The sequence below is a fragment of the Elephas maximus genome, chromosome 2 (genome assembly GCF_024166365.1).
Source record: "Elephas maximus indicus isolate mEleMax1 chromosome 2, mEleMax1 primary haplotype, whole genome shotgun sequence".
Lineage (NCBI taxonomy): Eukaryota > Metazoa > Chordata > Mammalia > Proboscidea > Elephantidae > Elephas > Elephas maximus.
The window spans coordinates 75233-363590 of record NC_064820.1 but is presented as its reverse complement, the minus strand read 5'-3'; the positions used below and the strand labels follow the sequence as shown (position 1 = coordinate 363590).

Below are 288358 nucleotides of genomic sequence, written 5' to 3'. Positions count from 1 at the left end.
TCAGGGGGCTTGGCCTGGGGCAGCAGAGCCAGGAGCACCTACAGCCACTGCATAGAGGGGTCCCTGGGCTGGCAGAGCCATGGCACAGAGGGTCACCCAGGGGTCAGCAGCTGGACACTGGCTCCCCCATGCAGCTCGGCTCCCCCTTGCTCCAGGACAGGAGGTGCACACACCAGGCCACCCCAGCGAAGCAGGTGTAAGGCCCCTCACCCAAGGAGGTGCTCCAGACATGAGGGCATGACCAAAAAGCCCTGTGCACCCCACTTGCACACAAGGCAGGTCCTGTGTTCTGGGGAGAGGCTCCTGGGGGACCGGGGCTGGAACAGGTCCCAGACCTGACATTAGAGAAAACCCACACCTCGGTCAATTTCCAGCCAGGGAGGACAGGCCACCAGGCGGTCGGGGTCAGGCAGGGTGCAGAGGGAGGGTGCACAGTGTGCAACTCATGAGATGAACTTCACCTGATCATAGCCAGACTCAGGTGAGGCCGGGTGGACACAGATGAGACCCAGCTTGACTCAGGTGAGACTCAGGTAGATACAGGTGAAACCCAGCTAGACACAGGTGAGACCCAGGTGCAGGTCCTACCTTGGAAGAAGCTCTTCACTCTGAGGTAACTGACACTGAGGCGTAGGACGGAAAGCTTGTCCAGTTTGGAGATGATGTCAGGCGGAAACGGCAGGAGGCTGGCCAGGTGGTCCAGCTCGGCATTGAGGCGGTCCCGGTGCCGCTTGGAAGGATTGGACTTCTCGGACTCCAGGGCGGGCCTCCTGTGAAGAAATGGACCTGCCGTCAGACCAAAGCTTCCCTACCAGGCGCTTTGGACCCCATGGCGGGGCAGGCCCCATGGGCGCCATGGACCCCACGGTGGGACAGACCCCTTGGGTGTCATGGACCCCACGGTAGGATGGACCCATGATGGGACAGACCCCATGGAGGGTTGGACCCCACGAGGACCATGAACCCCATAGTGGGACAGGCCCCATGGTGAGACGGACCCCACAGCAAGGTAGACCCAATAGTAGGACGGACCTCAAGGCGGGCAACTGTCCTCTGAGCTCTCCAGCATGTGTAGTGTTGCTGATGGGACTAGATCTCACCAGTCCTAAAGATGTGCACACCAAGAAACTGCAACTGCTTACTTGCGGTAAGGTAGAAAAACTGAGAATAAACTAGGGTGAGAACACGAGCTCAGAGCAAAGCTGAAGGCGTGGGTCCCACCCAGGGATTCCACCCTCCCTGGCTGTGTGATTCAGGGTCTTGGCCCCCTGCCAGTGAGACTCAGAGCACCTCTCTTGTTTATGGGGGAGCAGTGCCTGGCCCGGGGCTGTCTGGGCTAAGGAGTAAAAAAAAAAAAAAAAAAAGGAGTAGACACGTAAAACACCACCCATCTCCAGCCTCCTTCAGCCGGTCCTCGATGTCTAAACAAAACCAAACCCGTTCAAGAAGAAGGAAGAATTCCTCACAGTGTCAATATTCATGACCCTCAGGCCCGAGTCCCGCTGTGGAACCGGGGCAGGTTGCCCAGTAAGCAAGGTAAGCACGGGCTTACTTGCCGCCCCTGTCGGGGATTGTAAATTTGAAAAGAGGCTTTGATTCTGTTAGGAAGATGCTGTGTGGTTGGGAGAGAGATAGATGCCAGCCATACCTAGAAGCAGAATCTTTGATGTGGTGAAAAAATGTGAAATATATCACTACAAGTGATCTGATAAGCAAGATAAGCATTGTGCCTGTTGGATAATCCACCCTTGTGTGGATCCCCCGCTCCTATGTACTCTCAGACACCCCATTCACCCATGTGAGGAACCCCCACCCCTGTGCACTCTCAGACACTCCATCTATCCAGGTAAGGAATCCCCACTCCTGTGCACTCTCAGATACCCCATCCAGCCAGGGAGGAACCCCCATCCAGCCAGGTGAGAAACCTCCACATCTGTGTGCTCTCAGACACTCCATTCAGTCAGGTGAGGAACCGCCAACCCTGTGCACTCCCAGACACCCCATCTAGCCAGGGAGGAACCCCCATCCAGCAAGGGAGGAACCCCCACCCCTGTATGCTTTCAGACACCCATCCAGTCAGGGAGGAACCCCCATCCAGCCAGGTGAGAAACCTCCACATCTGTGTGCTCTCAGATACTCCATTCAGTCAGGTGAGGAACCCCCAACCCTGTGCACTCCCAGACACCCCATCTAGCCAGGAAGGAACCCCCATCCCTGTATGCTTTCAGACACCCATCCAGTCAGGGAGGAACCCCCATCCAGCCAGATGAGGAACCCCCAACCCTGTGCACTCTCAGACACCCATCCAGTCAGGGAGGAACCCCCATCCAGCCAGATGAGGAACTCCCAACCCTGTGCACTCTCAGACACCCATCCAGTCAGGGAGGAACCCCCATCCAGCCAGATGAGGAACCCCCACCCCTGTATGCTTTCAGACACCCATCCAGTCAGGGAGGAACCCCCATCCAGCCAGATGAGGAACCCCCACCCCTGTGCACTTTCAGACGCCCATCCAGTCAGGGAGGAACATCCACCCCATGTGCCTTCAGAAATGATGCCTGGTTGAGGTTCGAGGCTTGGCTCCTCTGACCCTCAGTTTCCTGTCCACACTGTAGAGCCAGGGTCTGAGGCGGGGGTGAGCCAGAACCTTGATGGCCCCACACTGGCAGGGGCTCTTGCATCTGGGCACCCTGAGTCCCAGAGATGGTCGGACTGGCCTGCAGACCAGCTTTCTCTCACCAATAGACCCTGCCCAGGGTGACCCTCAGCCACCTTCCCAGAGGACGGCAGAAGTGGACCTGAATCCCCAGCCCGCCTTACAGCAAAGATCCCTCTGACATCTACTCCTCAGGCCCTCTGCACAGACACCAACTCACCCCATTATGGAGGAGAAACGGAGCACCAGGAGGTGGGTTTCAGACAATAGCCAACCCAGGTTCCACCCGCGTGGGCACACCTCCCCAAGGTAGGCTGCTGACTACTGTCTGTCTGTCCTCCCTTAAGTGAAAATAGAGAGCCAGGTGACCATTCTGGAGAGGGGCAGTCCCGAGGGCACTGGTTGGGCACTGGCCCTGGGAGGGGGACCAACGGTCCAGGTATGGAACCCCCACCCCAGCTGACAGCCCCCCAGTTGCTTTTTTCTTTATCACTTGTCCTTACCAAACATGAGAGCAAAGTAGCCAAGTGTGTTTCCTTTTTGGCTTCTGATATCAGAAAATACATTGGGGGTGAGGAGGACAGGGTCCTGCTAGCTGCAGGGGCTCAGGTCTCTCTCACAAGTAAGTTCTGTCAGAAACCCCTCGGCACAAGCCCCTCTGTCTGTATCTGATGAATTGAGCCATATCCCAGTCACAGCATCGACAACAGGTCTGATGCCGATCATGAGGGTGGGGCCTCTTGGGACACTGCACCACACTGGGCACCACTAAGTGCATCAGCACTTGTTACAAGGCCTTCCTAATTCCCCATGAACCACTCTCCAGCTGCCCTGGGGAGCAGGCTTTCCCTTTCATTCTCATCTGTGTGTGATGTCTGAACTCTATGAATTTATATCACTTTCTCTGATTTTGGTTTTTTTTTTTTTTTGGTTCTCTGATTTATGCTTCTATGAATTAAAACAAAACAAAACTAATGTTATTAAAATTGTAAGAAGAAAAATAAGTCCCTTGAGCGGCCATGTCCTCTGCCCACCTGGGCTCACTGTCCCTTGTCCTCCACCTGCCTGGGCCCACTGCCCCTTGTTCTCCTCCTGCCTGGGCCCATTCCCCTTGTCCCCACATGCAGCCTTCACTCTGTTCCTGAGCAGGCCACACCTGGGGAGGGCTGCTCGTGAGCCACAAACCTGGGTCAGTCCCACCCAGTAGGGTTCATAAGACTCTCCAGAAGTCACCCACTTATCTCCCCAGATGGGATGGTACAAATGAGACATCCCTCAGGTCTTTCTACCCAGGACACCCGAGGGAAGACACTCGCCTGCTGAAGACACCGTGTCTGAAGGGATCAGCAAGTGTCTCTTTATTCCTTCAGATTTTCTCAGAAGGCCTGGTGCCTGTGATGTTGTGCCTGCCCACCCTGTCCCCAACTTCCACCCCTGTGGGCTGGGGCAGGAACCCCCAAGTGGAGGAGGGAAGGGTGGCAAGGGATGTGTGGGCCATGTAGAGGAGTAGTGCTCCTCTGAGTCAGCTGTGGACTGCAGTCCAGGGGAAAACATGGACGTTCAAGGAGGAAGCTCCAATCACCGAAGGCAGAGAAGACTCAGAAAGGGTGATAATGGTAAGGGGGCTCACCTCACACCCCATTAACACAGAACAGGTTAGGAGAAGCAACAAGTCAGCTCAGATAAGATGGATGGATAGATATAGACAGCTGCCATTGAGTCAACTCTGATTTATGGCAACCTTATGTACATCAGAACAAAGCTCAGATGAAGGTAAGTTTAAAAGGAAGCCATGTAGCACCAAAAATATAAAACATCTATGAATTAATCTATCTCCAGGAGATAGAAAACCAAAAGGGAAGGACATGCTCAGCATTTCTCAAGTTGAAAGAGCTGAAGAAAATATTCAACCTTCGAGTTGTAACAGTGAAAGATTCTACAGGGAAAATATTAAATGATGCAAGAAACATCAAAGGAAGGTGGAAGGAATACACAGAGTCATTATACCAAAAAGAGTTGGTCAACATTCAGCCATTTCGGGAGGTAGCATATGATCAGGAACTGATGGTACTGAAGGAAGAAGTCCAAGCTGCTCTGAAGGCATTGACGAAAAACAAGGCTCCAGGAACTGACAGAATACCAATTGAAATGTTTCAACAAAAGGATGCAGTGCTGGAAGTGCTCACTTGTCTATGCCAAGAAAATTGGAAGGCAGCTACCTGGCCAACCAACTGGAAGAGATTCATATTTATGCCTATTCCCCAGGAAAGTGATCCAACCAAATGTGGAAATTATCAATGTCATTAATATCACACACAAGTAAAAGTTTGCTGAAGATCATTCAAAAACAGCTGTAGCGGTACATTGACAGGGAACTACCAGAAATTGAAGCTGGATTCAGAAGAGGACGTGGAACCGGGGATAGCATCTGATGTCACATGGGTCCTGGCTGAAAGCAGAGAATACCAGAAGGATGCTTCCCTCTGTTTTATTGACTATACAAAGACATTCGACTGTGTGGATCATAACAAGTTATGGATAACACTGCGAAGAATGGGAATTCCAGAACACTTAATTGTGCTCATGAGGAACTTTATATAGATCAAGAGGCGGTTGTTCGAACAGAACAAAGGGATACTGTGTGGTTTAAAGTCAGGAAAGGTGTGTGTCAGGTTGTATTCTTTCACCATACCTATTCAATCTGTATGCTGAGCAAATAATCCAAGAAGCTGGACTATATGAAGAAGAACAGGGCATCAGGACTGGAGGAAGACTCATTAACAACCTTTATTATGCAGATGACACAACCTTGCTTGCTGAAAGTGAAGAGGACTTGAAGCACTTACTGATGAAGATCAAAGATCACAACCTTCAGTATGGATTACACCTCACCATAAAGAAAACAAAAATCCTCACAACTGGACCAATAACCCACATCATGATAGATGGAGAAAAATTTGAAGTTGTCAAGGATTTCATTTTACTTGGATCCACAATCAACACCCAGGGAAGCAGTAGTCAAGAAATCAAAAGACACATTGCATTGGGCAAATCTGCTAAAAAAAAAAACTCTTTAAAGTGTTTAAAAGGAAAGATCCCACCTTAAAGACTAACGTGCGCCTCACCTAGGCCACGGTGTTTTCAGTCACCTCACATGCATGCAAAAGTTGGACAATAAATAAGGAAGAACGAAGAAGAATTGACGCCTTTGAATTATGATGTTCGCGAAGAATATTGAATATACCACGGACTGCCAAAAGAACAAACAAATCTGTCTTTGAAGAAGCACGGTCAGAATGCTCCTTAGAAGCCAAGATGGCGAGACTATGTCTCACAAAGGGACATGTTATCAGGAGGGATCAGTCTCTGGAGAAGGATATCCTCATGCTTGGTAGAGGATTAGCAAAAAAGAGGAAGACCCTCAACAAAATGGAATGACACAGTGGCTGCAACAATGGGCTCAAGCATAACAATGATTATGAGGATAGTGCAGGACCAGGTAGTGTTTCGCTCTGTTGTACATAGGGTAGCTATGAGGCAGAACTGACTCTACGGCATCTAACAACAACATAAATAAATCTAAAAAAAAGGCACCTACATTGAAACTATAAAATATTGCTGAACATCTGATCTCTAAAATATACATGATACTGCAAAAACTCAACAGCAAAAAGACAAATAACCCAATTAAAAAATGGGCAAAGGATATGACAGACACTTCACTAAAAAAGACATTCAGGTAGCTAACAGATACATGAGGAAATGCTCACAATCATTAGCCATTAGAAAAATGCAAATCAAAACTATAAAGAGATTCAATCTCACTCCAACAAGGCTGGCATTAATACAAAAAATACAAAATAATAAATGTTGGAGAGGTTTTGGAGAGACTGGAACATTTATACACTGCTGGTAGGAATGTAAAATGGTACAACCACCTTGGAAATTGATCTGGCGCTTCCTTAAAAAGCTAGAAATAGAACTACCATACGATCTAGCAATCCCACTCCTTGGAATATATCCTAGAGAAATAAGAGCCTTTACATGAACAGAGATATGCACACCCATGTTCACTGCAGCATTGTTTACAATAGAAAAAAGATGGAAGCAACCAAGGTGCCCATCAACGGACGAATGGTTAAATAAATTATGGTATATTCACACAATGGAATACTACGCATCGATAAAGAACAGTGAGGAATCTGTGAAACATTTCATAACATGGAGGAATCTGGAAGCCATTATGCTGAGTAAAATTAATCAGTTGCAAAAGGACAAATATTTTATGAGACCACTAATTAAGAACTTGAAAAATAATTTAAACAGAGATGAAAATATTCTTTGATGGTTATAAGAGTGGGGAGGGAGGGAGAGAGAGGGGTTTTCGCTAATTAGATAGTAGACAAGAACTATTTTAGGTGAAGGTAAAGGCAACAGCCAAAGACAACACACAATACAGGAGAGACCAGCATAACTGGACTAAACCAAAAGCAAAGAAGTTTCCTGAATAAACTGAATGCTTTGAAGGCCAGCATAGCAAGGGCGGGGGCTTAGGGACCATGGCTTCAGGGGACATCTAAGCCAATTGGCATGATAATATCTATTAAGAAAACATTCTGCATCCCACTTTGGAGAGTGGAGTCTGGGGTCTTAAACACTAGCAAGCAGCCATCTAAGATGCATCAATTGGCCTCAACCCACTTGGAACAAAGGAGAATGAAGTACACCAAAGATGCAAGGTAATTATGAGCCCAAGAGACAGATAAGGGCCACATATACCAGAGACTACATCAGCCTGAGACCAGAAGAACTAGATGGTGCCTGGCTACAACCGATGACTGCCCTGACAGGGAACACAACAGAGAACCCCGGAGGGAGCAGGAGAGCAGTGGGATGCAGACCTCAAATTCTCTTAAAAACACCAGGCTTAATGGTCTGACTGAGACTAGGACCTCAGAGGTCATGGTCCCCAGACCCTCTGTTAGCCCAAGACAGGAACCATTCCCAAAGCCAACTCTTCAGACAGGGTTTGGACTGGACAATGGGATAGAAAATGATGCTGGGGAAGAGTGAGCTTCTTGGATCAAGTGGACACATGAGTCTATGTGGGCAGCTCCTGTCTGGAGAAGAGATGAGAGGGCGGAGGAAGTCAGAGGCTGGCCCAATGGACATGAAAATAGAGAGTGGAGGGAAGGAGTGTGCTGTCTCATTAGAGGGAGAGCACCTAGGAGTATATAGCAAAGTGTATATAAGTTTTTGTATGAGAGATTGACTTGGTTTGTAAACTTTGATGTAAAGCACAATAAAAATGTTAAAAAAAAGAAAAAAAATATTGCTGAAATAAATCTTAAAAGACCTAAAAAAAAAGAAAGCTATATCACATAAATGGATTGGAAGATTCAGTATTGTTAAGATGGCAATTCTCTTCCATCTTGGGTTGTTTCCATATTTTGGCTATTGTGGGTAAAGCTGCAGTGAACATTGGTGTATGCATACCTGTTTGTTTCCTGCTTTCAATTCTATAGATTCAATGTAATCTCAATTAAAATTCCAACAGACATTTTTATTGAAATTGACAAGCTGCTTCTAAAATTTACATGGAAAAACAAAGGACCTAAAATAACCAAAGGAATTTTGAAAAAGGAGAACAAATTTGGAGGATTTATCCTACTGATTTTAAGCCTTATCTAAAACTATAGTATTAAAGAGTATTTGGTGTTAGAGAAAAGATAGATACATAGATCAGTGAAGCAGAACAGACAGTCTAGAATAGACGTATATGTTTTTGATCAATTGATCTCACAAAGATACTAAGGTGATTCAATAGGGAAAGGAAAGTTTCCTCTAATAAATGATGCTACATTAAATGGATATTCATTTTTTTTAAAAAAAGAACATTAGCCCTTACCTCACACAATACCCCAAAATTGACTCCAAATGGACCATAGACATAAATGTAAAGCCTACTATAAGCCTTTAGAAGAAAATATATAAGAAAATCCTTGACACCTTAGAGAAGTCATGGAGCTCTCAAGTCACAGATAAAATGGACCTTAAGAGAAAACAATTCATAAACTGTTCTTCATAATTTTTTAAAATTGTCCCTTGAAAGTCACATTGTTGTTGTTAGGTACCATCCAGTTGGTTCCCACTCATAGCGACCCTATATACAGTAGAAAGAAACACTGCCTGGTCCTCCACCATCCTCACAATAGTTGTTATGCTTGAGCGCATTGTTGCAGCCACTGTGTCAATCCATCTCATTGAGGGTCTTCCGCTTTTTCGCTGACCCTCTACTTTACCAAGCATAATGTCCTTCTCCAGGGACTGGTCCCTCCTGATAACATGTCCAAAGTATGTGAGAGGAAGTCTCACCATCCTTGCTTCTAAGGAGCATTCTGGCTGTATTTTTCCAAGACAGGTTTGTTTGTTCTTCTGGCAGTTCATAGCATATTCATTATTCTTGAAAAACACCTTAATTCAAAGCCATCAGTTCTTCTTCGGTATTCCTTATTCATTGTCGAGCTTTGCATGCACATGAGGCGAATGAAAACACCATGGCTTAGGTCAGGCACACCTTAGTCCTCAAAATAACATTTTTTAAACACTTTAAAGAGGTCTTTTGCAGCAGATTTGCCCAACACAACACGTTGTCTGATTTCTTGACTGCTGCTTCCATGGCCATTGATAGTGGATCCAAGTAAAATGAAATCCTTGACAACTTCAATCTTTTCTCTTTTTATCACGTTGTTGCTTACTGGTCCAGTCGTGAGGATTTTTTCTTTATACTGAGGTGGAATCCGTGCTGAAGGCTCTAGTCTTTGGTCTTCATCAGTAAGTGCTTCGAGTCCTCTTCACTTTCAGCAGGGTGGTGCCATTTGCATGTCACAAGGTGTCCGTGAGTCTTCCGCCAACCCTGATGGCAAGTGCCTCGTATAGTCCAGCTTCTAGGATTATTTGCTCAGCATACAAATTGAATAAATATTGGGAAAGGATAAAATCCCAAAGTACACCTTTCTTGACTTTAAACCACAAAATATTCCCTTGTTCTGTTCGAATGATGGCCTTTTTGTCTGTGTACAGGTCATGAACACTTTTAAGTCGTCTGGAATTCCTATTCTTTGCAATGTTATCCATAGTTTGTTATGATCCACACAGTCAAATGTTTTTGCACAGTAAATAAAACACAGGTACACATCTTTCTGGTATTCTTTGCTTTTAGCCAAGATCCATCTGATATCAGCAATGATATGCTTTGTTCTGTGTCCTTTTCTGAATTCAGCTTCAACTTCTGGCAGTTCCCTATCAATGTATTGCTGCAACTGCTTCTGGATTATCTTCAGCAAAATTTTACTTGTGTGTGATATTAATGATATTGTTTGATAATTTCCACATTCTGTTGGATCACCTTTCTTTGGAATGGGAACAAATATGGATTCTTCCAGTTGGTTGGCTACATAGCTATCTTCCAAATTTCTTGGCATAGACCCCATGCGTCTGTCAGTTTGTCATACTGTGGTGGCTTGCATGTTGCTCTGATGCTAAAAGGTATGCCACCAGTATTTCAAATACCAGCAAGGCCACTCATGGTGGACAGGCTTCACAGAGCTTCCAGACTAAGACAGACTAGCAAGAAAAAACTGGTAGTCTAATTCTGAAAAAAAAATTGGCCAGCAAAAACATTATGGATAGCAGCGGAACATTATCTGATATAGTACCAGAAGATGAGTCCCTCACATTGGAAGGCACTAAAAATATGACTGGGGAAGAGCTGCCTTCTAAAGATAGGGTAGACCTTAATGACATGGATGGAGTGGAGCTTTTGAAACCTTCATCTACTGATATGGCACAACTCAAAATGAGAAGAAACAACTGCAAACATCCTTTAATAGTCAGAATATGGAATGTACGAAGTGTGAATCTAGGAAAATGGGAAATCACCAGAAATGGAATGCATAAAGATCAATATCCTAGGCATTAATGACCTCAAATGGACTGGTATTGGCCATTTTGAATTGGATAATCATATAGTCTACTATGCTGGGAATGACAACTTGAAGAAGAATGGCATTGCATTCATTGTCAAAAAGAACATTTCAAGATCTATCCTGAAGTACAATGCTGTCAGTGATAGGATAATATCCATCTGCCTACAAGGAAGACCAATTAATAAGACTATTATTCAAATTTACACACCAACCACTGAGGCCAAAGGTGAAGAAATTGAATATTTTACCACCTTCTGCAGTCTGAAATTGACCAAACATGCAATCAAGATGCATTGGAATGCAAAAGTTGGAAACAAAGAAGAAGGACTGGTAGTTGGAAAAAATGGCCTGGTGACAGAAACAATGCCAGGGATCACATGATAGAATTTTGCAAGACGAACGACTTCTTCACTGCAAATACCATTTTTCAACAACATAAATGGCAACTATACATGTGGAACTCACTGGATAGAATACAGAGGAATCAAATCGACTATACCTGTGAAAAGAGATGATGAAAAACCTCAAAATCATCAGTCAGAACAAGACCAGATGCTGAATGTAGAATAGACAATTGCTCATATGCAAGTTGAAGCTGCAGAAAATTAGAAAAAGTCCACAAGAGAAACGGTATGAGCTTGAGTATATCCCCCCTGAATTTAGAGGGTATCTCAAGAATAGATTTGACGCACTGAACACTAATGACCAAAGAGCAGACAAGCTGTGAAATGACATCAAGGACATCATACATGAAGAAAGCAAGAGGTCATTAAAAAGACAGGGAAGAAAGAAAAAACCAAGATGGATGTCAGAAGAGACTCTGAAACTTGCTGTTGAACTTAGAGTAGTGTCATGCATTGAATTGTGTCCTCCAAAACTATCTGTCAACTCAGCTAAGTCATGATTTCCAGTATTGTATGCTTGTCTACCATTTTGTCATCAATATGATTTCCCTATGTGTTGTAAATCCTATCACTATGATGAAAAGAGATGGATTAGTGCCAGTTCTATTGGTGAGATCCACAAGATTAGATAGTGTCTTAAGCCAATCTCTTTTGAGATATAAAAAAGAGAAACGAGCAGAGAGACTTGAGGACCCATACAACCAAGAAAGCAGTCCCGGGAGCAGAGCACATCCTTTGGACTCGGGGTTCCTGCACGGAAAATTTTCTAGGCCAAGGGAAGACTGATGACAAGGACCTTGCTCCAGAGCCTACAGAGAGAGACAGCTTCTCCCGGAGCGGGTGCCCTGAATTCAGACTTCTAGCCTACTGGACTCTTTGTTAAAGCCATTCACTTGTGGTATTTCTGTTAGAGCAGCACACTAGACAACTAAGACAAGTAGCTAAAAGGAAGAAATGATGAAGTAAAAGAGCTGAACAGAAGATTTCAAAGGGTGGCTCGAGAAGAGAAAGTGAAGCATTATAATGACATGCACAAAGACCTGGAGTTAGAAAACCAAAAGGCAAGAACACACTCAGCATTTCTCAAACTAAAAGAGGTGAAGAAAAAATCCAAGCCTCGAGTTGCAATATTGGATGATTCCGTGGGCAAAATATTGAATGATGCAGGAAGCTTCAACAGAAGATGGAATGAATACACAGAGTCACTGTACCAAAAAGAATTGGTCAGTGTTCAACCATTTCAGGAGGTAGCATAGGATCAAGAACCGATGGTGCTGAAGGAAGGAGTCTAAGCTGCTCTGAATGCATTGGCGAAAAACAAGGCTCCAGGAATTGACAGAATACCAATTAAGATGTTTCAACAAACAGATGCAGTGCTGGAGGTGCTCACTTGTCTAATTGGAAGAGATCATTGTCTATGCCAAGAAAAGTCACATTAATAAAATGAAAAGATAAGTCACAGGTTGGAAGAAAATATTTGCAAAAATAATTTACATCCAGAAAACGTAAAAAGCTCTTACAACTCAAAAATAAGAAAACAAACAACCCAATACAAGAATAAGCAACATTTCACCAAAGAAAGATATATGGTTGGCAAATAAGATGCTCAACACCATTAGTCACTAGGAAGCCTGGTGGTGCAGTGGTTAAGTGCTTTGCTGCTAATCAAAAGGTTATCAGTTCAAACCTACTAGCCGAAGATTACAGCCTTAGAAACCCTACGGGGCAGTCCTGCTCTCTCCTATAGGGTTGCTATAAATCGGAATGGATAATGGGTTTGAGTTTAAATACAAATTAAAACTCTGATGAGATATCACCACGACCAATTGAATGGCTAAAACTAAAGACTGGCCACACAGAGTGTTGTTGAGAATATAGAGGAGCCGAAATTTTCATGCTCTTCTGGTGGGATGCAAAGTGGTACAACTACTTCGGAAAACAGTTTGGTGGTTTCTTAAAAAGTTAAACATACACATACCGTATGACCCAGCCATTCCACTCCCATATTTACCCAAGAGAGATGAAAGCATATGCCCGTACAAAGATCTGGACACAAATGTTCATAGCAATTTATTTGTAACAGCCCCAAACTGGAAACAACACAAATGTCCTTCTATAGGTGAACAGATAAATTTGGTGCATCCATACAATGGAACACTCCTTAGCAATAGAAAAGAAACAAACTGTAGATGCACACAAAACAAGGATAAACCTCAAAGTCATCATGTTGAGTGAGATAACCTGACAGAAGGGGCACATACTGTATGAGTCTGTTTATATGACATTCTAGAGAAGGTAACAGAAAGCAGGCCTGGGGAGAGAGAGGAAAGGGGGAAGGAGAGTAAGCAGTGTTAGTACACTTGGCTGTGGATGGTTTCACAGGTTCACACGTGAATCAAAATGGATTGGACCGTACACTTTAAATATGTGGTTTGTGGAGATAAATTATACCTCCACACAGATGAAAATTGCAAACAGGAGGAGGGAAACCCACAGCTTCCAGGCCATCTCAAGCTACCGTTGTCCCCCCAGGAAGACTCGGATCTGAGGACATGGCTTGGAGCATCCAGCACGCAGGGGCTGGAGTATGCTGCGGGTGCAGGATCACCTACTGCGCCACAAAGTGATGGTAATCAAGACTGTGGTGTTGGCAGGGATGGATTACCGGGTAAACAAGGTAAGCAGAGGCTTGCTTGTGCTTACTTACTAATCTGTGGTGCACAATTGCACATGGGTTTCACCACATCTTTGATGTGTGAAACCCAGTTGTGGTGAGACTCATGTGAAATTGTTCACTACAGATTAGTAAGTAAGCACAAGTAAACCCATGCTTACCTTGTTTACTGGGTAATCCACCTCTGTCAGGGATTGGAAATTTGAAAAGAGGCTTTGATTCTGTAGGGAGGTGCTGTAGGGTTGAGAGAGAAACAGGTGTCAGTCATACCTAGAAGCAGAGTCTTCGATGTGGTGAACAAATGTGAAATTGTTCACTACAGATGATCAGCTAAGCAAGGTAAGCACGGTGCTTACCCTAATCTGCCCCTAGGTGATGGCGAAGGAGCAGACCGTAGATCTTGGAACAGACTGTTTCTGAATATCAAAGGACACCTTAAGTAATATTAAAACTGGGGAAAGGTATTTGAAATTCATTCGAGAGTTGATCGCAGTAGTACAAAACAAACCTATAAATCAAGAAGCACGAAACACCACCAATTGAACAGGAAAGTGAGCAAAAGGTATAAACACAGGCAGTTCACAGAAAAGGAAACAAAATGGCTGTCAAGCCTCACTTGGGATAAGAGAGTGAAATGTGAACGACCAAGAGAAGGCCGTTGGGCTGGGTGGGGGGATAGGGGCTCCGCACACCGGGGACTTTAGGCCAGCTCAGCCTCTTATGGTGGGCAGTTTGGTGATATCTTTCAAAACTACAAATGCCCGCGTCCTGTGACTGGACAGTTCCACCTCCAGGAATTTACACCCCCCACCCCCACCTCCAACACGTGAATGTCGAGTCTGGGACTTGATTTTACCCTCCACTCAAGGGAATAGCTTGCTTCTGTCTTGTAGTTGTGGCATAAAACGCTTGACTCCTGCATTGCAGACAAAGGGATAAGACTCCGACGTGGCACAGAGCCGGAGCACCAGCGTGTCTGTCCCTGTCCCAGGACCCACGGGCGACGCGGCAGGCCAGGCGGGTCTGCCAGCGAGCAAGCAGCTAGCGGGCCTGCTCCACCAGTGGAAGAGACCCACCACCCGCTCCCTGGGGCTGCTCATTGCAAACACCCTAGGAGGGGCCCAGTCGGGAGCGCCTGGGGCTCGGATGCCCAGGGACACACAGGAGCGACGCTTGGAGCCCACGCAGACTGCCCCGCCCAACGGTGTGCGCGCAAAGTGACGTCCAAGGTTGACCACACGATGTCCGCGTGACAAGAGGCTGGAAACATCTAAGCAGGCGTTAGCTGAGGCAGTTACAAAATATCCTGACACCGCACTGCTGAAGAAAGGCGCCCTGACGTGGCACTGCAGACCTTCTGGGAAATAGAAACCATAAAAGCACGAATTGGCTCCCGTTCCTCCCTGGCTCGCCCGCCACGTGCGCCATGAATGAGACCAGGACACTGGGCCTGCAGGCCTGGCGTGAGGCTGTTTTCTACTCCATGTGACAAACATATTTACCAAAACAAATCTGTCAGGCACAAACGCTTCACCAGGAGCCACGCCCCTGGAAGCCCTCAGCCCCTCCCGTGTGCCCTCGTCCACCTGTCCTGCCCTACCTGGGGCGTCAGCCACAGAACACCCCAGCTAGCGCCCCTCCCCACCCTGCAGGCCACAGTTGCGCCAGGTGCCAGCACCCAGCCCCCACACACCCCAGCACTACAGCATCTCAGCAGGTGACTGTGGGAGCCCCGAGTCGGCGATCCTGGGCTCTCCCTCTGAAATGGGATGGTCTGTGTGCCACAGGGTCATCATGGACTGGACAAGACAGCATAAAGGACCCTGCCCCGGCACCTATGGATAGAGACTCCCTGCGCCGGGAGGGGGGAGCTCCGGCAGGACAGAAAGAGCCTCCCTGGGCAGGTGACCCCCTCATCCCTACACATTCTCAGAGCCAGCGCTGACCAACTGTCATGGATGTTCCTAGACATGGAGGAGGAGAACCCAGAGGAGGTGGGCAAAGGGCGGCACCAGGCTGCCCCCACCCTGAGGGACCAGCTGTCCTTCCGCCGGCAGCCCAGTTCTCTCAGCCCTCATGCCACCAATGTGAGTGGATCAAATCCACCTTCTACTCAGCCTCTCTGCCCAGGGGAATGGCAGACGCTTCACCTGTGTCTGGCAGGTGGGCCCCATTCCTGGGAGCCCCAGTCACAGGCACAGAGAGCTAGACACACACGGACACACACACACCTACACAGGCGCACAGACCTACACCCACACCCACACATACAAATCTACACGTGGACACACACAGACATGGATACTCACACCCATTGACAGAGTCTCAGTGGACACATACATGTGGGACCCCGTACGAGGAGCCCAAGGAGGTTCAAATTTTCCTGAGGAAGCTGCTCCCTTCCCCAGAGGCCCTCACCCCTGCTACGCTTCGGCCTCACAGCCCACATTCACAAGCTCCAGGAATAGAGCAAGCCGGTCAGCAGGGGTCCGGTGGCCCCTCACACTGATGGCAGAAAGGTCTGCCTGTGCCAGGCCTCCTTGTCATTTGCCAGTGAAATTCGAAAAGCAACTTGGTGACGTTTCCCCAGGGGCGGGTCCAAGGGGAACAAGGCCGAACAAAAGGGCCCAAGGACGCGTCCTTCTCAGGGTGGGCACTGGGCCAGAACCAAGCAATGCGTGACCCTAACGGGACCTTCTCATCAAAGTTGGCAGAGCAACCCAAATCACAGCGCCACACAAACTCATCAGGAGAGGGACAACCAGTGCTGTAAGGACGGCTCCACAGGGGCGGCATATGGAGACGGGGAGCAGGCATGAAGGATGGATGCCCCATGGCCCGGCCCTCGCTCTCTGCAACCCACCTGCCCCCCCGCCTTCGGCCTGTACAGATCTGGCACCCTGCAGAGCCGCCAGAAGGAGACAAACCCCTCCCACCTCACTGAATCCCTAAAACCCGCTTTTTCACTGAAAACACAAATACCATCCTCCATTAATCACAATCAGTACAAACAGAAAATGAGATTCCTCACTGTTTCTGAATGGGCTTTCTCCTCTTCCTTCCTGCGTACAGACACTCCCCTGGTGGGATCATCGTCTTTGGCCCTGAAAGAGAAAGTAGGTGTCATGTTGGTCGCACTGAGAGAGCCTGGCTCCTCACAGCTTCCTGGCCACCCGGGGCAGGACACCAGCAGGGCACTCGGCCTTCACAGGCGGCCTTACAGGTGGGCCTGAGCCTGCTCCCCTCACCCTCTGGAGAGTCCAGTGTGGTGACCTCAGGGACATCTGGAATGATACCTGCAGACACAAGCCATTCACACCTGTGTGTCACTGTGGTCAGAAGAGGCTGGGAGGGCCCACAAGGACACGCTACTTGGCATACCACACTCTGTCCCTCCCACCTCAGGCCCCATGGCAAGTCCCTCCATGGGCCATTGTTCCCCACCATTGTCACCATGCTCATATGGGGACGGAAGTCCTGCTCTTGAGCTGGGCTCTGGGACACTCTCAGCAGGTAGGAATCCTGAGCTTCTAATCAGAAAGTAAGACCTACAGTAAGGGTGTCTCAGGCAGGACTCAGGCTCTGAGGTAGAGTCTACCCTCCAAAGCGCTGAGTCAGCTTGGAGAAGGCTCTCGAGGCTGGAGCTTCCCCCTCTGTTGTCTCTCTGTGGCAGGTCATCTTTCCCCCTCTGTGCCTCTGTGGCCTTTATACTACCGGGCCAGCAGATTCTTCTTCTCTACAAGAAACCTCTGGTTCAACTCTGCAAAGCCTGACTTGATCTCTAAGCCACAGCTGCTCCCAGCCTGGCCGACTGCTCCCAGCCTGGCTGACCGCTTCCGCCTGCCGAGCAGCAGGGGTGGGCACAGGGGCATGTATCCAAGCAAGGCTGCTGATCCCATGTTTTTTGCCACGAGCTTCCAGCTCGCTCACCCCCACCCAGGGCGACATTGCCTGGGGCAACGCGCCCTCCTGCCACAGAATGACTTTTCCATGTAATGAGCATCTTGCTGACCTGCAACGAGGGACCATGTCAGCTCTGGATGCCAGAAGAGGTTGCGGAGCCTGCACCCACAGCCTGGAAGAGGGGCAGACTCAGACACACAGTTTCCACGCTGGGCAGAAAGTGTGTGAGAATGACAGGAATGTGCCATGGGCCCACTTTGAACATAAAGATATAGGTTGGTAAAAACCATATGGATAGAAAAAGATTCATCATGCAAACACTAATTGAAAGAAAGCTGGATCAAACAAACAAACAAAAAAAACCAAATCCTTTGCCACTGAGTCGATTCTGAGTCATAGGGACCCTATGGGACAGAGTAGAACTGCCCCATACGGTTTCCGAGGAGTGCCTGGTGGAATCAAACTGCCAACCTTTCGGTTAGCAGCCATTGCGCTTAACCACTACGCCACCAGGGTTTCCAAAGCTGGATTAGCTATGTTAATATCAGACAAATTAGACTTCAGAATGAGGAACATTACTAGGGACAAAGAGGGAGATTGTTGTCGTTAGGTGGTGTCAAGTCGGTTCCAACTCATAGTGACCCTATGCACAATAGAGCGAAACACTGCCTGTCCTGCACACTCCTCACAATCGCTATGTTTGAGCCCATTGTTGCAGCCTCTGTGTCAATCCATGTTGTCCAGGGTCTTCCCCTTTTTCATTGACCCTCTACTTTACCAAGGATGATGTCCTTCTCCAGGGACTGGTCCCTCCTGATAACATGTCCAAAGTATGGGAGACAAAGTCTCACCATCCTTGCTTCTAAGGAGCATTCTGGCTGTACTTCGTCCAAAACAGATTTGTTTATTCTTCTGTAAGTCCTTAGTATATTCAATATTCTTTGCCAACACCATAATCCAAAGGCATCAATTCTTCTTTGGTCTTCCTTATTCATTATCCAGTTTTTGTGTGCATATGAGGCGAATGAAAGTACCATGGCTTGAATCAGGCACACCTTAGTTCTCCAAGTGTCATCTTTGCTTTTGAACACTTTAAAGAGGTCTTTTGCAGCAGATTTGCCCAATGCAATGTGTCCTTTGATTTCTTGACTGCTCCTTTCATGGGTGTTGATTGTGGATCCAAGTAAAATGAAATCCTTGATAACTTCAATCTTTTCTCTGTTTATCAGGATGTTGCTTATTGGTCCAATTGTAAGGATTTTTGTTTCCTTTATGTTGAGGTATAATCCATAATGAAGGTGATAGTCTTTGATCTCCAGTAAGTGCTGCAAGTCATTTCACTTTCTGCAAGCAACGTTGTGTTATCTGCATATTGCAAGTTGTTAATGAGTCTTCCACCAATCCTGATGCCACATTCTTCTTCATATAGTCCAGCTTCTCAGATTATTTGCTCAGCATACATATTGAAAAAATATGGTGAAAGGATACAACCCTGACACACGCCTTTCTTGATTTTAAACACGCAATATCCTCTTGCTGTGTTCGAATGGCTACCTCTGGGTTTATGTATAGGTTCCACATGAGAACAATTCTGGAATTCCCATTCTGTGCCCTGTTATCCATAATTTGTTATGATCCAAAACAGTCAACTGTTTTTGCATAGTCAATAAAACACAGGTAAACTTCTTTCTGGTATGCTCTGCTTTCAGCCAAGATCCATCTGACGTCAGCAATGATATCCCTCATTCCACGTCCTCTTCTGAATTTGTATTGATATTCTGGCAGTTCCCCGTTGGTGTACTGCCTCAATAGCTTTTGAATGATCTTCAGCAAAATTTTCCTTGACTGTGATATCAATAATATTGTTTGATAATTTCAAATTTTGTTAGATTACCTTTCTTTGGATGGACACAAATATGAATCTCAGTCAGTTGGCCAGGTAGCTGTTTTCCAAATTTCTTGGCATACACTAATGAGCACTTCCAGCATTGCATCCATCTGATGAAACATCTCAGTTGGTATTCCATCAGTTCCTGGAGCCTTGTTTTTTGCTGATGCCTTCAGTGCAGCTTGGACTTCTTCCTTCAGTACCATTGGTTCTCGATCATATGTTACCTCCTGAAATGGATGAACATCAACCAATACTTTTTGGTACAGTGATTTTGTGTATTCCTTCCATCTTCTTTAGATGCTTCCTGCATCATTCAATATTTTGCCCACAGAATCATTCGATATTGCAACTCAAGGCTTGATTTTTTTTTTTTTCCAGTTATTTCAGCTTGAGAAATGTTGAGTGTGTTCTTCCGTTTGGGTTTTCTAACTCCAGCTCTTTACACATTTCATTATAATACTTTATCTTCTCAAGGTGCCCTTTGAAATGTTTTGTTCAGCTCTTTTATGTCCTGATTTCTTCCATTACTTTAGCTACCCTATGTTCAAGAGCAAGTTTCAGAGTCTCTCCTGACATCCATTTCTGGTCTTTTTTTTTTTTTAACAATTTCTTTTATAAGGATCAGCACAAAGCTGGTTCCTATGGGGTGGGGGGAGCCTGTTGTTGTCGAGTCAATTCTGATTTATAGTGACCCTGTAGGTCCTATGAGGTGGAGGTTAAAGATGTCCCAAATGTCCAACTCTTCCAAGCTGCTGTACCACTCCATCATCTCTAACATCAACTACTGCCTCTCCTCTCAGTACTCTCCCTCCTGTCTTTCGGTTCCCTAATTCACTACAACATCTCACAGAGCTCACGAACCATATAAAGGAGATAGCTCCTGCAGGTGTGAAGGCTGGAAAGTCCTAAATTCATGGGTCAAGCATGGGCTCCTCCCTGGCCCTCAATCTCTGCCGAGAGGCACTCAGCTTTCTCATTCCAAGAGCCAGGAAAACCCACTGCGCTGTCTCCTGCCAGTCTCTCCCTCCTTTGTGTTGGTAGGCTCTTCTCTCTGCTCTAGAATTGGCTCCCTTTTAAGGCAAAACTGACAAATCCCCTTGGTGGGCCACAATTATCTTATTTGCACAGCCCACTCAATCACCTGGCTGGGAGTACTAGACTATGGTTAGAAAGGCCATACTAAGTAATTCATCACATCCCATTTTTCTTTCCTGTCTTTTTAATGACATTATACTTTCTTCAGGTATGATGTCCTTGATGTCATTCCATAACTCTCTGGTCTTCAGTTTAGTGTTCAATGCATCAAATATATTTTTGACATGGTCTCCAAATTCAGGAGGAATATACTCAAGGTCTTCAGTTCTTTCAGCTTGAGAAATACTGAGTGTGTTCTTCACTTTTGGTTTTCTATCTCCAGGTCTTTGCACATGTCATCATAATACTTTACTTTGTCTTCTCAAGCTGCCATCAGAAATCTTCTGTTCAGTTCTTTTACTTCATCATTTTTTTCTTTTGCTTTAGCTACTTGACATTCAAGAGCAAGTTTCAGAGTCTCTTCTGACATCTAGTTAGGTCTTTTCTTTCTCTTCTGTCTTTTTAATGACCTCTTGCTTTCCTCATGTATAATGTCCTTGATGTCATTCCACAACTCCTCTGGACTTTGGTAATTAGCATTCAACGCATCAAATCTATTCTTAAGATGGTCTCTAAATTCAGGTGGAATATATTTAAGGTCATGCTTTGGGTATCGTGGACTTGTTTTAATTTTCTTCAGTTTCAGCTTGAACTTGCAGATAAGTAATTGATGGTCTGTTCTGCAGTCGGCCCCTGGCCTTGTTCTGACTGATGATACTGATTTTTCATCATCTCTTTCCACAGATGTAGTTGATTTGATTCCTGTGTATTCCATTTGTATAGGCCATGTATATAGTCGCTGTTTATGTTGATGAAAAAGGTATTTGCAATGGAGAAGTTATTGTCTTAGCTCCACAATAATAGTAGGAGACTTCAACACACCACTTTCAGTGAAGGACAGAACATCCAGAAAGAAGCTCAGTAAAGACACAGAAGATCTAAATGCCACAATCAACCAACTTGACCTCATAGACATATACAGAACACTCCACCCAACAGTAGCCAAGCATACTTTCTTTTCCAAAGCACGTGGAACATTCTCCACAATAGACCACACATTAGGCCATAAAGCAAGCCTCAACAGAATCCAAAACATCAAAATATTATAAAACATCTTTTCTGACCATAAAGGCATGAAAGTAGAAATCAATAACAGAAAAAACAAGGAAAAAAATCAAACATGGAAACTGAACACCTTCCTCAAAAACTATTGGGTTATAGAAGAAATTAAGGATGGAATAAAGAAATTCATAGAATCAAATGAGAATGAAAACACATCCTACCAGAACCTTTGGGACACAGCAAAAGCAGTGCTCAGAGGTCAATTTATAGCAATAAATACACACATACAAAAAGAAAAAAGGGCCAAAATCAAAGAATTAACCCAAGAACTCAAACAAAGAGAAAGAAAACAGCAAAAGAAACCCTTGGGCACTAGAAGAAAGCAGATAATAAAAATTGGAGCAGAATTAAATGAAATAGAGAATAGAAAAACAATTGAAAGAGTTAACAAGGCCAAAAGCTGGTTCTTTCTTTGAAAAAATCAATAGAATAGGTAAACCATCGGCCATACTCACAAAAGAAAAACAGGAGAGGAAGCAAATAACCTGAATAAGAAATGAGATGGATGATATCACAACAGACCCAACAAAAAATTAAAAGAATCATAACAGAATACTACGAAAAATTGTACTTTAACAAATTTGAAAACCTAGAAGAAATGGACAAATTTATAGAAACACAGTACCTACCTAAGCAAACACAAGCAGAGATAGACCAACTAAATAAACCTATAACAAAGATGAAATTGAAAAGGCAATGTAAAAACTTCTAACAACAACAACAAAAAAAGAGCCCTGGCCCTGATGGCTTCGCTAGAGAATTCTACCTAATTTTCAGTGAAGAGTTAACACCACTACTATTAAAGGTATTTAAAGCATAGGAAAGGACAGAACACTCCCAAACTCATTCTATGAAGCCAGCATAACTCTCATACCCAAACCAGGTAAAGACACCACAAAAAAAAAAAAAAAAAAAAGAAAATTACAGACCAATATCCCTTATGAACTTAGATGCAAAAATCCTCAACAAAATTCTAGCCAATGGAATTCAACAACATATTAAAAAAATAATTCCCCCAAGACCAAGTGGGATTCATACCAGGTATGCAGGGATGGTTCAACATTAGAAAAGCAATCAATGTAATCCACCACATAAATAAAACAAAAGACAAGAACCACATGATCCTATCAATTGATGCAGAAAAGGCATTTGACGAAGTCCAACACACATTCATGATAAAAACTCTCAGCAAAATAGGAATAGAAGGCAAATTCCTCAACATAATAAAGGGCATTTATACAAGGCCAACAGCCAACGTCATCCTAAATGGAAAGAATCTGAAAGCATTCCCCTTGAGAATGGGAACCAGACAAGGATGCCCTTTATCACCACTCTTATTCAGCATTGTGCTGGAGGTCCTAGCCAGAGCAATTAGGCTAGAAAAAGAAATAAACAGCATCCACATTGGTAAGGAAAAAGTAAAAGTATATTTGCAAATGATATGATCTTATACACAGAAAACCCTAAAGAATCTACAAGAGGGCTTCTGGCCAACATGGTGCCATAGACAGAAGCACCATGCCATCCTTCCACAGCAAAGACCCAAAAAACTAAGTAAAACAGAGACAAACGTCATTCCTGGAACCTGAAGGGTCAAATGAAGAGATAAAGAACTCAGCCAAACACCAAATGAAATAAACTGGCAGAGGACAGACAGCGACGAGAGATACCTGCAGAGGGCCTCTATCAGCTAACACAGCACGGATCTGCCACCCTGGACTCCTGTTGAGGATCAGCGGACAGAGGGCAAAGGGAAGCAGCTTCACAGAGCTCCCAGCAGGAGACAGAGCACCTAGTAACCAGCCATACATGCTTTCCCACCGTGCCATTCTCTCCCCACTGCTCTACCTCTGCACTTCCTGGCTGGCTGTGGTGACTCGGCTGGCCAGTAAGTGCAGGGTCTGTACCGCTTGGATTCGCCCCGCCCACATCGAAGATCAGCGGACAGGGAGTACCGGAAAGCGGCTTCACGAAGTTCCCAACAGGAGACAGAACGCTGTGTAACTAGCTATATACACTTTCCTAACCTACCCACCCTTCTTCCCATCCACATTTCAGTCTCTTGGCTGGAAGGCAACTGTTTAGCCTCAGGCCTCTTGGATTTGCCCCAACCACACTGGCCAGCCCCCTGAGCTGGTGTCCTTCTTTATGTTTCTTTTGGTTACTTCCATGCCCCCCACAACCTCCCTCTCCTTTCTCTGAAACACCTGGCTCTGTGTGCCATCTTTGCTTCTTATCAAAAGGCTGTGAAACCCCGCTCGACTTGGAACCACTCCCCCAGCCCACGCCACCATGCTGGTAGGATCCCTTGGGCTTTTTTTTTTTTTTTTTTTTGCTTGTTTTGTTTGTTTGTTTGTTTCTTTTTGTGGCTTGGAAGCCCCTTCTAGCCAGCCTGCACTGGACGGCTTAGGAACCACTCCCCCAATCTGCACAGCCACCTAGGTGGGATCCCTGGGGGCATTTCTTTTTTTTTTTCTCCTTTTTTTTCTTTCTTTTTCCCTTTCTGCCTTTCCTTATTTCTCAGTTCTTGTCTCTCTATACTTCCCTTCTTTTCCTGTCTCCTGAGTACCTGGTGCTGTGTGACATATATACCCCTGTTGCCAGGCTATACTGCACAGCCTCGGAGCCATTTTCCCAGATTTTGCAGCCCCACTAATGGGACTCCTGGGGGCTTTTTTTTCCTTCCAAATTTTTATCTATTTTTTTTTCTTTTTCCCTTTTTCTTTTTTCCCCCATTTCTCAGTTTCTCATCTCTCCACTCCAAGGGCAAGCTCCCCTACCACTCTTTTTTTTCCCTTTGTTTGTTTTTAGCTCCTGTTTCTCTCTCCTCTTTCCCATACCCCTACTAGCTCCACACATTACAACCTCCCCCCTCTTTTCTGCCTATCTACACCAAGTGCTGAACATCACACCTCCAAGCAACACAGGCACGGCCTACAAGAACCTGCCCAGCACTGACTCTGGGCCCACCCTGTTGGCCCTAGTACATGCCACAAACAACCCATCCTAGCCCCTCCCTTCAGCTGAACCTGCCCTGCTGCACCATAGCTGAGTGACTGGCCCTGCCCATTGGTCAAGGAGGTGAAAAATATTGTCACTACAGTCAAGCAAACAACAAAGAATGCACAGCCCACCTGCTCAGACATAACCAAATAAAACAAAAAAGCAGGACGAAACAAACAAATCTACCATCAAGAAATGAAGAGAATAACTACCGAATGTCCTGAAGACAGCTGACAATATTGAAACATATTTAAAAAAGGACAAGATGGTTCCAGTAGGCATCCAAAATAAAACACCAGATGACCTTCTAGTAGAAAAAAAGGCACTAGAACTACCTTAAAGGGAATTCAAATCTCTACTATTCAGAGCAATCCAAGAGTTGAAGCAAACAGCAGACAAAAATGAGGAAAAAATAGGCAAATTTATGGAAAAAGGAGACAAATTCAAGGAAAATACAGACAAAAAAAATGGAAGAATTCAGGAAAATAACACAGGAACAAAATGCCAAAACAAATTTACAACTAGAAATCATACAAAAACAACAATTAGAAATCCAAAAGAAAAACAACAAGGTTTCAGAAATGGACAGTGTCATAGAAGGCCTGAGGAGCAGGTTTGAAATGATGGGAGACAGAATTAGCGAAATCAAATACTTGGATACAACTCTGAAGAAAAATCAGAAAAAAGAATGAAGAAAAATGAAGAAACCCTGAGAACTATGTGGGATACAATCAAAAGCAAAGATTTGTAAGTGATTGGAGTTCCAGAACAGGGAGAGAAAATGGAAAACACAGAGAGGGTCGTTAAAGAAATGCTGACAGAAAACTTCCCTAATATCATAAATGATGAAAAGCTGGCCATTCAAGAACCTCAATAAACCCCATATAGGATAGACCCCAAAAGAAAAACACCGAGGCATATCATAATCACACTTGCTAAAATGAAGACAAAGAAAAAACCCTGAGAGCAACTCGAGAAAAACAAATGGTCACATACAGAGTAGAAACAATAAGAGTAAGCTCTGATTATTTGGCAGAAACCATGCAGGCAAAAAGGCAATGGAATGACATATACAAAACCTTGAAAGAAAAAAACAATTGCCAACGAAGAATATATCCTGCAAAACTTTCATTCAAATATGATGGTGAAATTAGGACATTTCCAGATAAACAAAAATCAAGGGAATACATAAAAACCAAAGCAAATTTACAAGAATTATTAAAGGGAGTCCTTTTTTTTTTTTTTTTTTTTAGGTCTGAGAACAAACAACATCAGACCGCAGCCTGAATTTAGGATGCAAGATTGTACCAGCCAGGTACCAACCTAGGAAATGAACTCTCAAGAACTATCCAAAACAAAAAAAAATTGCAACAGGGAACCAGAGAGGTTAATCTATAAATGACAATGTCAGAAAAATAAAAGAGAGAATAAACAGTATCTTAGTCATCTAGTGCTGCTATTACAGAAATACCACAAGTGGATAGCATTAACAAAGAGAAATTTATTTTCTCAGAGTCTACTAGGCTAGAAGTCCAAATTCAGGACGACGGTTGCAGGGAAGGCTTTCTCTGTCGGCCCTGGAGGAAGGTCTTTCTCGTCAATCTCCCCCTGGCTAGGAGCTTCTCTGCATAGGAATGCCAGGTCTAAAGTATGCTCTCTGCTCCTGGTGCTTCTTTCTTGGTGGTGTATGGTCCCCAACTCTCTGCTTGCTTCCCTTTCCTTTTATCTCTTGAGGAAACTCCCTTTACCTTGGATCAGGGAGGAGACCTAAGTAAGGGTGGTGTTATGATCCCAGCCTAATCCTCTCAACATAAAATTACAATCACAAAATGGAGAACAATCACACAATACTGGGAATCATGGCCTAACCAAGTTGATAACACATATTTTTTGGGGGACACGATTCAATCCATGATAAACAATATAGGTGTAGAGCTTTCTAATGGAAGGGAAGGCAAGGCAATAATAGACTGGTTCAAACCTAGGAAGATAACGGTAAATTTCAAGGTAATCACAAAGTTAACAAACCTACTCATCAAAATAAAGAAGAAAAACATAAAGTCTCAAAGAAAACAAAATCTACAAAAACAAAAGAAATGAAAAAGAAATCCACAAACAAAAGGAACTCAGCACAGGAGAGTAAGAGGAACAAAGAAAATGTTAGCACCACCAAAAAAAGGCACTACAAAATGACAGCAATAAACTCACACCTATCAATAATTACCCTGAATGTAAATGGCCTACATGCACCCAGAAAGAGACAGTGACAGAATGGATTAAAAAACAGGGTCAATCAATATGCTGTCTACAAGAGACCCACCTTAGAAACAAAGATGTAAATCTATTAAAAATCAAAGGGTGGAAAAAAATATATCAAGCATATAAATATCAAAAAAAAAAAAAAAAAGCAGGCATGGCAATACTAATATCAGATAAAATAGACTTTAAAACAAAATCCACCATAAAAGACAAAGAAGAGCACTATATAATAATTAAAGGGACGATCCATCATGAAGACTTAAACATAATAAACATCTATGCACCCAATGACAGGTCTCCAAAATACATAAAACAAATTCCAATAGCACTGAAAAGAGAAATTGACAGTTCCATAATAATAGTAGGAGACTTCAACACACCACTCTCGGTAAAGAACAGAACATCTAGAAAGAAACTCAACAAAGATACAGAAGAGCTAAAGAGCACAATCAGCCAACTTGACCTCATAGACATATAAAGAAGGCTCCACCCAACTGCTGCAAAGTACACATTCTTTCCCAACGCACATGGAACACTGTTCAGAATAGACCACATCTTATGCCACAGATCAACCCTCAACAAAATCCAAAACACTGAGATAATACAAAATATCTTCTGTGACCACAACACCATCAAAGTAGAAATTAACAACATGAAGAGTAAGAAAAAAAAAAAATCAGTTACCTGGAAACTGAATAATATCCTGCTTAAAAACCACTGGGTAATAAAAGAAATCAAAGATGGAATCAAAAAATTCCCAGAATCAAATGAGAATGAAAGCACATCATACCAAAACCTTCAGGATACAGCAAAGGCAGCCCTCAGAGGTCAATTTATAGCAATAGATGCACACACCAAAAAAGAAGGGACAAAATCAAAACGTTAGCTACACAACTTGAACAAATAGAAAGAGAACAGCAAAAGAAGCCCACAGCCACCAGAAGAAAGGAAATAATAAAGATCAGAGCAGAAATAAATGACATAGAGAATAGAAAAGCAATAGAAAGAATCAACAAAACCAGACGTTGGTTCTTTGAAAGGATCAACAAAACCGACAAACCACTGGCCAACTGACAAAAGAGAAACAGAAGAGAATACAAATAACACAAATAAGAATGAAATGGGGGACATTACAACAGACACAACTGAAATAAAATGGATCATAACAGAATATTATGAAAAACAATACTCCAACAAACTTGAAAACCTAGAGGAAACGGACAAATTTCTAGAGACACACTACCTACCAAAACTAACACAAAATGCCATTGAAAATCTGAACAGACCCATAACAAGAGAAGAGATTGAAAAGGTATTTAAAAAAAAAAACAAAAAACTCCCAACCAAAAAAAGCCCTGGCCCAGATGGCTTCACTGTAGAATTTTACCAAACATTCAGAGAAGAGCTTACACCAGCACTGTTCAAAATATTTCAGAACATAGAAAAGGAAGTGATACTTTGGAATTCATTCTATAAAACCAGCATAAACCTGATACCAAAACCGGGTAAAAAAAAAAAAAAAAAGACACCACAAAAAAAGGAAATTACAGACCAATATCTCTCATGAATACAGAAGCAAAAATTCTTGACAAAATTCTAGCCAATAGAATTCAGCATCATATTAAAAAAATAATATACCATGACCACGTAAGATTCATACCAGGTGTGCAAGGATGGTTCAACATTAGAAAATCAATCAACATAATCCAACACATAAATACAAGGAAAGAATCACATGATCATCTCTATCAATGCAGAAAAGGCATTCGACAAAGTCCAAAACTGTTCTTGATAAAAATTCTCAATAAAATTGGTATAAGAGGAAAATTTCTGAACATTATAAAGGGCATCTATGCAAAACCAATGGCCAACATCATTCTTAATGGAGAGAGGCTGAAAACATTCCCCTTGAGAACAGGAAAAAGACAAGGATGCCCTTTATCACCACTCCTATTTAACATTGTGTTGGAAGTCCTAGCTAGAGCAATAAGGCAAGAAACAGAAATAAAGGGCATCCAAATTGGTAATGAAGAAGTTAAACAGTTCTTCTTTGAGAACGATATGATACTATACATAGAAAACCCATATGACTCCATGAGAAAACTACTGGAACTAATAGAAAGATTCAACAGAGTAGCATAAGATAAACGTACAAAAATCATTTGGATTCCTATACACCAACAAAGAAAACTAAGAAAAGGAAATCAGGAAAACAGTACCATTTATAATAGCCCCTAAAAAAGTAAAATACTTGGGAATAAATCTATCCAGGGATGTAAAAGACCTATACAAAGAAAGCTACAAAACAGTACTGCAAGAAACCAAAAGAGATCTACATAAATGGAAAAACATACCATGCTCATGGATAGGTAAACTCAACATTGTGAAAATGACAATTCTACCCAAAGCGATTTACAAATACAATGCAATATCAATCCAAATACCAAAAACATTCTTTAAAGAGATGGAAAAGCTTTATCATTAACTTTGTATGGAAAGGGAAGGAGCCCCAGATGAGTAAAGAACTATTGAAGAAGAAGAATAAAGTAAGAGGATTTGCACTACCTGACCTCAGAACCTGCTATACGGCTATGGTAGTCAAAACAGCCTGGTACTGCTACAACAGATATGTTGACTAATGGAACAGAATTGAGAACCCAGATGTAAATCCATCCACCTATGTTCCCCTGATCTTCGACAAGGGCCCCAAATCCATCAAATGGGGAAAAGGCAGTCTTTTTAACAAATGGTGCTGGCAAAACTGGATGTCCATCTGCAGAAAAGTGAACCAGAACCCACGCCTCACACCACACAGAAAAACTCATTCAGAATGGGTCAAAGACCTAAATACAAAGCCCAAAACTATGAAATTCATAGAAGAAAAACTAGGATCAACGCCAGAGGCCCTAATACACGGCATCAACAGGATACAAACCAAAACCAACAGCACTGAAGCTCCAAAGGATAAGCTAGACAACTAGGATCTTCAAAAAAAATTAAACACTTTATATTCACCAAAAGAGTAAAAAAAGAACCTAGACTGGAGAAAAAAACTTTGGCTATTACAAATCAGACAAAGGTCTAATCTCTAAAATCTACAAGAAAATCCAACACCTCTACAACAAAAAGACAAATAATCCAATTAAAAAATAGGCAAAAGAAATGAACAGACACTTCACCAAAGACATTCAAGCGCCCAACAGACACATGAGGAAATCATCTCTAGCCATCAGAGAAATGCAAATCAAAACCACAATGAGATACCATCTCACCCCAGCATTACTGGCCTGAATCAACAAAACAGAAAATAACAAATGTTGGAGAGGCTGCAGGGAGAACGGAAGTCTTACGGACTGCTGGTGGGAATGCAAAATGATAAAAACCATTCTGGAAAATGATATGACACTTCCTTAGAAAACCAGAAATAGAAATACCATAAGATTCAGCAATCCCACTTCTAAGAATATTTCCTAGAGAAATGAGTCATCACATGAATAGACATATGCACACCCATGTTCATTGCAGCATTGTTCACAATAGCAAAAAGATGGAAACAACCTAGATGCCCATCAACAGATGAATGGATAAACAAACTGTGGTACATATATTCAATGGAGTATTACACAATGGTAAAGAACAAGGATGAATCTGTGAAGCATCTCATAACATGGATGATCTGGAGGGCATTACGGTGAGTGAAATAAGTCAATCATAAAAGGACAAATATTTGTATGAGACCATACTGTAAAAACTCATGAAGAGATTTACATACAAAAAGAAACAATATTTGATGGTTATGAAGGAGGGGAGGGGTGCGGATGGAAAAACACTTAATCGACAATAGATAAGTGGTAACGTTGGTGAACTGTAAGATGGTATACAATAATGGGGAAGTCAGCACAACCTGTACAAGGTGAGGTCATGGTAGCTCCACAGACACACCCAAACTCCCTAAGGGACCAAATTGCTGGGTTGAGGGCTGTGGGGACCATGGTCTCAGGGAAAATTTAACTTAACTGGCATGATACAGTTTATAAGGAAAATGTTCTACATTCTACTTTGATTAGTAGCATCTGGGGTCTTAAAAGCCTGTGAACTGCCATCTAGGATACTCCACTGGTCCCACCCCTTTGGGAGCAAGAAAGAATGAAGAAAACTAAAGACACAAGGGAAAGATTAGTCCAAAGGACTAAGGGACCACATCTACCATGGCCTCCACCAGACTGAGTCCAGTACAACTAGATGGTGCCTGGCTACCACCACTGACTGCTCTGACAGGGATCACAACAGAGGGTCCGAGAGAGAGGTGGAGAAAAATGTAGAACAAAATTCTAACTCAAAAAGAAAAACCAGACTTGCTTGCCTGACAGATACTGGAGAAACCCTGAGAGTATGGCCCCTGGACACCCTGTCAGCTCAGTAATGAGGTCACTCCTGAGGTTCACCCTTCAGCCAAAGATTGAACAGGCCTGCGGAAGAAAACAAGACCAAAGGGGCATGCCAGCCCTGGGGCAGGGACTGGAAGGCAAGAAGTTACAGAAAGCTGGTAATAGGGAATCCAGGGTTAAGAAGGGAGAGTGTTGACATGTCATGGAGTTGTTAACCAATGTCATACAACAATGTGTGTACTGTTTGATGAGAAAGTAGTTTCTTCTATAAACCTTCATCTAAAATTCAATTTAAAAAAAGAATGCACAAGAAAACTACTGAACCTAATAGAAGATTTCAGCAAAGTATCAGGCTACAAGATAAACATACAAAGATCAGTTTGGGATGTGGGGCCGAGATGTCAGAGTAGTCAGACACTTCTGGTGAACCCTCTTACAACAAAGACCTGAAAAAACAAGAGAAACGATTATATTTATAACAAGCTAGGAGCTCCGAACATCACAGGCAAAGTTAGAAAACAGACTTAGCAGCAGGGGGAGGGAGAGATGGTTCAGAAATGGAGAGGAATTGCTGGACCCGAATCGCCGGAAACCTTCAGGCGCTATTCACGGGAGCGGCTGCAGCAGGCTGGTGGTAACATTCGGTTGCAGTTTCCTGGGGATAAACAGCCAGCTGCACGGCCTACTCACACCTCCGGAACCAAAGAAGAACGGCTCTCTAGGCAAAACCTGAGTACTTGTATATAGTTTACCATGCCCCCACACCCCAAGACGGCTTCACAGGCTGTTGATTTCCCTGGGCCTGAGATAGGCCCTGCTCTGCATCCTCAGCCATTCTCCTGGCCTTGAGGGAAAAGATAATCCACCAGCTCCACTAAGCTAGGGAGCTCAGAACAGAATCAGCTCCTGTCCAGGCATAAATGGTCTGTGGACTTTGAATACCTTTCACCCCTGCATGGGCCTGTGTCGGCCTATTTCAGGAGAATAGGCTCTTGTTGGCAGACTGCAGCTGTTTCAGCTGTGTGGTAAAGAGGTGGGTATTTGGTGTTTGACACTGCTTTGCCTATTAAACAGGGTCCTCATCTACCCACATCAGGGGCCTAAGGACTGGTGGCTCCATTCAGGTCACTCAGCCACCCGTGACAGGGGTCTAAGGATAACTGGTACCTCCCAGTCATTACAACCAAAAGCAATGGCTGCCCATGGTCTGGCTGCAGAACCCACCCACCTGTGCACTCTAGGGAACAGGGACGCACTTTCCTCACAGTCTCTCGGGGGATGGCTGTCAGTCTAATGCCTTGTTCAGAGCGTGACCCCCTGCTGCAACCAGATACCTGTACCTACACCAATCACCCCTGCCCCTCTAAGTCTGTACCATACACTTGATGACCAGCTACCTGGACACCTGAGCTGAATTCATACAAGAAAAGTGAATGGACTCCTAGACTGATATAAATGGTAATACCTCTAGCCATCTGTTGACAGGATGTTAGAGCATCAAAGGTGAAAATAATCAAGCTAGCTTACTCAAGCAACCCATTTGGGTATATCAAAACAAAACAAAGCAAGAAGCTAGGATACAGTAAGCAAACATAAAATAAACTAATACAATAACTTATAGATGGCTCAGAGACAACAGTCAATATCTAATCACATAAAGAAGCAGAACATATTTGCTTCAACAAGCTCTCACAACAAAGAATCAAGGAATCTTCTGGATGAAGGTGCATTCCTGGAATTACCGGATGCAGAATACAAAGGATTGATATATAGAATTCTTTAAGACATCAAGAAGGAGATCAGGCAATACACAGGACAAGCCAGGGAACACACAGATAAAGCAGTTAAAGAAATTAAAAAGGTTATTCAAGAATGTGAAAAGTTTAATAAGCTGCAAGAATCCATACAGAGATAGCAATCAGAAATTCAGAAGATTAACAATAAAACTACAGAATTAGACAATTCAATACAAAGTCAGAGGAGCAGAACTGAGCAAGTGGAAGGCAGAATTGGTGAGAGGAAGATAAAGCACATGGCATCAATATATTTGAAGAAAAATCAGATAAAAGAATTAAAAAAAATGAAGAAACCCTAAGAATCATGTGGCACTCTATCAAGAGAAATAACCTATGAGTGATTGCACTACCAGAACAAGGAGGGGTAACAGAAAGTACAGAGAGACTTGTTGAAGATTTGTTGGCAGAAAACTTCCCTAATATCGTGAAAGATGAGATGACGTCTATCCAAGATGCTCATCGAACTGCAGATAACGAAGATCTTAAAAGAAAGTCACCAAGACATACTATAATCAAGCTTGCCAAAACCAAAGAAAAAGAATTTTAAGAGCATATAGGGATAAGCGAAAAGTCACCTACAAAGGAAAGTCAATATGAATAAGCTTGGACTGCTCGGCAGAAACCATGCAGGCAAGAAGGCAATGAAACGGCTTATATAAAGCACTGAAGGAAAAAATTGCCAGCCAAAAATCATATATCCAGCAAAACTGTCTCTCAAATATGAAGGTGAAATTAGGACATTTCCTGATAAACAGAAGTTTAGGGAATGTGTAAAAACCAAACCAAAACTAGAAGAAATACTAAAGGGAGTTCTCTCATTAGAAAATCAATAATATCAGATATCAACCCAAGACTAGAACAACGAACAGAGTAATCAGATGTCAACCCAGATAGGGAAATCACAAAAATAAATCAAGATAAAAAAACGATCAAAACAAGGAAACAGCGATGTCATTATTTACAAGAAGACAACATTAAAACAATAAGGAGGCACTATGAAATGCAGTCATAGAGCTTTCCTATGGAGAGGAAGACAAGGAGTTGGAAGAAATAAAATTTAGGTTTAAACTTAGAAAAATACCGGTAAATGTTAAGGTAACCACAGAAGAGAGTAAAGATTCTACTCAACAAAATAAAATACAAGTGAAAAAATAAAGACAAAGCAGAAACAAAATCAACAACTATGAATAAGAGGAAAAGACAATATATAAAGATAAACTACTCAGCACAAAAAATTAAGTGGGAAAAAGAAACTGTCAACAACACACAAAAAAGACATCAAAAAGACAGCACTAAACTCATACCTATCCCTAATTATGCTGAATGTAAATGAATTAAATGCACCAATAAAGAGACAGAGAGTGGCAGAATGGATTAAAAAAAACATGATCCATCTATATGCTGCCTACAAGAGACACACCTTAGACTTACGGATGCAAAAACTAAAACTCAAGGATGGAAAAAAAATATCAAGCAAACAACAATCAAAAAAGAGCAGGAGTGGCAATATTAATTTCTGAAAAAATAGACTTTAAAGCTAAGTCCACCACAAAGGATAAGGAAGGACACTATATAATGATTAAAGGGACAACATACCAGGAGGATATAACCATATTAAATATTTATTCACCCAATGATAGGCGTGCAAGATACATAAAACAAACTCTAACAGCATTAAAAAGTGAGATAGCTTCACAGGAGTAGGAGTCTTCAACACACCACTTTTGGTGAAGGACAGAACATCCAGAAAGAAGCTCAATAAAGACTCGGAAGATCTAAATGCCACAATCAGCCAACTTGACCTCATAGACATATACAGAACACTCCACCCAACACCAGCCAAGTATACTTTCTTTTCCAATGCACATGGAACATTCTCTAGAATAGACCACATATTAGGTCATAAAGCAAGCCTTAGCAAAATCCAAAACATTGAAATATTACAAACCACCTTTGTTAACCATAAGGCCATAAAAATAGAAGTCAATAACAGAAAAAAGCAGGGAGAAGAAATCGAACACTTGAAAACTGAACAATATCCTGCTCAAAAACGACTGGGTTATAGAAGACATCAAGGACGGAGTGAAGAAATTCATAGAATGCAATGATAATGTAAAAACTTCCTACCACAACCTTTGGAGCACAGCTAATACAGTGCTCAGAGGTCAATTTATATCAATAAATACACAAGTAAAAAAGAAAAAAGGGACAAAATCAAAGACTTATCCCTACAACTTTGAATAAATTAACAAAATTGATAAACATTTGACCTAACTGTCAAAAGAAAAACAGGAGAGGAAGCAAATAACCCAAATAAGAAATGAGATGGGCGATATTACAACAGACCCAACTGAAATTAAAAAAATCATATCAGATTACTATGAAAAATTGTACTCTAACAAATTTGGAAACCTAGAAGAAATGGATGAATTTCTAGAAACACACTACCTACCTAAACTAACACAAACAGAGGTAGAACAACTAAATAGACCCATAACAAAGAAGAAATTGAAAAGGTAATCAAAAAACTGCCAACAAGAAAAAAGCCCTGCCTGGGATGGCTTCACTGCAGAGTTCTACCAGACTTCCAGAGAAGACTTGACACCACTACTACTAAAGGTATTTCAGAGCATAGAAAAGGACAGAATACCCTCAAACTCATTCTGTGAAACCAGCTTATCCCTGATACCAAAATCAGGTAAAGACACCACAAAAAAAAAGAAAATTACATACGTTAGATACAAAAATCTTCAACAAAATTCTAGCAAATAGAATTCAACAACATATCAAAAAAAAAAAAAATCACCATGATGAAGTGGAATTCACACCAGGTATGCAGGGATAGTTCAACATTAGAAAAACAATCTATGAAATCCATCACATAAATAAAACAAAGGACAAGAACCACATGATCCTATCAATTGGTGCAGAAAAGGCATTTGACAAAGTTCAACACCTATTCATGATAAAAACTCTCAGCAAAATAGGAATAGAAGGAAAATTCCTCAACATAGTAAAAGGCATTTATATAAAGCCAACAACATCATCCTAAATGGAGAGAGTCTGAAAGCATGCCCCTTGAGATCAGGAACCAGGCAAGGATGCCCTTTATCACCACTATACTCAACATTGTGCTGGAGGTCCTAGCCAGAGCTACTAGGCTAGATAAAGAGATAAAGGGCATCCAAATTGGTAAGGAAGAAGTAAAAGTATTCCTATTTGGAGATGACATGATCTTATACAAAGAAAACCCTAAAGACTCCTCAAGAAAACTACTGAAACTAATAGAAGACTTTAGTAGAGTATCAGGATACAAGATAAACATACAAAAATCAGCTGGATTCCTCTACACCAACAAAAAGAACATCGAAAAGGAAATCACCAAATCATTACCATTTACAGTAGCCCACAAGAAGATAAAATACTTAGGAATGAATCCTACCACAGACATAAAAGGCCTATACAAAGAAAACTACAAGACACTACTGCAAGAAACCAAAAGAGACCTACGTAAGTGGAAAACATACCTTGCTCATGGATAGGAAAACTTAATATTATAAAAATGTCTATTCTACAAAAAGCGATCTTATAGATACAATGCAATTCTGATCCAAATTCCAACGGCATTTTTTAATGAGATGGAGAAACAAATCACCAACTTCTTATGGAAGAGAAAGAGACCCCGGATAAGTAAAGCATTACTGAAAAAGAACAAAGTGGGAGGTCTCACTCTACCTGATCTTAGAAACTATTATACCACCACAGTAGTCAAAACACCCTGGTGCTGGTACAACAACAGATACATAGACCAATGGAACAGAATTGAGAATCCAGACATAAATCTATCCACATACGAGCAGCTGATATTTGACAAAGGCCCAAAGCTTGTTTAATGTGGAAAAGACATTCTCTTTAACAAATGGTGCTGGCAAAACTGGATATCCATCTGCAAAAAAATGAAACAAGACCCATACCTCACACCATGCACAAAAACAAACTCAAAATAGATCAAAGGGCTAAATATAAAACTGAAAATGATAAAGATCATGGAAGAAAAATAGGGACAAAGCTAGGAGCCCTAATACATGGCATAAACAGTATACAAAACATTACTAAAAATGCAGAGGAGAAACTAGATAACTGGGAGCTCCTAAAAATAAAAAACCTATGCTCACCCAAAGACTTCAGCAAAAGAGGAAAAAGATTACCTACAGAGTGGGAAAAAGTTTTTAGCTACCACATTTCCAATCAGCATCTAATCTCTAAAATCTACATGATACTGCAAAAACTCAACAACAAAAAGACAAATAACCCAATTAAAAAATGGGCAAAGGACATGAACAGGCACTTCACTAAAGAAGACATTCAGTAGCCAAAAGATACATGAGGAAATGCTCACGATCATTAGCCATTAGAGAAATGCAAATCAAAACTACAATGACATTCCATCTCACTCCAACAAGGCTGGCATTGATCCAAAAAACATAAAATAATAAATGTTTGAGAGGTTATGGAGAGACTGGGTCACTTCTACACTGTTGGTGGGAATGTAAAATGGTACAACCACTTTGGAAATTGATTTGGTGCTTCCTTAAAAAGCTAGAAATAGAACTACCATACGATCCAGCAATTCCATTACTCAGAATATATCCTAGAGAAATAGGAGCCTTTACATGGACAGATATATGCACACTCATACTCATTGCAGCACTGTTTACAATAGCAAAAAGATGGAAGCAACCAATGTGCCCATCAACAGATGAATGGATAAATAAATTATGGTACATTCACACAATGGAATCAGATCGATAAAGAACAATGATGAATCCATAAAATATTTCATAATATGGAGGAATCTGGAAGGCATCATGCTGAGTGAAATTAGTCAGTTGAAAAAAGGACAAATATTGTATGAGACCACTATTATAAGAACTCAAGAAAAGGTTTAAACACAGAAGAAAATATTCTTTGATGGTTATGAGAGTGGGGAGGGAGGGAGAGGGGTTCTCACTAATTAGATAGTAGATAAGAACTATTTTAGGTGAAGGGAAAGACAACACGCAGTACAGGCAAGATGAGCACAACTGGACTAAATCAAAAGCAAAGAAGTTTCCTGAATAAACTGAATGCTTCGAAGACCAGTGTAGCAGGGGTGGGGGTGTGGGGACCATGGTTTCAGGGGACATCTAAGTCAATTGGCATAATAAAATCTATCAAGAAAACATTCTGCATCCCATTTTGGAGCATGGAGTCTGGGGTCTTAAATGCTAGCAAGGAGCCATCTAAGATGCATCAATTGGTCTCAACCCACCTGGAGCAAAGGAGAATGAAGAACACCAAAGACACAGGGTAATTATGAGCCCAAGAGACAGAAAGGGCTACATAAACCAGAGACTACATCAGCCTGAGACCAGAAGAACTAGATGGTGCCCGGCTACAACCGATGACTGCCCTAACTGGGAACACAACAGAGAACCCCTGAGGGAGCAGGAGAGCAGTGGGATGCAGACCCCAAATTCTTGTAAAAAGACCAGACTTAATGGTCTGACTGAAACTAGAAGGACCCCTGAAGTCAGGGTCCTCAGACCTTCTATTAGCCCAAAACAGGAACCATTCCCAAAGCCAACTCTTCAGACAGGGATTGGACTGGACTATGGGATAGAAAATGATACTGGTGAAGAGTGAGCTTCTTGGATCATGTAGACACATGAGACTATGTGGGCAGCTCCTGTCTACAGGGGAAACGAGAGGGCAGAGAGGGTCAGAAGCTGGCCGAATGGACATGAAAATAGAGAGTGGAGGGAAGGAGAGTGCTGTCTCATTAAGGGGAGAGCAACTAGGAGTATGTAGCAAGGTGTATATAAATTTTTATATGAAAGACTGACTTAATTTGTAAACTTTCACTTAAAGCAAAATAAAAATTATTTAAAAAAAATCAGTTTGATTCCTCTACACCAACAAAGAGAACGTCAAAGAGGAAATCACCAAATCAATACCATTTTCAATAGGCCCCCAAGAAAATAAAATACTTAGAAATAAATCTAACCAGAGATGTAAAAGGCCTATACAAAGAAAACTACAAGACACTACTGCAAGAAGCCAAAAGAGACCTATATAAGTGGAAAAACATACCTTGCTCATGGATAGGAAGACTCAACCTGGTGAAAATGTCCATTCTACCCAAAGCGATCTACAGATACAATGCAATTCCTATCCAAATTCCAATGCTATTTTTTAATGAGATGGAGAAACAAATCATGAACTTCGTATGGAAAGGGAAGAGGACCCAGATAAGTAAAGCATTACTGAAAAAGAACAAAGTGGGAGGCCTCACACTTCCTGATTTTAGAACCTATTATACCGCCACAGTAGTGAAAAGAGCCTGGTACTGGTACAACAACAGATACACAGACCAGTGGAACAGAATTGAGAATCCACACATAAATGCATCCACCTAGGAGCAGGAAACCCTGGTGGTGTAATGCTTAAGTGCTACAGCTGCTAACCAAGAGGAGGGCAGTTCAAATCCGCCAGGTGGTCCTGGGAAACTCTATGGGGTTGTTCCACTCTGTCATATAGGGTCGCTATGAGTCGGAATTGACTCGACGGCAGTGGACTGGGTGTATGGGCAGCTGATATTTGACAAAGGCCCAAAGTCAGTTAAATGGGGAAAAGACAGTCTCTTTAACAAATGGTGCAGGCACAACTGAATAACCATCTGCAAAAAAATGAAATAAGACCCATACCTCACACCATGCACAAAAACTAACTCAAAATGGGTCAAAGACCTAAATATAAAATCTAAAACGATAAATATCATGGAAGAAAACATAGGGACAATGCTAAGAGCCCTAATGCATGGCATAAACAGTATACAAAACATTACCAACAATGCACAAACACCAGAAGAGAAACTAGATAACTGGGAGCTCCTAAAAATCAAACACCTACGCTCATCCAAAGACTTCACCAAAAGAGGAAAAAGACAACCTACAGACTGGGAAAAAAGTTTTGGCTATGACAAATCCAATCAGTGTCTAATTTCTAAAATCTACAAGATATTGCAAAACCTCAACAACAAAAAGACAATCCAATTTAAAAATGGGCAAAGGATATAAACAGGCACTTCACTAAAGATGACATTCAGGTGGCTAACAGATACCTGAGGAAATGTTCACAATCATTAGCCATTAGAGAAATGCAAATCAAAACTACAACGAGATACCATCTCACCCCAACAAGGCTGGCATTAATCCAAAAAACACAAAATAATAAATGTTGGAGAGGCTGTGGAGAGACTGGAACACTTATACACCGTTGGTAGGAATGTAAAATGGTACAACCACTTTGGGAATCGATTTGGCACTTCCTTAGAGAGCTAGAAATAGAGCTACCATACTATCCAGCAATCCCACTCCTTGGAATATGTCCTAAAGAAATAAGAGTCTTCACACGAATAGATATATGCACACCCATGTTCACTGCAGCACTGTTTAAATAGCAAGAAGATGAAAACAACCAATGTGCCCATCAACAGATGAATGCATAAACAAATTATAGTATATTCACAGAATGGAATAGTACACAACAACAAAGAACAACGATGAATCTGTGAAACATTCCATAACATGGAGGAATCTGGAAGGCTTATGGTGAGTGAAATTAGTCAGTTGCAAAAGGACAAATATTGCATGAGACCACTATTATAAGAACTTGAGAAAAGGTTTAAACACAGAGGAAAACATACTTTGATGGTTACAAGGGTGAGGATGGAGGGAGGGAGAAGGGTATTCACTGATTAGATAGTAGACAAGAATTATTTTAGGTGAAGGGAAAGACAGCACACAATACAGGGCAAGTCAGCACAACTAATCCAAAAACTAAGTTTCCTGAATACAAGCAAACACTTCAAGGGACAGAGTAGCAGGGGCAGTGGTCTGGGTTCCATGGTTTCAGGGGACACCTAGGTCAACTGGCATAACAAAGTGTATTAAGAAAACGTTCTGCATCCCACTTCAATGAGTGGCATCTGGGGTCTTAAATGCCATCTAAGATGATCAAATGGTCTCAAACCACCTGGAGCAAAGGAGAATGAAGAACACCAAGGATAAAAGGAAAATACAAGCCCAAGAGAAAGAAAGAGCCACGTAAACCAGACTCCATCAGCCTGAGACTGGAAGAACTAGATGGTACCCGGCTACCACCAATGACTGCCCTGACAGGGAACACAACAGAGAATCCTTGATGGAGCAGTGGAAAAGTGGGATGCAGACCTCATATTCTAGTAAAAAGACCAAACTTAATGGTCTGACTGAGACTGGAGGGACCCCAGAGGTCATGGCCCCTGGAATCTCTGTTAGCCCAAAACTAAAACCATTCTGGAAGCCAACTCTTCAGACAAAGATTAGACTGGACTATAAGACATAAAATGATACTGGTGAGGAGTGTGCTGCTTAGCTCAAGTAAACACAGGAGACTATGTGGGCAGCTCCTGTCTGGAGGTGAGATGAGAAGGCAGAGAGGGGCAGAAGCTGGTTGAATGGACACGGGAAATACAGAGTGGAGAGGAGTGTGCTGTCACATTGTAGGGAGAGCAACTAGGGTCACATAACGATGTGTGTATAAGTTCTTGTATGAGAAACTGACTTGAATTGTAAACTTTCACTTAAAGCACAAATAAAAAAAGTTGTTGGTCTTGCAAAATTCAATCATCCAATCTCCAGCGTCATTTCTATCACCAAGACCATATTTTCCAACTACTGATCCTTCTTCTTTGTTTCCAAATTTCTAATTCCAATCACCAGCAATTATCAATGCATCCTGATTGCATGTTTGATCAATTTCAGACTTCGGAAGTTGGTAAAAATTTCTTCATCTTTGGCCTTGGTGGTTGGTGCAATAATTTGAATAACAGTTGTATTAACTGGTCTTCCTTGTAGCGTGTGGATATTATCCTGTCACTGACAGCGTTGTGCTTCAGGATAGATCTTGAAATGTTCTTTTTCACGATGAATGCAACACCATTCCTCTTCAAGTTGTCATTCCCAGCATAGTAGACCATATGATTGTCTAATTCAAAATGGCCAATACCAGTACATTTCGGCTCACAAATGCCTAGGATATCCATGTTTATGTGTTCCGTTTCATTTTTGATGATTTCCAGTTTTCCTAGATTCATACTTTGTAATTCCAGGTTCCGATTATTAATGGATGTTTGCAGCTGTTTCTTCTCATTTTGAGTAGTGCCACATCAGCAAATGAAGGTCCCGGAAATTTTACTCCATCCACGTCATTAAGGTCGACTCTACTTTGAGGAGGCAGCTCTTCCCCAGTCATCTTCTGAGTGCCTTCCAACCTGGGGGGCTCACCTTCTAGCACTATATCAGTGAATGTTCCGCTTCTATTCATAATGTTTTCACTGGCTAATGCTTTTCAGAAGTAGACTGCCGGGTCCTTCTTCCTAGTCTGTCTTAGTCTGGAAGCTCACCTGAAACCTGTCCTCCTTGGGTGACCCTGCTGGTGTCTGAATACCGGTGGCATAGCTTCCAGCATCACAGCAACACACAAAAGCCGCCACAGTAGGACAAATCGGCAGGCAAGTGGTGGAAGAGGAAAATAAGGGAATAGTATTCCCATAAATTCAACCACTTAGATGAAATGGACCAACTCTTTGAAAGACACACACTACCAAAACTCACTAAAATGTTGTTGTTGTTAGGTGCCGCCGAGTCGGTTCTGACTCATAGCGACCCTATGCACAATGGAACGAAACACTGCGCCACCCTTACAATCATTGTTATGCTTGAGCTAACTGAAATGTATGTGTGTGTATATATATATACGTAAGTAACTTGAATAGTTCTACATCTGTTTTTAAAAATGCAATTTGTAGTTTAAAATCTTCCCACAACAACAAAAACTCCAGGCTCAGGTGGTTTTACTGGTACATTCTATCAATTTAAGTAAGAAATAATACCAATTCTCTGCAATCTATAGTAGAAAAATGAGTAAAAGTTTAATATTGCCAACTCATTTATGAGGCCAGCATTACCCTGATACCAAAACAATTAGAAAAAACTACAGACCAATATTTCTCATGAACATAGACACCAAAAATAATCAATTACGCATTATTAAATTGTAGCCAGCAATACATAGAAAGGACGATACATCAGGACAAGTTGGGTTTCTCCAAGGGGTTCAAGGCTGCTTCAACATTCAAAAATCAAACACTAATTCACTATATTAACAAACTAGAGAATAAAATACATGTGATCATCTCAATACATGCAAAAAAAGATTGACAAAACCCAACATCCATTCATGATTTAAAAACAAGGAAACAATTCTTATCAAACTAGGAAGGAACTCCTCCAGTGAGTTTTGCAGAGAGGGGAGCAGAGGATGGCCTAAGACCTGGGGGGCCTGTGGGGTCCCAGAGGGTGAGACTCGGGGGGCATGGGGGTCAGGGGTGAGACTAGGGGTTTGTGTGTGTGGTCAGAATGGGTGAGACCAGAGGGCATGTGGGGTCAGGGGGTCAGAGCTGGAGGGCGTGCTGGGTCAAGGGTGAGACTGGGGGAGGGGGTGACCAGGTAGAGAAGGAGAGGAAGAAGAATGGCTGAAGGATGAGCTGTGTGAGTTGTGGGGATGGGGTCGATCAGCAATGTTGCAGGCAGGTGCGGTGGGGTGAGACCGATGCTTTGGAAGGCCAGGCCTTCTCAGGGGAGTGATGGTGTGGTAGCCCGTGTTGTGCCGGCGCCAGCCGCCCTGCGTCACCATGTGCCTGCTCCGTACCCATCTCCACAAGTGCTTGGCAGGCGAAGCTGCCAAGGCCATCCGACTGAACGCAGGGCCTTTGGCTCAAACAGGAAACTCCCAAGGCCGCGCCCGGCCTGCCCCACCCCAAGGGCAAGCAAGGCATCTCCCCGCGCACCGCACCCGCTGCAGAGACGGGTGTGCACAGTGAACCCCGGCTGACCACACCACTGAATCCACCGGCCTAGCCCAGCCTCACTCCCAAGGGAAGCGGGCCTCAGGGCAGGAACTGAGGAGGCAGAGGAGATGCCAGGCGCCAGGACACCCCCGTGGGTGAGCAGGCGGGCCCACTCTCCTCACTTTCCCCAACTCGGTTCCCTTCTTCAAGCAGCAGGGCCCCTGCGAGGGGCCGCACTGTCCTGCCCGCCCTCAGCCTCAATACCAGCTCCTTCTTGGCTGGCCCCCAATCCACACACTCATGTCTTCCTCCCCCTGCCACCCCCACCCCATTCTCCCTGGTGGCAGCATGGACGTCTCTGGCACAAGAGCTCAGAACCCACCCTCGGACGCCCAGCTTCCTGCTCCGTGTACATTCGGGCCTTGGACCCTCACAGCCCCTCTGCCTCCACCGTGACGCCTGGCCCGGCCTGGATTCCTCCCGCTGGCCCTGCCCGGTGACCTCCGCTTAGCCTGCGATGCCCGCCTCAGGGTGCAAAGCGCGCTCACAAAGCCCCCTTCCCTGAAGTCTGCAGCTCAGCTCTGGGGACCTGCCAACGCAAGCCATCATAAGAAGCACCAAAGCTGATGAATAATCTGCAGAGTATTGGGGTGGGGGGCAAGGAGGGAGAAATCACAGGAGCCCCGGGCCCCGCGGCCTCCTCCCACACCCGCTGCCTCTCACCCACCGAGGACTGGGCCTCCTCTTTATGGAATGAGTCGTTACTGAGATGCCCGCTGAGGCAGGACTCCCGGGGGGCGGGGAGGACCCTTCCCTCAGGGCTCCTGGATGCTCGGGTGGCCTTAGAGGCTGTCAGGGAGAGGGTGCCCCCCCCGCCCCGCCCCGCCCCGCCCCGCAATGCGCTTTGAGTCTCAGAGAAGTAGTTTTTACAGAACCTTTTTTCTTATGGTAAAATAATATCTGATCATTTTAGAAAATGCAGACAAGCACAAAAAACTTAAAATATCCACCTTCCAACTCCCCCCCCCCAAGATACCAGCACATCTGCAGGTAGGGCCTGGGCACCCCCCCCCCAATGCTCTGTCTGGAAGTCCAAACTCTACCAGCCATCTCTGCGCCCCTGGACAGGTTACCCCCTCAACCTCTTTGCCCCTAAATTGGGGTCACTGAGTTCTAATCCACCAGACACTCCTTGGAAACTCTACGGGTTGTTCTACTCTGTCCTATAGGGTCGCTATGAGTCGGAATCGACTCGATGGCAGTGGGTTGGTTGGTATAGCCACCATGCCTGCCGCAGGAGGGTGAGGGGAACAGCTTTGCCTGTACATGGCGCCCCACCCCCACGACTGCTGCTTACTGGGGCATCCCTGCCCTGAGGGCCGCCTCACAAGGGGGCCATGAAAGTGAGTGCGGGGCTGGGACAATACTGGGCAGAGACATGGGCAGGTCACCCCACCAGGGAGAGTCAGAAGGGTGGGCAAGCCACCCAGCAAGCAGGAGGGAGGGAACATCCTCCCCGACCACAGCCTGTAGCTGGTCACTAGTGACCATCCCGAGGAGCCAAGGCCCCTCGCTTCCCCTCCATGTGACAGGACTTTGGGCTGCCATAGCTGGACAAGGGCAAATGCCACCTGGAACCAGCCCCTGGAACCCTGGGAGGGACAGGCTGGGAGAAGTGGGCCGTGCAAGGCCTTAGACCAGGATGGGGGGGCGTCCCCTGGTCCATGCCCTGCCTTACTGGGGACCCCCAACAGATCCCAGCTGAACGCTGAGGACGGCAGTGGGAAGAGGGCCTGGCAACTCAGAGGCCCAGGCTTCCACAATCCACAAAGTATCCAAATCTGGGATATTCAGTCACTCCAAATAAGAAAGTAAGAAAATATATATTTTGTGTGCCACTAACAAAAACGGAGATAATTCCAGCAGGAGGACTTCCCCTAAGGACAGGACCCCGATGGTGCTCCCTCCCCTGCCCACGGGGAAGAGGCTCTGCCTGGCACTCCCATCCCTGCCTGGAGGCCCCCTCCATCCGGGTCTGCACCCCCAGCTCTCAACATGCCCGGTTCAGCCACCCAGGGAGGAGTGAGGCCTGTTAGAAGCCCCCTGCCAGCGTCTGCCACAAACATTTTCCAAAAGAAGTTGGGTTAGGGGCCAAGTGCACTAGCAGACTCCCCTACAGCAGCGGGTGAAATCAGAGGTCAGGGGCACAGGGTTTTTGATTCATGGGGTAGGGGTGGGGGTCCTCCCACAGGGACCTGAGGAAGATGCACTGGGACACACTTCCCTCAAAAAAACCGTTTTATTTTGGAATGAGAAACTACCCCTAGAACCCCAGCGCTCCTGCGGTCCAGTGGCCTCTGAGCCTCGGGGTGCGAAGGTGGGTGGAGCTGGGCGCACAGAGGGAAGAGGGTCCGGGCTCCGCACGACGGGCATCACCGAGTCTCCCGGGGGTTCTCGGTCCCGGGGACGTCCCCCGGGGATGGCTCAAGGCGAAGCGAGCCAACAGAGCACCCCCCATGGCACTTACCGGGCTCAGCGGGGCCCCTCGGAGGCTCAGGCGTGCCCGCTAAGGGAGCCGGCACGGGTGCAGGGCTGGGGCAGCGTGGCTGCGGGCGCTCTCATCCCGGGACCAGGTGGTGGCGGCGGGCTTGGTAGGGCTGTCCCCTCACACGCTAGCCCGCCCCTGCTCGCGGCCCCACCCCGCAGCGGACAGCCTGGGGAGGCGGCAGGGGGCGCACGCGTGCAGTCCCGCCCAGCCTGCCAGCGTCGCCTGGCGCTCCGGGCTCTCCACCTGGTCTACCGGCTCGGGGCAGGGAGGGATCCTGCCCTGCGCCTCACTGGAATGCGCCTGTTGGGGTGGGGAGTCGTGCCATGTATCCCTCGCGGCCCTGCGCGCACAGGTCCAGAGTCACCCCCCGCCCTGCACGCGCCCTAGTGGGGGTCCGGCCCCGCGCCCCTTGCAACCCTCCCGGGGTCTTTCGTTGCCGGTGGGGCCGCGCTCTGCGCCGCTGGACACCCCCTGCTCCCGGCCCGAGCTCCGCACCCTCTTCTGCCCCGCGCGCACAGGCCCCGGGAGGCCCCACAGAAGCTGGTCGCCCTTCCCTCTCCCCGCCGCCGGCGCTCCTCGCACCCCGCGCGTGGACCTCCGGCCGCGGTAACGTGGGTACAGCGCGCCCCTCCCCTCCTGGTCCATGGGGTCACTGTGAGAATAAAAAAGGACTGAACGATTTTGTAAACTATAAAATATTAATATAATACTTATTGACCCAAATCGTTCCTCCTGAGTTTACCCGGGGACAACGCAGCAGGCCTAGATGTGCTGCGGGCGAGGCCACAGCATTCGAGGGCGCCCCTCGTCAGGGACATGTGGGGTCCCACAGGGTAGTGTCCGCGCCGGGGGCACGGAGGCCCCCCTACTCCTGGACAGCCCCCCACGCACTCTGACCACAGGCCCCCCCCGGGGCCCTCACGACCCTCCCCCACGTCCTTATGTGTCTGCCCAACTTCTGCGGGGGGCGCCCCCAAGCCGCAGCGCCACTGCCCTCACTGGGGCCCGCCGAGGAGTCGCCCGACGCCCCCTCGTGTCCAGTCCTCTCTGGGCCCGCGCTTGGCCGGTCAGCACCGCCGCGGTCTCCATCCAGGCGGCCCAGGCCCGGTGCCCAGCGGCCACTTCCGCCGGTTCTCCTGGTGCGTACTGCCGCCCCCTGCAGTCCCTTCTCAGATCGGTGGATCACGCCTGCCTGGGGTCAAGCTCTGGGTAAACCCAGTCTTCCAGGCGGCCCTTGAGCCTTCCTCCATCCACCCTGGCCTACTGGGTGTCCTCTGAACAGGATAGGCGGGACTGCCTCAGGGCCTTTGCACGGGCAGACTTCGCCTGAAAGGATTTTCCCCCGATATTCCATGCCCAGTCTCTGTTACTGGCTGTCGCTGTCGCCTCCCTGTCCTGTTTTTCACACTGTTGATTCTCCTGGAGTACGCATTTGCTTACAGCTCATCCACGAAAGTCAGGCCTATCTGCACGGGGCGGGGCGGGAGTGCTGGGGGAGGTCTTCACATGGCTTTTTGACATGCAGACATCCAGCTATATTGTACTTTTAAATTGTTAAACCTAGAGCACTAGATCTCATTTTTGCAAAGTGCGTCATGCAGATAAAAGGTTTGGATGGCTCACTCTGAGATTTCTATTTTTTTTAATTTTTAAATTTCTGTAATCTCTGAATAGTTTTGCAAGCAGCACGTAGTATTTTTCTAATCAGTGCCCGGGGTAGGTAGAATCACGGAGCTGCAAAGGGCAGGTGAATCTGAGGCTGTAGGAAGGCTGGCTGCTTGGGGAGGCCTGGGACCCTGGGCTCTTAAGTGTGGTAGGGGTCCTCTTGGAGCTTTCTAGCTCAAAGGGCACTTCCCTAAGTGGGAAGACAGCACCTCCATTTCGCAGTGAGCCCCTCCTAGTCTCCAGTCCCGCCCACCAGGGAACCAGCTGGAAAGAGACGGCTCCTCAATGCTACTTCCCATGGCAGGAGCAAGGCCAGTGAGGCTGCACAGCTCAAAGTACAAGAGAAAATGGCAACCTCCACCCTTCTCTTAAACTGCACACAGAGCACAGGCCCCACCCCTGGCTGCACCCTCTGCCTCTCCCCAGGGCCCCGCCCCTCCAGACCCTCAGGCAGCCAGGACCGGACAGAAACCGTACAGAAACTGTCAGCTGAAGTCTTGACACTCTTGGCCCACTCTCCTCCATTCAGAGGAGCCCTTTCCTCTGCCTGGAATGCCCCCACCCCTCCCTCAGTTGTCCTGTCTCCTCACTTTCTTCAGCTTAAAGGTCTCCTTCCAGCAGGGCCTTGGGCTGGCTACCCCACTATCACCTGACAGTTGGGTTTATTGCCTCTCCCCTTCCCCAGTGTAGTGTCTGTGAGGGCAGAAACTTATGTCCTCCTTGATCCCTGCTTTGGCCCCAGAGCCCAGAACAGCCTTGTGGGTGGAGAGAGAAGGGAGGAGGAGAGGAGCGAGGGCCAATTTTTCTACTGTAGTTTTATTCCCCTTCTTGTATAATGCTCCCCCAACAGCCCAGATAGCATAATGACTCATTTGATCAGTTTGTCACTGTCTCCCCAGAACCTCTGTAAAAGGTCTCTTCATGAGTTTCCCAGAGGTTTTAATAAGATGGAAATCCATCAAACTCCCCACATCCCAGCTGGGTAACACCCCTTTTCACTGCTTCCCATGTTTCCTGAATTGCAGGGCCTTCCTCTTTTTAAGTTTACTCACTTGATTTTGCTGGAGCACATCCTTCAGCAGTTTCCTAGTGCACAGACCACAGGAGGAAACTGTCTTGAAAACTTAGTCACGTGTAAAGCCAACTGATGGCTTGACCAAGGAAAGAATTCAAGTTTGAAAAAATTTTCCCTCAGCATTTGAGGCATGGCTCCAATGCCTCATAGGGTCCGACGTGACACTGAGAAGTCAACGCTGTTCTTATTCCTGAGCCTCCTGCGGACCTGGTTTTCTCTCTGGAAGCTTTGGGATCCCTTTGTCTCCAAAGTTCTGACCATTCTCGATGACCTGCCTCAGTGCAGCCATTTTTTAAAGTTGCAGCCAGGAGGCCAGAGCCAGAGAGGACCACTCGGGGCAAAGGAGGGTATAGGGCACAGGTGTGCAGGATGGCAAAACAGAACTGCGCGGTGGAAGGGGTGGAGCTAGAGCTGAAAAAACCTCCTGGGGAGAACAAAAGGCGAAAACAGAGCTCAGAAGAAATAGGTGGTGCCTGACTGCCCCCACCGACTGCTCTGACAGGGATCACAATAGAGGGTCCTGGACGGCCAAAGATTAGGCAGGCCTATAAAACAAATAACGCACGTGAGAAAAGGGCTTTTTAGTTCAATCGATAATACAAGACCAAATGGGCAACATCTGCCCAAAAGCAAAGATAAGGCCGGAAAAAACAGGAAAACTGGATGAATGGACACAGGGAATCCCGTGGAAAGGGGCTGACACATTGCAGGGATTGCTACCAATGTCACAGAACAATCCGTGTACAAATTTTTGAATGAGAAACTAATTTGAGCTGTATACTTTCACCTAAAGCACAGTAAAAAAAAAAAAAAAAATAGAGAAAAAAGAAAATGCAATCAGTCTGGGCCCCAGAAAGAGCACAGAAAACCTAGAGAGGGAGCTAAGGGGCAGGGTTCAAAGTCAGAGCAGTCGGGCACCCCCTCCTTCACCTCCCCACAAGGCGCCAAGTGGAGGGGTGGGGCGGGGGTCCATAGCAGTCTTATTCTGTGGAGATGGAAGGATCCTTACCTAAGTGGTTGAGGCAGATGTGGGGGTGCGGGCGGGGGACAAACATGCACAGGGCAAGGACAGAGTGTGGAAACAAGCAATAGTTCCTTCCTCCTTTCAAGAAAGAGAAATGCCCACTTTCTAAAATAAATTTGAATCTGCCACCCAGACAAAATTTTTCAGGAAATCTAAGAGTTCTCTAGAGAATGCAGCAGAACCTAACTGACTGGTGGGGGAGATTTGGGGATGCATAGGGGGAAGTGTGGGAGATGGGAGGGTGTTGGGGAGATGGGAGGGAATGTGGCGTTGGAGAGGTGGAGGTGTGGGGGAAGAGGTCGGGGAGGCACAGGGGTGGGGGGATGATGTTGGAAAGATGGAGAAGTGGGGGGGCTCAGGGAGGTGGAGGAATGGGGGGAGTTCCATGAGGTGCAGGAGGTGGGACATGGGGAGGTGTAGGGGGGATGTTGGGGAGGTGTGGGGGGATGTCCGGGAGGCATGGGGGTGGTGGATGATATCGGGGAGGTGTGGGGGTGGGGGGAGGTCGAGGTATGGGGGGGAGGTTGGGCGGTGGAGGAGTAGGGGGCAGGTCAGGGAGGTGTGGGGTACAGGGAGGTCAGGGGTGCAGGGGTGGGACATCGGGTGGTGTAGGGGGGATGTTGGGGAGGTGTGGGGGGCCATCAGGAGGTGTGGGGGGATGTCCCGGAGGCATGGGGGTGGGGGGATGATATCTGGGAGGTGTGGGGGTGGGGGGATGTCGGGGAGGTGGAGGTGTAGGGAGCAAGTCAGGGAGGTGCAGGGGTGGGGGGAGGTTGGGGAGGTAGAAGTATGGGGGGAGGTCGGGGTGGTGGAGGTGTAGGGGGCAGGTCAGGGAGGTGTGGGGTGGGGGGAGGTAAGGGGTGCCGGAGTGGGGGAGAGGCTGGAGAGGTGGAAGTGTGGGGGGCAGGTCAGGGAGGTATGGGGGTGGGGGCAGGTCGGGGAGGTGCAGGGGTGGGGGGACGTCGGGAGGTAGAGGTGTGGGGGGCAGGTTGGGGAGATGTAACAGGCCGAGAGAAGGGGGAACATATGGGGGACATCAGGGGTGTGGGGCTTCAGGAAGGCCCTGGGGGCTCTGCCTGGCCCGAGAGCATTTCTGAGACAGGGCCTGTGACGGGGCAGACTGTGACTCCGGGCTCCCTTCTTAGACCTTTTTGATTTCAGAAGCGGAAAGCAAGCCCCAAGTCTGTACCATTCATTTATTGTTTACATCACATATTCCAACGGATACAATAAATGCCTTTTTAAAAAAGTAAGGCACATGAAAAGCCTTATGTGCAAGTTCCGTGTTACTTAAAATTCCTGCGGCTAAAGAGAGGTGTTTCCACGACAGATTGAGACACCCAGGAGCATGCTAGGCGCCCCTCCGTGCAGACCCCGAGCCAAACACCTGTGTCTGATCGCCATACAGCTACGGCTAAGATCGCAAAAGCATTGATTGGCTTATCCACACATGTACAGTGAGGTCCCCAGGGCTAATTACACAGAATTAAAGAAGAGCAGCATCTAACTGCATGGAGCTCGTCCGTCGTCGTCGCCTGAAGCCTGCTCCTTGCGGAGGCCAGGGTCATACGATGCTGAAGACCATGGAGAGGTACTGCTCATAGGACACCTGAATCCAGCCATCCTGGTCTGTATCGTAGCGCCGGAATACATCTGTCAGTCTCTGGGAAGACAAGGCAGGCATTAGACCCTGTTATCTATGAAGCAGCAAGCACAGAGTGCTCTTGGTAAGAAGAAACGCTGGAGTCACTCTCAGAAGCTCTCATCTTGTCTCCTAGTGGGAAAAGACTATAGAGAATGGCTCTGGGGGGCGGGGTGTTCCTCTGCTTTGGCTGCAGGTGATCGTGGACACCGCCAGGGGCCAGGCCTGTCCAATGGGGGGGGACCCTAGGGGTGTGACCGTCTCCCTGGAGGTGACTGGAATGTGTGTGTGTGTGGGGGAGGTAAGGGATCAGTAGGTACGTGAGTTGACGCCCAGCTCAGCTACAGACCATCCCCTTCCTCCCTGTGGGTCTCTCTGCTGTGGGTGCCTGAGGACCTGCCCAGAGCCTCCCTCCACCCCCCAGCAGCTCAGACTCTCTTGCAGTACAAGTCTGCACTGGGACGGGGTCCATCTAGCACTGCCCCCCCGCTGCCCCATCTATGACTCAAGTGACCAGTCTAGGCAGTCAGAAGAGACAAGTGCGGGCACCTTCACACTCCCAACAGGAGCTGCCTGCAGGTGGCAGACACCATCAAACCTAAGGATGACTGAGGAGTCCAGTGACCAGAGGACACAGGCACACACAGTTCCTAGGACACAGAAAACAACTCTCCATGCTCCTCAGATACCACGAGAGCGGCAGCCTGTAGAAGGGCTGGGAGCAAGGCTGGGTGACCCTGCCTCCAGTCTCACTGCTGCTGTCTGACCCACCACCACCAGCTACTAACACCATTGCCACCAACCCCACCGCCATCTGATTCCATTACGCTACAAATCCCAAAGTGATACTGCTCCTCTCCCTCCTGAGCTACAGGGACCACTTCTGACACCCTCACAGTCCCCAAGTCACTTCCTGCTGCCCCTGTAAGCCCACAGAAGGAAGGCCTTCGATTACCTGCAAAACGATGCAGCCTTGGATGAAATCGTCAAAAGCAATCTGCCCTCTTCCCTGCCTGTCGAACTTCCGAATGAGGATATCGTGAAACTGGTCTGAGAGCCGGTATCCTTGGAGAAGGACAATGAGGATTGAGAGTTTCAGGAAAAGTTGGACACTCGGCCCACACCCCATCTCCCTGCTGAAACACCCCATGAACCACTAATGGCAAATGGGCAGGAAATAAACATGCACGCTCATCAAATCGCACTCTGAGAGTGGAGGGAAGGCTCCCAAATGAATCCGTCAGTAACTCCATCTGCTCCCAGTACCATGAAATGACTTAAAGGCCAGCAGCACCGTCCTGACCTGAGGAAAGACGTGGGAGCCATCGCTCTACTGGAAGCTGACGGCCATTCTACATGAACCCCCAGATCTGTGCCCACTGTCAGCACTGCTACATGGCGCTGCGCCCACAGAAATCCCATTCCCCAGGGACCAAATTCAGCTTCTTGTGCCCAGTGAAGTTACCATCACAAACAGCCCCTTACTGATGAACTCTACTTCGTTTATTCATCTAGACGAGAAAGTTCTGAGTCACTCAGCTGTTGGAATCATCCTTACCAGAGATGCTCTGGAAGATAGGTTCAGGTGACCCAAAGTGTAAAATAACCATCAGGAGACGGGAGACTGATGGGCAGGCCCCCAAACAAGTCAGCCCTGACACTGGAGTCCAAGACAGTCACCAGGGCTACGGCAGTCACTAACTCCATTCTCCAAGGACTGAGTCCTGCTGGGAAAGGTGTCCTCCAGGGACATCATTGTCGGCAGACGGCTGGGCTTCCTGGTCTCAGACACTCGCCTGTGGTCCATGGCTGCTGATGGGGACCCATGCAGATGCCGAAGGGCAGTGGCTTTACAAGAGGAGGCACCTCACCTCCTTCTCCCCTCCTAAAGCTACGCAGGTTACCGTGGTGTTCTGACTTTTTGAGAAGATGAGATCCAGGAGCCAAAATATTTTTACTGCTTTTTCAGAGTCTTGTTGGAATCTTTGCAAGGAATGTAACCTACTGTCTGGGTGAATTTCACAGTTAATTACCTACATAATCACTTGACCACTCTAGTGATAAAGAGTCAAACACACACGCATTACATACTGCCTTCCAGAGAGACCAGGGTCATACCCAGGTAAATTCAGAGGCCCCACTTCCTGAAAGCTGACACAGGACCCCTCACTGGGTCAAAAGGAGACAGCAGAACTGTGAATGGGCTGCAGTGTGTGAGCGGGCGGGGCTGGCTCAGGTGCCCGGCACGGACAGACGCACACTGACATTAGGTGCACACAAGAGAAGCAGCACCCATCGTTTGGGCTTAATTTCCACCTTCCCTGGTCCCCATGTTAATATTGAAAAACAAAACAAAGAAATCACTAGAAAGGTAAATCTGCAGCAAACGAACTGTAAAAGAAGAAGCTGAGGCCGGCCCAGGAGCCCTAAGTCTCCTCTGATGAAGGTACTGTCCGTAGCACTTGGGGGCCGTGGCCCGAAGAGGGGAGGCCTGTGAGGCTGTAAGCACCGTCCACATCAACCACATCAACGTTTACATCAATGTTTGCACAGTGAGTTGCAAGGGTGCCAGGCCTCGCACAGTGAGAAAATGACAAACCTGCAGACATACGAGGCTGTCACGCGTCTAGAAATCACAGAAGCCAATTTACCCCCCAATCAGATGCAGCCCAGCTCCCCTGCAGCACTTAGGTCCTCTAAACTCTCCCTCCCAACCAGGCTCTGGTTCCCACTCCGGCCCCACCCCAGACTGCTGGCCCTCTGGCCCCAGAAGCACTCCCTGGGGCTGCAGCCCCCACACCAGCCCTGCTCTCACCTTTCTCTCCGGCTGAGCACCCTGATCCCTACATAAGGGCAGGGCGATGGCAGGGGAGGGGCTGCCTGAGGGCCCCCCACATAAGGGCAGGGCGATGGCAGGGGAGGGGCTGGCTGAGGGCCCCCCACATAAGGGCAGGGCGATGGCAGGGGAGGGGCTGGCTGAGGGCCCCCCACATAAGGGCAGGGCGATGGCAGGGGAGGGGCTGGCTGAGGGCCCCCCACATAAGGGCAGGGCGATGGCAGGGGAGGGGCTGGCTGAGGGCCCCCCACATAAGGGCAGGGCGATGGCAGGGGAGGGGCTGGCTGAGGGTCCCCCACATAAGGGCAGGGTGAGCTAAGTTACATCCCAAGCTCCAGCCAGAGGCTGCAAAGTCAGCCTCTGACCAAAAGCCCGCCCACACCTGTGTGCTGGGAACCCCTGCTCCTGGGACCCCCATGCCTTTGCCTGAAGCGGTGCAGGAACTCACAGGGCAGAACATGAGAGGAGACAGCCTAAGACCCCGGGGAGGAAGCCAAGGAGGTAAGGAGCCACGTAACACCACAAAACTAAGGTACTTTATGTTAATAAAACCCAAAACCTCAAATATCTAGACTATACTACATTATAATCGCCCTTTTCTTATTTTTTTCTAAAAGCCCTTTTCTAAAAAGCCTTTTCAGCAAAACACTGACGACGTTAAATCCAAGGTCTCTTGACAGCCCTGAGGAAAATTATCACAAACAAATCAGAATCGGAATGCACTCCCTGAAAGACCTCGACAAGTCTTCGGGTGCCTCAACTTTGCCTTCACAAAGAAAAACCACACCTGCTTCCCAACGCCCTAAGACCCCAGAATCAGCTTGGGAAACACTCTGGTATGCTCTGGAGAGGCACTATGTAAGCACTTGAGCACACACTGTTCATGTACTACGGCCTGGCACGTGTACACAAGCAGGTACACACAATTGGGGCTGGCACATGTACACACAGGCACACACTTAGGCCTCACACACGCACACACATGGGCACACATTGGGCGTAGCATGTGTACACATGCGTACGCATGCACTCGGGCCCGGCATGTGTAAACACATGGGCACTCGGGCCTGGCATGTGTACACATGCGTGCACACGCACACAGGCCTGGCGCACGTACACACTCGTGCATGTGTGGTACATGGTCACTTGAGAATGGGGGAGTGCTCTTCCTTTCTGTGAGGCTCAATCTTGGTCATGATTTGTACTGACCAAGAGTTAGACTTTTAACTTAGAAAATTGCTTTTTATGATTATTCAACCATCTTTTCCCTATAAGTAACTTAGTATACCATGATCTATCAAGCTGCCCTGACTTTAAATTACTTCATAAGCCACATTCTCAATTTTGTTCGTAACACTCCATGTCACAAAAGATGGAAGACTTGCATAGCCCTTATCTCATTTTGGGTGAAAACTACATAAAATTTTCCGTATCAAATTTGGCCAAAACCCGCTGCCACTGAGTCATTCTGACTCATAGTGATCCTGTAGGACAGGGTAGAGCTGCCCCATAGGGTTTCCAAGACTGTAATCTTTATGGAAGCAGACTGCCACATCTTTCTCCTGCTGAGTGGCTGCTGGGTTCAAACTGCCAATCTTTTGGTTAGCAGCTGAACGCTTAACCACTGTGCCACCAGGGCTCCTGTATCTAATATAAAACTTCACAATATAAAGTCATCGTATCAAACATATGCCTGTATGACATAAACGCAAGTGCTACATGGCCTCGGTTAAAAAACCAGTAAGTCGAACAAAGAAATAAAATGTCTGATGGTGCCTGGGTTCCAAAATGAAATATGCTACACAGTCAAGACAAGTGAATTACCAAAACCTGACAGTGCTTGCTTGAGCTCATTCTTGTCAATCATTCCAGAATTGTCCCTGTCGTAGGTGCGGAAGACGTTCTGCCAGTCCGTGATGTACTTCCAGACGCCGGTGAACTCACTGAAGTTCACGCCAGCCTTGTTCTCTCGGTCAAACATGGCTGAAACAGACAAGACACGGTCAAGGCACGTCACATTCAAACTCAACTTGAGGTAGCAAGGGCCTCGATCACAGCGTGGTCGACGCAAAGCTTCCCCTCCAGCCGAAGCCCCTGGGCAGCCCAGCAAGGTGGCTGGCCCAAGCAACCACTACGTAAGTACTGGCTAACGGTTAAACAGATGTTATGGGGAGTGTGATTCTGACTGTGCAGAAGAGGTGCACAGCAAAGGCACCAGGAGAACAATAAAGAAAACAAACCACCACCTCACATGGACCACAGACACAGACCAGAGGAGTGGCTGCTGCACACTTCTATAGAGGACGCAGTCGAGGGGCGCCGTCAAGCGGCCCCCAGCTCCTGCAGCCCCTACATCCTGGGACCAGCATACTCTGTCTCCCACACACAAGGAAGCTGCTTTAACTGAGAACGGGACCCACCACCTCCTGGTCAGCTCTGCCGCTTTAACTGAGAATGGGGCCCATCACTGCCTGGTCAGCTCTAGATTTTTTTTTTTTTTTTAATTAAGATCTGACTTGAGGTTCAAATGCAAACACAAATGTAATTGCAAACTGGTTGAAAAAATACATAAAAACTCAGTCTAAATTACTGCCGCAAAGAAAAGAAACAGTTCAGTATTTTCTCAGGTGTAGAGCTTAACTTAAAGCTAATAACGTGCTCTTGGTTTGGTCAGAAGCACGTTACTGATCAATGAGAAATCTCAGGAGAACCTGACAATCAGTGTTTCCTGCAGTCAGCCAACACACTGGGGTCATGGACTGGTTTCCACATCACTGTTTCAGGTCGTGGGTGCCCACAGGACACGGGAGCATGCTGGACGTGCGAAAGAACTGGGATGTCAGCACAGGGCAAGCGGGTACACGGGGACGCGGGAGCACTGAGCATACAGGAGGTGGACATTCACACGGCAGGCAGGGGCTGCAGGACTCACTGTGCCCCTCTGGTCATTTGTGTACATGGCCAGTGCTGACAAAGCCACTGGGGTGGTAGAAGGGGCAGAGGCACAGGGTTCCAGGTGTTTCCACCAATAGGCAGGTGTGCAGTAGTCCCTCCTCAGGACCCACATCTTCAACGTCCTTCCTCGCCTCAAGGGCCAAGTAGCTATCACCACCCGACGTAAGTTACCATGATGAGTCTTTATGTCCTAATCAACGTGATGCAGCTGTGAAGAGTTACACGTGATAAAAGGGCAGCAGGGCTTGAGGAAAGGAGCCCTGGTGGCACAGTGGTTAAAGCACTCGGCTGCTGTGAGATTGGTGGTTCGAACCCACCAGCCACTAGGCAGGAGGAAGATGAGGCAGTCTGTTCCTGTAAAGATCACAGCCTTGGAAACCCTATGGGGCAGTTCTACTGTGTCCTACAGGGTCACTGAGTCGGAATTGATGAGGTAGTGGTAGGGCCTTGTCATGGATGGAAATGTGCCCCCCAAAAATGTGTGTATCAATTTGACTAGGCCATGATTCCCAGTATTGTGTGACTGTCTACCATTTTGTCATCTGATGTGGTTTTCCTATGTGTTGTAAATCCTACCTCTGTGATGTTAATGAGGTGGGATTAGAGGCAGTTATGTTAATGAGGTTGGACTCAGTCCACAAGACTGGACTGTGTCTTGAGCCCCTCTCTTGAGATATAGGAGAAAGGAGTGAGCAGAGAGACTTGGGGAACTCATAACACCAAGAAAACAGTGCCCAGAGCAGAGTGTGTCCTTTGGACCTGAGGTTCCTGAGAAGGGGGAGATTGATGACAAAGACCTTTCCCCAAAGCCCACAGACAGAGAAAGCCTTACCCTGGAGTCGGCATTCTGAATTTGGACTTCTAGCCTTCTAGACTGTGAGAGAATAAATCTCTCTTTGTTAAAGTATCCACTTGTGGTATTTCTGTTACAGCAGCAGTAGGTGACTAAGACAACATTTGGTACCAGGAGTGCGGTACCGCTCTAACAGATACCCAAAATGTGGAAGCAGCTTTGAAACTGAGTTGACAGAGGCTGGAAGTGTCTTAAAGCGCCTACTAGTAAAAGTCTAGATTGCCTTGAAGAGACTGTTGGTGGAATTACGGACGTCAGATACTTCTGGTGAGGACTCGGAAGGAAGTGAGGAGAGCAGATGGCAAGCAGCAGCAGCAGACACAAGAGACCAATGTGAGACAGCGCTAGAGCCAACCCACGGAGAGAGGAGATGAGAGCCTGCGCACAGGATGCTTCGTGGCAGAGTGGGGTGCCTCTGGGCACTTACTGGTGAAGCTGGGCTTGCCGACCCACGGAGCAAGAGCTGAGTGCCTTCTGGCTGAAGTTTACTGGTGGAGTAGGGTGCCTTCAGGCACTTATCGGCGGAGCTACAGAGCTTTGGAACACTTGCCCCAGCAGGACAGATGCAGGTGACAAGGCCCGAAGGGCTGAGGGGCCAAGTAACAGGAAGCAGAAGCTGAAGACACAAGGAACACAGGAAGCCGAGCTGACTCAGTCTCAAAGGGTATGGCCATGACCTCTGGGGTCTCAAAAGGTGGAAGTATGGCCTCTAGAGTTTCTAAAGGTGGAACTGCCATCAGATGGACTAGAGGAATGGTATGTCTAAGGCCAAAAGCCCCACATGTCTGTCAGTTTGTCATACTATGAGGGCTTGCGTGTTGCTGTGATGCTGGAAGCTATCCCACCGGTATCAAAACGCCTGCGGGGTCAACCCATGGCAGACAATATCATTAATATCACATGCAACTAGAATTTTGCTGAAGATAATTCCAAAAGTGGCTGCTGCAGTATATCGACCAGGAACTGCCAGAAATTCAAGCTAGATTCAAAAGAGGATGTGGAACCAGGGACATCATTGCTGATGTCAGCTGAGCTTCCAGCCTAAGACAAACTAGGAAGAAGGAACCAGTGGTCTACTTCTGAAAAGAATTAGTGAAAACTTTCTGAACAGCAGTGAAACACTGTCTGATATAGTGCTGGAAGATAAGCCCCTCATGTTGGAAGGCACTCAAAAGATGACTGGGGAAGAAGTGCCTCCTAAACGTACAGTCAACCTTAACGATGTGGGTGGAGTAAAGCTTTCAGGACCTTCATTTGCTGATGTGGCACGACTCGAAACAAGAAGAAACAGCTGCAAATATCCATTTATAATTGGAATGTGGAATGTACGAAGCATGAATCTAGGAAAATTGGAAATCGTCAAAAAAGAAATGGAACACATAAACATCAATATCCTAGGCATTTGTGAGCTGAAATGAGTTGGTGGTGGCCATTTTGAATCGGACCCTCATATAGCCCACTATGCTGAAAATGACAACTTGAAGAGCAATACTGTTGCATTCACTGTCAAAAAGAACATTTCAAGATCTGTCCTGAAATACAGTGCTGCCAGTGATAGGACACTAACCATATGCCTACAAGGAAGACCAGTTAATACAACTATTGTTCAAATTTATACACCAACCACCAAGGCCAAAGATGAAGAAACTGAAGATTTTGCCAACTTCCGCAGGCTGAAATTGATGGAACATGCAATCAAGATGCATTGATAATTACTGGAGATTGGAATACAAGAGCTGGAAACGAAGAAGATCGGTAGTTGGAAAATATGGCCTGAGTGACAGAAATGATGCCAGAGGTCGCATAATAGAATTTGGCAAGACCAATGACTTCTTCATTGCAAATACCTTTTTTCACCAACATAAATGGCAACTATACATGTGGACCTTGCCAAATGGAATACACAGAAATCCAATAAGACTGTATCTGTGGAAAGAGACGATGGAAAAGCTCAGTATCATCCATCAGATAAAGGCCAGGGGCTAACTGAACGACATCAACTGCTCATATGCAAGTTCAAGCTGAAACTGAAGAAAATTAGAACAAGTCCATGAGAGCCAAGGTATGACTTTGAGTATATTCCACCTGAATTTTGAGACCATCTCAAGAACAGATTTGATGCACTGAACACTAATGACCAAAGACCGGATCAGTTGTGGAATGACATCAAGGACATCATACATGAAGAAAGCAAGAGGTCATTAAAAAGACAGGAAAGAAAGAAAAGACCAACATAGAAGTCCAAATAGACTCTGAAACTTGCTCTTGAACACAGAGCAGCTGAAACAAATGGAAGAAATGAAGCAAAACTGCTGAAAAGAAGATTTCAAAGGGTGGCTCAAGAAGACAAAGTAAATTATTATAATGACATGTGCAAAGAGCTGGAGACAGAAAACCAAAAGGGAAAAACATACTCAGAATTCCTCAAGCTAAAAGAGCTGAAGAAAATATTCAAGCCTCGAGTTGCAATAGTGAAGGATTCTACGGGAAAAGCATTAAACGAAGCAGGAAGCATCAAAAGAAGATGGGAGGAATAGAATCATTATACCAAAAAGAACTGGTCGACACTGAACCATTTCAGGAGACAGCATATGATCAGGAACCAATGGTACTGAAGGAAGAAGTCCAAGCTGCTCTGAAGGCGTTGGCGAAAAACGAGGCTCCAGGAATTGATGGGATATCAATTGAGATGTTTCAACAAACAGATGCAGCACTGGAGGTGCTCACTCGTCTATGCCAAGAAATATGGAGGACAGCTTCCTGGCCAACTGACTGGAAGAGATCCATATTTATGCCTATTCCCAAGAAAGGTGATCTGATTGAATGTGGAAATTATTGAAAAATATCATTAACTCACACGCAAAGGAAAATTTTGCTGAAGATCATTCAAAAGCAGCTGCAGCAGTATATCGACAGGGAACTGCCAGGAATTCAAGCCAAATTCAAAAGAGGACGTGGAACCAGGGACATCACTGTTGATCTCAGATGGATCCTGGCTAAAAGCAGAGAATATCAGAAAGACGTTCATCTCTGATTTCTTGACTATTCAAAGGTATTCTACTGTGTGGATCATAAGAAATTATGGATAACATCGCGAAGAATGGGAATTCCAGAACACTTTGTTGTGCTCATGACGAACCTTTCCGTAGATCAAGAGGCAGTTGTTTGAGCAGAACAAGGGGATACTGCATGGTTTAAAGTCAGGAAAGGTGTGCGTCAGGGTTGTATCCTGTCACCATACCTATTCAATCTGTATGCTGAGCAAATAATCCGAGAGGCTGGACTCTATAAAGAAAATAGGGCATCAGGATTGGAGGAAGATGCATGGACAACTTGAGTTATATAGATGACAATCTTGGTTGCTGAAAGTGAAAAAGACTTGAAGTACTTACTGATGAAAATCAAAGACCACAGCCTTCAGCATGGATTACACCTCAACATAAACAAAACAAAAATTCTTGCAACTGGACCAGTAACATCATGAAAAGCAGAGAAAAGACTGAAGTTGGCAGGTTTTCATTTTACTTGGATCCACAATCAACACCCATGGAAGCAGCAGTCAAGAGATCAAAAGACACACTGCCCTGGGCAAATGTGCTGCGAAAGACCTCCTTGAAGTGTTGAAAAGCAAAGGCGTCGCCTTGAAGATGAAGGTGCGCCTGACCCAAGCCGTGGTATTTTCAATTACCTCATATTCATGCAAAAACTGGACAATGAATAAGGAAGACCAAAGGAGAATTGACACCTTTGAATTGTGGTGTTGGCAAAGAATACTGAATATACCATGGACTGCCAAACGAACAAATTCATCTTGGAAGAAGTACAACCACAATGCTCCTTAGAAGCAAGGATGGTGAGCCTATATCTCACATACTTTGAACATGTTATCAGGAGGGATCAGTCCCTGGAGAAGGACATCATGTTTGGTAGGGTAGAGGGTCAGCAAGAAAGAGGAAGACCCTCAACGAGATGAACTGACACAGTGGCTGCAACAACAGGCTCGAACATAGCCATGATTGTGAGGACTGCGCAGGACCTGGTGGTGTTTCGTTTTGTTGTACACAGGGCTGCTAATGCGGCAGAACCAACTCCATGGCTCCTAACAACAACAAACTCAAGGGAGCAGAGCTGCCATTCCAGTGGGCCTGGAAGGTGGAGCTGAAGCCCTGGGCCAAGGGGCCTCCACCCAGAATCTGGAGAGTGTAGCCAGTACCTAGAGTCTGGAGAACAAGGACATTGTATAAATGGTCTCAGAGGGCAGAGGATTATTTCAAAGCCTTGGGGGCTAATGCAATGTATCCTGCTGACTTTTTTGGTACCTTTTATCCCTTCTTTTCCTCCAGTTTCTCCTATTTGTAATGGAAATGTATAGCTTGTGCCTGTTCTACCATTGTGCTCTGGAAGCAGATAACTTGTATTCTAGATTTTACAGATGAGGAAGAATTTTTGGATTTTGGACTTCGAGTTGATTTATGACTTTTGTTATGGTATGATGGGGTGAATGTGTTTTGCATGTGGCAAGGACGTGAATTTTCAGGGGCCAAAGGGTGGAATGTCATGGATTAACCTGTACCCCTCAAAAGTATGTATATCAATTTGGCTAGGCTATGATTCCCATATTGTGTGATTGTCCACCATTTTGTCATCTGCTGTGATTTTCCAGTGTGTTGTAAATCTTATCTCCAGATGTTGATGAGATGGGATTAGGGGCCGAGGGGCCCTTACGTTAATGAGGAAGGACTCAACCTACAAGATTAGGTTGTGTCTTGAGCTTATCTCTTCTGAGATATAAAAGAGAGACGTGAGCAGAGAGACATGAGGACCTCATACCACCAAGAAAACAACACTGGGAGCACAGTGGGTCCTTTGGAAACAGGGTACCTGCATCTGAGAAGACTGATGACAAGGACCTTCCCCCAGAGCCCACAGAGAGAGAGAGAGAGAGAGAGAGAGCCTTCCACTGGAGCTGGTGCCCTGAATTTGGACTTCTAGCTTACTAGACTGTGAGAGAATAAACTTCTCTTTGTTAAAACTATCCATTTGTAGTATTTCTATTATAGCGGCACTAGCTGAGTAAGACAGGCCTGTCGTCTAAAGCAGAAACAAACGGCAATGGGCTTGCTGGAAGGTTAGAAGATCATCTCAAAGGAGCCCTCATGCTACATTACCACTAGAGCTCAGATTACATCAAAAGCCCTTTGTAATACATGGCTGGGCTCCCACGAAAAAGGAGTCATAAGAAAAAAAACCTGGCAGAACTAGGGGAGTAAGCAGTACTCTGGGAGACAGTAAACTAAAAGGACCGCAAATATTGGAGACCAAGCCAAACTTAGAGGACTACAGACATCGCGGACCAAGCCAAACCAAGGGACCACCTCCACTGAAGACCAAGCCACACGAAGGAACCGCAGCCACTGGAGACTGTCATGGATTCAACTGTGTCCCCCCAAAAAACTTGTCAATTTGGGTAGAGCATGATTCCTGGTATTGTGTGGTTGTCCTCCATTTTTCGACTGTAATTTTATGTTAAAGAGGATTAAGGTAGGGTTGTAACACCTTTAACTAAGGTCACAACCCTGATCCAATGTAAAGGGAGTTTCCCTGGGTGCGGCATGCACCACCTTTTATCTTGTAAGAGATAAAAGGAGAAAGAAGCAAGCAAAGAGTGGGGACCTCATAACACCAAGAAAGCAGTGCCGGGAGCAGAGTGCATCCTCTGGACCCAGGGTTCCTGCACGGAAAAGCTCCTAGTCTGGAGGAAGATTGATGACAAGGTCCTTTTCTCCAGAGTCAACAGAGAGACAAAGCCTTCCCCTGGAGCTGATGCCCTGAATTTGGACTTCTAGCTTCCTAGACTGTGAGAGAATAAATTTCTCTTTGTTAAAGCCATCCGCTTATAGCATTTCTGTTATAGCGCCACTAGATGACTAAGACAGAGACCAAGACTTATCCCCTTTGAAGACTTGAACCCAAGATCCCCTATTAAAGGGGTCCCTGAAGGGAACTATATCTCTGGAAGGATCATGAGAAATCCACCTTCCAGTAAAGGAAGTATTTCAGAAATCAGGAGAGGGCTGAATAATAAAATAAACCTTTCCTAAGACTACGCACCATCACTCATCTGTCAGTCTGCTGTACTGTGGTGGATTTCATGTGGTTGTGATGCTGGAAGCTATGCCGACTAGTATTTCAAATACCAGGTTTTAGTGGACCTTTCAGACTAAGATGGACCAGGAAGAATGACCTGACAGTATACTTCTGAAAAAACTGGCTAGTGAAAACCTTATGATTAGTAGCAAGACACTGCCTGATATAGTGCCAGAAGATGAGCCCCTCAGGTTGGAAGGCAGTCAGAAGGCGACTGGGGAGGAGCTGCCTCCTCAAAATAGAGTTGACCTTAATGACATGGATGGAGTCAAGCCTTCCCCTGATTTCTAGAAGACTTCCTTTGCTGGAGGGTAGATTTCTCGTTGATCCTTCCAAAGATGTAGCTCCCTTTAGGGACCCCTTTAATAGAAGATCTTGGGTTCAGTTCTCCTTCCTCACAGGGGATAAGGCTTGGTCTCCAATGGCCGTGGTTCTTTAGTTTGGCTTGGTCTCTGACGGCCATGGTCCCTTGGTTTGGCCTGGTCTCCGATGCCTGTGGTCCTCTTAATTTGGAGTCACGCTTCATTTGCTGACGTGGCACAACTCAAAATGAGAAGAAACCACTGCAAACATCTACTAATAATTGGAACGTAAAATAATATATTAAGTATGAATCTAGGAAAACTGGAGACTGTCAAAAATGAAACAGAATGCATAAACATCAATATCCTAAGCATTTTTTAGCTGGTATGGGTGGGTACTGGTCATTCTGAATTGGAAAACATCATGGTCTATTATGGCAGGAATTATAAATTGAAGAGGAATGGTATTATATTCATCGTCAAAAAGAACATTTCGATATCCATCCTGAAGTACAATGTTGTCAGTGATAGGATAATATCCACATGCCTACTGAAGACAGAGAACACGACTATTATTCAAATTTACGCACCAACTACTAAGGCCAAAAATGAAGAAACTGAAGATTTTTACCAATTTCTGCAGTCCAAAATTGATGAAACATGCAATCAAAATGCATTGGTAATTACTGGTGATTAGAATATGGAAGTTGGAAACAAAGATCAGTAGCTGGAAAACATGGCCTTGGTGACAGAAATGAAGCCGGAGATTACAAGACAGAATTTTATAAGACCAATAACTTCTACATTGTAAATACCTTTTTTCAACAACGTAAACGACAATGGAATACACAGGAATCAAATCGACTGAATCTGTGGAAAAAGACGATAGAGAAGCTCAACATTATCAGTCAGGACAAGGTAGGGGCCAACTGTGGAACGGATCATCAATTGCTCATATGCAAGTTCAAGCTAAAGGTGAAGGGAAGTAGAACAAGTCCACAAGAGCCAAAGTATGACCTCGAGTATACCCCACCTGAATTTAGAGACCATCTCAAGAACAGATTTGATGTACTGAATACTAATGGCTGAAGATGAGTTGTGGAATGACATCACACATGAAGAAACCAAGAGATCATTAAAAAGCCAGGAAAGGGAAAAAAGAACAAAACGTATGTCAGAAGAGACTCTTGAAACTTGCTTTTAAAAGTACAGTAGCTAAAGCAAAGGAAGAAATGAAGTGGAAGAGTTGAACAGAAGATTTCAAAGAGCGGTTCGAGAAGGCAAAGTAATTACAATGACATGTGCAAAGACCTGGGGTTACAAAACCAAAAGGGAAGAACATAGTTGGCATTTCTCCAGCTGAAAGAGCCGAAAAAAAAATTCAAGTCTCGAGTTGCAAGACTGAAGGATTTTATGGGGAAAATATTAGATGACGCAGGACACGTCAAAAGAAGATGGAAGGAATACTCAGTCACTGCACCAAAAAGAATTCGTCAACGTCCAACCATCTCAGAAGGTAGCATATGATCAAAAACTGACGGTACTGAAGGAAGAAGTCCAAGCTGTACTGAAGGTACTGCCGAGAAACAAGCCTCCACGAATTGACAGAATACCAAGTGAGATGTTGGTAAAGAATGCTGAATATACCATGGACTGCCAAAAGAACTAACAAAGTTATCCTGGAAAAAGTACAGCCGGACTGCTCCTTAGAAGCAAGGATGGTGAGACTTTGTCTCATGTATTTTGGACATGTTACCAGGAAGGACCAGTTCCTAGAGAAGGACACCATGCTTGGTAACGTAGAGGGTCAACGAAAAACAGGAAGAACCTCAACAAGATGGACTGACACATGGCTGGAAAAGTGGGCTCAAGCATAAGAACGATTACGAGAATGGCTCCGGATCTGGCAATGTTTTCTTCTGTTGTATACAGGGTCACTAGGAGTCGGAACCAACCCATGGCAACTAATGACAAGACTGCAGGCCTGTCCTCTCTTGGATCTGAGCTCAAACCCATGTTTCCTATGCAGTAAGGGAAACCCAAACCGAAAAACCAACATGGTCACAGCTTGGTTACATCTAGCCCTAGCAGAAATAAATGCAAATCCCCTCTGGTGGACACGCTTACCATTCAGGCCCTGGGATCTGCACATACTGAGTTCAACCAAACATGAACCCACAAAAGAAGCCAGCAAAACTAACAAGACTTCAGGGAAATCAGCCACCATGAATGAGCATCAGCAGAAACAATGCTCAGATTTAGAACAACACCAAGGTCCTCACATACTCACCAGAAACATAACATGGAAATAACTGTATATGTGTTACACTTCAACAAAACATTAACTTAAAGATGTAAAAGACTACCATATAAAATACTTGAATAAAAGGTCTCACCACAAAAATGAACATGTAATGAGACTACAAAAAACAACCAGATAAAACTTTAAATATAATTAAATAATAATTTAGAAATTAAATATAAGCATATATATAATTGTTAAAATTAGACACTGGAAGGACGGGCGTTAACAGTAGATTAACACCAGATAAAGAATTACTGAAAGCACACCTACATAGTGAGATAAGACAAGGTGGAGAGACAGGGAGCGCAGAATAAAAAGGTCCAACATTCATTTAATTGGAGCTCTAGGAGGGAATAAGATATGAAGCCAGAGACATAAAAAGCACAGCCAATATTCAATAAGGATAGACAGAAAGCAACCCACACGTCTGCCTGCACAAGCAGAACAACATTATCTTTACTTACATATGATTGACCTGACAGTCACTGGATTAAATGGAGTCCATGTACCTGAAAACAAACAACAGGAATTAAACTTACAGAAAAGCATTGTTAGAGGAAACAGAAAAATTCATAACCTATAATACTACAAGCACAATGAAAGGGATGACCCTCAAACAGTGGTTCTCAACAAGGTAGTACAGCTCCCTGGGGGCGGTCTAGACATTTTTGGAGGTGTTTTGGTCATCACAACAACCACTGGGAGGAGCCATGAACATTCAGGGGCCTGGGCCCAGTCCTACAACGTGTAGAAGTCCCTCTGTTTATAATTACCCGAACCAGGAAGCTCACTTTTGTTTTTGTATATAACCAAGAAACGGCTTTATGTTAATATACTCTGAATTTTCCAGGAATGCTGCTACCAGGAAAGTTGAGAGGACTGTACTTAAGTTTGTTACTCACCATCTCAAAATCCTATCACCAAGAACACTGTTTCTCTTAGTCATCTAGTGCTGCTATAACAAATACCACAAGAGGATGGCTTTAACCAAGAGAATTTTATCTTCTCACAGTCTAGTAGGTTACAACCCAAATTCAGAGTGTCCACTCCAGGGGAAGGCTTTCTCTCTGTCAGCTCTGGAGGAAGGTCCTTGTCCTCAATCTTCTCCTGGTCAACGAGCTTCTCAGGTGCAGGGACCCCATGTTCACAGAATGGGCTCTGTTCCTGGTGCTGTTTTCTTGGTGGGATGAGGTTCCTAACTCTCTGCTTCCTTCTCTTTTATCTCCTGAGAGATAAAAGGTGGTGCAGGCCACACCCCAGGGACACTTCCTTTACACTGCATCAGGGCTGTGACCTGACGAAGGGCAGTGTTACAATCCTACCCTAATTCTCTTTAACATAAAATTAAAATCACAAAATGGAGGACAACCACACAATACTGGGAATCAGGCCCTAACCAAGTTGATACACACATTTTTGGGGGGACATAATTCAATCCATGATACTATTGCTCATGTATGAGTCACCAACACAACACACCTGGAAAAGTACACCTTGGTAGTTGCCACATCATATGATTTCTACATTTACGTGCAAGCATCTGATGACTTCATCATGTCTTCCTTCAATAATTATGCCTAGGCATATATACAGAAAAACACACTATAAAACAATACTTTAGAAATTCCTCCTAAGAAGAGAAAGGGGATATAAAGAAAAAAAAGTTAGGTTCAAACTTAGAAAACTAGGGGTAAATATTAAGGTAACCATAAAGGAGACTAACTGCTCATTAAAATAAATACAAGAAAAAAAAGAGACTCAGCAGAAACAAAACGAACTACAACGAGTAAAAGACAAAAATAAACTACTCAGCACAAAAAATTAAGTGGGAAAAACAGTCAACACACAAAAAAAGAAATCAAAATGACAGCACTAAATTCATACCTATCCAGAATTATGCTGAATGTAAATGGACTGAGTGCACCAATAAAGAGACAGAGTGGCAGAATGGATTAAAAAAACACGATCCGTCTATATGCTGCCTACAAGAGACACACCTTAGACTTAGAGACACAGACTAAAACTCAAAGGATGGAAAAAAAAATACATCAAGCAAACAACAATCAAAAAAGAGCAGGAGTGGCAATACTAATTTCTGGAAAAATAGACTTTAAAGTTAAACCCACCACAAAGGATAAAGAAGGGCACTATGTAATGATTAAAGGGGCAACATACCAGGAGGATATAACCATATTAAATATTTATGCACCCAATGATGGCGCAAGATACATAAAACAAACTCTAACAGCACTGAAAAGTGAGACAGTGCCACAATTATAGTAGGAGACTTCAACACACCACTTTCAGTGAAGGATAGAGAATACAGAAAGAAGCTCAATAAAGACACGGAAGATGTAAATGCCACAATCAACGAACTTGACCTCACAGATATATGCAGAACACTCTACCCAACACCAGCCAAGTATACTTTCTTTTCTAGTGCACATGGAACATTCTCTAGAATAGAACACACATTAGGTCATATAGCAAGCCTTCAACCAAAAAAACCAAACTCAGTGCTGTCGAGTCAATTATGACTCACAGCAACTCTACAGCCTTAGCAGAATCCAAAACATTGAAATATTACAAAGCATCTTCTCTGACCATAAGGCCATAAACGTGGAAATCAGTAACAGAAAAAGTAGAGAAAAGGAATCAAAAAGTTGGAAACTGAACAATACCCTGGTCAAAAAAGACGGGGTTATATAGAAAACATCAAGGATAGAATAAAGAAATTCATGGAATCCAATGACAATGAAAACACTTCCTATCAGAACCTTTGGGACACAGCGAAAGCAGTGCTCAGAGGTCAATTTTCATCAATAAATGCACACATACAAAAGAAAGTGGCCAAAATCAAAGAATTAACCCTACAACTTGAACAAATAGAAAGAGAGCAACAAAAGAAACCCTCAGACACCAGAATAAAGCCAATAATAAAAATGATAGCAGAACTAAACGAAATAGAGAACAGAAAATCAACTGAAAGAGTTAACAAGACCAAAAGCTGGTTCTCTGAAAAAATTAACACAACTGATAATACCACTGGCCAGACTGACAAAAGAAAAGCAGGAGAGGAAGCAAATAACCCCTCTAAGAAATGAGATGGGTGATACTACAACAGACCCAACTGAAATTAAAAGAATTATATCAGATTACTATGAAAAACTACTATACTCAGACAAATTTGAAAACCTAGAAGAAACGGATGAATTTCTAGAAACACACTACCTACCTAAACTAACACAAGCAGAGGTAGAACAACTAAATAAAACCATAACAAAAGAAGAGACTGAAAAGGTAATTAAACAACTCCCAACAAAAAAAGCCCTGGCCCTGTAAGTTTCACTGCAGAGTTCTACCAAACTTTCACAGTAAATACCACTACTACTGAAGGTATTTCAGAGCACAGAAAAGGACGGAATACTACCAAACTCATTCGATGAAGCCAGTATATCCCTGATGTCAAAAGCTGGTAAAGACACCACAAAAAAAATTACAGACCTATGTACCTCATGAACTTAGATGCAAAAATCCTCAACAAAATTCTAGCCAACAAAATTCTAGCCAACAGAATTCAACAACATATCAATAAAATAATTCGCCATGACCAAGTGGGGTTCATACCAGGTTTGCAGGGATGGTTCAACATTAGAAAAACAATTAATGTAACCTACCACATAAATAAAACAAAAGACACAAGAATCACATGATTTTATCAATTGATGCAGAAAAGGCATTTGATAAACTTCAACACCCATTCCTGCTAAAAAATCTCAGCAAAATAGGAAAGGAAGGAAAATTCCTCAACATAATAAAGGATACTTATACAAAGCCAGTAGGTTTCTTTCTTTCTTTCTTTTTTTTTTTTAATACAAAAAGCCAAAAGCCAACATCATCTTAAATGTAGAGAGTCTAAAAGCATTCCCCTTGAGATCAGTAATCAGACAAGGATGCCCTTTATCACCACTCTTATTCAACACTGTGCTGGAGGTTCTAGCCACAGCTATTCGGCTAGATAAAGAGATAAAGGGCATCCAGACTAGTAAGAAAGAAGTATCTCTATTTGCACATGACAGGATCTTACACACAGAAAATCTTAAAGAATTCTCCAGCAAACTACTGGAACTAATAGAAGAGTTCAGCAGAGTTTCAGGATACAAGATAAACATACAAAAATCAGTTGGATTCCTCTACACCAACAAAAAGAACACTGAAGAGGAAATCACCAAATCAATACCATTTACAGTAGGCCCCAAGAAGATAAAGTACTTAAGAATAAATCTTACCAGAGATGTAAAAGACTTATACAAAGAAAACTACAAAATTCCTCTTAAGAATAAATCTTACCAGAGATGTAAAAGACTTATACAAAGAAAACTACAAAATTCCTCTGCAAGAAACCGAGAGAGACCTACATAAGTGGAAAACATACCTTGCTCATGGATAGGAAGACTTAACATTATAAAAATGTCTATTCTACCAAAAGTGATTATACATTTAACACAATTCTGATCCAAATTCCAGCGACATTTTTTAATGAGATGAAGAAACAAATCACCAACTTCATATGAAAGGGAAAGAGGCCCCGGATAAGTAAAGCATTACTGAAAAAGAAGAACAAAGTCGGAGGCCTTACTCTACCTGATTTTAGAACCTATTAGACCGCCACAGTAGTCAAAACAGCCTGGTACTGGCACAAGAGACACACAGACCAACGGAACGGAAGTGGGAATACAGACATAAATCCATGCACATATGAGCAGTTGATATTTGACAAAGGCCCCAAAACTGTTGAACAGGGAAAAGACAGTCTTTGTAACAAATGGTGCTGGCATAACTAGATATCCATCTGCAAAAATATGAAACAAGACCCATACCTCACTCCATGCACAAAAATGAGCTCAAAATGGATCTAAGACCTAAATATAAAACCTAAAGCGATAAAGATCATGGAAGAAAAAATATGGACAACGTTAGAGCCCTAATACATAGCATAAACAGTATACAAAACATTACTAACAACGCAGAAGAAAAACTTGGTAACTGGGAGCTCCTAAAAATCAAACACCTATGCTCATCCAAAGACTTCACCAAAAGAGTAAAAAGATTACCTACAGACTGGGAAAAAGTATTTAGCTATGACATTTCTGATCAGTGCCTGATCTCTAAAATCTACATGATACTACAAAAACTCAACTACAAAAAGACAAATAACCCAATTAAAAAATGGGCAAAAGATATGAATAGACACTTCACTAAAAAAGACACTCAAGTAGCTAACAGATACACGAGGAAATGTTCACCATCATTACCCATTAGAGAAGTGGAAATCAAAACTACAATGAAATTTCATCTCACTCCAACAAGGCTGGCATTAATCCAAAAAACACACAACAATAAACTCTGGAGAGGCTGTGAAAAGACTGGAACACTTATACACTACTGGTGGGAATGTAAAATGGTACAACCACTTTGGAAATCTATCTGGTGCTTCCTTAAAAAGCTAGAAATAGAACTACCATACGATCTAGCAATCCCAATCCCTGGAATATATCCGAGAGGAATAAGAGCCTTTACACGAACAGATATATGCACACCCATGTTTACTGCAGCACTGTTTACGATAGCAAAAAGATGGAAGCAACCAAGGTGCCCATCAACAGATGAATGGATAAATAAATTATGGCATATTCACACAATGGTATACTATGCATTGATGAAGAACAGTGATGAATCTGAAACATTTTGTAACATGGAGGAACCTGGAAGACGTTACACTGAGTGAAATTAGTCAGTTGCCAAAGGACAGATATTGTATAAGACCACTATTATAAGAACTTGAGAAACAGTTTAAACGGAGAAGAAAACATTCTTTTGTGGTTACGAGGAGGGAGGGTGGGAGAGGGGCATTTGCTAATTAAAAAAAAAAAATTGCTAATTAGATAGTAGAGAATAACTACTACAGGTGAAGGCAAAGACAGCACACAATATAGGAGAGGTCAGCACAACTGGACTAAATCAAAAGCAAAGAAACTTCCTGAATAAACTGAATGCTTCGAAGGCCAGCATAGTGAGGCCAGGGGTCTGGGGACCATGGTTTCAGGGGACATCTAAGTCAACTGGCATAATAAAATCTACTAAGAAAACATTCTGCATCCCACTTTGAAGAGTGGCGTCTGGGGTCTTAAATGCTACCAAACAGCCATCTAAGATAAATCAATTGACCTCCACCCACCTGGATCAAAGGAAAATGATGAACACCAATAACACAAGGTAATTACGAGCCCAAGAGACAGAAAGGGCCACATAAACCAGAGACTACATCAGCCTGAGACCAGAAGAACTAGATGGTTCCCAGCTAGAACCGATGACTGCTCTGACAAGGAACACAACAGAGAACCCCTGAGGGAGCAGGAGAGCAATGGGATGCAGATCCCAAATTTTCGTAAAAAAGAAGACTTAATGGTCTGACTAAGAGTAGGAGGACCCCAGTGGTCATGGCCGCCAGACCTTCTGTTGGCCCAGGACGGGAACCATTCCCAAAGCCAACTCTTCAGACAGGGACTGGACTGGACAATGGGTTGGAGAGGAATGCTGGAGAGGAGTGAGCTTCTTCCATCAGGTAGACTATACTACACTTGAGACTATACTGCATCTCCTGCCTGGAGGGGAGATGAGAGGTTAGAGGGGGCTAGAAGCTGGTGAAATGGACACGAAAAAAGAGCGGAGGGAGGGAGCAGGCTGTCTCATTAGGGGGAGAACAATTGGGAGTATGGAGCAAGATGTATGTAAGTTTTTTTGTGAGAGACTGACTTGATTTGTAAACTTTCACTTAAAGCATAATAAAAATTAAAAAAAAAAAAGCTTATAGGACCTATAATAAGCAGAAACACTACAATTTGCAGAGAGTTAATATCTTGGTCATAATAAAGGTTACACACCTGAGGGTCAGTCTGAAAGTCTAAACAGTTTACAAAACAGTTTTCTATATGAACATTTAATAGACCTTATTGGAAATACAGTGCTGTCAGTGACAGGACAATATCCATATGCCTAAAAGGAAGACCAGTCAATACGACTATTATTCAAATTTACACACCAACCACTAAGGCCAAAGATGAAGAAACTGAAGTTTTTACCAACTTCTGCAGTCTGAAATTGATCGAACATGCAATCAAGATGCACTGATAATTACTGGTGATTGGAATGTGAAAGCTGGAAACAAAGAAGGATCAGTAGTTGGAAAATATGGCCTTGGTGACAGAAACAGTGCCAGGGAATCGCGTGACAGAATTCTGCAAGACCAACAACTTCTTTATCGCAAGTATTTTTTTTCCCAACATAAACAGTGAGTATACACATGGACCGCACCAGATGGAATACACAGGAGTCAAATCGAGTACATCTGTAGAAAGAGACAAAGGAAAAGCTCAATATCATCAGGCAGAGGGTTAGGGGCCGACTGCAGAACAGAACATCAATTGCTCATATGCAAGTTCAAGTTGAAACCGATGAAAATGAGAACAAGTCCACAAAAGGCAAAGTACGACCTTGAGTATATCCCACCTCAACTTGGAGACCATCTCAAGAACAGATTTGACATGTTGAACGCTAATGACTGAAGACCAGATGAATTGTGGAATGACATCAAAGACATTATACATGAAGAAAGCAAGAGGTCATTAAAAAGACAGGAAGGAAGAAAAAGACCAAAATGGATGTCAGAAGAGATTCTGAAACCTGCTGTCGAACGTCGGGCAGCTAAAAGCAAAAGGAGGAAATGATGAATTAAAAGAACTGAACAGAGATTTCAAAGAGTAGCTCGAGAAGATAAAACATTACAATGACATGTGCAAAGAGCTGGAGATAGAAAACCAAAGAGGAAGAACATGCTCAGCATTTCTCAAGCTGAAATAACTTAAGAAAAAATTCAAGCTTTGAGTTGCAATAGTGAAGGATTCTATGGGGGAAAATATTAAACGACACAGGAAGCATAAAAAGAAGATGGAAGGAATACACAGAGTCATTATACCAAAAAGTACTCGTAGATGTTCAGCCATTTCAAGAGGTAGCGTATGATCAGGAACTGATGGTACAGAAGGAAAAAGTCCAAACTGCACTGAAGGCACTGGCAAAAAATGAAGCTCCAGGAACTGACAGAATGTCAATTGAGACGTTTTAACAAACAGATGCAGCACTGGAAGTGCTCATCTGTCTATGAGAAGAAATTTGGAAGACAGCTACCTGGTCAACCAACTGGAAGAGATGTATATTTATGCCCATTTCCAAGAAGGGTGATCCAAATGAATGCAGAAATTATCGAAGAATATTAATACCAAGTGTGAGTAAAATTTTGTTGAAGATCATCAAAAGCAGCTGCAGCACTGTAACAACAGGGAATTGCCACAAATTCAGGCCCGATTCAGAAGAGGACGTGGAACCAAAGCTATCACTGCTGATGTCAGATGGATCTTGGCTGAAAGCAGTGAATACCAGAGAGATATCTACCTGTGTTTTATTGATGATGCAAGGGCATTCAACTATGTGGATCATAACAAATTATGGATGACACTGTGAAGAATGGGAATTCTAGAACACTTAATTGTGCTCATGAGGAACCTGTACACAGATCAAGAGAGAGTCGTTCAGATAGAACAAGGGGATACTACGTGGTTTAAAGTCAGGAAAAGTGTGCATCAGGGTTGTATCCTTTCACCATACCTATTCAATCTATATGCTGAGCAAATAATACAAGAAGCTGGACTATATGAAGAAGAACAGGGCATCAGTATTGGTGGAAGACTTGTTAGCAACCTGTGTTATGCAGATGACATAACCTGGCTTGCTCAAAGTGAATAGGACTTGAAGCACTTACTGATGAAGATCAAAGACCACAGTCTTCAGTATGGATTGCACCTCAACATAAAGAAAACAAAAATCCTCACAACTGGACCAATAAGCAACATCATGATAAACGGAGAAAAGACTGACGTTGTCAAGGATTTCATTTTACTTGGATCCACAATCAACACCCATGGAAGTAGCAGTCAATAAATCAAAAGACCTCTTGCACTGGGCAAATCTGGTGCAAAGGACCTCTTCAAAGTGTGGAAGAGCAAAGCTGTCGCCTTGAAGACTAAGGTGCACCTGACCCAAGCCATGGTATTTTCAGTCATATCATATGCATGTGAAAGCTGGACAATGAATAAGGAAGACTGAAGAAGAATTGATGCCTTTGAATTGTGGTGTTGGTGAAGAATACTGAATGCACCATGGACTGCCAAAAGAATGAACAAATCTGTCTTGGAAGAAGTACAACCAGAATGCTCCTCAGACACAAGGGTGGCGAGACTACTTCTCACATACTTTGGGCATGTCAGGAGAGATCAGTCCCTGGAGAAACACATCATACTCGGTAAAGTAGAGGGTCAGCGAAAAAGAGGAAGACCCTCGATGAGATGGACTGAAAGAGTGGCTGCAAGGATGGGCTCAGGCATAACAAAGATTGTGGGCATGGTGCAGGACCAGGCAGTGTTTCGCTCTGTGGTACACAGGGTCGCTCAGTTGGAACTGACTCAACGGCACCTAACAATAGCAACATTGAAGACAGAGGAAGCAAAGCTCCACAACCCCAGTGGCCTTTAGCCCCAGCTGTCTGGGCTACTCCATTTCCAGCAGCCAGTCTACTGTCCCCAGTAACAACACATGGAGGAAATGCCAGCATCACTCAGGCTGTGTCTGGACTCAGAAAACAAGGTCAGCACAACCATGAGTCTTGCCTCAATTTCATAACAAAGAAAACAAATACACGTTGGCCTGCACGTATACTTGGCAGACATATTTCCCACTGTATTTTGGGGACAGTGCGATGGCCAGAAGCAACTACCTAAATGATTCATGCTGGCCAGAAACAGAATCTGAATTCAGAGACAGCACTAATCACCATCAGAATATTCAGCGTTTTCCTTCTTAACCTGAGGTACACACGTGATTTCAGGGTTTATCTACCTTCCTTTTAAAGGGGAAAAAAAATCCACCTAGTCTTCAGCTCTGTGGTAACGTGGTGGCCTAGGACAGAGTTTTCTCTCTTAAAATTATGTCCCATCGTGCAGAAACTTACATTTGGGTAATGGAGACTTGAGCAAGCACGTTCGGGCGAAGACTTCACACCCATGAATGCATGTGTGGCTGAAATCCAAACTACCTGCATTTTTTGGGGAAAATTGTGCCTGAATTGTATCATATCTGGGGATCTCTGCACCTCTTTACTAGAGAGATGTACTATGTGAGAAGTAGAAATGGGTAAGAATTCCTGTCTGTTTAGGACACACGTTTTTACTGTTGTTAGTTCCTGTTGAATCAATTCAAACTCATGGCGACCCCAAGTGCCACAAACTAGAATTAGAACTAATTCACAGGGTTCTCTTGGCTGTAATCTTAATGGAAGCAGATTGCCAGGCCTCCTCTTCCACAACACCGGGTGGGTTTGAACTGTCAATCTTTACGCCACCTAGGGACCCTCAGGACACACCTACTGGCATTTAAAGAATGCAATTTGGCCACCTAAGATACTCCACTGGTCTCACCCCTTCAAGAGCAAGGGAGAATGAAGAAAACTAAAGACACAAGGGAAGATTAGTCTAAAGGACTAATGGACCACAACTACCAAGGCTTCCACCAGACTGAATCCAGTACAACTAGATGGTGCCTGGCTACTACCACTCACTCCTCTGACAGGGGTCACAATAGAGGGTCCTGGACAGAGCTGGAGAAAAATGTAGAACAAAATTCTAACTCACAAAAAAAAGACCAGACTTACTGGCCTGACAGAGACTGGAGAAACCCTGAGAGTACGGCCTCCGGACACCCTTTTAGTTCAGTAATGAAGTCACTCCTGAGGTTCACCCTACACACAAAGATTACACAGATCCATAAAACAAAATGAGACTCACGGGGCACACCAGCCCAGGAGCAAGAACTAGAGGGCAGGAAGGGACAGGACAGCTGGTAATAGGGAACCTAAGGTCAAGAAGGGAGAGTGCTGACATGTTGTGGTGTTGTTAACCAATGTTATAAAACAACACGTGTACTGTTCAATCCAAAAAAAAAAAAAAAAAAGGAATTTACAGGTCTGTGGTGAACCTCCAGGTATACCAAAATTCCACGTTTCACTGTTGTTGTCGTCATTGTTAAGTGCCGTTGAGTCGGTTCCGACTCACAGCGACCCTATGCACAAAATGAAACACTGCCCGGTCCTGAGCCATCCTTATAATTGTTGTTATGCTTGAGCTCATTGTTGCAGCCACTGTGTCAATCCACCTCGTTGAGGGTCTTCCTCTTTTCCGATGACCCTGTACTCTGCCAAACATGATGTCCTTCTCCAGGGACTGATCCCTCCTGACAACATGTCCAAAGTATGTAAGACGCAGTCTCGCCATCCTTGCCTCTAAGGAGCATTCTGGCTGTACTTCTTCTAAGACAGATTTGTTCATTCTTTTGGCAGTCCATGGTATATTCTATATGCTTCGCCAACACCACAATTCGAAAGCGCCAATTCTTCTTCAGTCTTCCTTATTCGTTGTCCAGCTTTCACATGCATATGATGTGACTAAAAATACCATGGCTTGGGTCAGGTGCACCTTAGTCTTCAAGGCGACAGCTTTGCTCGTCAACACTTTAAAGAGGTCCTTTGCAGCAGATTTGCCCAATGCAATGCGTCTTTTGATTTCTTGACTGCTGCTTTCATGGGTGTTGATTGTGGATCCAAGTAAAATGAAATTCTTGACAACGTCAGTCTTTTCTCTGTTTATCATGATGTTGCTCATTGGTCCAGTTGTGAGAATTTTTGCTTTCTTTATGTTTAGGTACAATCCACACTGAAGGCTGTGGTCTTTGACCTTCTTTAGTAAGTGCTTCAAGTCCTCTTCACTTTCAGCAAGCAGGGTTGTGTCATCTGCAAAACGCAGATTGTTAATGAGTCTTCCTCCAATCCTGATGCCCTGTTTTTCTTCATATAGTCCACCTTCTCATATTATTTGCTCAGCATACAGATTGAATAGGTATGGTGAAAGAATACAACCCTGATGCACATCTTCCCTGGCTTTAAACCAATCAGTAACCCCTTGTTCTGTCTAAACAACCGCCTCTTGATCTACGTACAGGTTCCTCATAAGCACAATTAAGTGTTCTGGAATTCCCATTCTTTGCAATGTTATCCATAATTTGTTACGATCCACACAGTCGAATGCCTTTTCATAGTCAACAAAACACAAGTAAACATCCTTCTGGTATTCTCTGCATTTAGCCAGGATCCATCTGACATCAGCAATGATACCCGTGGTTCCACGTCCTCTTCTGAATCCGGCCTGAATTTCTGGCAGTTCCCTGTTGATATACTGCTGCAGCCACTTTTGAATGATCTTCAGCAAAATTTTGCTTGCATGTGATATTAATGATGTTGTTTGATAATTTCTACATTCAGGTGGATCACCTTTCTTGGGAACAGGCATAAATACGGTCTCTCACAGTCGGTTGGCTAGGTAGCTGCCTTCCAAATTTCCTGGCATAGGCAAGTGAGCACTTTCAGCGCTGCATCCGTTTGTTGAAACGCCTCAACTGATATTCCGTCAATTCCTGAAACCCTGTTTTTCACCAATGCCTTCAGTGCAGCTTGGGCTTCTTCCTTCAGTACTATCGGCTCCTGATCATATGCTACCTCCTGAAATGGTTGAACGTTGAACAATTCTTTCTGGTATAATGACTCTGAGTATTCTTCCCAACTTCTTTTTATGCTTCCTGCGTCGTTTAATATTTTCCCCATAGAATCCTTCAGCATTGCAATTCAAGCCTTGAATTTTTTCTTCAGTTCTTTCAGCTTGAGAAATGTCGAGCATGTTCTTCCCTTTTGGCTTTTTACCTCCAGCTCTTTACACATATCATCATAATAGTTTGTCTTTTCGAGCCGCCCTTTGAATTCTTCTGTTCAGTTCTTTTATTTCATCATTTCTTCCTTTTGCTTTAGCCGCTCATCGTCTAAAAACAAGTTTCAGAATCTCCTCTGACATCCATCTGGCTCTTTTCTTTCTTTCCTGTCTTTTCAAAGGCGTCTTGCTTTCTTCATGTATGACATTCCTTAAGTCATTCCACACCCCTCTGGTGTTCGGTCATTAGAGTTCAACACGTCAAATCTACTCTTGAGATGCTCCCTAAATTCAGGTGGGATATACGCGAGGTCATACTTTGGCTTTCCTTTACTTGCTCTGATTTTCTTCAGTTTCAACTTGAACTTGCATAGGCGCAATTGATGGTCTGTTCCACAGTCGGCCCCTGGCCTTGTTCTGACCGATGATATTGAGCTTTTCCATCATCTCTTTCCACAGATGTAGTCGATTTTATTCCTATGTATTTCATCTGGCGAGTTCCTAGCGTATAGCCAGCATTTACGTTGGTGAAATAAGGTCCTTGCAATAAAGAAGTCGTTGGTCTTGCAAAATTCCATTGTATGATTCTCCAGCGTTGTTTCTGTTGCCAAGGCCATATTTTCCAAGCACTGATCCTTTTTCTGTTTCCAACTTTCGTATTCCAATCATCAGTAATTATCAATGCATCCTAACCGCGTGTTTGATCAATTGCAGACTGAACTGCAGAAGCTGATGAAAACCTTCCATTTCTTCACCTTTAGCCTTAGTGTTTGGTGTATAAATTTGAATAACAGTCGTATTAACTGGTCTTCCTTGTAAGCGTATGGATACTATCCTATTACTGACAGCGTTATACTTCAGGATAGATCCTGAAATGTTCTTTTGACGATGAATGCTACACCATTTCTCTTCTAGCTATCATTCCTGGTACAGTAGACTATATGATTGTCCAATTCAAAATGGCCAATACCAGTCCATTTTAGCTCGCTAATTCCTAGGATATCAATTTTTACACGTTCCCTTTCATTTTTGACATTTTGCTAGCTATCTTTAATGACCGCTTCAATCAGCCCATGGCTGGAAAAGTGGTAAATCAATCTGTAATATTTACCAACAGTATTAATGACATGTTTACCCCTTCATCTGATAAATTTCCACTTCTAAAAAATTCTCCTGTGACATTACAGACTGTTTGCTACATGCCATCGAGTTGATTCCGACTCATAGCAACTCTAATGACAGAACAGAACTACCTGATAGGGTTTCCTCGGCTGTAATGTTTACGGGAGCAGATCGCCAGGTTATTTTCTCCCAGAGAGCTGCTGGTTGGTTCAAACCGCCAGCCTTTCCACTAGCAGCTGTGCACTTAATCACTGCACCACCAGGGCTCCTTATTACAGAATTAGTCACTGCAATGCATATGCTAATAAAAATAAACCATCTAAGTGTAACAGCAAAACAGAGTAAACTAAATTACAGCAGATACGGACATCTGCATAATATATAATCAAATAATTTAATAAATAAAAAAATTATCACAGTATATTAAATGGAAAAGCAGGATAAATACATATGGTGTGAGAGAAAAAGATAAATACACATGGTGTCTGTGAGAGAGAGGCAGATAAATACATGTGTGTGTGAGAGACAGATAAACATACACGGTGTGTGTGAGAGACAGATAAATACATACGGTGTGTGTGTGTGAGAAAGAGACAGAGAAATACACATGGTGTGTGTGTGAGACATAAATACAGATAATGGGTGTGTGACAGAGAGACAGGTAAATACATATGGTGTGTGTGTGAGAGACAGATAAATACATACGGTGTGTGTGTGAGAGACAGAAAAATACATACGGGGTGTATGTGAGAAACATAAATATACATGGTGTGTGTGAGACAGATAAATATACATGGTGTGTGTGAAACACAGATAAATATATATGGTGTGTGTGTGAGAAACAAATACATATAGTGTTTATGTGTGAGACAGATAAATACAGTGTATGTGTGAGAAAGACACAGAAAAATACACACGGTGTGTGTGAGACATAAATACAGATGATATGTGTGTGAAAGAGACAGATAAATACATATGGTGTGTGTGTTAGTGACAGATAAATACACATGGAGGGTATGTGAGAGAAACAAATATACATGGTGTGTGTGAGACACAGATAAATACATATAGTGTGTGTGTGAGAGAGAGACAGACATACATATGGTGCGTGTGTGTGACAAACACATGACGTGTGTGTGAGACAAACAGATAAATACATATGGTGTGTGTGTGTGTGTGTGTGTGTGTGTGTGTGTGTTTAAGACAAATACATACGGTGTGTGTGTCAGAGAGACAGACAGATGTACCAGGAAAAAATACATACCAAACAATGAACAGAGCCTAATTTTTGGTAGTAGGAATAAGGATTTTTCTTTTTTATTCCTTTCTGGAAATTTTTACAGAGACCATTTATTACTCTTGGAATCACAATCTATTTTTTAAAAAATTCCATATTTTCCTTTTTCAACCTGGAAACATAACTTGCAAGTATTACCTTCAACTTTGCTATCAATTCCTCTCTTATGTAAGGAATTAATCACAAATTGGAATATAAAACATTCACGCTTATTCCTAAAGCAGCTCTCACTGAAACCGCCAGACAAAAGGTTCTAAATGGATACAAATTTCAGAATCTCTCTCCATAAAATGGTAACATTCCAGCCTGGAGAAACATGCAAAGCCCAACACCAGCCACATGGTTAAAGGAACGACAGAACTACCATCAAAAGGGTAACGACTGTCTTCTGTACGAGCATCTGTATTTTCCATTTCCTACAATCATCACAGAATGTTTCTAAGACAACTGAGACAGTGGTGTTAAGTGGTAGAGTTCTCACTTTCCATGTGGGAGACCGAGTTCGAATCCAGCCGATGCACCTCACATGCAGCGCAGTCTGTCCGTGGAGGCTTTCGTGTTGTTCTGATGCTACACAGGTTTCCGCAGAGCTTCCAGACAAAAGATGGGCTAGGAAGAAAGGCCTGGTACTCTACTTCCAAAAATTAGCCAATGAAAACCCTACGGCTCACAAAATTCTGATCCAAACCGATCACGGGATGGTGCAGGGCCAGGCAGCATTCTGCTCTGTTGTGCACGGGGTCACCATGACACAACAACAACAAATCCTTACTTAGTTGTATCTGGGAAACCACATTTTGAAATCACCCGACACTGTGCAGGAAACCAGCTTGTTTCAGCACTCAGGTGGCGCAGGGATGGCGTGGTGTGAGGGGGTGGGGCAGGCCAGGGTGCAAGAGTCTGGGGGGGCGGTCTGCGGGGAGCCAGGTGATGCTGCCTGCATACAGGCGTGGCCCCCCTCCACCCAGCCAGCCCTTAGTGGAGAACCGTCACCACGTGAGAACGGAACGGAGTTCACACCATCAGGTCTTCCGCATCATCAAGAGAAGCTGGAAATCAGGTTTTCCCAGGATTTGTAAGTGCTGGAACCTACCTCAAGTTTTAACATGTCCTGGGGGCAGGGATGTCTCCTGTGGACCACCATTCTGAGGCCTCTGACGCACAGAGACGCAGTTCCACTTCTGCATAAGAGCAGGGTACAGGGAAGGAGTGGGATTTGGTGGAGATGAGGCAACAGAAAAGAGCCCCAAACTTCAGAATCCTAATCGCATTTCCATTCAAAGGGCTGCCGGGGCTGCCCAAAGCCGTGCAGTGACTTGTCAGCAAAGCCAGGCCCACCAAATCCCAACCCTGCCTCTGCTTCTCTCCAAACCCAGCCTGGGCTAGCTTCTGCAGAGCATAAATGACAGAGTGGGCCAGGGTCCCTGAGACCACCCTCGGGCTCCCTGATTTACCAGGACTGGCAGGCTCCCGAGCTATTACGCTCACGAGTACAGTTTGCTACAGCAAAGGGACACAGAGCACAGTCGGCAAATGGACAAGGCTGTGGAGCCAAGTCCACGCACACCAGGCGTGAGCGAGTGTCCAGAGCCTTGTCCTCATGGAGTCACATGGCCGTGGCTCACTCCTCCAGCAACAAGTGTACCAGCACGTGCAGAGGGCTGCCGACCAGGGACACCAGGCTCTTCCTGGTGTCATCCACTGGAGCCCAGGCACCATAGCGAAAGCAAGCATTGCTCGTCATCGTGTTGTTATAGAAACCCTCAGGCACAGTATGGCTCAAGGTCTTGGCAAGCACTACATCCCTTTCGGTCATGTCCTTCTGAGCTCAGTTCCCCGGAGGTGGCAGGGGCCCGTGGTGAAGACAGGCCCTTCCTGGGTCATGCAGGTCTCAGCAACCCCAGCCTGCAAAGCTGACCCTTTCCCACACATGGGCAGGGCGAAGCTCCAAGTAAACGTCAAATGCTGACCTATGCTGCATTGCCAGGGGCTACAAACACCACTACTCCCTAAAAGAGATGTGCGGTTGGGCGGTGTGGGGGGGGGGTGCAATAGGTGAATATTCTACAGGGAATTATCCTGATTTCTCTCAATTCTTTTAATATAGGACCCCAGGAGAGCTAGAACCCTATCTTAATAAAAAAACTCCTTCAAAAGGATGTATAAATTGTTTTTTTTTAAAATGTACAGCTAAAAAACGCATCCATTTATCAACTACAGCAGGAAGCACAAAAGGAAGCTTGAGTAAAAATTCCTATAATCCCAAGAAATAACATTAAAGTTAAAAAAAAAAAAAAAAAGAGTACTAAACTGCAGACAGTTTGTGACACGCTTTCAAACAGAAAGCAGAGAACAGTTCTCCTCTGTCCTTCACACTGACCAGCCAGCCGCAGGCCTTGCTGGGAGCAGCTGTTTTTAGGTTTCCTATGGCAACAGCCTCATAAAGGACCCAGTGTGTGGGACAAAGATGACTTCCACTGTTCCTAATAGGAACAGACTTCACTGACGTAGGCAACCCTGCTACTTTTTAACTTCGGTTTTCCACCAGTAATATATCACTTAATTTACTGATACCAAAAACCAAAACCAAACCCAGTGCCGTTGAGTCGATTCCGACTCATAGCGACCCTATAGGACAGAGCAGAACTGCCCCATAGAGTTTCCAAGGAGTGCCTGGCAAATTCAAACTGCTGACCCTTTGGTTAGCAGCCATAGCACTTAACCACTACACCACCAGGGTGATCCAATTTCCTAATAGACTAGTTCTAGTATCAGAACAGAAGCCCAATGCTGGAACAACAAGTAGAAGTTAAAATAAATTCCATCACATCCACCACAGAGAGCCAAGAAGAAGGGTAAGGAGGGTTTGCGTGAGCCCACCCAACACTGAACGTGGACACACGTTACAGCTATGACCAGGGGCCGCTGTGCTGCGCACACATGGCCCACTGTTAAGACACAGCGAGGAGGCCAGTGGGGCGGAGGTTGTAACAGCTTGTTCCCCCTTGCAGGCGGGCGGGAACAGTGGGAGCCCTGAAAACACATGCCTGGGGGCACACCCTGGTGGTGCAATGCGATAGTGACGACAGGGACTTGCACGCTAAGTGTCAGTGCTGCGATCACCTACCTGTGAGGCTCTTAAAGGATTAGCAACTTGTACTTATTAATAATCTGCCTTATCCTTGAAACGTAAAGAAATTTATATGCGATGTACGGCAAACACAGCAAAGTTTCATTATATTGGGTGGGAGGAGGAAAGTAAAAGGATAAGAGGAGTAAGAAAGTAAGGATTCTAAGACTAGTTTAGAAAATGTACCTCTTAAAACTCTGACCCTTGGGCCACACGAACCAGAGACTACATCATCCTGAGACCAGAAGAACTAGATGGTGCCCAGCTACAACCGATGACTGCCCTGACTGGAAGCACAACAGAGAACCCCTGAGGGAGCAGGAGAGCAGTGGGATGCAGACCCCAAATTCTCATAAGACCAGACTTAATGGTTCTGACTGAGACTGGAAGGACCTCAGTGGTCACAGCCCCCAGACCTTCTGTTGCCCCAGGACAGGAACCATTCCTGAAGCCAACTCTTCAGACGTGGATTGGACTGGACAATGGGTTGGAGAGGGATGCTGGTGAGGAGTGAGCTTCTTGGATCAGGTGGACACTTGAGACTATGTTGGCGTCTCCTGTCTGGAGGGGAGATGGGAGGGTGGAGGGGGTTAGAAGCTGGCGAAACGGACACGAAAACAGAGAGTGGAGGGAGAGAGCAGGCTGTCTCGATAGGGGAGAGTAATTGCGAGTGTGTAGCAAGGTGCATATGGGTCTTTGTGTGAGAGACTGACTTATTTGTAAACCTTCCCCTAAAGCACAATAAAAATTATAAAAAAAGAAAAACAAAAAAACCTCTGATCCTTACTACACATGAGCCACAGACTCCGACTTTAGATCTTCCAGCAGCTAATGTGAATATCAGTTAACTGCCTCTCCGAGTTAACGGACCGTGGCACCCTGGGCTGGTGCTCTCGTGCTCCGACAGGCACTCCAGGGACACCGCAGGGCGATCACGAGCACTGACTTCAGGACCACCCCTAAGAGCGTTAAACCAGAGTCTCAGTTTCCCAGAGCTGCCTGTCGTCACACAAATACCACAAGGCGGTGGCTTTAAAGAACAAAAATTTATTTTCTCCCAGCTCTGGAGGCTGAAGTCCCAGTTTAGGCTGCGAGTCTAGGGGCAGGTCCGTTTTTGTCTATTTCAGCTTCTACTAGGTGCCAGCAACCCTGAGAGCTCCTGGGCTCGTGGACGCATCTGTCCTCGCGGGTCTGTGTCTCCGTGTCTCCTCAGCTCCTTCTGTAACTCAGAAATGATTAGGTACAGCACCCACCCTACAGTGGTACGGCCCCGTTGATGTAACAACAGAAAACTCCTATTTCCAGACAGGTCATATTTACAGGATTAGGATCTCAACAAGGACTTCTGGGAGACACAATCTGATCTACGACAATCAAGCAGTGGTATCAGGGTACCTTAGGAACAGTGTACTGAAAATTTTTTGTGTGAATCTTTAAAATTCGTTTTCTCTTTCCCTTTCAAGCAGCTTCTGGTAGACGTTAAGCAGCAGCTGGCTTCAAAACAACATCCTGACAGATACTTGCTGACAGCATCCTCTGTCATAAGGAAGGGTCCAGCTCCCTGGGATCAGGCAATACTTCTCCCAGGAAGAATGCTGCCCCTCGGATAAGAGCCTAGCACAGGGCCCACGTGTAGCAGATGCTCAGAAATGGCCACCACCACCATCATCATCACTGTTGTTAGGTAACAGGGAATCATCCAAGATCTGTGCTAGCTGAATTAGCCAATAACAGAGGTGGCAACAGCATAACAGTAATAACAGCAGCTAATGGTTGTTGAGCACAGGCCGTACCAGCCATGCTGAAACACTTCACAAGAGAAAAGATGAGTCCTTGCTGGGGTCACACTATTAGGACTGGTAGAGCCAGAATTGGAATCCAGGCCACTGACCCCAGGGCCCACCTCAGGAGCCCTCAGGCTGGAGAGACCACCATCTGAGGAACCAAGGACATGGCTACTCCCTGTAGGTGACAAAGTCTCACCCAGGCCTAGGCCTGGACAATCGTCAAAAACTCAAGCAAACGGAAAAAAGGAGACTGTTCAAAAAGGTCATAAATCTCTCATCACTCACTGGAAAGCAACTCGAAATGAACGCCTCGGGAAGCACTACCTCTGAGCAGGGGCACCACGCGCAGTCCCTCACAGTCATCTGGCCATGTTTACTACATGGAATGAAGAATTTAGAAAATTTTAAGTCAGGATTTGCCAAACTGTAGCTTGCTGGACTGACTCTAGGTTCTCCTGACATCTTTCTAGTAACCCTGTCTTTTACCTTCCCGTGTATAATTCAAGCACTAGGAACACAAATCAAAAATAAAAAGGTGTTAACAATGATCAAAAGAGAGTCAAGAGAGCAGGATCGTCAGGGTAGACATGAAATGTCTTAATTTCCTGAAAACAATCAAATAAATGCATGTGAAATACACACCAGTGCCTGTGGCCCATGTGTGTTAAACACTGCGGAACAATGTCGGAGATAATCCATGTTCTATAAAGTAAATGCACTAGTCTGTCACTGCAAACACTCAGCTTTACATAAACCATCAGGCAGTAAGGAACCAAACCTGTGGGCCTGGTCTGATGAGGCGGTGAGGGCCGGTCCTCCTGGAGCCTGACCTGCAGCACCCCTATAGAGCCTCTTTCCACAACATAAACTGCCTCCCACTAACAGAGGTGAGCCTTTCAGCACGCCCTAACATCTTAAAACCAACCTTTTTCTGCTTAAATCGCATGCCTCAGGAAAGACAGCGACAACTTTAAGAATCAGGAACAGGGGCTGTGTTTGAGGAGTCAGAGAAGAGCAAAGTCCAAGCTGGGTATCTGGCATTGTCAGAGTTTCTAACAGCGCACGCGGGGCCAGTCCCTGCTGATCCAGCATCACCCCACACGACAGGAACAGCTGCAGCCGGCGCAGCCTCTGCCTCAGCCCGGAGTGTTCCCCACTCCAGCAACCCTCCCTCCTCTGTGCCACCGGCATCCCCAGTCGTTACCCCAGCAACTTGGCCCTGGACCTCCAGAGTTCCCAGGGCAACTGCGTCCCTACACAAATGCTACGTGGCCCTTCTCCAAACTCTACGGCCTCCATGGCGTCACCTGGTGACTCCATCAGTGCCCTCCAGGGCCTGGATGATCCACCCAAAGGAGCCCCTACAATTCAGTTGTTATTGTTAGGTGCCGTCGAGTTGGTTCTGACTCATAGCGACCCTACGCACAAGAGGACGAAGGACTACCCGGTCCTGCACCATCCTTACAATCGTTGTTATGCTTGAGGTCACGGTTGCAGCCACTGTGTCAATCCACCTTGTTGAGGGTCTTCCACTTTTTCGCTGACCCTGTACTCTGACAAGCATGATGTCCTTCTCCAGAGACCTGATCCCTCCTGACAACATGTCCAAAGGATGTAAGACGCAGTCTTGCCATCCTTGCCTCTAAGGAGCATCCTGGCCGCACTTCTTCCAAGACAGATTTGTTCGTTCTTCTGGCAGTCCATGGTATATTCAATATTCTTCGCCAACACCACAATTCAAAAGCGTCAACTCTTCTCCAGTATTCCTTATCCATTGCCCAGCTTTCATATGCATATGATGCGATTGAAAATACCATGGCCTGGGTCAGGCGCACCTTAGTCTTCAGGGTGACATCTCTGCTCTTCAACACTTTGAAGAGGTCCTTTGCAGCAGATTTGCCCAATGCAATGCGTCTTTTGATTTCTTGACTGCTGCTTCCATGGGTGTTGATTGTGGATTCAAGTAAAATAAAATCCTTGACAATTTCAATCTTTTCTCAGTTTATCATGCTGCTGCTCATTGGTCCAGTTGTGAGAATTTTTGTTTTCTTTATGTTGATGCGTAATCCATACCGAAGGCTGTGATCTTTGATCTTCGTTAGTGCTTCAATTCCTCTTCACTTTCAGCAAACAAGGTTGTGTCATCTGCATAACACAGATTGTTAATGAGTCTTCCTCCAATCCTGATATCCTATTCTTCTTCATATAGTCTGGCTTTTTTAGTATGATCTGCTCACCATACAGACTGAATAGGTATGGTGAAACAATATAGCCCTGACGCACACCTTTCTGACTTGAAAACAATCAGTATCCCCTTGTTCTGTACGAACAACTGCCTCTTGATCCATGTAAAGGTTCCTCATGAGCACAATTAAGTGTACTGGAATTCCCACTCTTTGCAATGTTACCCATAGTTTGTCACGATACACATAGTCGAATGCCTTTGCATGGTCAATAAAACACAGGTAAACATCCTTTTGGTATTCTCTGCTTTCAGCCAGGGTCCATCTGAAATCAGCAATGATATCCCTGGTTCCACGTCCTCTTCTGAAACCAGCCTGAATTTCTGGCAGTTCCCTGTCGATATACTGCTGCAGTCATTTTTGAATAATCTTCAGCAAAAATTTGCTTACGTGTGATGTTAACGACATTGTTCTATAATTTCCACACTCGGTTGGATCACCTTCTTTGGGAATAGGCATAAATATGGATCTCTTCCAGTCAGTTGGCCAGGAAGCTGTCTTCCATATTTCTTGGCACAGATGAGTGAACACCTCCAGCGCTGCATCTGTTTGTTGAAAAATTTCAACCGATATTCCATCAATTCCTGGAGCCTCGTTTTTCGCCAATGCCTTCAGAGCAGCTTGGACTTCTTCCTTCAGTACCATCGGTTCCTGATCAGATGCCACCTCCTGAAATGCCTGAGTATCGACTAATTCTTTTTGGTATAATGACTCTGTGTATTCCTTCCATCTTCTTTTGATGCTTCCTGCATCATTTAATGTTTTCCCCATGGAATCCTTCACTACTGCAACGCAAGACTTGAGTTTTTTTTTTCAGTTCATTCAGCTTAAGAAACGCCAAGCGTGTTCTTCCCTTTTGGTTTTCCATCTCCAGCTCTTTGCACATGTCATTATAATACTTCACTTTATCTTCTCGATAGGCCCCTTGAAATCTCCTGTTCAGTTCTTTTACTTCACCAATCCTTCCTTTTGCTTCAGCTGCTCGACGTTCGAGAGCAAGTTTCAGAGTCTCCTCTGACGTCCATCTTGGGCTTTTCTTTCCTTCCTGTCTTTTCAGTGACCTCTTGCTTTCTTCATGGATGATGTCCTCGATGTCATTCCACAACTCGTCTCGTCTTCGGTCACTAGTGTTCACTGTGTCAAATCTATTCTTCAGGTGGTCTCTAAATTCAGGTGGGATATACTCAAGGTTGTATTTTGGCTCTTGTGGACTTGCTCTGATTTTCTTCAGTTTCAGCTTGAACTTGCATATGAGCAATTGATGGTCTGTTCCCCCACGTGTCTGTCAGTTTGTCGTACTGTGGGAGCTTGTGTGTTGCTCTGATGCTGGAAGCTATGCCACCGGTATTCAAATACCAGCAGGGTCACCCATGGAGGACAGGTTTCAGCTGAGCTTCCAGACTAAGACAGACTAGGGAGAAGAACCTGGCAATCTACTTCTGAAAAGCATTAGCCAGTGAAAACCTTATGAATAGCAGTGAAACACTGTCTGACATAGTGCTGGAAGATGAGCCCCCAGGTTGGAAGGCACTCAAAAGATGATTGGGGAAGAGCTGCTGCCCCTCAAAGTAAAGTCGACCATAATGACGTGGATGGAATAAAGCTTCCAGGACCTTCATTTGCGGATGTGGCACGACTCAAGATGAGAAGAAACAGCTGCAAACATCCATTAATAATTGAACGTGAAATGCACGAAGTATGAATCTAAAAAAATTGGAAATCGTCAAAAATGAAATGGAACACATAACCGTCAACATTCTAGGCATTAGCGAGCTGAAATGGACTGGTATTGGCCATTTTAAATCGGACAATCATATAGTCTACTATGCTGGTAATGACAACTCGAAGAAGAATAGTGTTGCATTCATCGTGAACAAAAACGTTTCAAGATCTATCCTGAAGTACAACACTTTCAGTGATAGGATAATATCCATATGCCTACAAGGAAGAATGGTTAACACGACTATTATTCAAATTTAAGCACCAACCACTAAGACCAGAGATGAAAAATAGATTTTTATCAGCTACTACAGTCTGAAATTGATCGAACATGCAATCAAGGTGCATTGATAATTACTGACGATTGAAATGTGAAAGTTGCAAACAAAGAAGTAGGATCAGTAGTTGGAAAATATGGCCTTGGTGATAGAAACAACGCCGGAGATCGCAGGATAGAATTTTGCAAGACCAACGACTTCTTCATTGCAAAAATCTTCTTTCATCAACATAAACAGCGACTATACACATGCACCTTGGTAGATGGAACACACAGAAATCAAATTGACTACATCTGTGGACAGACAATTCAGTAGCCCCCAAAATTAAATGATAATGATCTTCTAGATTCCTGCAGGATTCTGCTGTGCAAAACTCAACTTCTCATCCCTTCCTTAAAGCCCACACCCTAGCTTCCACGGGCACATTTCCTGTTCCCGTGCTCAGTCATACAGCTGCTCAAGTAGCTGTGTGAGGCCCTGGGAAGACAATAAGGAAACCACCTAGAAAAATAACCCAGGAACACCTCCACCACACACAAGCCGTAACAACTCGCTCTTAATGGCGCCTTTACGCTGAGAAGATAAATTTAAGCAGGGAGGCCGGGCCTGCTTCCAAGTCCTGTGGTCGCACTCACCGTTGGACAGGGCCTGCTGCAGCTCGTTGTCGGAGATCACACCGCTCCTGTCTTTATCTACCCTAGGAAATAAAGGGGGCCGGCCAAGCCGGTAGTTAGAAGGCAGGAAACACAAAGCCGGGCAGTGCGAACTCTCAAAGCTCCGTTCCTGGGAACCCAGGCTGTGCAGGCAGCTGCCTCCAGCATCTCACGCGTCTCACCCCCGGGCGTCCTGAGCCCCCGGCTCCTCTCTCCAGCCACCGCCCCTCCCCGCCCGACTTGTTGGACTCACAACGCCCACTTTCTCTCTTTTTCCGCAAACAGCTAAGTTCTCCCAAACGTTCTGGTTACGCCCTGCCCAGCGGCAGTCCCGCAAGTCTCGGCCCTTCACTCACTCAAGGAGACCGGTGGCTGCAGGAGCTCGGGGCACGGAGGCGTCTACCGGCTCCCGTTCCCCCGAAGCCAGGGTCCCCGGGAGGCCCCCAGTAGGGGCGGAGACGGGATACCACGATCAGCAGGGGGAGGGGCCGAGGGCGTCGGGGGGGGCGGGGCGGAGGGACCGGGGGAATCGGGACGGAGGGGGGCGCAGGGGCCTGGGGCGCCAGGGGGGGTAGTCGAGCGGAGGGGCCGGAGGCACCAGGGAGGAGAGCCCGGGGCGGAGTCGGGGCGGAGGGGCGGGGGCCCCGGGGGGGGGGGGGACTCGGGCGGAGGGGCCGGGGGCGCCAGGACAGAAGGGCCGGGGCGGAGGGACCGGAGGCAGAGGAGCGGAAGCCGGGGGGAGCCGGAGGAGGGGACTGGGGCGGAGGGGCCGGGGGCGCCAGGACGGAAGGGCCGGGGCGGAGTCGGGGCGGAGGAACCGGGGGCAGAGAAGCGGCGGCCGGGGGGAGCCGGGAGGCGGAGGGGCCGGGGGAGCCGGGCGGGGGGGGCCGGGGCGGAGTCGGGGCGGAGGGACCGGGGGCAGAGGAGCGGAGGCCCGGGGGAGCCGGAGGGGGGGAGTCGGGCGGAGGGGCCGGGGGCGCCAGGACGGAAGGGCCGGGGCGGAGTCGGGGCGGAGGGACCGGGGGCAGAGAAGCGGCGGCCGGGGGGAGCCGGGAGGCGGAGGGGCCGGGGGAGCCGGGCGGGGGGGCCGGGGCGGAGTCGGGGCGGAGGGACCGGGGGCAGAGAAGCGGCGGCCGGGGGGAGCCGGAGGGGGGGAGTCGGGCGGAGGGGCCGGGGGCGCCGGGGCGGACTATGAGAACCAGAGGTGGAGAGGGACCAGGGGCGGAAGAGGACCCAGGCGGCGCCGGGGAGGCCGGGGGCGCAGCCCTCACCTCTGGAAGACGTTCCACAGGAAGCTCTGGTCCGGCAACACCGCCCCCGGAGCAGGGCCGGCACCGGCGCCGGGGCGATAGGAATAGGCTGCCATGGGCCGAGCCGCGGGGCTGAGGAGCCAGCCGGTGAGTGAGAGACGAAGCGGTGGCGCCACTTCCGCCTCTGCAGGGCGGGGCATGGGCGACAGGCCACTTCCGGTGCTACCGGAAGTGCGTGCGACTCGGGCTCTCACAGGACCCCACGCGGCCAATCCGAGCCCAGCCCGAGCCTCGTGGCAGCCGCGGGGCGTGTCTCCCGCTGCAAACTGCTCGTGTGCGAGCGTATTCCCTACGCGGGCCTGTGAACCGCGCTGCTGAGCCTCGTCAGCTTCTCCGACCCCCGTCCTTCTGCCGGGGACCTTCCTCACCTCCGCCCGCCTGCCCCGGGAGACTCCTCCCCGCCGCCCTCCCGTCCGGGACCCTCCTCCCCGCCGCCCTCCTGCCCCCGGGACCCTCCTCCCCGCCGCCCTCCTGCCCCCGGGACCCTCCTCCCCGCCGCCCTCCTGCCCCCGGGACCCTCCTCCCCGCCGCCCTCCTGCCCCCGGGACCCTCCTCCCCGCCGCCCTCCTGACCCTCCTCACCGCCACCCTCCTACTCTCAGGCACTCTCCCCACTGCCGCCCTCCTGCCCCGGGGGACCCCTCCTCACCACCACCCTCCTCCGTCCGGCGGACTCTCTTCACCGCCACCCTCCTACCCCCGGGGACCCTCCTCAGTGCTACCTTCTTGCCCCGGACTCCTTCACTTTGGCCCCGTGTAGCCAAGTTGAACCTGGGCCTGTGGCTGTGTCTCTACAGAAGGTGCTCTCCCTGTTATTCGTGGATATACCTACACAAAAGTTTTCTAGGAAATACTGGAGGGGTGCTTTCCTGACCCATGACAGGGTGTTACCCAAGAATGGCCTCAGTTCTTGGCTTTGGTGTAGGAAAGAATTTAAACACTGAGACAAGTAGTACAAAGTGAGCAGAGGTTTATTAGCAAGGAGAAGTTTAGCAGTGAAAGTACACTTGACTAGGAAGCCTCAAGTGGGCTACTCAGGTATAGAAGGAATCTGAGTGCCCCCATAGTCCTTTCTTAGTGTTTTATACCTTTACTGTCTCTTATTCCCGTTAACTTTTAAAAGCCAGGACAGGACCGCCTGTGGAGACTATTTCTTTGGCTTAAGGTTTAACTACCAAGTTAGGAACCTTATCAAGTTAAGGATTTTATCAAAGATCCCTGTAAAGATTATTTACTTGGCTTAAAGTTTAACTGTGTAGGGACCATCTTATTGAGGAATGTCACCACCCCCTGCTTCTTCCTCTGTAGGGACTATGTTACTGAGGAATGTCACCACCCAGCCTCTTCCTCTTCCTGAGTGCAAGCTGTCCCCTTCCCCCTTAAAAGAAAAAAGTGGAAATGATGATCTCAAGGGCTTTCAACTTATTGAAAACCATTAGTTCTTGTATAAAAGCAAATTAATTGAAGCAAATATGGTTCAGTTCTGGGAGAATAAGGAACACGTGTGACATTTTAACTTCTCAGAATTTTTTGGACCCCCCCCCACCAAGCTTCCTCATACTGGCTTTAACCTGTGCCCCCACTCCTCAGTTGTCTCTGACAAATGAGACTTCTCTGGAGTTACCACTTAAGGTATTTGAAGATAGCGGTTACCCCAACACATCCAAGCCCCTCTCCTGGAAGTTAAGGAGCTTTGATTCCTCGCTGACTTGGGATCATGTGATCCCCTTCCTTGGACCCCTTTCCAGTTGGTATATGGTGGCCTTTCAGTGAGTTTCCCCACCCTTCTAAAGACCCCACCACTTCATTCTGGACACTAATTCTAGAGCGCAGTTTAGCACACTTTTTTAGCACGAGCATCACAATGTTGGAAATGCCAAGATTTTGGGCAAACAGCTCCCTTGGGTATTCTTCACACGCTCTGTCAGGCCAGCCTCCTGCCCTTCCTGGGTCTTGTGCCAGGATTCCAAACCAAACTTTTGGCTATCAAGTGGATTCTGACTCGTAGCAACCCCACAGGACAGAGTAGAACTGCATCATAGAGTTTCCAAAGCTGTAAATCTTTATAGAAGCTGACTGCAACATTTTTCTCCTGCGGAGCGGCCGGTGGCCTTTCAGTTCTTAGCCAAGCGTTTAACCACTGCACCACCAGGGCTCTTGTGCCAGGTTTCAAACAAAAAAAAACCAAACTCATTGCCATTGAGTCAATTCTGACTCATAAGAACCACACAGGACAGAGTAGAACAGCACCTTAGCGTTTCCAGGGAGCAGCTGATGGATTCAAACTGCCTCCATTTTGATTAGCACCCTGGCTACCAGGGCTCTGTACCAGGGTTCAGGATCATAATTTATGTCTATTCCCAAGAAAGGTGATCCAACCGAATGTGGAAATTATAGAACAATATTAATACCACATGCAAGCAAAATTTTGCTGAAGATCATTCAAAAATGGCTGCAGCAGTATATTGACAGGGAACTGCCAGAAATTCAGGCCGGTTTTAGAAGAGGACGTGGAACGAGAAATATCATTGCTCATGTCACATGGATCCTGGCTGAAAGCAGAGAATACCAAAAGGATGTTTACCAGTGTTTTATTGACTATGCAAAGGCATTCGACTGTGTGGATCGTAACAAATTATGGATAACACTGCAAAGAATGGGAATTCCATAACACTTAATTGTGCTCATGAGGAACCTTTACATAGATCAAGAGGCAGTTGTTCGGACAGAACAAGGGGATAGTGATTGGTTTAAAGTCAGGAAAGGTGTGCGTCACGGTTGTATTCTTTCACCATACCTATTCAATCTGTATGCTGAGCAAGTAATACGAGAAGCTGGACTATATGAAAAAGAATGGAGCATCAGGATTGGAGAAAGACTCATTAACAACCTGCAATATGCAGATGACACAACCTTGCTTGCTGCAAGTGAAAAGGACTTGAAGCACTTAACTAATAAAGGTAACAGACCACACCCTTCAGTATGGATCGCACCCCAACATAAAAATTCTCACAACTGGACCAATGAGCAACATCATGATAAACGGAGAAAAGATTGAAGTTGCAAAGGATTTCATTTTACTTGGATCCACAGTCAACACTCATGGGAGCTGTTGATGTTAGGTGCCATCGAGTCGGTTCTGACTCATATCGACCCTATGCACAACAGAATGAAACACTGCGCGGCCCTGCGCCATCCTTACAATCGTTGTTATGCTTGAGCTCATTGTTGCAGCCACTGTGTCAATCCATCTCTTGAGGGTCTTCCTCTTTTCCGCTGACCCTGTACTCTGCGAAGCATGATGTCCTTCTCCAGGGACTGATCCCTCCTGACAACATGTCCAAAGTATGTAAGACGCAGTCTAGCCATCCTTGCTTCTAAGGAGCATTCCGGTTGTACTTCTTGTAAGACAGATTTGTTCGTTCTTTTGGCAGTCTATGGTATATTCAATATTCTTCACCAACACCACAATTCAAAGGTGTCAACTCTTCTTCGGTCTTCCTTATTCACTGTCCAGCTTTCACATGAACATGATGTGATTGAAAATACCATGGCTTGGGTCAGATGCACCTTAGTCTTCAGGGTGACATCTTTGCTCTTCAACACTTTGAGGAGGTCCTTTGCAGCAGATTTGCCCAATGCAATGCGTCTTTTGATTTGACTGCTGTTTCCATGGGTGTTGATTGTGTATCCATGTAAAATGAAATCCTTGACAACTTCAATCTTTTCTCCGTTTATCATGTTGCTCATTGGTCCAGTTGTGAGGATTTTTGTTTTCTTTATGTTGAGGTGCAATCCATACTGAAGGCTGTCGTCTTTGATCTTCATTAGTAAGTGCTTCAAGTTCTCTTCACTTTCAGCAAGCAAGGTTGTGTCATCTGCATAACGCAGGTAGTTAATGAGTCTTCCTCCAATCCTGATATCCCGTTCTTCTTCATATAGTCCAGCTTCTTGTATTATTTGTTCAGTATACAGATTAAATAGGTACGGTGAAAGAATACAGCCTTGATGCACACCTTTCCTGACTTTAAACCAATCGGTATCCCCTTGTTCTGTCCAAACAACCACCTCTTGATCTGTGTTCTTCAGGAGAAAATTAAGTGTTCTGGAATTCCCATTCTTTGCAGTGTTATCCATAGTTTGTTATGATCCACACAGTCAAATGTCTTTGCATAGTCAATAAAACACAGGTAAACATCCTTCTGGTATTCTCTGCTTTCAGCCAGGATCCATCTGACATCAGCAGTGACATCCCTGGTTCCACATCCTCTTCTGAAACCAGCCTGAATTTCTGGCAGTTCCCTGTCGATATACTGCTGCAGCTGTTTTTGAATGATCTTCAGCAAAATTTTGCTTGTGTGTGATATTAATGATATTGTTCTAGAATCTCAACATTCGGTTGGATCACATTTCTTGGGACTAGGCATAAATATGGACCTCTTCCAGTCAGTTGGCCAGGAAGCTGTCTTCCATATTTCTTGGCACAGACGAGTGAGCACCTCCAGCGCTGCATCTGTTTGTTGAAACATCTCAGCTGATATTCCATCAATTCCTGGAGCCTCGTTTTTCGCCAATGCCTTCAGAGCAGCTTGGACTTCTTCCTTCAGTACCATCGGTTCCTGATCAGATGCCACCTCCTGAAATGCCTGAATATCGACTAATTCTTTTTGGTATAATGGCTCTGTGTATTCCTCCCATCTTTTTTTGATGCTTCCTGTGTCATTTAATATTTTCCCCATGGAATCCTTCACTTTTGCAACTCGAGGCTTGAATTTTTTCTTCAGTTCTCTCAGCTTGAGAAACGCCAAGCGTGTTCTTCCCTTTTGGTTTTCCATCTCCAGCTCTTTGCACATGTCATTATAATACTTTACTTTGTCTTTTCGAGAGGCCCTTTGAAATCTTCTGTTCAGTTCTTTTACTTCATCAATTCTTCCTTTTGCTTTAGCTGCTCGATGTTCGAGAGCAAGTTTCAGAGTCTCCTCTGACATCCATCTTGGTCTTTTCTTTCTTTCCTGTCTTTTCAGTGACCTATTGCTTTCTTCATGGATGATGTCCTTGATGTCATTGCACAACTCATCTGGTCTTCAGTCACTAGTGTTCAGTGTGTCAAATCTATTCTTCAGGTGGTCTCTAAATTCAGGTGGGATATACTCAAGGTCATATTTTGGCTCTTGTGGACTTGCTCTGATTTTCTTCAGTTTCAGCTTGAACTTGCATATGAGCCTTGTTCTGACTGATGATATTGAGCTTTTCCACCCTCTCTTTCCACAGATGTAGTCAATTTGATTTCTGTGTGTTCCATCTGGTGAGGTCCATGTGTATAGTCGTGGTTTATGTTCATGAAAGAAGGTATTTGCAATGAAGAATTCATCAGTCTTGCAAAATTCTTATCATTCTATCTCCAGCATTGTTTCTATCACCAAGGCCGTATTTTCCAACTACTGATCCTTCTTCTTTGTTTCCAACTTTCGCATTCCAATCGCCAGTAATTATCAATGTATCTTGACTGCATGTTCGATCAATTTCAGACTGTAGCAGCTGATAAAAGTCTTCTATTTCTTCATCTTTGGTCCTAGTGGTTGGTGCATAAATTTGAACAATAGTCGTAATAACTGGTCTTCCTTGTAGGCGTATGGATATTATCCTATCACTGACAGCGTTGTATTTCAGGATACATCTTGAAATGTTCTTTTTGACAATGGATGGAATACCATTCCTCTTTGAGTTGTCATTCCCAGCTTAGTAGACTATATGATTGTCCGACTCAAAATGGCCAATACCAGTCCATTTCAGCTCACTAATGCCCCAGGATATCGATGTTTATGTGTTCCATTTCATTTTTGACGATTTCCAATTTTCCTAGATTCATACTTCGTACATCCCAGGTTCCGATTATTAATGGATGTTTGCAGCTGTTTCTTCTCATTTTGAGTCGTGCCACATCAGCAAATGAAGGTCCCGAAAGCTTTACTCCATCCACGTCATTAAGGTCGACTCTACTTTGAGGAGGCAGCTCTTCCCCAGTCATCTTTTATTGCTTTCGAACCCGGGGGGGGGGCTCATCTTCCAGCACTATATCAGACAATGTTCCAGTGCTATTCATAACGTTTTCACTGGCTAATGCTTTTCAGAAATAGACTGTCAGTTCCTTCTTCCTAGTCTGTCATAGGAGCAGCAGTTGAGAAATCAAAAGATGCATTTCATTGGGTAGATCTGCTGCAAAGGACCTCTTTGAATTGTTAAAGAGCAAAGATGTCACCTCGAAGAGTAAAGCGTGCCTGACCCAAGCCATGGCATTTTCAATTGCATCATATGCATGTGAAAGTGGGACGGTGAATAAGGAAGACCGAAGAAGAAGTGACACCTTTGAATTGTGGTCTTGGCGAAGAATATTGTATATACCATGGACTGCCAAAAGAACAAACAAATCTATCTTAGAAGAAGTATAAACCAAATGCTCCTTAGAAGCAAGGATGGCAAGACTATGTCTTACACACTTTGGACATGTTGTCAGGAGGGATCAGTCCTGGAGAAGGACATCATGCTTGGCAGAGTACAGGGTCAGCAGAAAAGAGGAAGACCCTCAATGAGGTGGATTGACACAGCGGCTAGAACAATGAGCTCACGCAGAACAAGGATTGTAAAGATGGCTCAGGACCGGGCAGCATTTCGTTCTGTTGTGCATAGGGTCACTATGAGTCGGAACCAACTCGACAGCACCTAACGGGTAACAAGATTGTTCCAGCCTGTCAAGTTTTTCAAGTCTTGATTCAATTAACCCTGATCTGCTTCATCATTAGCTCTGGTATACATTTTCTGAGTTTTAATCCCACTTGGTTAGTGGAGTACTGAGTGGCAGAGAACCGAGGACATGGCGTCTATCAGCAGCACCTGAGACTTTCATCCCTGTGGACACTGATTCATTATTCAGTGCTATGGACACAGCTATAGATCTGATCAGCTATCGATTCTCCAAGATCTATTATCTTCTGTCCTACATTTCTTTCTCGTTCATGAGGCTACATACTTGAGATTTCTTTCAAACTCTTCAAAGAAATTAAGATACTCTGTCGCTCTGGCATTCGCCTAAAGTGAGAATCTGCAAACCTCTCTTTTATGAGAAACAGTAACTCAGAGCTGTTAAGTAACTTGTCTAACATCAAAAAACAAACAAACAAACAAAAAAAACCAGCCATGACGATGAGACCCAAGCCAGGCCTTTCTTTGCTATCCCTACCTATATCACCTCAGTGGCAACAAGGCTAACTCTAAAAAGGGAGATTAAGTACTAGGAAGTTAAGGGCTAAAGCCCCCCCTCCGATGTATATCCCAATAAATGCACAACTGGATGCATCTGGGGCGGAAAATTGGCCTGACATGGTTCTCTTCGCCTCAGCCCTGATCTCTGGCGCTGGTTGACCGCTGCCTCTTGGTCATGTAGGGGTGACCTTGTCTTCTAGGGGTCCTCTTCTTGCCCTGCTTCTCTCAGAAGTGCTCTCCCTGAGGCCCTCGCCTCCCACCCTTGGGATCTGATTCCCTCCTGACCAGGCGCATTTTAAGCTTTCCACTGTGAATATCATGCTCCAGGATAGAGTAGTTGAGAAATAAGCTAAAAAATAACAGTTCTGTTTTCTTTCCTACATTAACACTAATTCATGTATCCGAATATTGGATCAGTCTTTCCTTCGGTCTAATTTCTCTGTGCTTATTTGAAGATGCCTTTTATTGTCCTGAGAGTTTTTCTGAACTTTGGCTCCATCTGCTGCTGGCACGTCTGAGGCCTCACGGTCCATGCCATGTTTGCCTTGTGGTTTTGGCACGTAGCAGGCTCCCAATAAATATTTGTTAAATGAAAGGATGGCCAAATGAGTTATTCCCCATTCTTCTCTCCTTTGTATGTGTGTGAATATGTACCTGTACATACATATAGGCCTGTATTGATGTGTATTTAATGAGTCACTTTGATTTCACTGTCTCATTTTCTCACCAGGATCTCTGCCACTGTACGGTCAGATCTGCACCCTGGAGACCTTTCCTCCTTCCTTCCTCGGTCACATCCCCTCACCCTGCTAGGATGATGCCGACACTTTCTCTGGTGGCTCCCATCTGTTCTGACCAACATTCTTTGCAGAATTCAGTATGAAAGAGAATGACCTACCAGTTCTCATATAACTTCAGTTTCTTACTGAGGAGTAGTGGTCAGTTTACCAAATGCATGCTTTTCAGTATAAGCAGGTATCAGCGGATGTCTGTGTCATCGCTGGCCTGAGGAACTTTCTGCAGCAACAGAATCTTCCAGGTCAGCGCTGTCCAGTATGGCAGCCACCTGCCACAAGTGGCCTGAGCACTAGAAATGGACTAGTGTGACGGGGGAGTGAAATTCTAAATTTTATTAACTTTAATCAATTTAAATGTAAGTGGCCACATTAATCAATTTAAAATAGCCACATGTGGCTGTGATTATCACTATGGACTGTGCAGATCTGAATATTTTACTATTTACCTTACTTTTTTGTTCTTTGATTTAGATTACGGATTATATGTATTTTCTCTTGGGCAGTGTTCTGCTTTCTTCTTATCTTGACACACATGTTTTTTCTTTTTACTTCTCTAGTTTGTCAATTCTCCATGTGTCGGCTGTTTTTGAAACCCACATCTTTTTTTTTTTAATAATTTTTATTGTGCTTTAAGTGAAAGTTTACAAATCAAGTCAGTCTCTCACACAAAAACCCATATACACCTTGCTACACACTCCCAATTACTCTCCCCCAAATGATACAGCCTGCTCTCTCCCTCCACCCTCTCTTTTTGTGTCCATTTCACCAGCTCCTAACCCCCTCTATCCTCTCATCTCCCCTCCAGGCAGGAGAGGCCAACATAGTCTCATGTGTCCACCTGATCCAAGAAGCTCACTCCTCACCAGCATCTTCTCCAACCCATTGTCCAGTCCAATCCATGTCTGAAGAGTTGGCTTTGGGAATGGTTCCTGTCCTGGGCCAACAGAAGGTCTGGGGGCCATGACCACCGGGGTCCTTCCAGTCTCAGTCAGACCATTAAGTCTGGTCTTATGAGAATTTGGGGTCTGCATCCCACTGATCTCCTGCTCCCTCAGGGGCTCTCTGTTGTGTTCCCTGTCAGGGCAGTCATTGGTTGTAGCCGGGCACCATCTAGTTCTTCTGGTCTCAGGATGATGTAGTCACTGGTTCATGTGGCCCTTTGTGTCTCTTGTGCTCATAATTGCCTTGTGTCCTTGGTGTTCTTCATTCTCCTTTGGAAACCCACATCTTACAAGGTATTTCCAGTATGAAATATTTCCTCCCATGGGCATTGATTGTGGATCCAGGTCTGTGGGGCTCCCCTACAGACAGATGCTGAGAAGGGGACTGGCATGCAGGTTTCCAGGCTGCAGTCCCCAGACATGTCAGAATGCAGATTCTCGAGCACAACCCCAGGACTCACTACCCAGTGGAACACCATAGAGATACGATCTCTGGAGGACCCATTCTCAGAATAATCATGAGAATCTGGTGATGGTCTGATTTGGCTAAGGAGCAGACACACGTGCAGGAATATTCTTAATTCACTGTTTGGATGTTTTACATGTTGCTCAAATGCCCACATTAGTGCTTCCACTTGTTGTTAGGTACCATCAAGTCAGTTCCGACTCATAGCACCCCTATGTACAACAGAATGAAATACGGCTTCGTCCTGTGCCATCCTTACAATCGTTATGCTTGAACCCATTGTTGCAGCCACTGTGTCGGCCCATCTCATTAAGGGTATTCTTCTTTTTCACTGACCCTCTACCAAGCATGATGTCCTTCTCCAGGGACTGGTCCCTCCTGATAACATGTCCAAAGTATGTGAGATGAAGTCTTGCCATCCTTGCTTCTAAGGAACATTCTGGCTGCATTTCTTCCAAGACAGATTTGTTCATTTTTCTGGCAGTCCATGATGTATTCAGTATTCTTCACCAACAGCACAATGCAAAGGCATCAGTTCTTCTTGGGTCTTCCTTATTCATCGTCCAGCTTTCACATGCATATGATGTGATTGAAAATATCATGGCTTGGGTCAGGTGCACCTTAGTCCTTAAAGTGACATCTTTGCTTTTGACCACTTTAAAGAGGTCTTTTGCAGCAAATTTGCCCAATGCAATATATCATTTGATTTCTTGACTGCTGCTTCCATGGGCATTGATTGTGGATCCAAGTAAAATGAAATCCTTGACAATGTCAATCTTTTTTCCATTTATGGTGATGTTGCTTATTGGTTCACTTGTGAGGATTTTTATGTTGAGGTGTGATCCATACTGAAGGCTGTAGTCTTTGATCCTCATCAGTAAGTGCTTCAAGTCCTGTTCACTCTCAGCAAGCAAGGTTGTTTTATCTGCACATCATAGGTTGTTAATGAGTCTTCCTCCAATCCTGATGCTACATTCTTCTTCATATGGTCCATCTTCTCAGATTGTTTGCTCAGCAGATTGAATAATTATGGTGAAAGGATACAGCCCTGATGTACACCTTTCCTGACTTAAAGCATACAAACTGCTCTGCATGTATTTTCTCACTACATCTATTGGTTGGGTTGAAGCTATTTGAGGTCTCCATCTGTTATTGTCTCCTGAAGGAACCTTCTTTATGTTTGTTGGAACACATCATCCCTGCTGACTTTCAGACTACCTGGCTTTTCTGTTTAATCTACTCGTGTTGTGGAGGTTCAAGAAGGATCTACATGTATTTATTATTATTATTCAGTTTGCTGAGGGTACAGGTCTCTGGGGCTTCCCTACAGATGCTGAGAAGGGGACTGGCATGCAGGTTTCCAGGTTGTAGTCCCCAGACATGTCAGAATGCAGATTCTCGAGCACAACCCCAGGACCTGAGAAGCAGATGTTCTGGGTTAGGCGGGCACTCTGTCTACAGTCACTCCAGGTGATTCCAATGTACACTCAAGTGTGAGAGCCACTGCACTAGGGGGTGCAAACTGGTAGTTTTTATATTCTATCATTCCTTCCTCCTTTATTTGCAGGAATTCTTTTGTGAAGAACCTTCCCTAATCAACAATGATTATTTGGTTACCCTGAAATACAACTTGTAGAGAAAGGCAGGATAATCGTTTATTTTCCTCTAATTGTCCATTTTCAGAGTTAGTGTTCTAGTTACCTTCAAGAGTGACCAATTACATGTTTTTATTTCTGGCTTTTTCTCTTTTTTAACTGTCATTATGAATGCATATTTTTGAAAATGTATTCCGTCTGTTTCCTTCATCTGCAGTCTATCTATAGCAATGGGGAGCCCCTTCATGTCAGTTCCTATGCCCTTTGCCATGACCACAGGTTTGGTGGCTTTTCTTTCTGGCATAGAAAAATGTTTTAGAATGATTTTGTGCATTTCCTGCCCCAGCCCAAGCATCACTCTTCTTCACAGAGCTCTGGTTATTTTTATTGGGATATGGTATTTAGAGACAACAATCTAGGTACATGGGGTACCCACTGCTACTGGGGCATAGTAAAGAAATATCTATTTTTTAAGAGAACAGAAAAAAACAGTGAATTTACACTTATATTCCACCACGTGTTGGTCAGTTTGTTGTACTGTGATAGTCTGCACATTGCTGTAATGCTAGAAGCTATGCTACTGATATTTCAAATACCAGTAGGTTCACTCATGGTTTCAGCTGAGCTTCCACACTAAGACAGACTAGGAAGAAAGGAATAGTGATCTACTTCTGAAAGTTAGCCAATGAAAACCTTATGGATCACAACAGAATACTGTCTGATGCAGTGCTGGAGGATGCGCCACTCAGGTTCGAAGGCACTCTAAGTACGACTAAGAGGTGCATCCTCATAGTACAGTTAACCTTAATGATGAGGATGGAGTGAAGCTTTCAGGACCTTTATTTACTAATGTGGCATAACTCAAGATGAAAACAGCTGTAAACATCCATTAGTAATTGGAAGGTAGAATGTAAGAAGGATGGATGAATCAAGGGAAACTGGAAGTGGTCAAAAATGAAATGTAACACTTGAAAATCCTAGGCGTTTGTGGGCTGGAACACACTGGTGTTGGCCATTTTGAATCAACAATCATATGGTCTACTATTCTGGAAATGACAAAGTGAAGAGAAACAGCACCAAATTTATTGTCAAAAAGAACATTTCAAGATCTATCCTGCAACAATGGAGAAAAAAAAAAAAGCTTATGAGCCTGTTTATGTACAACCAAACACCTCATGGAATTTGGTTCCCTGGTTTGTAGGTTTAGGGTCATGTTTCCATGGTGCATCCAAGTTAATTGGCCTAATAACATGTTTAGTGCTTCTGTTCTACCTTCTAGTTTGTTTCATAGTGCCTGGGGTCTTAAAAGCTTGCAAGCGGCCATCCAAGGTACAAAAATTGGTCTCTATCTGAAGCAATAAAGGAAGGAGAGTGAGGAATAGGAAGAAATGGAATGTGTGCTAATTGCCTCCATGAACAACTGCCTCCTTTGCCATGAAAGAAGAACTGGATATTGCCTGGCTACCATTACTGAACATTTTGATCAAAAATTCTTGTCTTGTTTATGTAGTGCTGCTATAACAGAAATACCACACAAGTGGATGGCTTTAACAAAGAGAAACATTTCCTCACAGTAAAGTAAGCTAAAAGTCCAAATTGAGGGCATCAACTCTAGGGTAAGGCTTTCTCTCTCTTCGGCTCTGGAGGAATGTCCTTCTCATCAATCTTCCCCTGGACTAGGAGCTTCTCCGCATGGGAACCCTGGGTCCAAAGGATTTGCTCTGCTCCCAGCACTGCTTTCTTGGTGGTATGAGGTCCCCCATCTTTCTGCTTTACTCTCTCTTTTATAACCCAAAAGAATTTGGCTCAAGGCACAACCCAATCCTGTAGATTGAGTCCTGCCTCTTTAACACAATTGCTGCCATCCCCCCTCATTAACATCATAGAGGCAGAATTTACAACACATAGGAAAATCACATCAGATGACAAAATGGTGGACAATCACACAATACTGGAAATCATGGTCTAGCCAAATTGATACACATAGTTTTTGGGGACACAATTCATGACAATTCTATAGAAGAATCCTGGTCAAAAAGTGGAAAATGCGGAATTGCAAATTCTCATGGAATCCAGAATTTCTGAGAGCCAAGGAGACTGGATGAACCCCTATAACTATTGCCCTGAGATTATCTTTAAACCTTAAGACTTAAACCAAAAATATCCCCTGAAGTCTTTGTAAAACCAAATAGTCTAACTTAACTAGTAAGGAATGTCTGCCTTGCACATTTGTGCTATTTTAAGATCTATCTACATGGGATCAAATTGACAATAGAACTTGAATTATTAGATAGGAACCTTAGGGGGCAGTGAGTTTATGTTAATGGAGAAGGAACAACTCAGAAAAGGTGAGACTGTTTGTACAACTTGAGAAATGTAATCAATGTCACTGAATTGTACATGTGGAAATTGTTGAATTGGTGTATGTTTGTGATCATTAAGTCTGAGTGTCAACTTGGCTGGGCCATGATTCTCAGTGGTTTGGCAATTATGACGTAGTTTGACAGACTTATAATGATGTAATCACCTCCATGATGAGATCTGATACACTGGGATCACCTCTATAATGGGATCTTCCAGAGTAGCCAACTAGTTCAAAGGGAGTTTCTTTGGGGGTGTGGCCTGTATCCAATATAGGTGAACCTTCTGGGAAGGCTTGCAGGCTTTTGTTTGCTCTAAATCCTGCAGCTGGTTCCTGTTCATCTGATCTCTGACTCTTGGGACTTGAGCTAGCTAGCAGCTTACCTGCCATCTTACCTCCAGTCTTGGATTTACCAGACCCTGTGGCTACATGAGTCAGAAGAAGCCTCCAGTCTGACCCGTGTACTTGGAACTTTCCAGCCATTTACTTAATATAAATCTCTCTCTCTCTATATTTATACACTGCACTGGTTTTGCTTCTCTAGAGAACACAGTCTAAGACAATGTTTTGCTGTGTATCATCTCAAAAAAAAAAAAAAAATCCTGAAGTACAATGCTATCAGTGGTTACTATCCATTCGCCTACCAGAAGATCAGTTAATACCACTATAATTGAAATTTATGCACCAACTACTAATGCCAAAGATGAAGACATTGAAGATTTTTACACACTGCTTCAGACTGAAACTGATCAAGCCTGCAATCAAGATGCATGATAATTACTGGTAATTGGAATGAGAAGGTTGGAAACAAAGAAGGATCAGTAGTTTGAAAATAAGACCTTGGTGATAGACACGTGTGGTGTGATGGATTGCTTTTGTGCGGACTTTCTTGCCACTGTCTCGTAACTCTTACCCAAGTGATTGGGCGGGACTATGCAGATAGGGTAATTGTGGCTTAATGATGGGATTGGCCAGTTTTGCCATCCCGCTGGCCTTGAGGTGGGTCATGAGAGGTGTGCACCACCACCAAGAACAGCCAGGAGTGGAGACCACATCCTTTGGACCCAGGATGCCTGAGCTGAGAAGCTCCTGGAACCAGGAGACAGTGAGCTGTAACTCTGAAGACAGCAAGAAGCAGTGGCAGGGGAGTTTTCCATCTCCATCTCTTTGCACTTGTCATTATAATACTTTACTTTGTCTTGTCGAGCTGCCCTTTGAAATCTTCTGTTCAGTTCTTTCATCAATTCTTCCTTTTGCTTTAGCTGCTCGACGTTCGAGAGCAAGTTTCAGAGTCTCCTCTGACATCTATCTTGGTCTTTTCTTTCTTTCCTATCTTTTCAGTGACCTCTTGCTTTCTTCATGGATGATATCCCTGATGTCATTTCGCAACTCGTCTGGTCTTCAGTTACTAGTGTTCCATGAGTCAAATCTATTCTTCAGGTGGTCTCTAAATAAAGGTGGGATATACTAAAGGTCATATTTTGGCTCTCGTGGACTCGCTCTGATTTTCTTCAGTTTCAGCTTAAACTTGCATATGAGCCTTGTTCTGACTGATGATATTGAGCTTTTCCACCCTCTTTCCACAGATGTAGTCAATTTGATTTCTGTGTGTTCCATCTGGTGAGGTCCATGTGTATAGTCGCCATTTATGTTGGTGAAAGAAGGTGTTTGCAATGAAGAAGTCGTCGGTCTTGCAAAATTCTATCATTCAATCTCCGGAATTGTTACTATCACCAAGGCCATATTTTCCAACTACCAATCCTTCTTCTTTGTTTCCAACTTTCGCATTCCAATCACCAGTAACTTATCAATGCCTCTTAATCGAGATGTTTCAACAAACAGATGCAGCGCTGGAGGTGCTCACTCGTCTATGCCAAGAAATATGGAAGACAGCTTCCTGGCCAACTGACTGGAAGAGATGCATATTTATGCTTATTCCCAAGAAAGGTGATCCAACTGAATGTGAAGTTATAGAAAAATATTATTAATATCACACGCAAGCAAAATTTTGCTGAAGATCATTCAAAAACGGCTGCAGCAGTATATTGACAGGGAACTGCCAGAAATTCAGGCCGGTTTCAGAAGAGGACGTGGAACCAGGGATATCATTGCTGATGTCAAATGGATTCTGGCTGAAAGCAGAGAATACCAGAAGGATGTTTACCTGTGTTTTATTGATTATGCAAAGGCATTCGACTCTGTGGATCATAACAAATTATGGATAACATTGCCAAGAATGGGAATTCCAGAACACTTAATTGTGCTCATGAGGAACCTTTACATGGATCAAGAGGCAGTTGTTTGGACAGAACAAGGGGATACTGATTGGTTTAAAGTTAGGAATGGTGTGCATCAGGGTTGTATGCTTTCATCATACCTATTCAATCTGTATGCTGAGCAAATAATACGAGAAGCTAGACTATATGCAGAATGGGGCATCAGGACTGGAGGAAGACTCATTAACAACCTGTAATATGCAGATGACACAACCTTGCTTGCTGCAAATAAAAAGGACTTGAAGCACTTACTAATGAAGGTCAAAGACCACAGCCTTCAGTATGGATTGCACCTCATAAAGAAAACAAAAATCCTCACAACTGGACCAATGAGCAGCATCACGATAAACAGAGAAAAGATTGAAGTTGTCAAGGATTTCATCTTACTTCGATCCACCATCAACAGCCATGGAAGCAGCAGTCAAGAAATCAAGAGACGCATTGCATTGGACAAATCTGCTGCAAAGGACCTCTTTAAAGTGCTGAAGAGCAAAGATGTCACCTTGAAGACTAAGGTGCGCCTGACCCAAGCCATGGTATTTTCAATTGCATCATATGCATGTAAAAGCCAGACAATGAATGAGGAAGACTGAAGAATTGGTGCCTTTGAAATGTGGTGCTGGCAAAGAATATGGAAGATTCCATGGACTGCCAAAAGAATGAACAAATCTGTCTTAGAAGCAGTAAAACCAGAACACTCCTTAAAGCAAGGATGGCGAGACTGCGTCTTCCATACTTTGGACATGTTGTCAGGAGGGATCAGTCTCTGGAGAAGGATATCATGCTTGGCAAAGTACAGGGTCAGCGGCGAAGAGGAAGGCCCTCAACGAGGTGAACTGACACAGTGGCTGCAACAATAAGCTCAAGCATAACAATGTTTGTAAGCATGGCACAGGACTGGGCAGTGTTTCATTCTGTTGTGCATAGGGTCACTATGAGTCAGAACCGACTCAAGGGCACCTAACAACAACAACAGATATATCAAAATAAAATATAAAAGTACATAAAGAAAAAACTGAAATTAAATAGAATACTGAGATGATTAAAATAAAATAGAATGAAACAATGAAAATCGAGAAATAACAATGAGTATAAATAACAAGGAAACCCTGGTGGCATAGCGGCTAAGTGCTATGGCTGCTAACCAAATGGTCGGCAGTTCAAGTCCGCCTGGCGCTCCTAGGAAACCCTATGGGGTTGCTATGAGTCAGAAACGACTCGATAGCACTATATAAAAAAAAATAGAATATATAATAAAGTAAAATAAGTATTTGCAACACTTGATGAAGACGTAATTTACTTAATAACGCTAATAAATTACCAAGAGAAATATGCCCACAGGAAAAAAATTCAAAGTGTTAATGGACGTATATGCAGAGATGCTTGACATCCAATGTATTTCTTTTAAAAAACAAAACCAGCCGCAGTGGAGTCACCTCTGACTCATGGAGACCCCATGTGTCAGCAGAACTGTGCTCTACAGCGATGTCTGTGGGGGCACCTCTGGGAAGACTGGAACCACCAATGTTTCAGTGAGCAGCCCAGCACATTAACCATTGGTGCCACACTGGGACTCCTCAAAGAAACCACAAGGGTCAGAGTCAGAGGAAAAGATGTGATGAGGAAAGCAGGTCAGAGAAAGAGAGAGGGAGAGAGAGAAGGACTGGAAGGTGCTACCCTGCTGGCTCTGAAGACGGAGGAAGAAGGGACCATGAGCCAAGGAAAGCCATTTTCCTGCATCAGGCTGGAGAAGATGGAAGGCGTTAACTGACACCCAGTGAGGGGCAGGCCTCTGGTGCTGCTGCCATGGAGTCAGTTCTGACTCAAAGCGACCCCAGGTACATCAGAAGGGAACACTGCCTGGTCCTGCACCATCCTCACAATGTTGCTATGCTCGAGCCCACTTTGCCGCCACCGTGTCAATCCATCTCATTAAGGGTCTTTCTCTCTTTTGCTGGCCCTCTGCTTTACCAAGCATGACGTCCTTTAGGGATTGGTCCCTCCCGATAACACGCCCAAAGGATGTGAGAGAAAGCCTCACCGTTCTTGCTTCTAAGGAGCATTCTGGCTGTACTTCTTCCACGACAGACTTGTTCATTCTTCTGGCAGTCCATGGTATAGTCAATAGTCTTTGCTGCCACCATAAATCAAACGCATCAGTTCTTCTTCGGTCTTCCTTATTTATTGTCCAGCTTTTTTGCACGCATGAGGCAATTGAAAATACCATGGCTTGAGTCAAGTGCACCTTAGTCCTTAAAGTGACGTCTTTGCTTTTAAACACCTTAAAGAGGTTTTTTCCAGCAGATTTGCCCAATGTAATACCTTGTTTGATTTCTTGACTGCTCCTTCCATGGGCATTGATTGTGGATCCAAGTAAAGTGAAATCTTTTACTGGAGTGAAAACTGCTGAGAGCTTTTCAACAGGAAGGTTGGTGGTATCTACCTCAACTTTACATACACACTCCCCTTGATGAGGAATTCAACTAGTGGAAATTTTTCCTAGAGAGCATAGAAAACAAATGCCCACAGATGTATGTCCAAGAAAGCTCATGATGGCATTGTCTGCAGCAAGACCCTGGGAAAAGCCAATCCTTGATCACGAAGACAGTTAAACAGAGGGCCGTAACATGGCTGCTCCATACTAGGGGAAAATGCCTGAGATGTATGGAGTTAAAAACCATTTCTCAGACTCCTGCATGGCCGTGGAGTCTTCATCTCTGAATTTCAGCATCAATGTTCTAGTTACTGTGCTATTCCGGTTGTCTGCTTGATTTTTCAGTGTTTCTGTGGAGGGACGGCCCTTGGAGTAGACAAAATCATACAGTAGGTACTCACTCAACAAGATTTAGAAATTCATCTGTGCTGATGTGTGTACCAAGACTTTATTCCTTTTCATTGCTGAGTAGTACTCCATTGTATGGACATGCCACTCCTTGCTTCCCCACATGTACAGGTTTCTCTAGCTGCCTACTGCCCAACAAGACATCAGGTTGTCCTCCCACACCCCTGAAATTTAATGCTAAACACAGTATGCAACTGACTTAAAACTCCTAAGTTATTTCTAGAGGCTAGGTAGATTTCTATCAGCCCTCTGCTTCTGTCATTTGCAGTCGGAAAATAAATAGACACTGGCTTTGTACTGTATCAAATCCAAACTTTCCTCTCTAGCTGTGAAGCATCCCCCGCCCCCCAACCCCAAATCATTTTAATAATGTCCACAGCACCTCAACATTCTCTAGAGTCTAGCCTAGGGCTTGGAAAGAAGAAGAAATGAAGGATTTTTACATTTGAGGAACACCATTATTGCTGTGTATTAAACATGGGAAGAAAATGTACTGTCTGTCCATAAACATCACTCAAGGGCACAGAAACATGCTTTCTTATGATACCCAATTCCCAGTAACAGCCGTGTTCTTCAAATCTAAAATTTATGCAACACTGCCTTATGAAAAGCTTTTCTTACTAAAGGATGCCTTAAGGAATACGTTCATAAGATTATTTTCTAAGAAAAATTTTGGAAAAAACATTGTTCAAAGCAAACCAAATCTACAAAAAGAACAGCATAAAAATAAGAGAAATCCATTTACTTCTATGTCAGTTTCACTTAATATTTGGTTATTTAAATACTTTAGAGCTCACTTTCACGTATTTAACCATTTGCTTACTGAGAACGTGAAGGAAATGCCAGGTTTCTTCATCTGCTGTCAGGTACCACCAAAATTCATTTTCATTTCAGAATAAATTAATAAATGTGCTTCAGTGTGACAGAGTATAGTAGTAGTTCAGGTTAACAAAAATGCTTGAGGTCAAGATTTTAAGTGGATGTGGTGGAAATAAGAGAAAGCTGTTCATTTACGTTTTATTGAAGAACTGTGCCCACTTTTATCATTTCAAAAGAATGAAGTAAGAGACAAAGGCAGGCTTAATTCTTCCTGGCAAGCTGCTGGCCACTGGGCAGACAATCTACTCGAGCGCTAGTCCTTACTTATCAGAGTACATAATTTTAAAAAGACAGTGGCATGCACACACGCCAGGGGATAGTACACATAATTACAAGAGCAGGTTTCACGAACATCAGCCTCATCAGTAGGAGCGAATAGCAGGCGGCACTGTGGCACAGTCAGTTTCGTTTAAAGTTTTGTCAATCACAGGTCTGTATTCCAGAGTGACCTTAAAAACAAAAGCCAGTCATCTGTTAGAGCACAGAAATGTACAAACAGATCTCTCTCACAGTGTTTGTAAAAAATTAACTATAAAAATAGGCTTGCAGACATACAATCAAGAACTTAAAGACAAAGGTATTCACTAGAGTATTTTTTAATAACACGAATTTGAAAATGACCTAAACGTGCAACAACGTGCTATGTCAGTCATGGTGAATCCATGTAATGACATATCGTCATTAAAGCAGCTCCGTATAGATTTTACTGCTTTACAAACACTCCTGTCAAGAACTAGAGGAAAACATAGTCATATTTTAATTACATTTAAAACACGTATTTACTTTCAGATTTTTCTTATTTGTATGTATTTGTATACATACGTACTCACATAAGAAAAACTATACACATACACGTAAAACTTGAAAATGTTTCAAAATAATAACGGCTGATCATTGAATCGTGGGTAATGGGTGTTCATTTTTTCTTTAAATTTCTATATTTTCTAAAATGAAGGTGTAGCACACAGTATACTAGGTGTGACTGTGAAAATTCCTGACTGCATGAACTGAACAGCACATACCAGGCACACGTATACAAGGTGTGACTGAATATTCCTGACTGCCTGAATAGCACGTCCCAGGCACACGTATACGAGGGGAGGATGACAGAGCTTAATGTCTACAGGCCTAGACGAGTGACAAGACTGTCCCTTGAAAGCTATGAAAAACTCAAGTGTAAAAACTTTGTATCTTAATGCCTGGCACAAAAGCCAAACAGGTGAACTATATACCACTGTCGTGGCTGGGTACTCCCTGTGTATCCACCCCACCCCATTATCTCTCTCTCCCTTCTCTGCTGCCTCTGTGTCCAGGGGGGCTGCTTCCAATGGTTGGCCAGCACAGGCCAGGGGAAGGGGTGGGGGCTAAGGGTCTCTTCCCTGCTCCCTCTGCTCCGGCCACTATGTCCCTCCCCAGACTAAGCTCTCGCTGGGTCCGGTATCACTGTTTGCACTCCTACCACTGCAGACCTGGAGCAGCACTGAAGACCTCCATGCCAGCTGGCCCTTATTGCAGCGGGAGCTTGACTGACCCAAGTCTGTCTTTCTGCTCCAAGCACGTCCAGGTGCTGCCTCCCCCAGTTCATGACCTGTGCACGCTGTACTGTGGAACGGGTCAGACAGGGCAAACTGAGAGAACAAAGACCACTCATACCTTCCCCGTCTTGACATCGACATAAGAGAGGGTGTGCTTTCTCCAGTGCTCTGCAAATGGTTTCTTCTGCTGCCCTTGAACAGGTTTAGAATAATCGTACTCATCAATCCGCACCTGAGGCAAGAGATAGAACAGCACCTCAGAAGACGCCATCAACAACTCTCCCCCAGTTTCCATCTCCTAAGGGAGAGCCAAGACAGGAAACGGCATGACAGGACGCGTGAGACAGCAACACTCCTCGCAGGCCTACGAGGTCTCTGTGGCCAGAGCAGACCTCACTCGTGGAGGGAGCACTCCAGGCCTCCTTGTCCACTTTCCAGTCCGTTTTCCTCCCCCCTCTACGATCCCTAACTAGAAACGCTAATCGGCCATTTGCTTACATCAGGTACCTAAAAAAACACTGAACATGGTACAACTAGGCACCCAGACGAAGGTCAACTGCAACACCACACAGGGACCCGTCTACAAACCATCAGTCCTCTAGTCATCACTCTGTGCCGGGTGCCTCGCTCATCTCTGCTCATCCCACCTTCACTGAGACCCAGGAGGTTGGCATTAGTCCTGACAGCGGGGCAGGGGCAGGTCTGGGCCCAGCAACATGAGCCCAGAGTGCATGACAGTGCCAGGAAGAGCACACGCCAGTGCCTGGGGGCCTTCGTGTAGGTGCACCTTGTAGTCCTCCCTGGCGTGGGCACCGCGAGACTCCTTCCGGGCCTCGGCCCCATAAATGGTCTGCAGTGCACAGAGCATCAGGTTCTGCAGCTCCAGGGTCTCCACCAGATCGGTGTTCCAGGCCATTCCTGGGGACACAGACAAGTCATCCTGAGCGGCTGACAGGTGGGTGGATGGGCCAAGCCCTATAACCCCAGGTGACCTGCTGTCCCCATGGGCTCCCTAGAACTCAACGGGATGCACCAGAATGTGTAGCCGTTACAGCAGTAAGCCCAGACCACTCGAACAGCAAGCCCCGCCTGCCCCACGGACGCACATACTCCCAGGTACGCACTCACCCCTGTCGAATGTCTTCAGGTGCTGCAGGTCCCCGTACAGCTGGGTGATCTTCTCACAGCCCTCCTGCAGCACGCTGCCCACCCGGAACACTGCCGCATGGCTCTGCATCGACTATAACACAAGGCACCGTGGTCAAGATGAAGCCCCACCAAGAGCCACGACCTCCGGATCCAATAGTTTCTTCTGCTCTTCCTGTTTTTCTAAAATACTTATGCAAATTAAATGGGAAACTAGGAAACACAGGCAACAGGTGTATCACTCTGAATTTTAAAAATAAGTTTTGATTAAAGCTTTGTAAAAATGTTTCCATGCTCCCGTAAAGTGTAGGCCTTGCAACGAAGGAAACCCACGCCATGTAAAACGAACATTCACATCTACAGCAGGCACTCTGTGGGACACGGGCCAGTGTGGGACACGGCCAGGACAGGCAGTCTAAGCCGCCTCCTGAGCGGAGAAGTGGAACAAGTGCAGACAGAAAGGGCCCATCGCTGGATGTGCCCCCAACGAGAGGGCCGCTCTGGGCAGCCGCAGGACGTCACCCGCCCCGACGCAGTCCATCAGCTGGTGGCAAGTTTTTGTGGTCTGGTGGTCAGCATCAACACGCTGGTGGATTCCCTCAGAGGCACCCACCAGGTAATGCTGGGAACACAGCAGCTGGCGCCGACTAAGTGGAGGACGAAGTACAGGGCCGGACCTTTGCTGCCATGATCTTCACCCATTTCCTCATGAGTCACTGGTCTTTTCGCTATTTCTAACAGCTCACCGTATGTTAAGGAAATCAGCCCTCTGCCCCTCCCAAAGTCCTTAGCTTATCATTGGTTTTCTGACTTTCAATAGTGTTACTGAAAATGCTACATTCTTATGCAGCCAAATGTTTCAACATCTTCCCTTATTTCTGGATTTTATGAGATGCTTAAAAAGGCTTCCCCAATCCAAAATTACAAAAAAGAATTTGCTTTTTTTCTTGTGGTTTTAAGGTTCCAATTTCTACATCTAATTTTTTGACGCTTTTGAGATTTATTTTGGCGTAATGACGCAGCAACCCCATTTTATTTTTCACTAGTTCAAGGAATTGGAAATCAAAACCCCTTCTTCTGCAAGACATCGTAGGGTTTTCGGGCTCAAATGCACAGCAGACTACTTTCAGAACTACTGCATGAAGAGGCTGAGGGAAATCAAGAGACCCAAAGCTTTTGCTGGCTTCATGATCACTTGATTTTGAGAAGCAAATCAGATACAATCCGGTGTCACAGAAATGACAGGATACCAGGTTAATGCGTTCTTGAGTGGCCTTGGCCCTGTTAGACCTGGGCCCCAGTCTGTTCACTGGCGGGCGAGTGGCATGACCTCGGCAGAGACCCAAGCTCCTCCAGCCCTGCCTATCCGTCCAAGAAGCAGAGACAGTCTGCCCCTCCCAGAGCCAACACAGGGCTGATGTGTGAGGGCCAGTGTTAGGTCCTTCCCAAAAGTATACTCCGGTGGGCTCCCTACTGTCCGCATGGGCATCCTGCACACACCGGTGCTGCAGGCCTTGCTCTGGACTCAAGGGGGCATGATTCCGCTGCAGCACGGGATACTGCGGTGGGTCCTCGTTGTTCAGTTATCCTCAGTATTGTAATTATCCGTGTTACCAGAGAAAACTGCAGGTTCAATGGGAACTAACGCTTTGGTCCATGTACGCAGTCTGTGTGCAGAGAGCATACACCTTTGTACACTCATTAAAAGAATTTATTTTCTGTTTTACATATTATTTCTACTGATCTAAACCTGTTATCCAGAGCAGTAGCCGCTAACCACAAGTAGTTATGTTAAAACAAATACAAGTCAGTCCCATAGCGACACCAGCCACGTTTCAAGTGACCAAGAGCCATGTGTGGCTGGTGGCTGCCACATAGGACAGAGGGGTGTGGAACACCTCCACGTACACAGAAAGCTCTCCTGGGCGGGGTGATCTGGAGGGTAAAGACTGACAGTAAGTGCTGCCTGGATTATGGCTTCCACAACTTCCCATTTTCCCCATCTTCCTGATTTCATTTGGGGGCAGGAGTGGGTCCTGTTTAAAGACATTTCCCAGAGTTGTTGGAAGCTGGTGTGATGACGTGATTTTGTTCTGGGCAATCAGCTGTGAGCACAAGGGTCATGCTGGGCTCCCGGGAATCCTGCTTAGGGGAAACCAACCCAGCTGGGAACGGAGTTCCTTTCGACCTTCCCGTTCTTCCTCCTTCAGGCCTGCAATGTACGTGTACGTGGTGGCTGGAGAGCCAGAGGCTGCCTGGGACTGTGTGTGGCCAAGGCAGACGCCACATGCAGAGGCAGGGGGCACAGAGAGAAGGCATTTGCATCCCTGAGGCTGCTGGGCTGCCGCCACAGCCCTTCACGTGCACAGCAACTGCACAGGGGTCTCTTACGTGCTGCAGCTGAACAGAACCCTGAAGGAGAGCACCAGGGCACATCCACTGACTGGTCCCCCAGCCCCAGGGCAGGTGGGAGGCGCTCCACTGTCCTCACCTTCTGCATGCTGAGTCGCAGCTCTGACGTCCTTATGCTTCCATTTGCAAATCTCAACTTGTCCAGATTTGCAACAGACTCTTCCCCAGCATTTGGTTTAATCGGGGGAACTTTATCTCCTAATTAAAAAAAAAAAAACTAGAATTTAACCTTTGAAAAATAAACATTTAGAGAAAACAGATGGATTTTGATGACCATGAAGGAGTATGGGAAACGTAGTGGTAACCTGGCCAACAACCTGCCTGGTCCACCCCATAACCAAGGAGTCATCTGTTTACTTGGGGCCAATTACAGAGAAGACAACCTTTGAATGAAAATGGCAACTATCTCTAATACTAAAATACCAGATAGATGCATTAAAAAAAAAAAATTTTTTTTTTTTATGCAGTGACCTTGTACTATACTACTTTGTAGAGTGAAAAAAATGACATCTTCTAGACAATGGTTTTCAATTTTTCTGCCTCGATTTCTAAAACATTCCTTTTCTCTTTGTCAGAGGGGGAACCTGGAATTTTCTGCTTTGCCTCAACACATTTGACCCCGGTCGTCCCTGCTATGAAATTGTGCTTGTTAGCTGACCCGTAAAATGAGAGGCAATGTGCTCTGCTCCTGAGGAAACTGGGACAAAGCTGCGGCCGTTCTCAGGCAGAACCCTTTTCACAAGCTGCTTATGCAGCCTGGCTCCAGGACGTCTGCAGATTAACTGATACATTTGCAGTTACTGTTCCGAACTTCAGCTATACAAAAACCCCTTGCACCACCCTGGCTTCAGAGCACTTTGTATCTTCAGATCGTGCCACTCCAACGACAGCTGTTACTGTTCCCCAATAACTTTCTGTGAACTTCTAACGGAGCGCCACGGACTGAGTTGTGTACCCAAAATACCTGTCCGCTTGGCTAGGTCATGATTCCCTTGTACGACTGTATGACTGTCTACCATTTTATCTGCTGTGTGATATCCTATATGTTGTAAATCCGATCACTATGATATAATAAGATGGATTAGCAGCAGTTATACTGACGAGGCCTACAAGCTTAGGTAGTGTCTTAGGCCAATCTTTTTTGAAATATAAAAGAGAGAAGCAAGCAGGGAGACGCGGGGACCTCATACCACCAAGAAAGCAGCACTGGGAGCAGAGCGCGTCCTTTGGACCCGAGGTCCCTGTGCTGAGATGCTCCCAGACCAAGGGAAGACTGATGACGAGGACCTTCCTCCAGAGCCAACGAGAGAGAAAGCCTTCCCCTGGAGCCAGCGCCCTGAATTCAGACTTTTAGCCTACTGGACTGTGAGAGAATACTCTCTTTGTTAAAGCCATCCACATGTGGTATTTGTTTTAGCAGCACTAGATGACTAAGACGCAGAGTACGAGATTTTCTTCTTTGACAGAATGCAGGGCCACACGGGGAAACGGTACTAGATCTGGTGTCAGGAGACAGGTATTGGAACGAGGCCCAAGTCCCAGCAACGAGAAACCAGGGCTGCCGCTCAGCATGTTCGCCTTCAGAGCTGTCGCTCCATCAAGTGAGAGGGCCAGATGAAGACGGAGCCTTTCACTGTTATCTGCATCATTATGACTACTGATACACAAGGGGGCACGGTATCTTATTTATCTCCAGCTTGGATGCAACTTAACTAACGACCATATTTTTTTTTTTCAATTTTTTTATTGTGCTTTAAAGTTTACAGTTTGTTAGTTTATTTATACATAATCGTTATGTGACCCTAGTGACTCTCCCTGTAATGTGGCACCACACTCCTTTCCACCCTGTATTTCCAGTGTCCATTCAACCAGCTCCTGTCCCTTTCTGCATTCTCATCTCGCCTCCAGACAGGAGCTGCCCATTTAGTCTCATGCATGTACTTGAGCTAAGAAACACACTCCTCCCAAGTATCACTTTATGTCTTATACTCCAGTCTAATTTTTGTCAGAAGAGTTGGCTTCAGGAATGGTTTTAGTTTTGGGCTATCAGAGAGTATGGGGGCCATGTCTTCCAGGGTCCCTACAGTCTCAGTCACACCATTAAGCCTGGTCTTTTCACTACAATTTGAGTTCTGCACCCCACTTTCCTCCTGCTCCATCTCAATTGTGTTCCCCGTCAGGGTGGTCATTGGTGGTAGTCAGGCACCATCCAGTTCTTCTGGTCTCAGGCTGAGGTACTCTCTGGTTTATTGGCCCTTTCTGTATCTTGGGCTCATATTTTCTGTCTTTGGTGTTCATTGTCCTTTGCTCCACATGGGTTGGGACCAATTGATGCATCTTAGATGGCCCCTTGCTAGCTTTTAAGACCCAAGATGCCACTCACCAAAGTAGGATGCGGAATATTTTTTTTCTCATACAAAAATTTATCTATACCTTGCTATATACTCCTAACTGCTCTCCCGCAATGAGACAACACACTCCATCCCTCCGCTTTCTCATTTCATGTCCAGTCTACCAGCTTATGATCCCCTCTGCCCTCTCATCTCCCCTCCAGATAGGAGATGCCAATGTGGTCTCATGTGTCTACTTGATCCAAGAAGCTCACTCTTCACCAGCATCATTTTCTATCCCATAGTCCAGTCCAATCCCTGTCTGAGGAGTTGGCTTTGGGAATGGTTCCTGTCTTGGGCTAACAGAAGGTCTGGGGAGAATGATCTCCGGGGTCCTCCTAGTCTCAGTCAGACCATTAAAGTCTGTTCTTCTTACGAGAATTTGAGCTCTGCATCCCACTGCTCTCCTGCTCCCTCAGGGGTTCTCTGTTGCGTTCCCTGTTAGAGCAGTCACCGATTGTAGCCGGGCACCATCTAGTTCTTCTGGCCTCAGGATGATGTAGTTTCTGGTTTATGCTGCCTTTTCTATCTCTTGGGCTCAAAATTACCTTTTATCTTTGATGTTCTTCATTCTCCTTTGCTCCAGGTGGGTTGAGACCCAATTGATGCACTTAGATGGCTGCTTGCTAGCATTTAAGACCCCAGATGCACTCTCCAAAGTGGGATGCAGAATGTTTTCTTAATAGATTTTATTATGCCAATTGACTTACATGTCCCCCGAAACCATGGTCCCCAAACCTCTGCCCCTGCTACACTGGCCTTCGAAGCATTCAGTTTATTCAGGAAACTTCTTTGCTTTTGGTTTAGTCCAGTTGTGCTGACTATGCCTCTATTGTGTGTTTTCTTTTCCTTCACCTAAAGTAGTTCTTAACTATTACCTAATTAGCGAATACCCCTCTCCCTCTCTCCCTCCCTCCCCCCCTCTCGTAACCATCAAAGAATATTTTCATCTCTGTTTAAACTATTTCTCAAGTTTTTATAATAGTGGTCTTATACAATATTTGTCCTTTTGCAACTGACTAAATTTCACTCAGTGTAATGCCTTCCAGATTCCTCCACATTATGAAATGTTTCACAGATTCCTCAATGTTCTTTATCGATGCATAGTGTTCCATCGTGTGAATACCAATAATTTATCCCTTCATCTGTTGATGGGCACATTGGTTGCTATCTTTTTGCTATCGTGAACTGTGCTGCAATGAACATGGGTGTACATGTATCTCTTCGTGTAAAGGCTCTTATTTCTCTAGGATATATTCCAAGGAGTGGGATTGCTGCATCGCGTGGTAGTTCTATTTCTAGCTTTCTAAGGAAGGGACATACTGATTTCCAAGGTGGCTGTACCATTTTACATTCCCACCAGCAGTGTATAAGTGTTCCAGTCTCTCCACAGCCTCTCCAACATTTATTGTTTTGTGTTCTTTGGATTAATGCCAGCCTTCTGGGAGTGGGATGGAATCTCATTGCAGTTTTTTTTGTTGTTGTTTTAATTTTTATTAAAATTGTATCATAATATTCCATTGTGCATGAAATGAAATTCAATCAACTATTTCCCTGTGATTGGACAATCCGGCTGCTTTTTGACACTAAAAAATATCTTGAAACAAACATCCTTCTACATGTATTTGTATGTACTGCAGCTTTTATTTATTTATTCTTTCAATAATTTTTATTGAGCTTTAAGTGAACGTTTACAAATCAAGTCAGTCTGTCACATATAATCTTATATACACTTTACTCCATACTCCCACTTACTCTCCCCCTAATGAGTCAGCCCTTCCAGTCTATCCTTTCGTGACAATTTTGCCAGTTTTTAACCCTCTCTACCCCTCCTATCTCCCCTCCAAACAGGAGATGCCAACAGCGTCTCAAGTGTCCACCTGATACAAGTAGCTCACTCTTCATCAGCATCTCTCTCCAACCCATTGTCCAGTCCCTTCCATGTCTGATGAGTTGTCTTCAGGAATGGTTCCTGTCCTGGGCCAACAGGTTTGGGGACCATGACCGCCAGGATTCCTCTAGTCTCAGTCAGACCATTAAGTATGGTCTTTTTATGAGAATTTGGGGTCTACATCCCACTGATCTCCTGCTCCCTCAGGGGTTCTCTATTGTGCTCCCTGTCAGGGCAGTCATCAGTTGTGGCCGGGCACCATCTAGTTCTTCTGGTCTCAGGATGATGTAAGATTCTGGTTCACGTGGCCCTTTCTGTCTCTTGGGCTCATAGCTGTCGTGTGACCTTGGTGTTCTTGTTCTTCATTCTCCTTTGATCCAAGTGGGTTGAGACCCATTGATGCATCTAGGTGGCCGCTTGTTAGCCTTTAAGACCCCAGACGCCACATTTCAAAGTGGGATGCAGAATGTTTTCATAATAGTATTATTTTGCCAATTGACTTAGAAGTTCCCTTAAGCCATAGTCCCCAAACCCCTGCCCTTGCTCCGCTGACCTTTGAAGCATTCGGTTTATCCCGGAAACTTCTTTGCTTTTGGTCCAGTCCATTTGAGCTGACCTTCCGAGTACTGAGTATTGTCCTTCCCTTCACCTAAAATAGTTCTTATCTACTAACTAATCAGTAAATAACCCTCTCCCACCCTCCCTCCCTCCCCCTCCCCGTAACCACGAAAGTATGTGTTCTTCTCAGTTTGTCATTGCGGTTTTGATTTGCATTTCTCTAGTGGCTGATGGTCATAAGCATTTCATCATGTACCTGCTAGCTACCTGAATGTCTTCTTTAGTAAAGTGCCTGTCCATATCTTTTGCCCATTTTTTAATTGGGTTATTTGTCTTTTTGTAGTTGAGTTTCTGCAGTATCATGTAGATTTTAGAGATCGGGCACTGATCAGAAATGTCATAGCTAAAAACTTTTTCCCAGTCTGTAGGTAATCTTTTTACTCTTTTGGTGAAGTCTTTGGATGAGCATAGGTGTTTGATTTTAAGGAGATCCCAGTTAGCTAGTTTCTCTTCTGTATTGCTAATAATGTTTTCTATACTGTTTATGCCATGTATTAGGCTCCTGACGTTGTCCCTATTTTTTCTTCCATAATCTTTATCGTTTTAGATTTTATATTTAGGTTCTTGATCCATTTGGAGCTCGTTTTTGGGCACTGAGTGAGGTATGGGTCTTCTCTCATTTTTTTTTTTTCTGCAGATGGATATCCACTTCTGCCAGCATCATTTGTTAAAAAGACTGTCTTTTCCCTAATGAACTGATTTTGGGCCTTTGTCAAATATCAACTGCTCATATGTGGATGGATTTATGTCTGGATTCTCGATTCTGTTCCATTGGTCTATATACCTGTTGTTGTACCAGTACCAGGCTGTTTTGACTACTGTGGCCGTGTAACAGGTTCTAAAATCAGGCAGAGTGAGGCCTCCTACGTTTTTCTTCGTTTTCAGTAATGCTTTACTTATCCAGGGCCTCTTTCCCTTCCATATTAAGTTGGTTTGTTTCTCCATCTCATTAAAAAATGTCGCTGGAATTTCGATCGAAATTGCATTGTATCTATAGGTCGCTTTTGGTAGAATAGACATTTTTACAATGTTAAGTCTTCCTATCCATGACCAAGATACGTTTTTCCACTTCTGTAAGTTTCTTTTGGTTTCTTGTAGTAGTGTCTTGTAGTTTTCTTTGTATAGATCTTTTACATCTCTGGTAAGATTTATTTCTAAGTATTTTATCTTCTTGGTGGCTACTGTAAATGATATTGATTTGGTGATTTCCTCTTCGATGTTCTTTTTGTTGGTGTAGAAGAATCCAACTGATTTTTGTATGTTTATCTTGTAATCTGACACTCTGCTGAACTCTTCTATTAGCTTCAGTAGTTTTCTTTAGTAGTGTAAGATCATGTCATCTGCAAACAAAGATACTTCTACTTCTTTCGTACCAATCTGGATGCCCTTTAGTTCTTTATCTAGCCTAATAGCTCTGGCTAGGACCTCCAGCACAATGTCGAATAAGAGTGGTGATAAAGGGCATCCTTGTCTGGTTCCCATTCTCAAGGTGAATGCTTTCAGACTCTCTCCATTTAGGATGATATTGGCTTTGTAGAAATGCCCCTTTATTATGCTGAGAAATTTACCTTCTATTTCTATTTTGCTGAGTTTTTATCATGAATGGGTGTTGAACTTTGTCAAACGCCTTTTCTGCATGAATTGATAAAATCATGTAGTTCTTGTCTTTTATTTATATGGGGGATTACATTGTTGTTCTAATGTTGAACCATCCCTGCAAACCTGGTATTAATCCCACTTGGTCATGGTGAATTATTTTTTGATATGTTGTTGAATTCTATTGCCTAGAATTTTTTTTTGAAAAGTTTTGCATCTAAGTTCATAAGGGATAACCAAAAAACCAAATCCACTGCCGTCAAGTCGATTCCGACTCATAATGACCCTATAGGACAGAGTAGAACTGCCCTGTAGAGCTTCTAAGGAGCACCTGGCGGATTCGAACTGTAGATGTTTTGGTTAGCAGACGTAGCACTAAAACACTACGCCACCAGGTTTTCCTCATGAGGGATGTAGATCTGTAATTTTCTTTTTTTTTTGTGGTGTCTTTACCTGGCTTTGGTATCAGGGATATGCTGGCTTCATAGAATGAGTTGGGGAGTATTCTGTTCTTTTCTATGCTCTGAAATACCTTTAGTAGTAGTTTTAGTAGTAGTGTTAACTCTTCTCTGAAAGTTTGGTAGAACTCCGCAGTGAGGCCATCCGGGTCGGGGCTTGTTCTTGTTGGGAGTTTTTTGATTACCTTTCAATCTCTTCTCTTCTTATAGGCCTATTTAGTTGTTCTACCTCGTTTGTGTTAGTTTAGGTAGGTAGTGTGTTTCTAGGAATTCATCCATTTCTTCCAAGTTTTCAAATTTGTTAGAGTACAATTTTTCGTAGTAATCTGATATGATTCTTTTAATTTCATTTGGGTCTGTTGTAATATTGCCCATTTCATTTCTTATTTGGGTTATTTGCTTCCTCTCCTGGTTTTCTTTTGTCAGTTTGGCCCATTTATCAATTTTGCTAGTTTTTTCAAAGAACCAACTTCTGGTCTTGTTAACTCTTTCAATTGTTTTTCTGTTTTCTATTTCATTTAATTCTGCTCTAGTTTTTATTATGTGCTTTCTTCTGGTGCCTAAGGATTTCTTTTGTTGCTCTATTTGTTCAGTTTGTAGGGATAATTCTTTGATTTTGGCCCTTTCTTCTTTTTGGATGTGTGCATTTACTAAGTTGACCTCTAAGCACTGCTTTTGCTGTGTCCCAAAGGTTCTGATAGGAAGTGTTCTTATTCTCATTGGATTCTATGAATCTCTTCATTCCATCCTTAATGTTTTCTACAACCCAGGCTTTTTTGAGCAGGGTATTGTTCAGTTTCCAAGTGTTTGATTTCTTTTCCCTGCTTTTTCTGTTACTCATTTCTACTTTTATGGCCTTTTGGTCAGAGAAGATGTTTTGTAATATTTGATGTTTTATATTCTGCTAAGGCTTGCTTTATGACCTAATATGTGGTCTATTCTAGACAACGTTCCATGCGCACTAGAAAACAAAGTATACTTGACTGCTCTTAAGTGGTGTGTTCTGTGTATGTCCATGAGGTCAAGTTGTTTGATTCTGGCATTTAGATCTTCCATGTCTTTATTGAGCTTCTTTCTAAGTGTCCTGTCCTTCACTGAAAGTGGTGTGTTGATGTCTCCTACTATAATTATGAAGCTGTCTATCTCACTTTTCAGTCCTGTTAGAGTTTATGTATCTTTCAGCCCTGTCACTGGGTGCACAAATAATATGGTTCTATCCTCCTAATATACTGTCCCTTTTATCGTTATATAGTGTCATTCCTTATCCTTTGTGGTGGATTTAAGGTCTGTTTTGTCAGAAATTAATACTGCCACTCCTTTTTGATTGTTTGCTTGATATATTTTTTCCATCCTTTGAGTTTTAGTTTGCATCTCTTGTGGGGGAAAAGAAACATTGTGTTTATCCATTCTGCAACTCTCTGTCTCTTTATTGGTGCATTTAGTCCATTGACATTCAGCGTAATTATGGATAGGTATGAATTTAGTGCTGTCATTTTGATGTCTTTTTTTGTGTTGTTGACAGTTTCTTTTTCCCACTTAATTTTTGTGTTGAGTAGTTTATATATTGTCTTTTCCTCATATTCATCGTTGTTGATTTTGTTTCTCCAGAGTCTTTTTTTCTTGTATTTTATTTTGATGTGTTGGATAGTCTGTCTCCTTTGTGGTTACCTTAATATTTACCTGCAGTTTTCTAAATTTAACTTTTATTTCTTTGTATCGCCTTGTCTTCCTCTCCATGTGAAAGATCTATGACTACATTTCTCAGTCCCTCTTCATTGTTTTAATGTTGTCTTCTTGTACTAATAACATTGCTGTTTCCCTGTTTTGAGCATTTTTCTCTCTTGATTTATTGTGATTTCCCTGCCTGGGTTGAAATCTGATTCCTCTGTCCAGTGTTCTAGTCTTGGGTTGATACCTGACGTTATTGGTTTTCTAACCAAAGAACCCCCTTTAGTATTTCTTGTTTTGGTTTGGTTTTTATGAATTCCCTAACCTTCTGTTTATCTGGAAATGTCCTAATTTCACCTTTATATTTAAGAGACAGTTTTGCTGGATATATGATTCTTGGCTGGCAATTTTCTTCCTTCAACACTTTATATAAGTCATCCCATTGCCTTCTTTCCTGCATGGTTTCTCCCAAGTAGTCGGAGCTTATTCTTATCAAGTCTCCTTTGTAGGTGACTTTTCCTATATCCCTAGCTGCTCTTAAAATTCTCTCTTTTTATTTGGTTTTGGTAAGTTTGATTACATTATGTCTTGGTGACTTTCTTTTAAGAACATTTTCTTAATCAAACTTTGTTATGCCAATTGACCGAAAAGTCTCCTGAAACCATGGTCCCAAACCACCATCCTTGCTACTCTTGTCAACTAGGGGCCATATTTAATTGGCAGGTTAATCAGGATTGTGCAAGTTTCTGTATTATCACTTTCACCAATTTAAAAAGTCATACAAAAAGCATTTCCTGTATAAAAATGGCAGAGCTGGTATTCACAGTTGCAGTAAAATGAGTTCCTTTATGTGGCCTCTTGCTTTGGTTCAAACAGCTTGATAATTTTTTCCCCTAACCCATGAGAAGTTACCTTTGCCCTAGTTTTCTACCCCAGAGGATTTGTTACTTTTGTCCAGATTGATTGACATTTCCTGGGTAAGCTATAAACTTGTGGCTTGATACTTTTTGTCTGGTCCTGGGCTGTATAGCCTGAGCTGTGATTGGTAATCAGCTTGCAGGGATTTGACTACAGGCTATGCAAAGAAGTGACTATGGCCTAGTGTGCAAATGAAGTATCTGTGGCCTATACACAGAGGATTGGTCAGTTCACAGCCGTGGTGGAGGGCCATGCCTTAAAATTGACAATGAGTTTGCTTATATATGCAGCCAATACCAGAGAGATGGACAGACAAAAGAAGAAAGAAGAGAGAAAAGAGAAGGAGCAGAGTGAGAAAGGAGGTGAAGAACCTCCTAAAACAGCTGTAACACAGGTGAAAGGCTGTTAACACTGAAGACAGACAGTAAGAGACCTGGAAAGGGCCTTGTGGCAGAGCGGCGGCAACAGGCCCAGAAGCAAAGTCGGTAGTGATGGCAGAGACCTGCCGCTGGGAATACAGGTAAGAGAGCTCAACACAGCTGCTACGCTGGCTGTGAGCTGGGTCAGTTGGTGCTGGAGAGGACGACGGCAGAGACCGAAGCACAGGGGCCTGCCCTGAAAGGGTCAAGAGAAGGCCTGCACAGCTGAGGGGGTACGCACGGCAGAGACTAAGGCACAGAGGCCTCTCCTGAAGGGGCCAAGAGGAGGCCTGCACAGCTGAGGGGGTTTGCCCAGCAGAGAGACCAAGGCACAGAGGCCTGTCCTGAAGGGGCCAAGAGGAGGCCTGCACAGCTGAGGGGGTTTGCATGGCACGAAGAAGGGTCTGCTTGCTTGCACGGCTGAGAAGGTAAGGGAGCTGTCCTTCACTGAAGAAGGGAGGGATGTGGTCTCTTCGGGGGAGCCTTCCAGACTTTTGCCTACGTGCTTCCTGATCCTGACTGTTGCCTAAAGATCCTGATCCCAGGTTGTACCCCGTTACTTCCTTAATAAATCACTTAACAATAAAGTATGCTCTCTTAGTTCTGTGTGACTATTACAATGAATTATCGAACTCAGCAGAGAAGTAGAGGGTGCTGTGGGGAGGATAGCTGGTTTTAGAGTTGATAAAAAGGTTAGAGTGGAAGTACGTCGACTTCCATCTCATAGGGATCAAATCTGGGCTGATCCTGGTCATTATCTCCCCTGAATTAGACAGGTTCTGATGCTACTACTACTCATATTTCAGAGCACTGAACACCAATGAAATGCTCTGGAGAATGTGTGGGCTGCGGCTCCAGTCCCTGAAGCCAGAACAGTGCCTCACCCCGACCCTGATGTCCTTCTGTGCAGAGCAGGCAAGGTGAGGAGAAAGGCACTTCAGAAGCTCAGAGCAACAGAAACGGTCCTGCTGTTCATGGTACTTAACCAGACTTAATTAGTGCAGATAATACTGTTTTCTCCTGCAAATTATTTTAGGTTACCACAAGAAGAAAGGAAATCTTTTCTGTCTTTGAACAGGGAACCATGACCCAATCCTTTGTTTCCATTAAGTCACCCCTTTCTCCTTTGATAAAGACTAAGTATATTATGCTTTTAGAAAGGCCTATTTTTCTATACTCACCAACAAGTTCAATATCCATCTACCCCTACAGTTTAAAATATTTCATTGCAAATAGTTCGTATCAGACAAATAATATATAATAATCATAAAACAGTTATCAGTGAGCTGATTCTGACTCAGGCAACCCCGTTTGTGTCAGAGCAGAACTACTCTCCAGTGGGTTTTTAATTGCTGTAACCTTTCGGAAGTAGATTGCCAGGACTTAATTCCGAGGCGCCTCTGGGTGGTCTTTAATCTCCAACCTTTAGTCAGAAGCCAAGTGCTCAGCTATGTGCATCAGTCAGAGGAGCTAAGATGTGATAAATTTACTCTCAAAATAACAATTTCCCAATAGTGACTTTTCCAAGCAAAACAATGAATGTGAAAAAAAAATCTGACCAAAAAAATTTCCCTTCATAACCATCAATACCTCTCCTCTACCATGTCTGGTTTCAATTCTACCACTGTGTAATCTCTGGATTTCTCTGCTCCTTCACTTCTAGAAAACACCAAAAGCTAGGCTACCACTGTACGATCATTAAGCCAATCTCCAATTATAAACCAAGACTGCAGCCTCTTGCTGAACCTGAGCTAGCCTGTCCATCTGAAGATAGCATGCACATACCGGGTTTGTAGGACTCTGCGATACTCAGGGCACAGGCCCTGCCGAAGACAACCAGGTCCAGGAGCGAGTTTGCCCCAAGGCGGTTGGCACCATGTACCGAGGCACAGGCAGCCTCTCCACAGGCGTACAGGCCTGGCACGACCTGGTCCTGGCCATTCACGTGCTTCAAAACCTGTGCAAGGACAGAGTTAGGGCAGGATGTTACTGCATCAGTGTCTCTTACGGGCAGTCCCCACAGGCGTGCTTCTCTAGGGTATGTCTGCGTCTCAGTCAGTCCTCCACGGACCACTGAGCTCTCAGCCCCACGCTCTCCTCCCTCCGCCCTGCTGGTTGGCCTTTCTGAACGCTCCCTCACTCTGCCTGAATAGTACCCAAAACCTGGCACTTGTGACCTCAATCCTGTGTCAACACCCCAACTCTGGCTGTCTGGACCCCCTTTACACCCAGACTCTGTGACGCATGATCCGTGCAAAGGCAGCACAGCAGGATGGAAGGATGCTAAACTCAGAGTTGGAATACTGAGTTTCAGGCTCGTCACTTATTACTCATCAATAATGTAAAACTAACAATTCCTACTTACCTACCTCGCAGTGACTATGTACTATGGCGGAATTAACAAAGCTCAATAACTAATTGCTATTAAAGAACAAACGAACAAACTGGAGTACAACTGAGGCCTCTCCTCTGCCCTTCTGCAGCGCATGTGGGAACAAGCCGCAGCCTCAGACGGCACGGCTCTCTGAGAAGTGTCCACCTCCCCTTAATGAGCACCAGTTGGGCACCCCAAGCTGTCACCTGGCCCCGGTAGTTGGTGGGGATGCCGCCCATGTTGTAGTGCACTGTTGGGAGCACAGGGATGGGCTCCTTGGTGACATCCACGCCGGCGAAGATCATGGCTGTCTCCGAGATGCCCGGCAGGCGCATGGCCAGCTGCTCGGGGGGGAGGTGGTGCAGCTGCAGGTAGACGTGGTCCTTCTCAGGACCACAACCTCTGTGACAAACAAGGCAAGAACACTAAGAGTTACATTTCATTATAGCGAATTCAAGACCTGAAATTACTGAGTCACATGATTTCCCTGCATTTGTAGCAAAACACAGTTTATGATCTCAGGTAATTATTTCTCAGAACGTCAGCAGTTTTACAAGGAGCAAAAAACAGTAAAAATAGTAATTTTATAAGATAAACTGTTAAACTGTTAACTATCCTAAATACTGACTTTATCTTTGTTTCTGTGTCAATAAACCCTTAAATACAGTACAGATACACAATCCTTTATTAAAGGATTAAAAACAAAACAGTGCGGCATTGTCAAACATGTTCTTCATAGGAGAAGCAATCTCCCACTGCTAAACACGGACACAAAACCCGATTTAGCCTTTACCACGTACATCACGTCCATCCTATCAGCTGCCTAACACAAAACTAATGGTGTTAATGCTATACTCAAGGAGCCCTGGTGGCGCAGTGGTTAAGTGCTCAGCTGCCAACTCAAAGTTTGGTGGCTGGAACCCACCAGCTGCTCCGCAGGACAAAGATGTGGCAGTCTGCTTCCATAAAGATGACAGCCTTGGAAACCCTATGGGGTGGTTCTACTCTGTCCCACAGGGTCTCTCTGAGTCAATTGACTCAATGGCAGTGGGTTTTGTTTTGGCTGAATGCTATATTCAGGCAAGGTGTTTTTCTAGAAGAGGGAAAACAACATTCCATGCTCATCCAGAACCTAGGAAGGATCACTCGCCCGGCGTACATCTTCTAAACATCTACTGGATGCCAGGCACTGCTGAGATGCCAAGAGGGTGGTGAACACGTGGCTTCCACACCAGGTTTGGGGGAAGAACAATTTGCTATGTTTTCCTTGATAAATGCACTAGAAAGTCCTCTTGCGCCCAATACTCCGAAGAACCATTTGACTTCTCTTCACCTTTTATATTAAAATGTAGAACCTCTACACTTTGATATAAAGGCTGTCCCTCATTTCAAGCTGAAGAGTCATCCCACAACACCTTGCAAGTGTCACCATACGCAAGGAATGGCGTTAAGCACTAAAACAGCCAGAAGCTGCTTCTGAAGGGCAATTAACCCACATACCTCAAAGGTTACCAAAACCCCCAGCAGTGTTAACACACACAACATGCAGGGCTCACATGCTAGTTGGCCAGGTTGAGGGTGTGTGCCCCCCACTGACTCTGGGGGTGTCTGCCTCTCTGTTACATACCTGTTATGTTCCACAAATTTGAGAAAAATTACCATCACATTGGTTAGAATTCTAAGAATTTAGGTCTTTAGAGAAACTTCACAAACAGGCACTAACCAGAGAATCTTAATGAAGTTAACTGTGCACCCACATCTGCACAAGCATACATGGGCAGGGCGTTCACCACACGTGTCTGCTGCACGTGCACGTGTTCACCGCACGTGTCTGCGTGTTCACTGCACGTGTCTGCGTGTGCGCGTTTACGTGTCTGCGCGTGCACAGATAGGGTGGAGATGTCAACTGCGTGTGCGTGTGGGTGCGCGCGTGTGTGTAAAATGACATCTCTGCAGAAAGCTTAAACAAACCTTCCTTCACGGATTTCTAGCGTCATGGAGCGAGACACGACGTCTCTGGAAGCCAGGTCCTTTGCAACAGGTGCGTATCTCTCCATGAACCTCTCGCCCTGACTGTTAATAAGGATGCCCCCCTCTCCACGGCACCCTTCCGTGATCAGACAGCCAGCACCGTATATGCCTGCAAAAAGACCCAATTAAACATTTATAACCTACCGGTCACCATGAGTTGTAATTCAAATGCATAGCATCTTTCTCAAAACATTCCTGGATAGAGAAAAAAGAATATGAAAAGGGCATTACACTCAAAACAGAGTAAGAAGACGGGAAAGGATAAGGAAAAGTAGAATGTTTCCATCTCAGAAAGTACCAACCAAACTAACAGTGAGAAAGATGCTGTGGAGAGCGGGGCTGACCAGGGGGAAGGGGAACCCCACGAATGATCAACAGAGAGCTGCCGAAAGCTAACGATATATTTTTAATTTTTTACAACAACCAAATATATGTTGAATGTTTCAAATTTTAATTTTTGGACATTCTTTTGCACCATGAAACTGTGGTGACTATTTTCGATAAGAACAGCCAGCTTGGAAGACTCACATCTGAAGTAACCAAGCGACAGTCACTATGGTCAATGCCAACACTGGACTTGCGGACTTCTAGCTCATTCCATTTTACAATGACCCCCAGAAAATTAGTAACTTGGCCCAGGTCACTGAGCTGGGAGGGGCAGAACCCAAACACAGGCCTGGCCAATGTGGTCCATCTGCCTTCTCAAACACGCCTTGGTGTCTTACTGATGAGAATCCAGGAACCCAAGGTCCTGAATTTTAACAAAGGAGACTGAAAAAACTTAGATGTGACTTGAATGCAAACCTACTTTTAGTTCACAGTTATTTTGCTTTCAAACAAGAACGAGAATTCCTGCACTTTACCTGGCTCTCGGTGTCCCTAACCTCATGGTGTGTTTTCAGTGGTTTATTTCTTACATGTTAAAAGGAAGCATAAGAAATGCAACTCTAAATAAGTCACAGGAGGGTTCATAGAGCAGCCTCTGTGAGGTTTGCTGGATAAACACAGTAATTAGAAAGGACAGATGCGTTTTTTCCACCCACGGGGACAGGGAGAATGCAATGACACAAGAGGGGCCTGGCCTGACTCTTGGGCTCTGTGGCTGTGATGTGCCCCACAGAGATCTCAGTGCAGGTCTTGTCTGGTGATAGACCGTAAGAGACGACAAACAAAATTTGAACAAGGTGAAACACAGACTAAAGGACAAAGCCTGGTGCTTAGAGTGCCTGCGGACAGTGCGAGAATGAATCTAATCCTGGATTCTTTCTGTTTTGCTTGTCCTTTCTCCTGCTTCTGGGTAACACTTTAACTTCATGCTCATGTGCTAAAGACATAAACCTACACCTCAGCCTAGACCTCCCTTCCCAGTCCCATGCTTGTATCTCCAACTGTCTGTTGGATTCTCCCACACAGCTGAGACGAGCCCACCCCAGGACTGGCCCTCCCCACCTTGAGCCCTCGCTGTGGCCGGGTCTGTGGGCCACACCCAATACTGACTATGCTTGTCTGGCTGTGTACACAGCAGCAAGCAGAATGGAGCCCTGCCCACACAGTGCAAACTAATGGGTGTGATGGACACTGGAAAAGCGTTTATTCACGACTGTGGTGAGGGCCACGACCACGAGGCTTGAGGAGTGCATAGGACAGTGCCCTATGTTGCTCTGGGGAGTCAGGAGAGAATATCTTGAGGAAACAGCACTTACACTGGGACCTGAGGGATGAGAACGAAGGTGTTGGAATAATCCTCTCCTACCTGTGGGGTGGAACTGGACAAACTCCAGGTCCTGGCAGGGCAGGCCTGCTCTGGTGACCATACCGGTCCCGTCACCGGTGGTGGTGTGGGCAGAAGTGCAGCTGAAGTAGGTGCGCCCGTAGCCCCTAAAAGAGACGCGACTCCGTCAGCACATCTTTGAGGGCACTGCAGAAGGGGTAGGGCAACAGAGAGTGGCCCGTGCAGCCAGCCCCATGTGTGCGCTGCTCCAGGACACAATGTCCACACAGCTCCCCGACCCCCGCCCCACCGTGGAGCAGTGTGCCTGCGGTGACACTGCTCTGGAGTCAGGGGTTGGAGGGCATCCACTGTATTTTCCTCTCTAACACTGCCTGAATGTGTCCCTGATGAATACATGTCACTTTTATAACTAAAATTTAAAAATGATCAAAATAACACAGTGTGTAAATGAGACTTACTTATTTTCCTCGTGGGAACAACCAGCAGTAAGTATAAACACAGCACCCTTGTACGCAAGGGGTGTCACACAGGCGTGTGCCAGGCAGCTCTCCAGGAGCAGCTTCTCCTCTGACCCTGCAGTCCTCCACCCGGACTGGGTGACCACCACTAATGCCCACCAGGCCACCTGTGCATGCCCACCACTGGGGCAGGTGCTTTGCTGTCCCCTCTACAGGCGAGGAACTCAAGCTGGCAAAGGTCAGTGCCTCCACAAGGCCGTGTCCACAGCCTACATCTTAACCACCATTTGGTAGTACCTCTACTACTGCTTGAGTAAAGAAACCCTGACATCAACTGCTCTATAAAAACGGTGACAAAGTGAGGGTTAGATCCCTACCCAGTGGCAACAACAGTGTTCTTGGCACGTATGCGATGGATGGACCCGTCTTCTATGCACAGTGCAATGACACCACGACACTCCCCATTCTCCATCAGAAGGTCCAAGGCAAAATACTCAACAAAATAGCTGGTGTCATATCTCAGAGACTAAAAGAAAAAACAAGACCCACATTTTAAATTGAACTTAGGATGAGTACTAAACCGACATTTAAAGTGATCCTGATATGAACAGGTCAAGGAACAACGGGGCCACGGAACACAGTGCACTCCAACGACAGCACGCCACATCACAGACAGCGAAAAGGCTTGCTACGTCCAGCAGCAGGAACAAAACACGGAGACAATGCTGGCGTTTCAGCGCATGCTCTAGAAAGTGAAGCTGCAGGCTCCGGATCCCTCCTGTGCTCGTGACACGGTCTTACTTCTGTAAGCACCAGGCTCTCTGCCCGCCTCCTGCAGGCAGCTGCACAGAAGCTAAACCCCCTTAGGAAGTGCAGAGCCGAAGCCCACGGACCACGGGTCACAGTCCAGCTTGCACTGCACTATATGGGTGCTACCGGCCATGTGCAGCTGGTGGCTGCCCGACTGGACAGTGCAGAGAGGACACTTCCACCACTGCAGAAAGCACCGTCCTGCATAGGCTGGTCAGACTGGTCGACCAGGGTGGGCTCCGCGACACGACCACCACCTTCCCCAGGTGGGCGGTCTGCACACGTCTCAGAGCCCTTGGCAGCGGGAAGCCACTGGTGCCCTGACACTCACCAATCAATGATCTGTACAGAGTCAGGGCATCAGTCTACGTCCATGCCAAGCTGGTCTGACTACCCAATGACCACTGCCCCTCCAATCTGATTCCAGCTTTCACAGGCAAGCCTTAAAACAAACCAATTTAGGAACTCAGAGGTGGTGAAGGGCCTTAAAATATCTGCTCTGATATTACATTTCCAGAACAAAGAGTTGCAAGTTTCAAACCTTGCAGGTAATAGCTATCAATTGAATTTTCCAAAACAGATAAACATGTAACTTTCTGCCTGTTGTCCATATGTGCTGCCTGGCCAGAGCTACCTGCCCGCCTGCTGCCTTACCCGGCCATACAGCGTGTGCAGCAGTGAGTGGCCAGTCCGGTCGGCCACACAGCAGCACCGGTGGGCCTGCCCGCCCTTCCCGAACTTGAGGCTCTGCCCGCCAAATGCACGCTGGTAAATCTTCCCATCTTCGGTTCTGCTGAATGGCATGCCATAATTTTCTAGCTGTGAAGCATAAAAAAAAAAGGAAAAACCATAATCTAAAGCAGTCAAGACACTCATGGCTGATTTACACTGAACAACCTTAATGCGGATTGGCAAACCCAGAGCTGGCATACTCTGTTTATGTAAAAACGTCGACACTTTAGAAAGACAAAAATCTCTTCCTGAGTAATTTGAATAATTAAAGGCAGGAAAAAATTCCCCTTGCTATATCAGCTCATTCCCTTCTTTTGGCACATCTGCCTTGGTCCCCTGGCCTCACTGGAATAGTCTGGCCCCAACCCGTTACCTCAACCACCGAGGCGGGAGCCTGCTCTGTCATGTAGTGGATGGCATCCTGGTCCCCCAGCCAGTCCGATCCCTTCACGGTGTCATAGAAATGCCACCTCCAGTCGTCCTCCTCCATGTTGCCCAGAGCGGCATTGATGCCCCCCTAAAGACAGAGCACACCACGGAACAGTACACGACAGCTCACCCTCTCCCCGGGCCCCAACCAAGCAGACTGTCTGATGTTCTAGCCTGAGGCAGGCTCATGCCGGCTGAGGGAGGCAGTGAGGTATGACAGGCCCCAACCAGATTCATCCCTCAGCAGCTGAGTGACATGGGCCAACGTCCAACCTCTCAGCCTCTGATCTGTCAAGTGGGGATAAAGCTACCTTCCTTGAAATGCTTCTTGAAGGATTAAGCGAGGGGTTATATGTAAAATGCTTAATACTTTAAAAATTTGGTTTAGAATCTGGCACATAAACCTACTCAATTGTATGCCCAAATGTGCCAGGGCCAGAGCAAGCAGAGAAGAGAGCTATGGCAGGAAGTGGGACCGGAGGCTACTCACGCCACGTGGGCTTTCAAAGAGCCAGGCAAACTCCTTCTCTTACCTGGGCTGCGACAGTGTGGGACCTGGTGGGGAAGAGCTTTGAGATACATGCTGTATTGAACCCTGCTTCTGAAAGGCCAAACGCAGCTCGCAGACCTGCCCCTCCAGCACCGACGACAACTGCGTCAAACTCATGATCCACAACTGGATACTGAGTCGAAATCTGGGAAAAGAAAAACCCACTCGTCAACCTGCTCTTAGCTGTGGCTACGGTGAGGTCGCATGAAGGAAGTGAAAGTCAGAAGAAGCGACAGAGGAAAGCAAGGCTTATGGGCCAAGGGCCTCCACTTGTCCTGGGTCTGAGCACAGAGGGCAGGGTGCCTGCCAAAGGAGGAAACCTGCTGTTAGCTACAGTGCCGAAAACACAAAGGCACACCCTCAAAATCATCTGCTTTTGAGAAAGCTTAACGATTAAGACCATAAGTGTCAATTCTGGTTACTAAGTGTGATACTTAAGGTTGTGTGTTGACTTGGCTGGACCGTGATTCTCAGTGGTTTGGCAGTTATGATGTAGTTCGGCAGTCGCATAATGACGTGATCACCTCCATGATGGGATCTGCTGCGAGCAGCCAATTAGCTGAAAGGGAGCTTCCTTGGGGGTGTGGCCTGCATTCAACATAGGTGGATCTTCTGGCAAGGCTTGTGGGCTTTTGCTTGCTCTGGATCCTGCAGCTAGCTCCTGTTCATGTCACTTCCCAATCTTGGGACCTGAGCTAGCAGCTTACCTGCTGATCTTGTGATGCGTCAGACTCCACACCCTGTGAGCCAGAGGCCTGCTGTCTGACCTGTGGATCTTGGATTTGTCAGCCCCTGCAACTACATGAGTCAAGAGAAGCCTCCAGCCTGACCCATGGACTTAGGACTTTCCAGCCTCTACAACTGCGTGAGCCATTTCCTTGACATAAATCTCTCTCTATATTAACACGCTGCACTGGTTTTGTTTCTCTAGAGAACCCAGCCTCAGACACTAAGGTTGGGGGTAGCTGAAGCAAAGAGAAGCAACAACGCAAGTCAAAACATCAGCTCTAGGTAGTTTTTTCTTTCCAATGGTCATTTCTTCATTTTTTTGTCTACGGCCGCACACGTGCTTAGACTGCCCAAGTTCGTGATGCAGGGTGGGTCATGCTTCTTCACCTGGGATCCATACGTGACGACCTGAAACTGAGAGCCACAACTCAAGTCTGTGTTTGCGACTGAGGGGGTGACGAGGACTGACAGGAGCTGCTGTGAGCTTATGGGAAAAGTGCTTGTGACAGTCACTACACGAAGGCAGATGGCATTGTGAAGAGCTATTTAAGAAGCAACAGAGAGCAGGACAGGCAAGGTGAACACAAGTATCTGTGCCAGAGGGCTGCACAACCCATTCTGAACAGACTTCAACTATTCCAGTTAAGTACTGTTAACTTGTACTTTGTTATTTTGTTGCTTTACTTGATTTAAATTTAAATCTGCCTTATACATACTACACAGAAGCTACAAGCAAAAAATATTTATAACTATTTTCATATCTGTACCACAATTAATGCGTCGTTATACAGGAAAGGAGCCCTGGTGGTGGAATGATTAAGCGCTTGGCTGCTAACCACAGGTTGGTGGTTCAAACCCACCAGCAGTTCCATGGAAGAAAGGACCTGGCAATCTGCTCCCATAAAGATTTCAGCCTAGAAAACTGTATGGGGCAGTTCTACTCTGTCCTGTAGGGCCTCTGAGTCAGAATCAGCTCGATAGCACACAACAGCAACAACATACTAGAAATAATCTGCCTGTGCACTGGATGCCTGTGAGAATTTCCTCCTCTAAGAGACCTGTAAGTTACTCATATATATTAGAACTTGGTACAGATCACAGCTCCTCTAACCCCAAGAAAAATGTTTATAAAAAGGAAGAAAAAGCCATGGACTTACTGAATCCGAAACTTTAGCAGATGACCTTTTGTTTCCGTCGACAGTGAAGTGAAAACGGCGTGCTCTTATCTGGGAAGTTGCTGGGCTCTGCTGAGACAAACAAGGAGTGTGAGCATCTCCAAGGAGAGAAGAGTCAGAAACACAGGCGGGAGGAGGATCTTCCTTATAGCTTCCCCTGGCAGACTGTGCTCACTCAGCCAGTGATTTAAGCTTTCCATGCTCCCCAGGTGCTAGTCATCCACAAACCCCTCAGGGCAGGGCCAGGGAAGGACAATGAGGGAAGGAGAGTGTGAGGAAGCAGGGGAGGCTCAGCCACACCCCACCTTTCTCTTCACCCAACTTGACTCTAGGAAAATCTGTTCTGGATTAAATTTGTCTCAAACTGAGACTGACTGAAACTTCTAATTCAACACAAGATGACAGAGGGAGATTTCCACTTTAATTTCTTAGTTTGTGACAGTGGAGAATAGCAAGGATGTTCGCACTGCATTCTATATGCAGGAGAGCTTTGCAAACAAGGAGGCACTTTCATGGATCTATTAGGAATTCTAAATGTTAGAGGTTTGTGGTCCACTGGAAAAGGCACTAGGCATACAGACTAAACAGCACATGGGAAGACCTATGTCCTGGGACACCTGGTAAAAGCTAGCGGGTGCAATATGTGGGCTAACCCTTCACTGAATATGAGAGTGGGGAACCCTGCTCCCCACTCCCTCCTCAGGTGAGGTTACCTCTGCCAGGGCACTTTCCCCTGGCCACTGCAACTCTCACTAATGTTCCACCCTATACACATTTATTCAAGAGATACTGGTATGTACGAAATTACGGCCAGAGTACAAGAGGTGACATTCTCCATGTGCTAAGACTGGCCAGCCACCTATGGGACAGGCTGTTTTCTGTTCTGGTGACTGCACTTTAAAAGACCACTGATAAAATGAAGAGCTCTAAAAATGTCCTAAAGAACAGTTTTAGGAAATAAGCACATATAGCAACAAGAAGAAGAGATACAAGAGATGCTTTCAGGTATTCCGCAATTTGGAAGACACATGATTCTGTGAAGTAAAAACTAGGACAAACAAGTGGGGCGTGCAGGGAGGAGGGCTTTATAAAATATAAAATGAACTCTAAACAGAGCTGTATGAAAATGAACAGACCAGCCATTAGGTGAAGGTGCTCAGGTAGGGCCGGACACCCTGATTTCCTGTGGGGTCCGTCATTTGTGGGCATCCTACCTCTAGGGTGCCTTCTAACTCACAGCTCCAATCACAAAGTGGTTTCTTATATTTTTAAATAGATGTTTAAACAGATATTCTTGAATTCCCCAATTTGCATTTTAAGCCCCTTTCTTTGTTTTTACTGACATAAACCAATTTATTTTTTTTTTCAGAAAGTGAACTAAAAAGAACAAAGATTTTCTTCCTTAGTATAATTTTTTCCAATGGTAAAAATCATATTTTAATGAAGAATTAAGCCATTAAAAGAGTTTTAACACAAATGTTCTTAAAAGTTTTAGAAAATATAATTATACGGTAACAGCAAAAAAACAGCTATAACTGAATATGCAACGTAATTTCAAAAACTTTATTTCGAAAAAGAAAGTAAAATTAAAATAGAAACAGCGAGGTCCCTATTGGTTTCTTGTTCACGCACGCACGCACACACACACACACACACACACCCCTAGCCTGAAAAGCAGCAGCCAGTATAATGAAATCTTTAGCAAATTACCACACCATCCCAGTGAACAGTGACACTAACTTTTGCATCTGTATCTGATTTGGGGGAGATTTTAGAAATTTAGGAGCTCAATTTTAACCCAATTTCTGTTTTTAGATAAAATTGATTTTGTGTAATTACATTAACTAGTCTGTCTCTTAAGGAGAAATTACCAGACATTTTCTAACAAGGCAACATGAAGAATGAGGAAACCTACCTATCATAACACTATTAGGAATACCTGGACTTGGTTTAAGACGGTGGACCAGTTACACCTGTGTATTTTCCCTCCCTCCTGGGACTTTACTAAAGAGGATGATAAAAAAGGATAGAGTTTTACTAAAATGGAATGTAAACACTATTAATCTCAATAGCATTAAAGTACAGGTGACTGAAGCTCTGCAGTAGAAAGGAGAAAAAAGTGAAGGACGAAGAGATGCTAACATCCCTGTCTAACAAAGTGGAGGATCCTCATAAATCATGAACAAGAGATTTGTTTGTAAAAACAAGATTTAAAATTACAAAAGTAATCTAAAAGGACCTAAAAATAGTCACATAGCTATGCTGGGAGGAGGGAGCAAGGGAAGTAGGGTAATTTAGTGAACTAAATCCTTACCCATCAGCAAGTGGAGAGTTAAAATCAGTAAAAATGAACCTGCGTATTAGCTAGATATGGGTACTGGGTCAACGGAGCAGTGGTGGTGCAGTGGTTAACCAGAAGGTCAGTGGTTCCAATCCACTATGGGGCAGTTCTACTCTGTCCTGTAGGATCCCTAGGAGTCAGAGCTAACTTGACCACATCGGGTTTGGTTTGTTGGCACCAGGCCAACAGCAGAAACAATTCAGAATTGTTCTCATAAAAGGTGGTGGGGGGGGGGCAGAACGGCAGGATAGAGACTTTCTTTTTATTTACACGGCCTTCGGTACTAGTTGATTTTTTATAACGATGCGTGTATGTGTGTGTAATACTTTTCATTAAAAATTTAAATGTTTATTATTTTTTAAAATAAGGAAGCTTAAAATACTGTTCACATGGTTACTGAGCCCTGACCATGAGCCTGGTCTGGTATGAGGACCCCACAAAGGTTTCACACAGGTTACCTCTCAGAACCCTCACCACCCGGGAGGTGGCCGGCATTAACCCCACTGAGAAACTCCATCCAGGGTCCGCCTGTCTGACTCCAGATCCTGTACTTTCCCCAGTATCCACACAGACCCTTAGGGAAAACGCCAGAGTCTCTGAACTAAGATTAATACCCAGGTTAGGTATCAGGAACACATTAGTTTTCAAATGTGACTTTAAAAACTAGACTGGAGCCAGGAAAACACTGCACAGGATGTAGACTTGCGTGGTACTGGCATTACAATCATCCTGGGAAGGAGAAGACTGCTATGAGGGCCTAAACAATGCAATTCTACATACACCATTAAAACATATTCAAAACCATCCTTTAAAGAAATTGATTCACACTAAGACAGCATCTTGGATGCCCACGTAACAGGATTTGAAAAACTTCACCTAGAATGAGCTGTTAACCGCTGTTAATTAAGGTCCTAGGTTTTCCTTTTCCCTCTGTGTTAAACTACTTGAGTTTACAAATACTGTCAGTGCTCTGGGGCAATGAAAAGGAAACAATAGTAGAATGAGGTGAATACTTTTGTAACTTGAGAGCAGCAGTAAACACAGAATGACCCGGAAACACCACAAAAAAATGACCAAAATGATTTAAAAAAATTCTCTGTGGACTCAAATCATCTAATTATCTTTATCCCGTATTTTCCGCAGAAATTTCTGAACTGGCCATAATAAACTTCTTCCTTCCCTTCATCTGCGAATCTGTTCCTCTGTAAACTCTTGATTCTTCAAGAAAAGGAGCCAACCTTAAGCTCCGAGAAGTACGTTTGAGAACGAAAAGTAGTTTTCACTCCCTTCATCGAGATGAGAGTTAAAGCCAGTAAAGACCCAAGCCCGCCTCTCACCCTGAGGCGCCCCTGGCGGCTCAGTTCCGCCCTCGCCCGCGGCCGCGACCGCGAGCACCGAGCGCGGAGCAGCCGGGTGCCCCGGCCGAAGGCAGCTCCGAGAGCAGAGCACGGTCCGTCCCAGCCGGCCTCGGGCGACGCCGACCTGCTCCCGCGCTGCCGGCCTGACGCTCGGCGCTCTCCCCGCCGGTCTGCACCGACGACGTTCCCGCCGCGGACGAGACCCGACAGCCCGCAGCTGCCGCCCAGCCGAGCCCTCCGCGGGGACCGCACCGAGGCCCAGGGAGCTCAGGACGACGACGACGCCGCCGCCGGCCGCCGCCGCCCTGTGACCTTGGGCGGAGCCGCCTCCCCGAGCCGACGCGCCGCGACCTGGAGCGGGGACGACCTCGGGCTGCCGGTCTGACCCCGGGCTGCCGGTCTGACCCCGGCCCTGGACCCGTGCGGCGGAGGGATCCGGCCGGGGCGGCGCGCGAGGTCGTGACCTTCACCAGGACGCAGCGCGGCGGCTCTGCGCCGACTCCGCCCGGGCTGGCTCACCGGCCGTCCCCCGGCTGCTCCCCGGCCGGCTCCGTCCGGAGCCCGCACCCCGGGGACCGTCGCCCCGCCGCGTCCCGACCCCAGTGGGCGCGGGGACCAGGGGGCGCAGGACCGGGCTCCGCTCCGCCGGGACCGTCCCGCCGCCGCCTCGGCTCCCGCCCGCCCGCGGCGCCGACTCACCGCCCGGATCAGCGCCAGGCGCCGGCCGCGCAGCAGCTGCGACAACACCCGGGCCCCCGACATGTCCGCCACCACAGCCGCTCCCGCCAGCCCCCCTGCGGCAGACTGCGCCTGCGCACCGCGTCGCTCCGGGGGCGGGGGAGGGGAAAGAGGGCACCGCGCCTGCGCAGAGCGGATCGGCTGACGGGGGACCGGCGCTGAGGGGACGGGAGGAACCGGCGCTGAGGGGAGGGGGTGGCTCCGGCGAGAGAGGCCCCGGCGCTGAGGGGACGCGGAGGAACCGGCGAGAGAGGCCCCGGCGCTGAGGGGACGCGGAGGAACCGGCGAGAGAGGCCCCGGCGCTGAGGGGACGGGAGGAACCGGCGAGAGAGGCCCCGGCGCTGAGGGGACGCGGAGGAACCGGCGAGAGAGGCCCCGGCGCTGAGGGGACGGGAGGAACCGGCGAGAGAGGCCCCGGCGCTGAGGGGACGCGGAGGAACCGGCGAGAGAGGCCCCGGCGCTGAGGGGACGGGAGGAACCGGCGAGAGAGGCCCCGGCGCTGAGGGGACGGGAGGAACCGGCGAGAGAGGCCCCGGCGCTGAGGGGACGCGGAGGAACCGGCGAGAGAGGCCCCGGCGCTGAGGGGACGGGAGAAACCGGCGAGAGAGGCCCCGGCGCTGAGGGGACGGGAGGAACCGGCGAGAGAGGCCCCGGCGCTGAGGGGACGGGAGGAACCGGCGAGAGAGGCCCCGGCGCTGAGGGGACGCGGAGGAACCGGCGAGAGAGGCCCCGGCGCTCTCGGCCCGGAGGTAGGTAGCGGCGCTCGGTGGCCGGGCCGCCCAGGCCATGTTGGGGGCTGGGGTGCCGGCATCGGCCTGTCTGACAGCCCCCGGGTGGTGCCGGTGTTGCCAGGTGGAGGTCGCGCCCTCCGGGGACTTCCGTCCGCGGCGACCGGCGGCAGGAGTGACCGCAGATGGAAGGCCCCCGCCGGGAGTGACGTCGAGGCCGGCCGCCGCCTCCGGTCGGAATCCGACGGGGCGGTGGTCGCGCTGGGACTGGGCGTCGGCCGCTGGGTGCTCAGAGCCGGGGGGGGGGGGCGGGGGGGGCGGGGGGTCAGTCCGAAAGCCGTGCGAACGCCTTGGCTTACAGGCTCTTTACTAACTTCCTCCTGATTTTACTTTTGGGTCGGTAGTGTTTTTTTTTTCGGAAACCCTGGTGGCGCAGTGGTTAGAGGTACGGCCACTAACCGAAAAATGGCAAGTTCGAAGCCACCGTACGCTCCTTGGAAACCCCGTGGGGCGGTTCTGCTCAGCCCTTTAGGGTCTCCGTGAGTCGGAACCGACTCGAGTGCAACAGGCTTTTTTGGTTCCTGAACATAGTCTTCACGAACATGATTTTGATATATTTTACTGAGTAAGTTTACAACAGACCATTTACGTTTTGTTGATTTTTAGGTTGTTTCCAAATGTTCACTAGTTTAAATAACACCGTAAAGAATACAGTTATGTAAGGGTTTATTAATGATTATTTACTTAGGCTACATGCCCCAGAGGTGGACTTTTCTGGCTTGGGGAAAAGGAATATGATACTTCCCAGATGTTTATTGAAATTTATTTAGTTTTAGTATGTTCACATACTTAATTTTGTTATTCTGTGGTTACCACAGTCCTCTTAATATTAAGTTCCGAGCCGTATGTTCTTTGGCGTTTTTCTATCGCCTGTTGTAATTTCATATCTTTACACCTTAAAGAATTATTTAAAAATCTATTAAAATTTTAAAAAATTGAATTAAATTCGTTTTTTCTTATGTGTTCTGTGCTGAATTTTTTTGTAATGAGTGTGTATCACTTCTGGCAAATCACATAGAAACCAGCTAAAAGCGCTCACTATTCTGTTTTGAAAATGCTCATCCTAGTGTAAGTACTTGGAGTCCTTGGGTGGTGCAGTTAAGGAGCTTAGCTGCTCACTGAAAGGTTGGAGGTTCCAGTCCATCCAGAGGTGCCTCAGAAGAAAGGCCTGGCAATCTACTTCTGAAAAACCCAGCGACAGAAAACCCTATCGATCCCAGTTCTACTATGACACTCATGGGATTGCCGTGGGTTGGAGTCAGCTCGACTGCAGCTGGTGGGTAGTGTAGGTACTTAGGAAATTCATACTAACATTAGACCTGTGCTTTGTTATTGAGCACGTACCATGACCTTCAGCTGACTATCTGTAATCTTGGTGTTCATCACCCCCAGTGGAAAACATGGAGGGCTGAAAGCCTTCTCTGGCACTACCTCGAGTCCACACACACACACCCTGTGCCTACGGGAGATGCTCTTCACTGCCTGAAGCCACTAGTGTTTTCACACCTTCCAGCTTTCCTCACACAACTTCTTCTAGAAGACCCTTTCCTTCTGTCTCTGCCTGTTGAAATGATGATTATCTTTTAAAATAGCTCATGTGAAAGAGTATGTACAGCAACATTCCACTTTGGTTGAATTGATGATAAATCCTGTGTACAACCATAATTTTAAACGTACCTATAATAGAGAACTTACTCTGTTCTGCCTGTGTTTGAGTTATTTGGGACATTTCTCTCTCCCCCACTTTACCCCACTATATTGTGAGCTGCTTTTGTCTAAAGCCTTGTTTTTCCTCAAACCCCATAGGGCTCAGTGCTGTGCTACATATGTGTAGATGATATAGTGATATAATTGTGACATATGTATTTTTTTCCTTTTATATGTTAATGCTTTTATTATTTACTTAAAGGTATATTTCAATGAATGACTTAAATGACCCCCCAAATTGGAATATCCGGCCCAATTCCCGGGCTGAAGGGGGTGATGGAAGCAGATGGAATTATGCCCTGTTGGTTCCAATGCTGGGATTGGCCGCTTTTCGTAAGTCATGGTTTTCATAGCATTTACATTTTCTGGCCTGAACATGGAGCACTGCTGAGGGAAGCAAAAGGTGGGGAGCTGAAAGACCCGAGTCTTTGGAAACTGACGGTGCGACTGCACACCCTACTTTAGTCTTGGGAAAATTATTTCATCGTCCGGAGCCCCAGTTTCTCTGTCCAAGGGAGGTGGCTAATCACACTTAACCTCAAATCGTCGTGAGAACTAAATGAATATTTACAAGCATTTTGTGCGGAGTGGCTTCTAGTAAGTGTGAGCTTCCTTTCAGGGATTCACTGCTCTGATCGTGGTTTTCTTGCTTCACTTGCTATCACAAGGAGTGATGGGGAAGAATAAGGCATAAAGGAAAACCACTTTTGGATGTCTGTTTAATGTTTGGGAAATCAATCTTTGGTAGACTTCATCCATGAAACCAAAAATTCTCTCTAGTTTGAACTAACTTTGCACCACTTCTGGGAATTTACCGGTCACGTACAGATTGACTCTCTGGCCCTTAGCCACATCCACTATTTGATAAATTCCCTGATGTTCAGGATTTGGTTGTTTTTTTATTTTTTCATATCCCGTGGTTTTTGGTTGGCACTTAAGAATTTGAGTAATTGAATAATCAGTTGGAAGAAAAGCAAAAATAGCCCTCTAATTGTAGTGATCTTTTTTATATTGTGGCTTTTTGTGGGCCAAGATTTCTTGGTCCAACAGGTTTAACACTGAAGCGGAGGCTGACAAGAGCAGCTACTTGTAATTCAGTAGATCTGCACCAGGCTCTGCTTCTTGGTGAAACACAGGCTGATCCAAATGCAGCCCTAAGGATACTGCCACTTAAAAGCTCACTAGCCAGCAATCTTGCAAAACACTTGGAAAGACTACCTGTTGCCTGTGGCTAGGCTGATGAATTTCTACCTTGGTAAATGAATCAGAAGGCTTAAAATTTCATGTAATAGTGTAATAATTAATTGGTATTGAGATTTCAGGAGGTCCTGACTTTCATTTTCTGTTTGTTTTTCAGATGGCTCTAGCTTTTATAATCTTTCATGATAACCTTTACTTTTGAAATTCTTGCCTTCTTGTACTTTTGAAATGATGTTCTCTATCCCTTAGAAAGGCTGAGGAATGTTTTATCTTCTCGGTTATTTTGCTTAGGTAATATCATGAGAGATAACTTCTGACTTTGCATTCTTACAAGGATTTTCTAGAAATGTGTTATTACACGTTGAAAAGTTATATTGTAGTATATGGTGTTAACCACTCCCTTAGCATGGTCTAGGAGTAAAGGCGGAATACTTGGTAAACATTATTGCTTAGTTTATTGACGAGAGAGGCTAGTTTTAGCTTGATCATTTAAAATATTGAACTATGTAACTTTTAACACAGTATAGAGGTCAGTATAATTGTGCCTGCCTAAAAGAGCAGTGATCCCTGGCAGAAATTCTTACCCTGGGTAGCTCCCCTGATGAAGTGCTTGAAAGGTAATTTCTTTACAAGAAGAATCTGGGTGGCTGAGGAAATGAGGCGTAAGCCGCCATCCATTGGGAAAATGTTGAGTATTCCAGTCCTTTGGCAGATTTCTCTCTTCTCCACACCTCTTCTGTCATCCTGTTCTTCCTACAAGGAGCCCTGGTTGCACAGTAGTTAAAGCGCTTAGCCACTAACCAAAAGGTCAGCAGTTTGAACTCCCCAGCCGCTCCATGGGAGAAAGATGTGGCAGTCTGCTTTGGTCAAGATTTACAGTCTTGGAAACCCTATGGGGAAGTTCTCCTCTGTCAAATTGGGTCACTATGAGTTGGACCCAACTTGATGGCAATGGGTTTGGTTTGATATTTTTCCTACTTTTCTGTTAGCCTTTCTGTTTCTTCCTTCCCCATCTCTCTCCGCATTTTCTTCTTACCTCTCCTGCATGCCCTTACCTCTTTTCTTTCGTGTCCTGGAAAACACATAGTCTTAGAGCTGGAAGGGACTGGTAGAGTTCACTTAGTCCAACTCTGTTTTTTTAATTTAACGTTTTATTTTGAGATAATTGTAGATTTACGTACAGCTATAACAAAGAAAAAAAAAAAAGTTTTTTTATAACAAAGAGTGCAGAGAGATCCAACTTCCCCCTTGATCCATCTTCCCCCAGTGGTGGAACTGCAGCACAATCTCCCAAACAGGATGCTGACATGGACACAGTCGAGATATAGGATGTTTCCATCATAAATATCCCTTATGTTACCCCTTTATAACCACTCGGACCACCCTCCCACCCTTATCTCCTCCTTAGCCCTTGTCAACTACTAATCTGTTCTCTATTTCTATAATTTTGACATTTCAAGTATGTTTTATAAATGGAATCATACAGTATATAACCTTTTGAGATAGGCTTTTTTTCACTCAGCATAATTCTCGAGATTCACTCAGGTTGTTCAGTGTATCAGTAGTTCCTTTTTTTTATTGCTGGGTAGTATTAGATACAACACAGTTTAACCTTTCAATGAAAAACATTCAGTTATTTCCAGTTTTGGGCTGTTATGAATAAAGCTGTCGTGAGCATTCATGTGCAGGTTTTTGTGTGAACATACGTTTACATTTCTCTGAAATAAATGCCCAGAAATGTGGTTGGTGGGTCATATGGTAGTTGCATGTTTAGTTTTTTAAGAAACTGTTTCCCAGAGTGGCTGTACCATTTTACCTTTTCACTAGCAATATATGAGTGATCCAGTTTCTCCCCATCTTTTCGGCATTTGGTGTTGTCACAGTTTTTTATTTTACCCATTCTGATAGGTATGTAGATCAACTAGAGGGCTAGAGGTTAAGGGGAGGGGACACTAGAGCAGGGGACCGCTCCCTGCTTTGCTCACACAGCGGGACAGTTGCTATTAGGGACTAGATAAGATTCCTAAGGGACCTGGGGAGAAAAGAACTGAATGGCAAGGAGCACAGCTTGGGTGTTGGTAGAGGAAAAGGAACCAGTGCAAGCAGCATGGATGAAGAAGTAGGAAGAGAACCTGAGCAGCTGATAGAAACTCCATTGGTTCCAAGGTGGGGTGTTGAATACAGTGTAAAAAATGGCTTTAAATTCAGTCATTAAAATGTTTTTGATGACCTTGCGAGAGCCATTTCATTGATACCAGAGGAAGGAAGTCAGACTGTCAGGGGGTTAAAGGAAGTGGGGGGTCAGGATAGAAGGAGAGAATTGCATGAGAGCAGCCTGGCTACATTTTGAGATCTTAGTATAAACACTGCGTTAAAACTCTATAAACTTGACCTTGTTGGCTTTTGGACCTCAGGCTTTGAAATTTTTCTGAACAACCCTTTTCTTCTCCAGGGGACTCAAATCCATGCTGCTTATAGCATGCACAGGCTGAGCAAGCCTTCTCAGGAGCATTGCTCTGACACTTATTAAACTCAGGCAACAGCCTCACTAGAGGATGCGGTTGATTCCCTCTAGCGCTGAAAGATCACTGTACTGTCTTTGGCTTTATTAGTGAAGCACACCAAACTCTCGTTGTTACTAGGATGTGGAGAGAGCTGAAGACTCCGCATGAAAGGAGCATCCAGAATCCAACAGACTTTTGCAGGCACTGAGACTCCCTTTCTGTGTCCTGGGTTCTGTGGGGCACTGAGTTTCTCCACGCAGCAGAAGACAAAGACAGGCTGCTCTTCAGTTTGCCAGGCTTATCTCTCCAAACCCTCACTCCTGCCCTGGTGTGTGTGAGCTCCAGCTTGGGGAAAGCAGACCAAACCATGCCTAGAGGTTGAACTTCTCATCCACCTTATTTTTATGCACCCCTGTCAGAGCACAAGCAGGCATCTTGGGCTTGAGCAGAACACACCTGGAAATTGACTCAGTTCTATAATAACCTGGCCAATAGCATTTGAAGCCTACCCATATTCGTTTTTTAAATTTTGCCGTAATACCTGGGGGCACTGGGGCAAATAGTGATAGACTTAACAGCAAGAAGAAACAGCTGTAGATTTTCTTAGACTCTTAGAAGACTGAGGGGGGAACTCTTGCCATATTTGTTTTTTAGGCCTACACAGCCCTTGCCTGATTTTAAGATAACTTTCCATATAACGCTCCATACATTCAAAGTGACAAAGTGTTATCTTGTACCTCTGAGGTCTTAAGCTTTTACTGAAATGCTGTCTTTGTGTTTTCTTTAAGTAAAGATTACAGAACTTCAGCTTTGAGTTTTCATTCTGTAATATTTTTCTCCCCCATTTACTCCTATCAGGTTGGATTTGGTCTAGGGAGTCCCAGAAAGAAATAGAAAAGGAGAGAGAAGCATTCCGTCAGAGAACAGCTGCTTTCCAACGAGATCTCGAGGCCAAGTACCACGCTATGATCTCAGAAAACCGCCGGGCTGTCGCACAGCTGTCTTTGGAACTTGAAAAGGAACAAAACAGAACAACTAGTTACCGGGAAGCCCTTATCTCTCAGGGCCGCAAGTTAGTAGAAGAAAAGAAGCTTCTGGAAAAGGAACGGGCTCAGGTCATGCAAGAAAAGAGGCAGTTGCAGCCCTTGAGAAGTGCGTACCAGAGCTGCCTGGAAAGGGAAGAAGACTGGCAGAGGAGAGCTAGGCTGCTGCTGAGGGAGTTTGAAGATGCTCTAGTGGAGAGACAGAACATCTACTGCAGCCTGGTCCTCCCTCGCAGCAAGCGGCTGGAAATAGAGAAGAGCCTGCTGGTCCGTGCATCTGTTGACCCAGTTGCTGCTGACCTGGAGATGGTGACTGGTCTAACTGACATATTTAAACATGATACGTACTGTGGGGATGTCTGGAACACCAACAAACGCCAGAATGGGAGGCTCATGTGGCTGTACCTCAAGTATTGGGAGCTGATTGTCGAACTGAAGAAGTTTAAGAGAGTAGAGAAAGCCATACTGGAAAAGTGAGACAAAAATGAAATGGAGCTTTTTCATTTGGGGGTACCCAGAGTCTTCCGTTTCTTCTGCAGTGTGTCTTCCCTGTCGGGCCTCTGGGGGACAGGCTTCCTCTTCCACGCTCTTCAGCTATTGAGAGTATGGTTTCTCTGGAGAATTTTTTTAAGCTGTCAGTATTTTATTTGCTATGATCTCGTGTTTTAGTTCTAGGGTGAAAGTTGTTTTTTAAAAAAGTAAAATACAAAGTTGATCTCACCATAAGTACTTTTTTGATCTATTTTTATCGCTCCCTAAATTATGTTTCTTCCTTGAATTATTTTTCTCTCTCCCAAAATTACATTTAGAAGTTGTCAGATTATGGATAAAAGTGCTTAACAGGTGGTAGTAAAAAGTAGCCACGTTATATCCTCAAGGTTTTATGTTGCTTTGAAGATCTCTCCCACTCCAACGGAAAAGCAAACAAAATTCAAAACCCACCAAGTGTTTTTGTATCCAGTTGGTACCCTATAGTATCTGTTTGGAATTTGGCCTTGTCTATATTTAATATGCAGGTGTTTATTAGCAATGATGTATAATAAAAAATGCTTGCCCTTTAAAAGTCATAATGCCATTTTTTATTTATGTGATTCTTTACTCATTACAAATTTTTTAAAATACCTTATCTGTTTTTACCACAAACTGAGAGGGAGGCAGGGCACTTACTACCCCATTTTTCACAGAACCAGAATGGGCCTTTACTGTGTGCTTTTTGCATCCACTCATGAGGTGATACTCCCTCACAATCTCATGTGATGAGCATTTCTGTTGCCCTCGTTTTACAGGTGAGGGAGCTGCAGCTGGGGTACACAAAAGTTAAGTAACCTGCCAAGGTCATACAGGTGGTCATGTTGGATCCGACATGAACCCAGGCACTTTAGTTTCGTAGCTGTTAGTGACCTGTGTACGATTATTTAGTAAGTGGCCATGCAAGGTCTGGAGCAAGGTTAGCTACCTGTTACGGATCCCATGCTCTCCTGCTATCCCAGTCTGTCTGCGTACACTGGAATAAGACAAGCTATTAAAAACGTTAAGGTTATTGGAAACTTAGTTCAATTCAGGGTAATAGTCATAACCATTAGAGCTACTCTTGGTTAAGTACATGTTGTGCTCTAAGTCTTACATAATTTGTGGGGTATGCATGTGTTGTTTTCAGTCCTAGAACTGTTCTTCATACCAGGCTCAGAGGGCTGAAGTCAGTTGCCTGAAATGGACATGGGCCTTCAGCTCCAGGATCTTGGCCAATGTGCTCTGCTCAGAGGGCATGATGCTTCTTCCCTGACCACTCAGCATGTCTTTCTGCTATATCACCATCACTTCATCTGATCAAAGGAAATTTCTTTAGGCAAATCTGGACTAGAATGTTTCTCTAGTAATCTAGTGGATTCCTGGTGGATTATACCCTTGTTTAACGAGTTAGTTGATGTTCTAGTTCCAGTTATTCCACTGGTTTGCTGTGTGTCCTTGGACAAACCACTTAATGCTTTTCTCTTGGTTTTATCTTTAAAACAAGGAAAATACAGTCACCCATTTTATGGATTTTTCAAGGCGTTGTGAACTCTTCAGTGTTACTCTCTTTTCTAATATTCAGCATGCTCTCAGCCTTGCTCCCTTCAATGTTTAGATAAATATGTTGGGATAATTCACACCCATTTGGACACTGGCTCAGTACAGCAAAATTAGTTTCCCATAGAGAATTAGGTTGTTGTTGATGTTGTTAGGTGCCATCAAGTCGATTGCAAGTCATAGCAACCCTGTGTACAACAGGATGAAACACTGCCCAGTCCTGCACATTCCTCATAATCGCTGTTACACTTGGGCCCATTATTGCAGTCTCATTGAGGAACTTCCTCTTTTTCTTTGACCCTGTACATGTCCTTCTCCAGGGACTGATCCCTCTTGATAACATGTCCAAAGTATGTGAGACATAGTCTTGCCATCCTTGCTTCTAAGGAGCATTCTGGCTGTACTTCTTCCAAGGCAGATTTGTTATTTCTTCTGGCAGTCCATGGTATATTCAGTATTCTTCACAATACCATAATTCAAAGACATCAGTTCTTCTTCGGTTTTCCTTATTCACTGTCTGGCTTTCACATGCATACAAGGCGATTGAAAATACCATGGCTTGGGTCAGGCACACCTTAGTCTTCAAGGTGACATTTTGCTTTTCAACACTTCAAAGAGGTCTTTTGCAACAGATTGGCCCAGCACAATATGTTGTTGATTTCTTGACTCCTGCTTCCATGGGTGTTGATTGTGAATTCAAGTTAAACTAAATCCTTGACTTCAATCTTTTATCATGATGTTGCATATTGGTCCAGTTGTGAGGATTTTTCCTTTATGTTGAGGTGTAATCCATACTGAAGGCTGTAGACTTTGTTCTTCATTAGTAAGTGCTTCAAGTCCACTTTCAACAAGCAAGGTTGTGTCATCTGCATATCACAGGTTGTTAGTCTTCCTCCAATCCTGATGCCCTGTTCTTCATATAGTCCAGATTCTGGAGTTATTTCCTCAGCATACAGACTGAATAAGTATAGTGAAAGGATATAACCCAGATGTACATCTTTTTAAACCGTGGAGTATCCTCTTGTTTTTGAACAACTGCCTCTTGGTCTACGTACATGTTTCTCATGAGCGCAATTAAGTATTCTGGAATTCCCGTTCTTCCCAGTGTTACCCATAATTTGTTACAATCCACATTTGAATGCCTTTGCCTAGTCAATAAAACACAGTTAAACATCTTCCTGGTATTCACTGCTTTCAGCCAAGATCTACCTGACATCAGTGATATTCCCCCATTCCACGTCCTGTTCTGAATCCAGCTTGAATTACTGGCAGTTCCCTGTCAGATGTAATGCTGCAACTACTTTTGAATGATCTTCAGCAAGGTTTTACTTGCGTGTGATATTAGTGATATTGTTCGATAATTTCCGCATTCTGTTGGATGATCTTTCTTTGGAATAGGTATATACATGGATCTCTTCCAGTCAGTTGGCCAGGTAGCTGTCTTCCAAATTTGTTGGTCTAGGCGAGTGTTATGGATTGAATTGTGTCCTCCCAAAAATGGGTGTCAACTTGGCTAAGCCAGAATTCCCAGTATTGTGTGATTGTTCACCATTTTGTCATCCGATGTGATTTTGCAATGTGTTGTAAATCCTACCTCAATGATGTTAATGAGGCAGGATTAGAGGAAGTTATGTTAATGAGGCAGAACTCTATAAGATTAGGTTGTATCTTGAGTTAATCTCTTTTGAAATAGAAGTAAGGAGACAGAGGGACCTCATTACCATCAAGAAAGAAGTGCCAGGAGCAGCGCATCCTTTGGACCTGCGGTCCCTGTGCTGAGAAGCTCCTAGAGCAAGGGAACATTGATGGCAAGGACCTTCCCCAGAGCTGACAGAGAAAGAAAGCCTTCCCGTGGAGCTGGCACCCTGAATTTTGACTTCTAGCCCCCTGGACTGTGAGAGAATAAATTTCTCTTAAAGCCATCCACTTGTTTTTCTGTTGTAGCAGCATTAGGTAACTAAAACAGTGAGTGAGCACCTCCAGCACTGCATCCATTTGTTGAAACATCTCCATTGGTCCATCAATTCCTTGAGCCTCACTTTTCACCAGTGCCCTCAGTGCAGCTTGGACTTCTTTCTTCAACACCATCGGTTCTTGATCATATGCTACCTCCTGAAATGGCTGAACGTTGACCAGTCCTGTTTGGTACAGTGACTCTGTGTATTCCTTCCATCTTCTTTTGATGCTTTCTGCATCATTCAATATTTTGCCCAGAGAATCTTTCCGTGTAGCAACTCAAGGCTTGACTTCTTTCTTCAGTTCTTTCAGCTTGAGAGATACCACGCGTATTCTTCCCTCTTGGTTTTCTAACTCTAGGTCTTTGCACATGTCATTATAATACTTTGTCGTCTTGAGCCGCTGATTGAAATCTTCTATTCAGCTCTTTCACGTCATTGTTTCTTCCATTTGCTTTTGCTGCTCTGTGTTCAAGGGCAAGTTTCAGAGTCTTCTATGATACCCATTTTGGTCTTCTGTTTCTTCCCTGTCTTTTGAATAACTTTTGCTCTCTTTATGTATGATGTCCTTGATGCCACCCAACAACTGGTTTGGACTTTAGTCGTTAATATAAATTAATATACGATGTGTCAAATCTGTTCTTGAGATGGTCTCCAAATTCAGGTGAGATATACTCAGGGTTGTATTTTGGCTCTTGTGGAGTTGTTTTAATTTTCTTCAGCTTCAGGTTGAACTTGCATAGGAGTAATTGATGGTCTATTCCACAGTCAGCCCTGGCCTTGTTCTGACTGATGATATTGAGCTGCTCCATTGTCTCTTCCCATAGATGCAGTCAGTTTGGTTCTTAGGTATTCTATCTGATGTGGTCCACGTGTATAGTTGCAGTTTATGTTGTTCAAAAAGGATAACTTGCAATGAATAGTTCATTGACCATGCAAAATTCTAACATGCAGTCTCTGACATAGTTTCTATCACCGAGGCCATATTTTCCAACTACTGATTCTTCTCTGTTCCCAACTTTCACATTCCAGCCACCAGTTCCTATCAATGCATCTTGATTGCCTGTTTGATCAATTTGAGACTACAGAAGTTGGTAAAAATCTTCAATTTCTTCATCTTTGGCCTTAGTGGTACATAAATTTGAATAATAGCCATATTAACTGGTCTTCCTCGTAGGCATATAGATATTATCCTATTACTGACAGTGTTGTACTTCAGGATAGATCTTGAATGTTCTTTTTGATGATGAATGCGACACCATTTCTCTTCCGTTTCTCATTTCAATACTAGTCATTTCAGCTAACTAATGCCTAGGATATTAATCTTTATGTGTTCCATTTCATGTTTGATGCCTTCCAGTTTTCCTAGATTCATCTGTTATACATTCCATATTCCAATTACTAATGGATGTTTGCAGCTGTTTCTTCTAATTTTGAGTCATGCCACATCAGCAAATGAAGGTCCCAAAAACTTTACTCCATCCTCGTCATTAAGATCGACTCTACTTTGAGGAGGCAGCTCTTCCGCAGTAGTATTTCAAGTGCCTAACCTGAGGGGCTCATCTTCCAGCACTATATCAGACAACGTTCGGCTGCTATTCATAAGGTTTTCCCTGGCCAGTATTTTCAGAAGCAGACTGCCAGGTCCTTTTTCCTAGTCTGTCTTAGTCTGGAAGCTCTGCTGAAGCCTGTCCCCGATGGGTGACCTGCTGGTATTTGAAATACGGTGGCATAGGTTCCAGCATCACAACAACACGCAAGCTACCACAGTACAACAAACTGACAGATAAGTGGTGGAGAATTCATAGATTTAAAAAAAATATGTTGCCATCTAGTCAATTCCGACTCATAGCAACCCTATAAGACAGAGTAGAATTGCCCCATATGGTTTCCAAGGAGCGGCTGGTGGATTCGAACTGCCGACGTTTTTGGTTAGCAGCTGAGTTCTTAACCACTGTGTCACTAGGGCTCGTAATTCATAGATATATAATTCTTGTGTATATTTTGTTTGTGCACACACACGTAACACACAGAGAAAGATAGAGTGTTGATTTCAGGATTATAAGGAGACAGTTCTGCCATTATTGCATCAGAGATGTGATGTTACTACAGAGACGTGATATTACTGTATTACTAAAGAAGACTCACTTAAAACACCAGAAAATTTGTGTTCTTAAAAAGAAGTTATGTTTGATTAAAATGTGTAACTGACTTTATTTCAATGTTGGATTGTTTAACAAAGTCTAACTGCTTAATAGTTTACTAAGATCATCTTTCTTTTTAAAGTAAAGAGAAGGGAGGAAAAGCCTTTCTAGTTCATTTCACTGTCTTGACTCCACTGCGTAAAAGCAAATCCATAATGAGCACACATGGATTTATAAAGAATAAGTGCCACATGCGTTCCCGTCATGAGGAGCTGCCTACTTAATGCAGGTATTTCTGTGTGAGCAGAAGGGACGCCCCGCAGCACTTAGGCAGTTATCCTGAACAGAATGACTGTAGTATGTGAGTGGAAATCATATCTTCGCCGGTCCTTGTGTGGCTGCCCGCTCAGCCAGGTGGTCAGATGTCTTAGAGGAGACACGGGGACCCTGAGCCAGGACAGGGACGTCTGTCAGGCAGTTCAGGTGGGGCTGCTGCTGGGCCTGCTGGGTCTGCTTGGCCAGATGTGGGTCCAGTCCTGTTTGAGTACCTGAGCTGGGTTAGGTGGGTCACTGCCAAAAGTGCCCCTCTCTTTATTCTACATGTGGCAAAAATAGTTGCTATATTTCTGTATAAATTAGGACTCCGGTTGCGAGGAACAGAGGTCAATTCAAGCTAGTTTAGACCGTTAAAAGGCATTCATTTTAAGGCTATTTTGTGAATCAAAGGGCAGGAATGCAGGTGGAGTTAGACCTCTGAGAGGGACTGGACATGGCAAATCAGCACCTCTTGGGAGCCTAGGGGTGGTTCTCCTGTCCCAGACCTGCACAGCTGCCTCAGTCTTCTCTCCCTTAGTGTGTGGAGAGTGGCCACACCCACAGCTCCTGGGCTTGTGTGTTACCCCAGGAGACCCCTTGATTCACTCCTAGCTCAGGTTCATCAGTGAATCTCACCCAGTCAGGGTCCATCATCTGTCCATCCGCCCTGGCCCCATGGCCACCAGCGTCTAGCCTGTGAACACGCATCCGTAGAGAAGACAGCGCCCATTACTCCAGTCCCCTCTTCCCCATGGTCTGCATCTGCCAGGCTGGCATCCTGGTGGGGAGCCAGATCCGGGGGGCTGGTGAGGATGGGAGGTGCCCTTCCCCTCTGCCCAGTGCTGTTCTGTGCATCTTTGCCAGAGCTTCCCCGTGGGCTTTACATCCAGCACCTTCCGCTGCCCCCACCTGTGGAGAAGCTTATGGCTAAGGACAAGAGGTGAATCATAGCACCTTTCCAGACTTCAGGGCTGCCATCCCACAGGGCTCTCGCTTGCCACCCTGGTCCCTGTGTCTGCTTCGCTCAGCTCCCAAGTTTCGCACAGCAGTAAGACACTGACTTTGTCCCCATTAGCATCATGATAGTCTGGCTTTAAGCTCCCGGGACTGTGATCACCACCAAACCCCAAGAAGTAAGGATATGCTGGCACCAAGCGTCTCTTCCCCTCACTGCTCGGTTCACAACCAAAATGATGACAAAAGCAAGGCCAGTCCAAGGGTGCTGGGTACAACCAAACCACTTTATTAAAGGCAAGATGTGTGAGGTTTCAAAAAGAAATAGGCCACATGGAGCACAAGGAGCCCATTGGGGTACTGTCTTAAAAAAGCACTTTTGGTTCCATGTTCTTGTAACCCAATTCCACCCAAATAGTCCCTGTGACATTCCAGAATCCTCTGTCCTCTGTAAAATTCCTGCTTCTGTACTGCAACTCCCGCCCCAAACTGCAGCCCTGCCCTTCCCAGCCCACCGGGCTGTGAGGCAGCCAGCCCTTCTGCCCTCACAAGCGTGCATGTATGAAATCAGCAAGAATACAGAAACCAAAGAGTAGTGGTTTCCAGGGGTGCGAGGGAGGGGAGAGGAAGTTTGCTCAGGGGGCACTGAGGTTCTTGGAATGATCTGGAAACGGATAGTGAGAACGGCTGCCCAACTTGAAGAATGTGATCAATGTTGCTGAACTGTACATGTAGAAGTTGTTGAGGTGGCATATGTTTTAAGTATATTTTCACCAAAATGCAATTTTTAAAAAATTATAGCTAAAAACGTTTCTGAATGCCATTAAGAAAAAACTGTATCAGAATCAACCACTCTTCTGTTTTATTAGTGCTTAGTCATGCTGATACTTGGACCTTTGTACAAGTCAGATATTGGCAGAAACCAAGTCCAGCTGTCTTCCTTGCCCCATGATTAGCCACTCCTACCCCAAACCTGCCAACGTCAGAACCCAAATTCCCCCCGGGGGCACCCTTACCCCTCAGAGGCCTTCCGGGCCAAGAGTCTGGCTGTTTTGAAGACACGAAGGTTGTAGGGGGTGGTCATCGCAGCCCTGTCCTCGCCCTCCAGGCCAGCTGTCCCTGTGGTCCCTTGTGGACTGGAGCCAGCAGACAGCACACTTGAAAGCCACACTCACCTTCTTGCACCATGGTCATGAGGGAAAAGCAGCGCGAGTGAGAAGTGCCATCAGCAGCCCACAGCCGTTGCTCTGTGCTGAGCTTGCAGCAGGTGTCTGTCAGCTCAGCAGGGCCCACACCAGGACATGAGCCTCCTCCCATGCTGAGAACCACTGTGGGGTGCAAGGGCCTACCTAGCCCTCCCCCTTCCGCCCTCCCTCCCTCCCTCCCTCCCTGTTCTCTGCTGCACTTTATGTTGGAGTGCCCCTTCCTTTCCCTGTCTCAGCCACCTGGGCCGTGGCCTCAACAATCACCCCGCAGTTCCCAAGGCTTTCTGCTCCCTGCCCTGGAAGGGTTTCTCCTGCTCACCCTGGTGCAATTCCCTTTCCTGGGGGCTTTTCCTGGATTCCAAGATCCCTGCTGTGCTGACACTGAGTCTGCCATGCCGCCTGGAAGGACGGTTGCGACAGAGTCCCAGTGGTGATGACGGAGGCTCGCTGTGGCCCCCACACCGATGCTTAGCTGCCCCATCCTCGGCGCCATCTCCAGGGCCTACTCCATCTGCTCTAACGCTCTAGAAAACTTCTCCAGAGCGCTCTTGAAAGACTGCAGCAGGAAGGCCCCCAGCTCCTGGCTTCTTTCTTGGATGTTGGGGTCGAAGGTCCCGAAGAGGGGTGTGGAAGCCTGGATGTCATCCCGGCCAGCCCGCAGTAGCATCGCACGCAGCTCCCCCGCCACCTCCTCATACTTCTGCTGGTCAAACTTGGACATGGCCAGCTGATCCTGCGGGTAGGTGGCACCCTCGGGGTAGCAGTCCTTTGGCACTGGAAACTCGATGCACCGCAGCCCAGGGAGCTCACAGAGGGCAGCAAAGAGGCTCCGCAGAGCACGGGCTGACAGCGGGTTCCCCAGGAGCCGGAGCTCCTGCAGCTGGAGGCAGGGGCTCAGGCCCAGGACGAGCCTATTCACGTGCTGGTCCCCGATGCCACACTCCTCCAAGGTGAGGGCCCGCAGTGAGGGGGCGGCACGGCTGAGCAGCCGGAAGAAGGTGGATGGGTACAGGCTGACCAGGTCGTGACCACTAAGGTCCAGCACCTCCAGGTGGGCAGCGTGGGGGCAACTTGCCAAAAAGGCCATGTCTGCATAGTTCAGGGCACAGTTGGCCAGGTCCAGGGTCCGAAGTGGGGTCTGCAGGGGGCTGCGGGCAAGGTGGAAGCAGCAGAGGTGAGAGAAGGGTCTCAGGAAGGAGGACTGAAGTGGGGGTGGGGGGGATAGCCATCAATCACTGATTGTCTATCCCAGGGGTTGGCAAGCCGCAGCCCAAGGGCCAAGTCTAGCCAGAGGCTGGATTTTGTACACCTGCAGGCTATGAATGGTTCTTATATTTTTAAATAGGTGGAAAAAAAAAAAAAGACACCTGACAATGGCTTGAAATTCAAATTTCAGTGTTCATAAATAAGTTTTGTTGGAGCACAGCCAGACTCATTCGTTTGCCTATTGTCTGGGTCATGTGACAGACTTTAGGCCCACGGAGCCTGGTGTACTTGTTGGCCTTTGCAGAGAGTTTGCTGGCCCTGGCCCTTCCCTGCCCTGCCATACATACAAGGGCACTCAGACGAAGACCAGAGGTGCCCAGAAAGGAAATCGAGGGCCGGGGAGTAGGGTTTAGATCCAGTTCTACTTTGTGAGTTCTGGTGGAAGGTCCCACAGGAGGGGCTACCAGGGCAGGCTTCCTGGAGGAGACAGTGTGTGAACTGACCCTCGTAAGTGGAGAGGGGCGCCTCCTGCCTTCCCTGCCAACCTGTCCACCCATACCTCTCCCACCATCCTCCAGGGCTGGTCTCCATCACCCTGCCCCTCCGCGTATTCACATTGCAGGTTCTGTGGGGAAAATCAGCTGCCTCCTGTTTGCAGAAGGCGGTGCCCGTGCTGGGGTTCAGGGTAAACAGGCCGCTGTGCGTTTGTTTCAGTGCCACACTGTTTCCTGAATGCGTTATGTGCAGGAAGGTTATGCACGCTGAGGGGTGAAGAGCACAGTGAGAGTGAGCAGGGAATAGAGTGCCTGGCCCTGCTCTGAGCAAGGCCTTGGGGTCCAGTCCAGGGTCATCTAGGCCAGGGGCCTGACCAGGCCTGGCTGTGTGTGGAATTCACCTGCCCTGCACCTTGCTCAGAGTGGGTGGTCTTCTTGTTCCAACTGCCCTGTCCGCTCCCTTCTCAGGCCTGTTGTGTGGACCCCAGGAGCAGGGTGAGTCTTGGGAAGCATGAGGCTCAGGACCTCCAAGGGCTCTTCTTGCTCAGGAAAAGCCAAGTCCTTCCCTCTGCTTGCCTTGGCCACTCCCTCCTTGCATGCACCCTCGAGCGCCATGCTCCCACCGCAGGCCCTCTGCACCTCTGGTCCTCTGCTGGCCTCCACCCACTGCCCCAGCCACCTGCTTGAAGGCCACCTGACCACCCACTTGAGACTCCATGCCCTAGCTGCCTCTCCCTGGAAGGCCTGAGGTGTGAGGAGGGGCCCAGATGTCTGCTGGGGGAGCCCCTAGCCAGCCCAGGTCTACAGTTTCTGGGTTTTCTTTGTGTAAAAGAAGTAGCCAAAAAAAAAAAAAAAAAAAACCTTTGCCAGCGAGTCGATTCCAACTCATAGCAACCATACAGAACAGAGTACAACTGCCCTGTACGGTTTCCAAGGAGCAGCTGGTAGATTTGAACTGCTGACCTTTTGGTTAGTAGCCATAGCTCACTGTAGCTGTTAACCACTGTGCCACCAGGGCTCCCAAAGAAGAAGACCAAAAAAAAAAAAAAAAAAAGAAAACCAAAAAACCCTATCTGTTATCATCAAGTCGATTCTGACTCACAGTGACCCTACAGGACAGAGAAAACAAACCAAACCCATTGCTGTTGAGTCGATTCTGACTCATGGTGACCGTATAGGACAGAGTAGAACTGTCCCATATTGTTTCCAAGGAGCACCTGGTAGATTCGAATTGCCGACCTTTTAGTTAGCAGCCCTAGCTCTTAACCACTACACCACCAGGGCTGGATTCCCTAAATGTGAAAAGTACACCTTCAAACTCACTGGCTCAAGAAATGAAAAGTTGACATTTTAATAAGTTTTTATAGATATACTTGTGGCCCAAGGACCCCCTCCCCGTGCTGTGTTCTGTGTGGTGCCCCCCCCCATTATGGGCAGGACCTGGTGGCTGGCTTTTAACCGAGAGAACACTAGCGGAAGCAATGGGCTGTCACTCAAGATCAGGTTACAAGGACCACAGCTTCCATCAGGGGCTCTCAGCCTCTCCCTCAGTCTCTCTCGTCACCAGTCACAGAGTCATGAGGACTCTCAGGCAGCCTGCAGGAAGCCTTTGTGGTGAGGAACTGAGGGCCCCACCCCACCAAGCCCTCAAATGAGACCACCGACCAGCCAACAGCTGACAGCAACCTCCTGGGAGACCCCCAGCCACATGCACCCAGCTGGGGTTCCTGATCCCTGGCACTGAGAGACGATGCTTGTGAAAGCCACTGAGTGTTGGGGAACTCATTACACTGCAGCAGATAACTGGTACAGTGCCCTAGAGGGCATTTCCAAAGATTTGATTACGTGGTTACTTCTCTTTTCTTTCTTTGCTATCGGGTAACTTTCTCTTTTGCTCACTAACTGGAAAGTCTCCTCTGAATTCTCTCTGCCTTCCCAGGTTACCCACATGCCGACCACTCTTCTTCTCTTCCCCCTGGCTCTGAGGGAGGGACTGCTGGGGGTGGCCTGCCCACTCCAGGGTTGGGGGTGGGGGACAGGTAGAAGCTGGTGGCCTGCCCACTCCAGGGTCCCGAGGCAGGTAGGAGCTGCCGGACTGCCCACTCCAGGGTCGGGGGTGGGGGACAGGTAGGAGCTGGTGGCCTGCCCACTCCAGGGTCATGGGTGGGGGACAGGTAGAAGCTGGTGGCCTGTCCACTCCAGGGTCCTGAGGCAGGTAGGAGCTGCTGGACTGCCCACTCCAGGGTCGGAGGCGGGGGACAGGTAGATGCTGGTGGCCTGCCCATTCCAGGGTTGGGGTGGGGGACAGGTAGGAGCTGGTGGCCTGCCCACTCCAGGGTTGGGGTGGGGGACAGGTAGGAGCTGCTGGCCTGCCCACTCCAGTGTCCCAGGGCAGGTAGGAGCTGGTGGTCTGGTATGTAAACAGCTCCCATCTTCCCACTCCTGGTGCATCTGCAGCCTAGCCCTCTGCAGGGTATGCAACCGTTGTGTCTGCCCTGGTGCCCCTGGCCCGCCCTCGGCCCTCACCCCCCACTCACCCCAGCAGCTGCTGGACCTTGCCAGTGAGCGTGGAAAAGGCCACACTGAGCTCAGTGAGCTGGGTCATCTGGCTGAGCGCCCTGGCGATGGCAGCCAGGTGGGAGTCCTCGTCGTGGGGGCCGGACCCCTGGGCCAGCGGCGGCGCGTCGAAGGCCTTGGCGGGCAGCGTGAGCGCCGTCAGCCGGGGAAAGCGCACCTGCGCCAGGAGCTGCTCCACGTGACCGGCATGCAGCCGTACGTTGTGCACCACCTCCAGCCTGCGCAGTGCCCCGGGGCCCGCCAGCCGCAGCACCTGCAGTAGCTGGGCCGGGCGCAGGCTGTCAGCCCTGAACGAAGGGCAGAGCAACCGCAGCGGCGCGGTGCCCGCCTGTCGCAGGGCGCGCACCACCGCCTCAAAATTGCCTTCGGTGACGAAAAGGTCAGCCAGCACTTCGACGGTGGGGCTCCCAGCCACGCGTGGCTCTGCCTGCAGCTCCAAACAGGCCCGGGCCAGCAGCTCCGTGCGGCCCCAGCGGCCCAGCGTCCGTCCGCAGCGGCACCGCGGCTCCTGCACGTCGCGCAGGCCGGTGAGGTCCGCCAGCCGCAGATGCGTGCGGCCCTCAGCGCGCAGCACGTGGCCCCTCAGGCCGCGCACGCAGGCCTCCAGGCAGGGCCGGCAGGGCCGGTCGCGCAGGTCCTCGGGATGGTCGGTGCCCGGCCCCAGCAGCGCGCCGAGCCGGAACTCCTCCAGCGGCCAGCGCACCAGCAAGGCCTGCACCAGGTCCACCTGCTCCAGCAAGTAGCTGGCCTTGAAGAGCAGAGGGTAGAGGTTGTGGGCCACACAGTCCAGGCTCTGCAAGGCCACCGGCGCGTGGGCCGCCAGGGCCTCGGAGGAAAGGCAACGCAGTGACCTCATGGTGCCACAGGCCCCCAGGCAGGACGGCTGAGGACTGGGACCCTCTGGAGGGAGTTGGTCCTTCACGCCTATTTTTAGCTGCAGCTGCTGTGAGTGCAGCCAGCTCCTGCTGTCATCTGACGTCTATTTTGGTCCCAGACATTAGTTTGCTTGTGGGGGGGGGGTGGCATCCATCTGCGGGCTGGCAGACACCGGGCCTGGACTGCCAGCAAGGGCTCAACCTGCCCCAGGTCAGGTCACACCTCAATGTTTAGACGGTGATCCTTGGGAGGCCTCCTGCAGGTGGCCAGCCCCAGGCAGCCTCCCCTGGCTAACCTGCCCGAATCGGCTGCACTGGGTCCTGCTCACCACCTCTTCTGGCCCATTCAAGAAAGGTCAGGCCCAGCTGGGCTCTGGGGGCCAACCAATGTTAACCTTTCAGAGTGGGCCTTGGGGTTGGGCCCTCTCTTTGCACTCCACCTGGGAGTCAGGTGGGGCCAGGGACTGGGGAAGGCACCTGTGATGAGGGTCTGGCACTTTGTCTTTCCCTTCTCTGCGCCTTCATTCCCCCAAGGACCCTGGGCAGCCCGAGTCATGGAAGGGCACTGTCCAGAGGCACTCGGACACCCCAGTGATGCTGTCCAGCCCAGCAGAGCCGGTGCCAGCCTTGGCAGAGCTGTGGGCTCAGGTGGAAGGTCTCAGAGAAGCTGCCTCCCCCTGAGCCTTAGTTTTCTTGTCTGCCAAATGGCTATCCTGTGACCACACTGCAGGAAATACCAGATTCCACGTGAAGGCATTTGTGAACAACAAGCCCTTTCCAAGCATGGCGTCCACATCAGCCCCCAGCACCAACAGGCGTTTGTAGTCACTGATGATGTGACCCCCCTCAGGAGCACCATCATTTGGGGCAGGGCTACTGGGGCAGCTACTGCTGACTCCGTGCTCCTTGGTGGACAGGTGTTTGTAGGACAACGTTCCAGTGGTGGAACCCAAGCATCGTCAGGAAGGAGGGTGAGGTGTGTGTGTGGGGACTGCACCCTGCCGTCACCCTGAGGAGTGCCCGCGCTTGGCCAGGCCTGACATTGACGTGGATGTGGCGATGCAGAGCCTCACCCTGCTGCCCAGGGCTGCTCAGTTCTGAGTCACCCACTGGGTGGGGGGGCTGGCCCCTTTGAAAGAGATGCTCGGGTGATCCTGGACTCCTAGCTCAGTTTCCAGGACCCAACAAGGGGAATGGGAGGAAGCCTGAAAAGTTGCATTTATTTTCCTTCTTAAAGTTTCAAACAGGTCAGTATTGAAACAAGGTAGCAAAAGTAACAAAAGTTTCCCATTTGGCTTCTGACAGGCAGTTTCCAAACCTACCTTTACCTGTTTATCTGCTCGTTTCTGCAGTGGCTCCAGCATCTGGCTCCCTGGGCAGGGAGCCTGGGGGAGGCGTGGGGCCAGCAGAGAAACCGCTGCCAGTGAGGGGTGGTCCTTTGGGCCACACTGTCCACGTTCATCAGACCTCCTGCCCTAGGCCTAGTCAAACTCGCCCAACTCCTGTGCCCTGGGGGCTGTGGTCTGCACCCCCCCAGCTGGAGTCAGGGGCTTGGCCCTGGGCCCCCACTGGGAAAGCACTGAGGTGAGCAGGTTATGGCTGGTCCCAGGCTCACTGGTGGTAGCTGCGGCCCCAGGGCTCCTCAGACCTAACTCAGGCACCTCCTACGCTAACTACACAGGACTGTTAATAGAGAGGCGGGACACGACAGTGTTTCCAGGCACCTCTGGATTATACTCAGATGTGCAGAGGTGTTGCTGACCCTCCATGGGTGCCACGCCTGGGGACTGTCCTTGCCCACTGAGACTGAAGAAACCCAAGCCTATGGTTGGGAGGTGTCCCACCAGGACCAGGGTCTTCAAGCTTCCACCACGCCCCTCCAGAGTGGGGGTGCTTCCACCATATCCTGTGCCTCGTCCAGAGTAAGGGTGCTGTCCAGGAAGGCCAGGAGGCCGGGGGTGGGTCATCAGGAACACCCCTGCTTGAGCGTTTCACTTGCTGATGTCACGTGGTGTCCGTGGTCACAGCTCCTCCTGCCCTTGAGCCGGCCCTTGCTGGGTCAGTCACAACTGTCAAAACAGATTGTGTTACAGGCCGTTCAGCGTTCACTCACATCCCCATCACGTAGCAGGCACCGTCAGGACCTCCTCCACCTGGCTGTGCTCAGCCAAGTCTCATGATCACAGGGGCAATGCCACCTGAGGGAGTGTCCAGTTGGCTGGGCAGCATGGGCGGCCTAGAGCTCTTTCTGGGCCCTGAGCTGCAGAGACCACCCGCTATGAACTGCACACTCTTTCCTCCCCATTCCCCTGAGCGAGCATCGAGCAGGTGGCCAGGAACTAGCAACAAGGGTACAGGGGAGAGCAGGAGCAGATGTGGTGGAGTAAAGGGGCCATGGACCGAATGTGGACTTGTAGGGGGCAGCGACCTCACCCATGTGTGGGGGGGACATCCTTGTTTGCTCTTCCCCATGCTGCCCAGACCTCTGACACTCAGAGGCCAGCTTTTGGACAGATCAGCCACATTGTTATTAAAGCCATATGGGACCTTGTGAAGAGGACGGGCCATAGGAATGAAGGCACTGCCACCAGCTCCTTCTCCCAGGCTTCAGAGAGAAGCAGTGTTTTCTCTGCAGGGTCAGTTTCACTCAGCATGAGGATGGCCAGTGAGCTCGTATGTCTCCGCCCTAGTAGGAGCATCCCAAGGGGTCTCCATGTTTTGAGGGGGAATTTCATGTGTCACTGTGGCTTGGCTATGGTGCCCAGCTGTTTGCCAAATACTTGTTTAGAATTTGCCCTGGGAGTATTTCGTAAATACGGTTAACATGTATAACCAGTTGACTTGAAGCAAAGGAGATGTGAGTGGGCCTCACCCAATCAGTGGAAGGTCCTCAGAGCAAAAATGAGCTTTCCTGGGTACAGGGCATCTGCCTCAAGACTGTAGCAGACCCTGCCGGAGTGTCCAGCCAGCCGCACGCCCTGTGAGTTCACTCGCCAGCCCCACAACCCATGAACCACACCCTTAAAAGAAACCTCTCTCTGTGTGTGTCCTATTGGCTCTCCTTCTCTGGAGATCCTGTCTGACACCGTGGATACAGAAGTTCTGGCCCTAAAAGACGCCAGTTGCTGCGTTTGCAGTTCTGACCCTGTGTGCCTCTCGCCTGCAGGCCCTGTGGGAGAAGGAATCCCTCGTGGATTTCATACGTAACGTGTGGAAAACAGCCTCTGCTTCACAGACACACAGAATCCACACTTAGCGACATTCGTCCTGGACCCAAATCGCATGCAGTTCAAGAGGCCTTCAAAGAGCCGGGTGGGGCAGCGGGCAACCTCACTGGGAGGCTGGTCCTCTGCCTCTGACTCCTGCCCCCGAGAGCGTAGACTGCAAGCTCTTCCGTGAAGGCAGGGGTCTCAGAGCTATGAGTATGTGACCCTGCGCAGAGCAGGACACCTTCCCGGGAGTCTTTGGACTGTGGCAGCGCAGCGGCTGGGGGTGAGCAGGTGGTGGCAGGAACAGCACAAACTGCTTTGGCCATTGTGCCCTTGTGCCCACTCCCCGTTCCCGCCCCTGCATGTGAGGCCCCATGCCCCTGGCCTCCATGGTTTCAGCTTGAGGGCATTCTGAAAACAAGAGCCTGTGGGAGGCATTCCCATCTGACTGGGTTGGCCCAGGCAGTACATCCTTTCTCCAAGGGCTCCTTGTGCTGAGGGCTGTGTCCTGCCCGCTGCCAGCAGGAGAGTCAGGCCAGCACCCAGATGCATCTGGATGGTAGATGTCGGGGCTCACAGTTCTGGGAATGGGTCGTGTGGGGCTTGACAGGCTGGTCACCCTGTGGCCCCAAGGTCTCAGTGCAAGTGGTAGGCCCTGGGCTCCAGCTGACCCTGACACAATGGAGCTCTTGTGGGCACCCTGGGAGGAGGTCCTCGCCCTGGGACCCTCCAGGCTGGGTTGTTGTCACCACTGGACAAGCTTGCAGGCCCCTCAGAGGAGCTGCAGCTTGGGGCAACGGAGGTAGAGGGGTGCCAAGCAGTGGGTTAGTGGGAAGGGGTGCCCAGCTTGGAGAAGGTGCTGTCCCTGGAGGTGCGGTTAGAGTGCCACGCAGGCAGGCTGATGTATCTGGGACAGGCGGTGGGACGTGCAGTCAGCCAGAGTCAAGTCATAGTTAGGAATGCCCTCTCATCTCCACTTCGGTTACTTGGGGTTTAGCCAGGAAACCAGCTATTTACAGAATTTTCCACCTGCCAGTCAGACCACTGTGGAGAGGCCTGAGACGTGGGGGGCTTTGTTCTGACGAGAAGGAGGGATCACTGATCAGAACCAACCCACTTGCTGCTTATCACGTGGCGCAAGGACCTGCTTCCCAAACTCCAGGCTCAGAGAACCCTTGAAACCAGACCTTTCCTTTTTCTCACACTGCCCGGGACCAGCAGGGGGCTTCTTCCAAGACCTGGGAACATGCCTGGGGCTGAAGCAGGCCACACTGAACCTACAGCTCCAGTAACGATAGAAAAAAGGAATGGCCTCTGTGAAAGAGATCTTGGTGACAGGATCTCTGTCTGAGGAGGCCTTTCCTGCCACCTTGATGCCGGTTCTCTGCGAAGTACCAGGGATCTCCATCTGAGAAGCCCTTTCCTGTCACCTCAACACCTGTTCTCTACAGAGGACTGGGGATCTCTATCTGAGGAGCCCTTTACAATCACCCTTATGCCTGTTATGCCTAGACCGGGATGCACACCCCAGGGTGGGGCCTGGGGTTTCCCCAGTTTCTCTCAGGCCCTAGGACAATCTGCACAGAGAAGGTGCTCAACAGACATTGCTGGTTTTGAGGACTTACAATGGTGGTGGCTGGGTGATCACTGTCCTCAGGAAGGGCCCAGCACAGTGGTTGGTCTGGACCCCACATCTGTAGCAGTGAGCCCTTTGATCAGCCTTGTCACGCAAGGCTAACAGACCACCTCCGCCACCTGTCTGCTCGGCCCTTCTGGTGCTCAGGCCCCTTCACCTGAGCAGGACCTGGCCAGGACTGGGGGGCTCTGAGAAGAGGGACAATGTCTGGAGGGCCTCTGAGAAGAGGAATGGTGTTTGTGGGGCTCTGAGAGGAGGGACCATGTCTGGGGGGCTCTAAGAAGGAGGGACAGTGTCTGGGGGCTCTAAGAAAGAGGGACGGTATCTAGGGGGCTCTGAGAAGGAGGGACAGTGTCTGGAGGGTCTCTGAGATGAGAGACTGTGTCTGGGGGTGTCTAAGAAGGAGGGACAGAGTCTAGGGAGCTCTGAGAAGGAGGGACAGTGTCTGGGGGGCTCTGAGAGGAGGGACAGTGTCTGAAGGGGCTCTGAGAAAGAGGGACGGCATCTGAGGGGCTCTGAGAAGAAGGGACGGTGTCTGGTCTGCCCCAGAATGGGGCTGTGCCCTGAGCTGGGAGCCAGCCCTGAAGGGGTGTATTATCTAAGCTCAGGACTACTTGTGGGGACAAGCAGCCCCCAGAGGCTCTTTGGTTACAACTGCCTCACTTGGGGGTCAGGGGTTGGGGGCTTCTCTGGGGGTCCATGGGGTCTTGCCAGCCTAGGTGGATCCTGATTGCCCTCAGTACCTAGAGTCTCGGCCAGAGAGATACTCACTGAGGTTGTGAATTGTCCGCCACTGAGAAGCCGCTGAGAACTCCCGCCAGGAAGAGCTGGGGAGGTGCCCTGTGAGGAGGACCTGGAACCTGGGGTGGAGGCACTGTCGTCTTCCAGCTTCGACAGCCCTGGGTGAGGGGGGCTGCGCAGGCTGCTTGCGCTGTCCCCTGAGGTGTCTTGCAAGGACCCAGAGCTCTCAGTGGCTGTGGACGGAAGGGTTGTGTGAGGGCCGGCTGGCAGGCAGCACCCCAGCACCCTGGATAGCTGGTTGCTCCTACCATTAGCCCAAGCCTCCTGCTCCAGGCGGCTGTGGCCCAGCGCCCTTCCCACGCTCAGCTGGCTGACATCTCACAAATTCTAAACTGGCTCAGTTCTTGCCAGTGTATACACTGTCTCTCCTAACAGCCTATTTTCTATCTCTGGCATCCTGCGCTGTGCCGCCCTTTGAGGCTGGTTCTGCTGGAGCCTGCATCAGGGAGAGCGAGAAGCCCATCAGGTGACTTGGCCCCCTCCCCCTATGAAGGCCCAATCTGAGTGCTTTGCTCCTTGACACCTATGAAACTAGGATAGTGTCTACTCTTAACTGATTCATACACGGAAACCTGTCTGCTGGTGCACGGAGCTCCTAGAAATCTGTGGGCCACAGGTGCCTGGGTGGTGCAAACAGTCTGCTCCTGAATGCTATCTGAAAGGTTGGTGGTTTGAACCACCCAGGGGCACCACAGAAGAAAGGCCTGGAGATCTGCTTCCGTAAAGATTACAGCCAAGAAAACCATGAGGAGCATTTCTACTCTGTGACACATGGCATCGCCCTTAGTCAGAATCCACTCAATGGCAATGCGTTTGGTTTTGGATTTTTGGCTTATTCTCTTCCATTGATTTATTTGTCTGTCTTCATGTCAGTCTCACACTGTCTTCAGTATTGCCGCTTTATAATGTCTTGAAATCAGGTATTCCAACTTTGTTCTTTTTCACAATTGTTCTGGCTACTCTAGGTCCTTAGCACTTCCACATGTCTTTTAGAACTGGTTTGTTTCGTCACTGCTGTCATCCGTACCTTTGTTCCTCCGTACGTACGTGCCATTTTTCACTGGCTGTTTTTAGGATTTTCTGTTTATTGCTGATCTTGAACAACTTGATAATGATGTGCCTTGTGTATAATTTTCTTATTTCTTGTACTTGGGGTTAATAAAGCTTCTTGTATGTGTGATTTATAGTGTTTACCAAATGTAAAAAATATTCACCCATTATTTCTTCAAATGTTTTTTTTACACCCCTGCCCTGGGAACTCCAATTAAACGTATATCAGGCCACTGGAAGTTGTCCAACAGCCAACTGATGTTCTTTTCATTTTTTTTTTTGGATTCTTTTATCTCTTGTGTTTAATTTTGGATAGTTTCTACTGATATGTCTTCAAGGTCACTAATGTTTTCTTTCGCCCAGTCTAATCTTCTGTTAATCCCATCCAGTGTATTTTTTCATCTTAAATATTGTAGTTTTCATCTTTACAAATTTCACCTCAGTGAAGTCTTGTCTATATTTTCCATCTTGACTTAACTTTTCTGACATCTGGAATACAATTATAATAACAGCTTTAATGTCCATGACTGATGATTCTAACATCTGTGTCAATTCTGGGTTACTTTTGCCTGATGCATTATTCTCCCCGTTATGGCTTATGTTTTCCTGATTCTTTGTGTGCCTCATGACCTTTGTTTGAAAGACAGGCTTTGTGAATTCTACCTTGTTGAGTATTGGACAATTTAGTCTTCCTTTTTTTTTTTTTATACATCTTCCTCCACCACGTGCCTGTTAGTTTGTTGTACTGTGGTGGCTTGCATGTTGCTGTGATACTGGAAGCTTTGCCACCAGTATTTCAAATACTAGCAGGGTCACTCTTGGTGGACAGGTTTCAGCAGAGCTTCCAGACTAAGAGCAACTAGGAGGAAGGACCTGGCAGTCTGCTTCTGAAAGAACTGGACAGCGAAACTTCATAAATAGCAGCGGAACATTGTTTGATATAGTGTGGGAAGGTGAGCCCCTCGGGTTGAAAGGCACTTAAAATACAACGGGGGAAGAGCAACCTCCTCAAAGTAGGCAAAAAAAAAAAAAAAAAATCACCGTTGAGTTGATTCTGACTCATAGTGACCCTATAGGACAGAGTAGAACTGCCGCATAGGGTTTCCAAGGAGCACCTGGTGGATTCAAACTGCCTTCCTTTTGGTTAGCGGTCATAGCTCTTAACCACTATGGCACCAAGGCTTCCCCTCAAAGTAGAGTTGACCTTAATAAAATGGATGGAGTTAAGCTTTTAGGACCTTCATTTGCTGATGTGTCAAGACTCAAAATGAGGAGAAACAGCCACAAACATCCGTTAATAATTGGAAAGTGGAATGTATGAACTATGAATCTAGGAAAGCTGGAAATCGTCAAAAATGAAATGGAATCAACTTGACTGCATAGGCATATACAGAACACTCTACTCAACAGCATCCAAGTATACTTTCTTTTCCAATGCACGTGGAACCTTATCTAGAATAGACCACGTATTAGGGCATAAAGCAAGCCTAAACAAATCCAAAACATTGAAATATTGCAAAGCATCTTCTCTGACCATAAAGCCATAAAACTAGAAGTCAATGACAGAAAAATCAGGAAAAATAAATCAAACACAGGGAAACTGAACAACACTTTGCTCAAAAACGATTGGATTTTAGAACAAATTAAGGATGGAATAAACAAATGCATAGAATCCAACGAGAATGAAAACACTTCCTATCATAACCTTTTTTGGGACACAGCGAAAGGAGTGCTCAGAGGTCAATTTATATCAATAAATGCACACATACAAAAAAAAAGAAAGGGCCAAAATCAAAGACTTATCCCTACAACTTGAACAAATAGAGAGCAACAAAAGAAAGCTTCAGGCACCAGAAGAAAGCAAATAATAAAAATTAGAGCAGAATTAAATGAAACAGAAAACAGAAAAACAATTGAAAGAGTTAACAAGACCAAAAGCTGATTCTTTGAAAAAATTAACAAAATTGATAAACCATTGGCCAAAGTGACAACAGAAAAACAAGAGAGGAAACAAGGAACCTGAATAAGAAACGAGATAGGCGCTATCACAACAGACCCAGCTGAAATTAAAAGAATCATAACAGAGTACTATGAAAAGACGTACTCTAACAAATTTGAAAACCTAGAGGAAATGGACAAATTTCTAGAAACACACTACCTACCTAAACTAACACCAACAGAGGCAGAACAACTAAATAAACTCATAAACAAAAGAAGAGATTGAAAAAGTAATTTAAAAACTCCCAACAAAAAAATCCCTGGCCCTGACGAGTTCACTGGAGAGTTAACACCACTACTCTAAAGGTATTTCAGAGCATAGAAAAGGAGGGAATACTCCCAGACTCATTCTATGAAGCCACCATATCCCTAATACCAAAACCAAGTAAAGACTCCACAAAAAAGAAAATTACAGACCAATATCCCTCATGAACTTAGACGCAAAAATCCTCAGCAAAATTCTAGCCAATAGAATTCAACAATATATCAAAAAAATAATTTGCCGAGTAGGTTTCATACCAGGTATGCAGGGGTGGTTCAACATTAGAAAAACAGTCAATGTAATCCATCACATAAATAAAACAAAAGACAAGAACCACATGATTTTATCAATTGATGCAGAAAAGGCATGTGACAAAGTCCAAGACCCATTCATGATAAAAAAAAAAAAAAAGCTCTCAGCAAAATAGGAATAGAAGGAAAGTTCCTCGATATAATAAAGGGCATTGATACAAAGCCAATAGCCAACAACATCCTAAATGGAGAGAGTCTGAAACCATTCCCCATGAGAACAGGAACCAGACAAGGATGCCTTTTATCACCACTCTTATTCAACATTGTGCTGGAGGTCCTAGCCAGAGGTATTACGCTAGATAAAGAAATGGAGGGAATCCAAATTGGCAAAGAAGAAATAAAAGTATCTCTGTTTAATCACTAACTTCATATGCAAGGGAAAGAAGACCCGGATAAGCAAAGCATTACTGAAAAAGAAGAAGAAAGTGGGAGGCCTCACTCTACCTGATTTCAGAACCTATTATACAGCCACAGTAGTCAAAACAGCCTGGTACTGGTACAACAACAGACACATAGACCAATGGAACAGAATTGAGAACCCAGATATAAATCCATCCACATATGAGCAGCTGATACTTGACAAAGGCCCAGTGTCAGTTAATTGGGGAAAAGGTAGTCTTTTTAACAAAGGGTGCTGGCATAACTGGATATCCATTTGCAAAAAAATGAAACAGGACCCATACCTCACACCATGCACAAAAACTAACTCCAAGTGGATCAAAGACCTAAACATAAAGACTAAAACGATAAAGATCATGGAAGAAAAAATAGGGACAACCTTAGGAGCCCTAATACAAGGCATAAACAGAATACAAAACATTACCAAAAATGACGAAGAGAAACCAGATAACTGGGAGCTCCTCAAAATCAAACACCTATGCTCATCTAAAGACTTCACCAAAAGAGTAAAAAGACCACCTACAGACTGGGAAAGAATTTTCAGCTATGACATCTCCAACCAGCGCCTGATCTCTAAAATCTATATGATTCTGTCAAAACTCAACCACAAAAAGACAAACAACCCAATCAAGAAGTGGGCAAAGGATATGAACACACACTTCACTAAAGAAGATATTCAGGCAGCTAACAGATACATGAGAAAATGCTCTCGATCATTAGCCATTAGAGAAATGCAAATTAAAACTACGATGAGATTCCATCTCACTCCAACAAGGCTGGCATTAATCCAAAAAACACAAAATAATAAATGTTGGAGAGGCTGTGGAGAGATTGGAACTCTTATACACTGCTGGTGGGAATGTAAAATGGTACAACCACTTTGGAAATCTATCTGGCGTTATCTTAAACAGTTAGAAATAGAACTACCATACAACCCAGAAATCCCACTCCTCGGAATATACCCTAGAGAAATAAGAGCCTTCACACGAACAGATATATGCACACCCATGTTTATTGCAGCTCTGTTTACAATAGCAAAAAGCTGGAAGCAACCAAGGTGTCCATCAACGGATGAATGGATAAATAAATTGTGGTGTAGTCACACAGTGGAATACTACGCATCGATAAAGAACAGTGACGAATCTGTGAAACATTTCATAACATGGAGGAACCTGGAAGGCATTATGCTGAGCGAAATTAGTCAGAGGCAAAAGGACAAATATTGTATAAGACGTCTATTATAAGATCTTGAGAAATAGTATAAACCGAGAAGAACACATACTTTTGTGGTTACGAGGCGGGGAGGGAGGGAGGGTGGGAGAGGGTTTTTTACTGATTAGTTAGTAGATAAGAACTGCTTTAGGTGAAGGGAAGGACAATACTCAATACATGGAAGGTCAGCTCAACTGGACTAAATCAAAAGCAAAGAAGTTTCTGGGATAAACTGAATGCTTCAAAGGTCAGCAGAGCAAGGGCGGGGGTTTGGGGACCATGGCTTAAGGGGACTTCTAAGTCAATTGGCAAAATAATTCTATTATGAAAACATTCTGCATCCCACTTTGAAATGTGGCATCTGGAGTCTTAAATGTTAACAAGCGGCCATCTAAGATGCATCAATTGGTCTCAACCCACCTGTATCAAAGGAGAATGAAGAACACCAAGGTCACACGATAACTAAGAGACAGAAAGGGCCATATGAACCAGAGACCTACATCATCCTGAGCCCAGAAGAACTAGTTGGTGCCTGGCCACAACTGATGACTACCCTGACAGGGAGCACAACAGAGAACCCCTGAGGGAGCAGGAGATCAGTGGGATGTAGACCCCAAATTCTCACAAAAAGACCAGACTTAATGGTCTGACTGAGACTAGAGGAATCCGGGTGGTCATGGTCCCCAAACCTTCTGTTGGCCCAGGACAAGAACCATTCTCGAAGACAACTCATCAGACATGAAAGGGACTGGACAGTGGGTAGGAGAGAGATGCTGATGAAAAAAAAAAATTTTTTTAACAGTGAGCTATTTGTATCAGGTGGACACTTGAGACTGTGTTGGCATCTCCTGTCTGGAGGGGGGTTGGGAGGATAGAGAGAGTTGGAAGCTGGCAAAATTGTCACGAAAGGAGAGACTGGAAGGGCTGACTCATTAGGGGGAGAGCAAGTGGGAATACGGAGTAAGGTGTATATAAACTTATATGTGACAGTTTGACTCGATTTGTAAACATTCACTTGAAGCTCAATAAAAGTTAATTAAAAAAAAAAAGTGTCTCTGTTTGCAGATGACATGACCTTATACACAGAAAACCCTAAGGAATACACGAGAAAACTACTGAAAGTAACAGAAGAGCTTAGCAGAGGGTCAGGATAAAAGATAAACATACATAAATTAGTTGGATTCCTCTACACCAACAAAAAAAGCATCGGAGAGGAAATCACCAAATCAATACCATTTACAATAGCCCCTAAGAAGATAAAATACTTAGGAATAAATCTAAACAGAGATATAAAAGACCTATACAAAGAAAACTATAAGACACTACTGCAAGAAACCAAAACAGACCTACATAAGTCAAAAAACATACCTTGCTCGTGGATAGGAAGATTCAACACTGTAAAAATGTCTATTCTGCCCAAAGCGATCTATAGATACAATGCAATCCTGATCCAAATACCAGTCACATTTTTTAACGAGATGGACAAACGAATCACCAACTTCATACGGAAGGAAAAGAGGCCCTGGATAAGTAAAGCATTACTGAAAAAGAGGAACAAAGTGGGAGGCCTCACTCTACCTGATTTTAGAGCCTATTATACTGCCACAGTAGTCAAAACAGCCTGGTGCTGGTACAACAACAGATACCTAGACAAATGGAACAGAATTGAGAATCCAGACATAAATCCATCCACATATGAGTAGCTGATATTTGAAAAAGGCCCAAAGTCAGTTAAATGAGGAAAAGACAGTCTCTTTACCATATGGTACAGGCATAACTGGATTCCATCTGCAAAAAAATGAAACAAGACTCATACCTCACACCATACACAAAAACTAACTCAAAATGGATCAAAGACCTAAATATAAAATCTAAAACAATAAAGGTCATGGAAGAAAAAATAGGGACAACACTTGGAGCCTGAATACATGGCATAAACGGTATACAAAACATTACCAACAATGTACAAACACCAGAAGAGAAAGTAGATAACTGGGAGCTCCTAAAAATCAAACACCTATGCTCATCCAAAGACTTTACCAAAACAGTAAAAGGATTGCCTACAGATTCGGAAAAAGTTTTTAGCTATGACATTTCCAATCAGTGGCTGATTTCTAAAATCTACATGATACTGCAAAAACTCAACAACAAAAAGATGAATAACCCAAATAAAAAATGGGCAAAAAATATGAACAGGCACTTCACTAAAGAAGACATTCAGGTAGCTAACAGATACATGAGGAAATGCTCAAGATTATTAGCCATTAGAGAAATGCAAATCAAAACTATAATGAGATTCCATCCCATTCCAACAAGGCTGGCATTAATCCAAAAAACACAAAATAATAAATGTTGGAGAGGTTGTGGAGAGACTGGAACACTTATACACGGCTGGTGGGAATGTAAAATGCACTTATACACGGCTGGTGGGAAATCGATTTGGTGCTTCCTTAAAAAGTTAGAAACAGAACTACCATACGATCCAGCAATCCCACTCCTTGGAATATATCCTAGAGAAATAAGAGCCTTTACAAGAACGGATACATGCACACCCATGTTCACGGCAGCACTGTTTACAATAGCAAAAAGATGGAGGCAACCAATGTGCCCATCAATGGATGAATGGATAAATTATGGTATATTCAGCTAGCAAGCAGCCATCTAAGATGCATCAATCGGTCTCAACCCACCCAGATCAAAGGAGAATGAAGAACACCAAGGACACGAGGCAATTACGAGCACAAGAGACAGAAAGGGCTACATGAACAACAGACTACATCATTCTGAGACCAAAAGAACTAGATGGTGCCTGGCTACAACCGATAACTGCCCTGACAGGGAACACAACAGAGAACCCCTGAGGGAGCTGGAGAGCAGTGGGATGCAGACCTCAAATTCTCATAAGACCAGACTTAATGGTCTGACTGAGACTGGAAGAACCCTGGTGGTCGTGGCACCCAGACCTTCTGTTGGCCCAGGACAAGAACCATTCCCGAAGCCAACTCTTCAGACATGGATTGGACTGGACAATGGGTTGGAGAGGCATGCTGGTGAGGAGTGAGCTTCTTGGATCAGGTGGACACTTGAGACTATGTTGGCATCTCCTGCCTGGAGGGGAGATGAGAGGGTGGAGGGGGTTAGAAGCTGGCGAAATGGACATGAAAAGAGAGAGTGGAGGGAGAGAGCGGGCTGTCTCATTAGGGGTAGAGTAATTGGGAGTGTGTAGCAAGGTATATACAAGTTTTTGTGTGAGAGACTGACTTGATTTGTAAACTTCCACTTAAAGCACAATAAAAATTATTAAAAAAATTATGATATATTCACACAATGGAATACTATGCATCAATAAAGCATGATGAATCTGTGAAACATTTCATAACTTGGAGGAATCTGGAAGGCATCATGCTGAGTGAAATTAGTCAGTTGCAAAAGGAGAAATATTTTATGAGACCACTATTATAAGAACTCGAGAAATAGTTTAAACAGAGAAGAAATTATTCTTTGATTGTTATGGGGGGGTGGAGGGAGGGAGAGAGAGAGGGAGGTTTCACTAACTAGATAGTAGACGAAAACTAATTTAGGTGAAGGGAAAGACAACACACAATACAGGAGAGGTCAGCACAACTGGACTAAACCAAAAGCAAAGAAGCTTCCTGAATAAACAGAACACTTCGAAGGCCAGTGTAGCAGGGGTGGGGTTTGGGGACCACGGTTTCAGCAGACATCTAGGTCAACTGGCATGATAAAATCTATTAAGAAAACATTCTGTATCCCATTTTGGAGTGTGGCGTCTGGGTCTTAAACGCTAGCAAGTGGCCATCTAAGATGCATCAATTGGTCTCAACTTACCTGGAGTAAAGGAGAATGAAGAACACCAAAGACACAAGGTAATTATGAGCCCAAGAAATAGAAATGGCCACATAAATCAGAGGCTACACCAGCCTGAGACCAGAAGAACTAGATGGTGCCTGGCTACAACAGATGACTGCCCTGACAGGGAACACAACAGAGAATCCCTGAAGGAAGAGGAGAACGGTGGGATACAGACCTCAAATTCTTGTAAAGAGACCAGACTTAATGGTGTGACTGAGACTAGAAGGACTCTGTAGGTCATGCTACCTGGATCTTCTGTTAGCCCAAGACAGGAACCATTCCCAAAGCCAACTCTTCAGACAGGGATTGGACTGGACTATGGATGAAAATGATACTGGTGAAGAGTGAGGTTCTTGGATCAAGTAGATACATGAGACTATGTGGACAACTCCTATATGGAGCGGAGATGTGAAGGCTGAGGGGGACAGAAGCTGGCTGAATGGATGCAGAAATATAGAGTGGAGAGAAGGAGTGTGCTGTCTCATTAGGGGGAGAGCAACTAGGATTATATAGCAAGGTGTATGTAAGTTTTTGTATGACAGACTGACTTGATTTGTAAATTTGCACTTAAAGTACAATAAAAATAATAATAAAAAAAATAAATGGAATGCATAAACATCAATATCCTAGGCATTAGTGAGCTGCAATGGACTGGTATTTGACATTTTGAATGAGATAATCATATGGTCCACTATGCCGGGAATGACAAATTGAAGAAGAATGGTGTATTCATCATCAAAGAACATTTTTTTCCTGAAGTACAGCACTGTCAGTGATAGGATAATAAATCCATGTGCCTACAAGGAAGATCAGTTAATATGACTATTATTCAAATTTACACACCAACCACTAAGGCCAAAGATGAAGAAATTGAAGATTTTAATCAACTTCTGCAATCTGAAATTGACCCTGCATGCAATCAACATGCATTGGTAATTAATGGTGAATGGAATGCGAAAGCTGGAAGCAATGAAGGACTGATAGTTAGAAAATATGGCCTTGGGGATAGAAACAACGTTGGAGATCACATGGCAGAATTTTGCAAGACCAATGACTTCTTCATTGCAAATACCTTTTTTCAATAACAAACTGTGACTATATTCATGTGGAGCTGGCCAGATGGAATACACACGAATCACATTGATTACATCTGTGGAAAGAGACAATGGAAAACTCAATATCATCAGTCAGAACAAGGCCAGGGTCGACTGCAGAAGACAGCATCAATTGCTCATGTGCAAGTCCAAGTTGAAGTTGAAGAAAATTAGAAGTCCATGAGAGCTGAAGTACAACCTTGACCATAAAAAAAAAAAAAACCCACCTGAATTTAGAGACCATCTCAAGAATAGATTTTATGCATGGAACGCTAATGACTGAAGACCAGACAAGTTGTGGAATGACATCAAGGACATCATACATGAAGAAAGCAAGAGGTCATTAAACAGACGGGAAAGAAAGAAAAGACCAAAATGGATGTCAGAAGAGACTCTGAAAGTTGCTCCTGAATGTAGAATAGCTAAAGCGAAAGGAAGAAATGATGAAGAGCTGAACCAAAGCTTTCATACGGTGGCTTGAGAAGACAAAGTAAAGTGTTATAATGACATGTGCAAAGACATGGAGATAGAAAGCCAAAGGGGAAGAACGCACTTGGCATTTCTCATGCTGAAAGGACTGAAGAAAAAATTCAAGCCTTGAGTTGCAATATTGAGGGATTCTACGAGGAAAATATTAAACAACGCAGGAAGCATCAAAAGAAAATGGAAGGAATACACAGAGCCACTGTACCAAAAAGAATTGGTCGATGTTTAACCATTTAAGGAGGTAGCATATGATCTAGAACTTATGGTACCGAAGGAAGAGGTCCAAGCTGCACTGAAGCCACTGGAGAAAAACAAGTCTCCAGGAATTGACGGAATACCAATTGAGATGTTTCAAGAAAGGGAGGCAGTGCTGGAAGTGCTCACCTGTCTATGCCAAGACATTTGGAAGACAGCTACCTGACCAACCAACTGGAAGAGCTCCATATTTGTACCCATTCCAAAGAAAGATGATCCAAAGCAATTCAAAATTATGGAAAAATATCATCGATATGAGACACAAGTAAAATTTTGCTGAAGATCATTCATAAGCAGTTGAAGCAGTGCATCGACAACGAAGTATCAGAAATTCAAGCTGGATCCAAAAGAGGACATGGAACAAGGGATATCATTGCTGTTGTGAGATGGGTCCTGGCTGAAAGCAGAGAATACCAGAAAGATGTTTACTTGTATTTTATTGACCATCCAAAGTGTGGATCATAACAAACTATGGATAACATTGTGAAGAATCCCCCAAGTGTCTGTCAGTTTGTCATACTGCGGGGGCTTGCGTATTGCTGTGATGCTGGAAGCTATGACACTGGTATTCTGATACCAGCAGGGTCACCCAAGGAGGACAGGTTTCAGGTGAGCTCCCAGACTAAGACAGACTAGGAAGAAAGACCATGCGGTCTACTTCTGAAAGGCATTAGCCAGTGAAAACCTTATGAATAGCACTGGAACATTGTCTGATATAGTGTTGGAAGATGAGCCCCCCAGGTTGGAAGGCACTCAAAAGATGACTGGGGAAGAGCTGCCTCCTCAAAGTAGGGTCTACCTTAATGACGTGGATGGAATAAAGCTTTCGGGGCCTTCATCTGCTGATGTGACATGACTCAAAATGAGAAGAAAGAGCTGCAAACATCCATTAATAATCGGAACCTGGGATGTACGAAGTATGAATCTAGGAAAATTGGAAATCGTCAAAAATGAAATGGAACTCATAAACATGGATATCCTAGGCATTAGCGAGCTGAAATGGACTGGTATTGGCCATTTTGAATCGGACAATCATATAGTCTACTATGCTGGGAATGACAACTTGAAGAGGAATGGTGTTGCATTCATCGTCAAAAAGAACATTTCGAGATCTATCCTGAAGTACAACGCTGCCAGTGATAGGATAATATCCATACGCCTACAAGGAAGACCAGTTAATATGACTATTATTTAACTTGACACACCAACTACTAGGGCCAAAGATGAAGAAATGGAAGATTTTTATCAGCTGCTGCAGTCTGAAATTGATCGAACGTGCAATCAATATGCATTGATAATTACCAGCGATTGGAACGCAAAAGTTGGAAACGAAGAAGGATCAGAAGTTGGAAAATATGGCCTTTGTGATAGAAACAATGCCGGAGATTGAATGATAGAATTTTGCAAAGCCAATGACTTCTTCATTGCAAATACCTTCTTTCACCAACATAAACAGTGACAATATACATGGACCTTGCCAGACGGAACACACAGAAATCAAATTAACTACATCTGTGGAAAGAAATGATGGAGAAGCTCAATATCATCAGTCAGAACAAGGCCATCAATTGCTCACATGCAAGTTCAAGCTGAAACTGAAGAAAATCAGAGCAGGTCCACAAGAGTCAAAATATGACCTTGAGTATATCCCACCTGAATTTACAGACCATCTGAAGAACAGATTTGAAACATTGAACACTAGTGACCAAAGACCAGATGAGCTGTGGAATGACATCAAGGGCATCATACATGAAGAAAGCAAGAGGTCATTGAAAAGACAGGAAAGAAAGAAAAGACCAAGATGGATGTCGGAGGAGACTCTGAAACTTGCTCTCAAACGTCGAGCAGCTAAAGCAAAAGGAAGAATTGATGAAGTAAAAGAACTGAACAGAAGATTTCAAAGGGCGGCTTGAGAAGACAAAGTAAAGTATTATAATGACAAGTGCAAAGAGCTGGAGATGGAAAACCAAAAGTGAATAACATGCTTGGCATTTCTCAAGCTGAAAGAACCGAAGAAAAAATTCAAGCCTCGAGTTCCACTAGTGAAGGATTCCATGGGGAAAATATTAAACGACGTAGGAAGCATCAAAAGAAGATGGAAGGAATACAGAGTCATTATGTCAGAAAGAATTAGTGGATGTTCAACCATTTTAAGAGATGGTATATAATCAGGAACCGATGGTACTGAAGGAAGAAGTCCAAGCTGCTCTGAAAGCATTGACAACAAACAAGGCTCCAGCAATTGATGGAATATCAATTGAGATGTTTCAACAAACAGATGCAGCGCTGGAGGTGCTCACTCCTCTATGCCAAGAAATATGGAAGACAGCTTCCTGGCCAACTGACTGGAAGAGATCCGTATTTATGCCTGTTCCCAAGAAAGGTGATCCAACCGAATGTGGAAATTATAGAACAATATCATTAATATCACACGCAAGCAAAATTTGCTGAAGATCATTCAAAAACAGCTGCAACAGTATAGCTACAGAGAACTGCCAGAAATTCAGGCTGGTTTCAGAAGAGGACGTGGAACCAGGGATATCAATGCTGATGTCAGATGGATCCTGGCTGAAAGCAGAGAATACCAGGAGGATGTTTACCTCTGTTTTATTGACTATGCAAAGCCATTCGACTGTGTGGATCATAACAAACTATGGATAACATTGTGAAGAATGGGAATTCCAGAACACTTAATCGTGCTCATGAGGAACCTTTACATAGATCAAGAGGCGGTTGTTCGGACAGAATAAGGGGATACCGATTGGTTTAAAGTCAGGAAAGGTGTGCATCAGGGTTGCATTCTTTCACCATACCTATTCAATCTGTATGATTAGCAAATAATACGAGAAGCTGGACTATATGAAAAAGAACAGGGCATCAGGACTGGAGGAAGACTCATTAACAACCTGCAATATGCAGATGACACAACCTTGTTTGCTGCAAGTGAAAAGGACTTGAAGTACTTACTAATGAAGATCAAAGACCACAGCCTTCAGTATGGACTGCAACATAAAGAAGACAAAAATCCTCACAACTGGACCAATGAGCAACATCATGATTAACGGAGAAAAGATTGAAGTTGTCAAGGGTTTCATTTTACTTGGATCCACAGTCAACACTCATGGGAGTAGCAGTTGAGAAATCAAAAGACGCACTGCATTGGGTAGATCTGCTGCAAAGGACCTCTTTGAAGTGTTGAAGAGCAATGATGTCACCTTGAAGACTAAGGTGCGCCTGGCCCAAGCCATGGTATTTTCAATTGTATCATATGGATGTGAAAGCTGGACAATGAATAAGGAAGACCGAGGAAGAATTGATGCCATTGAAATGTGGTGTTGCCGAAGACTACTGAATATACCACAGACTGCCAAAAGAACAAACAAATCTGTCTTAGGAGAAGTACAGCCAGAATGCTCTTTAGAGGCAAGGATGGCGAGACCGCATCTTACATATTTTGGACATGTTGTCAGGAGGGATCAGTCCCTGGAGAAGGACATCATGCTTGGCAGAATACAGGGTTAGCAGAAAAGAGGAAGACCCTCAATGAGGTATATTGACACAGTGGCTGCAACAATGAGCTCAAGCATAACAACGATTGTAAGGATGGCTCAGGACTGGGCAGTGTTTTGTTGTGTTGTGCATAGGGTTGCTATGAGTCGGAACCGACTCGACGGCACCTAACAACAACAACATTGTGAAGAATGGGAATTCCAGAACAGTTAATTGTGCTCATTAGGAACCTGTACTTAGACCAAGAGGCAGTCATTCAAACAGAACAAGGGGATTCTCTGTGGTTTAAAGGCAGGAAAGGTGTGTGTCAGGGTTGTATCTTTCACCATACTTATTCAATCTGTATGCTGAGCAAATGATCTGAGAAGCTGGGGTATATGAAGAAGAATGGGGCATCAGTGTTGGTGGAAGACATTAACAACCTGAGATATACCTACTGAAAGTGAAGAGGACTTGAAGCACTTAGTGATGGAGATCAAAGACCGAAGCCTTCAGAATGGATTACGCCTCAACAAAAAGAAAACAAAAATCTTTATAACTGAACCAATAAGCAACATTACGATAAATGGAGAAAAGGTTGACTTTGTCAAGGATTTCATTTTACTTGGATCCACAATCAACGCCTATGGAAGCAGCAGTCAAGAAATAAAAACTCGCATTGCACTGGGGAATCTGTTGCAAAAGATCTTTTTAAAGTATTAAAAAGCTAAGATGTCGCTTTGAGGACTAAGATGCACCTGACCCAAAACAAAACCAAAACCAAAAACCAAACCCAGTGCTGTCGAGTTGATTCTGACTCATAGCGACCCTATAGGACCAAGTAGAACTGTCCCATAGAGTTTCCAAGGAGTGCCTGGTGGATTCAAACTGCCTACCCTTTGGTTACCAGCCGTAGCACTTAACCACTACGCCACCAGGGTTTCCTGACCCAAGCCATGGTGTTTTCAGTCACTTCATATGCATGTGAAAGCTGGACAATGAATAAGGAAGAGCAAAGAACTGATGCCTTTTAATTGTGGTGTTTGTGAAGAATATTTAATATACCATTGACTGCCAGATGAACGAACAAAATCTGTCTTGGAAGAGTACAGCCACAATGCTCACTTGAGGCAAGGATGGAGAGACTATCTCGCAAACTTTGGACATGTTATCGGGGGGACCAGGTCTTAGGGAAGGACATCATGCCTGGTAAAGTATAGGGTCAGCGAAAAAGAGGAAGATCTTCAGTGAGATGGACTGACATGGTGGCTGCAACAACGGGCTCAAGCATAACAGCAATTGTGAGGATGCTGTGAACCAGGTAGTGTTTTGTTCTACTGTACATAGATGACTATGAGTCAGAACAGACTGGACAGCACCTAAAAACAACAACAACATACAGCTTCCTGAGCTTTGTTCTGGAAGCAGGTAAGTTACTTGGGTACAGTTTGATCCTTTTGGGTCTTGCTTTTATAGTTTGGCAGGTGGGTTAGGTTAGGGCTCTACCCAGTGCCCATGAATTACGAGTTCTTGCAGTCTGGCCTGTGTGACAGGAACTGTTCTCTAGTCCTTTCAGGCATTTCCCCAGCCTTGATGTCTTCCTCTCACTCCTGCTGGACACGGAGGAAGTTGTGGTCAGAGCGCCGGTCTCATTGCTAGGCAGTCCTCTCCTCCCTGGACGCAGCTAAAGTACCTAGTAGCCTCTTCCTGCACTGGGGCCTGGAAACGCTCAAGGCAGAAAATGGCATGAGGTCTCCCATCTCCCAGGGGTCACTGCCCTTCTTTCTCAATGTCCCTTGTCTTGAAATCTGTTTTTTCATTTTTTTGGAGGGGGGGGTTTGTAAATCTGGTTCCTGTTACTCCATTTTGAGTGGCAGTGGAAGGTGCATTTTTTTTTTTTTAAGAAAAATTTAAATTTGCTTGAAAACATTTGGAAACACATAAAATCAGGTGAAATAAATTAGCCCATTCTGTGGTGCAACCAGTGCACCATTCCAGCCAACGCGGCCCCCATCCAGACCAGTCCCGCAGCAGGGCCCGCCCACTTAGACCTGACCTGAAGCAGGCCCTGCCCACTCAGACTAGACCTTCCGCAGACCCCGCCAACTCAGACCAGACCCGCAGCAGGGCCCCCCCCCCCCGCTCAGACCAGACTCGCAGCAGGCCTCCTTTCAGGCCTCCTTTCAGCGCTTGAATTCACTCACTCATTGAGGGCTGGCTGCCAGTATCCTGCTCCAGCTCCTCTTCCTCAATGCAGGCTCTGACATCATAGGGCCAGGGCCAGAGGGCGGGGCTCAGCAGGCCTGGGAGACCAGAGTACACATGCAGGTTCAGAGAGCCCAGGACTGAGGAGGACTGGCTGCTGGAGGAGGAGGTGCTGCTGTCAGAGATGGTGGAGTGGGGTCTCTTGAAGGGGGTGGTGTGGTCAAATGAGGACACAGCGATGGATGCGCACGACCAAGACTCTGGAAGTGAACAAAAGCCCAAGTGGGTCTGGCAGCACTGTAGAGTGCAACCTGGATTGGAGAACAAGATCAAAAGGGACCTGGAGAGCTGGCCAAGTTTCCCAGTAGCCTTGTTAGGCATGGGCCACGGCTGACAGCCACCCGTTACATCACCAGGTTGGCCCACAGGGCCCTCATCCTGGGCCTGAGGTCCGGGTTGGCAAAGCAGAAGAGGGAGAGCCCCGCGGACACTGTACCTGTGCCCTTCATGGTATAATCGATGGCCCGGTCACTTATGGCAGCATCACTGGGCTTGATGTCCATAAATGGCTTATTGCCTAACCCCATGGACACCATTTCTCGCATTCTGAGTTCTGAAACAGAAGAATGTGTCAACAGTTTTCAAAGCTGCTCCTTGCTTCAAGCTGCCACCACTGTAAATGGTCTGTGACCTGACACAGTCCGTCCAACCAGGTGCCTGTGAGCGGAGGCCCTGCCCAACTCTTGAAGCAGCTGCAGGCACCAGAGGTGCCAAGGGCACTCTGTTCTGGACATGCACATGATGTGGCTTCACACTGGCCTCTCAAGCAAGCCAAGGGGTAAACCAAGAAAAAGGACATGGGGCCTGGAACTGGGTAAAGTGGGTGGACAGAGCTCTGGAGGAGTGTGTCCACAAGGGGGGAAAAAAAAAAGAAAACAGGAGTCTGGTGTGTTTGCATATTGACAAGAGATCTAAGCACAGGGTGAGAGTTTCAGGATGAATTAATTCTTGGCGAAACTAAACAAACATAAAGCAGAAAATTAGTAATTGTAAGGAAAAATTGTATGAGAATAGGTGTTAAGTGAGGACCTACGTGCACTCTGTGTTAGATGAGGACCCGTGTGCGCACCGTGTTAGGTGAGGACCTGTGTGGACCTTGTGTGTTAGGTGAGGACCTGTGCGCACACTGTGTTAGGCGAGGACCTGTGTGTACACTGTGTTAGGTGAGGACCTGTGTGCACACTGTGTTAGGTGAGGACCTGTGTGGACATTGTGTGTTAGGTGAGGACCTGTGTGGACATTGTGTGTTAGGTGAGGACCTGTGTGCACACTGTGTGTTAGGTGAGGACCTGTGTGGACATTGTGTGTTAGGTGAGGACCTGTGTGTGCACTGTGTGTTAGGTGAGGGCCTGTGTGCACACTGTGTGTTAGGTGAGGACCTGTGTGGACATTGTGTGTTAGGTGAGGACCTGTGTGGACACAGTGTGTTAGGTGAGGACCTGTGTGCACACTGTGTGTTAGGTGAGGACATGTGTGGACACTGTGTGGTAGGTGAGGACCTGTGTACACACTGTGTGTTAGGTGAGGACCTGTGTGCACACTGTGTTAGGTGAGGATCTGTGTGCACAAAGTGTGTTAGGTGAGGAACTGTGTGCACACAGTGTGTTAGGTGAGGAACTGTGTGCACACTGTTAAGTGAGGACCTGTGTGGACACTGTGTGTTAGGTGAGGACCTGTGTGCACACTGTGTTAGGTGAGGACCGGTATGGACATTGTGTGTTAGGTGAGGACCTGTGTGCACACTGTGTGTTAGGTGAGGGCCTGTGTGCACACTGTGTGTTAGGTGAGGACCTGTGTGCACACTGTGTGTTAGGTGAGGACCTGTGTACACACTGTGTGTTAGCTGAGGACCTGTGTGCACACTGTGTTTTATGTGAGGAACTGTGTGCACACTGTGTTAGGTGAGAACCTGAGTGGACACTGTGTGTTAGGTGTGGACCTGTGTTCACACTGCTGGGTGAGGGACTGTGTGCACATTGTGTGTTAGGTGAGGACCTGTGTGCACACTGTGTTTGGTATGGGCCTGTGTGTGCATTGTGTTAAGTGAGGACTTGTGAGCACACTGTGTTAGATGAGGACCTGTGTGCACACTGTGTGTTTGGTGAGGGCCTGTGTACACACTGTGTGTTAGGTCAGGACCTGTGTGCACACTGTGTGTTGGGTCAGTACCTGAGTGGACACTGTGTGTTAGGTGAGGACCTGTGTCAATTAGACACTGTTAGGTGTGCACCTTTGTGCACACTTTTAGGTGATAGCTGGGTACACATTGTGTGTTAGGTGAGGACCTCTGTGCAGATTGTGTTAGGTAAGGACCTGTGTGTACATTGTTAGGTGAGGGTCTGTGTGCACACTGTGTTAGGTGAGGACCTGTGTGCACATTGTGTTAGATGAGGACCTGTGTGTATACTCTTAGTTGAGGATCTGTGTGCACACTGTGTTAGGTGAGGACATGTGTGCACACTGGGTGTTAGCTGAGGGCCTGTGTGCACACTGTGTGTCAGGTCACAGCCTACGTGCACACTTGTGATTCCTCCAGGAGGGAGCTGGATCTGCTGCATGAGGAGGGTAAGCAGCTGGTCTTTTGAAGGGTTGGCTGCTGGGGTTTGATTTTGGATTTAGGGTGAGGTCTGTGTGGAGGGTCCTCTTTGAAGGTGTTGTCACCTTGAAGGGGTTTTAGGAGCCACCGCTGTGGATAAACTCACTGCCTCTCAAGTGCAAGCAGAGGTGTCCCACTGCGAGGATGTAAGAAGAGCAGGGAAGACGGCGTGGACAGCAAGGAAGGAAGAGAAGCAGAGGGTGGGGTCTTGGGTGGATGGACCTTTAAACTGGGAGGATTAAGGGCAGACCCCAATCCAGTTTCTGGAGGTTATGTCCCCAGCGAGGAGGGTGGGCAAAGTGTCCAGGCTGTGCGTGTGGGGGCCCAGGGGAGGCAAGGTGTGGTTGGTGATTGTTTTCAAGGTGCTTTCAATGTGTTTGTGACTAGATGGACCCAGTGTGACCAAGGCAGGCCTGGCCTCTCAGAGCAGGTCAACACTGTCGACGGGGGCGGCGTCTGCCTTGCGTGCCCCCGCAGCTTTGACTCCCTCGTTGTACCCCATACACCGCCCCACCCTTGTGCATCCCCCACCTCTCCCTGTGTCCCCCCTTGCGCCCCGCCCTCTCCCCATGGCCATCTGCACATCCCCACCCCTCCCTTTCCTTCCCCCCTCCCTGCCCGTGCCCACGCCCTTACCTCGGTTTCGCAGGGCCTGCCGCCACAGGATCCTCCCTATGATGCTGGTCCACGCAGTCTTCATCTCTGCGGAGCTTGCCTGCAGGATGTAGGTGTCTTGAGACCTTCGCCGCCGCCGTCGGAACCAGATCTCAAACCTCAAGCCACTGTCGCCCACGTTCTCTGTCATTCCGATCTCAGCCGTCTACATCACAGCAAACACCAGAGTGGCCCCAAATGCTTTCAAAACAGTGGGGTGACTGTGCTGCCTGATTGGCCTTTAGCTTGGCCTCAGTGTGGGCAGAACTAGAAGCCAAATAGGCAGCTCCCCCATGGGCCTCAGTTTCCCCATTTGGGAAAGGAGAGGCTGGACTAGAAGGTTCAAGCCCTTTGTCACCTCATGTTCATTACGCTGCGTTGGCTCACAAAGGGTTTTATGGCTTTGTGGTCCCCTCCAGAGTCCCCCAAGCTTCTGTGTACAGGACTGTTCATTCTCAGTCTGTGTCAGGGGAGGGAGCAGGTGAGGAGACCCGATGGGACCTGGGCCACGCCTGTCTACAAAGCCCGTTTGTGCTCCCCAAGCTCAGGAAGGGCCCCCCTTTGGGAGAGAGCATCTGCTTCCCAAGCAGTTGATGCTGTCCCGCTGGTTTTCCTCTCACTGCTTCCCTCTGCTTGTCTGAAATGAGACCCGGATCTGAGGGACCGCAGGGGTAGACCGGGAGCCTGGTGCCAGCAGCCGTACCTTGAAGGACTGCTTGTACACGTAGATGTCGTAGCCGCCGTCCATCTTCTTCGTTTTGCTGAACAAGATGAGGTCCTCAAAGAGGAACACCCTGCGCAGGTACTTTCTCCTCCCGCAGTAGACGACAAACTCATCCTGGCACCTGAGAGGCCCCTGCTCCTTCAAGTTCACCTGGAGGGAGACAGCTTCCTTAGTGACAGTGGTGTAAGGGACATGGGCTCTGTGGCTGGACAAGAATTATTTTCCTTCTCAGTGTCTGGGCCTCTTGAAATGCAAAGATGAGACATGGAGGCCAAATTCCCATAGCTTCTGTGAACACATCTAGATACTAGCTTTTAATCAGAAGTTTTAAATGGCTTTAAGTAGAAGCTGCAGCATCACTAAAAACAATGACTTAAGAACTCAGGGAGACCCCTAACCCTCCCATCTGACCTTCCACAACCTCACAGGGGAGACTATCCCCACTGGGAGACACTGCTCAGGGGTCCACACAAAGGCTACCTGGGGCCAGGTGAGGGTCAGATTGGAGATGACAGGGGAGGGAGACTCTCCCACATTGGGTGACACTGGCCAGGGGTCCACACAAAGGCTACCTGGGGACAGGTGAGAGTCAGAGAAGAGGTGGCAAGGGAGGGAGACTCTCCCACACTGGTGACACGGCCCAAAGGCTACCTGGGGCCAGGTGAAGGGGTAAAGAGGAGAAGGCAGGGGAGGTAGACTCTCCCACACTGGGCAACACTGCCCAGGGGTCCACACAAAGGCTGCCTGGGGCCAGACTGGGGGGCAGAGAGGAGGTGGTGTATTCCAGAGCAGCCGCAGGTCATGCTGCTCCCTGAGGGTCAGCACTAAAGGCTGGACACCACGAGGCACTCATGGGGCCCCCATCTGGAAGGACACTGCCGCCGCTTACCCAGGGGGGATGGGCCTTTGTCTCCAGGGCACTTGAGGATGGTGAGGATACGGGAGGAGCCAGGGTCCAGGATCGACCGGGCAGAGAAGCGCACTTCACGTGCTCGCTGGGCCTGGAGTCCCCCACGGGCACAGCGCTCCCTGACACGGGGCTTTAGCCAGGTGGCAGGTCCCCACATTCCCATGCCCCCTGCACACATTTTCGGAGGTTGCAGTGAAGGTGCCTCTTTTCGATGTTATTTGACCTTCCACTTTAAAGTCCTTGTGAACATTTGAACTGAAGCTCCCTATTGATGACCGAGCAGCCCATGTTCCCAGGGAAGTCCCTCAGGCTCAGGTTGGGCTTCACCTCACTCCTGCTGCTTCCTGTGGGGCTGACCAGGGAGATGGGCACAGCTGGCCAGAGTCTGCCACAGTCTCCTCCACACGCAGAGCACCCCCCCATGCCCACCAAGAGCAATCCGGGCAGCTGCTGGTCACTCTTACAGGTCATGGAGAGACTGGGCTGGGGGTCAGCTGCCCCCAGGGCCCTTGCAGCAAGTGACCTGGCAGTGCCCAGCCCTGCACTCAGAGGCCTGAGCCTGGCTCCATGCTCTGTGGCTGCCATCTTAAGATAATTAATGATCCTTTTAATGAGGGCCCTGCAGTGTCACTTTGTTCTTGTCCTGCAAATCCCATAGCTGACCCTGGCCATCAGGGAGCCTCAGTGTCCCACCCTGCCCCTCCCTGCCATTCCGCAGCACAGGCAGGCACTCACGTCACAGCCACGCACGGCATCCATGGCCAGCAGGTCGTTGCCGTGGCGTAGCTGGAAGCAGACCATGTCCTCAGCAGCCTGCAGCTGGCTGAGCTCCTGCTCCTGGGTGGAGCTTCGGCTGGCCTCCTTGACCAGGTCCTTGAGCAGCAGTGCATACTTGCTCATGCGCTGCACTGGCTTCAGCAGGTAGGAGGCCAGGTCCATCTTGTCTCCCAGTGCTTGCTGCTTGGCCTGTGGGGAGGGGGGCCAGATGGGGGGCTGAGCACCAGCCTAACCGGGACCGGTTAGGGTGGGGTGGGGGTGGGGCCAACCTTAAAGAAGGCATTGCCATGGCTGCTGAGCAGAGCATCTGAGCGTGGCTTGTTCTTGCTGTACAGCGCGTACATGCGGAACTGCTCCTCCTGGAAAAGGGGAGGAACCACAGGGGCATCCATGCGTGCTGACTCAGCAAGTTCGGACAGACACACGGACACATAGACACACACACAGGCAGACACAAACATAAGCACAACACATGGACACAAAGACGTGAACACACACACACACTAACACATACTTGGAGACAGAAACATGACACATAGAGAGGACAGACATACACATGGATAAACATATGGACACATACACAGATGTGTGAACACACAGACACACATGAACACATACCTGGACACAGACACACAGAGACACACATGGGCAGACACATGGACAGACACACACATAAGCAGACACACCCATGGGCAGACACATGGACACATAGACACGTGAACACACAGACATGCACATAAACACATGGAGACACACAGACACACACTTGGACACACACAGATACAGGGACACACATGCAGAATGCAGATACACACATAGACGCACTCCCACCACCCCCACCTTCGTGAGGCCAGAAACGCTTGAGGCTTTGAGCTGGGTGCAGTCCTCTGTGGCTCTCACCAAACCTTAATGGCTTTTTAAGGCTGACAGACACATTCTGAGGGAAGACCCTTGAACACATATGAGGGCTTTTCTCTAAGTGAGGTTAAACCTCCCAGAAGGAGTTTTATAATCAGCTCAAGTTCTGTGATGATCTCGTGGGGTTTGATCATAATGGCACTGAATTTAGAGATTCATTTAGGGAACTGTTTAGCTTCTGGAACTGGAGACTCTAGTCCATGAACATGGTATGCCATTCTATTTATTCAGGTTTTCTTCTGGGCTTTCAGTAAAATTTTAGGTTCATCCTGCAAAGGCTTTACTCAGGGAAGTGGTTAATAAGGGCTTCTTGCCTACACTGTGTTCCAGGGACTGCTATGGGCTCTGAGAACTTTTTTTTTTTTTTTATGTTCAAACAATTCTCTCAGATGTGAAGTCCTGAAATTTAGTTTTTAAGTGCTAAAAATAGTTTTTCTACTATGTCATTTAAATAATTTGATGAAAGAATTCCAGAAGTGGTTAGAGTTTGAAAAGCAATCCCATTATAAAGGAAATACTAAAATTTCAGTTTCTAATGAGGAGCAGCTTGGCAAAGTTGGCTTGGTAGAAGTCTGCAGAAAAATTCTGAACGGTATATAGCATTTGAAGCAACAGAAAGAAAGTGAAGAGATTACTATAATGAACTGTATAATTAACATTTTAGTCATAAATGTGAAGTTAAAAAGAAGAGAAAAGTTAATTAGTTAAAACCCTAAAAATGCCAAGAGACCAGTAAGGTAAGAGAGGAACCAGGAAATGACCAGGGAAGCCATATCAATACCAAAAATAACAAACTGAGGTTGACACGCTCCTTGGGAAATGGACTCATAGAAGGTTGCTAAAACATTATTGTCACAGAAAAATGATTTTTAAAAGGATTAGAAGGGATCAGTGAAAACTAAAAATCATCCATTGGAAAGCTGAAATTACTCTGAATGTAAAGAAATAACCGTTGCTGTCGAGTCAATTCCAACTTACAGGGACCTCGTGTGTGTGTGTCAGAGCAGAACTGTGCTCCAGAGGGTTTTCAGTGGATGATTTTTTGGGAAGTAGGTCTCCAGGCCCTTCTTCCAAGGCAACTCTGAGTGGACTTGAACCATCAACCTTTTGGTTAGCAGCCAACTGCGTTAACAGTTCGCACCACTTCGGGATTCCCATCCTGAACATACTTTCCTGAACACTGAAGATTTTTGTAAGCTAAATCACTCAGGACACTCGGTTTTTGACAAGTCAGATGTTCCTTAACTTCTGCTCTAAAGACAAAATGAAAACTTTGCAGAAATGATAAACGTTTTTAAAACCATTCCATGTACTATAAATTGCTGCATACTTTACAAATTATTAAAACAATATTTAAAAAGTTCAATGATTGTTTATTCTTTCAAGTCTGAAGCAGTTATTTTGGCCACTTGAGTCACTGGGACACTGCTCATTGAGTGTTTTTTGAATTTTCTTTTCAGAGTAAGTTAAACATTTTATTAAAGGGTGAGCATGAAGACTCAAATAGAGAGCTACTCCATATTCACATTTGAGAAGAGACAAAGAGAGCAGCTCTCCTTCAATCAATCTATATCTTCAATGTGCTTCCAGTCAAAATCCTGAAAGGTTATTCCCAGAACTCAACAAGCTGATCCCAAAACTCATCTAGAGGGCAAACGGACCATAGGGAGAGGGTCTCAAGGGAGATGACGCATAGGTTCTAAGAACTGGTCACTGGCAAACTGATATTGGGAATTGCTTTTGTTCATTTGGCCTAGGGAGGAAGGGCAGCAAAAGCTTCTGTCCCATGGTCTTGTAGGAGAATTAAAACAGATGATGTAGGTGAAGTTCCCCACACCATGCATCTCTCAACACAGGAGTTACTAGACACCATTTGTAAACTGTCAAGTGCTGTCACACCCAGTTGTATGGTCTATTCTGGGGCGTATGTTCATTGAGAAGCTGTGAAGACTACATTTCCTAAACTTGTCCTGGAGCCATTCAAATCAGCTGAAACTTAAAAACCCAATCTATGGACACTTGACCCACGAGAGTCTCCCACACCTGGAGAGAAGGACCCGGCCCTGGTGTCCTCGGGGGACTCACGTGTTTCAGAAAGCCGAGGCCCACGGCTAGCGGGCAGTGCCGGCAACGCTCCAGCTCCCTGAGGAAGTGCTGGCGGTGGAAGTCATGGAGCTTCTCCAGGTTCCCAAAGATGGTGCCACGCTTCCCTCGCAGGTCCTGAGGCAGGTCCACCCTTTCCATTTCTGGAAAATAGTTGTCGATGACATATCCTAAGGACCTGACATACTCCCTCTCCGTGGAAACCATCTCGGCCATTATGTGGTACAGGCGGCTGGAAGACACAGAAAGGGGGTTGGACGCATCGTCCGGGCTCCACAGATGATGTCTCATTAGAGGCTAAGCCTCACATGAAACAAAGCTGACTTTAGGAAAACTCTCACACAGATTGGAGGTGTGTCCTGTGTACGTGGGGTGCACAATAAGAAAACAATCTCTCAGGATCACTTGTTTTCAGAAATGAACTATCCAAGTCAGCTCCATACCTTGGTGTTCTCTCTCAGTACCTGGAGTTGCTCCTCTGATAGGTAGTAAGGAGAAAAGATGAGAAATAAAGGGAGGGGACACATTTTAGGGAGAGACCTGAAATATCATCCATTTACTGACCATGGTAAGTTGGCCTTTTCAGATAAGAGATCCCTTTGAAAGCTGGAAAGGAGCCGTTGGGCCAGACTCCCTTGGGCTCCCTAACTTAATATCTGGGCATGGGCCCCCCCGGGGCTCCCTAACTTAATCTCTGGGTACGAGGACCCCCTGCGATTCCCTAACTTAACCTCTGGGCATGGTGATGCCCGTTCCAGATAGTTTAATTCTGGAACCCTCTCTGGGAGCAGCTCTAGCAGGAAAAAAGAAGCCTCTGCACAGAAGGGTGTCCGGGGAATTCCTATAGCAAAGTAGGTCTCTGACCCACGTCTATTGCTGCCCCACCAGAAGCTACTTCTGAAAACCCAGCTTTGCACTGTGGTCACACCTGACTTGATGAACTCACAGACGTGAGCAGCTGCAGCCCCAGGACTGATGGACCCAGAGACCGAGGAGAGGTGACAGCTGGAGAAGATGGGAGAGCAAAAGCCTCTGGGAGCAGGGATGGATGCCAGCTGGGGCAGAGCCAGGGAAGTCGCTGTCCAGAGCCCTCCTCCCTGACATAGCTAGGGCTCCCTGTCTTAACAAGGCTCATGTAGAGGGGCTATAGACCAGCACATTGTCAGAGGCTGTTCCAGTGACCAGGGGACACCATGCCCCTCAGCTAGCCCAGCCTCCCCAGCCCTCACCACTGGACGTGAACTCCTTAATGGCAGCTTATTTCTGAGTCGCCCTGTCTCCCTGGTGCTGCAGGAGTCCAGAGGACCTGTGAGAATTCATCAGTGTTTCCCCAAGAGAGAGGGCAACAGAAGGCAGACTGTGCCCCTGTGTGCTAAACAGCTTGTGCTATGGTCGTATAAGCCCATGCTGGGCTTCTAGGTCAGTATTTTTTTTTTCTTTTTACCATTAAAAAACTTGCTGAGCCTTCAACAAGAGTAGTCATGTCGTCTGTTGTAAATAGACATAGGATGCTCAGAGGTCACTCTGTCTTTCTGATCTGGCTTGGCACAGTCCGCAAGGCTGGGGGCTCCCTGCTGCTCCCTCTGATGGCCATGTCCTGGAGGCTTCCAACGCCTGCTGTGTGGGCTCAGGTGTTTAGGAATCTGCACTGCAGACCCTCCAGATGGAGGCCTGAGACACGCTGCTTTTGGCCACATCTGCTGGCATTCTACTGCAATTTCTTTAAACAGCTCAATTCTAATCAATTTTTAATGGCAGTAACAAGGGCTGCATATTTTTTGTCTGTGGTTATTTGCATTTTAAATTGGAAAAGAGTGAAAAGCAGCTAAAGATGGGAGATGCTGCAGAGGGAGCCCATTTACAGCAGAGCAGGGGAGCTTGGTTCCCCTCCCCGCCCCCCCGCCCCCCCATGGTACCTGCATTGCAGGTTGACAAATACATTCTGTTTCTGCGTAGACAATGCCTCTGCTGGTCAGGGCACCCGAAGCCTGGATCTCAGCAAGACCAGCAAGCCAACCTGTGAGTGCATGGGTCAGGGTGCCCCTGTGGTTCCAGGTGACCAGGCGCCCTCAGCATGGGGAAAGCACAACCCCCTCACACCTTAGCCAAAGACAAAATTGTCCCTTTTAGGTAATCTGAAACAAAATCAAATTTAGAATACTATCACAGGGAGCCCTGTGCAGGGGTTAAGAGTTCAGCTGCTAGCCAAAAGGTCTGCAGTTCCAATCCACCAGCTGCTCCTTGGAAACCCTATGGGGGAGTTCTACTCTATAGGGTTGTTGTGGGTCAAAATTGGCTCGACGGCAGTGGGTTTGGCTTGATTTGGTAACTATCACAGACGTGGGGGTAGGATAGGCTCTGGTGATTTGAGCCGAATTACATGCGCAACTTATTCATCAGGAAATCACAGCTAGAAATTAATGTGGGTGTGGCAATCTGACATGCCTGCGACCTCAACAGCAGCCCAAAATCTGGACACCTGGACTTTGTCTTAAAAAAGTTAAAGAAGGCATAAACTTTGAAAGGCCATAAATTGCTTCATGACCCCATCGTCTTTTCCATGTGACACGGGTTCACTCCCGTCAGTTAAGGTGCTGTATGGGTGAGTGATGGGGCACTCTTTTGGATAACTAAAGGGAACTTTTGGATTCATTAAGATGATTTTGGTTCAGCACAAAGCTCTGTCCTCTTAGCCTGATGACTGAGAAGGACTCACTCCCCTCGCACCCAGACACACATGGGTTTTTGAGGATCCCTGGAGCCATGACTACAGGGCTGTTGGGTTGGTGGGTCTGTGACTGGGACGGGGGCAGAAGTGACCCTGGAGGCTATGTCAGATGCTAAGCAGAGGCAGGGTAACTTCCTAACTGTGCTCATGCCCTCACACTGACTGGGGAACTGCCCACAGGGCCCAGGGACCACCACTTCCATGGCCCAGGGACAGGCCCTGGGGTGGATGACCCACACCCCCACGTCCTGTGACTTTGAAACATTTAGGATGAGTTGAGAGGCGAATCACAGCCCATAAGTGTGGCCCTGGTTAGTAGCTTTGTCATGTCTCCTTGCTCTGTGGAACTGGGACTTCTGATAGGTCTGAGATTCCACTTGTCCTCATCATCATGGGTAGCCAAGAGGGGGCAGACTGGGCAGGGCTCAGCCAGGACACTGTTATGGATTGATTTGTGTCCCCCAAAATATGTGTTGTAAATCCCAACCCCTATGCCTGTGGATGTAATTCCACTTGGGAATAGGGTTTTTCTTTGTTGTGTCAATGAGGCCATGTTAGCGTGGGTGTGTCTTAAACCAAACACTTTTGAGATATAAAGGAGCAGATTAGGTGCAGAAGCAAGGAGCCCTGGAGGTGCAGAGGTTAAGGACTCAGCTGCTAGCCAAAAGGTTGGTGGTATGAACCCACCACCAAGATGGTGTAGTAGTCAGATGCTTCCGGTGATCCCTCTTATGACAAAGACCCCAAAAAGCAAGTGAAACAACTATATTTCTGACAAGCTAGGAGCCCTGAACATCAAAGGCAAAGTTAGAAAACAGATTGAGTGGCAGGGGGAGGGAGAGATGGTTCAGAAGTGCAGAGGAGTTGCTGGACCTGAATCATTGGAAACCCTCAGGCACCATTCCCTGGAGTGACCGCAGCGGGGCTGGTGGTAGCATTCCAGATGCGGTTTCCTCAGGGAGAGACAGCAAACCACATAGCCTACTCACATGTCTGGCACCAGAGAAGAACAGTGCTCTCAGCAAAACTTAAGTACTTGTGTTTATTTTACAACATCCCCAGCCCCCAAGCTGGCTCCAGTGGCTGTCGATTTCCCTGGGTGTGAGATAGGGCCCACTGTGTGTCCTGAGCCATTCTCCTGGCCTTGGAGAAGGAACAAGTTCACAACTGGAGGAAAAGATAATCTGCCAGCTCCACTAAGCTGGGGAGCTCAGGACAGAAGCAGCTCCTGTCCAGGCATAAATGGTCCATGGACTTTGAATACTTTTCCCCTCTGCATGGACCTGTGTGGGCCTATTTCAGGCAGACTGCAACTGTTTCGGCTGTGCAGTGGAGAAGTGGGTGTTTGATGTTTGACACCCCTTTGCCTATGCACATCAGGGGCCTAAGGACTGATGGCTCTACCCATGTCACCAAGTCACCTGTGACAGGGGTTCAAAGATAAGGGTACCTCCCAGTCCTTACAACCAAAAGCATTGGATGCCCGTGGTCTGGCTGCAGAACTCACCTAGGGAACAGGGCCAAGCTTTCCTCACAGACACTAGGGGGATGGTTGCCAGCCCCCTGCTTGTTCAGAGCATGACCTCCTGCTGCAACAAAATACTTGTACCTACACCAATCACTCCTTCCTTCTAAGGCTGTAGGACAGAGCCTGTAGCACACACTTGATGACCAACTACCTGGACACCTGAGCTGAATCCATACAAGAAAATTGAATGGACTCCTAGGCTCATATACTTGATAACAGCTCTAGCCATCTGGGGACAGGACGACAGAGCTCCAAAGGTGAAAATAATCAAGCTATCTCACTCAAGCAGCCTATTTCAGCATATCAAAACAAAACAAACCAAGAAGCTAGAATACGGTGAGCAAACATAAAAAAACTAACATAATTAATTATAGATGGCTCAGAGACAACAGTCAATATCAAATTATATAAAGAAGCAGACCATGATTGCTTCAACCAGTGCTCAAAACAAAGAATCAAGGAGTCTTCTGTATGAAGGTGCCTTCCTGTAATTACCAGATGCAGAATAGAAAAGATTAATGTACAGAACTCTTCAAGACATCAGGAACAAGATCAGGAAGGAGATCAGGCAATACACAGAAGAAGCCAAGGAACACATAGATAAAGCAGTTGAAGAAATTAAAAAGGTTATTCAAGAACATAACAAAAAATATAATAAGCTGCAAGAATTCATAGAGAGACAGCAATCAGAAATACAGAAGATTAACAACAAAATTATACAATTAGAGAACTCAATAGAAAGTCAGAGGAGCAGAATTGAGCAAGTGGAACGCAGAATTAGTGAGACTGAAGATTAAACACTTGGCTCCAATATATTTGAAGAAAAATCAGATAAAAGGATTAAAAAAAAAATGAAGAAACCCTAAGAATCATATGGGACTCCATCAAGAGAAATAACCTATGAGTGATTGGAGTACCTGAACAGGGAGGGATAACAGAAAATACAGAGAGAATTGTTGAAGATTTGCTGACAGAAAACTTCCCTGATATTATGAAAGATGAGAAGATATCTATCCAAGACGCTCTTCAAACTCCATGTAAGGTAGATCTTAAAAGAAAGTCACCAAGACATATTATAATCAAAGTTGCCAAGACCAAAGATAGAGAGAATTTTAAGAGCATCTAAGGATAAACAAAAAGTCACCTATAAAGGAGAGTCAGAATAAGCCCTGACTACTCGGCAGAAACCATGCAAGCAAGAAGGCAATGAGATGACTTATATAAAGCACTGAAGGAAAAAAATTGCCAGCCAAGAATCATATATCCAGCAAAACTGTCTCTCAAATATAAAGGTGAAATGAGGACATTTCCAGATAAACAGAAGTTTAGGGAATTCATAAAAACCAAACTGAAACTACACAAAATACTAAAGGCAGTTCTCTGCCTAGAAAATCAATAATATCAGATAGAACCCAAGACAAGAACACAGGACAGAGCAACCAGATGTCAACCCAGACAGGCGAATCACAAAAATCAAGGTAAAAAAATGCTTAAAACAGGGAAACAGTGATGTCATTATGTAAAAGAAGACACATTAAAACAATAAAGAGGGAAGCAGAAATGTAGTCATAGATCTTTCATATGGAGAGGAAGTCAAGGAGATGTAAAGAAATAAAAGCTAGGTTTAAACTTAGAAAAATAGGGGTAAATAGTAAGATAACCACAAATTAGACTAACAATCCTGCTCATCAAAATAAAATACAAGAAAAAAATAAAGACTGAGCAGAAACAAAATCAACGACAATGAATAAGAGGAAAAGACAATATATAAACTACTCAGCACAAAAATTAAGTGGGAAAAAGAAACTGTCAACAACACACAAAAAAAGACATCAAAATGACAGCACTAAACTCATAAAAAAAACTCATACCTATCCTTAATTACGCTGAATGTAAACGGACTAAATATACCAATAAAGAGACAGACAGTGGCAGAATGGATTAAAAAACAAAATCCGTCTATATGCTGCCTATAAGAGACACACCTTAGACTTACAGATACAAACAAACTAAAACTCAAAGGATGGAAAAAAAAAAATATCAAGCAAACAACAATCAAAAAGAGCAGGAGTGGCATTATTAATTTCTGACAAAATAGACTTTAAAGTTAAATCCACCACAAAAGATAAGGAATGAAACTATATAATGATTAAAGACAATATACCAGGAGGATATAACCATATTAAATATTTATGCACCCAATGACAGGGCGCAAGATACATAAAAGAAACTCTATCAGCATTGAAAAGTGAGATAGACAGCTCCACAATAATAGTAGGTGACTTCAACATGCCACTTCCAGTGAAGGACAGAACATCCAGGAAGAAGCTCAGTAAAGACACGGAAGGTCTAAATGCTACAATCAACCAACTTGACCTCATAGACATACACAGAACACTCCACCCACAGCAGTCAAGTATACTTTCTTTTCTAGCACACATGGAACATTCTCTAGAATAGACCACATATTAGGTCATAAAGCAAGCTTCAGCAGAATCCAAAACATCGAAATATTACAAAGCATCTTCTCTGACCATAAGTCCATGAAAGTAGAAATCAATAACAGAAAAAGCAGGGAAAAGGAATCAAACACTTGGAAACTGAACAACACCCTGCTCAAAAACAACTGGGTTATAGAAGGTATTAAGGATGGAATAAAGAAATTCAGAGACTCCAGTGAGAATGAAAACACTTCCTATCAGAACCTTTGGGACACAGCAAAAGCAGTGCTCAGAAGTCAATTTATATCAATAAATGCACACATACAAAAAGAAGAAAGGGCTAAAATCAAAGAATTATCCCTACAACTTGAAAAAATAGAAAGAAAGGGACAAAAGAAACCCTCAGGCACCAGAAGAAAGCAAATAACAAAAATTAAAGCAGAATTAAATGAAATAGAGAACAGAAACATAATTGAAAGAGCTAACAAGACCAAAAGCTGGTTCTTTGAAAAAATTAACAAAATTGATAAATCATTGGCCAAACTAACATAAGAAAAACAGGAGGGGAAGCAAATAACCCGAATAAGAAATGAGACGGGTGATATCACAACAGACCCAACTGAAATTAAAAGAATCATATCAGACTACTACAAAAAACTGTACTCTAACAAACTTGAAAACCTAGAAGAAATGAATGAATTTCTACAACTAAATAAACACATAAAAAAAAAAGAAGAGATTGAAAAGATAACTTAAAAACTGCCAAAAAAAAAATTCTCTGGCTCAGACAGCTTCACTGCAGAGTTCTACCAAACTTTCAGAGAAGAGTTAATATCACTACTACTAAAGGTATTTCAGAGCATAGAAAAGATGGAATACTCTCAGAGTTATTCTATGAAGCCAACAGATCCCTGATAACAAAACCAGGTAAAGACACCACAAAAAAAGAAAATTACAGACTTATATCCCTCATGAACCTAGATGCAAAAATCCTCAACAAAATTCTAGCCAATAGAATTCAACAGCATATCAAAAAATAATTCACCATGACCAAGTGGGATTCATACCAGGTATGCAGGGATGGTTCAATATTAGAAAAACAATTAATGTAATCCATCATATAGGTAAAACAAAAGACAAGAACCACATGATATTATCAATTGATGCAGAAAAGGCCTTTGACAAAGTCCAACACCCATTCATGATAAAAACTATCAGCAAAATAGGAATAGAAGGTAAATTCCTCAACATAATAAAGGATATTTACACAAAGCCAACAGCCAACCTCATCCTAAATGGAGAGAGTCTGAAAGTATTCTCCTTGAGAATGGGAACCAGACAAGGATGCCCTTTATCACCACTCTTATTCAACATTGTGCTGGAGGTCCTAGACAGAGCTATTACACACGATAAAGAAATAAAGGGCATCTAGATTGGTAAGAAAGAAGCAGAAGTATCTCTATTTGCAGATGACATGATCTTATACACAGAAAACCCTAAAGAATCCTCAAGAAAACTACTGAAACTAAGAGTTCAGCAGAGTATCAGGATACAATGTAAACATACAAAAATCAGTTGGATTCCCCTACACCAACAAAAAGAATATCAAAGAGGAAATCACCAAATCAATACCATTGACAGTATACCCCAAGAAGATAAAATACTTAGGAATAAATCTTACCAGAGACATAGAAGATGTGTACAAAGAATACTACAGGACACTACTGCAAGAAACCAAAAGAGACCTACAGAAGTGGAAAAACACACCTTGCTTATGGATAAGGAACACTTAACATTGTAAAAATGTCTATTCTACGAAAAGCGATCTATAGATACAATGCAATTCCGATCGAAATTCCAGAGACATTTTTTAATGACATGGAGAAACAAATCACCAACTTCATATGGAAGGGAAAGAGGCCCCGGATAAGCAAAGCATTATTGAAAAAGAAGAACAAAGTGGGAGGCCTCACACTATCTGATTTTAGAACCTATTATACCACCACAGTAGTCAAAACAGCCTGGTACTGGTACAACAACAGATACATAGACTAATGGAACAGAATTGAGAATCCAGACATAAGTCCATCCACATATGAAAAATCTGATTTTAGAACCTATTATACCACCACAGTAGTCAAAACAGCCTGGTACTGGTACAACAACAGATACATAGACTAATGGAACAGAATTGAGAATCCAGACATAAGTCCATTCACATATGAGCAGCTGATATTTGACAAAGGCCCAAAGTCTGTTAAATGGGGGAAAAGACAGTCTCTTTAACATATGGTGCTGGCATAACTGGATATCCATCTGCAAAAAAAAAAAAAATAAGACTAGACCCATACCTCACACCATGCACAAAAACTAACTCAAAATGGATCAAAGACTTGAATATAAAATCTAAAACGATAAAGACCATGGAAGAAAAAATAGGGACAATGCTAGGAGCCCTAATACATGGCATAAACAGTATATAAAACATTACTAACAATGTACAAACACCAGAAGAGAAACTAGGTAACCGGGAGCTCCTCAAAATCAAACACCTATGCTTATCCAAAGGTTTCACCAAAAGGGTAAAAAGGTTACCTACAGACTGGGAAAAAGTTTTTAGCTCTGACATTTCCAATCAGGGTCTGATCTCTAAAATCTACATGATAATACAGAAACTCAACTACAAAAAGACAGCTCAATTAAAAAATGGGCAAAGGTTATGAACTTCACTAAAGATGACATTGAGGTAGCTAACAGACACATGAGGAAATGCTCATGATCATTAGCCATTAGAGAAATGCAAATCAAAATTATAATGAGATTCCATCTCACTCCAACAAGCCTGGCGTTAATCAAAAAAACACAAAATAATAAATGTTGGAGAGGCTGTGGAGAGATTGGAACACTTCTACACTGCTGGTGGGAATGTAAAATGGTACAACCACTTTGGAAATCTATTTATTGCTCCCTTAAAAAGCTAGCAATAGAACTACCATACAATCCAGCAATCCCACTCCTTGGAATATATCCTAGAGAAATAAAAGCCTTTACATGAACAGATATATGCACACCCATGTTCATTGCAGCACTGTTTACAATAGCAAAAACATGGAAGCAACCAAGGTGCCCATCAACGGATGAATGGATAAATAAATTATGGTATATGCACACAATGGAATATTACACATTGATAAAGAGCTGATGAATCCATGAAACATTTCATAACATGGAGGAATCTGGAAGGCATTATGCTGAGTGAAGTTAATTAGTTACAAAAGGGCAAATATTGTATGAGACCACAATCACAAGAACTCAAGAAATAGTTTAAACAGAGAAGAAAATATTTTCTGATGCTTATGAGAGTGGGGAGGGAGGGAAGGAGAGGAGTATTCACTAATTAGATAGTAGACCAGGGCTATTTTAGGTGAAGGGAAAGACAACATGCAATACAGGGGAGGTCAGCACAACTGGACTAAACCAAAAGGAAAGAAGTTTCCTGAATAAACTGAATGCTTCGAAGGCCAACGTAGCAGGGGCAGGGGTTTGGGGACCATGGTTTCAGGTGGCATCTAGGTCAACTGGCATAACAAAATATATTAAGAAAACATTTTGTATCCCCCTTTGGTGAGTGGGTCTGGGGTCTTAAATGCTAGCAAGTAGCCATCTAAGTGCATCAATTGGTTTCAACCCACCTGGACCAAAGGAGAATGAAGAATACCAAGAGACAGAGAAGGCTACATAAATCAAAGACTACATCAGCCTCAGACCAGAAGACCTAGATGGTGCCTGGCTACAACCGATAACTGCCCTGACAGGGAACACAACAGAGAACCCCTGAGGGAGCAGGAGAACAGTGGGATGCAGACCCCAAATTCTCGTAAAAAGACCAGACTTAATGGTCTGACTGAGACTAGAAGGACCCTGGAGGTCAGGGTCCCCAGACCTGATGGCTCAAGAGAGGAACCATTCCCAAAGCCAACTCTTCAGACAGGGATTGGACTGGACTATGGGATAGAAAAAGATACTGGTGAGGCGTGAGCTTCTTGGCTCAAGTAGACACATTGACTATGTGGGCAGCTCCTGTCTGGAGGGGAGATGAGAAGGCAGAGGGGACAGAAGCTGGTTGAACAGACACAAAAATAGAGAGTGGAGAGAAAGAGTGTGCTGTCTAATTAAGGGGAAAGCAACTAGGAGTATATAGCAAGGCGTATATAAATTTTTGGATGAGAGACTGACTTGATTCGTAAACTTTCACTTAAAGCATAATAAAAATTAAAAAAAAAACTGAGCGAAAAAAACAAACAAGCAAAAAAGGTAAAGTTTCATGCTAGGGACTTGCTTTTCGTATTGTAATTTTCTTTAAATGGGCCCCGAAAAACTAGAATTGGTGGCAGCTTTTAGTTTTACAGGCAGAGCGAGTGTGCACGGTACCACAGGCCATTAAGGAGGAAATGATCTTCAAATTGGGAGAGGGCGGGGCAACTAATACCCTGTTTAAACTCAAAAGCCAGTTGCTGTTGAGTTTACTCTGACTCATGACGACCCCACGTGTCAGAGTAGGACTGGGCTCCACAGGGTTCTCAATAGCTGGTTTTCCAAAGCACGTCTGCGTGGGTTTCAGTCACCAACCTTGTGCCTAGTAGCTGAGCCTGTAGCTGTTTGTGCCACTCGAGGCCTCTGTTGAAACTCAGATGGTGCCCTTTCAGCCTGGCAGGATGGGGGCCTGGGGTGTCCCAGCATTTCTACCTTGCAGACAAGCATCTAATGCTGGGACGGTGCCGACCCTCGGTTCCACTGGCCACTGGGCCCAAAGGACAGGGAGTGTCCACCTCACCTTCCCGGTTGCGGCCTCCCATCCCCCTCAGGGTGGTGGACTCTGGATGGAGAGGACAGGCTGCAGTTCCGGGGAAGCAGGGGGTTCTTGGTGGCCAAGGTACTTGTCACCTCCAGGCCCTTGATGTGTACCCCAGTGTGTCCCAGCTGGCGGAGCTCCCTGGGGCCACCGTCAGGCAGTGGGGACTCGAAGCTCTGTGTTTTCTTCATCATCTTCTTCAGGGGGTGCTTCCTGATGCGGGGACTCGGGGCCCAGGTGGGCTCAGGGTGACAGGGGGAGCTATTGTCCAGGGGGCCCTCCAGGGAAGGCGGTGTGTCCCACGGAGCAGGCACACCTGGGCCCAGATGCATGTCCTCCCGTGTACTCTGCGTGTCCTGCCCAGAGGGGTTGGCCTTCTGGGGAAAGGTTGGTGAGCTGCAGCCAGGGGCGGCTTCAGGATAGGCCTCCTCCAGGTGGTGGCTGGTCTGCTTGCCCTGTGACCACAGGGCCCGGCACCGCCACAGCTCCTGCCCTTTGCCTGGCCCCGGCTCCACTGTGGCAGCCACTCGGCAGCAGCTCCCCAGATGCTCAGCATCCAGCAAAGAAGAGGTGGTCTCAGGGTGCTCCCTGCAGGGTGGCCTCCATCTGGCTGCCTGGAGACAGGGAGGGGGCTGGTCAGCCAGGGAGGGGGGCCGGGGGTGTGGCCCAATGGGGCCATGATCACAAACCATGTGGTTCTGAGTCCAGGATAGCTCATGTCTGCCCAGCCAGGACAGAGTGATGGACCTCGGGAGGGACAAACAAACCCTGGGCTCCATGGCACCTGCTGGGTGGGGAGAGGATGCACCCCCTACCAGCTCCTCCAGCAACCCCCCTCCACTCTGCCTGGAGCCACTTCTCTGGGGCTCACAGGGGGACCCTGTGAGCTCCAGAGGGGCGGGGGTGCTGTTTGGGCACCGGGGTACTGCCGGCACAGCAGGGCAGCCACGTGGTTTGTGTCCCAGCAGTGCACCTACCGCTGCGGCTGCCTCGTGGAAAGCCTCATACACCTCCTGCTTTTCCTTCTTGTTCTCGAGCGAGGACAGCTCCATGGGGCTGAGGGATTGCTCTCGTTCCCTTTCCAGCCACTGTTTGACGTATGCAGGAAAAGAAGATTTTATTTTTAAGTGTGCAGGGACAAGGACAATGGGCCATCCCTATGGGAACAGGTGCCGTGAGCACCCAACACAGAGTGAACCCCACAGCTGCACACGTGATACCTGTTCTGGGCTGGCCAAGTGACGTGAGCCCACACTGGTGTTAGTGACTACACTCTGCAGCTCATATGCATGATGATATTCAGTGCCTGGGAATGGGAATCAGGACCGCTAAAACATGGACCCAGGGCCTTCAGTTTGGGAACCTGTTAATGCCTTAGACACGTCTTAGAAACATTTCTCAGGCTGGTGTCTGCTTGAGGCTGCCCAGACACCACCTGCTCATCTTCACAGCTCCGTGACAAAATCAAGGACTTTATTTTAGAGACAACACTGCTTGGTTTGTAGTGGAAATGTCAGGGTACATTTTATTATAGTTCGTGTGCAGTTGTCGTGACACAGCTGACCACAGTGTGCGGGCACGGTTGGTGGGTGCTGCAGGAGAAGGCTGTTATGAAAAGATCTATGGCTACAAGGCTCGTGTAATGATCCTAGATACACAGGCAGATGAGAGAGACAGATCAGAGTGTATACTCTTCTTAAATACAGCCAGAGTCATGGATTTTTTTCCTACAAAACAGGGACCGGCAACCTCAGAGCTTCTGGGTGCAGGGGAGACAAAATGGCCAGCAGAGCCAAGCTGGATACAACTCACAGATACGGTCTATGTCCAGCTTCATGAAAAAAGTAAATTCTATCTGATCTGAAAACATATATATATATATATATATATATATATATATATATATATAAAAGAACCATATAAGCTCTGTGATAAAATATATCAGTAACTCCATAACCTTAAGATAGAAAGGACTATTTAAATCATAAACAAAGTTAAAGGACAAATTACAAAGTGGGAAAAATATGTGCAACATAACCAATGGATTACTATAATTAATATAGTAAAACTACTACAAATCCATTGGCTAAGTGCATGAAAAAGCAACTCATGAAAGAAACAAACATAACCAACAAATGAAGAAGAAAAAGTTTAGCCACAATTCAGGAAATGCAAATGGAAGCTATGACGAGATGCTCTATTTGAGGAAAGTGATGCTCTCAGATGCTGCTGCTGAGAATCTGCCTGGCAGTCATTTGTCAAATGCACAGAAACCTCAAAAAAAATTTTTTTCTGATGATGACATCTGGAACCTCGGAATTTAGCTAAAGGAAATAATCAGGAGGTGTGAAAAGATGGAGGTACAGTAATGCTTATCAATGGTGTTCGTGATAAAAGAAAAACTGGAAAGAGCCCAGGAGCCATTCAGTCAGGAGGTGAGTAAACAAACAGGTTCAGGCATCCAGGATGCTGCGGCCAGTAAGGATCAGGCACGAAGGTGCACCCCAAAGCCCTAGGGACAGGGCGGGTTAGAAGAGCTACAAGTAGCATAACCCATTTTTGTGAAAATATATGTCACTTGTAGTTTATTCGTACAAATAGAAAACATTTATGGTGGAGATATATGAAAAAAAACTCACCCAATTGGGCAGACAACCAGGGTGGCCAAGAAAGCCCCTGGCATGAAAATGGTCCAGAACCACCAGCAGAGACGCACCTGGGAGGGGGTGGGGTTGTGCACCCTGAACCTGTTATCTATGCTCAGAGAGGAGAAGAGGGGCTGATCCCAGATAGATCGGGGTGCTGTGAAGAAGTAGCCTCAGAATACAAAAGGGTCCGAAAGCAGCAGCAGACACTCAGAAAAAGGGTGAGAAGAAGAAATTGAGAAAGTCTGCCCCAAAGGTTGAGCAGAAAGCTGATGATACTAAAACGCGAGGGAAAATGGGAGACTGTTCAGGGGGGTGGGAGCAGGCATCAGCAGAGCCGCCAGGGTCCCTGCGAGAGGACATAGTGCCCTCAGCAAGGGCTGCCACCACTTTGCCCCCTAGGATGTGTCATCCTAAATTCTGGATATTGAGGATGAAGAGTCTGCAAGCTTCCAGGGAGAAAAGCAGGTCACAGACAGAGGGTCAAGGTCAGACAGTGTCAGGCATATCAGCTGTGATGCTGGATGTTCAGATAGGAGCCAGTGTTCAGAGGGGAATGTGAAGGTGGGAAGACATTTTCAGACATGCCAGGTCTCAAATTTCCCTTCCATTTCTCTCTCTCTGGGAAGTACCAGGGCGGGGTGGGGGGGGTGGGGTGTGGACAGCTGCACAAAACGATAATGTCAGCCAAGGAAGAGAGAGACGTGGGGTGCAGAGACCGGAGACCAGGGCCAGGTGCATGAGGTGGGACGGGTGCTGCCCACAGCCTCAGGTCCTTCTGCCAGGCTCCGTGGCTGCACTCGCCTGGTGCTGAGGGGTCCCTGCCCCGCCGGCCTGGTGTGGAGGGGTCAGGCGGACATTCAGCTCACACCGCCCAGCCCCACCCGAGGGCCCGAGAGCTGGAATTGGCCACTCTGAGACCAGGAAAACGCTAAGATCCATACCCCCTTGTCCCTGATGGATGCCCAACCATGACAAGTCCTGTATCCTGACCTCCCAGGAGAGGCTGTTGACAAGTTTTGGGGGAGCTAAGGCTGGATGAGGACCCAGAGGTGTCTTCCCATGTCTGTTTGCCCAGCAGGGCCATCATGTCCCCTCCCTCCCCACCTCTTGGCAGTGACCCCCTCTCAGATTTATTTAGATGTAAGCTGTTGTTGATAAAATGACTAATGAAAAAGTTTCTAGAGAAGGTTTATATGCACATGTATATGAGGGGAAAACTCAGGATTATAGTGCACTGAAGTGGTAACACTGGTTCTTTTCAGCAGCATTTGAAAATATTTTTCTCTTTTGGCTCCTTTGAGTTAATTTTTTTTCTCCACTGAGCCAGAATTTCTCATGTAAAAAGGAAATAAAACTCATCACTCCCTTCCTCTAGGACTTCAGCGGCACTGACCTGGACAGGTCCCTCCTGGTGCCGCCTCAGCTCCTGCAGGCCCTCCAGCTGCTGCAGACACCTGTTGGAGGACAGGACCAGCCTGTGCACCTCCTCATCCACCTGCTCATACAGCCTGGTGGCTGCCTCGATGGCGTCCCTGGAAGAGAGGGTGAAGTGGCGAGTCCTGGTTTCCACATGGAGAACGGTGCTCCAGGTCACAGCCCGCTGGAACACCTGCAGGCTCCTCACGGGTGGTCACTCACGCCTAAAAGAAATGATGCCCAGGAGGGAGCCTGTGGCCAGCCATGGACATGGGTGTGCATGCACCAGACGCCACCATCTGCACAGACACCCAAGACAGAGCACTGGCCAGGCTGGAGTACGGCCAACTCCATGTGGCATGGAGGGGATGGGGTGGGGGATGGCAGCCCCCAGGACGACACGGAAGCTCAACTTGGGGCCACTGACTCTGAGTCTCCATCATGGTGAATTTTAACTTTCCTTCCATCTGGGCCTTCCAAGGAGCCTCTGCTTCTCTTTGGAGCATGTGCATATGGATTAGCTCTGGTCCAGGCAAAGGGCAACGATGCTAGTCAAGGCGCAGAGGCCGGGCTCCCTGGACTGCTGCCTGGATGGAAACATGCTCCCCATGCCCATAGCACAGCGCTTTGCACCATTGCTGCAAGCTTCCCAGAGCAGCCACTCTCGATTGGCACAGGCAGCCCTGCTCCAGGGGCACACTCACCAGCCGTCCTCACCAGCAATGAGTTCGTCCCTCCTCAGCCTTGCCAGGACAGCGCCACCCTCCAGCCTGAGGTTGACCAGCAGTGTGTCTTCCAGGACACACTTCATCACGGCCCTGTGCATGTAGATGAGCTCGGTGACTTCCTGCAGGGGGAGAGATATCCATACAGCCCTGCTCCAAGGGAACCCCTGTCTATTAGCAGTAGCCTTGCTCCAAGGTAACCCCCGTCTATTAGTGGTAACCTGCTCCAGGGGAACCACCATCTATTAGCAGTAACCCTGTTCCAGGGGAACCCCTGTCTATTAGCAGTAGCTCTGCTTCAATGGAATCCCCTGTCTATTAGCAGTAGGCATTAGCAGTAAGCATGGCCAGCGTTCCTGGTTTTATAGCTAAAACTAAAGCACTGGTCTGTGCTGTGCCCACATGCTGACATCTAGTTTGAATAGCAAGGGAGTGGAGTGCCAGACGCACTCACAGGGAGGATGAGCCTGAGGCCAAAGCTCATGGAAAGAAAAGAATGGTGCTCACGACTTGGTGGCAGCAGATCTGCTGTTCAGACCAGAGATACCCAGGTCTGGTCACCCATGAGAAGTGTCCAGGGGATCCCAGTCTCATCTTCTAGGCTACCATGGTCTGTGTGGTCAGTCTGTCTCTCTGCCTTGCTTCAATGATTCATTCCCAGTTACTATTCCTACCATATTGGCATATCACCAAATATGGTGGCATGTTTTTCCTTCTGGGTAGGGTGGGGCTTTTTTTTGGTGACAAGCAGGAAGGAGTGATCTTTTGGTAATTGAAAGAAATCTACAATCAAAAAGCATTTTAAATTCTTTGCTACAGATGATGGTGAACCAAATGTTTATTTTCAAGTTTTAGGGTGGGGCTTTTTTTTGATGACAAGCAGGAAGAAGTGATCTTTTGGTAATTGAAAGAAATCTACAATCAAAAAGCATTTAAATTCTTTGCTACAGATGATGGTGAACCAAATGTTTATTTTCAAGTTTTAGCTAAACCTGTATGTCCCCACCTATCTGTCAAGCAAATGAAATGTGTGAGAACTTACCTGTGCTGTACCTAAGGCTCTGTGGGTGTTCAGGGAGCAGACTGAATTTTGTAGGAAAACAATGGCTTGTTTGCAGTTCGCGGTGAAGGGTTCCAGTTTCTATCATGGTTTGAGAGGTAGGAGACAGAAGTAGAAAAGTTCTGTTAGATGCCGAAATAAACAGCTTTGAGTTCCTAGATTTATGTTAATCTCACGGTTGTAAAAGACTACCTGGGCATTAAGTGTGATCTTTGAAAAATTCAATGAAAGCACTGGGTGGGAGCAGCCCTACTTCCCCCTACCCACAGTGGACTCTAAGCCTCCGGCAAGTTGGCATCTCATGCCTACCACATCTTGGCTATCCAGAAATAAAGTCTGTGAATGATGACCATGACAGTGTGGAACTCAGGGTGGAGGTCTTTTCAAATTTGAGTAAAAACATCCATATGAGGGAAGGATCTCAAGGCCCTGGCAAGGGCAGGCCACTGTGCTGTACCTTACCTTTCGGAAGCAGACCCAGTCGCTGTGGCTGTAGGGGAAGGAGCCGTCGAACTCTGCAGTCAGCTGGGAGCTGTCAATGAGCTTGTGCAGAGCCTTTAGGGAGCTCACCACCTCCCACTGCCAAGGAAATGCCTTCATGTTAGAGCCACAGACCACCCTCCTGGGGAATGACCACTGTAAATGATTCGCTTCTGGGGGGATTGCTATTAATGGGTGGAGAGGACTGAGAGGCTGGTTTAGGATTAGCTCTCCTGGTTTGCTGGGCAGCATTAATGAACAGTATGTGGTTGGATACAGTAATGAAGGTGAAAATAAGTGAAAGGAGAAAAGAGCAAAGAGAAATGAAGAAAAAGCCCCAATTAAGGAGAGACCAAAACAGTGGAAAGAGACAGAAAGAGGAGAGGGCAGGAAAATGAGGGGAGAAGGTTAAGTGCAGAAAGAAAAAGGGAAAAGTGAGAGAATGAATCAAGGAGTCCCACTCCTGATATGGCAGAGTTGATCCTTCTCAGATAAAAATCATGAACTCTGCACAAAGTATAAGACAGCGATCTGAAAGCTCAGGAGGGTGACCAGCAGGTATATGGTGGCGGCAATTGAAACTTTGAAGAAAGGACTGGGATGGAGTGACTTGCCCATTTTTGTGGCTTTGGTCTGGAGGCAGGCTGTGTATATGGTGAGATATGCAGTGGCTGGAGCTCAGTTAGGAAATGGGTGTCTTTCCGCCTGAAGAGCCAGAGGATAGACCCTGGCATAGCCATTGGAAAGGGAAAGCAGATTCCCAGAAGGAAGAAATCCAGGAAAGGGGAGCCCCAGATCCGTGTGTAAACTCTGTCAAAGCCTCTGCACACATGAGGCAGATTGAGAGCAGCTTGCAGCTAAAGGCTAAAAGACCTGAACCAACCCACTGGAGGTGATAAAGAGTTTTCAGTTTGCATTGAACCAAGTTAAATCCATACTAAAGCAACACTCTTCAGAAGTTTATAACAGAACCCAGTCTCTACACCATAGCATTCACAATGTCCAGGATACAATCCAAAATTACTTGACACATGAAGAACCAGGAAAATGTGATCCATTCTCAAGGGAAAAGATAATCAACAGAGGCCAACCCTGAGATGACCCAGATGTTGGAATTATCAGACAAGGACTTTAAAGCAGCTATTAGAATTTTTTTTTAATTATGTTCAATGAGGTAAAGGAAAATATACTTGCAGTAAATGAAAAGATAAAAAATCTCAGCAGATATACAGAAAATATTTTTTAAAATCCCACTGGAAATTTTTTAACTGAAAAAAATACAATATTTGAAATAAAAAATTCACTGAATATTGAATGGAGTTGTGAGCAAAGACACAATGACCCTAAAGATCAATAGAAACAATCTGATCTGAAGAAGACAGAGAGAGAACACAGATTCTCATGGACTGATGGGACAGTATCAATATGCATAGCTGAAGTCCTAGAAAGAAAGGAGAGAATGGGGCAGAAAAACATTTCAAGAAATAATGGGTAAAAACTTTCCAAATTTGGTGATAGACATAAATTTACAGATTTTAAAAGTTCAGTAAAACCTAGACAGGATAAATATGAAGAAAACCATGCCTAGGCACATCATAGTCAAATTGTTGAAAACAGAAATCTTGGAAGCAGCAGAGGAAAATGACACATTGCATACAGAGGAACAACAATTTGAATTATTGTAGACTTTTCATCAGAAACTATGGGTGCCAGAAGACAACAGAACAACATCTTTAAAGTGCTGAAAGGATGAAAAAAAGCAACAATGTCAACCCAGAGTTCTATATACAGGTAGGCCCTAACTTATGACATATTTGAGTATGACGAACTGCACTTACGATGCTACTCTTTTTGCTATTTCTTTGTACTTCTTATTGTTAATAATATGTACTACATACAATGTCGCAGCTGATGTTAACATTCTCAGATGTTCACTTGCAGATGTTCAATTTTATGATTTACTGTTCAAAACATTGAAAACTAAAAAAAAAATATGAGGTATTCAACCTATGTCAGAACCGTCAGGGACTACCTGTATAGAGAAAATACCCTTCAAGAATGAAAGCAAAATAGACATTTTCAGATAAAAGAGAAAGAAGTAAGAAAAAAGAGAAGGAAAGAAAAAGAACGAGGTGGGGAAGAAAGATGAGATTTCATATTATGTTCTGTAGGGCTCCTGTAAGAATTTAAGGATAGGAGGTAGGTTTCCAGGCTCCCACCTGGCTACAGTCAGAACTTACACAAATTCTTTCCCGTGTATATCCTCATCTGCTCAATTTTATGCATCATTCAGAGTCATACCTAATGCCGAGGGTCTAAAACCTTTACCTGAATTGCTGCATCCTTGTCAGGCCTTAATGTTGATTCTTTATCCACCAGCAGCAAAATGCTGTGAATTATGGGAGGAACTGTGTTCTGAAATAAGTAAGAAAGAAATATTACTGATTAGCTTTCTAATTTTTAACTGATCATTGAGTAAACAGAATAATCCAATTTTGATTGGTGCTGCTTAAATAGATATTTTTTCAAAGTATCTATAATGCATAAAATGTAGTTGACTCAGCTTCGGATGTAAATTATTTGCCCTCATGAATTTTAAAAAATGTAACCAGGTATAAAACAGCCAAACAACCCATTGCTGTAGAGTCAGTTCCAACTCATAGCAACCCTATAACTGCCCTATAGGGTTGCCAAGAAATGCCTGGTGGATTCGAACTGCCAACCTTTCGGTTAGCTGGCATATCGGGGTATAATAAACATACATATGAGAAGCTGGACTATATGAAGGAGAGCGGGGCATCAGGATTGGAGGAAGACTCATTAACAACCTGCGTTATGCAGATGACACAACCTTGCTTCCTGAAAGTGAAGAGGAATTGAGGCACTTACGAATGAAGATCAAAGACCACAGCCTTCACTATGGATTGCACCTCAACATAAAGAAAACAAAAATCCTCACAACTGGACCAAAGAGCAACATCATGATTAACGGAGAAAAGATTGAAGTTGTCAAGGATTTCATTTTACTTGGATCCGCAGTCAACGCACATGGAAGCAGCAGTCAAGAAATCAAAAGACGCATTGCATTGGGTAAATCTGCTGCAAAGGACCTCCTTAAAGTGTCAAAGAGCAAAGATGTCACCCTGAAGACTAAGGTGCGCCTGGCCCAAGCCATGGTATTTTCAATCACATCATATGCATGTGGAAGCTGGACAATGAATAAGGAGGACCGGAGAAGAGTTGACGCCTTTGAATTGTGGTGTTGGCGAAGAATATTGAATATACCACGGACTGCCAAAAGAGCGAACAAATCTGTCTTGGAAGAAGTACAGCCAGAATGCTCCTTAGAGGCAAGGATGGCGAGACTGCGTCTTACATACTTTGGACATGTTGTCAGGAGGGATCAGTCCCTCGGGAGGGACATCTTGCTTGGTAAAGTAGAGGGTGTCAGCAAAAAAGAGGAAGGCCCTCAGTGAGGTGGACTGACACAGTGGCTGCAACAATGGACTCAAGCATAGCAACCGTTGTGAGGATGGCGAGGACTGGGCAGCGTTTTGTTCTGTTGTACACAGGGTCTCTATGAGTCGGAACCAACTTGAGGGCACCTAGCAACAACTAACAACAATGACTAGGGGTTGTGAGCATTTTCTCATGCATCTATTAGCTGCCTGGTGGTGTAGTGATTAAGTGCGACAGCTGCTAACCAAAAGGTCGGCAGTTCAAATCCACCAGGTGCTCCTTGGAAACTCTATGGACAGTTCTACTTTGACCCATAGGGTCACTATGAGTCGGAATCGACTCGACGGCAATGGGTGTGTTAGCCGCCTGAATGTCTTCTTTGGTGAAGTGTCTGCTCATATCCTTTGCCCATTTTTTAACTGGATTATTTGTCTTTATCTTGTGAAGGTGTTGAATTTTCCTGTGGATTTTAGAGATTAGACCTTTGTCAGATTTCTCATAGCCAAAAATTTTTTCCCAGTCTATAGGTCCTTTTTTACCCTTTTGGTGAAGTCTTTTGGTGGCCATTAGATGTTAAATTTTTAAAAGATTCCAGTTATCTAGGTTATCTTCTGCTGTTTGTGTATTGTTAGTTATGGTTGTATCCTATTTATGTATCCTATTTATGCCATGTATTAGGGCCTCTAGTGTTGACTCTGTTTTTTTTCTTCCATGATCTGTAAAGTTTTTTGTTTTATATTTAGGTCTTTGATTCATTTTGAATTAGTTTTTGTGTATGATGTAAGGTAAGGGTCCTGTTTCACTTTGTTTTTTTTACAGATGGACATCCAGTTTTGCCAGCACCATTTGATAAAAAGACTGTTTTTTCCCCATTTAATGGACTTTGGGCCTTTGTCAAAAATCAGGTGGCTGTAGGTGGAAGGATTTGCATTTGAGCTCTTAATTCTGTTCCATTGGTCAATGTCTGTCATTGTACCAGTATCAGGCTGTTTTGACCACCATAGCTGTACAGCAGGTTCTGAGGTCAGATAGTGTGAGGCCTCCTACTTTATTCTTCTTCAATAGTGCTTTACTTATCTGGGGCTTCTTTCCTTTCCATGTAAAGTTAATGATTAGTTTTTCCATCTCTTTAAAGAATGCTGTTGGTATTTAGATCGGGATTGCATTGTATTTGTAGATTGCTTTGGGTAGAATGGACATTTTCACAATGTTGATTCGACCTATCCATGAGCATGGTATGTTTTTCCATGTATGTAGGTCTCTTGCAGCAGTGTTTTGTAGTTTTCTTTGTATAGGTCTTTTACGTTCCCAGTTAGATTTATTCCTAAGTATTTTACATTTTGGATTTTTATTATAAATGGTATTGCTTTCCTGATTTCCTTTTCGTAGTTCTCTTTATTGGTGTATTGGAATCCAACTGATTTTTGTATGTTTATCTTGTATTTTGCTACTTTGCTGAATCTTTCTATTAGTTGCAGAAGTTTTCTTGTGGAGTCTTTTGGGTTCTCTATGTATAGTATATGTCATCCACAAATAAGGATAGTTTTACTTCTTCCTTACCAATTTGGATGTCCTTTATTTCTTTTTCTTGCATAACTGCTCTAGCCGGGACTTCCAGTACAATGTTAAATAGGAGTGGTGATAAAGGGCATCCTTGTCTTGTTCCTTGTCTCAGGGAGGAATGTTTTCAGCCTCTCTCCATTACGAATGATGTTGGTTGTTGGTTTTGTATAGATGTCCTTCGTTATGTTGAGGAATTTCCCTTCTATACCTATTTTACTGAGAGTTTTTTTTTATCAGGAATGGTGTTGGACTTTATCAAATGCCTTTTCTGAGTTGATTGAGATGATGATGGGACTCTTTTGTTTTATTTATGTAGTGGATTACGCTGATTGACTTTTTAATGTTGAATCATCCTTGCATGCCTGGTATGAATCCCACCTGGTTGGGGTGTATTTTTTTTATATGATGCTGCATTCTATTGGCCAGAACTTTGTTCAGAAATTTTGCATCTATATTCATGAGAGATATTGGTCTGTAATTTTCATTTTTTGTGATGTCTTTGCCTAGTTTTGGTATCAGGGCTATACTGGCTTCATAGAATGAATTCGGGGAGTACCTCTTCCTTTTCAATGTTCTGAAATAGTTTGAGTAGTACTGGTGCAAGCTCTTCTCTGAATATTTGGCAAAATTCTCCAGTGAAGCCATCTGGGCCAGGGTGTTTTTTGTTGTTGGGAGTGTTTTTATTGCCCTTTCAATCTCTTCTCTTGTTATAGGTCTGTTCAGATTTTTGACCTCAGTTTGTGTTAGTTTAGGTAGATAGTGTGTTTCTAGGAATTTGTCCATGTCCCCTAGGTTTTCAAATTTTTTGGGGTATAGTTTTTCATGGTACTCTGTTATGATTCTTTTTATTTCAGTTAGCTCTGTTGTAATGTTCCCCATTTCATTTCTTATTTGGGTTATTTGTATCCTTTCCTGTTTTTCTTTTGTCAGTTTGGCCAATGGTTTGTGGATTTTGTTGAATCTTTCAAAGAGCAAAATTTTGATTTTATTGATTGTTTCTATTGTTTTCCTCTTCTTTATTTCATTTATTTCTTTTATGATCTTTATTATTTCCCTTCTTCTGGTGGCTGTGGGCTTCTTTTGCAGTTCTCCTTCTATTTGAGTCATATAGCTAATGTTTTGATTTTGTCCCTTTCTTCTTTTTTGATGTGTGTGTCTATTGCCATAAATTGACTTCTGAGCACTGCCTTTGCTGTGTCCCAAAGGTTTTGGTATGATGTGTTTTCATTCTCATTTCATTCTAGGAATTTTTTGACTCCATCCATTATCCAGTGGTTTTTAAGCAAGGTGTTATTCAGTTTCCGTGTATTTGATTTTGTTCCTTGCTCTTCCTATTATTTTTACTTTTATGGTGTTGTGATCAGAGAAGATGCTTTATATTATCTCATTGTTTTGGATTTTATTGAGGGTTGCTTTGTGGCCTAAGATGTCTATTCTAGAGAATGTTCCATGTGCACTGGAAAAGAGTGTGTACTTTGTTGTTGTTGGGAGGAGTGTTCCATATACGTCTATGAGGTCAAATTGGTTGATTGTAGTCTTTAGATCTTCTGTATCTTTGCTGAGTTTCTTTCTAGATGTTCTGTCCTTTACCAAGAGAGTTGTGTTGAAGTCTCCTACTATTATTGTGGAACAGTCAATTTCTCTTTTCAATGTTGTTATGAGTTTGTTTTATGTATTTTGGAGCCCTGTCTTGGGTGCACATATATTTATTATGGTTATGTCCTCATGGTGAATTGTTGCTTTAATCATTATGTAATGTCCTTCCTTGTCTTTTATGGTGGATTTTGTTTTAAAGTCTATTTTATCTGAGATTAGTATTGCTACTCCTGCTCTTTTTTGGTTGCTATTTGCTTGATATATATTTTTTCCATCCTTTGATTTTTAATATATTTATGCCTTTGTTTCTAAGGTGTGTCTCTTGTAGACAGCATATTGATGGGTTCTGTTTTTTTTAATCCATCTGTTGCTGTCTCTTTATGGGTGCATTGAAGCCATTTACATTTGGTGTCATTATTAATAGGTGTGAGTTTATTTATGTCATTTTGTAGTGCTTTTTTTTTTTTTTGTCATGCTGACGTTTCCTTTGTTCTTCTTACTCTCCTGTGCTGAGTTCCTTTAGTTTGTGATTTTTTTTTTTTGTAGATTTTATGTTTACTGAGACTTTATGTTTTTCTTCTTTATTTTGATGAGTAGGTTTGTTAACTTTCTTTGTGGTTACCCTGAAATTTACCCCTATCTTCCTGAGTTTGAACCAGTCTTTATTACTTAATATCGCCTTGACTTCCTCTACATTTGAAAGTTCTATACCGACACATTTATTCCCTCTTTTATTGTTCTGATGTTGTTGTCATTTACAGATTGACCTCTCTAGCTCTCTGTTGTAAATCTTTTAGTGTTCTTTTATTCTTGAGAGTTCATTATCTAGGTTGGTATCCGGATTCCATCTGGTGTTTGAAAAAGTTCTTTATTCCTTCATTTGGTGCTTAGGATTCCAAGACTGACATTCCTGTCTGTTTTACTTAGTTTTTTGGGTCTTTGCTGCAGAGGGACTGCATAGTGCTTCTGTCTATAGTGCCATATTAGCCGATAAGGGTGAGCACTTTCTCTGTGAGGCCCGTTCCTGCATGACTTCAGTCCTTGAAACCTCCAAGAGAATCCAAATGTCAGCTTGGGGCATAATTACACCCACATCCACAGAATAGAACTGAGTTTGCTCTCATAAACACCACTAGGAGATTCCTTAGAAGATTCAATTGTGATGAAAACATAAAGATTTTAGTAGATGATTATGACTTCCAGCTCTTGCTTTCTCTGACATTTGGGGGTTACAGATGCTGAGTGCCTCCCACACTCAGCACATGGTTTAAGTTAATAAGGCAAGTAAAAAGAAATGGCTGGCGAGGAGTGTTCTTTCAAAGAAGAATGATGCACTGTGAGTAAGTGGTTCTGGATCAATTTTGCCCTATCTGCCGAGAGCTGAGCATGGCAACTGGAGGGCTCTGTGTTCCACGTGGGAAGGTGCTGCTGCTAAGCTTCTACATTTAGGCCATTGATCAATTTTGGGTTGATTTTCATAGATGGCCCAACTTCTGTCTCTTGCATGCAGTGGCTCCTGGTTTATTTTTGATGCCTGATTTACTGGCACATGACATGCATATACCACAGTGCAAGGAGGAGTTCATACGGTCAGCAGGTGTGGGTTCATATTCACACTCAAATAATCTCCAAGCCACCTGGATGGTTGCTTCTGTCTGGCCACAGGTCAGAGACATCTTGGGAGGGAGCATGACTTTACTGACCTCCAGCTGCGTCAGCCCACCCTGGATGCTCACACCATTCTCAGACCCACTATACTTGCCTGGTGCTTGGCCACATTCCACCTTAAAAATAAGGCTTGGCCCTAGAACCTGCCCTTGTTCCTCCGTCTGTCCCAAAACGACACTGTGCTGTTTGAGCTCTTTGGGGTGGTTTAATGTTGGGGAAAGTGCCCTCACACAGCCACTACCAGCCCTACAGGGACCTGGCCACAGAAGGCTCTGGTGAGGCTTGCTCAGTGCCCTGCTGCGGGGGAGCTCGGGTTCTCCTTTGTCCTTGGCTTCCCGGCAGGGATTCTAGGTTGGGCCAGTTGGCTTGAGGCCTCTAGCCAAGGCAAGAACTTCAAATCCTCCTCGTCCCAAACCATCTCTAGAGCAGCAAATGACAAAGCTGACCATTTGAACACTGTCTGCTGTCCTCTGATCTACAGCCTAATAAGGGCTGGTGACGATGATGGGGGAAGCCCAGGGCATGAACAGATGATCGTGAGACAGGAGCTATGGCTGTCCCCACCACAGCCACCCTGGGAGGTAAGGCTGAGGGAGGACAGGCACATGAGGGGTATGGAGAGGACGAGAAGAGAGGGGACCAGACACAGCCCCCCCTGCCTCCACGGAGGGGCTTGGTACTGCCTCCAGAATGACATCATGGGAAGTCACCCCGCAATGATACCTCTGACAAGTGGGCACCTGTCTGTCCCCTCCAGGCATCCCCACCTGAGCAGGAGGTTGGGGGTCCCGGGGCGGAAGAGTACCCTTGTTAGGGCAGGGGGCCTGGCTCTGCCTCAGCACCCAGTACCCAATGTGAGAGGGGGTGGGGAGCTGGACGCCAGGGGGAGGCTCTCGAGGGCCCCTGGCTGCTGGTCTTGGACTCAGAGATTCAAGGTGACCACAGCCTTCCACAAGGTCATGGCCACATAGAGGGATATCCGAAACATTCCTGTCTGTGGCCCCAGCTTTGAGAACTCCAGGGCGTAGATGTCGGAGCAGTCTGACAACAATTGTGGGTTGCAGATGAACCCAGTGATCCCAGTCAGGAGCCTGGACCTGCTCCGTGGAGTCTGTAGGGCCCCCACGCCCACAGAGGGTTATGTGATACGGTGGCTCTTACAGATCTTTAACATGATTGTATAGTTTTTTCAAACAAACTACACAGAGTAGGTTAAAGGATTTCTAGGAATTTCATCAAAACTTCTGGTTATGTTTTTCAAAATCTTTCCACTTAATGTTGTGGACATTTTAGTCTGTTTCTAGAGGTAAAAAAGAAAGCTTGTTTTTCTTTTCCATGAGCATGGTAAGAGCATGTTGCTACAAGTTGCTGTTTAGCTGGGCGCCGAGTCCTGCCAGCCTCACCACTCAAGTCTTTCCTTGCCAAAACTCCTCCATTTGGTGACCCTCATCAGGAGGGTCCAGCCTTGCACTGTCAGCAAAGACAGAGCAAAGGAAATGGGCTCTAGCCTCAGTTGGGGGGGGGGCAGCAGCAGGGGAGGGGACGTCAGTGGAGGGGTGCATTCAGGGCTTCCTGGGCTTTGAGGGAAGGCGCCAAGGCACCAGGTCCCACAGAGACCCCAGACCCCACGGAGACCCCAGACCCCACGGAGACCCCAGACCCCACAGAGACCCCAGACCACAGTGCAGCTTGGCCCCACAGGGTCTGTGCACACATGTCTGATGGGGACCAGAACAACCCATGTAGCCCCTGGAAGCCGGGACATAGCTGCCACTGAGTGGTTCAGGGCCTCGTCCCCCACAATGAGTTTATCCCTCCTGTCCATGCCTCCGTCCCATCTGGGAGGGGGTGTGCATGCTCCTGTACCCTGATTTATTCAGATAAAAAATGAGATCACAGCACCCGTATGCATAGTCTTGGCCGGCTTTAAGGCTTTGCAGCTACCACAGAGCCCAGCCTCCAAGACGGCCCAGACACAGACAGACAGATGCTCCTTAGCCCGATGGCTCCGCCTGGACCCCAGGGAAAGAAGGGGCTGGGGGCCAGCTGGTGCCAGGCTCCTTTGCATCTCTCTCTCCCTTTAATCACAAAGCCCTTGTACAGTTTTTTTCAAACAAACTAGAGTCCCATGTTAACCCTCAGGGCACCCACAGGCCCTGCACAGCTAAGACCCCACCTCACCTGCAGGGCCTTGAGGGCCTGGGAGAGAGCAGGAGCAACTGGACCCTTTCTTGCATCCACCAGGATGACCAGGCCTAGGTCCTGTACCTCCTTCCTGCAGAGAGAAACAGGTGTCCGTGAATACTGGGGTCACCAGTTCTCCATACCTATGTGAGAGTAGTGACCATTGAGGTTCCTTCTGTCTCTGAAGCCAAGGGCTCCCTACTTCTGCTCCAGGTCAGTTCTACTCATCAGTGAAGACAGAGTGATTACTATCACGTGTAACCTCATTAGTGGTGCCCTCTGGGCCTCCAAGCTGTGGGTGTTAGAGGTACTGCTGTGGTCACCCCCTCCAAACTGCAGATGCACAAAATGGCCCTTCTCCCTCAGCTGCCCACCAAGGGAGCAAAGACTCCAAGAGTTCTTGATCACTTCGTTTCTCTGGTTTTAACATGAGCATGGACTTTAGTTATGATGTGGGGGGACAGGAAGAGAAACGGGCACCTATTTCCCAGGTGGAGGCTGAGAACCACCATGTGGCTCACTGTCTCCAGGGCTAACACAAGACTGCAAAATGCCTTCCAAAAACAGAAACACTGCCTTGTCTGAAAATCCTTTACAAGCTTTGTCTTGATTGCAATTGTGATCAGAAGCTTCCATTCTAAATTTAACAAAAATGATAGGCTAGAGCAACCAGACATACTCACTTTTCAAAAGTTTTCATTTTCTTTGGAACTTCTTTGCTCTAGCTTCCATGACTATTTAATATTCTCATCAAGCCGCACTTCTAGATGCTAATCTTAAAATGGACACATGCAATGATTAGGAGCCAAGGTGGAATTGAGCCATTCAATCTTGGAGAGCTGCAGACCCACTGGTGGCTGTCACGTCCTGGTAGTGGGGGCGGGTCTCCTTGTGTGCCACCAAAGCCAGTGAGAAGTTAGCGCTGGGGGTGACTTTTAAAGAATATGTTGAAAAATGATGTGTCTCCTGGGGGAGGCCAATGTATTGAGGACATGGAATGGTTTCGAGAAACAAAAATTGATGCCTGGAGTGTTGGCCGCGCAGAAGACATGACAAAGAGACAGAAGGAGGGCTGTTACAGCAGACTTTGCCTTCCCCTTACCTCCCTGGAAGCCCTCAGTTTGGCAGGTCTTTGCTCTGGGGCTTTTTCTGGCTGCTGAGCCTGCCAAACAGCAGCTGGGAGGGTGTGGAGTCCACACTAGGGCTGGGTCCTGGGGCAAAAGTCCCCACCTCCTGAGGCTGGCATCCACCCTGGTCCTGGGTTCCCTGCAGGATCAGGCTCCAGCAGCTGACGGTGATGAGGGTGGATGGTGCTCGTTGGACCCCGCTGGTCCTCCCCTGACAACTCGCCCCCAGTGGTCACCCCTTTACCTCTGACATCACACACCCACTGTTGTGTCTGCATCTCAGGGTCCCAGTAAGGCAATTTCCTCCAAACATGAGAAGCTGTTGTGCAAAGGAGCAAGGTGTTATGGAGGCCAGTTGTGTCTTGCAGCATCACTGGCCATTATCCAGCTATGGGCACATTCTCCTCTATCTGTCTCATCTGCTGGTGGCTTTGCTGAAGGGAGGGCCGAAGAGCGAACAGCCTACCTCTCCTTGGGGCTGCTAGGAGGAGATTTGCTTATTACCGTGTTCACATTTGCATCACTCTGTGTGAGCTCCAGGCCAAACCTGCTTTTCTTTTTTGGGTTTCCATCTTCCCTGGCCAGTGGAGCTGGCCAACTAAACCCCTCAGCCACCATGTTCCTGGATTCGGCCCCTGGGTCCTTTCTCTACCTGAGGACGCTATGCCAATCTGCCCTCACATCCTGGGTCTCCCTGCCCCAGTCTGGTCCCTCCATCATCAGTGTTGTCTTCCAGCCCAGGGGACTGCTCCCTTTCCAGCATCTCCTGGTCTCACCCACTCTCAGCTCCCATTCCAGTATGGAATGTGCCTTTGGTTCTGGGCTTTGTATGTGCTATGCCTTCTACCTAGAAAGTCCTTTTCTTCTTGTCTCCTTCAAGAGGCAGACCTGAGTCTGTCTGTGAATAATTCCCCAGCCCCTCCCTGGCCGAGGCTTTGGCTCCTTCCCCAGCACCATGGGCTTGCCTGACGCTGGAATCTATAATTTGGGTCCATATACATGTCTACCTTGAGGTCAGGTACCATATTCCATTCTCCTTTGTATTCTCCAGGTAAGTGTTGGTTGGATATACTGATGGATAAATGGACAAATGAATGGAGGGATAAGTGGAGGACGGATGGGTGGATGGACGGGTGGTTGGTGGATAGTTGGATGGAAGATCGATGGATGGAGGATGGATGAATGGATGGAGGGTAGATGGATGGGTGGATGTATGGAGGATGGATAGTTGATGGATGGATGGATGGATGAATGGAAGGTTGGACAGATGGAGAATGGATGAATGGATGGAGGATGTGTGATAAATGGAGAGTGGATGGATGGAGGATAGATGAATGGGAGACGGATGGATAAAGGAAGGATGAATGGACAGAGGATGTGGGATAGGTGGAGGGTGGATGAACGGAGGATGGATGGAGGATGAGTGGATGGAGGACAGGTGAATGGATGATGGATGGATTTCCACACTGGCCAGGAGTCGGGGGGTTACTCTGAGACTCCATATGTGTCTGTATCTAAGACTTTGATGGTAGTCCCTTTTCAAGGCAAGCTCACAGGCATGCAGTGTTCCTTATCACACAGCTGCAGTAACTGTTATCAAGACACACTGCAGATGCATTTCCTTGGGTGGAGCTGGGCTAGACCCTAACAGAGCTGAAGGCAGGTCTCGCATCCCATGAGGGGAGTGGATTTGGCTTCTCAAGGTACAATAGCCCATTAGGATACTGGTGAGACTAGGGCGCTTGCAGGGAAATAATCAGTCAAATCCTGAGGCTTCAGAAGCATTTCTTTCCAGGCACTTTAGGAATTTGTTTCTCAGCAGAGACTCCCTCCAGACTCCAGGGCTGGTGAAGACACCTGCTTTGGTGACATGGTCCTTCTTTGCTGTGGCACGGTGGGAGAAGCACAGGACTAAAGGCCTGGGGTCAAGTCCTGGCTCTGCTGCCCCCAGTCCCCACGGTGAGGTTCTGGAAAAGAATTTAACCCCTTCGTTCTTAGGTATTTCATTTACAAATGGAGGAAACAGAACATAACTCACTGGCTAAGTGAGGTGTGGTGTGTGGAAGGACGCACACTCCTCACAGTCTGTGATAGTACTATGCTTGTTGATAAGGACAGCTTTCTGTCACAGCCCGGGTTAGTTCTGTAGGCTCCCATACAAGGATGCTTTTGGAAAACAGAAAATATTACTATCCTAGAACAGAGTTTACAAGGTACAAAATGATGCAAAGATGAAACCTATTTTCCCAGGGCAGTTTCATTATATTTTGAAATCTGTGCTGATGGACAATTTTGAAATCCCAGGCTCACTTGGGGCAGTAAAACTAGTGTCTGCTGGATAACTGGGAACTATTTTTTTTTTTAAACTCTGGGAAAGGAGTGTGGAGAGAATATCATTATAGCTACTCCTCACTTATCAACTATCTCGTTATCTGACATTTTGCATTTACGACAATAGTAAAAAACCTATTTTGTGCATTAACGATGTTAGGTCCGGTAGTAACAAACACCAAGCTTCGAGGTGAGAGTAACACTGGTTGTGATGGTTAAGGTTATATGTCAGCTTGGCTAGGTTATGATTCTGAGTGGTTTGGCAGTTATATAGTGATGTAGTTTGGCAGTTATGTAATGATGTAGTCATTCTTCATTTTGTGATCTGATGTGGTCATTCTCCAGTTTTGCATAATGCTGATTTTTGCGTAATGACCTAGTCTTTGGAACTTAACCATGTCGATAAGTGAGGACTGGGCATACTCTTTTTCTGCCTAAATGTTCCCGCATTGATTCCACCTAAACCACCTCAGAAGAAATTTAAATAGAAAGTTGATATGCTGCAAAGAACAAAAGATCAGTGATGTGATGGTGTATCATTTAATATGTCCTCATAGAAGATCGTATCACGTGATGATGTATCATGCAATATGCTCTGACATGATATCACATGATGTGATGATATACCACGTAATATGTCCTCAAACGAGACTCTATCATGTGATGGTGTATCACATACCACAGTACTCCAGACCTTACATAGATCACTCTAAGCCTTTAACACACTTTTGAGATGCTGTTACCACCATGGACCAGCCTAGTGAGACCCATTCCTACCCCCGTCAGCAAGGGCAGAGCCAGGCCTAGACACAGGAAGTCTGACTATGGGCTCCGTCTGTGTCTGATGAACAGAAGGGTCCAATGACACCTTTAACCTCCCTTGACTAGCAATCCTGCTTCTGTCCTGGTCCACCGGAACACCCAAAACCACAGCCTGGGAGAAGGTCATCCGTGGCGATGCTGTGTCCCATGCAGGCTGCAGCTGACACACTTTGCCCTCAGGAGACAATGGCGTGCAAGCCTCATCTTGGGGGCTGGGATGAGCAGAAACCGCACTAACACTCGCTGGTCCTGCACCACACAGCACGTTTCTCTGTATGGTCTCTTCACATTTTATTCTGAACTCCTGGCTATGTCAGTTCACTTTTTATCCAAGGCTACTTTAAGCCTTTTTTTTAGAATAAAGGAGAGTATAAAGTATAAATTAACAACACTGGATAATGCAGAGCAATGTCCAATTAACGGTCTAATTAAGATGGATGGGACAACTTATGGAGGGAAACCAGAGTAAACTAGGGAGTTGTGAAGAGGGGGAGAAGCCTGGGCTGAGGGACCCCTGCCCCGTGGGAGGCCTGGAGGACAGACAAGTGAGTGCAGCTGCTGCATTTGGGAGGAGCTGGAAGAGGCGGGGGGTTGGGGGGGCTGGAGTGGAGGAGCCTGTTGCCACAGCCGTGGTTCTGAGTCAGAGAGGTTCCTGTGACTACAGACGGGAGACTCCCTGATATTAGAGGACACGTTCACACGGGTTATCCCTGCAGCACACTCCTGATCACATCACTACCCCTGGGAGTATAGGAGCCCCAGACATAGAAGGTCTGAGCTGAAAGCAGCTGGGAGCCAGCTTGGGTCCCACCTGGGAATGCTGTGCAGGTACATCAGGAGGCGGGTCAGCTCAGCACTCGAGGCATGCTCCCTGGCCCAGACAGGGCCTCCCATGCACACCTGCACCACTGCCCGGCCGCTGTGGTCCCGGGTCCCTGTGAGGACAGAGGGGTGTCCTAAGTGTGGGCTAGGCCCAGGGAACAGGGAGGGGGACCCGTGTGGCACAGTGTGGCTTACCTGGGAGGATCACTGTCCCCAACTGCAGCAGTATGGGGCTGACATCTAGCACCTGGCCAGGTACCCGGAGCTCAGGGTCTCCGGAGCCCTCGGGGCACAGCGGCTTGGGCTGCTGGTTGGAGAAGGTGTTAGGCATTGGCCTCCGAGAGCTGCTGCTATCTGCATTGACGCCGACTGAGGCTAGAGGAACACCTACCAAGGAAAGGCGGGTCAGAGGAGGCCTTTCCCTGTGGTCCGAGATAGCTGCTCAGCTCAGCACTAATGCAAACACAGACACACATGGAAATAACAGGGTCCCATTGAACCTGGAGAGACCTGGCCCATTTCAGGTAGGGAATGTAGGTGGTCACACCTTACAGCACAGGTGCAATCCTGGGAAACAGTGGTATTTCAGTTCTGTCAATGTGGAGGTGTATCGACGCAAATATTGTCTCACCAAGTCAAGGTGGACTTGGAGACAGGGCTTCCCGTGAACCTTGTTACCGCAGCATGGGGATGTGATAGGGGGCATTTACCTTCCTCCTCTTGGGGGCTCTCGGGGCTCCGCAGTGCAGCACTGAGACCCGTGGATCCCATCCCTGCAGTCTGGATGTCTGCCGAGTCACCAGACTCCTGTTGGGTCTTGGGTCCTTTGCTGAGGGGGACCCTGAGGGGCTTATCCCACGACCTTGACTTCCTGGGTGCCATTCTTGCCCTGTCTGTGGGCAGGTGACTCTCCTGTGGCTTCTGGCGGGGCACAGAGCCCCTCTGCACCAGGGTGGCACCTGACCTGGGCCTGCTGCCCTGGTTCAAGCATCTGGGCGTTGGGTCCATGGCGTCATCCAGAAGGGACTCTTCGGAGCTGGAGCCCAGAGGCACGGGGTTGCGAAGGGCCTCCACATACGACTTCCGGAACCAGCGCCCCCTGGGGCCCGGGCTGGGCCCACCTGTGTGGAAGGCCTCGGGGCTGCCCCTTCTGTCCATGGGCCCTGGCCCCACTCCTGGCCCCTCCAAGTCTCCATCCAAGTTCTCATGGGGGGTCGCAGGGTCTCCGTCTGGGCGCCCACAGTGGGGCTGCAGGGTCGGAGCTCCCTGCAGGGAGAGGGGGCCCACCATGGCTGAGGCAGGGGCCTCCCAGGTGTTACAGAGTTGTGGATGCTCAGGCTGGGGGCGGCCCTGCAGGACAAAGGTAGGATCCGTGACGCTGCCCCATGGGGCACAGTGGATGGCAGTGCTGGTGGTCAGCAGGCAGCTCTGCAGAGGGAAGTTGCCCTGATCAGTGCTCACCTGTTCCAGGAACTCTCCCGTGAAGACCTGGCCATACATGGCCTCAGGGACAGCGATATGCTCTGTCTCCCCCCCTCGCTGGGAGAGGCATGTCAGGACCCGCCTGGCCGTGTGCTGATGCCCAACTGCCACATGCAGGTAGAAGTCATGGGGCCTAAGCCGGACTCTGCAGAGGGTGGCCAGCTGCACCACCACCTTCCCTCAGGCGCACAGTGGCCAGCCGTCCTGGAGGGTTGTGAGGCTGGGTTACTGGGCCTATAAGAGAGGACAGGGGAAAATGGAGGTTAGCAGGGGGCAGGGACACCCAGAGCACTCTTGGAGGGCCCCAGCGCCACCCAGCAGATGCAGCCCCAACACTCACACGTCTCCCTGACAGGCATCGCCCTAGGGCCATCATAATTAAAAAGACGAACCTCAGATTGGAAAAAAGAAACACACATGTTCATTGCCCCTGCCATGGTGCGCCCTAGCAGAGACTGGAGGTCCCGGTGTGCATGGGCAGGCCTTGGTCACCTGCTCGACTCAGGAAGTGAAACCATGCCATCCAGATTCTGTGCTGGGCCCAGGGCAGGAGGGTCAGCCAGCAGGCAGAAGGACGCAGCCTACAGCGAAGGGGAGGGGGCACCAGGCAAATAGGGCCCCAGAGCCAAGGGGAGGGGGTGCCAGCCTCTGACACTCACCCAGCACCCCATATGGTACATGGCCTCTGTCGGTTACCAGTCTTCCACCCCCCAAAAACATCAAGTTGGCCAGAGCACCACTCAGCAAGCATAGCCTCAAACGTGACCCCTTAACCCTTTGTGCAAGAAAAGGCACAGACCAGCCTGTTAGGACCGCCTTTGCGTCTGGTGCGAAAGGCAGGTAACTGAAAGCCCAGCTGTACCTGCTAGGAATCAATTATGACCATTTTTCAAGTTTACACACCAACCACTAATGCCAAAAATGAAGAAATTGAAGACTTTTACCAACTTCTGCAGTCTGAAATTGATCAAACATGCAATCAAGATACATTGATAATTACTGGTGATTGGAACAAGAAAGTTGGAAATGAAGAAGGAGTGGTAGTTGGAAAATATGGCTTTAGAGATAGAAGGGATAGTTGGAAAATATGGCCTTAGTGATAGAAAGGATGCTGGAGATCGCATGATAGAATTTGGCAAGACCAATGACTTACTCACTTCAAATACCTTATTTTCAACGATATAAATGGCAACTATACATGTGGATCTCACTAGATGGAATACACAGGAATCAAATCGACTACATTTGTGGAAAGAGATGATGGAGAAACTCAATATCGTCAGTCAGAACAAGGCTAGGGGCCGACTATGGAACAGACCATCAATTGCTCACATGCATGTTCAAATTGAATCTGAAGAAAATAAAAAGATGCCCATGACAGCCGAAGTACTACCGTGAGCATATCCAACCTGAATTTAGAGACCATCAGAAGAATAGATTTTATGCACTGAACACTAATGACCAAAGACCAGACAAATTGTGGAATGACATCAAGGGCATCATACGTGAAGAAAGCAAAAGGTCATTATAAAGACAGGAAAGAAAGAAAAGACCAAAGTGGATGTCAGAAGAGACTCAGAAACTTGCTCTTGAACACAGAGCAGTTAAAGCCAAGAGAAAAATGATGAAGTAAAAGATAGGACTGTGTGGATCGTAACAAATTATGGATAACAATGTAGAAATGGGAATTACAGACACTTAATTGTTCACGAGGAATCATTACATAGACCTATAGGCAATGGTTTGAACAGAACAAGGAGATACTGCATGGTTTAAAGTCAGGAAAGGTGTGTGACAGAGTTATATCCTTTCACCATGTTTATTCAATCTGTATGTTGAGCAAACAATCCGAGAAGCTGGACTATATGAAGAAGAACAGAGGATTGGAATTGGAGGAAGACTCATTAACAACTTGGAATATGCAGATGACACAACCTTGCTTACTGAAAGCAAAGAGGATTTGAAGCACTTACTGATGAAGATCAAAGATCACAGCCTTCATTATTTAATACACCTCACCATAAAGAAAACAAAAATCCTCACAACTGGACCAATAAGCAACATCATGATAAACAGAGAAAAGGCTGAAGTTGTCATGGACTTCATTTTATTTGGATCCACAGTCAATGTCCATGGAAACAGCAGTCAAGAAATCAAAGGATGCATTGCACTGGGCAAATCTGCTGCAAAAAGACCTCTTTAAGGTGTTGAAAAGCAAAGATGTCACTTTGAGGACTGACATCATTCAGTCGTCCATTGTGGTGATAAACTTGTTTCTGTTTTCAATGTTGTTGTTGTTGTTAGGTGCTGTTGAGTCAGTTCCGACTCATAGTGACCCTATGCCCATCAGAATGAAACACTGCCCAGTCCTGTGCCATTCTCACAATCGTTGTTTGCTATAGCATTCGTTCTCACGATCTGTGGCTCTATAACAAACCATCTCCAAATAGGGGCTTAACACAACTGCTTTATTTTGCTCATGATGTTTTAAGTCAGGAATCTGGGAGGGGCTTGGCCAGTGATTCGTTTTCAGTCAGGAAATTTGGGACCCAAGGCTCGTTCTGAGGCAGCTCCATCAGTCTCAGTCTGGGCAGCGTGGCTTCCTGGTCTGCCTTATCTCTGTTTCTCTGTGTATCTCTTTTTCTCTATGTCTGTCTGACTCTATGTCTCTCTGTCTCTGTCTCTCTGTCTCTTTCTCTCATTGGTTCCATCACATCGTTTCTCTCTATGAAGGGTTAGGGTTTGGCAGGGGCCTGTCCCAGATAAGGAGGAAGGTTGGAAGCAGTAGCTCCTTTACGCAGAACTTGGGGGCTCAGAATGCTATTTTATGAGAATACACATGTTATGAACTCCTGAACTACAGCAAGATGGCTGCGCGAGAGTATGCACTTCACAGGTTTGAAAAGGAAGCAAATAGAGAAGGAGATGAAGACATTCTTCAAGCCCCAACCTGGGCATGACCCAAGATTTTCATGGCAGTGCACCGAGTCTGGAGGGTCCCCAGGGTGGCAGCAGTGAGACCAGAGGCTGCACACCATCTGGTCATGTTCTGAGCAGCTCCATTTGCAGAGTACAAGGTTCTCTCTCATTTCAGGTCTCTTCTAGACAGTCCACTAGAGCAGAGCATCTGGTCATATTCCAAGCAGCTCTGCTTGCAGAGCCCAAGGTTCTCTCTCACTTTGGATCTCCTCTAGGTGGTCTACTTGGGCTGTTCACAGTTTCCCAAGGGGCAGAGACCACAGTCTTCTCACTCACAGGTGGCAGACTGTTTACACTTCCCAGAATAGCCCAGGAGCCCGGATTTCACAACGCCATTGGCAGATTTTAAATCATAAATGATGAACCGCACCAAGTACTTCCATATTCTGCAAAGCTCAGCATTAACCTCCCACTCAAAAAACCAAACACAACACAAAAGTAAACTCGCCTGCTCCTTTTGGAAAGCCAGAGGGTTTGGTTGTGGATTATCTGTGCTGACCACAGTGGGCTCCCCTGGGTCCTTGGGGTATCCACACCCTGATGGTTCATGGACCCCTGTCCTCCAGGCCACCCTGGGCAGTGGGACAGCAGCCTCCAGAGCCTCTGTCTGGCTGGACCCCTACTGCGTGCACTCCAGCAACCATCCATCAGATACAGTGATGCCCACACGTTTGCAGACTGACCAGCTGCCTGCAGGACAGACTGTGCGTGGTCAACCATAGATCCCCTCAGCAAGCCCTCGCTTGAAGCGTGGTGCCCCACTCATGTCCCAGTGGGGCTGAGCACAGACAGTGTTGGCCTCAGAGTGTTAAGTTAAGCCTGGATGGGCTGGACAGAAGTTATCCTTTATCTCCACCTTCATAAAGCCCTCTTTTCTGATCCTACTAGCTAGAAAACATTCCTAAAGTTAAGGAAGGGAGAAGAGTGGAATTGCCCTCACACCCCACACACAGCCCTCCGACTACTGTCCATACGCAAACACCTGCACTCTCCCTTTGATTGTTTATAAAAAGGTTAAAAAAAGCTGGTATGAAACAAATTTACAACCCCTTTTGTGGCTTGAAATTAGATCGTAACCACTTCCCCATATTTTTTAAAAGCTCTTTAAAAACCGTCAGTCTTTGCTGTACTGTTAACCACTCCCAAACCTTGACTTCCATTCTTTACTATTATAAATAATACGGCCATGCACAATATTGAGAATGAATCTGGGCTTTTGTTTTGGATCATTTGCTGTGGGCTAACTTCCTGACACAGAGAATGACCACTTAAAGAGTCTTCATCCACATTAAAAACCCGCTTCCTGGGATGTCATTCCAACTTAGGTGACCATAGACAGTGCTTGGATGCACTAGCTCATGGTCCCTCACCACGCTGAAGGTTAATCTTCACGCTATTTATGCTCACTGACAAGCCAAAGGATGTCTTGCCATTTCCTTTGCACTTGACCATCGTCCCCACGGGCTTGGTGAATTGCAGTTTCTCTTCGGTAATTTGGAGCCCTGGTGGCCCAGCGGTTAAGAGTGCGGCTGCTAACCAAGAGGTCGGCAGTTTGACTCCGCCAGCCGCTCCTTGGAAACCCTACGGGGCAGTTCTACTCTTTTGTATAGGGCCGCTATGAGTTGGAATCGACTGGATGGCAACGGGTTTTTGGATTTACCCATTTGGAAAGCAGGTTCCTATTCACCTGTAACTATCTCTCTTTCAGTTTTTATTTAAATTTAACTCACCTGGAATTTAATTTGGGTGGTGGTGGTGGGAAGAATCTACACTGATATTTCCTGAAAAGTGGCCTGAGGCACCAGGATGACCGCAATACTTTCCCGTCAAAACTGTCCTCTCCCTGTGAAGCTTGGGGTCAATTCGTTCCATCCTGAGTTTATGTCTGAGTCTCCAGTTCTGAGGGATCAGGGCAGGTAATCATTAAAAAGAATGACACACACTCTAGATGTTTTATTTTAATTTAAAATACATACACACACTTATCCACCAGTGTAGTAGGGGAAAGGGCAGAGGGGCCTTCACCACCTGTTCTCTCCATGGACCCTCTGCCTCGGCCCATCGTAATGGGGGGTGGGGCATGCAGAGAGGCTGTCAGGGTTGTTCCTGCTGTGGACTTTGCCTAGGCCCATTGTAGTGAGGGGGCAGGCAGAGGGGCTGTCATGGGTTGTTCCCGCCATGGACACTTTGCCTAGGCCCATTGTAGTGAGTGGGCAGGCAGAGGGGCTGTCATGGGTTGTTCCCGCCATGGACACTTTGCCTAGGCCCACTGTAGTGAGTGGGCAGGCAGAGGGGCTGTCATGGGTTGTTCCCGCCGTGGACACTTTGCCTAGGCCCACTGTAGTGAGGGGGCAGGCAGAGGGGCTGTCATGGGTTGTTCCCGCCATGGACACTTTGCCTAGGCCCACTGTAGTGAGTGGGCAGGCAGAGGGGCTGTCATGGGTTGTTCCCGCTGTGGACACTTTGCCTAGGCCCACTGTAGTGAGGGGGCAGGCAGAGGGGCTGTCATGGGTTGTTCCCGCCATGGACACTTTGCCTAGGCCCACTGTAGTAGGGGGAGGGCAGAGGGGCTGTCATGGGTTGTTCCCTCCGTGGACCCTCTGCCTGGGCCGAAGGGAGCCCTATGGCTCTCGTTGCCCCTTTGCAGTTAATCTGAGTGGCCAGATAACATTCTCTGCACTAAAGTCTCCAGATCACATTTCCGTGTGGGTCCGGGTGGTCCTTACCCTCTTTCTTTTGTAGATTACACCTGCTGCTTGTCTGCCGGTGTCTCCTGAGTGGGGCGAGAACTGAGAGGCACCAGAGAAGGAATGCAAATACAAAATTCATCTAGACTCCTATTTTTCCCCTCAAAACTAATATGATAGCAATTTTCTTGTGTGTGTGAAAAGTTACCCTCTTTATTTTTGTGCTCATATTTAATTGGTTCGGGTTTCATTAAACTGGATTTAATTAGCTCTTCTTTTCCTAGCTTCTTATGGTGGAAGTTTATATAATTGATTTGAAGCCTTTTTGGCTTAGTGGTTAAGAGCTACGGCTGCTAACCAACAGGTCGGCAGTTCGAATCCATCAGCAGCTCCTGGGAAACCCTATGGGGCAGTTCTACTCTGTCCTATAGGGTCTCTAGGAGTCAGAATTGACTACAAGGCAGCAGGTTCCTGAACACTGGTGCCGTGGTGATAGAGTTCTTGTCTGCCACCTGGAAGGCCCGGATTTGGTTACCAGTCAACGCAGCTTCAACTTCTACCATGTGACCGTCAATTTGTTGTACTGTGGTAGCTTGTGTGTTGCTGTGATACTAGAAGCTTCGCCACCAGTATTTGAAATATCGGCAGGGTCACCCTTAGTGAACAGATTTGTGTTGAGCTTCCACACTATAGACTAGGAAGAAGAACCTGACCGTCTACTTCTGAAAAAATTGGCCAGTGAAGGCCCTATGAATAGCAGCAGAACATTGATATAGTGCTGGAAGAAGAGCCCCTCAGGGTGGAAGGCACTCAGAACATGACCGGGGGAAGAGCTGCCTCTTTAGAGTAGAGTTGAACTTAATGCCGTGGATGGAGTCAAGCTTTCAGGACCTTCATTTGCTGATGCGGTATGACTCAAAATGAGAAGAAACAGCTGCAAACATCCATTAATAATGAGAACTTGGAATGTACGAAGTACGAATCTGGGAAAATTGTAAATCATCAAAAATGAATGGAATGCATAAACATGAATATGCTAGGCATTAGTGAGCTGAAATGGACTGGTATTGTCCTTTTTTATTGTGCTTTAGGTGAACGTTTACAGCTCAAGTTAGTTTCTCATACAAAAATTCATACACATATTGTTCTGTGACCCTAGCTGCTCTCCCTATAATGTGACAGCACACTCTCCCTTTCCACCCAGGATTTCCTGTGTCCATTCAACCTGCTCCTCCTATCCCTTTCTAGCCTCTCATCACACCTCTGGACAGGAGCTGCCCATTTGGTCTCGTGTATCTACTTGAAATGAGAAGCACACTCTTCACGAGTATCATTTTATGTCTTATAGTCCAGGCTAATCTTTGCCTGAAGAGTTGGCTTTGGGAATGGTTTTAGTTCTGGGTTAACAGAGAGTCCAGGGGCCATGTCTTCTGTGGTTCTCCAGTCTCAGTCAGACCACTAAGTCTGGTCTTTTTATTCAAATTTGAGTTTTGCACCACACTTTTCTCCTGCTCTGTCAGGGACTCTCTGTTGTGCTCCCTGGCAGGGCAGTCATTGGTGGTAGCCAGGCACCATCTAATTCTTCTGATCTCAGGCTGATGGAGTCTCTGGTTTATGTGGCCCTTTTTGTCTCTTGGGCTAATATTTTCCTTGTGTGTTTGGTGTTCTTCATTCTCATTTGCTCCAGGTGGGTTGGACCAACTGATGCATCTTAGATGGCCACTCACTTGCTTTTAAGACCCCAGACACCACTCACCAAAGTGGGATGAAGAACATTTTCTTAGTAAACTTTTTTATGCCACTTGACCTAGATGTCCCCCCAAACCATGGTCCCCAGACCTGCCCCTGCTACTCTGTCCCTTGAAGTATCTGGTTGTATTCAGGAAACTTCGTAGCTTTTGGTTTAGTCCAGATGTGCTGACTTCTTCTGTATTGTGTGTTGTCCTTCCCTTCACCTAAGATAATTCTTGTCTACAATCTAGTTGGAAACCCTGGTGGCATAGTGGTTAAGAGCTAAGGCTGCTAACCAAAAGGTCAGCAGTTGGAATCCAGCAAGAGCTCCTTGGAAACTCTATGGGGGCAGCTCTACTCTGTCCTATAGGGTCGCTATGAGTTGGAATTGATGGCACTGGGTTTGGTTTGGTTTTTTACCTAGTTAGTGAATTCCCCTCTCCCTCCCTTCCTACCTTCTTAACCATTAAAGAATGCTTTCTTCTGTGTTTAAACCTTTTCTTGAGTTCTTATAATAGTGGTCTCATTCAATATTTGTCCTTTCGCGGCTGACTAATTTCACTCAGCATACTGCCTTTCAGATTCTTCCATGTTATGAGATGTTTCACAGATTCATCATTGTTCTTTATTGTGCAGTATTCCATTGTGTGAAAACACCATAATTTGTTTATCCATTCGTCTGCTGATGGGCACCTAGGTTGTTTCCTTCTTTTTGTTATTGTGAACTGTGCTGCAATGAACATGGGTGTACATATATTTATTCCTGTGAAGGCTCTTAATTCTCTAGGATATATTCCAAGGGGTAGGATTGCTGGATCCTGTGGTACTTCTATTTCTAGCTTTTTGAGGAAGCCCTAAATTGATTTCCAAAGTGGTTGTACTATTTTACATTTCAACCAGCAGTATATAAGCGTTCCAGTCTCTCCACAACCTCTCTAAAATTTATTATTTTGTGTTTTTCCGATTAATGCCAGCCTTGCCGCGCTGAGATGGTATCTCATTGCAGTTTTGATTTGCATTTCTTTAATGGCTAATGGAAACCCTGGTGATGTAGTGGTTCAGTGCTACAAAGAGGTCTGCAGTTCGAATCCGCCAGGTGCTCCTTGGAAACTCCACGGGGCAGTTCTACTCTGTCCTATAGGGTCACTATGAGTCGGAATTGACTCGACAGCAGTGGGTTTGTTTTTTTTGTTTAATCGCTAATGATGGCAAGCATTTCCTCATGTATCTGTTAGCCACCTGAATGTCTTCTTTGGTGAAGTGCCTGTTCATATCCTTTGCCTGTTTTTTTAAATTGGGTTATTTGTCTTTTTGTTGTTGAAGTTTTGCAGTATCTTGTAGATTTTAGAGATTAAACCCTGATCGGATATGTCGTAGCCAAAAAAATTTTCCCAGTCTTTTCACTCTTTTGGTGAAGTCTTTGGATGAGTATAAGTGTTTGATTTTTAGGAGCTCCCAGTTATCTAGTTTCTCTTCTGGTGTTTGTACATTGTTAGTAATGTTTTGTACTCTGTTTATGCCATGAATTAGGGCTCCTGGCTTTGTCTTTATTTTTTCTTTCATGGTCTGTATCATTTTTGATTTTATATCTAAGTCTTTGATCCATTTCAAGTTAGTTTTTGTGCATGATGTGGGGTATGGGTCTTGTTTCATTTTTTCACAGATGGATATCCAGTTATGCGAACAGCATTTGTTAAAGAGACTGTCTTTTCCCATTTAACTGACTTTGGGCCTTCTTCAATTATCAGCTGCTCAGAGGTGGATGAATTTACATCTGGATTCTCAGTTATGTTCCATTGGTCTAGGTATCTGTTGTACCAGTACCAGGCTGTTTTGACTACTGTGGCAGCATAATAGGTTTTAAAATCAGGCCTCCCACTTTGTTCTTCTTCTTCAGCAATTCTTTACTCATCTGGGCCTCTTCCCTTTTCAAATAAACTCAGTGATTTGCTTCTCCATCTCATTAAAAAATGTTGTTGCAATTTGGATCGGGATTGCATTGTATCTGTAGATTGTTTTGGGTAGAATTGACGTTTTCACAATGTTGAGTCTTTTTATCCATGAGCAAGGTATATTTTTCTACTTACATAGGTCTCTTTTGGTTTCTTGCAGTAGCGTCTTGTAGTTTTCTTTGTATAGGTCTTTTACATCTCTGGTAAGATTTATTCCTAAGTATTTTATCTTCTTGGGGGCTATGGTAAATGGTATTGATTTAGTGATTTCATCTTCAAAGTTGTCCTTGTTGGTGTAGAGAAATTCAACTGATTTTTGTATGTTTATCTTGTATCCTGATACTTTGGTGAACTCTTCTATTAGGTCTAGTAGTTTTCTTGTGTATTCTTAAGGGTTTTCTGTGTATAAGATCATATCATCTGCAAATAGGAATACATTTACTTCTTCCTTACTAATCTGGATGCCCTTTATTTCTTTTTCTTGCCTTATTGCTCTGGCTAGGATCTCTAGCACAACATTGAATAAGAGTGGTGATAAAGGGCATCCTTGTCTCGATCCCATTCTCAAGAAGAATGCTTTCAGGCTCTCTTCATTTAGGATGATGTTGGCTGTTGGCTTTGCATAAATGTCCTTTATTATGTTGAGGGATTTCTCTTCTATTCTTATTTTGCTGAGTGTTTTTATCATGAATGGGTGTTGGATTTTGTCAAATGCCTTTTCTGCATCAACTGATAAGATCATGTGGTTCTTGTCTTTGTTTTATTTATGTGATGGGTTACATTGATTGTTTTTCTAATGTTGAACCATACCTGCTTACCTGGCATGAATTCCACTTGAACATGATGATTTTTTTTTTGATATGTTGTTGAATTCTTTCAGCTAGGATTTTGTTGAGGATTTTTGCATCTATGTTCATGAGGGATATTGGTCTGTACTTTTCTTTAAATTTCAGTTGGGTCTGTTGTGATATTGTCCATCTCATTTCTTATTTGGGTTATTTGCTTCCTCTCCTGTTTTTCTTTTACCAGTTTGGCCACAGGTTTATGAATTTTGTTGATCTTTTCAAAGAATCAGCTTTTTGTCTTGTTAACTCTTTCAATTGTTTTTCTATTCTCTATTTCATTTAATTCTGCTCTAATTGTATTATTTCCTTTCTTCTGGTGCCTGATGTACTCTGCTGCTGCTCTCTTCCTATTTGTTCTCATTGTAGGATTAACGTTTTGATTTTGGCCCTTTCTTCTTTTTGGACATGTGCATTTATTGCTATAAATTGACCTCTGAGCACTGCTTTTGCTGTGTCCCAATGGTTCTGGTAGGACATGTTTTCATTTTCATTTGATTTTGTGAAGTTCTTTACTCTGTCCTTAATTTCTTCTGTAACCCAGTAGTTTTTCAGCAAGATGTTGTTCAGTTTCCATGTATTTGATTTTTTTTCCCTTGCTTTTTCTGTTCTTGATTTCTACTTTTATGGCTTTATGATCGGAAAAGATGCTTTGTAGTATTTTGATGTTTTGGATTCTGTTAAGGCTTGTTTTGTGGGCTAATATGTGGTCTATTCTGGAGAATGTTCCATGAGCATTGGAAAAAAAGGTACACTTGGCTACTGTTGGGTGGAGTATTCTGTATGTGTTTATGAGATCATGTTGGTTGGTTGTGGCATTTAGATCTTCCATGTCTTTATACTGAGCTTCTTTCTGGATGTTCTGTCCTTCCCTGAAAGTTGTGTGTTGAAGTCTCCTACTGTTATTGTGGAGCTATTTCTCTTTTCAGTGTTGTTAGAGTTTGTTTTATGTATTTTGGAACCCAGTCACTGGGTGTGTAAATATTTATTATGGTTATGTCCTCCTGGTGTACTGACCCTTTAATTATTATATAATGTCCTTACTTATTCTTTGTGGTGGATTTTGCTTTAAAGTCTATCTTATCAGAGATTAATTTTGCCACTCCTGGCTGTTTTTGCTTGGTGTTTGCTTGATATGTTTTTTTCCATCCTTTGAGTTTTAGTTTATTTGTGTCTTTAATTCTAAGTTGTGTCTCTTGTAGGCAGCATACAGACGGATCATGTTTTTTTAATATCCATTCTGCCACTCTATCTCTTTACTGGTGTATTTAGTCCATTTACATTCAAAGTAATTATTGATAGGTATGAGTTTAGTGCCGTCATTTTGATGTATTTTTTTTTTGTGGGTTGTTGATAGTTTCTTTGTTCCACTTAACTTTCTGTGCTGAGTCATTTTTCTTTAGGTATTTTCTTTTCATCTTTTTCTTTGTTGTTGATTTTGTATTTGCTGAGTTTTTTTTCTTGTTTTTTATTTTGATGTGTAGGATCGTTAGTTTCCTTTGTGGTTACCTTAATATTTACCACAATTTTTCCAAGTTTAAACCAATCTTTTATTTCCTTGTATCACCTTGACTTCTTCTCCAAAGATCTATGACTACATTATTTAGCTTCTCTTTTTTGTTTTAACGTTGTCATCTTTTACATTTTGATGTCTCTGTTTCTCTATTTTCATTGTTTTACCTTTGACTTGTTTTCGTGACTTCCCTATCTGGGTTGATATTTGGTTTTTCTGTCCTGTGTTCTAGTCTTGGGCTGTTATCTGATGTTATTGATTTTCTAACTGGAAGACTCCCTTTAGTATTTCTTGTAATTTTGGATTGGTTTTTATAAATTCCATAAATTTCTGTTTATCTGGAAATACCCTAATTTCATGACCATATTTGAGAGACAGTTTTGCTGGATATATAATTCTTGACTGGCAATTTTTTTCCTTCAAGGTTTATATATATCATCCCATTGCCCTCTTGCCTGCATAGTTTCTGCTGAGTAGTCAAAGCTTACCCTTATTGACTGTCCTTTGTAGATGACTTTTCATTATTCCTAGCTGCTCTTAAAATTCTCTCCTTATCTTTTGTTTTGGAAAGTTTGATTATGTCTTCATGATTTTCTTTTGGGATCTACCCCGTGTGGGGTTCAATGAGCTTCTTGGATAGATATCTTCTCATCTTTCATGATATCAGGGAAGTTTTCTGCCAACAAAGCTTCAATAATTCTTTCTGTATTTTCTGTTATCCCCTTCTCCCTGTTCTGGTACTCAATCACTCATAGGTTATTCCTCTTGATAGATTCCCATATAATTCTTAAGGTTTCTTCATTTTTTTAAATTCTTTTATTGTTTTTCCCTCATGTAAGTTGGTGTCCAGTGCTTTATCTTCAGTCTCACTAATTCAGACTTCCATCACCTCAATTCTACTCCTATGACTCTCTATTAAGTTGTCTAGTTCTGAAACTTTATTGTTAATCTTTTGGATTTCTGTTTCCTGTCTCTCTATGGACTCTTGCAACCTGTTAAGTTTGTCATTATGCTATTGTATAACCTTCTTAAGTTCCTCTGTTGCTTTGTCTGTGTGTCCCTTGGGTTGGTCTGCATTTTGCCTGATCTCCTTCCTGATCTCTTGAAGAGCTCTGTATATTAATCTTTTGAATTCTACCTGTGGTAATTCCAAGAAGTTCTCTTCATCCAGAAGGTTTGTTTCTTAATTTTGGTCCCTTGCTGAAGCCAACATGGTCTGCCTCTTTATGTGATTTGATATTGACTGTTTTCTCTGACCCACCAATAAGTTATTATATTTATGTTTGTTTACTGTGTCCTAGCTTCTTGTTTTGTTTAGATATGCCCAGATAGGCTGGTCTTGTAAGCTAGTTTGATTATTGGCATCTTTGAAGCTCTCACATCCTGTCACCAGGTGGTCTGGCCTGTTACTAGGTATGTGAGCCCAGGAGTCCATTTACTTTTCTTGTGTGGATTCAGCTCAGGTATCCAGGTTGTCGGTCACTGAGTGTGTGGTGCAGGCTCTCACCTACAGTCCTAGACAGGCAGGGGTGATTGGAGCAGGCACAGATATCTGGCTGCAGCAGGGAGTCATATGCTGAGCATGGCAGAGGGCTGCCATCTGCCCCTGCACATCTGGGTGGAAGGCATGTCCCTGTTCCCTACAGCACATGGGTGGGTGGGTTTTGCAGCCAGGCTATGGGCACCCAATGTTGTTGTCTGTAAGAACTGGAAGGCAGCTCTTATTCTTGGACTCCTGTCACAGATGGGTGGATGGAGTGGGTGGAGCCTCCAGTCCTCAGGCCCCTGATGTGGGTAGGTGAGCACACTGCTCAATGGGCAGGGCTGTGTCAAATGTCATGAATCTGACACTCCCCTTACAGCTGATGCAGTTGAAAACAGGCTTCAGGTATATACTGTGTTGTACTGTGCTAATGAGGGCCTATGCTGTTGAAATGGGCCCATACAGGTCCAGGCAAGAGCGAAAGGCATTGAAAGTCCATGGACCCCTTATGTCTGTGCCTAGGCAAAGGGGCTATGCCTGCCCTGAATTCCTGGCTCAGGGAAGGTAGCAGATTATTTTTTCCTGTTTGTTAATTTGTTCCCTCTCCAAAACCGGGAGAATGGCTCAGGGCATATGATGGGTTCTACTGCCGGCCCAGGGGATGCACTGGACCAGGACTGAAGCAGAGAGGGGAGGAGGCAGGTAAATGGAAGAGAAGGACTTCCTAAATGGGGGAAGGGTTTTTTTGATCCGTGCAGTAGGTTAGACGTTTGTACTTATCTTTTGCCAATTGAGCGCCACTTATCCCTGGTTCTGGAGGCTTGAGTAGACTCTCTGCTGCTTGGTTTCTCCTGATGTGGAAAACATGTCCTGAGCGTTACTGCTTGCCAGCCTATCCAGCCTGCAGGGTGCCGGTGTCCTCCAGGTCAGTTCTGGCAAGTCCTTGCTGCTTGTGAACTGACTCCTTCCTCCTGCCACTCAGTCTGACATTTCAACTTTATCTTTGATGTTCAGGGATCCTAGATTGCCATATATAACTGAGTCACTTGTTTTTTCAGGTCTTTGTTGTAAGAGGGATCACAGGAAGCATCTGACTAGTCTGCCATCTTGGCACTGCCCTGGTATTGGCCATTTTGAATAAGACAATCATATAGTCTACTATGCTGGAAATGACAAACTGAAGAGGAATGGTTTCGCATTCATCAGCAAAAAGAACATTTCAAGATCTATCCTGAAGTACAATGCCATCAGTGATAGGATAATATCCACACACCTACAAGGAAAACCAGTTAATATGACTATTTATGTCCCACCACAGATGGAGAAATTGAAGATTTTTACAAACTTCTGCAGTCTGAAGTTGATCAAACATGCAATCAAGATGCTTTGATAATTACTGGCAATTCAAATGAAAAAGTTGGGAAAAAAGAAGAAGGATTGGTAGTTGGAAAATATGGCCTTGGTGATAGAAATGACGCTGGAGATTGCATGACAGAATTTTGCAAGGCCAAAAACTTCTTCACTGTAAATACCTTTTTTCAACAATATAAATGGCGACTTTACATGTGGGCTTCACCAGATGGAATACACAGGAATCATATTGACTACATCTGTAGAAAGAGATGATGGAAATGTTCAATATCATCAGTCAGAACAAGGCCAGGGGCCAACTGTGGAACAGACCATCAGTTGCTGATATGCAAGTCCAAATTGAAGCTGAAGAAAATTAGATCAAGTCCATGACAGCCAAAGTATAACCTTGAGCACATCCCACCTGAATTTAGAGACCACTTCAAGAACAGATTTGATGCATTTATCATTAAAGACCAAAGACCAGACAAGCTGTGGAATGACATCATGGGCATCATACATGAAGAAAGCAAAAGGTCATTAAAAAGACAGGAAAGGAATAAAAGACCAAAATGGATGTCAGAAGAGACTCTGAAACTTGCTCTTGAACTTCGAGTAGCTAAAGCAAAAGGGAGAAATGATGATGTTAAAAAGCTGAACAGAAGATTTTAAAGGGTGGCTCGAGAAGACAAAGTAAAGCATTACAATGAAATGTGCAAAGACCTGGAGATAGAAAACCAAAAGGGAAGAACAAGCTCGGCATTTCTCAAGCTGAGAGAACTGAAGAAAAAATTCAAGCCTCAAGTTGCAATATGAAAAGATTCTATGAGGAAAATATTAAATGATGCATGAAGCATCAAAAGAGATGGAAGGAATACACAGAGTCACTGTACCAAAAAGAACTGTTTGGTGTTCAACCATTTCAGGAGGTAGCATACGATCAAGAACAGATGATACTGAGGAAGAAGTCCAAGGTACACAGAAGGCACTGGTGAAAAACAAGGCTCCAGGAACTGATGGAATGCCAATAGAGATGTTTCAACAAATGGATGCAGTGCTGGAAGTGCTCACTAGTCTATGCCAAAAAATTTGGAAGACAGCTACCTGGCCAACAGACTGGAAGAGATCCATATTTGTATCCTTTCCAAAGAAAGGTGATGCAACAGAATGCAGAAATTAGCAAACAGTATCATTAATATCACACACAAGTACAATTTTGCTCAAGATAATTAAAAAATGGCTGCAGCAGTACATTGACAGAGAAGTACAATAATTTTAAGTGGGATTCAGAAGAGGACGTGGAATGAGAGATATCATTGCTGATGTTAGATGGATTTTGCCTGAAAGCAGAGGATACCAGAAAGATGTTTACCTGTGTTTTATTGACTATGCAAAGGCATTCGACTGTGTGGATCATAACAAATTATGGACAACGTTGCAAAGGATGGGAATTCCAGAACAATTAGTTGTGCTCACGAGGAACCTGTACTTGGACCAAGAGGCAGTTGTTCTAACAGAAGAAGGGGATACTGCGTGGTTTAAAGTCAGGAAAGGTGTGTGTCAGGGCTGTATATTTTCAACATACTTATCCAATCTGAATGCTAAGCAAAGAATCTGAGAAGCTGGACTATAGAAGAAGAAGAAGAATGGGGCATCAGCATTGGTGAAAGACTCATTAACAACATGAGATATGCAGACGACACAACCTTGCTTACTGAAAGTGAAGAGGACTTGAAGCACTTACTGATGAAGATCAAAGACTACAGCCTTCAGTATGGATTACACCTCAACGTAAAGAAAACGAAAATTCTCACAGCTGCTCCAATAAGCAACATCATGATAAATGGAGAAATGATTGAAGTTGTCAAGGATTTCATTTTACTTGGATCCACAGTCAACATCCACGGAATCGGCAGTCAAGAAATCAAAGAATGCATTGCATTGGCAAATATGCTGCAAAAGACCTTTTTAAAGTGTTAAAAAGCAAAAATGTCACTTTAAGGACTAAGGTGCACCTGACCCAAGCATGGTGTTTTCACTTGCCTCCTATGCACTGAGGTGGACAATGAATATGGAAGACTGAAGAAGAATTGATGCCTTTGAATGATGGTGTTAGTCAAGAATATTGAATAAATCATGGACTACCAGAAGAACAAAAAATCTGTCTTGGAAGAAGTACAGCCAGAATGTTCATTAGATGCAAGAATGGCATGACTTCCATCTCACATACTCTGGACACGTTATCAGGAAGGACCAGTCCCTGGAGGAGGACATCATGCTTGGTAAAGTAGAGGGTCAGTGAAAAAGAGGAAGACCCTCAATGAAATGGACTTAGTGGCTGCAACATTGGGTTCAAACATAGCAACGATTGTGAAGGTGGTGCAGGACTGGGCTGTGTTTCGTTCTGTTGTACATGGGGTGATTGTGAGTCAGAATTGACTCAACGGTACCTAACAACAACAGCAAGGCCATATATTTCACTGTTAATATTGCTTTGGTTGTATGTGAAAATTTTTGAAACCTTGTGATTTCATTATCATTCCGTTTCAGCACTGGGGTCCTTGCCCGTTGTTCTCAGGCCCCTGGGTCCCCATTCTCAAGGACCGGTGTCCCTCCGACGTTCTCAGGCTCCAGAGTCTCCCCCCCCACAACAATGTTCTTATGGTCTGGGGTCCCCATCTTACGCTTTTAAGCTCTGGGGTCCCCCTCCAATGGTTTCAGGCACCAGGGTCCCCACCTGATGTTCTCTGGGGTTCCCCCAATGTCATCAAGTGCCTGGGGTCCACCTCCCGATCAGTAGTGTCCCTCCTTCTCCCCCGCAGTGAGGGGACTCACACAGGCCTCCTGCGGCAGGTGCCAGAGAGTCCTCCTGGCTGGGTCAAGGAAGTCAGTGAGGCTGGTGTGCTGCACCTCCAGCACACTGAGCAGTTGCCCGAGGACTGTGGCCGCAGTGGCCTTGAGGTAGAGCGCACAGAGCGTGTTTTGGGTGTAGGTGTCCAGGGTTTCCACGTTCTGAAACGGAGAGAGAATCTGGACCCTGAGCACATGGGCACAGATGCACCTGACTCTTAGGGGTGGAATGCGTGGAGGGAGGATTGGGACCCTATCGGGACACAGACACATATACCGCTGGGGGCAGGACCCACATTATGCTCTGAAGGTCCAGTCTCACAGTGGCATCAGGGAGGCTGGGACCAGGAAGGGCCCTGCCAGGTGACCATGCACTAGCAGTGCTCTGTGTCATGTGGTGGAGGATGTGTCCACCCTGCAGACCTGACACCTTGTCCCTGAGGGGCCATGATAATACCCTGGTAACCCCAGCTCTCATTCCCTTTGTCCCGAGGCACATTAGGTGCAAAAACTTGGAGTAAGTCCCAATCCATCAAAACCCAACCCCTTAAATTCACTCTTTAAACTGCATTTCAAGATTGCCAAAGGCTGTGGCCCCTATGTCCTGCACTTGGGGTCTGTCCAAGGGGAAGACTTTGCCATGGGTCTATGGGGAGGATTTTATTCATGGCAAATACGCTTTAATTGCATGGTGATCTTTTTCTCTGAGACAGTACTGATGGCGAGATCACTGGGGTATTGCTCCTCAGAACCACAGAGCGTCATCCCCTCAGTCACACTGGAAACCATCTCTTCAGCAGTTGGCTTCCCCTGGACATTTGGGGCAGCACATTTTTATGTAATGAAGGAATGCTTTCTGTTTAAAAAGTTTAAGTGCTCCTTTTAGATGTAACATTTCCTGAGGAAATGCCACAAGGTTCATTTGTCTGCAGAAGAAATTAGAAGCTGGGAATAATAGCTAAAAGCCAAAAAGGTTAAATGTATGACATCAACTTTTAAGGACGACAGTTATATCTGAGGGCTCTCTGAACAGTTAATAACTAATACTTTCCAAAGGAAACTAAGGTAAAAAAGAACGCCCTGCTGCTCCTCTGTGGGTCTGGGGTCTGAGGGGGTTCAAAGAGATGTCCAAGGGACCCAGGGAGGTGATGCTGTGGTGGTTATGAGTTCGGCTTCTGTAGGAAAGTGCTCAAGCAGCTCAGCTCCTGCCTCCTGAGGTCCTCAAGCTGCACCCCAGCTCTGTCTATCTGTTTGTCCTGACATCTGCTTCTCCCCTCCCTAACCCGCCTCACAGCTTTCCTGACTTTAAACCAATCATTATTCCCTTGTCCTGTCCGAACAACTGCCTCTTGATCTATGTAAAGGTTCCTCATGGGCACAATTAAGGGTCCTGGAATTCCCATTCTTCACAGTGTTATCCATAGTTTGGTATGATCCACACAGTCGAATGCCTTTGCACAGTCAATAAAACACAGGTAAACATCTTTCTGGTATTCTCTCCTTTCAGCCAGGATCCATGTGACATCAGCAATGATGTTTCTCGTTTTATGTCCTCTTCTGAATCTGGCTTGAATTTCTGGTAGTTCCCTGTGGATGGACTGCAGCATCCGGTTTTGAATGATCTTCAGCAAAATTCTACTTTTGTGTGATATTAATGATATTGTTCAATAATTTCTGCATTCTGGTGCATCATCATCCTTTGGAATAGGCATAAATATGGATCTTTTCCAGTCAGTTTTCTTCCAAATCTCTTGGCATAGATGAGTGGGCACTTCCATCCATTTGTTGAAACATTTCAATTGGTATTCTGTCAATTCCTGGAGCCTTGTTTTTCACCAATGCCTTCAGTGCAGCTTGGATCTCTTTCTTCAGTAGCATAGGTTTCTGATCAAAAACCACCTCCTGAAATGGTTGAACATTGGCCAAATCTTTTTGGTTGGTATAGTGACTTCGTGTATTCCTTCCATCTTCTTTTGACACTTCCTACTCCATTTAATATTTTCCTTTTAGAATTCTTTGATATTGCAACTTGAATTTTTTCTTCATTTCTTTCAGATTGAGAAATGTTGAGTGTGTTCTTTCCTTTTGGTTTTCTATCTCCAGGTCTTTACATATGTCATTGTAATACTTTACTTTGTCTTCTGGAGCCACCTTTTGAAATCTTCTGTTTAGTTCTTTTACTTCATCATTTCTTCCATTTGCTTTAGCTACAGGATGTTCAAGAGCAAGTTTCAGTCTCTTCTGACATCCACTTAGGTCTTTGCTTCCTTTCCTGTCTTTTTAATGACCTCTTTCTTTCTTCATGTATGATGTCCTTGATGTCATTCCACAACTCGTCTGGTTTTCAGTAATTAGTGTTCAATAGGTCAAATCTATTCTTGAGATGGTCTCTAAATTCAGGTGGGAGATACTCAAGGTTGTACTTTGGCTCTCGTGGACTTATTCCAATTTTTCTCAGCTTCAGCTGAAACTTGCAAATGAACAATTGATGGTCTGTTCCACAGTTGGCCTCTGGTCTTGTTCTGACTGATGATACTGAGTTTCTCCATCGTCTCTTTCAGTTTCGATTTGATTCCTGTGTTTTCCACCTGGCAAGGCCCACTTGTGTAGTTGCCATTTATGTTGTTGAAAAAAGGTATTTGCAGTGAAGAAGTTGTCGGTCTCACAAAAATCCTATCATGCAATTTCTGGCATCCTGTCTATTGCCAAGGCCATATTTTCCAAGTACTGCTCCTTCTTCTGTTTCCAACTTTTGAATTCCAATCACGAGTAGTTATCAATGCATCCTGATTGCATGTTCGATTAATTTCAGGCTGCAGAAGTTGGTAAAAACTTTAATTTCTTCATCTTTGGCCTTAGTGGTTGGTGGGTAAATTTGAATAATAGTTGTATTAACTGACCTTCCTTGTAGGCATATGGATATCCTATCATTGACCGCGTTATATTTCAGGATAGATCTTGAAATGTTCTTTTTGATGATGAATGCAATGCCATTCCTCTTCAAGTTGTCATTTCCAGCATAGTAGATGGTATGATTGTCTTATTCAAAATGGCCAGTATCAGTCCATTTCAGCTCACTAATGCCTAGGATATGGAAACCCTGGTAGCATAGTAGTTAAGAGCTATGGCTGCTAACCAGAAGGTTGGCAGTTTAAATCCACCTGACGCTCCTTGGAAACTCTATGGGGCAGTTTTACTCTGCCCTATGGGGTTGTTATGAGTCAGAATCGACTTGATGGCAACGGGTCTGGTTTTCGTTTTTTGGAATGACTAGGATATCCATGTTTATGCCTTCCATTAAATTTTTGATGATTTCTAATTTTCCTAGATTCATATTGCGTACATTGTATGTTTCAATTGCTAATGAATGTTTACAGCTGTTTCTTCTCATTTTGAGTAGCGCCACATCAGCAGATGAAGGTCTCGAAAGCTTGACTCCATCCACGTCATTCAGGTCAACTCTACTTTGAGGAGGGCAGCTCTTTAATAGTTGTATTTTGAGTGTTTTTCAACCTGAGGGGCTCGTCTTCCAGCAATATATCAGAAAATGTTCTGCTGGTATTCATAAAGTTTTCACTGGCTAATTCTTTTCAGAAGTAGACCACCAAGTCCTTCTTCCTAGTCTATCTTAGTCTGGAAGCTTGACTGAAACCTGTCCACCACTGATGACCCTTGTAGCACTTGAATACCATTGTCATAGCTTCCAGCATCATAGCAACACACAAGCCCCCACTTTAGGGTAGGAATTATCTAAATACTGAGTATGTAGAGAAAATTCTGGCTTCTGATTCCAAACATTTCAAACTTCTCCTGGGTCCCTAACATACGTGTAGCCAATGAGGGTCAACTGAAGGAGAAACGCAGATGAGGGGGATGAGGAAGAGGAGGAGGATAAGAAGGATGAGGAAGAAGAAGGAGGAGGAGGAGGATAAGGAGGGAGATGAAGAGGAAGAGGAGGAGGAAAAGGAGGAGGAAAGGAGGAGAAAGAGTAAGAGAAGGAGGAAGAGGAGGAAGCTGAGGAGGAGTACAAGGAGGATGAGGAGGAAGAGGAGGACGGTAAGGAGGGAGATGAGGAGGAAGAGGAGAAGGATGAGAAAGCTTAAGAGGAGAAGGAGGACCAGCAAGAAGACTTGTGTTAGGGCTGTGTGTGTGTGTGTGTGTGTGTGGTAAATGGTGACTGGCAAAAATACATGTGAACAAGGGATTCTTACACAGGGTGTCCAGGCCTTTGTTCAGAGCAGAGGTGGGTGGGTGCAGGGTCGAGTGGGTGCCAGAGTCCTCCAGCCACTCTAGCTGTGCTGAGTCTGTCGTAACTCACCCACTCACAGCTTCCATGCACCCTTCAAACACCCAGACAGGGGGTGAGCAGAGAGAGAGGGACACTGGTGAATCTCTGCACAGAAAACAATTGGTTCTTCTCCTTGTTTCAGTCACACACACAGATGTGGTAACTTTTGTCAGAGACTCAGGGAATGTATTGCACAGAGAATCCCACCGTGGCTCAGCATGTAATTACGTGCTAAACACCTGTCCATAAATGGCCGACACAGTGAGAGACACTTAATCAAGGCTTCACTGAGCACAGTTCAGTGTGTCAGCACTCAGCTCAGACCTGCTGCTGGATGACGACGGAAAATGCATGTGTTTGAAAAACACTTTAAATCTGCTTTCTTCAATGAAGGGTGAATTTCCCAATCAACGTCAGATGAGGTGTTATTGAAATGGGATGACTTTTAGTGGGACTTCTCCAGGATGCATGGAGAGGAGCAAGCCCGGGGAGTCCCAGGTAGTGGGGCCAATGCTCCCACTCCTAACTGGGCCAGGGGTCCGAAGACTATCAGCACCGGGGATGTGTGGGCTCACGTGGGCACACCCAAGGGGGCCGGAGATACCCCGAGGAATGGGGAGTGGGTATGAGGGCTTGGCCCATCCTCATGGCCTCCCTGGACACTGAGGTCAATTCACAGGGGCTCATCTGTGTGGCTGGTACAAGGACTTGTTTGCACGAAACACCAGGGGCCTCGTGTTTGCCAGGGCTGAAAACAGCTTATGGAGGATGCATGCCTTCCCCAGGAGTCAGCCTGGAACCATCCAGAGCGGGGTCCGAAGGGACCACTTGAGAAAGGCGGGCCTTTAGTTCCCTGGTCACTGTGGCCAGATTCACAAACAAAACCCAGGATGCATGGAGACACCAGCCAGGTAGAGCTCCCAGGGATGGAAGCCACACCCAACCCACTTTCCATCAATGGCTGCTTTCTTGCCAGGCCTCAAGCGTCAACCCCACCTCCAGGGGACACATTGTCCTCCCTGCCAGGCTGATAGCCATTGTGGGCATCCTGCTGCACAGACCAGGACTGATCAGAGCCCGTCCAGACCCTCGTGAGTCCTGGCTGCCTCAGGGGCTGTGTCCCACTTCCGGCTCCCATGGCTGGGGCTGAGGCCGAAGCTGCTTCCCAGGGTGGGCCAGAAGTGCTGGAAGCAAGGAGGGAATCTGACTTTTTCTGGTCAGGTTCACGCTCTCCGACAGCAAAGGCAGATGGCTTCCCTGTGACACTGATGTTCCAGTGACCCAGGAAGGTTTGAGAGGCCACACTGGCATGAGCCTTCTCCAGGGGCACCAGCAGCTAGGGCTGAGGGCAGCTTAGGAGGGTCAGGGCATCAGGTGGTGAATCCCACTGTTGCTGAGACTGCACCCTTCTCCTGGTTAAACACGGATGACAAATGGAGACAACTGTCCAGGAAGAGCCCTGCCCCAGTTCCCCCTAAACCCAGGCCCACCCATGTTTCCATGCCCGGGACTCCATCTGTGCATGTGCACGTGTGTGTGAATGCGTGCACGTGTGCATTTGTATGTGTGCATGTGTGTCTGTGTGTATATGTGCACATGCATGTGTGCACTGTGTGCCTATGTATGCATTGCATGCATGTGTATGTGTACCTGTGTGCACATATGCACGTGTGTGTGCACATGTGTGTAAATGTGTGCATGTCTGTCCTTGTATATATGTATATATGCATGTGTACACTGTGTGCCTGTGTATACATTGTGTGCATGTGTGTGCATGTGTTTGTACATGTATGTATATATGTGTGCATGTGTGTCTGTGTACGCACTTGCATGTAGGGGGTTGGGCACACCCAGGTGCCTCATTAGGGCAGGCCGGGAGTCCAGGTCAGCAGTCTCTCCAGCACTGACAAGCAGGTCAGGGCCAGGGCAAGATGATCACTGGCTGAGCATTGCTAATGAGCCCATTATGTCAATACTCACAACCCAAGAAGCGGGCCTGTGTTGCCACATCCCAGTGGGTGGATCCAGAGAGCTTGACATTCTAGTTGCTGCCCGTAAGCAGGACTGAGCAGATGAAAGTGGGAGATGTGAAGAGAGCTGCTCCCACCCTCTATTTCCCTGCACACACATGCACACATACACAGGGACACACACATGTACACACCTATACACACAGATATACACAGGGGAACTGAGCTCTGCACCTCAGTTTCCCTGTGCAAACACACGCACACACACATATGCACATACATGGAGGCACATACAGACACATGAACGCACACAGAGGAACTGAGCTCTGCACCTGGACCTCTCTGTGCACACATATACACACAGGCACACACACACGTAAGTACACACACATATATACATGCAGACACACTCAGAGACACACAAACACACCGACACGCACACATGCGCACATGCACACATGCAGACGCACATACATATACACATATGCACATGCGAACACACACTCACATAGGCACACAGACACATGGACACGACACACATGCACTCACACGGAGACACACATATACACAAACAAACACGCACACACATACACCTCCACCCCCCATCCTGTGTGGCACCTGGGCCGCTTATTCTGCAGCCCCATCTTTCACTTTGTTTGCTCTGTCCTGCTGCACAAAGTGCCATTTGAGTGAAATGTCAGCAATGCGTGGGGCTCCCAGTATGTCATCATGAGGAAAAATCTCTTATTTGAAGCTCGTTTTTTCAGGTCGTGAAGTATGAGCCGACTGCGGACAAGACTGAGGCACAGTTCTTAAAACTGAAAAAATCAGCTTTTGAACATGGTCTGCAGGCTTAGCTACCAAGCCAACAACAAGTCATCTCAACCAACCAATATGCAAGATTTTAAAACAACTCTGAGTGTTTATGCCTAGGGTCATTTCTATGACAAAATCCAAATGGCAAAATCTTACTCTAAGGGCTCTCATTCGATAGGGGGAGCTGGGCTGGAGCTGCAGGGGCTGGACAGACACTGCTCCTCATCAGTCACAGAGGCCTGAGCCTCCTCCAGTGACTGAAAATATTCAGGGAGGGGGCCTGGACATGCTGCCCCAGTTCTCTGATGCCCACAACAAGAGTCCTTAGGATTTTATAGCACTGGAGCGTCCCGGGGCTGTGCCACCAAGCCTGCATCAGAACGCAGGGGTCTTAGGAATGCCTTGGCCAATACTCAGGCCCTGCTTGGACTGTCTGGCGTCATTCCCTCAGGTGGCCCTCACAGCACCAAAGCGAGGCTGCCCCGCCCTCCTGGCCCAGAGCAAAGGTGAGGTGGACTCCAGGTGTCTGCGGTGGGCAAGATGAGAGTGAAGACTTGCCATGTGGCTACCGATTATGGGTTGTTTGTTCCTGAGGTGCAGCTGGCCCACCCCAGGAAATTGGGTCCCCAGGAATACCGCAGCCTTGCCCATGGTGGGGACAGTTTCCCCCTTCCTGGGCAACTGGGTCCCCTTGTGCCTGACGCTGCGGTCCCTGCCCCACCTGGGCTTATTTTCAGCTTCTTTGGGAGACCAGCCTGTGGAGTGGGGAGTCCTGGGGCTCGGAGCCTGGCGTCTCCTCCTACCCCCACCCCCACCCCCATTGGCAGGGATGGCTCCAGGGCAGAGGCCCTGTTCACATATCTCGATCTTGTCATCCTTCACAAAATCTACTTTCTCATGATGTCAGCACTATTCAACCCTCAAGGCCAAATCAGGAGAATACTGGGAGAGAGGGGCTAAGCCAGGGCTCAGTACCAGGCTGCTCCTTGTGTAACAGGCCCGGAGGCAAACCCAGAAAGTGACAATCCAGATATAAACCCTGAAATGTCTTCTCTTAATGTGCACAGGACAACGAACACAGACACACAGCTGACTCTAGCAACCTTGTAGGTAGTGTTGGATCACAACACATCAGAAGTACTGGTTTGCTGCCACAATGAACCCACAGGGCACTCTGCTCCAACCCCCTGAGGCCTCAGGCAGTGCCTCCCGTGTATCACCTGAAGCTCTGAGAGCAGGACCACCCCCATGGGCAGGAGGAGGCTGCTGGGCACCTGCCATCTCTCCTCCCTCCCTGATGCCTGTGTTCTGCCTGCTCCTTTCTCTTTAAGACTGACTTTGGGATCCTTTTGGTGTCCAACCATCCTATCACTGTGTTTTTAAGAACTCACCGAGGTAGAGCTGGCACCCTCCCCTGAGAGCTCCACTGTTTGGAATTTCTAGAGAGAACTCGGAATGTGTGTCTCAGTGACCACAGAGACCCTCCTTCGCCATCACCTGCAGCCCCTTGGCCACTCGGCTCTTGGTGTTACAGGACATATCTGGCCTGCACGATCACACACCCTGTGCTCTGGCCTTGGTGCCCTTGGCCATCCATGCTCAGGGCACACAGGGACCTGACTGAAGAGCATCGAGAACCTCAGGGGAGCCGGTAGGATCTGCATTGGCTGTGCCATCTCTGGCCCGGATATGGTGCTGCCCTCCCTGCTGAAAGCCACCCGAAGCATGTGGAACCCCCAGCCCATGAACCATATGTTGTTCCAACACATAGCCATCTCAGGAGGACATGCTGTCCCACCCCAGCCATGTCGTCACTGGTATTGGCATTCTCCCAAGGACTCCTCAGTAAAAGAATCACAAATGAACCGGTTACTTGTGATAAACCAAAACACACTAGCTCAGCTTGTCTAAGCATTCTGTTGTTGTTAGGTGCCATCAAATCGGTTCTGACTCATAGCGAACCTGTGTATAACAGAATAAAACACTGCCGAATACTGCGCCATCCTCACAATTGTTGCCATGCTTGAGTCCACTGTTGCAGCCACAGTGTCAGTCCATCTCCTTGAGAGCCTTCCTCTTTCTCCATGACTGTCTACTCTACCAAGCATGACGTCCTTCTCCAGGGACTGGTCCCTCCTTATAATATGTCCAAAGTATGTGAGACTTAGTTTTGCCATCCTTGTTTCTTAGGAGTACTCTGGCTGTACTTCTTCCAAGGGAGATTTGTTCATTCTTCTGGCAGTCCATGGTATATTCAGTAGTCTTCACCAACACCATAATTCAAAGCATAAATTCTTTGGTCTTCCTTATTCATTGTCCAGCTTTCACATGCATATGAGGCAATTGAAAACACCGTGGCTAGGGTCAGGCGCACCGTAGTCCTTAAAGTGGTATCTTTGCTTTTAACACTTTAAAGAGGTCTTTTGCAACCGATTTGCCCAACGCAATACAACATTTGATTTCCCGACTGCTGCTTCACTGGGTTTGGTTTTTTCTGGGCTTCACTGGGGGTTGATTGCGAATCTAAGTAAAATGAAACCCTTGAAAACATCAGTCTTTTCTCCGTTTATCATGACGCTGCTCATTGGTCCAGTTGTGAAGATTTTTGTTTTCTTTATGTTGAGGTGAAATCCATACCAAAGGCTGTGGTCTTTGATCTTCATCAGTAAGTGCTTCAAGTCCTCCTCACTTTCAGCAAGCAAGGTTGTGTCATCTGCATATTCTGGGTTGTTAATAAGTCTTCCTCCAATCCTGATGCCCCGTTCTTCTTCATGTAGTCTAGTTCTTGGGTTATTTGCTCAGCATACAGACTAAGTACGGTGAAAGAATACAACCTTGATGCACAACTTTCCTGACTTTAAACCATGCAGTATGCTCTTGTTCTTTTAGAATGACTGCCTCTTGGTCTAAGTACAGATTCCTCATGAGCACAATTAAATGTTATGGGATTCCTATTCTTCGCAACGTTATCCATAATATGTTATGATCCACACCGTTGAATGCCTTTGCATAGTCCATAAAGCACAGGTAAACATCTTCCTGGCATTCTCTGCTTTCAGCCAGGACCCATCTGACATCAGCAATGATAATGTTCTGCTGCTCTTCATAAGGTTTTTACTGGCCAATGTTCTTCAGAAGTAGACCGCCACGTCCTTCTTCCTAGTCTGAATTTGGAAGCTCAGCTGACACCTGTCCACCAAGGCTGACCCTGCTGGTATTTGAAATACTGGTGGCAAAGCTTCCAGTACCACAGCAATATGCAAGCCCCCACAGTAGGACAAACTGACAGATACGTGGTAGCTAAGTGTTTTATGCTGTAGTATATGTGATAAATCCAATCACATACACCCAGCTTGTCTACGTGTCCCACACTGTGAATAACTCCTCCCCAGGCACAGAATTTCTGAGACAGAGGAGAGCCTTCCCGAGATGAGGAAACAGTCAATGGTGCCCCTCCAGCACAGAGCCGCATGCCCGCGCAGCACAAACGCTGAACCTCAGCACTGGCTAACATGCCATGGGGTGTGGCCACTGGCTGATTATCCAATAGGCAAGGTAAGCATGCTGCTTACCTTGCTTATCAGGTCACCTGTAGTGAACAATTTCACATTTTTCCACCTCATCAAAGAGTATGCTTCTAGGTATGACTCACATCTATTTCTCTTCCAACCCTACAACATCTTCCTGTAGAATCAAAACCTCTTTTCAAATTTACAATCCCTGACAGGGGCGGAATGCCCAGTAAGCAAGGTAAGCATGGGTTTACTTGTATTTACTTACTAATCTGTAGTGAACAATTTCACACTGTAAGTAAGCACAAGTCAGCCTGTGTTTACCCTGGTTTTTGGGTAAACATAGGCGTGGCACTTCAGTTCAGAGCCAAACTCACACTTTCATGCCTGTGATGACACAGCCCGTTCCGCCACCTGCAGGTGGAAACTAATGATGCCAGTTAATGTCTCAGCTCCTCAGTAAGTGCTGCTCACCTCCCAAAACAGGGTGTGCCCGAAGGAGATGGTTTATTTCCTGTGATCTCCCCCGCCTTCCATGGAGGTGGTTTATCTCCTTCGATCTTCCCCACTCAGATGGAGGTGGCTTATCTACTGTGATCTCCCCCCACCCCAGATGGGGACTGCAAGGCCCACACTACTCTCTGGAGCCAAGCCCTCTAGGGGTCTCGTTGCAGATACCCCTGGGCTGGGGTTTGGAGAGGGCATCCTCGACCCCCTGTCCTTTCCTTCTCTGCTGCCTTCTGGCAGGCTGGGCTGAGGCTGGCAGACTATGCCCCAATGGTGAGAAGAATCAAGAGAAGAACATTAGTTTGTGACACAGGGGAATTACGTGAAGTTCTGATTCCAGGGCCCACGGTAAAATTTTATCAGGACCCCACGCTCATCTGTGTAAGGCTGTCTGTGGCTGCTCTCGCCCACATCAGCAGTGCTGTGTGAAGTGCAGGGACTGCACTGCCACAGGGCCTGAAGCATCAGTTGTGTGGCTTTGGACAGAGCGAGCGAGCTGACCCAACCACACTCTCAGGCAGCCAAGGGCTGGACCCCACGGGAGTGGATGGGGGCTCCCCGTCCTACTGACCTACGTGGCCCCAACCCCAGCACAGCCACTTCTCCAGGTGAGGACACCAGCACTCGGGGTTCTGACTAAAGTATGTGCCGAAGGCCCGGGTGTGCAGCCACTTGTGGTTTTTGTTCAGGAACAGCCATGACGTGTGTGGTGTGATGCAGTGGACGATCCCAGCCAGTGAGTGAGCTGGTGGCCACCCTCCTCTCCCTGTCTGGGTCAGTGTGCTGGAATGTCTGAAAGGGGGCCTTGAAATTCTCGGGCCCTTTGAAACTCTTTTTAGCATTTTATAGGCTGAACTGTATGCTGGGGGGACCCAAACTTGGGGCATGTGGGAGTGTTGGGATGTACCTTCCTGCTGGCCTCAGTTAATGCTCTTGGGACCCACATGGGCCTGTGGGCTGGGGGCAAGCAGGGTCCTCATCAGGAGACACATGGCCCAACAGGCAAGAGAAGATGCTAGGGGGCTGAAGGGAACCCTTACTGCACACCTGAGGCTGCACAGTGGTCAGCCAAGCAGACATGCCCCTTCAGCATGAGTGTGGTGTGGACGTGAGCCCATCAAATCAGTAGGAACTGTGCTGGAGGGCTGGACAGATGTGGCCGGGGGTGGCATCTGGGGCCCCTGAGACTGGTAGCTTTAGCCCAAGAGCAAGGACCGTGACAGCCAAATTCTTGATTCTAAGCGACCCCCAGCTTCATGTGGAGTGGGTGGACATAGAGAGACCACTTACAGGTGCCACCTCTGTACCAGCACCACGTGCCAAGACATCTGTGTCCCAACTCCCTCATCTGTGAAATGGGAGAGTTACCACAGACCCCCTTCATCATGTCCCCAAGGTGTCTATGAGCACTCAGCTCCCTCGCCTGTGAAACAGGAATTACCACAAACCTCCTTCACCAAGTCCCTGAGACGTCTGTGAGCACCCAGCTGCCTCGTCTGTGAAACGGGAGAGTTACCACAAATCTCCTTCACCACGTCCCCAAGACGTCTGTGAGCACCCAGCTGCCTTGTCTGTGAAATGGGAGAGTTACCACAAACCTCCTTCACCATGCCCCCGAGACATCTGTGAGCACCCAGTTGCCTCGTCTGTGAAACAGGAGAGTTACCACAAACCTCCTTCACCAAGTCCCCGAAACGTCTGTGAGCACCCAGCTGCCTCGTCTGTGAAACGGGAATTACCAAAAACCTCCTTCACCAAGTCCCTGAGACGTCTGTGAGCACCCAGCTGCCTTGTCTGTGAAACGGGAGAGTTACCACAAACCTCCTTCACCAAGTCCCTGAGATGTCTGTAAGCACCCAGTTGCCTCGTCTGTGAAACGGGAATTTCCACAAACTTCCTTCACCAAGTCCCTGAGACGTCTGTGAGCACCCAGCCGCCTTGTCTGTGAAATGGGAGAGTTACCACAAACCTCCTTCACCACGTCCCCGAGACGTCTGTAAGCACCCAGCTGCCTCGTCTGTGAAACGGGAGAGTTACCACAAACCTCCTTCACCAAGTCCCCGAGACGTCTGTGAGCACCCAGCTGCCTCGTCTGTGAAATGGGAGAGTTATCACAAATCCCCTTCACCACGTCCCCGAGACGTCTGTGAGCACCCAGCTGCCTTGTCTGTGAAATGGGAGAGTTACCACAAATCCCCTTCACCACGTCCCCGAGACGTCTGTGAGCACCCAGCTGCCTCGTCTGTGAAACGGGAATTACCACAAACCTCCTTCACCACGTCCCCGAGACGTCTGTGAGCACCCAGCTGCCTTGTCTGTGAAATGGGAGAGTTACCACAAATCCCCTTCACCAAGTCCCCGAGACGTCTGTGAGCACCGAGTTGCCTCCTCTGTGAAACGGGAGAGTTACCACAAACCTCCTTCACCACGTCCCCGAGATGTCTGTGAGCACCCAGCTGCCTCATCTGTGAAACGGGAATTACCATAAACTTCCTTCACCACGTCCCCGAGACATCTGTGAGCACTCAGCTGCCTTGTCTGTGCAGTGGGAGAGTTGCCATGAACCCCCTTCACTGGTTATATTCCAAAAGGACTGAAAGCTTTTCTGTCTAAATACGAATTGCAAACTGACAGCAAGATCCTGATTCTCCAGGAATTTTACTGAACTTAGCTCTCCCCATTCTTCAAAGATGCTTGAAAAAAGCAGAGTTGATGCTAACCCAATCAGTTTTGAGTCAGTGTTCTTTTGGTAAAATAAGAATTTAGTGGAAAATAGAACTTTGTTCGTTTCAAACCACGGCTCAACCAAAAAAGACTGCATCAAAAACTTTTTTCTTCTTAATCTCCTATAGTCTTAATTACAATGCACCTAACTTTTCTACCATTGGAAACAATGAGGAAAACTGCGGACTTCACTAGGCCTGGTCCCACGCAGAGGATGGTAAGCTTGGGGGTCCTCCTGTGGTGAGCTTGGGGCCTCTGGCCAGCAGCACCCATCTGTCTCTGCACCAGCATTTTTTGTTCTTTGAGAGAATGACTGGTAATACCATTTTTTTCTACTTCATTTGTCTGGAAAACCCTTGGGCAGGAAAGAAAGGTGCTCTCAGAATGTGTCAGCTCAATTAGATGTATGGCTTCTCAATTAGATGTATGGCTTCTCATCCCTCTGAGTTCTTGTTGTCCTTTTTGTTAACATTCCTGTTAAATTCAGCGAAAACAAACCACCTTCAGAAGCAAAGTAAATTCCCTCTTGTCTGAGTTGAGCTGCTTTGCCATCGTCATCCTGGGATCCTGTCTTTAGACAATACACTTGGCCATCTTAAACCTTTCCCATGGGCACTTTTCAACAGAAAAAGAACTCATCCTCTCTGATACTTTTGAGGGGATGGTTGAAACTAATTTTTCTAAATTCTACATACAACAGCAGATTCCACCTAAGTTACCAATCCCATGGTTTTTTACAGCTTCAGAGTCCATCTAACAATATAAATAAAAGAATACTTGGACTATTAGCCAAAAGATTGGCAGTTTGAACCCACCCAGAGGTGCCTAGGAAGACAGGCCTGGTGATCTGCTTCCAAGAGGTCACAGCATTGAAAACCCTATAAAACAGTTCTACTCTGTAATAGATGGGGTCATCATGAGTTGGAATCTACTTCACAGCATCCTGCAACAACAATTCACTTAATTAGTTGCATAAGGACACTTGGTACAAAAAGGCAAGCAGGAAAGTTGGTGGCAGAGCCAAGATGGTGGAACAGACAGACACTTCCGGCAAGCCCTCTTTACAACAAAGACCTGAAAAAACAAGTGAAACAAGTATATTTATGACAAGCTAGGAGCCCTGAGCATCAAAGCCAAGCTTAGAACTTAGAACTGAGGGGCATGGGGAGGAAGAGGTGGTTCAGATGCGGAGAGGAGTTACCAGACCTGAGTCATGGGGAGCCCTTAGGCAGCATACCCAGAGCTTTGGTGGCGAGCTGGTACTACTGTTTGGCCACAGTTTCCACAGAGAGAAGCAGCCAGCCACACAGCCAGCACACACCTTGGGAACCAGAGAAGAAGGGCACTCTCAGCAAAAGCTAAGTACTTGCATATATTTTACCATGCCCCTCCCACTCCCAAGCCGGCTTCAGCGGCTGAATTCCCTGGGCCTGAGATAGGCCCTGTTGAGCACCTAGAGACATCCTCCCAGCTTTGGAGAAGGAAAAAATTTGCAGTTGTGGGAATAGATAATTTGCCAGCTCCACTCACCTGGGGAGCTCAGGACAGAAGTGGCTCCTGCCCAGGCATAAACTGTCTGTGGACTTTGAGTACCTTTTCCCTCTGCATGGACCTGTGTGGGCCTATTTCAGGAGAATAGGCCCTTGTTGGCAGACTCCAACCATTTCAGCTGTGCAGTGGAGAGTTGAGTGCTTGATGTTTGACACTGCTTTGCCTATTAAACAGGGTCCTCACCTACCCACATCAGGAGCCTAAGGACTGGTAACTCCATTTAGGTCACCTAGCCACCCACGAAAGGGGGGTCCAAGGATAACTGGTACCTCCCAGTCCTTACAACCAAAAACATTGGGTGCCCGTGGTCTGTCAGCAGAACCCAGCCACCTGTATGCTCTAGGAGAGCAGGGACATGCTTTCCTCAAAGACACGTGGGGGATGATTCTCAGCCCCCTGCCTTTTTCAAAGTGTGAGCCTCTGCTGCAACCAGATACCAGTACCTACACCAATCACCCCTGCCCCTCTAAGACTAGGACACAGCCTGTACCACACACTTGATGATCAGCTACCTGGACACCTGAGCTGAAGTCATATAAGAAAAGTGAATGTACTCCTAGACTGATATATCTGAGAACAGCTCTAGCCACCTGGGGACAGGACGTGAGAGCTCCAAAGGTGAAAATAATCAAGCTAGCTCACTCAAGCAATCCATTTGGGCATATCAAAACAAAACAAAGCAAGAATCTAAGACACAGTAAGCAAAGCTAAAATAAACTAATCCAATAACTTATAGATGGCTCGGAGACAACAGTCAATATCAAGTCACATGAAGAAACAGACCATGATTGACTCAACAGGCTCTCAAAACAAGAATCAAAGGAACTTCTAGATGAAGGTGCATTCCTGGAATTACCAGAGGCAGAATACACAACATTAATATACAGAACCCTTCAAGACATCAGGAAGAAAATGAGGCAATATGCAGAACAAGCCAAGGAACACACAGATAAAGCAACTGAAGAAATTAAAAAGATTATTCAGGAACATAGTGAAAAATTTAATAAGCTGGAAAACTCAATAGACAGTCAGCAATCAGAAATTCAGAAGATTAACAATAAAATTACAGAAGTAGACAACCCAATAGAAAGTCAGAGGAGCAGAATTGAGCAAGTGGAAGGCAGAATTTCTGAACTTGAAGATAAATCACTTGACATTAACATATCTGAAGAAAAATCAGATAAAAGAATTAAAAAAAAAATGAGGAAACCTTAAGAATCGTGTGGGACACTGTCAAGAGAAATAACCTATGAGTGACTGGAGTATCAGAACAGGGAGGGATAAGAGAAAATACAGAGAGAATTGTTGAAGATTTGTTGGCAGAAAACTTCCCTGATATCGTGAAAGATGAGAAGATATCTATCCAAGATGCTCATCGAACTCCACATAAAGTAGATCTGAAAGAAAGTCACCAAGACATATAATAATCAAACTTGCTAAAACCAAAGATAAAGAGAGAATTTTAAGAGCAGCTAGAGATAAACGAAAGTCACCTACAAAGGAGACTTGATAAGAATAAGGTCGAACTACTCAGCAGAAACCATGCAGGCAAGAAGCAATGGGATGACTTATTTAAAAAACTGAAGGGAAAAAATTGCCAGCCAAGAATCATATATCCAGGAAAACTGTCTCTTAAATATGAAGATGAAATTAGGACATTTCCAGATAAAGAGAAGTTTAGGGAATTGGTAAAAACCAAACCAAAACTACAAGAAATACTAAAGGGAGTTCTTTGGTTAGAAAATCAATAATATCAAGTATCAACCCAAGACTCGAACACAGGACAGGGCAATCAGAAGTCAACCCACACAGGGACTTCAAAAAAACAAAGCAAGATAAAAAAACGCCCAAAACAGGGTAACAGCAATGTTATTATGTAAAAGAAGACAACATTAAAACAACAAAGAGGGACTAAGAAATGTAGTCATAGATTTTTCATATGGAGAGGAAGATAAGGCAATACAAAGAAATAAAATTCAGGTTTAAATTTAGAAAGATAGGGATAAGTAATAAGGTTACCACAAAGCAGACGAACTATCCTACACATCAAAATAAAAAACAAGAAAAAACAGAGACTCAGCAGAAACAAAATCAACAACAAGGAATATGAGGAAAGGACAATATATAAAGGTAATCTACTCAGCACATAAAATTAAGTTGGAAAAAGACACTGTCAACAACACACAAAAAAAGACATCAAAATGACAGCACTAAATTCATACCTACCCATAATTATGCTGAATGTAAATGGACTAAATGCACCAATAAAGACACAGAGAGTGGCAGAATGGATTAAAAAACACAATCCATCTACATGCTGCCTACAAGAGACACGCCTTAGACTTAGAGACACAAATAAACTAAAACTCAAATGATGGAGAAAAATATATCAAGCAAACAACAATCAAAAAGAGCAGGAGTTGCAATATTAACTTCTAACAAAATAGACTTTAAAGTTAAATCCATCATAAAAGATAAAGAAGGGCACTATATAATGATTAAAGGGACAATATATCAGGAGGATATAACCATATTAAATATTTATGCACCCAATGACAGGGCTGCAAGATATATAAAACAAACTCTATCAGCATTGAAAAGTGAGACAGACAGCTCCACAATAATAGTAGGAGGCTTCAACGCACCACTTTCAGTGAAGGACAGGACATCCAGAAAGAAGCTCAATAAAGACATGGAAGATCTAAATGCCACAATCAACCAACTCGACCTCACAGACATATACAGAACCCTCCGTCCAACACCAGCCAAGTATACTTTCTTTTCTAGAGCACATGGACAGACCACATATTAGGTCATAAAGCAAGCCTTTGTAGAATCCAAAACATTTAAATATTACAAAGCATTTTCTCTGACCATAAGGCCATAAAAGTGGAAATCAATAACAGAAAAACCAGGGAAAAGAAATCAAACACTTAGAAACTGAATAATACCCTTCTCAAAAATGGCTGGATTATAGAAGACATTAAGGAGGGAATAAAGAAATTCAAAAAATCCAATGAGAATGAAAACACTTACTACCAGAACATTTGAGAGGCAGTGAAAGCACTGCTCAGAGGTCAATTTATATCAATAAATGCACACACACACAAAAAAGGAAGGGCCAAATTCAAAGTATTATTCCTACAACTTGAACAAATAGAAAGAGAGCAACAAAAGAAACCCTCAGGCACCAGAAGAAAGCAAATAATGAAAATTAGAGCAGAACTAAATGAAATAGAAAACAAAAAAAAAAAAAACAACTGAAAGAATTAACAAGACCAAAAGCTGGTCCTTTGAAAAAAATCAAAAAAATTGATAAACCATTGGCCAAACTGACAAAAGAAAAACAGGAGAGGAAGCAAATAACCCAAATAAGAAATGAGATGGGCGACATTACAAAAGACCCAACTGAAATTAAAAGAATCATATCAGATTACTATGAAAAATTGTACTCTAACAAATTTGAAAACCTAGAAGAAATGGATGAATTCCTAGACACACACTACCTACCTAAACTAACACAAACTGAGGTAGAACAACTAAATACACCCATAACAAAAGAAGAGATTGAAAAGGTAATCAAAAAACTGCCAACAACAACAAAAAAACTGAAGATGGCTTCACCGCAGAGTTCTACCAACTTTCAGAGAAGAGTTAACACCACTACGACTAAAGGTATTTCAGAGCACAGAAAAGGACGGAATACCCCCAAACTCATTCTGTGAAGCCACCATATCTCTGATACTAAAACCAGGTAAAGACACCACAAAAAAAAGAAAATTACAGACTATATCCCTCATGAACTTAGATGCAAAAATCCTCAACAAAATTCTAGACAATAGAATTCAACAACAAAGCAAAAAAATAATTCAACACAACCAAGTGGGATTCATACAAGGTATGCAGGGATGGTTCAACATTAGGAAAACAAGAATCACATGATTTTATCAATCAATGCAGAAGAGGCATTTGACAAAATTCAACACCCATTCGTGACAAAAACTCTCAGCAAAATAGGAATAGAAGGTAAATTCCTTAACGTAATAAAGGGTATTTATACAAAGCCAATAGCCAACATCATCCTAAATGGAGAGAGCCTGAAAGCATTCCCCTTGAGATCTGGAACCAGACAAGGATGCCCTTTATCACTGCTCTTATTCAACATTGTGCTGGAGGACCTAGCTAGAGCTATTAAGCTAGATAAAGAAATAAAGGGTGTCCAGATTGGCAAGGAAGAAGTAAAATTACCCCTATTTGCAGATGACATGATCTTTTTTTTTAAATAATTTTTATTGTGCTTTAAGTGAAAGTTTACAAATCAAGTCAGTCTCTCACACAAAAACTTATATACACCTTGCTATATACTCCCAATTACTCTCTCCCAAATTAGACAGCCCGCTCTCTCCCTCCACTCTCTCTTTTCATGTCCATTTCGCCAGCTTCTAACCCTCTCTACCCTCTCATCTGCCCTCCAGGCAGGAGATGCCAACATAGTCTCAAGTGTCCACCTGACCCAAGAAGCTCACTCCTCACCAGCATCCCTCTCCAATCCATTGTCCAGTCCAATCCATGTCCGAAGAGTTGGCTTTGGGAATGGTTCTTGTCCTGGGCCAACAGAGGGTCTGGGAGCCATGACCACTGGGGTCCTTCTAGTCTCAGAGATGGCATGATCTTATACACAGAAAACCTGAAGGAATCCTCAAGAAAACTACTGAAACTAACAGAAGAGGTCAGCAGAGTATTGGGATACAAGATAAACACAGAAAAATCAGTTGGATTCCTCTACACCAACAAAAAGAACATCGAAGGGGAAATCACCAAATCAATACCATTTACAGTAGCCCACAAGAAGATAAATACTTAGGAATAAATCTTACCAGAGATGTAAAACACTTCTACAAAGAAAACTACAAAGCAGTTCTGCAAGAAACCAAGAGACCTACATTAGTGGAAAAATATACCTTGCTCATCATAGATAGGAAGACTTAATATTATAAAAATGTCTGTTCTACCAAAAACGATTTATAGATTTAATGTAATTCTGATCCAAATTCTAACAACATTCTTTAATGAGATGGAGAAACAAAACACCAACTTCATATGGAAGAGAAAGAGGCCCCAGATGAGTAAAGCATTACTGAAAAAGAACAAAGTGGGAGGCCTTACTCTACCTGATTTTAGAGCCTATTATACCGACACAGTAGTCAAAAGAGCCTGGTACTGGTACGACAACAGATATGTAGACCAATGGAACAGAATTGAGAATCCAGACATAAATCCATCCACATATGAGCAGTTTATACTTGACAAAGGCCCCAAAACAGTTAAATGGGGAAAAGACAGTCTTTTTAACAAATGGTGCTGGCATAACTGGATATCCACCTGCAAAAAAATGAAACAAGACTGATACTTCACTCCATGCACAAAAACGAGCTCAAAATGGATTGAAGACATAAATATAAAATCCAAAATGATAAAGATCATGGAAGAGAAAACAAGGACAACGTTAGAGCCCTAATACATGTCATAAACAGTATATAAAACATTACTAACAATGCAGAAGAAAAACTAGATAACTGGGAGCTCCTACAAATCAAACACCTATGCTCATCCAAAGACTTCATCAAAGGAGTAAAAAGACAAACTACAGACTGGGAAAAAGTTTTTAGCTATGACATTTCCGATCAGGGTCTGATCTCTAAAATCCATATGATACTGCAAAAACTCAACTGCAAAAAGACAAATAACCCAATTAAAAAATGGGCAAAAGATATGGACACTTCACTAAAAAGGACATTAAGGTAGCTAAGAGATACATGAGGAAATGCTCATGATCTTTAGCCATTAGAGAAATGCAAATCAAAACTACAATGAGATTCTATTTCACTTCAACAAGGCTGGCATTAATCCAAAAAAACACAAAACAGTAAATGTTGGAGAGGCTGTGGAGAGACTGAAACACTTATACACTGCTGGTGGGAATGTAAAATGGTACAACCACTTTGGAAATTGATTTGGCACTTCCTTAAAAAGCTGGAAATAGAACTACCATACAATCCAGCAATCCCACTCCTTGGAATATACCCTAGAGAAATAAGAGCCTTTACACAAACAGATGCACACCCATGTTCATTGCAGGACTGTTTACAATAGCAAAAAGATGGAAGCAACCAAGGTGCCCATCAACGGATGAATGGATAAATAAGTTATGGTATATGCACACAATGGAATACTACGCATCAATAAAGAACAGTGATGAATCTGTGAAACATTTCATAACATGGAGGAATCTGGAAGGCATTATGCTGAAATTAGTCACTTGCAAAAGGACAAATATTGTATAAGACCACTATTATAAGAACTCGAGACATAGTTTAAACAGAGAAGAAAATATTCTTTGATGGTTACGAGAGAGGGGAGGGAGGAAGGGTGGAAGAGAAGTATTCACTAATTAGATAGTAGATAAGAACTACTTCAGGTGACAGGAAAGACAACACACAGTACAGGCCAGGTCAGCACAACTGGACTAAACCAAAAGCAAAGAAGTTTCCTCAATAAACTGAATGTTTCGAAAGCCAGTGTAGCAGGGGTGGGGGTTTGGGGACCATGGTTTCAGGGGACATCTGAGTAATTGGTGTAATAAAATCTATTAAGAAGACTTTCTGCATCCCACTTTGAAGAGTGGCATCTGGGGTCTTAAACGCTAGCAAGCACCCATCTAAGATGCATCAATTGGTCTCAACCCACCTGGATCAAAGGAGAATGAAGAACACCAACGACACAAGGTAATTACAAGCCCAAGAGACAGAAAGGGTCACATAAACCAGAGACTACATCATCCTGAGACCAGGAGATCTAGATGGTGCCCGGCTACAACCGATGACTGCCCTGACTGGGAACACAACAGAGAACCCCTGAGGGAGCAGGAGAGCAGTGGGATGCAGACCCCAAATTCTCATAAAAAGACCAGACTTAATGGTCTGACTGAGACTAGAAGGACCCCAGTTGTCACGGCCCCCAGACCTTCTGTTGACCGAGGACAGGAACCATTCCCAAAGCCAACTCTTCAGACAGGGATTGGACTGGACAATGGGATGGAGAGGGATGCTGGTGAAGAGTGAACTTCTTGGATCAGGTGGACACTTGAGACTATGTTGGCATCTCCTCCCTGGAGGGGAGATGAGAGGGTAGAGGGGGTTAGAAGCTGGTGAAATAGACATGAAGGGAGAGAGTGGAGGGAGGGAGCAGACTGTCTCATTAGGGCGAGAGCAACTGGAAGTAGGTAGCAAGGTGTATATAAGTTTTTGTGTGAGAGACTGACTTGATTTGTAAACTTTCACTTAAAGCACAATGAAAATTAAAAAAAAAAAAAAAAAGGCAAGTGGGAATGTGATATATATCTGCAAGTGAGCAGATCCCCCAACCCACAGAGGTGAGGCCAGGAGCTGAGGAGACAGTTGGGGTCTAGTTTGGGGTCTTTGAACGATGTACAGAAATCCAGCAAGAGCCCCCAGTGGACTCTGACCAGTGTCTGCCCCCTGAATGGTGCCTGGCAACAGCGTAATTATTTTCAATAATTAAGGCAAGAAGGTAGTAATTTATGATGGTGTTATAGAAAACCACATAACATGACTTAAAATTTTACATGATTCTTTGTGCTTTTCTTAAAGAACCACATCGTTCAGACTTAATCGTTCTGTTTGAGTCAGACAGGTGAAGGTGGCTGCTACACAGCAGATGCCAAGGGACTTACAGAACTGGGCCAGAGGCATCACCATCGTGCCTGCAGAGGGAGAGCCTTGTGAATCAGAACCCCAGCCATGGACACGTGTTACCTTTTTGCTGGGATTAGCTATCCCCACAACCACCTGGAACTGTATAGCGAGGCTGTAAGATGAACACGTTGTCCCTCTCCAAGCTCTGAACAATGGAACCAGCTGTACATCTACTGAAATAAACAAAGCTGTTTCAAAACTACTTAAAATCAGGTCATCGGTTGCCAACTTAATTTGAACTGAAGCACTTACATCTTTTGTAATGTTTTTTCCTTGCAGGACCCCGTTTTAGGAATTTCTTGTTATGTGCTAGACATCGTGAATGCTGCATTGCTAAGAGCCTTGATCTCGCTGACTTCCTGAGGAGTGCTGAGTTATGTTCAGCAGTTAAGTTTCTGGCAGATCAGTCTGACCTTCTTAAGGATTCTTTCTGAGCTCTGTCAGGGCTACAGCAGAGTCCTTTCAGGGCAGGCTCTTCCTAGTGCCTAGAACACCAGGGAAGTCAGCTCGAATTCCCCCTGTGGGCAATCGGAACTTCTACGCCTTCCAGCCCTGTGTGACCTCACCCACAGGGGCTACTCTGACTAGTCTTGTGGACTCTGTTCTTGGAATAAACAGCTGAGTTTCTCACCAAAGACTTAAGGGGACCCCTGCACAGGTTCCTGTGGCTCCTCCAAGCAGCTCCCCAGTTCTGGGACCCTACCCACAACTCCAGCCACCTTACAGCCCTGAACGCTGTGCTCTGCCTCCCCAGCAGACCATTGTCCAGTGCAAGGTCTGGAAGGTACCTGCAGGCAGAAAGCCAGCGATGGTGGTCTCGCTCCTGTGTCGCTCTCTTTCAGTGATCAGCCTGTGCTACCTGCTGTCCACTTGCATGTCCAAGATAATTTATCCAGTTTTACAGCTGATTGTGGCGGAAGGGCTAGTCCGGCACCAGTTATGCCATCATGAATGGCAGAAGTCAGGTTTTAGAAGAGGGTTAAAATGTTATAAATTTACAAGAATAAATTCTGGTCTTGATAGCTAAATTTGATACCTCCTTAGAATGCTGGTATGCTGTGTTTCTCGCTGACATCTGATGTTGAGATGATTAAGCTGAGCTTTCTCCAAATCAGCCATCATGAATGCCTTAGCAAAGACCAGGGACAAGGGCAGAAACACCTTCACTTCCTGCCACTCGCGGGGGCTCAGAAAATCAGGCACAGCTATTGTCTGTGGAAATCTGCAAATGAACTCAATGCCTCCCACCTTCCAAACATGCTTGGGTTTGTTGCTGACCAAGTCCCAGCCTGCCCAGCCCCCCTCACCAGTCAGCACGGCCAGTGGTGTTGCATAGTCAGGCAGAGAGCTCGGGATCCACAGAAACCTGGCTTTCTGCAGTTTCAGTTGGTGAGAGAGGGGAGCGAGGCAAGAAAGCCCTAAACGTGGCTGGCTTATTCATTTGAAGGATCCCCATCTTCATTTAGAGTTTTGGGGGTTAGCATACATCTCCCTACTGCTTTTCTGTTTTTCTCCCATGTCTGGGCTGGCTCCAGTGCTGGGTTTCTGGCCGCTGCAGTGTTGATGTTACACCATGGGAGGTGGAAGCTGTCGTCACCATCTCACTCACCGTGTTTCACAGAGAGAGTTTGAGTCCAAGAAGTAAACAGAGGCGCCATGAAATGTGTCATGCCAGGGCAAAGACAGAAGGGGACAGAGGAAAGGCCGGGAGAAGCCACTCACCATGGCGCTGGGCCCAAGGGAGTGCCTGGGGAGATGCTCAGAGTTGTGGTGGTGCAGGCCAGCACCACAGGGTCTGGATCTGCCTCCGCCACCCACATTGACCTCCCAACCAACTTGCTTCGCCCAGTGACTACTGCCCCAGTTAGCTATCATTTGAAGTCTGAATAATTCAAATGTTACTAACTTCCTACAGAGCTCCTAGTAATTTTATATTTTGGCCTTTGACACAAATTTGTTTTTAAAGAGGTCGTTTCTTATTTCAAAACTTACTTTCTTAAAATATATGTTTATGGAAGGTAATGAAATTTAAAAGCAGAGATACGAAATCAGTTTCAGAACCTTCTGCAAACTGTACTAATATCCTTTTCTCATTTGTTGTTATTGCTGGCTTCTGCACTTATCGTAAGCCCTGACCTCCTTTTCTAGATGTAATCCATCCCCAACAGCCCTTCCGCATGCCCTTTCTTTTCAACATTTGTCTCTGAGGCTGGGCTGCTCTTATCACGGTGCTCTGGACACACAAATACCAGGCTGAGAACTAAATGCTCAGTCTTCTGGGCCGACTGAAGGTTTGTCCCGGTTAAGTCTCCTTCAATAGTTCTAAATAACTTGCAGGGATATCACTGAAGACTTTGGGCGCAAAGGAGTACATGACCTAGTGATTCAGGAATTTCCACATGCAAACAAAAATTCTTTTAAAATCTTAAATGATTCCAAGCTGCAGTAACCAAACAGTGTGGTACTGTCATGAGGAAAGACATACAAATCAGTGGGATAGAACTGAGAGCCCAGAAATAAAACTATACATCTATGGCCAATCAATTTCTGACAAAAGTTCCAAGTCCATTCAACGGGGATGGAATAGTCTCCTCAACAAATGATGCTGGAACAACTGGATGTCCCCATGCAAAAGAATGAAGATGAACGTTTACTTCACACCATATACAAAAACTACTGTAACTCAAAATGGATCAAAGACCTAAATGGAAGAGCTAACACTATAAGGTCTTAACAGGAAACACAGGGAAAAATCCTCATGACCTAGAGTTTGGCAATGGTTTCTTAAATAAGACAAAAGCAAAGGCAACAGAAGAAAAAAATAGATAAATGAACTTCATCAAAATTAAAAGCTTTTGTGCATCAAAGGACACTATAGAAAGAAGGAAAAGGCAACCCACACAATAGGAGAAAATATTTGTAAATGCTATGTCTGATAAGCATCTAATATCCTTGGAAACTCTATGGGGCAGTTCTACTCTGTCCTATAAGGTCGGTAGGAGTAGAAATAGACCCAACTGCACTGGGTGGGTATTTAACAACAAAAAGACAAACAACTTAATTAAAAACTGAGCAAATATGGTTACACATTTCTCCACAGAAGTTATACAAATAGCCAATAAGTACATGAAAAAATGCTTGATAAAATTAGTCATTAATAAATGATATCAAGCATTTTTTCATGTGTTTATTGGCTATTTGTATAAGTGATTAGGGAAATGCAAATCAAAACCACAATAGGACATCACTTCACACACATTATGATGGCTATAATAATAATAATTTTTTTTAAAAGACAACAAGTACTGGAGAGGATGTGGAGAAATTGGAGCCCTCATCCATTTTTGGTGGGAATGTAAAATGCCACTGTGGAGAAGTTTGGTGGTTCCTCAAAAAGTTAAACACAGAATAACCATGTTGTTATTGTTAGGAGCCGTTGAGTCAGTTCTGACTCATAGCAACCCTGTGTGTCAGAGAACAAAACACTGCCCAGTCTTGTGCCGTGCTCACAATGATTGTTATGCTTGAGCCCATTGTTGCAGCCACTGTGTCAATCCATATCTCTGAGAGTCTTCCTCTTTTCCACTGACCCTGTACTTTCCTAAGTATGATGTCCTTCTCCAGGGACTTATCCCTCCTGACAACATGGACAAAGTATGTAAGAGGCAGTCTCACCATCCTTGCTTCTAAGGAGCATTCTGGTTGTACTTCTTCCAAGACAGATTTGTTCGTTCTTTTGGCAGCCCGTGGTATATTCACTATCCTTCACCAATGCCACAATTCAAAGGAGTCAATTCTTCTTTGGTCTTCCTTATTCATTGTCCAGCTTTCACATGCATACGATGTGATTGAAAATACTGTGGCTTGCGTCAGGTGCACCTTAAGTCTTCAAGGTGACATCTTTGCTTTTCAACACTTTAAAGAGGTCCTTTGCAGCAGATTTACCCAATGCAATGCGTCTTTTGATTTCTTGACTGCTGCTTCCATGGCTGTTGAGAGTGGAGCCAAGTAAAATGAAATCCTTGACAACTTCAGTCTTTTCTCCATTTATCATGATGTTGTTTATTGGTCCAGTTGTGAGGATTTTTGTTTTCTTCACGTTGAGGTGTAATCCACACTGAAGGCTGTGGTCTTTGTTCTTCATCAGTAAGTACTTCAAGTTTTCTTCACTTTCAGCGAGCAAGATTCTGTCATCTGCATAACGCAGGTCGTTAATGTGTCTTCCTCCAGTCCTGATGCCCTGTTCTCCTTCATATAATCCAGCATCTAGGATTATTTGCTCAGCATACAGATTAAATAGGTATGGTAAAAGGGTACAACCCTGACACACACCTTTCCTGATTTTAAACCAATCAATATCCCCTTGTTCTGTCCGAACAACTGCCTCTTGATCTATGTAAAGGTTCCTCATGAGCACCATTAAGTGTTCTGGAATTCCCATTCTCTGCAGTGTTATCCATAATTTGTTATGATCCGCACAGTCGAATGCCTTTGCATAGTCAGTAAAGCACAGGTTAAATCCTTCTGGTGTTCTCTGCTTTCAGCCAGGAATAACCATATAACCCACCAATTCCACTCCTAGATATAAACTCAAAAGACTTGAAAACACTAATAGTCATTACTTGTACACTAATAGTCATTACAGCACTATTCACAATAGTCAAAAGGTAGAAACAACCCAAGTGTCCATCAACTGATGAATGGATAATATAACGTGGTTGTCTTAGTTATCTAGTGCTGCTGTAACAGAAACACCACAAGTGGATGGCTTTAACTTAGAGAAATTTATTCTCTCACACTCTAGGAGGCTAGTCCAAATTCAGGCACCAGCTCCAGGGGAATGCTTTCTGTCTGTCGGCTCTGGGGGAAGGTTTTTGTCGTCAGTCTTCCCCTGCTCTAGGAGCTTCTCAGCACAGGGACCCCAGGTCCAAAGGACGCATGCTCCTGACTCTTCCTTCTTGGCGGTATGGGGTCCCCCGTCTCTCTCTGCTTGCTTCTCTCTTTTATATCGCTGAAGAGATTGACTTAAGACAAAACCTAATTGTGCAGGTTGAGTCCTGCCTTATTAACATAACTACCTCTAATCCTGTCTCATTAACATCATAGAGGTAGGATAGGAAAATCACTCACATGACAAAATGGTGGATAATCAAACAATACTGGGAATCATGGCCTAGCCAAGTTGACACACATTTTGCGGGGGGGGGGACAATTCAATCCATGACAGTGATCTATCCATCAATGAAATATTGTTCAGTCATAAAGAGAAATAAAATTCTGATACATGCTATGACATGGACAAACCTTGAAAAAGTATGTGAAATGAAAGAAACCAGACATAAAAGGACAAATACTATATGATTCCATTTATATGGCATATATAGAATAGGTAAATGCACAGAGACAGAAAGAAGATTATAGGTTATCAGGTGCTGAGGAAGGGGGAATGGGAAGTTATTGCTTAATGGTAACTAATATAAGGTAATGGTAATTCTAACTGGGGTGATGAAAAAGTTTTGGAAATAGATAATGATGGCACAACATTGTGGATGTAACTAATGCTAATGGATCGTACACTTAAAAGTGGTTAAGATGGCAAATGTTAAGTTACATATATTTTACCACAATAAAAAATTTCAAAAACAAATTACATGACTATATATATATATATTTTTTATATTGCTAAATTCCCCACGTGTCTGTCAGTTTGTTGTACTGTGGGGGCTTATGTGTTTCTGTCATGCTGGAAGCTGTGCCACCAGTATTCAGATACCAGCAGGGTCACCCATGGAGGACAGGGTTCAGCTGAGCTTCCAGACTAAGACAGACTAGGCAGAAGGACCCGGCAGTCTACTTCTGAAAAGCATTAGCCAGTGAAAACCTTAGGAATAGCAGTGGAACACTGTCTGATATAGTGCTGGAAGATGAGCCCCCAGGTTGGAAGCCACTCAAAAGATGACTGGGGAAGAGCTGCCTCCTCAAAGTAGAGTCAGCCTTAATGACATGGATGGAGTAAAGCTTTCGGGACTTTCATTTGCTGATGTGGCATGACTCAAAATGAGAAGAAACAGTTGCAAACATACATTAATAATCGGAAACTGGGATATATGAAGTATGAATCTAGGAAAATTGGGATTTGTCAAAAATGAAATGGAACACATAAACATCGATATCCTAGGCATTAGTGAGCTGAAATGAACTGGTATTGGCCATTTTGAATTGGACAATCATATAGTCTACTATGCCGGAGATGACAACTAGAAGAAGAATGGTGTTGCATTCATCATCAAAAAGAACATTTTGAGATCCATACTGAAGTACAATGCTGTCAGTGATAGGATAATATCCATATGTCTACAAGGAAGACCAGTTAATACGACTATTATTCAAATTTAGGTACCAACCACTAAGGACAAAAATGAAGAAACTGAAGATTTTTATCAGCTTTTGCAGTCTGAAATTGATCGAACATGCAATCAGGATGCATTGATAATTACTGGTGATTGGAATGTGAAAGTTGGAAACAAAGAAGAAGGATCAGTAGTTGGAAAACAAGACCTTGGTGATAGAAACAATGCCGGAGATGGAATGATAGAATTTTGCAGGAGCAATGACTTCTTCATTGCAAATACCTTCTTTCATCAACATAAACAGAGACTATACACATGGACCTCACCAGATGGACTACAGGAATCAAATTGACTACATCTGTGGAAAGAGACAATGGAAAAGCTCAATATCATCAGTCAGAACAAGGCCAGGGGCAGACAGTCAAACAGAATACCAATTGCTCATATGCAAGGATGGCGAGACTGCGTCTTAAATACTTTGGACATGTTGTCAGGAGGGATCTGTCCCTGCAGAAGGACATTCTGCTTGGAGAGCACAGGGTCAACAGAAAAGAGGAAGACCCTTAACGAGATGGACTGATACAGTGCTGCAACAATGGGCTCAAGCATAACGATCGTAGGGATGGCGCAGGACGGGGCAGTGTTTCGTTCTGTTGTGCGTAGGGTTGCTAAGAGTCAGAATCAACTCCACGGCCCGTAAACAACAATATATTGCTAAAACAGCACAAATTGAACTTCTTTCCTTGTGGTGTCTCTATCAACATACTTCAGAGACAACTTCATTGAATATGTTTCCTTGAATAATTTTGACAAAAAATTACAACTTAATCTTTTATCTCTCATTTTTAGGGAAAACTCTTCAGCTCTCTATCTCAGAATCACAGAATAATTATTAACGTTATTGAGTGCTCACTGTGTGCCAGGTCACTAATATTATTGAGCACTTACTGTGTGCGGGGCACTGTTCTGAGCACACTGTAATTCTGTTATTATCCCCATTCTAAATAGGTGGTGAAAGTGAGGCTGAGGGCTGTGCCCACTGCCCCCACTGCGCCACCCTATGTCTCACTACAGTCAGGGTTAGAGCCAAGGGGCCCTGAGGACCCCTTGACAGGAGGAAGTGGGGCAGAGAAGGCTCTCAGCCACTAAGGCATGTGGCCAATTCCAGTCCCGCCTCTCCACCAAACCCTCTACTCACCAGGGGTTCTTCCCCTCCATCAGCCCTTCCTACTCAGACTGAATCCAGGTGTTTCTTCACTTCTGCTCTGTGCCTGTCCTCCCCACCTCAAAGCACCACACACACACACACACACACACTCACAAATGCACATTTACACGTGTGCACACTCACATGCACGTGCAGACACATGCACACAAACAGCACACTCATACACCTCCTTACACACATGTGCATTTGCAAGTACACATATGCATACACACACGTGCACACAGTGTACACACACACACACACACACACCAGAGTTTTCATCACAGCAGGAAGTATGGTTCTGGCTCGGCGGAAGGAGGGGCCCACAGGAACCCCTGAGGCGCCTGATGGACTTCTCACAGACAGCACTGAGCTCTGTGACCACCGAGTCGGAGGCCAACCAGCTCTGGGTTTGAGGGACAAAGTGACCTGGTGAACACTTGTCTCAGAGCCTTGAGGCAAGTTCAGGGTGACTTGTGCTCCTCCTGACATTTTGGGGTGATTTACAAGTAATGAAGTATTCAAGGAGACCACCAGAGCCATGGATTAACAGTGCTGCAAACACAGAAGGCTCGCATCACAGGCAGCTTCAGACTGGACCTGCTCCCTCCACAAAGGCCCCTGGGCCCCTGAACAGGGGCCTTGCTGACACCAGGCATGGCGGAGGGTTGGGGTTCTTTCTCTGCCGGCTGTTTGAAATGTTCCACGTGCTCCCCACGCCCCGACACAGATGTGTCCATGTATTTGAAACCAGAACCAGATCCCACTTGGAAGTGTCCCCATCCAGGGCCTCATGGAATCTGAGAGCTTTGCTGAGAGCGCCTCCAGCTCCCCTGACCCAGAGAGGCTGAGATTTCCTGAATCAGGTGGGCTCTGGGAAATCCAGCCCCTAAACTTAACTGTGTCCACTTTGAAGTCTCTTCACATTAAAAAAAAACAAAAAACTTCGCATTAGGTGAGAATTAACCCCCCACCTGGATTTGGGACATGGCCTGCTTAACGCTTGTCTAGTTTAGCACAACAGTTTCGTAACCTATTAATTACACACAGCTTCCAGCACATTTACTTAATTTTTTAATTATATGTCTTAATGCTTACTTAAACACCTAAAGGTACCAACTACCCTTTTTAGGCAAAAGTGCTGTTGCATAACAGGAAAAAAAAAAAAGGAGTGGAGGGTAATTATTATACAGAAAATACCCTTTAATTCACACCAAGAGAGCAAAGACAAATCCAATGCACTTTTTGCAATCTTTATGAGAAATGCAAAACAGCTTCTGTCCTTTTTTCCAAAGTGGAATCGATGATCTTGTTTTACTGGGCAATGTTCATCGCTTAAGTCTACTGACATTCCAACACAAAGCAACCCTGGAGATTTCTGAGTGAAAATTCTGTCTGCGCGGCAGGGTTGGTTGGTTTGCCCTACAAGTTCTGGGCTAATGAATAACTCGGGAACACACCGTCACCATCGGCAAAAGTCTCACAGCCTTTCTGTGTTCTCCTCCCCGCCGCTGCCTCTTCAGATCCTGAAAATGCAAATCTGTCTTGAAAAGCATTTTGTCTCGGAAATATTCATGAAGTTATAGAAAAAAGTTGCCTAGGCTATGTTAAGCACCTCCAAAGTCAAAATTCCGTCCTCCTGTACGAGGAAGTCCGCGGAGGGTGCCGGTCCCCCGCCCCAGAGCCCCTGCGCATGGACCCCAGGGTCCCGCCTACCTCGGTGCCTGCGTGAGGATCCACGGGGCTCTCTGAGGCCGCGGCGCCTCGATCCATGGTGGCGCCGCCTTTGTCCCGACTTCAGAGTAGAAAACGTCCCATAAAATCCACTTTGTCCAGATGCGCGCTCTGCGCCGGCCGCGCCGCTAATTTCGCTGCGACACTTTCCCCGCGGCCCAGCTCGGGGGCGGTCGCCGACGCGGGGGTGGGTCCTGCTCAGGCAGCACCCCTCCTGGACGTGGTTGGAGAAATAGGGGGACGGGTCTCGACCCGATGGATGCGGCCTGAGGAGGACTGTCGGAGGCGGTCTCACCTCTGGGGGGTCTTCGAGGCTAGGGGAGTCTTGCCCTGGGGAGGGTGGGCCGGAGGCGGGCGGGGGGTCCTCACCTTCCGGGGGCGGAGGCGCCCTCACCTGTTGGCGCAGATCGGCTGGGGACCGGAGGCGCCGACGCTCCTCCCTCTGGGTCGCATGCGGGATTGCTTTTGTTCTCACGGAGCCTGGGGACCTGCCATTTCATTCTCGGAGCAGTGGCCGTGGCGCCACCGCTATTCCCGCCGGTGTAGACGGGCCGCCACCGGTTCCTGCCGGTGTACACTGACCCACCCTGATTCCTGCCGCCTGGGGGAACTCGGGGCTTATGGGATGCTCAGTGCGGATAAAGGGGCCTGGAGCCTTGTCCGCCTTGAGAGAGGGGCCTAACTCATCTCCACCACCTAATTTTCTCGGGGAGGTTGCCCCAGTTTGCAATTCTAACTTCTTTATGGGGACCGCACCTCACCAAACTGATTTTCCTCGCAGGGTTCGCGCACCGAGTCCACTGGGAACCCAGCGTCTCCCCAGAATGGAGACCTCTCACTCCCCTACACCCGCCCCCGCGCCTCCTGAACGCCGGGGGCAAAACAGACCAAGTAGGGACAGCGCTCAGGTCCGTGTGTGGATGCGCAAATTCCGTGCTGAGGCGCGTGAATGCGCAGATTCGGTGCTGTGGCGCTCTTTGGTCGCAAGACAGAGTGGATGCAGGTAAGGGGCAGGGACGAGTTTCCTCTTCTCGTGCCTAGCACAGCCAGGCCTTTCCGAACTCCGCACCCCGTGCCTTCCTGCTCACCTGCGGTGCTTCCTCCAGCCGTCCAGGTCTGGCTGAGCCCAATGGCTGTGGCCCCTCGGTCCCGCCTCTGCACTGGGCCTCAGATCCATGGTTTTCTCCCCTCCTCCCCCCATGGCGCACTGCCCAGCCAGCCCCCGCGAGGAGCAAGAACCCAGGAGTGTGGGCAGTCTGTGTCCCTGGCCAGTTCCTCCAGGACCCTGCATGTGTCCTCAGGTGAGTCAGCCAAGGTGGGCTGTGGGTGGAACAGGTGGGGACGCTGGACTGCTTGGGCCCCTGGGAGCTCTGCTTCAGCCAAGGTTCCTGAGGGTCTGGCTCCTTGTTCTTGTCCACAGTTGCCAAGTGTTTTTAACAAGCTTTTCCAAAAACTCTGCAGAGGGCTTGATTTACTCAAAGAGGACTTGCCGCTCACCTACAATTGGCCTTAACTGCAAGGCAGTCCTCAGGGAGCTTTGGCTTCAGTGAAGGGAGACACACACCAGGAGACATACACTGTAAGCCTGAATTGGGGACGATGACAAGGCTACTCTGGAATGGTCAGGAGGCTTGACCAGGGCAGTGAGCAGAGGCAGCGGGTTGGCCAGCACTGTCTCCAGCCTGGATCTGCACAGCAGCAAGGGAGTGTGGGCACACACCTTAACGCCTGACAGGCCACCCTGAAGTCTTCAGGCCTTGCTGGGGAGGACTCTTTGGGGAGATGAGGGATGCGCTGGGCGCCTGGGAAATTATTCTGTGTACCTGTGTGCACCAGGCACTGCACTGGACTTGGGAGGGCAATGGATGAGGCAGATCAGACCCAGGAAAGACCACATGATGCTGCTGTTAAAAGCACTAGGAGGGACCAAGAGTCTCAAGAAGACCAGGTGAAGACCATGGTCACATCAGCGTGGACCATCCTCCAGGGTTGGGGGACAGTCCCGGGCTGGTTCCACCTGCAAAGCTGTGTCCCCTGCGCCATGCAACCTCTGGCGACCACAAACAGCTCCAGTCTCACCTCTGGGCCAAAGGGAGACATGGCAGGTATCTCAGGAGAGAGAGGGCCCCCTCCTCAGGCAGACGCTTGTCTGGAGCAGGGGAACACTCTCTGTGTGGACACTTGGAGTGGGGGCTAGCACTGGGGGCAGGCAGGGACAGGGTGTCTGCATCCCCCAGGAGGTGGACTTTAGACCTGGACATCTTGGGAATGCTATCTGTGATGGGTGGCCCTCCCTAGTTACAGCAGGCCCTGGGCAGCATCCTACGGGCTGCAGAAGGTGTTTGGACCAGGTTTGGGAGGTGTGAGAAGCCATGAGAAGAAAGGACAGTGCTTCTGGTGTACCCCCAGATTGGCTGTGACTGTGATCATTGTGCTGTGTTTATACCCACAGAGATATAAAGGTCAGTGGGACAGTGACCTGTGAGAATCCAAGGTCCTTGGGTTGTCTGGTAGTGGGGAGACCATGGCCATCTGCTGACCCTTTGATAGTCACAGGAAAGGAAAATGTGAGGAAAAGGGAAGAAGATGGATGCGGGTTCCAAGGGAGCCGAGTTGCTATCCCAGTGGGCCTGGAAGGCAGAGCTGAAGCCCAGGGCTGAGGGGCCTCCACTCAGAATCCAGAGAGCATGGCCAACACCCAGAGCCTGGAGAGCAGGGCCATTGCCCAGATGGTCTCAGAGAGCACTGGAATTCTGGAGACTGGAAGTCTGACTTTAGGACACCAGGTCTAGGGGAAGGCCGTCAACTCTGGGGGAAGATCTTTGTCTCTTTCAGCTTCTGTAACCCCGGTGTTCCTGGGTTCCATGGTGATCTACATGGGCATCTGTCTTCCCAGTTTGTGCTTGCTAGTCTCTGTGTCTATGCTGCTCCTTATAACTCAACAGTGCTTAGGTTTAGGACTCACCCCCACATGGAATTGGCCTCATTAACATAGTAAAGAAAACCCTATTCCAAAGGGGATTACATCCACAGGTATAAAAAAACAAAAAACTCATTGCCTTTGAGTCAATTAGGACTCATACCAACCCTATAGGACAGAGTAGAACTGCCCCATAGAGTTTCCAAGGAGCACCTGGTGGATTTGAACTGCTGACCTTTTGGTTTGCAGCTGTAGCACTTAGCCAGTACGCCACCAGGGTTTCCTCCACAGGTATAGGGGCTAGGATTCCAACACATATTTTGGGGGAGATACAATTCAATCCATAGCAGCTACCTTGGTTTGAGAATTCAGAAGTTTTCCAAAAAGAGACTTTATTTCTTCGATGCTCTGTGACATACACTTGTCATGAACTACACCCAGCTTCATGTATGTGCTCTTAGGACATTTTAAAATCTCAGATGTTTTCATGCTACTACATTGAAGTAGGAGCCCTGGTGGCGCAGGGGTTAAGTGCTTGGCTGCTAACCAAAAGGTCAGCCCTTAGAATCCACCAGTTGCTCTGTGGGAGAGAGATGAAAATGCTATGGGGCAGTTCTACTGTGTCCTATAGGGTCGCTACGAGTGGAAATTGACTCAGTGGCAACAGGACTACAGTGAAAACTGGCCAATTCATTTCATTTTGTTTCAACCCCCTGTTACTCCAATAAAGCACAGTCATCGAGTCAATTCTGACTCAGTGAGTCCGTAAGGTTTTTGAGGCCGTAAATATCTATAAAAGTAGACTGCCACATCTTTCTCCCCCGGAGCCATTGGTGGTTTTGAACCACTGACCTTTCAGTTAGCAGTTGATCGCTTTAACCACGGTGTCACCAGGGCTCCTTCTTGTTGCTCCAATAGGTTGATGTCAATAATATAATAGCAGAAAATACTAGATTCCAAAAGGAGTGTTTTCCACAATCACCCAAACATCCAAAAGCTGCTGCTGCGCCCCTCAGTGTAGCAGCACCTCAAAGGACCAGGCCGGCTCAGTGCCGACCCCACTCACAGTCAGTGGCATGTGCAGCCTAGCGCTGTCGGCTTAGGGGCTTTGTCCCCCTGAAGCCCCTTTCACACAGCACCACACAGACCTAGAAGGGAAGCCTGTGTCCTGGGCTATAGATTCTGCTTTTAAAGCTTTTAGACATCTGCTCTCTTGGAACAAAGTAGAAATACAAGGATGACTAGCAAACCCAAGTGACGCAAAACAAGAATAGGGCTGCACTGGTCTAAAAGCTTTACTTCCATGTTTAAATGTTTTTATTTCTCAAACTGTTGGCATTTCAAATTTAAACAAATATTCAAATTCTACAACCATGAAGATACAAATCTTCCATGTTAGTTTGCTTTTTCTCCCGAGGCGTGAACAGGAACTATCCCGTCAGCCACTGGTGCGGGAATTCAGCCTGTTTCATTCACTTCAAAAATAGTCTGATCCAACACCACAAGCAGGGTTTCCAGAAACCCTTTGCTCTTCTCTCACGACTCCTGTCTCTGCTGGGCTCCATGGACAACTGCGGCAGGCTCACCCTTCTGTGACTGCCTGACCTCAGGTTCCAGCACGCAGCAGAAGGACAAAGCTGGCAGTGGGCGTCAGGGACACAAAGGAGGCTCCGTGCTGGAGACAAACATTCCTGGGGCCTGGAATGCGAGCTATTCACACAGAACCACGTGTGCAGATGGCGACCACATGAAAAAGACAGAAGGGGCCGAGTTGATGCAAACAGTGACTTGTCCGCAGACTTGCTAACTGGGCCCCTGGAACAGCCTCTCAGCCTAGTCTCAGCTGCCGGCCTGGCCAGCTCTGACTGGCTTTCAGGGAGTGAGAGACTAGGAAACAACCAGAGTGCTGGCAGGAGTGACACTGCTGTTCCCCTGGGGCGGCGGCTGGCCCAGCTCTCTTTTGGGTGGAGAGGAGCACTCTCGGTGAAACATGGAATGCTTCTCCCCCTCCCCCACACCTGTCCACAGCCTTCGAGGCCTCCCCTGCCCCCAAGTCCAAGTTTTCATCCTGCAAGCTCTCACTGTGGTTTTTGGGTGAGCAGGAGCAGGACCCTCCATGTCACAGGAGGAGAGGGTGGTGGAAATGAAGCCTTTACTGCATAGTTTGAGCTTCTGTCTGGCCATGTGTGACTAGGCCAAGCTTGCCCAGGGACCAGGGAGAGGCTGAGGTCAGTTGGGTCACATGAGCAAGGCCAGCACAGCCCAGGCCAACAACTGTGGTCAGGAGGTGGCGGGAAGCCTGGAGCGGATGAGGCTACGTGTGCTCACGTTAAACAGGGGTGTATGACGTGGACCAGTTCACTTGGTCCTGCCAAGCAGGGCGCTGCCAGCTTCCTCCAGGAAGGCTGGTCCAGCCAAGAGCAGGAAGGAAGGACAAGAGGGTCAAGCCCAGGAGGTGGATCCATGTCCGCAGGCCAGGAGGAGTACAACTCCTCGGCCTGCGCAGGCTCAGTTCCTGGGGCCCATGTTCAGTGTCCACCTTGTTAATCACCTTTTCTTTCTTTTGGGGACATCCTGTGAAGCCCCTGTATGTCCCTGATGGTGCTGCCTTCACCCAGAGAGGACCATTGTCCTCATCTTTCTTTATGGCTTCACCATCCTCACACACAGCTCTAAGTAACAGTCTGGTTTACCTGTTTTTGAGGTCTGTATCATGTGTGAGACACACAGGTGGATGTGCCTATGTGTACAAGGATGATGTGGGCATGCATTGAGCTGCAGTTTCTTCCCTTCCTTCTCTGTGTAGTTTCCACTCTATGAAACAGCACACGTATGTATGCATTCTCCTCTTGGTGCACACCCATTTATTCCCACCTTTCAGTTCCTAAGAGCTGTGTTGCCACGAATATCCCTAACAAGTGTGCGCAAGACCATTTCTACTGCAGATGCCTGTGTGTACCTGCAATTCAAGCAGACAACGCCAAACTCAGTGGAATTTTTCAAATGCCTTTTCTGCTGTAATTGAAATATAATTTTTCTCCTTTACTCTGCTGATACATGGGTTATATTAATCGATTTTCTAATGCCAAAGTAATCTTGCTTTACTGGGATAAGCCTTATTTAATCATGGTAAATTATCATTTTTATATATTACTACCCAAACCAAAACCAAACCCAGTGCCGTTGAGTCGATTCCAACTCATAGCGACCCTATAGGACAGAGTAGAACTGCCCCATGGAGTTTCCAAGGAGCACCTGGCAGATTTGAACTGCCGACCCTTTGGTTAGCAGCTGTAGCACTTAACCACTATGCCACCAGGGTTTCCATATATTACTACATCCACTAATATTTTTAGAATTTTTGCACTTATGTTCATGCATAACAATGACCTATAATATTCCTTTTTTATTCAGTTGTTGTCAAATTTTAGTACTAAAACTTATGCTAACCTCATAAAATGAGTTGGTAAATATTTTCATTTTCTATTCTTCAGAAGAGTATTTATAATATAAGAATTATTTCACCCTTGAATGTTTGATAAACTTCCTGGGGAAGCATCAGGGCCTGGAGTTTTCCTAGGGAGAAGAATTTTGATCACTGATTTAGTTGCTTTCATGATTAAAAGGCTATTAGATCCACTGTTTCTTTTTGAGTCAGTTTAAGTTTTATTTTTCTAGGAATTTGCCCATGTCATCTAATTTTTTTAATTAATGGGAATAAAGTTATTCATAATATTCTCTTATTTCCAAATACCTACAATATCTGTAGAATGTGAATTCCGGAACACTTAATTGTGCTCATGAGGAACCTTTACATAGATCAAGAGGCAGTTGTTCAGACAGAACAAGGGGATACTGCATGGTTTAAAGTCAGGAAAGCTGTGAGTCAGGGTTGTATCCTTTCACCATACATATTCAATCTGTATGCTGAGCAAATAATATGAGAAGCTGGACTATGTGAAGAAGAACAGGGCATCAGGATTGGAGGAAGACTCAATAACAATATGTGTTATGCAGATGATACAATCTTGCTTGCTGAAGGTGAAAAGGACCTGAAGCACTTACTAATGAAGATCAAAGACCACAGCCTTCAGTATGGTTTGCACCTCAACATAAAGAAAACAAAAATCCTCAAACTGGCTCAATGAGCAACATCGTGATAATTGGAGAAAAGACTGAAGTTGTCAAGGATTTCATTTTTCTTGGATTCACAATCAACAGCAATAAAAGCAGCAGTCAAGAAATCAAACAATGCATTACATTGGGCAAATCTGCTGCAAAGGACCTCTTTAAAGTGTTGAAGAGCAAAGATGTCACCTTGAAGAGTAAGGTGCGCTTGACCCAAGCCATGATATTTTCAGGCACATCATATGCATATGAAAGCTGGACAATGAATAAGGTAGACCAAAGAAGAATTGACACCTTTGAATTGTGGTGTTGGCGAAGAATATTGAAAATACCATGGACTGCCAAAAGAATGAACAAATCTGTCTTGGAAGAAGTACATCCAGAATGCTCCTTAGAAGCAAGGATGGCAAGACTATGTCTTATATACTTTGTCCATGTTGTCAGGAGGGATCAGTCCCTGGAGAAGGACATCATGCTTGGCAAAGTACAGGGCCGATGGAAAAGAGGAAGACCTTCAATGAGGTGGATTGACACAGTGGCTGCAAAAGTGAGCTCAAGCATAGCAACAATTGTAAGGATGGTGTAGGACTGGGCAGTGTTTCGTTCTGTTG

At 45.8% G+C, this 288358-nt stretch overlaps 6 protein-coding genes across 7 annotated transcripts in view; 1 reads left to right on the top strand and 5 right to left on the bottom strand.

Annotated features, from left to right (window-relative positions):
- Window positions 1-46758, bottom strand: part of AHRR (aryl hydrocarbon receptor repressor) — a 161576-nt gene extending 114818 nt beyond the window's left edge. Inside the window, exons 1-3 of the mRNA XM_049858336.1 lie at window positions 46679-46758; window positions 16754-16826; window positions 589-770 (exon numbers count right to left, since the gene is read on the bottom strand). Of these exons, the coding sequence (XP_049714293.1) occupies window positions 589-770; window positions 16754-16815 (244 nt within the window). The 5' untranslated portion in view covers window positions 16816-16826; window positions 46679-46758. The remainder of the gene's footprint in view (window positions 1-588; window positions 771-16753; window positions 16827-46678) is intronic.
- Window positions 46759-51645: 4887 nt separating this feature from the next.
- On the bottom strand, window positions 51646-94111 carry PDCD6 (programmed cell death 6). 2 transcript variants are annotated; one of them, XM_049859478.1, is made up of 6 exons: window positions 93927-94111; window positions 92638-92699; window positions 67968-68012; window positions 56766-56924; window positions 53061-53170; window positions 51646-52126 (listed from the first exon to the last, which is right to left on the bottom strand). In XM_049859478.1, the coding sequence occupies exons 1-6, from the start codon at window positions 94103-94105 to the stop codon at window positions 52028-52030; spliced, it is 654 nt and encodes a 217-aa protein (XP_049715435.1). In that variant the 5' UTR covers window positions 94106-94111; the 3' UTR covers window positions 51646-52027. The 2 variants fall into 2 exon arrangements, with proteins under 2 accessions (XP_049715435.1, XP_049715445.1); XM_049859488.1 differs by having other exon boundaries at window positions 56772-56924.
- An 11113-nt stretch (window positions 94112-105224) lies between these two features.
- On the bottom strand, window positions 105225-143971 carry SDHA (succinate dehydrogenase complex flavoprotein subunit A). The gene is made up of 15 exons (XM_049859453.1): window positions 143852-143971; window positions 139436-139522; window positions 137533-137694; window positions 136944-137087; window positions 136493-136657; window positions 135406-135554; window positions 134592-134716; window positions 132779-132947; window positions 131014-131209; window positions 130219-130390; window positions 118555-118673; window positions 116046-116157; window positions 115705-115835; window positions 115036-115149; window positions 105225-113831 (listed from the first exon to the last, which is right to left on the bottom strand). The coding sequence occupies exons 1-15, from the start codon at window positions 143912-143914 to the stop codon at window positions 113745-113747; spliced, it is 1995 nt and encodes a 664-aa protein (XP_049715410.1). The 5' UTR covers window positions 143915-143971; the 3' UTR covers window positions 105225-113744.
- Window positions 143972-144053: 82 nt separating this feature from the next.
- On the top strand, window positions 144054-157292 carry CCDC127 (coiled-coil domain containing 127). The gene is made up of 3 exons (XM_049859466.1): window positions 144054-144639; window positions 146588-146718; window positions 150948-157292. Exons 2-3 carry the CDS (start codon window positions 146598-146600, stop codon window positions 151607-151609), a joined length of 783 nt encoding a protein of 260 aa, XP_049715423.1. The 5' UTR covers window positions 144054-144639; window positions 146588-146597; the 3' UTR covers window positions 151610-157292.
- Window positions 157293-159662: 2370 nt separating this feature from the next.
- On the bottom strand, window positions 159663-168459 carry LRRC14B (leucine rich repeat containing 14B). The gene is made up of 5 exons (XM_049858310.1): window positions 168259-168459; window positions 166247-166309; window positions 164010-165028; window positions 160092-160920; window positions 159663-159745 (listed from the first exon to the last, which is right to left on the bottom strand). The coding sequence occupies exons 1-4, from the start codon at window positions 168457-168459 to the stop codon at window positions 160275-160277; spliced, it is 1929 nt and encodes a 642-aa protein (XP_049714267.1). The 3' UTR covers window positions 159663-159745; window positions 160092-160274.
- A 1919-nt stretch (window positions 168460-170378) lies between these two features.
- PLEKHG4B (pleckstrin homology and RhoGEF domain containing G4B) lies at window positions 170379-280738 on the bottom strand. The gene is given in 21 exon segments (XM_049858300.1): window positions 170379-170743; window positions 187204-187464; window positions 187701-187817; window positions 190497-190680; window positions 191218-191388; window positions 192884-193114; window positions 193195-193284; window positions 195929-196178; window positions 207478-208109; window positions 208473-208583; window positions 211537-211692; window positions 212284-212406; window positions 213327-213425; window positions 213807-213923; window positions 216153-216239; window positions 224292-224385; window positions 229386-229509; window positions 229592-229783; window positions 230107-231082; window positions 248251-248427; window positions 280682-280738. Coding segments are annotated over 21 exon segments (4575 nt in total). The 3' UTR covers window positions 170379-170417.
- Window positions 280739-288358: the final 7620 nt, after the last annotated feature.

What these genes read in the sequence shown, in the direction of transcription:
- SDHA (XM_049859453.1), bottom strand. Translation starts at nt 143,914, where the DNA reads ATGTCGGGGGCCCGGGTGTTGTCGCAGCTGCTGCGCGGCCGGCGCCTG. An exon ending in GCCTGGCGCTGATCCGGGCG is followed by an intron (nt 139,523 to 143,851) that starts GTGAGTCGGCGC and finishes TTGTCTCAGCAG; the next exon opens with AGCCCAGCAACTTCCCAGAT. An exon ending in CCACCAACTACCGGGGCCAG is followed by an intron (nt 130,391 to 131,013) that starts GTGACAGCTTGG and finishes GTCCTTGCACAG; the next exon opens with GTTTTGAAGCACGTGAATGG.
- PDCD6 (XM_049859478.1), bottom strand. Translation starts at nt 94,105, where the DNA reads ATGCCCCGCCCTGCAGAGGCGGAAGTGGCGCCACCGCTTCGTCTCTCA. An exon ending in GCAGCAGGCCCTGTCCAACG is followed by an intron (nt 68,013 to 92,637) that starts GTGAGTGCGACC and finishes GTTTGTTTTCAG; the next exon opens with GTACATGGACTCCATTTAAT. An exon ending in GACTGTCAGGTCAATCATAT is followed by an intron (nt 56,925 to 67,967) that starts GTAAGTAAAGAT and finishes TGTCTGTTTCAG; the next exon opens with CCATGTTTGACCGAGAGAAC.
- CCDC127 (XM_049859466.1), top strand. Translation starts at nt 146,598, where the DNA reads ATGAATGACTTAAATGACCCCCCAAATTGGAATATCCGGCCCAATTCC. An exon ending in GCTGGGATTGGCCGCTTTTC is followed by an intron (nt 146,719 to 150,947) that starts GTAAGTCATGGT and finishes TACTCCTATCAG; the next exon opens with GTTGGATTTGGTCTAGGGAG.
- LRRC14B (XM_049858310.1), bottom strand. Translation starts at nt 168,459, where the DNA reads ATGGCCAAAGCAGTTTGTGCTGTTCCTGCCACCACCTGCTCACCCCCA. An exon ending in GGCAGAGGACCAGCCTCCCA is followed by an intron (nt 166,310 to 168,258) that starts GTGAGGTTGCCC and finishes CGCCTCCCCCAG; the next exon opens with GCTCCCTGCCCAGGGAGCCA. An exon ending in GAGCAGATAAACAGGTAAAG is followed by an intron (nt 165,029 to 166,246) that starts GTAGGTTTGGAA and finishes GGACCAAAATAG; the next exon opens with ACGTCAGATGACAGCAGGAG.